The sequence below is a fragment of the Chenopodium album genome, chromosome 10, assembly GCF_948465745.1.
Source record: "Chenopodium album chromosome 10, dcCheAlbu1.1, whole genome shotgun sequence".
Taxonomy (NCBI): domain Eukaryota; kingdom Viridiplantae; phylum Streptophyta; class Magnoliopsida; order Caryophyllales; family Amaranthaceae; genus Chenopodium; species Chenopodium album.
In genome coordinates, this window is record NC_137843.1 from 1,520,173 (window position 1) to 1,781,150 (window position 260,978).

General features: G+C 34.6%; 24 protein-coding genes, 4 long non-coding RNA genes and 1 pseudogene across 36 annotated transcripts; 17 read left to right on the top strand and 12 right to left on the bottom strand.

Annotated features, from left to right (window-relative positions):
- The first annotated feature begins 1,489 nt into the window (after positions 1–1,489).
- LOC145561877 (LOB domain-containing protein 37-like) lies at positions 1,490–2,833 on the top strand. Its single transcript, XM_081622003.1, has 2 exons — positions 1,490–1,807; positions 1,907–2,833. Exons 1-2 carry the CDS (start codon positions 1,624–1,626, stop codon positions 2,446–2,448), a joined length of 726 nt encoding a protein of 241 aa, XP_081478129.1. The 5' UTR covers positions 1,490–1,623; the 3' UTR covers positions 2,449–2,833.
- A 12,307-nt stretch (positions 2,834–15,140) lies between these two features.
- LOC145562924 (uncharacterized) lies at positions 15,141–15,866 on the top strand. The gene has a single exon (XM_081623342.1). The coding sequence runs from the start codon at positions 15,141–15,143 to the stop codon at positions 15,864–15,866; it is 726 nt and encodes a 241-aa protein (XP_081479468.1).
- Positions 15,867–26,358: 10,492 nt separating this feature from the next.
- LOC145563051 (scarecrow-like protein 32 pseudogene) lies at positions 26,359–28,054 on the top strand (annotated as a pseudogene).
- Positions 28,055–31,334: 3,280 nt separating this feature from the next.
- Positions 31,335–33,415, top strand: LOC145563052 (uncharacterized). The gene is made up of 2 exons (XM_081623460.1): positions 31,335–31,465; positions 31,829–33,415. The coding sequence occupies exon 2, from the start codon at positions 31,973–31,975 to the stop codon at positions 33,089–33,091; it is 1,119 nt and encodes a 372-aa protein (XP_081479586.1). The 5' UTR covers positions 31,335–31,465; positions 31,829–31,972; the 3' UTR covers positions 33,092–33,415.
- Positions 33,416–35,809: 2,394 nt separating this feature from the next.
- On the bottom strand, positions 35,810–38,050 carry LOC145561878 (peroxidase 50-like). Its single transcript, XM_081622004.1, has 4 exons — positions 37,723–38,050; positions 37,430–37,630; positions 37,126–37,291; positions 35,810–36,417 (listed from the first exon to the last, which is right to left on the bottom strand). Exons 1-4 carry the CDS (start codon positions 37,939–37,941, stop codon positions 36,011–36,013), a joined length of 993 nt encoding a protein of 330 aa, XP_081478130.1. The 5' UTR covers positions 37,942–38,050; the 3' UTR covers positions 35,810–36,010.
- Positions 38,051–52,980: 14,930 nt separating this feature from the next.
- Positions 52,981–55,061, top strand: LOC145561879 (uncharacterized). Of its 2 annotated transcripts, none has more exons than XM_081622006.1 (3): positions 52,981–53,114; positions 53,882–54,042; positions 54,156–55,061. In XM_081622006.1, exons 2-3 carry the CDS (start codon positions 53,962–53,964, stop codon positions 54,834–54,836), a joined length of 762 nt encoding a protein of 253 aa, XP_081478132.1. In that variant the 5' UTR covers positions 52,981–53,114; positions 53,882–53,961; the 3' UTR covers positions 54,837–55,061. The 2 variants fall into 2 exon arrangements, with proteins under 2 accessions (XP_081478132.1, XP_081478131.1); XM_081622005.1 differs by lacking the exon at positions 52,981–53,114 and adding an exon at positions 53,474–53,714.
- A 3,236-nt stretch (positions 55,062–58,297) lies between these two features.
- Positions 58,298–62,297, bottom strand: LOC145561880 (BTB/POZ domain-containing protein SR1IP1-like). The gene is made up of 5 exons (XM_081622007.1): positions 61,762–62,297; positions 61,518–61,587; positions 60,741–61,358; positions 59,664–60,203; positions 58,298–59,090 (listed from the first exon to the last, which is right to left on the bottom strand). The coding sequence occupies exons 1-5, from the start codon at positions 61,860–61,862 to the stop codon at positions 58,530–58,532; spliced, it is 1,890 nt and encodes a 629-aa protein (XP_081478133.1). The 5' UTR covers positions 61,863–62,297; the 3' UTR covers positions 58,298–58,529.
- Positions 62,298–62,986: 689 nt separating this feature from the next.
- On the bottom strand, positions 62,987–69,006 carry LOC145561881 (uncharacterized). The gene is made up of 3 exons (XR_014094233.1): positions 68,847–69,006; positions 64,054–64,169; positions 62,987–63,350 (listed from the first exon to the last, which is right to left on the bottom strand). It is a non-coding gene; the product is annotated as an uncharacterized LOC145561881 (long non-coding RNA).
- Positions 69,007–70,549: 1,543 nt separating this feature from the next.
- On the top strand, positions 70,550–74,320 carry LOC145561882 (ribonuclease III domain-containing protein RNC1, chloroplastic-like). The gene is made up of 5 exons (XM_081622008.1): positions 70,550–71,526; positions 72,609–72,813; positions 73,131–73,331; positions 73,681–73,767; positions 73,867–74,320. The coding sequence occupies exons 1-5, from the start codon at positions 70,730–70,732 to the stop codon at positions 74,182–74,184; spliced, it is 1,608 nt and encodes a 535-aa protein (XP_081478134.1). The 5' UTR covers positions 70,550–70,729; the 3' UTR covers positions 74,185–74,320.
- Positions 74,321–75,505: 1,185 nt separating this feature from the next.
- LOC145561883 (casein kinase II subunit alpha-2-like) lies at positions 75,506–84,891 on the top strand. Its single transcript, XM_081622009.1, has 10 exons — positions 75,506–75,836; positions 78,249–78,378; positions 79,064–79,258; positions 79,625–79,782; positions 82,123–82,213; positions 82,300–82,365; positions 83,149–83,231; positions 83,414–83,477; positions 83,593–83,661; positions 84,609–84,891. Exons 1-10 carry the CDS (start codon positions 75,559–75,561, stop codon positions 84,666–84,668), a joined length of 1,194 nt encoding a protein of 397 aa, XP_081478135.1. The 5' UTR covers positions 75,506–75,558; the 3' UTR covers positions 84,669–84,891.
- A 749-nt stretch (positions 84,892–85,640) lies between these two features.
- On the bottom strand, positions 85,641–89,508 carry LOC145563053 (CDT1-like protein a, chloroplastic). The gene is made up of 7 exons (XM_081623461.1): positions 89,130–89,508; positions 88,873–88,992; positions 87,803–88,037; positions 86,680–87,312; positions 86,371–86,548; positions 86,208–86,298; positions 85,641–86,087 (listed from the first exon to the last, which is right to left on the bottom strand). Exons 1-7 carry the CDS (start codon positions 89,288–89,290, stop codon positions 86,030–86,032), a joined length of 1,476 nt encoding a protein of 491 aa, XP_081479587.1. The 5' UTR covers positions 89,291–89,508; the 3' UTR covers positions 85,641–86,029.
- Positions 89,509–90,929: 1,421 nt separating this feature from the next.
- Positions 90,930–95,649, bottom strand: LOC145561884 (APO protein 1, chloroplastic-like). Of its 2 annotated transcripts, XM_081622011.1 has the most exons (4): positions 95,407–95,649; positions 94,919–95,021; positions 92,294–92,703; positions 90,931–91,958 (listed from the first exon to the last, which is right to left on the bottom strand). In XM_081622011.1, exons 2-4 carry the CDS (start codon positions 95,012–95,014, stop codon positions 91,127–91,129), a joined length of 1,338 nt encoding a protein of 445 aa, XP_081478137.1. In that variant the 5' UTR covers positions 95,015–95,021; positions 95,407–95,649; the 3' UTR covers positions 90,931–91,126. The 2 variants fall into 2 exon arrangements, with proteins under 2 accessions (XP_081478136.1, XP_081478137.1); XM_081622010.1 differs by lacking the exon at positions 95,407–95,649 and having other exon boundaries at positions 90,930–91,958; positions 94,919–95,053.
- An 830-nt stretch (positions 95,650–96,479) lies between these two features.
- On the bottom strand, positions 96,480–98,744 carry LOC145561885 (uncharacterized protein At2g23090-like). Its single transcript, XM_081622012.1, has 3 exons — positions 98,550–98,744; positions 98,292–98,332; positions 96,480–96,828 (listed from the first exon to the last, which is right to left on the bottom strand). Exons 1-3 carry the CDS (start codon positions 98,620–98,622, stop codon positions 96,709–96,711), a joined length of 234 nt encoding a protein of 77 aa, XP_081478138.1. The 5' UTR covers positions 98,623–98,744; the 3' UTR covers positions 96,480–96,708.
- A 4,749-nt stretch (positions 98,745–103,493) lies between these two features.
- On the top strand, positions 103,494–109,643 carry LOC145561886 (uncharacterized). The gene is made up of 9 exons (XM_081622013.1): positions 103,494–103,892; positions 103,986–104,130; positions 104,689–104,857; positions 105,128–105,386; positions 106,488–106,576; positions 106,770–106,952; positions 107,059–107,144; positions 107,731–107,815; positions 108,929–109,643. The coding sequence occupies exons 1-9, from the start codon at positions 103,685–103,687 to the stop codon at positions 109,061–109,063; spliced, it is 1,359 nt and encodes a 452-aa protein (XP_081478139.1). The 5' UTR covers positions 103,494–103,684; the 3' UTR covers positions 109,064–109,643.
- On the bottom strand, positions 109,548–114,885 carry LOC145561887 (putative prolyl 4-hydroxylase 9). 2 transcript variants are annotated; one of them, XM_081622015.1, is made up of 8 exons: positions 114,496–114,885; positions 114,256–114,381; positions 112,486–112,643; positions 111,977–112,079; positions 111,088–111,153; positions 110,522–110,587; positions 110,322–110,438; positions 109,548–109,794 (listed from the first exon to the last, which is right to left on the bottom strand). In XM_081622015.1, exons 1-8 carry the CDS (start codon positions 114,613–114,615, stop codon positions 109,708–109,710), a joined length of 843 nt encoding a protein of 280 aa, XP_081478141.1. In that variant the 5' UTR covers positions 114,616–114,885; the 3' UTR covers positions 109,548–109,707. The 2 variants fall into 2 exon arrangements, with proteins under 2 accessions (XP_081478141.1, XP_081478140.1); XM_081622014.1 differs by lacking the exon at positions 111,088–111,153 and adding an exon at positions 110,947–111,042 and having other exon boundaries at positions 114,496–114,881.
- A 1,804-nt stretch (positions 114,886–116,689) lies between these two features.
- On the top strand, positions 116,690–123,511 carry LOC145562925 (protein DETOXIFICATION 18-like). The gene is made up of 8 exons (XM_081623343.1): positions 116,690–116,731; positions 120,677–120,892; positions 121,003–121,547; positions 122,114–122,200; positions 122,293–122,349; positions 122,441–122,679; positions 122,756–122,874; positions 122,977–123,511. The coding sequence occupies exons 1-8, from the start codon at positions 116,690–116,692 to the stop codon at positions 123,112–123,114; spliced, it is 1,443 nt and encodes a 480-aa protein (XP_081479469.1). The 3' UTR covers positions 123,115–123,511.
- Positions 123,512–123,652: 141 nt separating this feature from the next.
- On the top strand, positions 123,653–126,437 carry CGLD27 (DUF1230 family protein (DUF1230)). The gene is made up of 7 exons (XM_081622016.1): positions 123,653–124,041; positions 124,450–124,602; positions 125,061–125,138; positions 125,282–125,377; positions 125,472–125,507; positions 125,682–125,863; positions 125,962–126,437. The coding sequence occupies exons 1-7, from the start codon at positions 123,817–123,819 to the stop codon at positions 126,122–126,124; spliced, it is 933 nt and encodes a 310-aa protein (XP_081478142.1). The 5' UTR covers positions 123,653–123,816; the 3' UTR covers positions 126,125–126,437.
- A 294-nt stretch (positions 126,438–126,731) lies between these two features.
- LOC145562926 (uncharacterized) lies at positions 126,732–130,602 on the bottom strand. The gene is made up of 8 exons (XM_081623344.1): positions 130,337–130,602; positions 129,928–130,015; positions 128,849–129,825; positions 128,120–128,214; positions 127,440–127,539; positions 127,260–127,320; positions 126,921–127,107; positions 126,732–126,829 (listed from the first exon to the last, which is right to left on the bottom strand). The coding sequence occupies exons 1-8, from the start codon at positions 130,600–130,602 to the stop codon at positions 126,732–126,734; spliced, it is 1,872 nt and encodes a 623-aa protein (XP_081479470.1).
- Positions 126,927–135,897, bottom strand: LOC145563054 (uncharacterized). Of its 4 annotated transcripts, XM_081623464.1 has the most exons (8): positions 135,597–135,897; positions 134,146–135,054; positions 133,522–133,607; positions 132,633–132,773; positions 132,140–132,507; positions 127,440–127,578; positions 127,260–127,320; positions 126,927–127,061 (listed from the first exon to the last, which is right to left on the bottom strand). In XM_081623464.1, the coding sequence occupies exons 1-5, from the start codon at positions 135,894–135,896 to the stop codon at positions 132,363–132,365; spliced, it is 1,581 nt and encodes a 526-aa protein (XP_081479590.1). In that variant the 5' UTR covers position 135,897; the 3' UTR covers positions 126,927–127,061; positions 127,260–127,320; positions 127,440–127,578; positions 132,140–132,362. The 4 variants fall into 4 exon arrangements, with proteins under 4 accessions (XP_081479590.1, XP_081479588.1, XP_081479591.1 ...); XM_081623462.1 differs by having other exon boundaries at positions 126,927–127,320; XM_081623465.1 differs by lacking the exons at positions 126,927–127,061; positions 127,260–127,320; positions 127,440–127,578 and adding an exon at positions 128,075–128,374.
- Positions 135,898–148,810: 12,913 nt separating this feature from the next.
- LOC145561890 (subtilisin-like protease SBT1.7) lies at positions 148,811–153,482 on the top strand. Its single transcript, XM_081622017.1, has 3 exons — positions 148,811–149,833; positions 150,237–150,606; positions 151,874–153,482. The coding sequence occupies exons 1-3, from the start codon at positions 149,078–149,080 to the stop codon at positions 153,052–153,054; spliced, it is 2,307 nt and encodes a 768-aa protein (XP_081478143.1). The 5' UTR covers positions 148,811–149,077; the 3' UTR covers positions 153,055–153,482.
- Positions 153,483–158,025: 4,543 nt separating this feature from the next.
- LOC145563055 (uncharacterized) lies at positions 158,026–159,547 on the top strand. The gene has a single exon (XM_081623467.1). It carries the CDS (start codon positions 158,165–158,167, stop codon positions 159,368–159,370), a length of 1,206 nt encoding a protein of 401 aa, XP_081479593.1. The 5' UTR covers positions 158,026–158,164; the 3' UTR covers positions 159,371–159,547.
- Positions 159,548–171,089: 11,542 nt separating this feature from the next.
- LOC145561891 (karrikin insensitive 2 receptor CA) lies at positions 171,090–173,887 on the top strand. The gene is made up of 2 exons (XM_081622018.1): positions 171,090–171,645; positions 173,229–173,887. The coding sequence occupies exons 1-2, from the start codon at positions 171,278–171,280 to the stop codon at positions 173,671–173,673; spliced, it is 813 nt and encodes a 270-aa protein (XP_081478144.1). The 5' UTR covers positions 171,090–171,277; the 3' UTR covers positions 173,674–173,887.
- Positions 173,888–177,651: 3,764 nt separating this feature from the next.
- LOC145561893 (uncharacterized) lies at positions 177,652–183,141 on the top strand. Its single transcript, XR_014094234.1, has 3 exons — positions 177,652–177,804; positions 182,553–182,715; positions 182,842–183,141. It is a non-coding gene; the product is annotated as an uncharacterized LOC145561893 (long non-coding RNA).
- A 1,194-nt stretch (positions 183,142–184,335) lies between these two features.
- LOC145561892 (suppressor of RPS4-RLD 1-like) lies at positions 184,336–204,847 on the top strand. The gene is made up of 24 exons (XM_081622020.1): positions 184,336–184,693; positions 184,887–184,996; positions 188,938–189,539; positions 190,836–190,880; positions 190,996–191,097; positions 191,172–191,252; positions 192,805–192,871; positions 195,083–195,183; positions 195,287–195,394; positions 196,154–196,224; positions 196,365–196,421; positions 197,357–197,465; positions 197,558–197,638; positions 198,269–198,355; positions 199,292–199,498; positions 199,955–200,289; positions 201,633–201,719; positions 201,806–201,905; positions 202,311–202,402; positions 202,572–202,610; positions 202,731–202,821; positions 203,486–203,583; positions 203,897–204,206; positions 204,529–204,847. The coding sequence occupies exons 1-23, from the start codon at positions 184,572–184,574 to the stop codon at positions 204,183–204,185; spliced, it is 3,081 nt and encodes a 1,026-aa protein (XP_081478146.1). The 5' UTR covers positions 184,336–184,571; the 3' UTR covers positions 204,186–204,206; positions 204,529–204,847.
- A 4,212-nt stretch (positions 204,848–209,059) lies between these two features.
- Positions 209,060–211,838, top strand: LOC145563056 (uncharacterized). Its single transcript, XR_014094496.1, has 3 exons — positions 209,060–209,186; positions 209,332–209,461; positions 211,641–211,838. It is a non-coding gene; the product is annotated as an uncharacterized LOC145563056 (long non-coding RNA).
- Positions 211,839–215,973: 4,135 nt separating this feature from the next.
- On the bottom strand, positions 215,974–219,963 carry LOC145563057 (uncharacterized). 3 transcript variants are annotated; one of them, XR_014094498.1, is made up of 6 exons: positions 219,832–219,963; positions 219,620–219,664; positions 219,438–219,511; positions 217,767–218,640; positions 217,628–217,666; positions 215,974–216,400 (listed from the first exon to the last, which is right to left on the bottom strand). It is a non-coding gene; the product is annotated as an uncharacterized LOC145563057 (long non-coding RNA). The 3 variants fall into 3 exon arrangements; XR_014094499.1 differs by lacking the exon at positions 217,628–217,666 and having other exon boundaries at positions 218,479–218,640; XR_014094497.1 differs by having other exon boundaries at positions 215,974–218,640.
- A 9,179-nt stretch (positions 219,964–229,142) lies between these two features.
- On the bottom strand, positions 229,143–231,113 carry LOC145563058 (uncharacterized). Its single transcript, XM_081623468.1, has one exon. The coding sequence runs from the start codon at positions 231,096–231,098 to the stop codon at positions 229,371–229,373; it is 1,728 nt and encodes a 575-aa protein (XP_081479594.1). The 5' UTR covers positions 231,099–231,113; the 3' UTR covers positions 229,143–229,370.
- Positions 231,114–233,269: 2,156 nt separating this feature from the next.
- LOC145561894 (zinc finger CCCH domain-containing protein 44-like) lies at positions 233,270–235,887 on the bottom strand. The gene is made up of 2 exons (XM_081622021.1): positions 235,523–235,887; positions 233,270–233,697 (listed from the first exon to the last, which is right to left on the bottom strand). The coding sequence occupies exons 1-2, from the start codon at positions 235,823–235,825 to the stop codon at positions 233,581–233,583; spliced, it is 420 nt and encodes a 139-aa protein (XP_081478147.1). The 5' UTR covers positions 235,826–235,887; the 3' UTR covers positions 233,270–233,580.
- Positions 235,888–251,849: 15,962 nt separating this feature from the next.
- On the top strand, positions 251,850–254,086 carry LOC145561895 (uncharacterized). Its single transcript, XM_081622022.1, has 2 exons — positions 251,850–252,555; positions 253,801–254,086. Exons 1-2 carry the CDS (start codon positions 251,938–251,940, stop codon positions 253,876–253,878), a joined length of 696 nt encoding a protein of 231 aa, XP_081478148.1. The 5' UTR covers positions 251,850–251,937; the 3' UTR covers positions 253,879–254,086.
- The last annotated feature ends 6,892 nt before the right edge of the window (positions 254,087–260,978 follow it).

A 260,978-nucleotide genomic window follows, 5' to 3' on the forward strand; every position in this document is an offset into this window, starting at 1 on the left:
TATTTCTAAAAGAATAATTCGTGGGCCTTACCTCTTTTGCTGATTGAATAGCTCCATCAAGAATATCATTAATCAAACCAAATTGCATGTCTCACATCCAAAGAGATTGGATGATTTTTATTTTTTTTAATAAAACAGCATGGAATAACATAATTTGTTGATTTTGAAATGAGTATAATCTAGTATTTTTAGTGGTGGATTGCTCCCTTCCCCTCCTATTTTGTGCCTTTACTATTCCAAAACATTTGCTTACTTGATTTATTTTGTTATATGATCCATCCTACATATGTGAATTAATAATCACACGTACATTTATATTAAAGATAAGGAGGGCTTAAAGAATCCAGGGAATTTAAGATGATAAATTTTGTGATTTAGTCTCGTAAAAAAAAAAAAAAAATCGTAATATTATTGTGACATAAAAGAAACACTACTTTATATCGAGTATTAATAGCAATAAGCTAATATTACTATTGTGGAAATTAGAAAGTTCATATCTTTCATGATGTGTCATGCACATGAGAAAAATTGATCAATCGGTGTGATGTGGGCGTGTGGGGTTAACTACTTGTAATTATGTCCATAACAAGTTCAAGATACCAACAATAAAATGTAGACCTTAATATGTAAACTAAATTTCTATGATAACAAAGAGAATATATTTATTAAGCACAAATTATAATTATTCAAGGATCATGCTCAAAACCTCAAACTATAATTAATTGGGGGTATTATTTGAAACGTGATGTTGATGTAAACCTTAGTAACATCAACAAATATAGAGTATCTACATCATGCGAAAAATGTGATCATACAATGAAAATGTTAAAATGAAATTTTATATCAAAATTGTAATTTACTTGAATAGATTCCTTGATCCTAATAAAATTGTAAAGAAAGTACAAAGATTGGATAGTCAAATGTGAATAGTTGAACTCAAACACTGTTTTTGTTAAAAAGAATGGAAGATCTAGATAGATCATGAAAGTGGCATTTATTTAGGAATGTCAAAGTATAGGAAGACGTGAATAGTTAGCAATGAATAAAACCTTCCAACAAGAAATATATAAAATTTGAATATTTTAAATTTTTTTTTTTTTTTTTTTTAAAAAAAAGAAAGCAAGTTGATTGGGGTTCATTCTCCTTGGGTGGAGGAAGTGGGAAGGAATCCAACGGTGGACTCTCTTTCTCCATTTGCGGAGAAACGCGGCCGTTTGCCCTTCTCTCCCCCCAAGTCTTTTGGAATCTGACCCCTTTTCTTTTTTCTTTTATTTATGTATCCTTTTTTACTTATTAAATTAAATTAAATAAATAAAAAAAATAAAACACAAATTGCCCCCTTCTTTCTTGTTAAAAACTCACAAACCACATTACCACCCCACCACCAAACTAACTCAACCCTTGGGTTAACTTAACCTAACCCAAGTACCCAACCCATCTCTCAACTTTGTTTCTCTTCTCTTAAATCTATAAATCTCCCTTGTTCTGCTCCCTTCACACCCTATTATTCTCCCCTTTCTCTTTCTTTTTCTCCAAGTTTTTATAACAACCTTCTTTCTTCTTCTTTCTAGTTAATGCACCTAACTTGTTAATTTATTATTTTCCTAAGACAACCAAACAAAAATGAGTTGCAATGGTTGCCGAGTTCTTCGAAAAGGATGCAGCGAATCTTGCATCTTAAGACCTTGTCTTCAATGGATTGACACCCCTGAATCTCAAGGTCACGCCACTGTCTTCGTCGCTAAATTCTTTGGCCGTGCCGGTCTCATGTCCTTCATCTCCAACGTCCCTGACTCTCAACGCCCTGGTAAGGACTTGTTAATATAAGCATTAAATATATTTCCTAAAAATATTTCTCGACCAATGTTTATTAACTGTTTTTTTTTTAAAAAAAAATTAATTTCAGCTCTATTCCAGTCTCTGTTATACGAAGCATGCGGCCGAACCGTGAACCCCGTAAGTGGCGCCGTAGGATTACTATGGACAGGAAACTGGCACGTGTGTCAAGCCGCCGTTGAAACCGTCCTACGTGGCGGAACACTCCGACCAATCTCCGAATTCCTTGTCGGAGTTCCGCCATCTCCGGTCCCGACAATTGTTGACGCCGATGACAATTCCGAGGTTGTGTGTCCCTCCAATTCTAACACCAACACGTGGCGGAAGCAGATTGGTGGATTGAACATGATGCACCAAGATGTTAACAACATTAAGAAATCACGGTCATCTCCACCACCTCCTAGGTTCACCAACAGTAAAAGGCGTAAAGAAGAAGATGATTATCACGTGAAACATCTCGATCTAAGCCTTACACCGCCGACTTTTCTCCACGCGCCGCCGCAACAACGGCCGGGAACGCCGTCGTTGAACTCCGAAGAATCGGCTACTACTGTCAGCTTCGAGAGTGATAATTACTACCAACCTAAACTCTTGAACTTGTTCGTCGGTTAAATAAAACGACGCGTTCTGGAGTAAACTTATTAACTTAGATCTATTTACAATTTACCCTCTTTAATTTAGTGGTGACTGCTGAGGAAATTTTGTGTTTGATTAAAAACAATCAGTGGAGTGGGATAAGAAGGTTATTTTCGGAAATTAGATTTTTCCGGGAAGATTTTTGTAAATGACCGGCGGCAAAGATTTCTCACCCTAAAATGCGGGGAAAGGAAGATGAATGCTGGGCGGCGTCTATTTTCTTCCTCTTTTTTAATTATTATTTTTTTTTTTTTAATTTTTGGGGTGGTTTCTCATTGGCTCGTCACTTTTTTTGATCTGTGACTATGACTACGTGTAAGTTTACGTATGAATAAAAATAAGAATTGTATTTTTGACTCAATTATTTTATTAATTCTTGTTGGTGTAGTAATTTTTAATCTTTAATTAATTTTTCTAATTATGAAAGGTGAGGTTGGTTGTTAATTTGGTAGTCTATCACAAAATAGCTATGAGCCTAAAATATTGCTTCCTTTGAAATGTGATTTATTTTCAATTAGGAGAGGTTGGAACATTAACTTTATGAATTACTTGTATTTATCGAAGTTGTACCTACCACTTTTTCTTTCTTTCTTTTTTTTTTTTTTTTTTTAATATGATATATTCATAGATTTTTCATCTTCACTCTACTCTGTTACTAGTAAATCTTTTAATTTGTCCGTCAAAAATAATCCTTAAAAAGTTACAACATTACCCTCTTGTAATAATGGTTTATTAGTTAACCATGGCAAGATAATAAGAAACGTGAATACTCCTCTTTAGGTGACTTTGTTTTGAAATGAATGACCATTCAAGTACAAAAAATAGTGTAATTTTACTCCCCACACTTGATAAGACTTGTGCATATCAAAATTTCGCTTAATTGATAAGGAATATGGGTTTATAAAAATAATCTTTAGCAATAGTGAGTTTTGCTCTTTAGCTTCCAACCAATCCTTGATCTTTGATCTTGTTGATAAGTTCATTGCATTGACTTGCTCATCTCTAAAGTACGAAGGGTGCCATCCCTAGTTAGTGGGAAACATTTTACTAAACCTTTTTGGATTTCATTACATCAACAAATACTGTTATTTATTGAAATTTGAAAATATATACTCCAATAATGATAGATTTCACAAGCTCCTCAATTTAAGAATTTGACTAGAACATTAGTGAGTAGTGATAGAGTTACTCTCATGAGAAACGCATTAAGAAAATGTGATTTCATAGTGTTAGCGTCAAAATCAAATATTGGAACAAAAAAGTCAATTATCAAAAATATCATTCGTGTTAATGTTATTGGACCAAAAAGTTCCACGATGATTTTGTATGGTTCCTTAAGCTCCATTTACCTAGATACTCCTCACAAAATTATTATGGAGTACTCCGTACAATATTAATTTCATTCAAGTAATAAAACTGAAATTGCGATATATATATTCCGTACTACGTATTTTTATTAAAAAAACATGTACTATGTACATAATTGTATTCGAGTGTGTCCAAATCAACCGATTTATTATAATAAACAAATCGATATAACTCGTTTAATCTGATAGAGGTTAAATTCAAGTTTTGGACGGGTATGGGTACGGGTAGTACTACAAACTACAAAGCTAGGGAGAGAGCAAATTAAGAGCCAAGTAGTAGTACGAAGAAGAAAGCGCGTGGAAAGAAAAGAAAATCTTGGAAGATAAATATTCGAAGATCACATTCTCAGCGTTGCAGGATTGTTGCGTATCGATCCACTACCTTTTAATATTATCCAAAAGGACGACTATCCACAGATTATAGCTGCATTTAATACACCCATTTTAAGAAAAAGCCCTTTTTCTTTTTTATAAAAATTCTAAGCTCCAAACTATTGGCTTTACCTCACGTTCAATTATAAGCTTCTCGCCTTTCGGCGGACAGCCTAACTTGGGTGACCTAAGAGAGAGAAATTCGCAACTTGTTTTATTTTCTAGAGAGAGAGAGTTTGTATGTATCATAAGACGGCTTTTGAAGGGTTGAAAGAGTCGTATTAATGGGGAAGGGGTAATAGTGTAATTTTGGAGGTAAGGGACCTACCAATTCTTTACACTTTAAAGCATCAAAGTGTATTTGGTATGGTACAAGTCACTTAATGATCAACTCTTTATCCAACACTCCCACTTGCTTCCAATTGTACGGTCCATGTCAGCGTTGATTTTGGCTGTCTCCATGATAACCATATACTAACCCTTCCCTCAACTGCTTATTTTGTTATCATCTTTTTTACCCCACCCACAAATCTACAATTATACAAGTAGAGATTGGTCGAGGCCAGTTAGGTACGATATAAAAATAGTCTCATTTCGTACGAGCTTATTATAAGTTTGATATGGAACATCGGTAGGCTATGGTTTCTACATAAACCTATCATGAGCTCACGTATTGGCTTATTCTTAGTTTGCATAAGTCAAATACAACACACAGTTATTTCTTGAATCTCCAAGCACAGCCTACTTAAGCATAAAACATGTTGACATATCATGTGAGCCTACACAATTCAGTTTGTGCCCACCTTTAAGCCTTTAAAACTATGAGAGGTATAACATGCTTAGTATATCAGGTGTCGTTGCAATTGTAACCCAAAGACATCCATTGTTAGATGCGTTGTAATTTAATTGTAATATGCACAAGGTAAAACCGATTGCTATACCTTATAATTCATGATATGTATAAGCATGTACTCTGTAACTATTCTTCAGAGTCCAACAAAAAAAATTTACAGTCAAATTTAACTATTGAAAAACAGAAAAAGATAAATAAATAAATAATATGAAACTTAGGAGTGATGCTAAGAATTTATATGGGTTAGTTAGGTACTTAAAGCCATCTATATATTCAATTAAGAAAAAACACTTAAAAGGGCTAAAAAGTTATAATGGTACAAGTAGTCTACTTTGGGTTCCTTTCCTCCATTTTGGGGATTGGTGGGCCAGCATAACACGTCAGATCTATTTGTCAAATTGTTATTTAAGTGTCCAAATAGATATTATTAGTCCTTTAGAATAACAAATAAGTCCAACACCCATGCCTAATTAATATTTTTTTAAAAAAAAATAACACATAAATAAGTTATCTTTTGCGCTATTTTCCCCTGCGATAATGCAGCGTCTCGCCGCATTTGCAGTGGGCCCAAACCAGAATTTAATTTCGTCAGCGCATTATCTTCCACCTTCTTCTCCTTTTGCTGCCTTCTTTTTGCTGCATATATATCACCATATCTCTCCCTATTATACCTTTTTTATGCTTAAATAATTGTTTTAATATAAGTGCATCTACCAAATCATGAAGTCATGCAAAAATAAAATTAAATTATGTAAAAGTGGATTTTAAATCTAGGAGTTTTTTTTTAAAAAAAAAACAAAAGTAATCTAAAGCATGTACAAATTTTGTTATGATATATTCAATATGTATTTTTAAAATACAGTTTTGAGTCATTACATATTTATAAAGACTAATTAATTTAATTAGTCAAAAATTAGATTCATTGATGTTCAAATATGTGTATTAGAAGTTATAGAAATGCAAATAGAAAAAGGAATACCCTCCCGCCCTACGTATATTGTTAATAATGTATGTTTAGTGGTAGAAATTCTATAGGAGTCAAGGCCTTACAAGTTATAAGCTATACAAACATTGTATGGGTCTCGTCATTTATTATAAGATGATAACCACACATATGATATACGTAGTACTTCATAATGTTAGTATGTGTCATACACACAACTATATAAGAGGTTGTTCCTAGTTTTCTGTTGCCACGCCACCGGCCTACTAAATGCATGTGACTTGTGATCCAAAATTGTAGAAATTGTTTTCAGCTCTCCTGTTATGTTTATAAGACTATGATTCCTATGTCCCATGTAATCCTTGGGTAATAAATTAGGGACCATAAAAAACTTGTCATTTGGTGTAGCTTAGAGATATTCTTAGAGCTTACATCAATTTCAGTTAGATCTTTGTAATTTTGGACCACAAATTACAAGTTGCTTTTTAAAGCCAATTCCTTGCATTTGGGGGATGTTGTCTGTCACCATCTTTTGGCGGGGTACATTAATCTAGCCTGTTATTTTGATTTCTTTGTCTAATTTTACAATCAATATATTTATCAAAATAATGGTCCGAATTATTATTGAATATATATATGTAACTCCAAAGGACAAAGTAGCTGGAATAATGAACATCCATATAACTCTAACAGTGACAAATTGACAATACTACGTCGAACATATATACGCTCGGCCCTCAATTGTCCACTGATTGAGAAAACAAATATCATGCATTGAGCCCACTGCACTAGTGCCTTCTCTCTTCTACTTAAATTATATCGATTTCAATTTTCAACAAATCAACACCCTATGATACGTTTTATTCAACTTATTTTGAATGAAATGACATAAATACATGAAGTACGTACTTGTAAGTAATAAGACCCCTAGGATATGTTTTATTCAACTTATTTTGAATGAAATGACATGAATACATGAAGTACGTACTTGTAAGTAATAAGACCATAGATAAATTACAATTATTTAATAATCAATTTTATCGTACAAATATTGGTGAATTAAAGTTATGTTTAGTTCATCTTATTTCTACTCCTTTTTTTTTTTTAATATGAAAATAAGTTTCGATAAATATTAATATAATTCATAAATTCAAATAAGATAAGTTTTATAAAGGGACATCAAAAAGAGCTACCTAAAGATAAAAGAAAACTACATTTTGACCCAATAATCAACTCATAAATACATAGTATTTGACAAATGTCTCATGATTCAATTCATGATTATCACATGTATTTGTAATATTGGTACAGGATTCATAATAATCACAACCACCCAATGACCATTCAAGTTTATATCATTTAAACAATTATTTTTTTAACAAACTAACGAATCTGGTTTAGAAATTCATAATGGACGTCATTATTACATTTCATCGTAGTTTTTGCACTTGTTAAAAATATACTTGTACGTTCAATAAAAGAAACTATTTAAGTACGAAGTACGTACTTCGTACCAATTAATAGATTATTAATGTGTATTATTAAATCAATAATGAATGTAGTTTTGCACTGATTAATCAAATTAAATCAACTAATCAAGTGGCCGGTATGTTTAAACAACCAAATTAATTACGGATTACGTAATACTTGGTACTAATTAATATTATAAAATCAATGTCTGAATCCAGCCCCTTGTTCAATTATTCTTAACTTAAGATGAAGGAAACCAATGGGCTTAACTATTAAGGTTAAGGAGACAGGAGGCTTAGGTTAACTGGTTAAGGAGGCAGAAGGCTCAATGTTTAGTGCAAAGGTTGCCAAAAAAAACTTTATTATTAAAATAAAAGCCAATAATAATAAAATTAATAATAAAGATTAAAATTCATAAAGAAATTAAAAATAAGAATCTTCGAATTAGTGAGGGGACTATGAATGAGCCAATTGCATAAGAACAACAACTTATTTAATGAGGGGCCCAAAAGGATGACCAAGTTATATTCTTATTAACAAATCAACTTATATAAGTAGTACTAGTGGCTCTACTATATTTATTGGAGGTTACATGAGCAATGGCCCATTTTTTGCTTTCTTTTATTTTTTTTATTTTATCTTATATGATTAACAATTGTAGAAAATCAGAATTATATAATGAGAATGTGACGCGGATTTCACCACCGTTCTCTATCGTTGAATTTAGACACCTACGACAAAATTTCCCAACTCCTGGGCTCAGATCTTGTCCTTCCATTATCCCTTTTTTTTTTTTTTTTGCACCAAATAAAAATATGTTAAATAATGATAACCCTTCTTTCATGTCATTGCCAATTAAGAAATAGTAAAATACGGACTAAATTAGAACTATTATTTATAATTTTTTTTGTAACAACATACTTTGTTTTATATAATAATATGCATTGATGAATGATGAGGTCTTAATTTAACGGTTATAATTGAGAACCTGCATATAATATATCATGGGTTCAAATTCCTCTTGTTAAAATAAAGGTATCAACATATGAGTTATGAAGTAGTAGACTAGTAGAATTATAGAAAATAGGTAAGACCGTAAGATTGTGACAATATATATTAAAACTAGACAAAAGGTGTCCTAAGACACTAAATGAATGGAGGAGAAATGAATGTAAGTATGGTACAAACTAGTACTACCTATTAAACATTGTAGAGGTAAAGACTAATCAGAATTATTGTATGTATCGTATCTCTTTTTATTTTCTCCCTTTTCATGGAGTTTGCCCTATACTACAAAAAACATAAGAGAACCATAATATTCTCACATACATTATTTTAGTTCCATCAAGTTTTCTCGCTAACTTTATCCAATTAAAAATTACGTTTTTTTTATAAAGACAATTATAGTAAAACGAAAAACCTAAAAAGAATAGTACTCCGTAGTCCGTACTAGGGAGTTAGAGAGTGGTGGTAAATTGTAGTACCACGACCGAGTTTTTAGGAGTAAGTGAAGAAGTACTCCGTATAATGCAACTTGAAAAATGCCAATTAGAAATTGACACGCAAGCAGAAAGTTTTGATTAAGATTATGATTTTGGGATGAAGCAATAAATAAAAGACCTTTTGAAGAAAAGCAAAGGCAAAGGCAAAGAGAGGTTGTACTGTCAACTGTGGTGGTGGATGACGCAACTCAATGTTACTTCCCCCCACCGCCGGGCCCCACCATGTGCTTCTCTTTAGATTCCCTCCGATGTTCCTTCCTCTATTCTTTGTTTTGCTTTCTTGAACATTTATGATCATCAACTAAAATACTAATTAATCATGAGTAAACAAACTTATACTATTATGTAACATAAAAAATATACATCTATATCGACGTAGTAATGAATGAGAAAGCCAGAAAGGTAAATCGTAGGGTAATAATATATGTAGTGTTTAGGGTTATATATAAGCATTAAAAATATTAAATGAAATTAAGTTGGAAATTCATGATAAAATTACGTACAAATCAGTGTAATTAATGTTAATTTATTATTAATATTTCTCTTTTTAGCTTATTATACATAGCCCTAAGGATTACATATATCATTACCCTATATATATCATGATAAAATCACGCGCAAATTGGTGTAATGAATTTTTTTTAACGATATACTTGTACTAAAGAGTTATCCCCTTAAAGAAAATGTTCTTCACTAGAAAAACCTACCTTCATTTCAAATATTCCTATTTTATTTTTACAATAGAATTTTCCATTCATACACTTGATTGAAGTACTTCGTATTTATCATCTTATAACATGAAATTTAATGTTTTGAAAAATCAAACCAAACTTCTTGGATAGTTATATCTTTTTGTACACTATAAATAAAAAAACATGGCAAAATTTTCTTAGGTATGACCATACAATGAATAGATAATATAAAGATAAATCAACAAGAGAAGAAAGAAGATAATGACAAGCAAATTGATGGTTGTCCAAAGAAATTAAACACTAAGCTAAGCAATTACGGAGTACTACCAACAATTGTTCAAGGCTTTCAACTGATTAGTACAATAGTACGATATCCCTCATTGCTTTTTAGATAAGAAAAGTGGAGACTTATCCAAATTTAATTTGATCTCATATATTTTATAATCTTGTTAATCAAAGGATTGCTTACTTTTTCTTGTTGCTGAATGGGTATCCAGGACTATGTACTATACTATGACCTGGAATTTTTGGTGCCCTTTGACGTGTTTTAAAGCCCTATCATTCTTCCATTTGTTTAATATCATAATAACTAACACCTAAATGAGAAATTAATACTCCATACTTTCATTGCTAAATTACTTCCTTCATTTCTTTTATTCGTCTCATTTGTCTTTTTAGTTGGTTTTCAATACTTTTATTTGAAATTTTGAACACATACATGTCTGAATTGATGTGATTAGTATGTGAAAATGAACATTACATCAAAATTTTTTGTATACATCCGATATACATTAATATTACTGTACATCGGGATAACTTTTATTGAATTTAGGGTAATTTTTGCACTTTTTTGAGTAACTTTTATCAATAAAGCATAAATAACTTTTATTTATATCAGGGTAACTTATATATACTGGGTGACTTTCATTCATTAAAGGGTAATTTTTAATCATTTTAAGGTAATTTTATAGCGGATGTACAATATAATCCAATTTTTTTAAATGTTTGCAATGTTACATAGTACGAATCATAATATGACAATAATGATCATCTTATATATATATATATATATATATATATATATATATATATATAAGGATGTGGAGTTGACTTGATGGTAGCACTCCCATCTCGTAACCTTGAGGTTACGGGATCGATCCTTGCCCCAGCATATGCTGGAATTTCCCCCGCCCCCCGTTGTACCCGCCCTTGTGGCTCATATGAATCAAAAAAATATTGGAGGAAAATGATCATCTTATATATTCGTATGTAACATTAGTAATCTAAAATTAAAGTTTTCAAGGTGTGAAAATATGCCAAAACATATCTTACGTAAAATTGGGTCACTGATATGTTTGTCTACTTCAAGGTTCATCAATAATGTTTAACTATGAAAAAAACCTTACAAAAATGAATTGTATCTAGCCATTAGCAGTTAGCTATCGTAGCTTTTGTCGTCAAATTGGTTACTCAATTGCAGTATCAAATAAAACTTCAAGTACTCCTATTGTTTAGTGTAAAGCGGACAAAACTATGCGTGCCTAACTTGCTCGCCTACTGTTTTCCACGTCTGAAGGATTAATCAGGAATTTAGTCTTTTGACAAAATTTCCACTCAAATTTCACGTAATAGATATTATAAATTTTCAGCCATGAAATACAATTCATTTTTTTTTTGAATGAAATGAAATTTTTTGTAGTTAATAAATTGAACTATGTACTCAATGATACTCCGTATTCATCTAATGTAAGGAGTATGAAGTATTAATTTTTTCGAGCAAAAATTATAAAACACAAAGTCGTGAATGAAGACATTCAAAGCACGTATACGCTTTATGAAAAATTAAAAAAAAAAAAAAAATATCACTTCTTCCTTTAAGGTTTGGATACCTTAAATTTCAATTGAGACATCACTAAAAGAACAAATTTATTTAAAGTTGTTATTGAATTGGCAAATGCTGATCTGAACATGACGTACCTCAAATAATTGACTACGAGTAGACCAGTAACATACATACTATAAGTGGTTTGTATAGAGCTATATCAAATTATTTGTCCCCTTAATACGTGGATGACTAATGAAGGATTCAACGTTAATTACCAAAAGTTGTCGATTAGTCACCTCCGTAAAGTATCAAGTTTAATGGTTTTTAATTTGATGAGATGTGAGAGTGTGATTTAACGAGGGAAAAGAACGAACCATACATTAAAGCCTAGAATGATTATTAGTGAAAGTGAAAATGATTTTACTTTTTAATTTACCTGGCCACTTAACAAATAATAAGTTTTAAATTTTAATTCATACGGGTCTATAGAAAACATTATGTTGTAAAAGTTTCTTCAATGTTTTAACTAATAAATGCTTATATCCTTACTTCTATACACCGTATCACTGTTATTTATAGTGTTAGATACAAGTGTGAGTATGTTTGTTAATGCTAAAAGATAAAGTAAAGACCGTTTGATTATATACCAAATGAGCTACTTCTATTAAAAATTGATTTTAAGAAATTTGTCAGCGTGCCTTATCTCACCTCCATTCCTAACATATGTATAGGTCTTGCTCAAGATCGATGACTATATAGTACATACATTCAATAATATGTCCTCAACTCCTCATACTTGCATTGTAATAAAAAGGGAAAGGTTTATGGAGCATCAATTAATGTTTCAAATACTGAAGAAGTTGGATCGGCTAGATCTACAACAGGTGATCTTAAGGAAGAATGAATTCAACAACGAAATTTATCCCGTATTCATCCTACGATTCTCAGTCAACAATTGTGTCATATCACCTTGCCCCCTTGGCATGCATCTTAATAAATACTCGTATATTGTACATTGATGGTCACACAATTTAATTAAAAGAACCTCAACCGTAATATCCTTACTCTTCTTTCTTACCAATGATTTATTCATATTGTTATAAATTCTATTAATCCTTTAATTTCTTACCCTAAGTACATGCTAATGGGTCATGAGGCTAGCTAAAGCTTAACCCCTCATACGTGTAATCGAATTTTCAAATTGTCAACCAAAAAATAGTATTGTACCTTTAGCTAGACTTTTGAAAATGAAAATGGCTGACTCACAAGCAACAAACAAGTAACATAATGATCATTCTCAAATCAAGCAACACTAAGAATGAACGATATATAGAATAAGAACATACTAGACTAATTGGTCAAAATGAAGTGGAGTAAGAGATCAAATTTTAAATGTCATTTTCTAATTTAAATTTCCCAATTATAATTTCATGGTCACTGTCCAAAAGAATCAGTATCTTTGGATTAAGTTGCTACAATAAGACTATGTTAACTTTCACCACTTATACATACAAATAAATACCCTTTAGTATTTCTGGAGAAACATCTGACCTTTCATGCAATTTATGGTCGTTTATAACAACACTTCACAATTATATTTTGTCCCTCTTTTATTATTTATGATTTATTTGGGACACTTATTCATAAAATTTAGGGGTTAAAACACATACTAGAACCTTCCAAGATTCTTTGTTTTACCAATTTAATGCAGTAATGCTATAATAAGAAACCTAATATGCTTGCCTTTGCTTATGCAAATAAATTTTCTTTAATTAATGACTTTGTTTATTAGTAAGAGCATCAAGCTACAAGGAAAATAGAATTTACTTTTAAGTTCATTTATATTTTACAAAAGATAGATTAAGGTAAGAGATTAGATTCCTAGCTTAAGTATAGACTTTCTTAATTTGATGCTAAACGTGTGATCAACACTAGTTTTAATTTACTTATCTTGTTTTCCGTTTCTGAGATTTTAAGTGAGTTGTTATTTGACCTTTGAACATACTCTAAAACCAAACAATAAAAATAAATAATGGGTGTTGCGTAATGAGAGATGTAATGTAAGTCGTGTTAATTAATAAAGTAACAAGTTAATAGTAGCCCCAAACTAATGTACTTGTATTGAACTTAAACGAACCTATCAGTGAATCAAAGAGGTACAAAACAAGAAGAAGAATAAGATGCGTACTAGTTGAGCTCCTGAGACAGAGGAAAGAATGGCATAAAGCAAGGACACGTGATAGGAGGCTACTTTCACGTGTAACGCCGCAGGACAAGACCAACGTAACAAAGATAGGATTAAAACGTACTTGATAACTTGATAAGAGAATATGCTTTGATTTGTGCGATGTATAAACCCATAACCCATGCATTTTCATCATTGAAAACTATAAATATAATGAAGATAGACAATGCATAATTATTATTTCCTTAAAAAAAAAAAAAAAAAAAAATTATTATGCATATATCTAAATTAATGTACTTTGTAATTTATAACTACTTGCTTATGATTGCACCCATAAAATCTGCCCATACTCTTTGTAGTTTAATAAAGTAATACTCAAATTCAATTTGGCTTCTACATCCTCCCATAATAACAAATTAATTTCATTGTCAATACTACTCTATCTTTAATGATTATAGTATTATTATTACTAGTACAAACTAAGAAGTACGGAGTGTTACTTTAATGTTGGAGGATTATATGATAAATGGAGCACGGATATTAAAATGACGACAACTAAGATAAATAAGTTTAATAAGTGAAATAGAAACTACTGATATTTAGAAAGGGAGGAAATTTATATACTTCGTACATAGTATATAGAAAAAAAAAAAAAAAAGGAATTTTTACCAAGAGAAAGAAATTACTACCTCCGTTAACTTTTAATTGCAACTTTCCTATTTTATATCTCACAAATGATACCCCAAAGTTATAACTAAAAGTTAACGGAAGTAGGGCATGTTCTCTTCAACTTATTTTCAATTCAGTTCAGTTCCTAATTTTTTTCTCTCATAAAATATTCAGTTCAGTTCAGAAATCAGAATAGCCCCGTAGTACCAAATTTGTAAGGTGACTTACATCTCATTAAGATGAAAAAAAAAAATTTCATATAGGTCATCAAATTGCTTTAAGTTTTTTTTTTTTTAAAAAAAAAAAAAGTTTACTGTTGCAAATTTGGGCCAATAGACATCTAGTTAGAAATCCCTTGCAATGTGGGCTTATCAGTATAGTAACCGAACTGAATTGTACTGTCAAAATATTTTTTTTTACCAAAAAATAAAAATAAAAATTGGGCCTATCTATGTCATTGGTTTGTAAAATTAGCCCATAAGCCATGTCGGGTCTTAAATTCTGGACCATGTGATGTGGGCCTGTTAACTAAAAGAGGAAACATTTGGTGAATGATTTAATTGATTATGAGACCCGATTTCAAAGGGGGCAAAAAAAAAAAAAAAAAAAAAAAACAAATATACTTCGTATAATCAAAGACATATATGTGTAAAAAGTCCCTCGTTAGGGTGAGTAAGTCCCAACCTAGGGTTTGTGAGTGACAGTCGATTTTTCTTCCAGAATTCATCAATTTGTCTATTTTTTTCACCATTGTTAATCGAAAATTCGTATGAACGTTAATCTGGGAAGTATGGGGGATGAGTTAATGAAAGAGTGGGAGAAGCTTCGTTTAACAGAGGACGAAGAAGTGGTATTAGGGGGGGATTATGTTGAAATTGTTAGTGACGATACAAAAGCAAAATTGAATCTTACACTGGTGGGGAAATTATGGACTATCAAACCATATAACTTGGAGGCTATGAAACGAACCTTGGCGAATGTTTGGAGGCTTAAGGAAAAATTTGCAATTCGGACTGTGGAATCGAACTTATTCGTGTTTCAATTTTTTTGCGAAGAGGACAAAGAGCGTGTGCTAGAAGGGAGGCCATGGTTTTTTGATGAGAAACTCCTTCTGTTACAGGAGGTTCAAGGAGACGAACAACCATCCGATATACTCTTCAAATACACGCCTATTTGGGTTCGTCTTCTCGACGTGCCCTTGAATAAGCGATCGCTGGAGGTGATGTATGATGTAGGGGAGTTCCTTAGGGGATTCTTGGAGATGGATGAGTCAGATCCTCTGCTATGGAGTGAGCATATGCGAATAAAGATTCAGGTTGATATAAACAAACCTCTACGACGAGGTCTCTTCCTTGCAAGAGGAAAAAATCAATCTCAGTGGATTGATTTAAAATATGAGAGATTGGCTGATTTCTGTTTCTTCTGCGGAAGACTTGACCATACTGAGAAAGAGTGCCAGCACAAGGAGCAAGAAAGTGCTAATGACTCAAAGATGGTCTATCAATATGGACCATAGATGCGGGCATCTCCGAAGAAGAAAGTTAGGGTCGATCTTGTTGACAAAGAATACGAGAAAGCATGGATAGACCGATTGAGAAATTCTGGAAATAATAAGAAGATGACATCCTACAATGACCCAAATGCTGTAAAGTTGGGTCTGATTGGAGCTGCAAGAAAACTAATGTTTGCTTCTCTAAGAAAGCCTGCTATTGGGGAAGAAAATAAGTCTTTAAAAGACAGGGAAGCGATGCTAGTGGCTGTCCCTGATCAGAGTGGCTCGAATTTGGTCTTGAGAACTATTGGGAAGGAGATGAGTGAGGGAAAAAAATAAGAAAAAACAGATGAATGAAGAGGAGAGAATAAGGAAGTTGAGTGAGGATGAGAATAAGTGTAGCCAAGAGGAAGGGCAGGGGGGTGAAGGAAAAATAAGGGAAACACGGGGGGTAATGTTACCAGGAGCACAGGAGGGGAAGCTAGGTGAGACAAAAGGTGATATGAGGGAGGATGTATCCCCTGTTGAAAAAGGAAGAAAACTCAGAAAAGTGATGATTCTGAAGGGTGATAGAAAAGGAGTAGTGGAGAATTCTCTGGCAGGAAGTAAGAGGGGTATGAGGGAGGAGGAGATAGAGGAAGATGCTATGATGACAGATGACAATCTCACTGATGAGCGATATAAAAAGCGCAGGACTGATTCTTTCTCACAAGATGTGGCGGGCCCCACACCATGGGCTCCGGTGAACAATGAATTACGCACTATGCTGGAATGTGAGAGGTTTGGGGAACACCTCTGTTAATGCCTTAAAAAATGTAACATTTCTTGAAAAACCCCAGCTGTTGTTTATCTCAGAGACTAGACTGAAGGGCCACGAAATGGATAAAATAAAACTAAAGCTAAACTTTAGTAACTGTTTTGTTGTTGATTGTGCTGGTGAGGGAAGGAAGAGAAGTGGGGGCCTAGCATTGTTGTGGAAAGATAATTTGGATGTGGTCGTAAAATCTTACTCCTTGAACCATATAGATGCGTGGGTAAATGCGATGATAGATGGAGGGTGGAGGTTTACCGGCTTGTATGGCCATCTTGAGGACGATAAAAAGTATAAAACAGGGCTGCTCTTGGAGGCTCTACATAACTCAGATAAGGGGCCATGGTTATGTGGGGGAGATTTAAACTTGATGCTTATGTCAAGTGAGAAGAAAGGAGGGACCGAGTTTGATGTAGCAGAGGCTGAAATTTTGAGAAGAGCTATTGATGGATGTGAGCTGGAAGATTTAGGCTTTGTAGGGCATGATTTTACTTGGACAAATAATAGGGGAGGTGAACGTAATACCCAAGAACGTCTTGATCGTTTCTTGGCAAATAAAGAATGGAAAATGCGTTTTTCAGGTTCATTTGTGTCCCATCTGTCAAAACGCAAATCTGATCACCTACCTATTTTGTTGTGTATTGATGAAGGAGTTGGCAAGCAAAAAAAGAAAAAGAAAATCAGAAAATACAGGTTTGAGGAGATGTGGCTTAAAGATGATATGTGTGGGGATATTGTAGCAAATTCTTGGAATATAGGTGGTGATTTGTGCTAAAAAATTGCCCATACTTCTCTTAATCTGAGTGCTTGGAGCCGCAACAAATTCGGAGACTTCATAAAAGAAATGCAAGACTGTAGAAATCGGATGGAGTCGTTAATGAAGGAGGACCAAACTGATGAAATAATAGCACAAATGCGGGCATTTGATAGTAGGATGGATGAGTTGGAAAATAGGGAGGACTTATATTGGAGACAACGGAGTAGGCAGGACTGGCTTAGGAACGGAGACAAAAATACAAAATTTTTCCATCAAAAAGCTAGTCAAAGAAAGGAGAGGAATCATATCCGTCAAATAAAAGATGCTGCGAATAATGTCTACAAGGATGAAGAACAGATCTCGGAGGTGCTGGTGAAACACTTTGATGATTTGTTTGCGTCAGGGGGTCAAGGTGAGGCGGAATGTGTTATAGACAAGGTTGATACAAAAATTTCAGAGACTCAATTTTCTGATTTAGCAGCTCCTTTCACCGGTGAAGAAGTGCGTGAAGCTCTATTCCAAATGCATCTAACTAAAGCCCCCGGACCTGATGGTATGTCTGCAATATTTTTTCAAAAATTTTGGCATATTGTTGGTGATGATGTGATTAGAAATACCCTGAATATTTTAAATAATGTAGGTGATATAGGTTCTACTAATCAGACTCACATAGTTTTAATTCCGAAAAAAAGAGTGTGAGTCTCCTGTTGATTTTAGGCCTATACGTCTGTGTAATGTGTCGTATAAAATTGTATCAAAAGTGCTGGCAAACAGACTTAAAAAAGTACTACCTACTATTATTAGTGAGTCCCAGAGTGGTTTTGTCCCGGGTAGATTAATCACAGATAATATTCTGGTTGCATATGAATGCTTTCATTATTTGCGGAAGAAAACTTCTGGAAAAAAAGGTTTCTTGGGGCTAAAACTTGATATGAGCAAAGCATACGACAGAGTTGAATGGGGCTTTTTGGAGAAAATGATGAATAAATTTGGCTTACCGGAGGTTATTGTGAAAAACATTATGAATTGTGTGTCATCGACCTCTTTTGATGTCTTGGTGAATGGGCAACCCTCTAGGAAATTCAAGCCTAGTAGGGGCCTCCGGCAGGGTGATCCTCTTTCCCCCTTTCTTTTCATTATGTGTGCAGAGGGGTTATCTGCTTTTCTTTGGGATGCAGAAAAGAAAAAGCTCATTCATGGTGTTAAAATTGGAAGACATGTTGAACCAATTTCGCACCTATTTTTTGCGGATGATAGCCTCCTTTTTGTCCGGGCAAATGAAGAGGAAACTGATCAGGTTCTTGACATTCTTTCAACCTATGAGGTGGCGTCGGGTCAGAAACTGAATATGGAGAAATCGGAAGTGTCTTTTAGCCGAAACATTGATCTTGAAAGGAAGAATATGTTTCAGATGAAGTTATCTTTTAAGGCTGTCGAAGGACATGATAAATATTTAGGTCTCCCGACTTACATTGGGGGCTCTAAAAAAAATTGTATTTCAGAGTATTCAGGATTAGGTCTGGAAGAAGCTCAAGGGGTGGAAAGAAAATTTTTTATCACAAGCGGGCCGGGAAATCCTTATCAAGTCCGTGGCACAGGCTATCCCTACATATGCAATGCAATGTTTTACTATCCCGAGCAGCATCCTTAATGTGGTGGAAAGATTGTGCCGGAATTTTTTCTGGGGTCAAAAAGGGGAAGAAAGGAAGATTTATTGGGTAGCATGGAATAAAATGTGTCGGGCGAAAAACCAAGGTGGGTTGGGTTTCCGAAATATGCAACTTTTTAATAAGGCAATGCTAGCAAAACAAGCGTGGAGAATTGTGACAAATGAGCACTCGTTGATGTCACGAGTTTTGAAGGGTAAATATTTTCCCCACTCAAATTTTTTTGATGTTAAGCCATCGTCAAATATGAGTTTCACTTGGAGGTCGATTTTAAGTGTCCGGGGCGTGATTGAAAAAGGAGCTAGAAAGATGATTGGAAAAGGAAGCACTATCAATATATGGGATGATCCTTGGGTCCCAAATTTGCCTGATTTCCGCATTTTATCAAGCAAAGAGGATGGGGAACATTTGCCAAAGTTTGTCTGCGAGCTGTGGGAGGACAAAAGGTGGAACCTGAGTATGCTAAATGAGCATTTCACGCAGAGGGAAGTTAAAGAAATTTGCAGCATCCTGATTCCCATGTATGAAGAAGAGGATGGATGGACATGGCATCACTCGAAGAATGGTATGTATAATGTTCGCAGCACCTACAACCTGCTGGTAGAAGAAGAGCAAAGAGAGAAGGCGTCCTCGTCTGCAGAGGTCACTCCTTTTCAATGGAAGGCAGTATGGAAAGCTCGTGTCCCTCCCAAAGTGAAGATGTTTGCGTGGAAATGTGCTAAAAATGGGGTTCCAGTAAGAAGCAACTTGGTGGCCAGAGGCATGAGTGCTGATAGTATATGTCCTATGTGTGGAAATGGAGAGGAAACTCTAATGCATATGTTGCTCTTATGTCCAGATGTGGCGTCAATTTGGAGATATTCAGCTTTGCGTCTTGATACTCAGGTGGAAGGATGTGTTAATTTTCGTAGCTGGTGCTCAAGTATGGAAGGAAAAATTAAGGAGAGCATTTGGTGGGACATTTTTTGGAGCTTGGCGTGGGGGGTATGGTTAAGAAGAAATGGGTGGGTGTTTGAAAGGAAAATGAAACCTGCTACAGATATCATCCATAAGGCTATGAGCCTTGTTGGTGAGTACGAAAATGCACTTGAAAAGGGCACAATCAACCAGCCCCTGCAGGTACTTGGTTCGAGTTGGAAGGCTCCTGGAAATGGGCTGTATAAACTCAACTCGGATGTTGCAATTCTTGGGCAGCAACAATTTGGGTTTGGAGGGGTGCTGAGAGATGCAGCAGGTGATGTGTTGATGGCGTGCTGCTGTGTCTCAGTTGGGGAGGTGGAGGTTGATGTGGGTGAAGCAATGGCGATGCGACAGTGTGTCTTGTTCTCTAGGGAAGCAGGCTTCAATAAGCTCATTCTCGAGACTGATAATCTGAAGTTGCTCCACCACATGAAGAAAGGCGTCACTCTTCCGAATGCGTTTGGAAATATGGTGAAAGATATCCTTAAGCTTGTTTCCGATTGCCATTTTGTCTCCTTTTCTTTTGTTAAGAGATCCGGAAATAGTGTAGCGCATAGTTTGGCAAAACTAAGTAGTAAGTATGATGAATGTCGTATTTGGCTTGAAGAGTATCCTAGTGAGATACATGATGCTATATGTACTGATTGTGACTCTATGATGGAGTAATAAAATGCTTAGCTATTGCTGGTTGTCAAAAAAAAAAAAAAGACATATATGTAATATTATTACGGAGTACTCAATTTACTTGTCGTGTATTCCTCCAGAATTACTTAGCCAATTGCCTTAATAATAGACTAATATTTAAACAGACATTGGGAGTGATACGTGTCACATCCTGGTGCTGTTTTTTCCCTCTCAAAACTTCCCTTTCCTTTTTAATTTTTTTTGTTAATATTTGATTCTATAATAAAATCATTTCAAATCTTTTATATTATCTTTATGACAGATATATTCCTTTTTACTTGTTGTTCATAATTTTTCTATACACACTTACCTAAATAATTATTCCAATTTCTTTTTAATTATCTTTTAAATGGGGTGTTATTAGATTTGCCAAAAAAGTAATAATATTGATTCATATAATAGATCTAACATAAATTACTTTAACACATTACTTAAATTAATTGTTTTTCAAATACCTCTATCTAATATTTTATTTCAATTTCAATATAACTATATATTCAAATTAAATACAATTTTATTTCTGAAATTTTACTACTACGTATATATTATTACAAATTAAGGATTTATACAATATAGTATGACTATAAAATAAATGTTGTGTTTGACAATTATATCTATCATATGTCTAATTCTAGGAAAAGTTAAATTTTTTTTTTTTTTTTTGTTTGTGTAAATTACGTAATTTTATATGTAGAGCATCAATCCATATATAGAAAATCTAATAATATGGATTAGTGTTGCCCAATTATTGATTATTTTTTGCCTAAATGATCAAAGTGGTATTTATTTCCATATAAATGATTTTTTTAGGTATAAAAGGTGATATATTATTTGTAATTAATATATATGTGTGTGCGCGCGGACTTTTTGTGCACTTTTGCTAATAGTTTTAGTGCATATTTTTAGTCTGTTGTTTGATAAATTATGTTTTTAGATGCATTTATAAATAAGTATTTACTAATATGGCCACTAGACCTGATCAAACTAAGTGCCCCGCCTGGAAAAATTCTCAGGTTTGGGTACCCTAAAAAATCCATTTTGATTAATTTTTTGCTTTGCCTATTAATACAGATTATGACATTATAATTTCTATATATTTTATGTGCATGTTTTATCAAATTTTATTTGTTGGATATAATTAAATTTCTTATTAAAAAATTAGACTTACCGTGCATGGCACGGGTCTTGATATAGTAGGTTTCAATTTAAGAGACTAGGTGAAGAAAAGACATCCTAATGCAAGCTTCTCAATATCAAATTTAAAACAAGTATATAAATTGCTTATATAAAATTGCTATACGAAGCATATTAGAGCAACTCTAATGGTTGTAGTTAGGGACTTACTTGCAATATTAAATAATCCCTAGCTACTAGCTTAACCATTAGAAAATGCAATTAGTTTGGCTACAAGCAAATTAGCTTTGTCAAGCTAATTTGCTTGGAAAAAAAACTTGTTAAAATAAAACAAATTAGATAAATAAAATAAAATTTATTAACGTAAATTAAGGAGGTGTGGACCATTTAAATAGTAAGCTATTAGCTAGCCATTGGAGCTAAAATGACAATCAGCTTAAAAGCTTATGTGGCATGACAAGCTAATTTGACAATTAGCTTGCCATTAAAGTTGCTCTTATTATCTACATTTATATTTTTATCCACATCTCTTGTAATTAAAAATGAATTCAAATTAATTCAAAATATGAGTGTGTCGAAAGAATACTTGATCGTAATATTGTTGTTGACTTCTGTTTACTTGAACCTGCATCCGTCTTGGGATGGCAACAATAATTTGACCTCACTTTGTTGTCACAATTCATAAATGAAATTCCCTCGCTAATTATGATAGATGCTTTGCTCAAATTATTTTGAGAAATCAGATTTATAAGAAAATATAGTTAGGAATTAGGATTTCGGAGAATATTATATATTGACAAACTTTAGATAAGACGCGTGTACATTAAATGTTGTGCATTGGGTATAAAGTCATCATAAGATGGTCAGACTCATCACTCATATATGTACATAATTCACACTGTTTGTCTTCAATCTCTTCATGTAGATAACCTAGTTTAAGGCGTATTTAATTAGAGTAATTAATATGAGAAAAACACTCCAAATTTATATACCATGTGTGTGTAAGCCTTTTCTATCAATGACCAAAACTTTCATTATAACCCATTATGTGGTAATATAAATTTATAAAGACCACGTAATTTCAAAGGATTTGACGATTGCATTATCATAAACATTATCGCTGTAAAATTACATATAAATTCATTCTTATTAGCTTCACTTAGTTGAGTTGTACTCCATAATTAACTGCTCTACCAGTCAACCAACCAGGCTAGGCCTTACAAGTGTCATACAATAATTTTTTTTTAGTCAATTTTCATATATAGCTAGAGACTAGAGTTATTGAGTAAAGTAATAACACTACGTACTACTAGTAATTAATCCTAATTAATTGCTAAACAACCAATGGCAATGATTACTCTAGTCCTTTTGTAGTTGCCAAGTATAGCCAAGAGCCAAATATAACAACTAGCTTCGTCTAGAATTTGACGAAATAGGTAATCTTTTAGCTAGCACACCAAAGTTCTATGAAGTTCTTGTCTGTTTTCTTTTGTTTTCGATATGATATAAGTCGTTCAATGTTTAAATAAAATGTTGGTCCAGTGAATATATATGGTCGTCTCTTGTTAAGATGGGTATCTTGTGCACATGCTTGAATTCATAAATTCAAAGCATGCAAAAGATTAAATGAACTATTAGTTCTTTTACTGCAACAACGATTATTCCTGTAAAAGTTACAAAGTATGCACATAGTGTTTAGGTTTTACATAGTGTGTCTTTTAGTTCTTGTATGTCTAGGATTTGGAACCCTTTTCAATGATACTACTTTTTATAGATTTTTTGTGATTTTAACATTACTTGATTCTCATTATATGGATCAACATCAGATTCTGTTATTTCACTTAATCGTCAATCCGTAGTATGAAATTCATATACGGAATACAATTCTATACAAAGTATATATATGCTATATTTTATTTAAATTTTAGGTTTTATGTATTTTAAATAAATTTGTTTATGTGTCGGTATATAGCTAAATTTATTTTGTGATACTAATCAATACTTTTTGATTGACTTACTTGAAATTCTTTGTACTAACCAACCTAATTTATTTAAATGATTAAGCATTTAAGCATGTCAAGAGTGTCAAGATTTTGAAGTTTGAACCCTTATATCAACTTGCTTAATTTAAAGCAAGGTTTAATCAAAGAAAACTAATAACAATAAATAGATTATTTCTTATACTCAATCTGTTATTTAGCAATATTGTTAGATATTTGACAATTCAAGTATCTAATTTTGTACCTTTTTTTTTTGGGAAGGAAAACGAGGAAGGCTTTATTAATTCATAGGAGGAAAATCAGAGGAAATTACATCCAAGAGCCACACAGGTCATTAAGCCCGTTTCCAGAGTCGGTGAGCCACCTCATTACATATCATTCAATAAGAAGTTTGGTTAGTTAACCATATATATATATCTCATTATTCAGTGTCTTATATTAGAAAAAATAAGTTCATATCAAACATTATTGTTATATTTGTGATTTCATGCTTTAATTTTATAATAAAATACTTAGGAAAAATACATATGTAAAATATATAAATTAATACAAGTCTAGTATCTAAATTGTACCTTATAGATCAGCGTTCATATAAGGTTAAAGTTTAATCAAATCAGACAATTTGATCAGTTCGGTTATGATTAACAAAAAAGTAAGTTCAAACCTAATCATATGAGAAAAAATAAGATGAACTAAACATAACCAAATTTATTATGGAGTATCGATTTGGATTGTACTATCTATCTAGGATTCTAGGTCAACTATCTAGTGAATGTAAAATAAAATAAAAGGAGGTATTTCTTATACAGGACTGCTGGCTAAGGTGGGGTTAGTGGAGCTGTCTATTTAAGGTGGGGTTTGTAGGTTAGGGTACATAAGCAAGTCGGCAAGTTTGAGTTAGTTGGCCTAAGCAATTAAAAACAGATGTTATGATGTGAAATTGAGTATCACGTGTTGAGGATTTTAGTATAACATGCTTATGCTCCAGCTTATCTGATCATTTTATCTCCTATGATTTCATTTTGTTGTATTTGTTTATACAGACAAAAACATAAATCACACTGATTGGTGGATTTCTGTTTGATTTTTTTGTTTATAATCTCTTTTCAAACTTTTAAATTTTTGAAAAAAATAAGATAGGAAGTTATTGAAACATATTTGTAAAAGCATGCATTTTTTTTTTTTTTTTGGAGGAACTTTGTTTTCTTTTTCTAAATAAATTGTTTTTCATAATTGTGATACTAGAGATGGAAGGATATTGGCTGAAAAATAAATAATTGAATATCTTTTAGGAATTTTGCAAATAAATGTAGATCAAGATGTTGACAAGCCATAAGGTGACAACAAACCTAAATTCTTGTACTCAAATAAGCTTTGGGGAATATATATAAAAGAAAGGTAGTGGTTGAGTTAAATTTAATACAATATACTCCTTAGTTTGTTAGGATTTGCTTAATTTAATTTAGGCTATTTTCTCATCAGATTATTTTCAGTTCAGTCAGTTCAGCTCTAATAAGTTCAGTTCAGTTCACTTCACTTCACTTCAGCTCCTAACTTCCTTCTCTCATAAAATATTCATTTAAGTTCAGTTCAGCTCTAATAAGTTCAGTTCAGTTTAGCTCATTTCAGTAAATGAGAACATGCCCCTTATGCATGCATGAGAATTTGGTACGAATTTCATTATGTATGAATAAGACATCTAAATCATTAAATTGTTCTAAAATAAAGATATAATTTTAGTTTAGAGCTTATATTTATCAATGAACATATTATATCGTTTACTCACAAACTTAATCCATATTATTCAAATCGAATTGACTTTTACGTGATTTGAATGACTAACCATGATTGTGTTTATAAGTAGTCACATTAGCACAAGTACACCAATTTACACAAAATATAATAAATTTATAATCCAAGTCAATACCTTAAACTCACGAGCTTAATTATCTAATAATAACAATTAACATACTCTTTCTTATTATTGATTCATTTCTCTCTCCTAGATTCATCTTCCCTCTTATATAACAAGCATAATTGTACCCTTTGAAGAAGTCCCATAAGTTTCATCTTCTCCCATAATTATTCTAAAAGCAAAATAAACCAATAAATTTCTATTTCCATTTTGCTTGGTTAAAATGAGAAAGATCTACTTTACCTATTTTAGACCACAAAATTTCAAAATTCATTACAAAAACATCAGACAACCTTTTCTTTCCATTTATCATCAGTTTTCATAGATATATTACTTTCAATCACAGAACTTTTTTTTTTTTGTTCTCTCTCATTTTATTTTTGTCTTCAATTAAAAAAAATAAAAAAATAAAAAAGCTGAAGTGTCAATTTCTTCGATTCGTTTTGCCCCAAAAATATTTCTTTTGGATCGTCTCCCTATGTTTTGCTAAGCCACCCATTACTAGTTCTATCCTCCCTTTGTCTCGTCTCTTTCTTTCTCTGATCATTTTTCTCTCTCTCTCTTTTTTTGGTGTGAACTTATATTCAAAACCCAAAAAAATTCAATCTTACATCAATAATAATGATGCAATTTACTGAAATTTCAAATTTCCCAACACCAAATACAATTTCTCTCCATCAAACTACAACCATGATGAATAGAATTAGGCCTTGGCCTGGTTTTACGACTTCGAATCAAAACACTTCCTCTTCTTCTTCGTCATCTTTAAACAAAAATAATTATAATTTAGGTGATGCTAATTATATGGAACAACTTTTAGTACATTGTGCTCAAGCTATTGATAACAACGACGCTACTCCTGCTCAACAAATCCTTTGGGTTCTTAACAACATCGCCCCGCCTGATGGCGACTCTAATCAACGACTCACTTGCGCTTTCCTCCGCGCTCTCATCCTTCGCGCTGCTCGTACCCCCGCTTGTAAGTTCGTACTCAACTCCGCCACTAGCAACAACAACAACAACGTCGACGACGACAACAGTATTACTACTAGTAATAATAATACTAATAATAGTAATACTAGTAGTAGTATAGCTTGTGGTATGAACCTGAATATACACAAGTTCTCTCTTCTGGACTTGGCTAATTTTGTCCACTTAACACCGTGGCACCGCTTTGGGTTCACTGCGGCGAACTCAGTCATCCTAGAAGCCATTGAGGGTCGCACTGGGGTCCACATCGTGGACCTCAGTGTCACTCATTGCATGCAAATTCCTACTCTTATTGACTCCATTGCTACTCGTTACCAAGGTAGGCAACCCCCCACGGTTACACTAACCGTGGGGGCGTTTACCCAACAAGGTCCGCCTATGTTTGATTTTGTTTGTTATGATGATCTTGGTGTAAAGCTTATTAACTTTGCCCGCTCTAAGGGGGTGGTGCTCGAGTTTAAGGCCGTCCCCACCACCCCCTCGGATGGGTTTGCCTCCGTCCTAGACGAGGTCAGGACGAGGCAAGAACAAATGAGATTTCTCTATGGAAACCCTCATCATCACAATGAAGATTTAGAAGACGAAGCTTTGATCATAAATTGTCAAATGTCATTACATTACTTAAACCACACAGAGCCAGAAGAGGACCCTAGTGTGGTGATGTCAATGAGGTCGATGTTTTTTAAGGCATTACGGAGTTTGTCCCCGACAATGGTGGTGGTTGTAGAGGAAGACGTAGATTTTACGACTAGGAATCTTGTTGGAAGGCTAAGATCTGCGTTTAATTATTTTTGGATACCGTTCGATACGGTGGACACGTTCTTGCCGAGGGGGAGTAAGCAAAGAGAGTGGTACGAGGCCGATATTTGTTGGAAAATTGAGAATGTGATATCTCATGAAGGGGATCAGAGGGTGGAGAGGCAGGAGCCGAGGACACGGTGGTCACAACGGATGATGGAGGCGGAGTTTAGGGCGGTCGGGTTCATGGGAGAGGCGATGACGGAGGTGAAGGCAATGCTAGAGGAACATGCTACAGGGTGGGGGTCTAAGAAAGAAGAGGAGGATATTGTGCTCACTTGGAAAGGTCATAATGTTGTTTTTGCTACTGCTTTGGTACCTTCTTAAATTACTTCAGTACGTACTAATAATATATGAGTAGTCATTAACATTCTTAGTCAGTGTTTGATGTTGTGTTTGATTATTAGCTAGCTTCATCCTTATTCAGCCAAAATTGATAATTCAGTAAATTGACGCCTAACTATTCCCCGCGTCTTATTATTCTAAGCTGTTTCTATTTTTGAAACTTTGAAAGCATGATTTTTGTCATTTTTGTAAGTTCGTGTCAATTTCTTTTAACATTTTCTTTCTTTGCCAATTATTTTCAAACTAGCTTGCTCATTAATTAATTTAAACACGTATGTTTCTCGTCAATAAATAAAAAAAAAAAACACATATATGTTCAAGAAATATAGTATTGTTGTTCATCATATGGAAATATGTACTCCTTGTAAAATTAAATAATACTGACTGAATTGATACACTCCTATAAAATTAGATAATAGGACGCAAACAAACAAATAAAAAATAGGAGTAACATTTTAATTCCATTCGTTTAATTAGATATAGTATTTGGATCAAACAATTGAAATGTGTCAAAGTAGTGAAGGACCAGTATAAAAAAAGAAGCAAAGGTATTGGAATCTATCCAATGTGACAAGCAGAAATAGATAAAAATCATTAATTAGTACAGTTGTAAAATAGAGTAATACAGTGATGTGTTCAGTACCCAACTTACAAAGGTAGTTGGCATTCTTGGCAAGTCCCAAAAGAATTAACCAAGTCACTTGTTGCGAGTGTCGTAGATTGTGTCATATCAATCCGATTCTAGTCTAGGTTACATTTATTCAAACTAACACCTATATCCGCGGCAAAAAGTTTGTTTACTAAGTTACCAGATTCTTTCCCAGTTTGGCCTAGCTCTTTACGTCACAAACCAAAAATTTAGATACATTGATGAGAAAGTGGTCAAACTTTGAGAGCACTACCGTGTAAATGTGTAGTACTTGATATGGTTGTTGGTCGTGTGGGACTGTGTCTCTTATCGAGCATGTGTATGTTTGAATATGCTTGATTTAAGGCCAATCTTACTAGCTTTGTGTTGTTTAGGTTTATTTATTTATTTTTAAACAGTCTTATCATAGACTTTACAGTTCAAGCTCATGTGCCACATTATATTGTTTTACTAATTTTATCTTCCTTTGTCAGTTTATCTAGCCAACCTACAAGTCGGCAGAAAGTAAAGACATGCATGCAAATAATTTTGATGAAAAATACTAAGCTTAGTGGAACAAAAGATATTTAGATAACCAAAACAAATGATTAGTTATTAATTATTTTTCATCAAATAGGAGATATATAGTTCAATCATCAAGTATATACTTTCATTATTAGAGCAATTGGTAAAGGTAGAGAAATTGAAGTAAATAAGATAGAATTAAAGCTGGACCATTAATCAAGTTGCTGTCTTGCTGATAATAGTGGACAAGCGTTCAGCAACGGAATGTAGGCGCTAACGTAGCAAGGGACTAATATAAGTGGCTAGTATCCGCAAAATTTATTGACTTTGGATAACAAAGGATAAAAAAGAATGCAAATTGACAAATGAGTTCAAAAATGATATGCTATATCATATGCAAGTTCAATGTGATCACTTCTTCTAGTTACTTGCCTTCGTCACGCTGAATGTGAGAGTGACCATCTTAGGATAATGCTTAGGGTTTATTTTTTGGCTTTACGTATACAAGGATATGATGCTTTTTTCATTTGGATTTTAAAGATGTGGCTTATAATAATACAGGCCAATGACAAGTTAATTGAACTTTATCATTACAAATAAAAGTGGCAGTGAAAATGACTAGTACAACTCAAACCTCGTCAATAATCTTTACAACGACTGCTAAATCGTTCAAAATGTTTATAAATAACCTTGAAATTTCTTGCTTTCAATTTAGACGATGATAAGTAGTAATCAGAACTCCAAGACACAGTCAAACCAGAATGAGTTCAATTCACATGAAATGCACTTATTTGAGCTTTTCCAATCTTTATTTATTTATTTATTTATTTTTTTTTGAAAGAAATCTTTATTTATTTTAGTCATATATTGAGTTTGTGTATGCTGTTCTTCTAAATCTTGATTTATACATATATGTCTCCAAACTTTCTTATAACTACTCCCTCCGCCCTCTTTTATAGTGCTCATTTGGACTTTCATGTTTGCCAATGCAACACTTTGACCATAAATATCGTTAGTTGCTTATTAGTAAAAAATATAACAATTGAATATTAATAATCTATTCATCAAGATGAATCAAATAAGACGCAACATGACTATGTTATGTCTTATATATTAAGAGTAATTTAGAAGATTATCTCATATTATGAAAAGTATCAAGATTCCAAATGAGAGCTATAAAAAGGGGCGGAGGAAGTAGTACTTATTAACTTTTATATTAAAAAATAAATAATACTTGTATGTCGTAATACATTATACGCTTACATAAAAATATTATATCAAGCATTAATTTAGTATAGGAATTTTGCAATTCTTTTTGATGTTTTAATGAGATTAGATCGTTAACACTCTCACTCTCACTCACATCTGAATTTCCTTTTACGAGGATCAGATTATCACCACTATCCGATCTCAACAATTTAATTTGGACCCATAATTCACCACAATATTTGTACTCCCTCCGTCCCTAAAACTTCGATCTTTTTGGGTTGATTTCGCGGTTATTAAGAAACTTAAATAAAAAGAAAGAAAAACATATTGAAACGATAAATTTACATGCATGGGGTTTGTAAAAAAGTAGAGAGATAAAATATAAAAAATATATGAAAAAATAAAATTTTATATGGAAAAGCTAATTTTGCACAAATATTGTTGTAACTTGATGGGTATTTAATGCAAATAGATCAATTATTTTGGGACTAAAATTAGGCTAAAAGGGTCGAAGTTTTGAGGACGGAGAGAATACAAATAAAATGTGTTGTCAAAATGAAGCATTGCCCACAATTTCTAAAAATAAACTCAAATACTACCTCCGTTACTATTATTTGCAATGATAAGACATTTTTCCTCTCTACTTTATGTCAAATCGTTGCAAATAATATGTAACGGCGGTAGTAATACACTTATTCTATTAGTGACTCATGTGTAACTACTAGCATTAACTAATTAGCCACCAAAGAGGCAAAGACCATTATGTATTTTAAGTATTTATGTATGTGTGTGTGATTTTTCCTTTCTAGGAGTATTTAAAAAAAAAATAATAGTAAGAAAAAAACCTTGATTGAGTTTGACTTCCAAGTTCCAACATATCTGAGTTAACAAAGAATGACAACAAATGATTGGGTATTGTTCCAATCAAAGGTAACCAAAGACACAACATATCATCATATCATACACATTGACAATTCAACCCTTACCTTAAAAATAAACCCACGTGCGTTTTTAAACTTTGACTCCTTATGACTTTCAGAACCTTCTTAGAGTCTCTCTCTTTACAACCCGTAAAATTGCCCTAAAATTATTTTCCCTTTTTCTCTCTCTTTCCCCTATCGCGATAACTTTGATTAAGCAGCTCATCTAATTTTCTACTTTCAATTTCATCAATTTCTGCATTCTTCTTAACTTATTCAGGTTAGTCCGCTTTTAATTTCTCTTTTTTGTTTTGTTTATGAATTTGATTTTTTCGATCCCAATTTTGGTATTCTAGGGTTTTTGATTTTGATCTTTTTGATCGAACTTTGAATCTGCTTTATTGGGTGTTGGAATTTCGATTTGGTTCTTGAATTGCTTGGTTATTGATGATTTGTAGCTTAATTCTTGTGATTTATGTTGAATTTGAGATGAATTTCTAATTTTGCTGGCGAATTCTTTCGCTGCTTGAATATGAACACTAATTTGAGGGTTTTCATGTTGATACTTGGTTGTTTGATGAAAACATTGAAATTTGAGCTTAATTTTGATATGGGTTTTGTTTGTTTTTGTTTGTGGATTCAGTATTCTGGGTTTATTCGACAACACTGTTGTTCTTGCTCGATGGCTGATCTAATTAGAAGATTAGGGTTTGGAATTTTAATTATAGACGCTGTTTCTTTTTGAAGTGCGATTAATAATTTCTGTGGAATTAGGGTTTAAATTTTGATGGTTGTAAGAAATATGGAAATCAAAATGCCGGGTGATCGGCATTTTGATAGGATTGGCATATTAGAGATCAAAATTCAGATTAGTAGGAAAGTAGGAAGTCAGAGGGCTGAGAAGTACTTTGGTCTGTTGGACAGCTTTTTCGGCCTCAAAATCGGAAAGTCCGAGTTTGATAAAAGCTGCATTGCTGCAATTGGGCGGGAAAACATCAGCCTGCACAATCGCCTGATTAAATCCATTCTTAAGAATGCTTGTCAATCAAAGACACCTCCCTCGAAAAGAAGCAAATTGGAGAGTCCCGTTGTTGATAAAGTTGCTAATGGGTATCAAAGAAGTTGCCTTCAATCTCTCTGTAGGGATGTGTTGCCATTGTCTCCTCGCAAGGGAAGGACTCCTTGTTTCCGTGATCGTAAAAGCAAGGACCGTCCTAGCCCACTTGGCCCTCATGGGAAGCCCAATGCTGTTGAGGCGTGTAAGGATTTGGGCCATAAGATTCTAGAGCAGCAAAGTGCTACAGAGTTGCTGTCTTTAGGTAGCAGACCTATTGAGGTCAACTCTGTGGAAGATGGGGAAGAAGTTGATCAGGCAGCAATTAGCCCGGGAATTCACAGCAGGAGTCCTGTCACGCCACCTCTAGGAATTCCTTGGAATGGAAAAGGAAACCGGAAAGTTATCAGCAGTTTATCATCGTCTAGTTTATCATCTTCTAGAATTCCTGTTGAATCGTGTCATGGAGATGGCGAGCTACCCAACACAAGCTCTTTAAGGAAGCGATTGGAGCAGAAATTGGAAAAGGAAGGGTTGAGTATTTCACTGGATTGTGTGAATCTGTTGAACAATGGGTTGGATACTTACTTAAAGAGGTTGATAAAGCCCTCACTAGAATTGGCTAGTTCAAGGAATGGAAGCAAACCACAAAAAATGAGTGCTGAGGGTGTTTATGGCCTAAATGGACTTTGGCCTGTAAAATACTTACAAAGTCCATCCATATCTTCTTCTGTTTCTCTTTTGGACTTTCGAACTGCTATGGAGTTGAATCCACAAGTACTTGGAGAAGATTGGCCAACGCAGCTCGAGAAGGTCTGCCTTCGAGAGTTTGAAAGTGGGATTAGTGATTAGTTTGGAGAAGATATGTGGGGTAAAATATGTTTTTGATAGGAACGAGGTGCTGCTTTGTTGATAGAATAACCTCTAACATTGATTTAAACCTCAGTAGATTTATCAGCAGTGATCCAGTGTAAAATTGCCGGGAATTTTTGGATTAAGTCGATTCCATTGTATATACACCATCAAAATGGTATGTAGCAGGATTATTGTTGGGGAAATGGGGGTGACGAGATATAAATAGGAAACCATTGTAAGATTTTTGTTACTAATACTATTTGGGGCTCTCTGAATAATATAAGTGTCTGATTCTTCCCACGTTTGTTCAATGCTGGGTACTCTTCTTTTCCTTGTTGATTATTCCAAACGTTTTTTGTTCTAAGAAATCAAGTGCAGAAAAGTATATTCTGAGAACAAACACAATAATATAACTTCTGAGTTCAAACAGCTTGTCATCGTAAAGATTTTAATTGCAATACCAATCAAATGACGTTGCAATTGAACAGAAAACAAGAAAGGTATGGATTATATATTTCATTGATGCAAACGAGTTGATTTTTTTTTGTAAAGGAGACAAAATTTTGCTGCACTGCTTGTTTGCGTCAATGCATGCTTCTCAAATCTGTATATGGTCACAACTGTTGTGAAAGTCTTGCAGATCCTACAATTTGAGGCATTAACATTAGCCCAAGCAACAATGTCGTCCACACTGCTATGAACGAAGGAATTCTCCAGGTGCACATGAGTTTTTAATTTTTGGACCTCTAGATTCATATTATTAGTAGAATAAGTGTTATTCATATGAAATTTTGCGGGGACATGGTATGAAATATAAAGCCGGTTCAATTTTGACCGAGTACTTCATAATGAATCTGATGGTGGTGGCTACTGGTTTAAGACGTATAGGTCAAGTCAACAATCATTTACAAGTACTGTATTTAATTACTGTAATTTGCTGAGAATTTCTTCAGAAATCTGAATATCAGTGACATTAGTTGAGTACCTTTTGTACTCTGTAGCAGACTGTACCTTATGTTCAGTTACAAAACTTACAATTTAGTAATCTCACTTTATTTACACCCTGACTTATCATCAGAAAGGAATGTGTCAAGCATCGCGCACTTTATACTTAAGGTGTTAAGATGTTGGCTGTTGTCACATATAAATCTATTTTGTACATAGAGGTGTGTACTTATGAGATTCGGGATCTCCTCCTGGTGTAATAAATTGATTTAAGATAATATATCGGCTTTTAAGCTATCCAAACTCTCTCTTGCGTCGTTAGACTTGACTCGAACTAATGATGATTGTAGGGACAAAATATATTGCTCTAATTGAGCTAGAAATCTTTGGATTGTGGCAACTCAAACAATTACTTTTTTTTTTTAATTTTTAATTTTTTATTTTTTGAAACATACTCAAACAATTACTTAAAAGTATATACTCTGAGAACAAACGCCACAATTTACTCTCTCTCTCTCTCTCTTTTTTTTTTTTTTTGGGGTGAAAAAGAGGGGGAAGCCGTAAGAAACGGACTACAAAGCAAACACAAAACACACAGCACACAATGAAAAATAAGGCCACAATTTATTTACTTAATAAGTCAATACTTAACATTTGAGTTAAACTGCATGTCATTCTAAAGAATTCAATTGAGACACAAGTTATATTGTATTGAATAGAAAGAATGCAGTAATAGAGGAAACGAAGAAAACATATAAATTACATTACTGCACACAAATTGAGATAGATTCAGCTGAACTGCTTATTTGCTTCTTCAATGCATACTTTCTCAGATGTGCAAATGATCATGGAAAACCAGGGCCAACTCCAAAGTCTCCGGATCCAATAGAATTACAATTCTGCCCAAATGATTCATGCAGACAAAATCGTGAATTCATACAAGAGATAGTAAAAAATAAACAGACAAACATTAAGTTTAAGTCCTTTTTACTCAAACAGAATATATTGCAACCTTATGCTGCTACATAGAATGAATAGTGGAAAAGTTCTAAGAAGAATTAAATCATATTTGAACTTATGATTAGATCGATCAACATAAACATAGTTAGTGATTATCGATTCCCGGTGAAATGCAAACTAAGGGAATAGGGAGTATATCAAGAATTAAGGCAATGCAAAATAGTTACCGTGAAGTTGCAGTCTTTGAAAACTTGGTCTTGAAAATTAACTTGGGCTAATTCCCGGGGAATTCTTGTTGATGCTGAAATGTTAGGCATGATCATCAACATAAACACGAGTCCTAGCCATAGGGTAGTACACAATGCTACAATCAACCTAGGAAATCCAGAACACTTCAATAATTTCTGCATTTTTGTGTATAGATAGAAATAATAGGGAAATGTAATATAATTCAATCTGTCGGAAACAATTGTTTTTTTTTTTTTTTTTTTTTTTTGTTTTTCTTCTTCCTTTCATGATATTACCATCTTTTTGAAGGTTGAAATGGCAAAACTGGCCAGTTCTAATTACAGTATTAAAATTTAATTATTTGTTTATATTTTGGTACTCATGTATGATTGTAAAATCGATCGTGCTAAGCAGTATTCTTTATGTGAAGGATGTTTGGTTTGATTTTCTCTCAGTATGCTATTGGTTTATTGATAGTGACAAATAGGTACATCGAGTGTTCATATGAACATTGTTGAGAAATGAGACTTTTGTTAGGGGCTACTTCGTAACCTTTGTGATTAAATTTAAAAACAGAGGGAGTATTACTAATTATAGATCATGACTTAAAATCTTACAAATTCACAATTTTTAGAATTTACATACAAAAAAAGAAAAAGAAGTAATTCAATTTTTTCATTACTTCCTTTATTTCCAATAGAAAATATAACAAAAGAATACTTCTAGTAGTGTACACTTATACTAGTAGCTTGCTACCTAAAAGCGAATTCATCTACTAGAGTATTAGTTGAAGGCATCACATCGAACTCGAATATTACCATTCTTGGAATTCTTGACTCCGACCCGACCCAATTTGATCATGGACTGGGCAAAAGCCTGTTTAAAGCTTTGTGAATTTTGGGCCCAACTTGTAACAATGCCCCTAGTTCTTTTATCCGTATATAGGACTTGATCCGAAGTAAAAAGGCCCTTTCCATTTATCAAGTTTTTGTAGTAAGCGTTATCAAACACCCTAGGTGATTGTACATCCATGTTAACAGCAATTCTAGGATCCACATTTTTAGGGCACATACTTTGCAATTGGGCAGCAAATTGCGGGTTCAGGGTTGGGTCAATCGGGTTACTTGGTGTGAACCCGTATATCCGGTTAGAGAACTTGTTGCAGTGAGAAAATCCCACCGTATGTGCCCCTGTACATAATGAAAAGATTTAATAAAATGATAGAGAATTTGCGTACAATATTCAAATTGAAGTACTTTTCCAAGTAATAATTTTGTTGTATATGGGTGCAGCTAGTAACTCTTTGTGTCCAATAAAGCTAATTAACACAGAATCCATACAAAAGATCACGAGCAAAAGTTGAGTGTCGGTGTTTAATTTACTTTCGAAGGTCCAAATAATGTAGCTGACAAGAAAGGCTACATGCTATTGTGAAACCGTCCAAATTTTTGGGCCATCCAATTACGTAACGCATGTAATAATAATTTACCACTTTTTTCTAAAAGTAATAATCCGTATAAAGTTATCAAAAATTCAAAATACGAGTACTAGTACAATATGACCTATTAATCTATGAAAATATGAAATATACTTGTATTACGTAGCATTAATATGTTTTACTTGAATTTGAACTACTTATATTATACTCCGTAGAGAAAATTTTAAAATTGAGATTTGAATTATTTGTTTGTAGGACTAGCTAGTTGATGATGACATCTTATATCCAACTAATTATTATCTAGACTCGATCACGTGTTAGATTATGTATATGCATTACTTTTCAAAATTTCATATACTCTGTATAAGTCATCTATTAACGCAAACTAGTGGAAATACATTATACTTGGTATGTATTAATACTACTCCGTATCATATAAGAAAAAGAAGAGTAAGAGTACCTGAGAGAGCGACCATCTCAGGTTGGGAGAGGCCATTAGAAGCAAACAAAGAATTAAGGCTATTCAAATCATCTGAAGGTTGCGGTAATCTTCCATTTACACTTGTTGCTGTTGATACCAACCCGTCAAATCTTCCCAATTCTACTTGCCAAAACGGTCCACCAGACTACATTCATACACGACTGGGTTAATCATATAGATTAGTGATATACATACGTATTAATGTTTGATTTATCCTAGCCCAAATTAAAGTAGTAACTATGAACAATATTTACATTAATTTATTGAGAGTAGAGACACAAACCAGATTAACAACATCGCGAGTAGCAAGGGCAAGAATATCAGCACAAGAAACGTTATTAGTACATCCTGGAACAGCATCAACCGCGGCTTTTGCCTTAATCACGGTGTCAAAGCCATCTCCCGCTAGTGAAAGATTGTCGGGATGATCCTTTTCTGCCTTGTTGTTACTCGTCGATTGAATTATAACCGAAGCATCACATCCCTATTAGGAAAACAACAAGGCTTAAGGAATAAGGATAGGGAGGAAATAATTATTGAAGAAATCAAAGGTACGTACGATATAATAATACTTACATTCACAAAGCAATCATGGAAGAATAGGCGAAGAGTACCGGGGATAGTAACGAAGGTTTGCTGGATTTTCTTCTGCACGGCTTGCCTAACGATTTTTTCGACGTTAGGACATGTTTTTGCATAATAATTCGTACTAAGTGCAGTTGCTTTGTAAGGCGTAAATAAGCAGACTCCAATTAACAGGGCAGAAACTAAATTATAATGAAATCGATGACTCATTGTTTTGGTGTTTTTCACTATAAAGCTAGCTAATTTATTTCTAAGTTGTGTAGTGTGAAACGATATATATGTAGTTAAGTTTAATACAGTAGCTAATTATAGTGAGTGATATTAGTAAAATTATTATCATTAGGTGGGCATCACTTTGCCAGTTGGAGTAGAATCTTAGAGTAAACTTTACTGTCTGGCGGCATGTTCTAAGAATTATGACTGTTCTAAGAATTGTGACGATGAGAAGACGCCAACGTTGGATTTCTGATACGTCCATGCATGAATGATATATACAGACTAGATAAAGCTAACCTTACTAGAAGGACCCGATTTGAGACCCAATTTACACGAGAAAATGATATTCGAATGAATTGACTCGATCCAACCCCACCACCTCGAATAATGTAGTCTAAAAGTAGACAAATATGTAACATTAGAGGCATCATTGAGAATTTGAGACACATTAAACCACAAAAATAATGTACGGGTGCTGGCTTCTAAAAAGTGAAAACACACCCTAATATTAATTACGAGTAATCAAGTTACCCTATTATTAATTGAGAGTTATCAAGTTTATCATGGATAATATCAAAGAGAGGCTTGTGGGACAAATTATTAAGAATAGAGTTAAAGATTCGGCAAAGTACCCAAAAAGTGAGGGGAAGCGGCTAATTACTCCACTAAACTAGTACTAATTTCTGTGAAAAGTTGTCAGAATTGGGATACTAATCTATCATATGACAAAGATCCTTTACCTGCAAGATTGCTACCCCTGTCTTTTGAAAATTTTATTGGCCAATAAATCCGAAATTATTAGGAATGTCTATTTCATTATCTATGGCTAAGAACGTGGTCGACTTGGTCCACTTGGATATGTTTAATTTGTGAATCAGTCTATAATTCAAATTTCAACATCGACGTGCATCATACTTCATACTTCATACATATGGTTTTCGCATATTTTGCAATTATGTTCATACTTAAAGGAAATCCTTAGGCAACACTTTAATTTTACACTTGTTACAAAAAATACCAAGTTTACCGTGCTTATAGTTCAATTCTAGAAATGCAATACTTTTGAGTTCAATCCAACTTTGTACATTGAATGATTGCCATTGATCTTATATTATAAAGATGGAAAATAAAATGAGAATATTAAGTGAATCGTAAACACTTATGCCGACAAACAAACAAGTTTAATTATTCTCTACACTTGAAGTGTCTTCAGAATTCAAAACTGGGAGGAAATGAGGATTTAGGTTACATCTTACATGTATGAACTGGCATTTTGGAAGGAGCCTAATCTTAACTAACTCAAATTATTGTATGTCAATTATATGAGTATCTGCTGGTGAAGATAATTTAGTTTCCTATAAATTTATTATTTTTGCTGTTAGCTTAACTTGTTTCATAATATGCAATATCTTGTTGTTTAAAGAGTCAAATTAAAAGTTGAGTGTACAAAATACAGTACGCAAAAAAAATTGACAAGAATAGACCACGATAAACCACCTGGTTTAAATAAAATGTCTATTAAGAGATTAAAAATTCTAAAATCATGCAAATAAAGAAGATTACGAACTATCTTTATGAGTTGAGCTGGAAAGAAGATTGGATAATGAACATCCACATAAAGTGGTAGTCTTAATCATTAGGCAGAAGGAACGTTCCTCCCTGTGAGATCAATTCCCTGTTTTGACTTGTTATAGACTTTATAGTTATGTTTTTTGTAAAGTATCTTGTCCTATACCTTTTTAACATGTTAAATAAAACATGGAGTAGATGTTTCTTTTATCGAACCATATAAGATTTGTGATCAAGAGGTATTCATAGATAAATTAAAGATGTTTATTTTATATTTTCACATTTTATTAATGGTAGTAAATGACCATAAATGTATTTGATTATGTATTATTATTAAACACATGCATTTAAAGAGTTAAAACAGTAAAATCACATGGGTAATTAATTTTTACAAAGTTTAAATTTTAGAAGACCTCTCCATGTACTGTTTGTTTTTTCTTTTACATCGAGTACTCAAACTCAATGTTTTGACTCTTAGCTTAAATCAAGATGTTCCAGGCAAAAACGTCTTTTAAAAATTGAGGGAATATAATTACACCGTACTATTATTGGAAATATCAATTGGTTTATTGTGAAGTGTGGGTGTTTATCCACGATATCTTCACGAGTAAGATACACATAAAGGCTATTATCTTTACAGCAACATCTAATGTGCTTAATGTGTTGTATGGATTTTATTATGGGACAAAGCAGCTAGGCCAAAGTGTTTTGGCCATTAGCTAGGGTGTTGAAAGGGAACATAAAACTGGCATTCGATAAGACTTTTCTAGAGCCGTTGGAAGACGGGTTCAAATTACTTCCTTCTACAACATACTGTTGACATTTGACCAATAATTGGGAACCACAGGTTTTCAAATTGAACCCTCTAACATTTTAAGCTAATGCCACGTAAATGAAAGCAAAAAAAAAGGAAAAAAGATGACTAATGATTTGCAAGTGCCGTTTTAATTAGTGTTTTCTTGTTTATATATATATATATATATATATATATATATATATATATATATATATATATATATATATATATATACACACACACTTGTAAAAGAAAAGGTTTACTCTTAAAAAAAAACAATAATAAGATTATCCATAAACATGCATTCCACGAGAAATCTCATGGCATAACTTACATTACAAGATACGACCAAAGCTATACGGAACCAAAAGCGACCAAAATCCGATTAGGGCTCGGGGCTTCAGGCTTCCAAGGTTGTTCCAAAGAGTTAAAGGACGAAGTCGTTTTAGATCTTGTGAGTTGTGACTATACTCCTTGGGAACATTTTGATGGGCTGCAACCAAGAGACTATAAGTCAGAACATTTTATTGGGCTGCAACCTAGAGTAACTCTTTCTGGGCTTTGGTATCGTGAAACTGAAGTTTGGCCCATTTACACATGTGTAGATTATGCTTGGGCCAGGTCTCAAGCCACAGAAACAGGTAACTTTGGTCTTCCGTGACAGCATTTGTTAAAGGTTTCGGGCTGGTCCGTTTCTTCAAGTGGGCCGAGCCACGAGTGCTTTGTATTGATGATGCGTGATAAATCTCATACTAAAGCAAGTCTTTTTTTAACCCAAGTTGTTTGGTAATTACTTGTAACACTTTAATCGGACATGTATATGCATATCAACACATACAACAAACAACTTTGACTAGTAATACTCCGTACCGTATTTATGGATAATCTGAATTCATGTAACGCTACATATTAATGATATTACTGTCCTGTTGTCCATAAGACCATGAGTAATAAAATGAGAACAATTTTTTTAAAAAAAAAGAGACTAGGAAGCGCTTTTCACGAATGAAATTCTATTGAATAGAAAGATATACAAAGGAGTATATGTGTGGCTTAGAACTCATAGAAGAGTATATATGACACTTCTAATATCTCTCATTTTGTTTAATGAGTAAATAATTTTTTTTAAAAAATGTGACTAATAAAAGTGCTTCTAATGAAAAGGTCGTAATTTGATGAAGTGACAACCCTCAAAACGACAATACAAAGCAAAGAAGATAAATATTCTGTTATGGTTGGCTAGTGAGAGCTGATGCTGCCCCCCTCAAAAGCATAATCTTCTTCTTTCATTGATTAAATGATGCGATCCTCCAATTATTAGCCGTAAAATTACATTTGTTTAATTAATTATCTTTGTCATTATCACTAATCACTTGATTATTTTATTAACAAGGATTCGAAACTCGTCAGACTCGACTTGATAAGTTAGGCCAGTTTGGTAATAAAAAGGCATATTACAAGAAATCGTACGTATTTAGACGTTGAAAAATGTAAAGTACTATAAATTATTTCATGTTAATTTACTTTCTTGTGCTAATATTTTGCTTTCTAAAGTCGTTTTCCACTTCATATGATCAGTGACTATTGGATGATTATAATTGGAAGTTTGGCATGATTTGAAAAGTTAATTAATAAAGTTTCATACTACCTGTTTGATTTTACGTATTTTTACATTTAAAAAAAAAGTCCACCTCTTTAAGAACATGTACTTCTACTGAGTTATTAGTACTTACAATGGCTTGATCGTCAAATTTTTGACATTTTTTTTACTATGATAAGTGAAGTAGTAAAGGTTAACATATACTGCCTGTTTAACAATAGATTTAGGGTTACTGGGTAGTGGGCCCAGTAACATATTAATTGGACGGAAAATGTTAATGGGTAGTGCTATACAAATATTTCATAACTTGCGGGTAGTTCTAAACAAATAAAAAAACGGATAGTTGTTCACAAATAACCCTATTTTAAGGGTAGTTTTAGACAAAATTTTCTTTAATTTACGTATATGAAAATTAATTGTTCATATTTTAAATGTTATTAGATTAGTTTCAATAAATATTTTCAAAATATAATTTGAATTTTTTCAGTTAATTTATATCTATAAAATTTAATTAGTGTTGGTCGGTTGGAAAGTGGAATATTACTACTACTCACTCCGTTCAGAATAATTGACTCACTTTAACTTTTTTCACTATTTGTATATCAAGGTTGACTATAGTATATTTCATTAAATTATTAAATAATAATGATGATATTATGTAATTAAAATATTGTCAAATAGGTATTAATACAATATTTATAATCTCAACTTTTTTTTTTTAGTAACTTCTATTCATAATTGTTAGATATATAAGTTTATAGCTATATACTCCCTCCGTCCCTTTATTAGATGTCTTGCACTTATTACTCACAAAATAAAGAGCAGTATGCATCTAATTAAGGGACGGAGGGAGTAATACTTAAGATATTCACATTTACCGAATTGAGTTGAACTGAACTGAATAGAGCTGAAATGGATATTTTATGAGAGAAGGAAATTAGGAGCTGAATTGAAGTGAAGTGATTAGAGCTGAACTGAACTAAAATTAAGCTGAATTCAACAGGCTGTTAATGTATATACAAAATTGTTGACTTTTTTCTCATTTCCGTGCTAACTAAATGAACGACAAAAGGTGATTGATGATAGAGTGGTAGTGACTTTGGCAAAATCTTCTAGAGCTAAAGATACCAATTTTTTTTTTCAAAAATAAATAGACAAGTAGTGTAACAAAAGTAAAAAGATAGATATGTTCTAAATTTATCCCTAAAATTGGACCAATAATGGGGGTCCTAGGTGAGAGAATGAAGCAAACAAGCAATACTATCAAATATCAATCCATGCAAAAGACAAGCTATACAAGTCGTAATCTGCAACTACCTCAGCGTGCAATTGCAAATTAGAATTTCAATTGATTACGATAACACTATTGAAATCTAGACAAACCTCTTACCTAATTTAAATCAATATATTATATAGTATATGATCATCACTAAAATTTTATACTTTCCTAATATTAAGGAGACAAGAAATGACTAGTCAGCTACCTTAATATATGGATCCTCTTTCCAATTATTAAACTTTGTTATATTATTCTTAGTTCGAAGTTGAGCATATTGATTTGATTCTCATATATATTCTCCATTGCGTAGATAATAAGTGTAGGAGTTCATACTAGTTACTAGTCAAAGTTCATGTCATTTGTATAATTTTGTGGAGTGTTTTACACTATTTGAAAATTCTACACAATTTTTAAAATTAGGTCATACATAATTCGGAGAATATATATATATATATATATATATATATATATATATATATATATATATATATATATATATATATATATTATTGTTGATTTTGTCAAGGAATTTTGTGTGAGGATATGTTGAAACTGTACTCAAATACTTGCATATGTTAGATAAATGGTTGTATTGTAAAGATCGAAAGAGACTCAATTTGTTAACAATTGATTAAAACAAGATAATTAGTTTTGAAAGTCGTTATGGATGATTGCATGCTAGATTAATTGCCTATTAGCACGATAGCTGTTTCATTGGGGCTAAACTAGGGTGTATATCAGACATTATTATACTAAGATATACTTGTGTATATGTTCTGATAAAATAGTGAATAAGATAAGATTGTCTTAAAATTTAAAATGAAAACGTTCATCAAAGTATTAGCTCAGTACCTACCATAGACCTTATTATGCTTCAAACCAAACTAAGAAGTCGAATGGGTGTAACATAAAATTTGTGCGGGCATTGTTATACCCCCTTAACTCACTTAGATCAAACAAGCAAATTTCGAATTACATCTATCTTATCCTTGCTCTTCCAATTTCAAGCTATGTATACTTACATATTTCATACTTCGTGTGTGTATATATATATATATATATATATATATATATATATATATATATATATATTTCCATCTCTATTCTCTACGTACCCAAAACAATCAACGCATTATACAACTATTTACACGCAAGGATTGTGCTTCAGTAATAAGGCTCTCCCTCTAAATACAACATAATTCCAAAAAAAAAAAAAAAAATTGATTCTCTGGCCAATAACATCGTTATCCACCTAATGTAAACAAATAATTAGGGATTAAAATAATACGATAAAAGCGTTGTATAGATCAGAGATTCTTTGATCCTCCATGATTACTATAGTTAGGTATATATAATTACTCTAATTTAATCATAAAACCTTTAATCCCTTAACCGGCCAATATCGTAATGTGCCCGTGATCATGACAACAGAAATTAAAAGTAATCATATCCATTAATATAATTACTCTATTTTTGTATTTAATCAAGGTCTTAAGTACTCCTTGATCTTCTGCGAAGGTCAGAAAAAAGAATAATTATATGAGTTCCTAAGCACCCCACGCGTCAATTATAATAATCATATAATTAATTTTTATAATAAGGTGCTCTTAATTATATTCATCTCCTGATCCAATGAACCTGTTGAGGAATTGTTTTTAACATATGAAACAAATGAAGGTGCATTTTGAGCTGGCAAGTTAGCCCTTCAGGGAACATCCTAACCATAGTTCGTTTATTTTTATACTATATATGATCATATAATATAAAGTTTTATCTTTATTTTTTTTTTATATGAGATGATCATATAATAGGAGTATAAAGTATTTTTTGTTATGGCATGGAATTAAAACGGCCAATGGTTCATTATTTGTGGTTTAGATCTGAAGTTTATGTGATCAAGTATCTAACTTTTAGTTTATTGAAACTAAATCTTTTTAATTAAATGATAAGTTATTGGATTATTGCTAGAATTATGACACGAAATCAGCAAACTCAAGCGCCTAATAATATGATTAGGGAATATCTGATATAATTAATTAGCAAGAACATGATGAATCAGATTCATGAACATTTCAAGCAATGTGATTTGATAGAGAATATGCATATTGTGGTGTACTTAAAGTAACTAATGTCTAGTTGGATTGGATTCGCAATATAGTTTAAGGCATTAATATAAGATTTTAGATTAGCTTATCATTTCTTCTAAGTTTAGACATTTTGTTTTAGTTTAATGGATTATACTTAAAGGGATCGGAACCTTTTCACTTTGTTCTTAAATTTTGGGAGACTTTTTTCATGCAAATTTTTTTGATATTTTTTTTTAAAAAAAATTTTATTAAAGGTTTAAAATCAATCAGGTTCGTAAACTTTTTATAAGTACAATCTTTTTATCAATGTTGTCATGTCATTCTTTTAGTTTTAATTTCTAGTTGAGATTATGATGAGTTATTATATTGTAGAATATATTTTTAGTCAAAAGAAAGACTTTAATGTTATTTTTCAAGAAAGCTAATGATATTTTATGCGATGTGTATGGTGAAATTCCACTTAAATTTAACACTATATATTTGGTGACAAGTGAGAATACAATTTATGTGTTTAATAAATAAAAAAAAAAAGGACAAATTTTATCCAAATTCACTATTAAAAATATAATACATATTATAATTGAGATCGTATTAAATTGTATTAAATACATAAAACGTATTCCCTACCGATATGTCATGCAAAAGTCTTTATAGATTACCTCCCTTTGCCTAGATCTTGAAGACCACCATCACAACACCACATTACACACACGATAGAAGTCATAGATCACAATCACACAAGTTACACAAAACTACCACTAGAGCTCAAGTAGAAGTTGTAGAACACTTAAAAACCATTCACATACAATATATTAAAAAAGCGAAAGACAATTTTGTCCACTTTATATAGAAAAACAAATGATGAGTGGCTCTAGAAAAATAAATTAAGAAGAATATACATTCTCCGTACAAGACTAGAATAGTGGGGAAAAAAAAAAAACCCTTCTCGACATGATAATAAAAATAAAATTGTAAGTGCATGAAACGAACCAATGTGAGTGTTACACACATACACTTAAACTTTTAATTAAGGATAAAAAAGCAAGAGACAGGAAGGCGAAGATAGTCAAGGGAACACAAATTGCATGCGCCCAAAAACCTTAGCAGTGGCCTTAGATTCCCCCACGGCCACTAACCTTTTTCAAAAATTTCACCCTACCAAAGTTTTAAGCGTACCCTTGATCCAAACTCCAACCTCCCCTACTACCCCCCTATTCCTATCTCATCTATTTGACGTCTGTCTAGTGATATTATAATACCGAATTAATAGTTTTTGTTTCGGGAGTACTATATAAACTTTGAACCTGATTAATTTTGTAATTTATATGTTTTTCTCAAGATTCATAAAACTGTTGGATCTCCTTAGTGAACCATATTAAACATGTGTGTGTTCTTGTTTGTTAATTTCAGTTAAAAATTTAACAAAAGAATTATCTTATTCAAATAATTATTCATCGTGGACAAAACCCTAATAGGTATATTATGTCACATCCAGACATCTACTCACCCACGCTTTTGTGAGAAAATTTATTTCAAAATTGATTAAAATTCTTTTTTTTTTTTTTTTTTTTTTTTTTTTTTTTGGTTTCAAAACTCACACTATTTCTATGAATCACGTAAGCTCAGCTTGATCCCTGAACTCTCAGCAATTCTGTTCTAGGTATAAGTTTGTTGGACCACAACCAGTAGTAACCATTGGCAACCCTTTGACCTCAATCAATCACTCGATTATAAACTCCACTACATGCATCTCAAGCACTTGAGTCAAACTCCATGAATATTTGAGTCACGCAGACCTAAACTAAAGCACCAATATAATTGACTTTGTTATGTGTCACTAACAACTGATAACGAGCATCAATTCATACAATCTCAATACATGTACTCGATCAATTCAAATTATACTCGTACTACATATATAGACTTTCCTGCTAGCTTAGCAATATGTGTTCGATTACGATGATGATCTGATTCAATTAACTATACACACTTATGATGTATAACGAGCATCAATACATACAATCCCAATATGTGTACTCGATCAATTCAAATTATACTCGAACTATATATATGGGGGTGTTTGGTTTTCAGCGGATTGAGCCAAATTCAGCAGATAGGCCTCAAATTAGAGGGTTGACCAAGTCAATCAGCTAATGTGGGTGTTTGGTAACTGACGGATAGAAAAGGCTGATTGTATGAAATAAGCTAATTTTGAAAACGTTGGGTTTAGCAACGTTTTGGAAGAGCTGATTAAAATCTAGACCCAATTTTACAACATTGTCCATTTGATCAGAGATAAATAACCATCTAAATTCAATAGAAAAATTCCATTAATAAAGGAGAAAACACGTGAATGAAGTATGAATCTGATTTGCTTAAAAAAAATTTGAAACAAAAAAAAAAAAAAAAAAAAAAGCTAATGTCTACAGTAATAAAATTGGAATAAAAAGAAATTAAAAGAGAAAAGGGGGAATACTTGAAATTTTAAGAAGATCTATGAGGAAGATAAATAAGTATCAAATTACTCAGCACCATGATTTTGTTGCATTTTCATTTAATAAGAAATAAGAGAAAGGAGGAAGAAGAAGACTGAGGTGTGTGGTTTGAAGGGTTTTTTTTTTTACTTTTTATATTCCCTTGCTTTGTAAAATAAAATTCATCTAATGGGCTTTATTTATTGCTTCAAAAAAAAAGGGGGGGGGGGTTTATTTAGGGGGGTTAGGTTCAATGTTTTGTAGACTTGTATGGAATAGTTGGCACATGGCACTTGATTAATATTTACCATAATAATAATAATACTCCGTAATAAAATAAAATAAAATAACTATTATCGTAAATGTAGTAATAAATAATTTAGTCTTTGCAAAAACAAAAAGTTGTATATTTAAACATCTTAACTTCTTAAGAATGATTAATATTCAATACGAGTATTAGTAAAATCTCATTCCAAAAATTAACACATAAGAGTATGTTAATAATGTACAAGATTATACCCAAAAAAAAAAACATTAGTACATTTTAGTTTCATAACATTGTGATAAAAAAAAATATAGTTCCATAACATTAAACTATGCCTATGTCTATATCGGTAATTTTACATACCCAAAAAGCTATAAGCTAATAATTGTTTACCAAACACATTTATACAATTAGTTAATATAATCAGCTAGTCAAATCAGTTAATAAAATCAGCCAGTCAAATCAGCTAACATAATCAGTTTCATCTATAAGCTATCAGCTTTTCACCAAATAAGGCCATAGACTTTCTTGCTAGCAGCATATGTGATCGATTATGATGATGATTCAATTAACGATACACACTCACACAATAAATAATTCAAATTAAACTCCTACTACATATATAGGATTGCTAGCAATGTGTGATTATGATGATGATTTAGTAACTATACACACAATATAGCTAGATTCTCTCTAGCTCAAATTAAAGCAAGAAACAAAATAAAATAAAAAAATAAAAAAAAAATAGGAAATGCTTTAAAAATCAACCTCAACTTTTGAAATGGGGTCATCCTCATAACTCACAAGTGATAAATATGTCGTTTAATTTGGTTCCTCTAGGTCCCTATAATTCCTAATCACATAAAAACCTCTTTCATGGGAGTTGAAAAATAATAATGTTGGGACCAGAAAGCAAAGCAAAAACCTTTTAAAAAAAAGGGTTCACTTAATTGTTATGGCTGAGTCTCAGGCTTTTTCAGCACACTCGCAGTCCCACCCAAAGGACTACCCCGGCCCCACCCTGCGCCTCCGTCCACCGGCAACGCGTGCATGTCGACTATCTCGATAGCCGCTATATCTGCATTTGCTAAGCCCTACATGCATGTGAAATGTGAACATCCCTTTTGGTACTACTAGCTACTCTAGGATATTGATTTTTATTTTTTTTTTCGTTATTAATTTTGAAATACCTATCAATTTGTTTTAATGTACGAGATATATCATGTATCTATATAGAAAAATGAAGTTAAAAATTAAGCAAAATTATACTTCTGATATTTTTTTTTTCTTTTTCTCAGTAAATAAATAGTGCACACAAACTAAACACTAAGGATTTGAAGGTTTGTGGTTGAAAACTGGCTAAATTATATAGGTATATATTTGGTGAAAAGCTGAAATTGATTGTGTTAGCTAATTATTTTTAACTGATTTGATTAACTTATTTTATTAGTTGGTTGTATAAATTTTTTTAGTAAATAGAGATTTCTTAAAACTGATTGATTATGTGAAATGACCAATAAGCTAATTGTGGGATAGGTAGTTTATATAGGATTTTAAATTAAATGAGGGTATAAGTGTGATCATTTTAATTACCATAATAATTGAATAAGCTAATTGAAAAATGAGTTTTTTTTGAAAAATAGCTTATTTAGTTGAATAACCTCTTTTAATAAGCTTTTCACCAAACGCCTTATGTTAGCTTATTTAATAGTTAATAAGCTAATGTTGGTCAAATAAGCTATTTACCAATAACACAGCCGTATAAACGGTACATATAAGCGTATATTATTATTATTATTATTATTATTATTATTATTTTATTTTTATTTTTTTGTTTGGAGGGGGCCGGGTTTGAAAGTTCAACAACTTGGGCAGAAATTGTACGGTACTACAATAGTAGATACTAGGGTAGCTAGGTTGGAGGACCACTTGAAGATAACAAAAAACAAGTTGAAGTTGAAGTGAATCAAGTGATCGATGACTTCTAAGAATTCCCCAAATTGAAGTACTTTACATTTGATTTGTCTTCACTAGATTTAGTAATCTACAGTAATCTTTTTTTGATAAAACATCTTGGATAAGCTAAACTTAGCTTGTACGATATTTTTGTAAGGAAAATCTTGCATTAAAGTATAAAATTCGTCTTACTTAGCTTATTGATTATTGTGCATTATTTATTGTATTATTATGTGCAATTGTTTCATTTTGTAGGTTTATGTTTTCTACTTTAGTCTAATTCTTTTTATTGGTTGCGTTTTTGATATTTTCTTTATATGGACTTATGGAGTAGCATCATCAATTGACTGATGTTGTGTGAGGCATTTATATGGATTATATATTGAAATCATGTAATACTGAAGCTAACTATGAAGTAGGGTTAAAATGACCAGGGAGAAATAATTTAATGCACCATCGAAAATACTACTTCATAACAAAAAGAATAGATGATAGAAATTAGTGACAGCTATCTAATAATGAAGTTATTACTGATAACGTTGTACCATCAATTGAGTTTGCGATGCAACAAATGAAATTGTCAATTTTTTTTTTTCCTAGAAAAACAACATTAAGAGGATATAGCTAGCCTAAGCTAAAGGATTCCATTTGTAAATATATATTTGACCAAATTAATTGACATAATTATAGGTTTAGCTTTAGTATCCATGCATGATCAAAAAGGCAAAGAGGTCTTTTATTTGACACAAAGATTTCAAAGTTAGGCCTACCTTAAAAATAACCTTACTACACGCCCTAAATTATGCTTCGTCGTCCCACTTATGTTATTAGTACTAACCAAGGTAAATGGACTAACTTTTTCTTAATATTATTTATGGGGAAATTGAAGAGGGGAGAAGTTTCTTATAGACAATGTATAGTGATTTGCTTTTTCTTCTTTACTCTCTAACTAATATATAAATTGATAATTGACATGCATAATATAAAAACTAAGGTGTATTCATAATTAAGGTTTATATATGTAGTGATCATATGTCAACAAACTTAAATGCAATTACAGACTTATGTCCCCCTTTTTTGCATATACATGTAAAATCTAAGTGACATGAACATACATATTCCCTATGGAAGTTGAAAATCTGATAATATAAATACTAGAAACATAATTTTATATTACTTACATAATCTTAATAATATTAATGAATAGAATCATAATTAATATATAAGCTGTATGCCAGTTAGAAAGTACATGGAGATGTAATCTTAGATTGATTTTCTTAGTACTCTATCCACATGCTCCAATTAAACATCCACAATCATTGTGCTTGGATATATTTGATTAAAATCCAACCAATTAGACTCACCTATTTTAAAATTAATAATATTACATCATACAATATGATCATGCATATATATAACTCCTCCATTATTTAAGCACTAGCTAACCCCTCTTATTATTCCTAATAATCTGATCTCCCTTAAATGTTGCATCTTACAATAATTAACTTACAGCAATATAATTAATTAATTAATTAATCAACTAATTAAGTAATTAATAAAAAGAGGTATCAAAAAAATAAAGCAATTGGTAGATTAGTATTGAAGATCCTGCGGCTAGAGTTAGAACTTTTGGACTATTCCAAGAGGTACTCACAAAGATCGTACGGTGAGGATCATTGTGTCGGCGGGCCCGGTGGTTGATGCCACTAACTTGGTCTTGATTTAATTTGGATTATCATTAAAATTAATTTAATTTAATTTGTACTATTCATTTTAATTATTTAATTAAGTCATCAGCCAACTGTATCAGATTACATACATTACTTGGCTCCATGTGATTCTCCAATCGGCCGTCTTGTTAGCTAATTAAGCTGGAGCTCTCTATTATTCTTCCACTATTATTCCTTCTCTATTTACTTCTTTTCTTACATTTTTTTAAGTATCTTTTAATCTTTGTTATGTTGCGTGTATTTTTAACATGTATACGAGATTTGATCACAAGTACCATTTTTTAAGAATTTAACCAACCGAGTTAGCTAGCAGATGATCATCCACTTTGTGAAATACTTACTTTGTTCTTTGTTATTTTTTTTTTTAATAACACTACGTGTTTATGTTACTTATTAGAGATACTATTAAATTAGTAGTCTTGGTACGTTCTAAAACTTAAAAAACGTTACTCCATATGATTTACGTTCGGTGTTCCCCTCATCCATTAGTTATACGACTAAGACTAACAAGGATCATCATACATATCATTAATGCATGATAATAACTTAATAATGATTTATGTTCTAATATATATATACCCTTTAATTAGCTGGTGATATTCTCTTATAAGTTATAACACCGCCCTCCAAAGAAAAAGGAAAACTATATCATAAACATAATCAATCAATAAAAAAAAGGGGTAGATAATGTGATGATCCTAGTCCTATAATAAGTGTGTATATCTAGGAGAGCATGGTATTATTAAATAATTAATTAAAGTAATAATATAAAGGATCAGACTTAATAGAGGGGGTATAATAAGGCCTGCAGCAATTGCTGGGACTGTCAATAACATCTATCTCATCTATATTTCCATTTTCTCTCTCCTCCTAATCAAATTAGCTCCCACAAATCTAAAATCAGATTGGTTAAAGAGTTTTATTCTGGGATTTGTTTGGCATGCCAAAAGTTAGAACACCCAAAACCACCAAACTCCAACAACAATAACAATAATTCTCATAGGTTTCTGTGTTTGCTACTACTAGTTACATACCAAGCTTATTATATATAAACCATATACTATATCATCACTAGTATATCTGAAATTTATATATTCTTCCCTTTTTTATTTTGGTCCCTCTCTTTTTTATTTCCTCCTCTTACTATATATATATACTTGAAGATTTACTTCCAGATCAGGTGATCTAATCCCTTTCACTTTCAACAAAATCTAATATTCAGAGTTTGTAAAAAGGAAAATTATCATCATCTTCCTATCCTTTCTCTTTTTTTGTTGAGAGGACCGGAAATTATCGTCAGTGCATTAATCAAGGAACAAAGTGTCCATCAGTGCATACGGAGAGATCGTCATCAATTGATCTTCAAGTGAATCATTGTTGGTCTTCTTATCTAAATCCGAGATATTTACAGGTAATTGAGAATAATTTTTTTTTTATATATGTTCTAAATTTGAATTTAGAAAGTTTTATAAATTTCATGTATGTTTGAATTGTACTCCTGATGTGAAGGAAAGAATAATCAATAAGATCCACAATAAATAAAAACTTTAGAGAAGCATGCAAAGTCGCAGAATTTTGAAAGTGATAGAGAAAAAAAGGAGATGAGTATATGTGTGGTTAAAACTTGGTGAAAATGATTTGTCACTTAATAGAAATATCTAATTTAGCTAACTGGCTAGAAATCTACATATAACCTAAGGTTTGATTTCATTTGGATGTGTATTATATGGCCCCTACAATTTGATGTGTAAGAGATATTATTTGGAAACTTGCAGGGGCCATTAATATTCTTCTGGGTATATCCTATCACATTACGACACATAGTATAGAATTGCACACGCAGCTTATAAGGGAGTTATATGTTATTGCGTTAAGATTCAAACTTGACATGTTACATCACATCAGCATTTTAAATTGTTAAGAAATAGTCCATTGATAATTTAAGCAACAAATTATAGTGATGTACAAAAATATACAAGCTAATGTACACCAAATTACCTTTTCATAAGAGGTCCAAAATAATGCCCTACTATTCTACTATGTTTTTTTTTTTTTTTGGTATTTTGTCATATTGCTTGGTCTTAAACCAATCAAATAGGGAAATAGAAATTGTCATAAAATTTTAAGTGTCTTTCTTTCTATTAATTCCTTCCTAATTTTTCTTTCTCCATATTTCAGGAACAAGATCGGAAGAAGACTTGATTCTACAATCGTTTCCTTAAAAAAAACTATCGTTTTTTTTTCCCTTCTTTCAACAAATGGAGATTCAAAAGTCCAATAATGATAAAGAATTTATGCGAATGGCGATGCTAAAGCATGAAGAAACATTCAGAGAACAGGTAATAATAAATATTTACATACTTTGTATCTTTGAATTTTTGTATAAACTACTTATATATATATATATATATATTCCCTTGTAATTAACATTATTAAAATTATTGAATTTTAGGTGAGTGAACTTCATCGTTTATACCGAATTCAGAAGGTGCTAATGGAAAGTGTTGGAGTAAGCCAACAACAACAACAAAAGCCGCAAAAACTCGAGCGTTACCCTTTGGTTGAAAGCAGCCAAAAAGCCTTTACAATTGATCATTATCAACAACAACTAATTCTACAACAAGCACAAGCACAAAGAGATAATATTGCGAAAACGAAGATCAACCACAGCAATATTATGGTGGGATTAAATGTAATGCGACCTGATAATCAAGTATTATTAACAGGCAACGGCGGTCCAAGACCATCCGAAGCTTATGAATACATTGCAGAATCCAAGGGCAATAATAATAATAATAATAATAATAATAATAATACTAAAATGATGGTGTTAGATGAAGGTGATGAGATTGAGCTCACTCTAAGCTTAGGTCCAACTACATATAACCCGAGACGAAGAAAGAATGGCAAGTCGGAGTCAGGTCAAAGCATATCATCTTCTTCAACGGGGTCAAGCCAGACGAGAAAAACAAGTCCGAAAAATAATACTAGTACTACCACTAATAGAAGCTCAATGACGACGACATGGGCCGGTTTTCCTCAAGGTTCTGGAATCGAACCCGGGTTCTCGAATAGTCAACAAAATAATAATCCTCCATGGTTGTACCAAGCTTTGAGCTTGAAGCTGACTTAACCAACTGAGTTTATTAGGTTCAGTTATCTGTAGTTTTGTGTGGAGTTGTTCTTTTGTTTTTTTTAATTTTTTTTTTTTTTTTTTTTTTAATTTTCTCTTTTGCTGTTAGTTTTATTTGGAGACTAATGGAGAAGCTATTTGACAGATTGATCAGGCATTGGTAGAGCCCTTTTGTAAAAAGTTTAAAATTGTTATTGAAATGACAACCTTGTTAATCTTACGAAAGATTAGTCATTAGATTTGTTAAAACTTCCTATTTGTAGAGTACTTACGTACTTCATATAATGTTGATGTTCGGATTTAGTTATCACATTTCTCATTCAAAACATTAATTCTATTGGGTTGAAGATATAAAAAGTACTGTACATGTTTAGATTTAGATTTTTTTTTTTTTCAGTTTAAAATCTAATGTTGAATTAGTTATGCAGTTTGGAAAATGGATTTGGTAAAGATATTATATGGGACCTAGATTTTAACACAAAAAAATGGCAAAGATTCTACGGCTAGAAATGGTATCAGCAGAACTAGACAAATATTGTCAGTTGTTGTATCCTTGATTCTTGGCTATTTACAAGTTAAGTTGTATGATGAGACAGGTTCCAAGATCTTCATCAATTTCTACCCATTATGCCTAACCTGTAAATAACAGCTTGCTTGAATTCATTTCTTAAAGGATTGAATTTATAAAGTAGGAATTTCATTTTTACATCCTTGCTATTGTATAAGCATAGGGAAATTCCATGTTTCTCGTATTGAGAAACGAAATTTGTTTCTCATTAGAGCATTTTCGTGAATAAATCAACAACTTTTTCATTATTGCGGGCTCCACAATTGAATAAAGTTGAATAAAATTGTTGGTTTATTTACGAAAATGTCATGTGAGAAACAAATTTTGTTTCTCACTATGAGAAACTAGGGCATCCCCGCATGCATATTCGCGCTTCTAAATTTGCTATTCAAACTCACTGTGTGTGCACGTGATTAGAGGGAAGGATAAACAAAATCTACCCTAAAGAGCGCCTAGTGAAATTTGATCTCATAACTTATCATTGTGGCTAAGTCTTACTCCACTTTAAGATTGAATTTTTTTTTTTTTTTTTTTTTTTTTTTTTTTTAAAGATTGTTTCAAGAATTGGTCTATGATTGGTCTATGGTTTATGATTTCTTTTTTTAATATTTTATTGATCTAATATGATAATATCTCTCCATTAATTCTAATACTAATACATGCATATTTCATATTGTATACTGTAATTAAATTGACTTAGCTGAATATAAATCCAACAAAGAGATATGATACCTCAACATCTTCTAAGAAATAAATGAAAGCACATGACCAATTATTCCCGTCCCACGTTGTAGTTTCTTCATAAAAGACAGTAGCTAATTAATTTCGTTGTCTTAATTAGTTTAATTACGCTGCTCTAATTAATTAGTAGAATATCAAACTAACCACGCTATTCAAGATAATTAAACGGATAGAGTACAATTGCCGCCTTCTTATGTTACGGACTGTACTGGGCAAATATTTCATCTTTGAGCTTGAGGTAGATTGTCCATTTGATTGGTACATTATCTACTCCAAATTCTAAATATATGACAAAATCATATACTCTGTATATATCGATATGTGTTATTAGGGCTTAATAATTTTAATTTTAATCTTTCCTATTATTAGTAGAACTCGTAAATGATATAACATTAATTAAAACGCAATTACAAATTTACGAGTACATTTTCACGTCACTTTTTGACTCTTTATAGAGCAAAGTTCACTTTATTAAGAAGTGAGACCAAACTATGCACATAGGGTTGCAAATGCGGTTACGTTAATGAGAAGAGAGAGGACACAAAAAGACCAATTGAGCTCAAATTACAGATGAGAATTTTTACCTATTTAGATAATAAAGCGATTTTGAAAGAGCACCTCAAACAAAATTACAGAGTAAACAAAAAATGATGGAGAAAATAACGTATAATAATGTATACTGCCTCCGTTAAGTATTAGTGGCAACTTTGAAATATTTTATATTTTAAATCTCACAAATAATACCCCAAAGTTACAACTAATACTAAACGGAGGTAATACGTGTAATCCCCGAGGATGATAAGGTCTCTTAGTTTATTATCTGGACAACAAAGGGAGTATATAAGTTGTTGAAAGATAGCAGAATATACAGTAGTAGTCTTGTAAGAGTGTAGTTGGAACCTGCAAAAATAGTTGATTTTGAATTGTTTGTGTCTGCCACCAAATGGTAACAAGAGATTCCTTGTCTTGAATTAATTAAATTACAACAGCTACTACCATCAATGGTTTTGCCCTGTCCTCATAATTTATCTAATTAATGATTTCTGTTTAATTTTGGAAAAACATAATTTGGAAGTATCCTAATCTTCTTCCCCCAAAGATAGAACTTTCCTGTAAGCAACTGTGTAGTGTTACATTGTATGTATGACCCAGAATCATGCTTTGCTAGCCTGTCCTTTTTTTTATTTTACTCTATCTTTACTTTAAACTTCCTTTTTTGATTTCATATGTATAAAGAATACTTTCTAAGACCACCCCCACTACCAAATCATTAATTTCGAGCTTTTCTTGCTAATTAGGGGTATGTTCTATTCTCCTTATTTATGATAATTCGGTCGGAATTTGTATAAAATTTAGCTTGAATCTTAATGGTTTGGTTTAGTCACACCTGAATTTTTCTAGTGTGATTATAATAAAAAGGTCAAAAAACAATAGTATAAATAAATAAATAAATAATGCCCAAGTGTTGTTGTCTTTCACGATATTATGTTTCAAACTATTCTTACACATTCTTTGTTATGATATATGAGTAATTCTAATTGTTTTGACTTTTCAACATTTATTGATACTATATTTTTTTTGATGCAAATTTATTGATACTATATAATTGTACTCGAATACGAAGAATAGACTAATAGTTGTGTTGTCATTTTTCATCAATTATGTTGTTATTTTTAGTCATTTAAATTAGTTATCTAGACCGTGACATGTTACAAAATTCCATTATTTTTCCACTGATCTTGACCGAGTATAAATTTTTATTACTAATTAAAATCAATTTTACCTAGTAAAGATGATTTCTACAAATTAATAATTATCGGATCATTATACTGTTTTTGTTTAGTAAGTTACTGTTTTACACTTATTGGAGAACAGATTGTTATAAGATGGGCTTTTAAATGAGATGGCTCATTTTTTTAAGGCCCAAAAGAATGATAATTGCTTACAATTCTACCGTCCAGCCCAATTTCCCTTTGACCGGTAAATTAGGCTTGGAGTTAAAAAATCTCATTAAAGGATAAATTTAAGTGCTTCCTCTGGAATTCAGACAATTGAACTCCATCAAACCTCTGAAAATGGTGATCTAAGTATTATAGCAAACCATTAACAACACCATATAGCAATCCTAGGCTAAATCAAGTGTCGACGATGATTCATTAAAAGCAATACTGATAATATTGATTATATCATGTTTATGATATAAAATGAATTTTACAGATAATATACAAATACATATACTACACAACAATACATTTAGCAAACTGAAGTTGAAGAAAAGAAAGTGCAGTTTTTTTTTTCTCAATCCTCAAAATACTGACTGAATCATGAGCTCAAACTGTACATTACCAAAAAAGTCCTACAAGACAAACCATGTAAATCGAAATTTAAGAGATGGAATGGCGACGACCCTTACTAGCCTTAGCACGGCGAGGAGTTGAGAGTACTCCTCCATCAGCAGGAATAAGAAGCCTCCCTAATTTCTTCACAGAGGTCATAAAAGACTTCCTAGGCAAAGGCGGCTTTTGATCAGAAGCAGACGTAGTACTTTTTGCAGGACTGCTAGTAACAGATGTATTATTATCAATCATATTCTTAGGTTTCTCAACTTCCTTCAACTTCATTTTTAATTTAAGGAGCTCAATTTTCAGGTCCTCATTCTCCCGCTTAAGCTTTACAAGCTCATCTGCAGAGGGTGTAGTTGAGGAGTAAAGGTTCAGGGTTTTGCTAGGGATTATGGCTCCTGTAGAGGAGTTAAAATTGCCGTCATTATTTTCCTTCATGGACTCACGAAGGCGTTGCTGCTCGTAGTAGAGGACTTGAACAACCGTTTGGACAGGAAGACGGTCATTTTGAGCCGCATGAGCACATGCCTCCCGTGATAGCTTCTGGCAATCCATTAAGCTGCACACTTTCTTCCTTTCCAGGTCACTTAGTGTAGGATGAGCCTGCAAAGTTTTCTAACAAACTTACACAACAGAGTTTTTTCTCTAAACCTTATACATCAAATGCAATATGATATTTCATCTTATGGACGGCCATTCATTATTTTAGTGCAAATTTTGAGATAATCAAGGTATTTTTTCTCATTCAAATTTGCAAAATCTAGAACTATTTTAAGGTGATGAGTGTAAGATTTCTAAATCAACTGTTCAAGTAGACGAGAAGGAATAGAGGCTTGGAATACGTGGACTATATTTTAGGGAGGAGCACCTGATCTCAGGGATCTACAAAACAGGCCAATCTCTAAATGCGTCGATATGACAATACATAATGTGATAATGATATTAAAAATATTCAGTGTTTATATACTAGACCTTAAATTCAAACATGACATTGTATTAGTTCAGGATGAAAGAAATATGAAACAATAAGAAGTAAAAGCAACAATAGCTGCAGTAAGATAACACGAACTTTGCAGGTATTTTAATTCGAATTAGCAGCTCTTTGATCAGTGGAATTAAGAGCAATAAAGTTGATGATGTTATTATACTGAATTTGCAAAATGAAACAGAACATACCTTGAGGAAAATGTCTATAGCTCTATACATCCCATCCTCAGTGACTCGAGCTTGTTCAGGAATGATCTCAGCTAGACCAGTAAATTTGGAAACTGTCAAATTTCGATCAGAGGCAATCTCAGCCAAGTAACTTTCCATCAATCTCCCCACTCTTTCCAAGTCATTAGAAGGAGGAAATACATGTTCCTCCCCAGCACCATAACCCAGATGATTGCCCTCCACTTCGCTCTCAAGGAAGTTCATCATGATCCTCCTAACTGAATCCACATCAAACAAGGTGTCCCCAGTGAAACAATATGAAGGTATCAAAAGGTCATCTAAGGCTGCCTGACCAAGTTGTAAGGCCATCCTCTTTTCCAAATCAAGGCGGCAAGCAACTGTTGTCTCGAGCCATATTGAAGAACGAAGCAATGTGGCCAGGAAACTAACTGACAACACATTTTTTTCCCTGGGAAGCAGGCTTACTATAGTCTCTAAGACAACCCTCTTTTCGTGTTCTTGCTTGGGCTCCAATTTCTTCCTCCCCTTACCAATCACCTCCTGCTCCACAAGATTATAACCTTTTGGTGAATTTATGAAAGAGATAGGGAGAAGTTATCATATACAATGCCTAGAATAATACTCTTGTGTGGTTTTCTATAATGACTCAGTTGTGTCAAAAAAATTAGTATAGGAGTGGAAAATTGATTAGTTCCTTTGGTTGAGTGCAAGGTATCTCTCAAATACAAATTCCTAACATTAAAAGTTTTATAGGACAAGGCTATCATCTTTGTTTAAAAAAAATATACGGATTCAAGGGGGATATTTAAAAATACTTTAACTAAATGACTACACAAATCTGAATCAAGAAGAATGGGCATGATGTAAAGCGGAACCAGAAAGGCAGAAAGGAACATATTCTCTCCCGATATAAAATGTATCCCCCATTGACAGGAATTTGTAAATGTTTTTCCCCTAGTCTCTGATTTTATACCATCAAATAACAGAAGTGGAAACCGAAGATGCAAAAACATAGGTTAGGAATTTGAACAGCTAAATCAAACATGAACACAAAAGTAATTGAGGAGGGCATCTCACCAAACCTCTAAGAGACTTTTGAGCATAGAGCATGAGCAGTGGACCAAGAGCATATTGCTTAAATCCTCTAGCTGTCATTGCTATCAGAACCCTTTGAAACATATCAATTCTAAGAGTAGTTAAATCTTCTGCCCACCAAAACTCCACAATAGGTTTTTGCTGAGGAACTAATGAAGAATTGATTTCTTCAATGCCGCCTTCCATCCTGTTGGTCCCTGAGAATTGGCTATCCTTGCAGGCTAGAAAAGCTATAGCGTCAACACAACGACTCACCACCTTTACTTGCTCTGCCATAGGTAGCAGGCTTTCTGATGTAAGCAGAATCGAAACACAGGAAGAAAGGCTCTTTAATGCTACTTCATTCAAGTATGTCTCAGTCCTTCCAACAAGGTTCTCTACTGCAAAATCTTCTGTCATTTCAAGATACTCAGCCGCACATCGAAGCATGGCAATGTTTTCAGTGCTTATCTCAAAATTAATCCCGTAGCAGAACTTTGCTGCAAGCTCGAAAGCTTCTGCTCCTCCGGGAATGTCCCGAATTTCAACGTTGCAGATATCAGAATCATTAGATTCTGATACCAATTTCTTAAGGTATCCACATTTTGACAGGAGTGGGAACTGCACTTAACATAAAAAGTACAGTATATAAACCTTCAGCTAAGCTTATGTTAACTGCCATTTTTTTCACATCAAATAAAATAAATTTATAAAAAAAGGAAGATGGACGTTTTTGTTGTACAAGATTTTCCTTTTTTCAACTATAACAGTGAAAATTACCTTGTGCAAAGAAAAGGAATCATCACCAATACGAATGGTGACATCACTAGGAATTTCCTGAGAGATAATCCTGCAATTACAAAAGTTACATCAATAATCTCCTGTTTATTAATGATTATAATTTAATTTTTATGATAAACTTTCAAGATACATACATCTATCTTTAGGGGAAAAAGTCGGTGTATATATATTATAATAATTAAAGCATTAACATAAATATATAAATAGGAGATGAGAGGCAAACCATTCATTTGTTCTCTTCATAGCTGAAGACAGCAGCTCTTTCTTCTTAGAGGACATGTCACCAGTAGTAAGTGGAGCTTCTTCTTGATCAAGTCCCATCATGAAAAGGATCGGAAACCGAAACCAAAATCCTTTATTATCATAATCACATCAGAACAGTGCCATAATATAAGGCCATAAAAGCAGCAGTAAAGAAGACAAAGTAGATCCAACTTCACCCCAAGAAAAAAAAAAAAAGTTGTGGTGAAAAAAGTCACTCAATCAAACTGAAATGATATCCTTTTCTTTTCTGGGCACTACTATGTTTTCTACCCTGATCTTTTTTTCACAATGAAAATCCTGCACTGAATTTTGTTCAATGACAGTAGAAGCTCAATTTCCAATGAAGAATTATGTAAGAAATAATGTTGGTAATACACAATCATCCAACCTGTGAAATTACACAAATGGGTCTCGAGTATGAGGATGAAAGCCACCATAGAAAGTGTCACATCTTGGTAGGGATAAATGATAATGAAAAGGGACAGATATGTCAAATGAAGGATGTCCTCCAAAATCTCTCCATAAATGTGTGGTAGTAAGCTGAGGAAGATAACAAAATAGGATCAGATAGAGAGCTTTGCTAAATAGACCTTGTACTTCATATGTAATTATGTAAAACACTAGTTAAAGTCTCGCTGGATTTCCATGTGGGAAACATCTCAAATCCAACTATCCAAGAAGTACCCATGTTTACCTGTCCTAATCATCATCAATATTGAAGAAAATACGAACCATCACTTGTAGCTAGTTGTGATTAAAAGTTATCGTGGGAGGTGAATGTCAAGCAGCTTAGTTGGTAATGATGTTTAGGGGTACGTTTGCATGCCAAGAGTAGAAACTCGGTTTTATCTTACCATCATTAATAATCAGTCCAAAATGGGCATCACAATGGAGATTATTTCAATGTTTTAGTTGGTTTTAACATATATGAGAGAGGGGTTGAAAATGGGTCTCAATCAGCATTTATTTCTTCGCACCCATATAAAAAAAAAAAACGGTCACAACGGATTGGATTTTGCTTGTATGTCAAATTCAAATGTACACAACAACCAACAAACACTGGCCTTGTACTGATAGACTCCAGAAATGCACGTACTGTAAGCATAGAGGCAATCTTTAGTTCTAGTACAGAAATTATTGATTTGCGGCATTCAAAACACCAGTAATATAGTTCTTATAAGCAATTCTTATAATCAAACTACTGTAATTAACTTTGGACAATCTTGTCAGAATTCATGTATATTCTATATATTATCAGTTGGGCCTAATTAAATTAGCCGAAGCAGTGCTGCAAACAACCATCACGCTTTACCAACATATATGTATGGTGAAGCCTGGAGTACCCAGAATGTGGCTCTACTAAGTGACAAACACAAGCCTCTCCATGCGCGTGCCACGTGCGTGATGTGCACATTCCAAATCAGGAGCGCTATCTTGGGTACTCCCGGGTGCACGAAAAAATTGCCACATTCTTACAAGATTAATGATCCAGCTATCCACATGGATCCACCGATTGGCTTGTTTGATCTTAACCAGCCTTGAAAAGTCCTACCAAGCCAGAGGACAAGGAAAAAAGCATTATTCGATCAAATTTGTAACAGATAAGGTAACATAGAAATGTTTGCATACTCCAAAAGGCTCAGATCTGTCAAGATCAGAGTGCTTTATCTTTTCTAGAAGACTTCAACTAATAATTGATAGAATCATGCAAACTTTCCCCAGAAAAACTTATCTATGGCCTCTCTATTTTTTTTATTTTTGAGAAAAAAAAATACTTGTATAAAGACTTGAACCTAAGACTACGGCCCTCTCTTTTAGTTTTCTTTCATTTTCATATTTAGAAATCAAGGAGACACCAGTAGGTGACCCAATTCAAATAGTTTCCCCACAAGGAAAACCAGCACCAGAAGATGAGCTTTCTAGAATAAAATTAGAGTCCTTTTCTTTCATGACAAGAATCAACACAGCACATGTTATCAGCGGGATTTTCTGCATGAAATTGAGAAACTATTAACATATCATAATGCAGGGTCAGTACTTTGTTACAATCTGTATTGGAACACCCAAAGTCATCATTTTCAAGCCGAATGACACATAACAAGAAGACTTCTATCCTCTACCACACAAACACACACACACACACACACACACACACAAAAGAAGTATGTGAAGGCAAGTAACTAGCTGCGGTTTGGGGTTAAAAAAAAAAAAAAGCAAAATAGTCATGTCAGTAAATATGAAAACATCATACCATAGCCAACTCATGCCAATAGTTGAGGTTCACAATCTATTTTGCAGCCATCATTTTTTCTGGGTCGAGTGGTCAACCATTGATTGATTGAGTGGTCGACCATTAATCATTTGATCCTGTAAATCAGAAAAGTACCAACTACAGTTATAATCTTATAATAGCCATGGGAGGGAAAGCAATAGATGAAGGTTAACATATTGCTAAAAAAAATATTGAAGCTTTTGTTTAAGTCAAATCACATCAATATATCATGCAGATAAATGATAAATGGGTCCTTCAGGATACAATGCTGTTATTGCATTATACAGACACATATCTTTTGTTGAGCTGTAAGCTACCTACTCTATTTTTACACTAACATTTTGGATTCTTCACACCTAGAAAAGGATTGGTAATGATTCAGAAGGGAGAAAGAGAAAGCACGGTTCAAGTAGCTACCAGCTAGCTACAAGAGCAAGAGGCTGCTCTTTCTGAATTGAAATATCAATTTTTTATCCAACACCGTCAACAGCTCCAATCGAGCGATCGGCGCAGCTGAAAAATGTTACAGAAGTACCAGTTGAAGTTGGTTTTTTTTTTTTTTTTTTTTTTTTTTTTTTTTTTTTTTTTTTTTAAACAAAAACAAGGGCTAACAACTTTTTCTTACTTCCTACCAGCAAATTTCATAAATAAGCAGGCATTATATTACCCACAAAGAAAAACATAAAACCACTTAAAGACAACAATATGCAAACAATGCATCTGTAATTATTGAGACAAAGGCCACATGCATAAAGGTTTTAGTTTGTGTTATCTCATTTAATAAAAGTTATGAAATTGAACGCTCAACCACTGGGGCATAATTTCATATGTTCCCTCCCCTTCACAGACCCAATGTCATTTATCAACCAAGACGAAATGCATATATATACAGAATGTTGGAATAACAGCATGTTTAAGATGATTAAACACAAAAAACTAATACTCCGTAATAATTCAACATATAATCATATGCTAAACTGGCATTTCAATTGACATGAAGCACTTCATGTCGCAACTGACAGAAGCAAAGGGGTCATGACTGGAAGTAGCCTAAAGGCTTTAAAAAGTTCTGACATGATAATCATGCGCCTGCTCTTTCAGTCATGAAGCAGGAATTTGTAAGGCACATAAGACTTAAATTTCCACCTGCCATGAACATTGAGACATTCGGGATAAATCACTAGGTGCTACCTGTCCCATTTGAAATATAAAGGCCCCTAACTAGTGAAATAAACACAAAAGAAAGAAAGATAGAAAGAAAGAATTCAGAATAATCAGCCAGAAGCAGCCAATTCACATGCTTAGACAGGCATAAACCAGCATCACACATTGTTCTATGCACAATGAAGCTTCTGTGTGAGCTGTGAAGCTATAAATTTTACTCTGCCAAAGCCCTACTTTGGCAAGGCTTCACTATATTGTTGTTGTGGTGGTGGATAACATGTCTTACCTCTTACGTTTATAATACTAAATGAGAAAGGGTTTGGATCTTTGATACCCAGCTGCAGGAATTTTAAAATATAGTCAAAATTTAAAAGACCGTTGATCACAAGATTAACATACCCCAAACCCAATGCCTCTAAACTCTATAATTTTTTCGCCAGGATAAAGAAAGCGGATGGGTGACACATAAGATTTAGGATCTAGCCTATAAAACAGGAGTATAGATATGTTTGATACAACATTCCGCATCTATAATTATATCACCGTTCTGAATTCCTAAAAAAATTGGAATTGTGAAACCATGCCACCATTTTAAGATAAGTTGTATGAGTTAGAAAAGCTAGCAACTAAAGACAACACAGACAAACAGAATCAAGCCACCTTTAGTTAAAAAATGTACTACCTCTGTTTTTATTTACTTGCAACATACCACTTTGGCATGCACTTTAAGAACGATATTAAACTAGGTAAGTGAACAAATTAATAGAAATAACTTTACCGTCAATTAGAAGAAAGCGTTGAGTTGTTACAGATAAATGTTATAGCTTAATCCGTCCCTTTACCTTTTCTAATCACTTCCTCAATTAGCATGTCAAAAAAGTGTGTTGGAAGTTTTTAAAAAAAAAACAGAGAAAGTATATTTACCACGACCAGATCACTCTGACTGACAACTTTATTGTTGAGATTAATTGAGATCTTATGATGATAAATTGAGTAAATTCTATGTCAATCAATCAACTTGGAGTTTTTAATCCACCACATATAAAATAACATACAGCTCATTATTTGATATTTAAGGCCACTAGACATTGTGAAGATCTCATGTACTGCTAGCTTTTTAACACACATCAGACAAGACATAGCGCAAGAAAAGAAGAATCGAAATACTCATAAATGTAAAATCAACCCTTATGGCCAAGGAAAATATAGATTTAAGCTAGCAATTTGACTGATAAATACCACAAGAAAATAAAAATTTAAACCACATTACCTTTTCATATATACTATAAAGTTGAACAACAGGATTCATAATTACTCATATATTTTACAGTGGTATACTAATAACAGGAATGTCACTATGAGCTGGGCGAAATATGAAATGAATAATTCAAGCACATATCTGTTATGCATGCTAAACAACTTACAGACCAGCAGCAATCATTGCAGTTTTTCAGTATACATTGAGGCCCAGACCTACCTGGCCACCCTCATGTAGTCATATGTACAATTCCTAGTAACTGCCAATTAGTCAAATCACAGCCAAATTGCAAAAAACTGAGGTTAGCCCCACTTCTATTGGGATTTTAAAAAAAGTGGAGTTAATAAAAATGATCATTGCAATATATCTCTATCGTGGTTGCTAAATGAGTAGCACCTTTGGTGCTTCGACGTTTCAATCGGGCTAAACAAGGGTTCATTCTTGATTGTGGACACAAAGAATGAAGTCTTTAGCATGGACAGTAAGGACACAGACCAGTCTTGCAGTTTGACATAAGGCATGCACCTAGTTATGGCCGTCAAAGCTCACAGTCCACTCATGCAAGTAAACATATATGTACATGTTAGTTCACTGCTAAAGTTCATAAGCATCTTGCCTATGCAAGAAAACTTGCGGTTTTGCTGAGACATTAGCCCCCGATATTAAAATCCCTTGTCAACCATGTTAGTTCACCTATTTTCAATCTTTAATACTTATTTCATCTCAGATAACTAGATAGGTCAAAAAATCATATTATGTCAAGGAAACATTAAACAAAATCCCATAAGCTCTGTCTTCTGATCACTTTACAATGGAAATAACTTTAAAACCATTCAAGTTTCAGGGGAATAAAGGTCAGATTATTTTAAAAAAATCTTATCAGATTAAATCATACTCCGATAAGATAACATGAGATCATAACATGTTTGGTAAGAAAAATAAGGGAGAGAGAAAAAGATTAAATCACATAATCACAGACAAATTAAGCATGGCTTTACTTCAAGGGGTGTGAGGACATGAGGTTGGATTTCCATTTGATCCTTTGAAAGTGACATCGAGAGGATTAAAAGATTGCAATTTCCTCCTTATTGATTGATTACAGTGGATTTAATAATTTTTAGTGGGCGGGGTGTCTTATTGCCCTACAGATTCTTATATGTAACGATCAAATCACGTCATCACAATTTCACCCACCTTATAAACAATATCAATAAAACTCATCCTACTTTTCTTATTAGTCAAACAATTCTATTGTACACTTTTTTTTAATAGATTATTCACTCCTAATTTTCTTGTTGGAGAGATTTCTCACTTAAATACAGCATCTCCAACCTTCATAACCCAACTGTGATCTGCATTCTGCAATGAGTTCATATTCCCGTAATCTATCTATAACAAATTTATATACCGTATAGCTCCACAAAAGTTAAAGTTGCTTGAAAGGGGCTTTCTCCACTTTAGCCACCAAGAAAAAGTAAGAAAACCCTAGTGTGGCCTATTTGTCAAAAAAAAAAAAAAAATGCTAGAAAACTCACCAAGTATCCTCCCCCTCCCCAAGTGCCCCACAAGGCCATGACACACACACCTTTCTAATTTAACCAAGGGTCAACAAAACTTCTTTAGATCTGAAGTGTTGCATATAGTATAGTCTATACAAAATTCAAACCGACAACTGCCAAGGGCGTGATTATCATGAACACTACACTAGATCATCACTTAATTATTCAAAGAGAACTATTTCTGTAAGGCTTATTGTCAAAAAGTAAGAAAGCCCTAGTAAGAACCCCTTTCACACACACACAATGACACACCTTTCTAGTTTAGCCAGGGGTCTATACAAACTACTTCTTGATCAGAAGTGACGCACAATAGTAAATAGTCTACACAAAAATCAATCCCTCAGCCTCAAACGGCGATTTTCATAATCACTACACTAGACCCAATTACATATTTAGGGAAAACTATTATTATAATAATTGGAGGGTTGGAATAAAATTAAGACCTTGTCTTGTAATCGAAACATCAAGAAAGCAGTCACCCTACTTCAATTATATCATAACAAACTGAATTACTTTCCAAATGCAATTAGGTTTTCGCATCATAATTAATAGCTAAACTACACAATTGAAAGTACTACAATAAAGCTCTTCAATCTAACAGCGATAATGCAGATGAGAGAAAGAGTAATTACAGCTTTACATGTATAACACAACACAACATTATAATCTCATCTTTATCATACAAATATTAAACTAGATTAAAAATAGCAAATTACCCAATTAGATTAGCAAAAAATCTGATTGAATTCATAATAATAACAAAACAGGGAGAAAAGTAGCGCGGTTCATACCAAGAGTTCAACTGAGAAGCGCAAATTTATAGCGTATCTCCTGCGGATTGATAGCGCAAACGCAATCATTCGAAAACCACAAATCTCGTCTTACCAAACAGTGTTTAGTTTGATGTTTTTCCATTTGTGTTGAGTTATTGATTGCTCTTAAAAAAGTCATTTAAATTGAAGCAATGATGATTTAGTGGGATCATTAAATTGTTAGTTAGTTATAACTTTTAAAATGCTTGTTAATAACTTAATATACAATATTTATTTCAGTTCAGTAAAAAAATAAATAAATTTATTTATGCAAATATGAGGTGAAGTGAAGGAAGCCTGATGATATTTTCTAAACTAGGTTAATACTCATGTGATACGCAATTTAGATTTACAAAAATTACTTCTTTCAATAATCATAAACTAATTGATTTTGCAATAAATTGTACAACAAAGAAAAGTCATTAATACATTTTTGGCTCACTAACACTTAAAATTTTAAAAACTTATGTCATTAGCAATTTTGGCGAAAATTTTTTCTATGAGATAATGGCACATTGTATAAATAAATTAAAATGTACACTCCCTCCATTTCATAATAATCGAAATAATTTGACTAACACTCACGTTAATACTCAACTTTGACCTTTAATATTTGTAATTATATTATATTAAGACATATACGTATAAGAGGTTAATATAATGAAAGCATATTTAAATACTAATCCAAAAATGACCACGTGTGTGTGTGTGTGTATATATATATATATATATATATAGAGAGAGAGAGAGAGAGAGAGAGAGAGAGAGAGAGAGAGAAGAAGGGGGGCTCATTTAAGAGGAAGGATAAGGAAAACTCCTTAGACCTTAGCAATACGAGGTGAGAGCTATGCCACTACTCTAGTATTCCATCACCTCAACCTCACACGACCACTAGGGGTGCTTATCGAGCAAGTCGATCACGAGCTGAGGGGTGCGTGACTTAACTCGAAAACTTTTTACATGTGCTCAACTCGTGCTCGCTAAAGTTTCGAGCAAATAAAACCTGCTCGACTCGTGCTCGTTAAAGTTTCGAGTCGAGTTGAGCAGCTCACAATCTGCTCGTTAAAATTTTGGTCCTTCTATTATTATATGCCTTTATTTATTTTTTGTTCAATTTATATTGTTTTCCTTATTATATATAGATTTTATTAAAAATTTACTCTTTCTTTTTTTATGATATAAATTAAGGCTTAATAAGTGTCAAATTTGTTTAAAGATAGTAACTTTGTTTGCAAGTTCTATATTAATATTATATTATCGAGTTGCTCACGAGCTTATCGAGTTGAGTTAGAGCTTGCTCAACTCGTGCTCGTTAACATCTCGAGTCGAGTCGAATTCGGGTCGAGCTAACTCGAGTCGAGTTTTGGCTGAGCGTTGACCAAGTCGAGTCCGAATTGCTCGCGAGCTGCTCAACTCAAGTAGCACCCCTAGCGACCACACATGTATATATTTGTAAAGAATACTAAATCATCTTCAAGACCAAAAAAAAAAAAAAAAAAAAAAATAAAAAAAAAAAAAAAATCAAAGTTCTCTATGAATCTATTGGGCCTAATGCCATTTTTTTTTTTTGCTTTGTAAACAAAATTTTCAATTAGGCCCAAAAACACAATCTCCCTCTATCCTTCATACATCATACTTCTTCCATTTTTCTCAGAATCCTATTTTTGCCATTGCAGCGATTATTCTATCAATCAATCCACCTTATCCTCAACTTCCCAAATTTCACAGTTCATCCTAAAACCCTCTAAAAACCCTCAATTTACTCTCTCCTCACTCCAATGGCGTCAACTCAAATCCGCCATTAAATACCTCAAAACAATCACCATTATAGCAACGCACAATACTCTTTCCCAGTTCTACCAATGGACCTCTCATCCACCATTAAAACACCCCATTTCTCAAAATGCGGGGATCTTTCGTTCTCATCTTCTTTCCCATCTTTCTCTCTCCAAATCCCACTCAAAAAACCCCAACCCCTTTTCCGCCATCGCCGAATTCTCGCTGTTTCTGCCATGGATTCTCAAGAACTCCCTAAAACCAGCCCTCAAAGACTCCTGAAAGAGTTAGCTGAGCGTAAAAAAGTAATATCCCCAAAAAGAAAAGCACCCCCTAGAAAATACATCCTTAAACCTCCATTAGATGATGCTAAATTAGCTCAGAGATTCTTAGATAGCCCTCAAATGTCCCTTAAACAATTCCCTTTATTAAGCTCTTGTTTACCCTCTTCAAAGCTTAACAATGCCGATAAAACTTGGATTGATGAGTATTTACTTGAAGTTAAGCAAGCTTTAGGGTACCCTTTAGAACCTTCTGATAATTTAGGGGATGATAATCCTGCTAAACAATTTGATACTTTGTTGTATTTGGCATTTCAGCACCCTAATTATGTTTCTTGTCCTAGGGTGAATGCTAGACATGTGAAACATGGGCATGCTAGGTTGATGTTTTTAGGGCAATATGTGCTAGAATTGGCTTTGTGTGAGTTCTTCTTGCAGAGGTATCCCCGGGAGTCGCCGGGGCCGATGAGGGAGAGGGTGTTTGCTTTGATTGGGAAGAGGTACTTGCCTAAATGGATTAAGGCTGCTAGTTTGCATAATTTGGTCTTCCCATTTGATGATATTGATAAGTTGAGGCGCCATGAGAGAGAGCCGGCTTCGAAGTAAGTTCTGGTTTCTGTTTGTTTTTGTAGCTATTTTTGATTGATTTTTAGTTGTTTTGATTCATATTATTGTTGCTGGTTGTGTAAATGAAAGAAATGGGTTTTATGATTTGGCAACATTTGTTTAGCACATGAAGAATGCATTGATATTTGGTATGGTATGATATACTTGTATGAAGAACGATTAATTGTTATAGGGTTATTGGGGTTTTAGATATTGCTCTTGTTTCACTTATATAGAAGCATAATTTCATTTAGAGGAATCCTAATGAAAGAAATTATGGTTTACGAATGTGTTGTTTAGTTTCAAGGAAATCATTTTTGTTTGGGATAGGTGAATTTGAAGGTGAAAATAACTTTAGTAGTTAGTGGTTTAAGTGATACTTATGCTTCCTGTAGCTCTTTAATATCTCTAGATATTAAGAACTTTTCCTTCACTCTCCATCGATTCAGCCCCTTTTATAACCAAAAGACGGAAAGAAATATGTGAGGCAGTGTGGGTTTCTTCCCTTGCATCAGGGTTTTGTCCAAAAATATAACTTTTATCAGTTGTGTTTAAGGCCTTTAACTATGACTGTAGTTTACAATGATGTTCGAAGGACAGAATAATTCTCTGAAAAGGAGACTCTGATGGGTAGAAAATAGGAGCCTTTCTGTATGTGAGGTGTTTTTTTGTATGTCGCCTATCACCAACTTGTTTAAATCATCGTTAATGACTCCATGCCTTCATGGTGCACTTGATTTGATAGAGTCATAATAAGAACTAACATACTGGCCTGAGTTCATTTTAGCTCAATAAATGAATTCAGGAGCTTGTGACCTTATCGTTCATTTCGTTTCCCTCTGGAGTTGGCGTTTGGGATGTTGATCCATTTTGTTTGGAAAGGCGTAATTTCCTTTGAAGAATAACGTTTATTTTGCACAGTTTCAGTCTTTCAGAGGAAGTTGGAAAAGCACCTACACATTTATGGTCCTTGTATAAATCAGATTATAGTGCTCCTGTTTGTTATTATTTTGTATGTGAACTGTTGATCACTGGATGTTTCATTTAATTAAATATTAAACTCATGCTCTTTTTACAGGTCTGTGTTCTGGGCTCTTTTTGGAGCTATATACTTGTGTTATGGGATGCCAGAAGTTTATCGTGTACTTTTTGAAGTGTTTGGGATGGACCCGGAAGATGAGGATTGCCAGCCGAAGAAAAGAAGGCAGCTTGAGGATGTTGATTATGTTTCTGCAGAATTTGATGGCAGAAAACTCAGCTGGCAAGATGTTGCTACATATAGGGTAAGTCATTACTCTTTTGCTCCTGTGGAATCTTGACATACTTAACTAAGAAGTCACTTAAGTTACTTAGATTTAGCTATCAGGGTAAGAAATTTGGATGATTATCTGTTTGTTTGATGCTTGAATTCTTTTGTTATGGGATGTTGCACTCTGATGATTTCATTGTTTGATGCTTGATGATTTTATTGTTTGATGATTTTATTGTTTGATGCTTGAATTCTTTTGTTATGGGATGTTGCACTCTGATGATTTTATTTTGTAGGGAAATATTCACACACTTGCTGCTAATTCTTTTTTAAACTTCTTGCTGCTAACAGCCTCCAGAGGATGCTCTTTTTGCGCATCCAAGGGTTTTTAGAGCTTGTGTGCCCCCAGGCATGCATCGGTTCCGAGGAAACATATGGGATTTTGATAGCAGACCCCAAGTTATGAGAACACTAGGTTATCCTTTGCGGATGAATGATAGACTCCCAGAGATCACTGAAGCTAGGAATATTGAGCTTGGACTTGGGCTGCAGGTATATTGAGTGCCTTCTTCTTTTCAAGTGTTTGACATTAATTTTGAATATAAGTCCAGTATGCTGGCAAATGCCACAAATCCTTGTTTTTAGGATGAAATTTAATTTTATCATCAAGTTAAAAACAAAAATTGGATGACTTGAGCCCAACTGACTTGTAATGTTAGTCCTTCCTGTTATATCTTTTGCTACTGAGCTCAACTGATGCTCATTTAAAAAGTTCTATCTATTGATGTCAAATTGTCAAGTTATCTTCTCATCTTATGCTGTTATTCATTCTTATTTATGTGTGAATTGGCCAGTGGAACTTTTTTGATCTCTTCTTCTGAAATATTTAAAAATATTGCAGCTATGTTTCCTGCACCCATCAAAACACAAGTTTGAACATCCTAGGTTTTGTTTAGAGCGACTGGAGTATCTTGGCCAAAAGATCCAGGTTAGCGTTGTTGGATTCTGCTGTCTTTATATAAGATGCTAGTATATTGTGAATTGCAAGTGTGCTAAAGATAGATGAATCTTTTTGCTTATACTGCAGGATCTAGTGATGGCTGAAAGGCTCCTGATGAAACATTTGGATGCTCCTGGAAAGTGGCTAGAGGAGAAGCATCGCCGGGTCCTTATGAACAAGTTCTGTGGAAAGTACTTGCGAGAGAAGTTTCTTCATCGATTCATCATATACTCTGACCAGGTTCAAGATGCTTATGAGCACAATCGGAAACTGAGAAATCCTGCCACACAGTCTGTTTGTCAAGCCATTCATGGCCTCTCTTATGCAGTTTATGGGAAGCCAGACGTGAGACGCCTGATGTTCGAGGTCTTTGACTTTGAGCAAATACAACCAAAGCCTGTATAAATTTCACTTGTGTAGATTTAGGTAAAAGTAACATGTATCATTGTATCTTTACGTTTTTATAAAATCCATCAAGGGGGTTGTAAAGATATGCATTTCTCCCGCTTTATACTTTTGTTTTATTTTGTGTAAGGTTTTTTTTTTTTTTTTTTTTTTTTTTTTTTTTTTTTTTTATAATGATAGGATATAAATTATGCAGCCAGGAAACGGAAAAGAACATAGTACATGTTTAGCAAGAAGAATTCCTGTTGTGCCGTTTCCAGGTTACAAAAGAGAAATGATAAAGATGCAGAAAAGTTTAAGAACACGGATTTTTATTTTGTAAAACAAAAAATTAACCATTGTTTTACTTTTAGACGTTTTCAGAGACCAAATTTCAACTCTCATTGAAGTTATATTTAATATGGAGTATGTATTTATGTTTTGTGAAGTTGATGCCATGTTCTTTTTGTTCCTAAATGTCATGGCTTCCTGTACAATTTGTGAACCAGTACAACCAAGTCATGAAGTTTAGGCACAAAGAACATCAACGTTCCTGCCCCATCAATTAGGATGGGTGGAGATAAATCTCCAGTTCTCCACGTAATCCGCTCTATCAATAACATTGTGAGATAATACATAATACTCTGTATTTTTTTTGATAGGATCGATGCAACTAGATGCTTAACTTTGAAGTCAATGATTGTTATTGATCCAAATGTAATATTATTATCATAGCTCCTTAGTTAATCTATACGGTTTCTGAATGTTTAAATGCTCTATTATAAAATACGAGTATTTATCTCGTGAAAACTTACATGTTTTTTTTTCTTCACTGACATATTTAATCAAACTGGAGAGTGAGGGATAGCTCAAGTGGTTGGAGCTTCCATCCCGATTTCAGATAATATTGGGATAAATTTTCATCACCTGCCCTTTGTGGCTCTCTAAACACCCAAAAAAAAAAAAAAAAAAAAATTAACCAAGCTACTTTTTACTAGGTTATCCTTCAGGGACCCACTTTAAGGGCCCACCTTAACTATACAAATGGGAAAATACACACTGATCAACTGATTCACCAGCCAAAACAAGGAAGTGCTGAAGATTAAAAGTTTTTTTTTAATTTTTTAATTTTTATTGTTTTAATCTAGAAGGATACTTAAGTTGAAAGCAAGCACATTTGAAATAAAATGAAACTAATCTAATCTAATCACCATGAAATGAAAGTCACTGAAATTAATAAAACAGTAATTAAATATCAAAGTTAAAACAAAATATATATAAAAAAAAAAAAAAAGTCCCAAAAAATGAAATTAAAAAAAAAAAAAAAAAAAAAAAAAAAGTCGTGAATCTGGTAACTAAAAATCAGTCGATCGCAGAATCTTGTGCTTTATTCTGATGACATGGAAAAATGAAATTGTGAAGGTCAGTGAGTCTCACAGTTGTTGTAGGAGTACAAGTATTAACCCTTTAATCTCACTCCTGTTGTTCCGCCTCCCTTTACTCTGCGCCCTTCTCGCTCTCCGTGCGCCGGTGGCGCTTCCTCCTATCCTCTGCCCACCTCCAACCCTAATTTCCTCCGCCGTCGCGATGTCGAAAGCTCGTGTTTACACCGACGTTAATGTTGTCCGACCTCGCGAGTACTGGGATTACGAATCTCTTACCGTTCAATGGGGGTATCTACTTTTTTCTTCTTTTTTTTCCAATTTTAATTTCATTTTTTAATGTTGATTGATTTGCATGGTGATTTATGGATTTTATTGTTTGTTGTATTGTTGTATGATTTGATTTGTTAGATCTTTGAATTATGGATGCTTGAGAGTTTGGATGGTTGTATGTTGGAGTCAAATTATTTAGCTAGGGTTTTAAATTTTGATGGTTGAATTGGTATAGGGTTTGATTCGAAGCGTTATTTTGCTGCCGAGTTCGACAAGTATTACTTGAGCATTGAAGGCGATGCCTATCGTCTTCTCATGGTTAGGTGATATGATCAGTTTTTAGCTTGTGGCTTTAGTGTCCTGCTACTTTATTGTGCTATGTCTCGGGTTGAGGTTGGAGAGTGTCGCATCGTGTGTGGATAGATAACTCAAGGAAAATTAGTTTTGTTTTTGGTTGATATTTGCAGAATTTATTAGTGAGTATCTGTTGTGTGGTATTGTGTTGGAAGTACTTAATCTCGATTATTGAAGAAGATGTCCCTTAGATTAGGTATGGCCTTCATCCTCAGTCCGTTGGTTAGTTTTTCTTATTTTCCGTTTGGATTGTTACTTTTAAGGATGTATAGGACTGAGAAGATTGTGAAAGATTGGAGTGCTAAGTTGCTAACTGATTTGGTTAAGCTGTTAGGTAAATTTGTCTATCTCAAGAAGGAATTGGCATTTGGAAATACTAATCCATCACTACTCATCAGGAAAACAATAAATCTCTTTCTTTGAGGATGTCGTTTTGAAGAAAACTTCTGTTGGGTAGGTGGAAGTAAAATGTCGTTTTGATGGTGATGATAGTGATTTGATAACTTTTTCCTCTTTACTAATCTTTTGTAGGGCTTTAAGATTAATTTTTTCCCCACATATTTTTGTTTTAAAAGTAATAAAGCAAAATGGTAAGGACAATAGTATTAGAGAAAAATTAACTTGGTTCAGATATGAAGTGGCTGCTTTGCATTGTGTTATGATTGTGTCACTGAAATGGTGGAGAGATACTAGGTGTGAAAGAGCACCTTGCTTAAACTAAGACTGAATGGTAGAGAGATACTTAGTTTAATCAAGGTGTTCTTTCAGTCTTAGTTTAAAGTAGAAAAGTAGGGGAGCAAATGTATGAGAGTGTGAGTAAATCACCAGTTTTGTCCCAGAAGGAGGGAAATGCAGGTTTTTTGGATGTCTTTTCTTTCACATCCTTTCACTTATTTATACAGCTTCTTGCTTAATTCACCTTCTCACTTAATAATAGCTCTCCCTATGCACTAAATATCAGTCTCGCTGACTTACCGTTCAAGCCAAGCTATAAGACTCATAAATGACTGCAGACAACAGAAATTGCCTTCCCCATCATGCCTGTAGCATACACATCGTGCATAGGAGGCTTAGGGTAGTCAGATTGGCATTCTACAACAAATAAAAAGCATGTGACATGGCTGTTCCCTGTTTCTCTTTTTTCTTCTTAAGAGGTTGATTTTTGTTTGTTTGTTTGTATTTTCAATGCATTGCAGAGTTGATGAAAGGTAACTTGATATGTTTACTCACTCCCTCCGATCCTTTAAGTTCTTCCCATTCGCCTTTGACACGTTTGCCAATGCATGTTTTAAATCGTTAATATCCCCAATTGCATGTTAGTAAATATCATAAAATTTGATATTCTAAAAGTACTCATTTAGAAGATTGTCTTAGGATTGGACGGGGTATTTGCTTCCTTTTCTTGGCTCTTTTAGCATTGCTATGCACTAGATCTTAGGATGTGGTCTTCCAACCTTTAATGAGTTTTTCTTTGTAAATTTAAATCTATTATATCTCCTCATCCTACTAAGGCCAGAAGCTTAGCTAGCTTATTTTGTTTGGAAAGACAAGGTTCTGCTAAGTGGACGTCAAGTTCTTTACAGAAATTGATTGCAATATGCTGCCTATAAAGAGGGACTACTAGTGTCATATGATATATTTGGATGTTTTGTGCAGTGTGCCCAATTACAGTGAGGATAACTAATTGGTTGTTATCCTGTTAGTGTTGATTTTGGTAGTTTGGGTGCATTGTATCTCTATTTATGCAATTACACTTGGAAGGATCTGTGGAGACAGGAGTTTAGAGTTGTGGACAGTAGGGGAACTTTTTTAGCATTGGCTTTGCCTTTGTTTAGTGCTTTAGGTTTGGGGTTTGTGACATAATGCCTCTGTTATAACATTTTATTACCCTATTTCTGCTCTTTTGTGTGTGTGTGTGGGGGGGGGGGGGGGGGTGTTGTGGTGTTTGTGTGTGTGTGTGTGTGCGCACGTGCGCTGCATTTTCTATCCTTCTAAACATTTGCTCTGTTATAGCTTCTATTTTGGGATTAGTGATTTACATGTGTATTATCAATCTTTCCATGGTTATTGTTTTAGTGATCAAGATGATTATGAAGTTGTACGCAAGATTGGAAGGGGAAAGTACAGTGAAGTTTTTGAAGGAATAAATGTCAATAGTAATGAAAGATGTGTTATCAAGATCCTGAAACCTGTGAAGAAGAAAAAGGTGAGCTTTCTTTGATACCAGCACAAGGGTATGAAGCATTTGTGGAATGCATTTCTTGACAATAAGTTTTAGAAGAGTAATTTAGTTCCTTAGATTCATTATTGTGCTATTACCTATAATATGTTTCCAGCAATTAATGTCAGTGCATGTACAAGGGATAATATGGTTATTGATGCTTGTTTATCAGCTTTGATTGTTGGAAAGTGAGGATTTAGAATACTGTTGTTACAAGACGAGTATAAATTGATTTAATTACTTAAGTTTGCTTGCATAGATCTATTTTTCCCTTTATGTTCTTTTCTGTGTCAAATGAGATAAGGGTATCAACTAAGAGAGTAGAAGCTACAAATATATATTCCAGTTGGTACCTTCTCCCCATCTCTTAAGCCTCGTGAGATTTGGCTATATGAACTAGGTAATTTTGCTCTCTTAGTGAATGTGGGATGATGTATGATGGACCTGGAAATTCTAGAGGACATAGCCTTGTATGGAGTTTTAAGGTGGAAGGTGAAAATACACATATATGCTATGCTTTTCTCCTTTCTTTATATAGCTTATTTTCTGTACTGTTTGTGTGTGTTTTATTGCTGACATTATACCTGATAAATCTGGTCTCTCGCTGGGTTATTAGATGCAAGCCTTAATGATAAGCTCAGTCAGAGTGATTTCAATTTGATTTTGACAGATTAAAAGAGAAATAAAGATTCTTCAGAACCTGTGTGGGGGACCAAACGTTATTAAACTGCTTGATATTGTTAGAGATCAGCATTCCAAAACACCAAGCTTAGTTTTCGAGTATGTCAACAGTACAGATTTCAAAGTTTTATATCCAACGCTTTCTGATTATGACATACGTTATTACATCTACGAGCTTCTGAAGGTAATTTTTGATTTTTGTATGTTTTCCTCATGCATGATTCTTGTACTGGGCCAGATGCTTTGTAAATTTTCTTTGGTTGAAAACCATTGGCAGCCATATTTTAGTGCTAATAAAAGGGTTATGCATAAATCGGGTACTTCATGCTAGATGTTGTATTATGAGGTATCTGTAAACTCACTTCATTATCCATGTAATTAGGATTGTCATGTTGGTGGCTTGGTGCTGGCAAGGGGACAGGGGAATGAGGGAAGGCTAGTGAAATAATAAATATGGGTGTGGGAATGTTAGATGGAGGCTTAGGATTTTATAATTGTTTTTATAAACTCACTTACATGAGCTAACGCAGTTGGTACTCTAATTTGATAGGCCTTGGATTTCTCCCATTCGCAAGGAATTATGCACCGAGATGTCAAGCCTCACAATGTCATGATAGATCATGAATTGAGGAAACTCCGTTTAATAGATTGGGGTCTGGCCGAATTCTACCATCCTGGCAAGGAGTATAATGTTCGTGTGGCTTCAAGGTTAGTTCTTGGTTTTGAAGTGTAGTATTTGAACAGTATCTTCCCTTGATCTCCTTTGTTTCCTCAGGTCCTGGGATCGCGCTTATATAAGCTTTAACTGTACATAAATTGTTTTCATACATCCATTGGCCAAAATGGCCATTAATGCTTTCAGTTATTTGCCTGTGTAAGTATGTAATGGGACAGGATAAATGATTCTTGTGTGTATGTACCCTACAGGAATTTTGGCAAGCCCTATTGTTTTGGAATTTCTGAAAATCTTATACTCCCTCTGCTCTCGAAAGTTCGCTCACTCTTTGTTTTTTGGTGTTTCATAAAGTTTGACTCACTTTTTACTTTATTATGTTTTTGGCAAATCCCTTTTACTACCTTATCCCTCTTACAGTCTTACCCCACACTTTCTACTTGATCTCTAACTTCATCCACTTTTTACTTATGCCCACCCACTTTTTCCTTCCAATCTATTACTTTTTCTACATATTTCTTTCACTCGTCCACTTTTTTCGAACTTTCTTATCAACAAGTCTACAGTGAGTCAAACTTTTGGTAACGAAGGGTCGAAGGGTGAATTTATTTTTAATATTTACTAACTTAGCTCATTGCACTTATAACTTCTTGTGCCTTTCATTTAAGTTGCACCTTGATAAATGAGTATTAAGGTCCTGGCTGGTGTTCTTTTAATGTTAAAATCGTTTCAAAATAAAATTCAGAGACTTAAAGTGAGTGATACGAAGATCCATACCCTATAGAAGCTAATAAAATACTAACTGAAAGGCTTAAATTTCCATTGCAATTTTTAATTACTTTCTTTCTCAAATCCCTTTAATAATTTCACTTGGTGAAATGCCAACTGAAATTCTCAAACTTCCTTTTTAATTTTTAATTTTTAATTTTTTATTTACTTCTGCATGTCGAAATCTATCTTCATACATCCCTTTGCTCCTAAACCAGAATATTATCCGTCTCCATCCTTTTCATTGTCTTCCTCTTTGTTTCTTCTCCACCTTTTCTTTCTATGTTGACTCTTGTCACCCACTCTTTATAATATCTACAAAGATGATTAGCGAGGGCTTCCCAAGTTCTTGTTCTCTATCATAAAAATGCTCAGATCTACAGATGTGGTGCTTTAGTTTAGGAAGGTGGATATGCAGTGGCTCTTGTGGAAGGCTGGGGAGGGTTGTTGGTGCTTTGTTGAGGTACTAAATGGTGTGCCCGGTGATTGTGGAAATGGTCTGGCACTTAGAGTAGAGAGTTTGAGGGCTTCTTTGAAGATTTACTTTGAAAAGTTCCTGTCTTTTTTGGAGACTAATGAAAAATCTGTTAGCTAGCTTGCAAGTTGAAGAGATGAACACTTCTTAAAATTATATATTTTGGAATCAATCTTTAACTTGATGGGGCGGTGGAGTTGGTGAGATCCACTTGTTTAAGTTGGTTCTGTCATCAATTCTATACTTGCCATATTTCTTTAATAAAATAATAGTGAAGGCTGACAAAATAAGGGTGATTCTAATTCTAATCCGTTGGCACTCTAACTGAACACCTTATTAGAGAGTAAGTTACAAGGAATTTTAGGGGAGAGATATTTGGTAGTTTTAATGGGGTGTTTGGTTCAAGCTTTTATATTGAATGGATTGGCATGATACTATTAATTATGAAAGTTTTGTTTGGTTGAGCACAATTGGGTATGGAATGTCATACCCAAGGGTTTCTCATCCCTTTCTAAACCCCTTCAATCTCATACCCTCCAGACCACACCCCCCTAAAGGTTGAAAATCCATACCTCCCTCCAATTAATAGAATCTAGCTCCTTACTTTTGACTTTTGAGTGAATTAAACAACTTTTAAAAAATAATTTAATTTTCAATCTATACCCTTGGGATTCTTATTCTCGTATGGTCGTACCATTGTAACGCCCCTAAGTGTAACAAGTCATAAGTGGTAGGTTGTAAATTTTATAGTGATTAATTTTTTTTTATTTCTTTTCTTGGAGAAGAATTCTCTCTTCCTCCCTTTTGGATGATGTGGTCGGTTTTTTTCTTTTGTGCATTGTATTTTAAACAATTACTTTCCTTAAAAGGTGTCTGATTTTGAATTGTGAGATGCCTCCATGCTTGAGAATGTGTATTATTGCCTTAATCGGGCATATGAAAGCCCAAGTAGCAACTAGAACACAAAGTTCTGTTAAGACCACAATAGATGTTGCTATTAATATTTTACCTTTTAGGTATTATTTTAGATCAGTCAAGTTAAAGTAGTACTATACTATCTTTCAAAAAAAGTAGTGCTATACTATATTATGACACATTTCGGTTGTTTGAATGTCTTAAATCTTGTTTGCAGATACTTCAAGGGGCCAGAACTTCTTGTCGATTTACAAGACTATGACTATTCTTTGGACATGTGGAGCCTTGGTTGTATGTTTGCTGGGATGGTGAGCAGTTCTCATTTTTCCTTTCTAAAATATAAATTGTATCTTAAACATGAAATCACTCAGCACGCCTCTATTTTGTCTTTTAGATATTCCGGAAAGAGCCATTCTTTTATGGTCATGACAACCACGATCAGCTTGTAAAAATTGCAAAGGTATGCTTCTGATTCCATTCAATATTGCTTTTTTGGTTCATAACCTCTGATTTAATGAAAACTATATAGTTCCTTTTTACACCGAAAAATCTGCTTTTGGCATAAGATGCACTACCTGTGCCTATGACATTTCTAGCGGTTGTGATAATTGTGTAAAGTGGCAAGGAAACTGCATTGAAAATGGATAAGAGAGATATTATTCACTGGATAAAAAGCAGTAGTTGCTTTTCAGAAAATCTCTCATATTAGGAATCTTGTGCATTCTACAAATCAAAATTTGAAAATAGAGGGTCTATTTGAAGTTTAGTACACTCAACTGAATGTGTTGGCATGAGTAAAAATTTTAACAAATGATTATATTTAGGTTGAAGCTTTGGCTGAAGTAGGAGAACCTAGTGTCTGTACGTGCACTTGCAGATGTTTGTGTGCGTACACAATTGTGTGGTAGAAAACTTATCTGTGAATAACATCCAGCAGTTTCAATTCATCCTTTTTACATCAGTGCTTAGATCATTAGATGCTTCACATTTTGAGTCTCACTTAAAATCAAACTTTTGACTTAAAGGTAGCAAGATTGGCCGTGGCCCCATGGGTTAGAGGAACAATTAGATTTATTACTCTTTAATAAAAGCCAAGTTAAGTAGGTCCCAATGAAAGGGAGAAGAGGACAACCCTCTTACGGTGTATCATATTGGATGAGAATATTTTGGGAGTAGAAAGTTGGGCCAAACCGTTGTTCTCATCAAATCACTCATGATTTGGACTTTCTCTAATAATATGCAGGTACTTGGAACTGATGAATTGAATGCATATTTGAACAAATATAATCTGGAGCTTGATCCTCAACTTGATGCTCTTGTTGGGAGGTAAGCTTTAGAGTGTGACATTTTCTTTTTTTGCTTGCTAAAATTTTAGTAATTAGATTTTCCCTTTTTTTCTAGGAAATATCTGCAGTCACGCTGTATAGAATTTGATGAGTCATGTTATCTGAACATTGCTTGATTTCAGAAAATATCTTATTCATAAAAATTGATCTTTGTAACTGTAGGCACAGCAGGAAACCATGGTCAAGGTTTGTCAATCCAGATAATCAGCATTTGGTTTCCCCAGAGGTAATTCAAATAAAAAATTATTAATACTTATTAGCTCAAAATTATGAAATTTAACGTCTTTTAGTTGGTCTGATGTTTCCAATGAGTGACCTTCTAAGCTTGTATATTTTCACAGGCTATTGACTTTCTTGATAAGCTTCTTCGCTATGACCACCAAGATAGGCTAACTGCAAAAGAAGCAATGGTAATTCTCTATAATATCTGCTGTAAAACTCCTACTTATAAATGTCCATTTTTTGTGTTTTGTTAAACATAAAATGAAATGAGGAAAAGGTACTGTTGATTATTAATACATGTAGATTTTTTTATTTTCTAGTTATTTTATCACATGTTGCTCTGTGTTTTAATAATTCATATGTTGTTGCAATCTTCGTGTTAGAGAATCTTCCATTTTAGCTATCTAATTTACATTAAGTATTGGGAGAAGTTCAAGCATCTTCATATTATTTGACTTAATATTCTCCATTTATAGGACCAAGCCTAGCCCCTAGCCACCTAAAAAGTTATAAAATTAGCCATGCCTTTGTCTCATTTCATTTGCATTTACTCTTCTGCCACCCATTTTCGTTTCCCATTAGGCCATCATGTAGCTCCTTTTGGTTTCAACCCTAACTTTTAACCAGATTTCCTTATTTTGGTGCTCTAGTTTTTTGACTGACAAACATGATAAATCTAATGATTTTAATATGAGCTCAAGCAAGTTTCAGGTGAGAATGCTTGACCTTAAATAGTTTTAAGATGTTTATAATCACTATTAACTAAGGTAAGTAATCCCTAATATGGAATTAATCAGCTGTCTCTGTGTCACATCATAATATGTTCTCTTTTACTGTTTTGTCTCATACTTACTGGAAGTGAGTTCAATTGGACAATGTCAGCAAATCATACTGCATATTTAGGTTTGATTTAGCCAATGGAATAAATTGATTTAAGTGACATGAGTGTTCTGTAATTGCAACCTAACCTAGCTCCTGTTAAGATGGCATTAGTTATCTGCGAGTTTGACTTTCATTTGACATCTTAATTGTAGTAAGTCAAACATGATTCTTTTACTCTTTTGGGAACTTATACTTCTATGCTAACAACCATGCCTGATTAACATCTGTAACAATTTTTTGTTCTTTCTGGCAGGCACATCCATATTTCTCACAAGTCAGAGCTGCAGAAAGTAGCAGAATGCGGACACAATAGCTCATCACTCTTTTACATATACGAGGAGGATAATCTCCATCGTTAGTTATTGCATGTTGATTATGATCACATCAAAAACATTGCAACTACTTGCAGCGTTGGGTAGACAGCCGTGGTTGCACAGGGTGTATTTTATGTAAAACACATCATTACTCATCTTTATAAAACTGCAAATCTGTAATGCTGAAACTTACTGTGATTGTCAATTGATATTTCATTGTTGAAGCCCTTTGTGTATCTCTAGTACTTTGTGTATCTCTAGTACTAGTACTAGTTCATCATTGAAAATAGTTTTATAAGCCTTACTGCTTTGAGTGTTGAACCTGTTTTGAATTATATCTGTGTTTTAGCAATTAATTGTACCCAACTTTGAAGATATTTGTAAAATAAAAAAATAAAAAATAAAATAAAAAAACTTATTGTGAAGTTCCAACCTATCGATCCTACTTTTAAGTCTGTAGCTCAATCTGTAGGATGCGTTTGACCATACGCCTATATTTTAAAAGAGCCTCCTTAATGCCTCGCCTCAGATGGTGAACAGAAAAACTTTAAGAACGCAATTTATATTGTATTGCTTTTACTTTTGGCAGAATTAATGGCCAAAAACTCAACATTAGGGGTTATGACTTTAAAATCTTTACTCCGTTTGGTAAGCTGATTAGAATGAGTTATATAATAAAACAATTACTCATACAAGTAAATAATTTCTGCAATTACCTCCCTATATTAAGACGTTTCTCCTGCAACAACCTAGTCAAATAAACATTAGTCATTCAACCTTCCAAAGATGCCCACTAGCTTTCAACGACACTAATAATAGCCTTGGTTCTGCTCGGGTGTACCATCAAAAATTAAGATGTACGAAGTACTACATAAATAGGACAGTGATACATCCATATGGCTCCAATACCTAGACGACGGCCCATATAAGTACTGACCAAGCTAAACCACCGTAGATCATACAATTCAAGAGAGCAACATTATTTGGATGTCTGCTGAACTTATAACAAAGCAAATCGAAGCTAAGGCTGAACACATGATATTTCAAAGATATTAACTCGGAAGACAAGGGAATTATGCAAAAACTTAGATTGGTCTTGTCTTTTCAGCACGTCTTTGCCGTTGAACATGACAAAAGAGTGAAAAAAAGTGGTAAAGGGCTCTTCCCCTTGGATAATTTACAACCCTTGCAGAGACTTGAGGGAACCAAGTCTGTGATACTAAGATTTCCAAAACATCCCTCGTGTACAAATTTGCAAAGAGATAGATACATTCTAATGTTCAGCTACCTATAGTTCTGAAAAGGTGACATTAAAAACAATATTTACCATGGATTATGTTATAGGAGCACTCGTCAGTCATCACATAGCTTCATCAAGTGTCAGTCGTAACGAATTTGGGTCTAATGCCTTGTTGATTCTGCATAGTGCATGACAAATTGACAAGTTGATAACAATGTGCAAGGAAGTTAGGATGATAATAAGAACAGGAGACAAAAAAACTCGAGGAAAGTTCAAATAGGAATATATTATTTCTCACCTATAAAGTACATTTCCCGAAGGTGAAAACTTACAGACTATCCATTCAGGGATAAATTCTTGCAGTAGTTTTAGCTGTTCCTCGATTTCACCTGTAAATAAAGTTCTGAGTCAGTATATTTCCATTCAAGTGGAGTTTATGTGATTTAAAAGTCTGTACTCACTTTCATCAGTAATGTCCAAATGACACTCAGTCAGGTTGCGAATTAGTGCTTCTTTTTTTATAGCTGAAAACTTGGGATTCTGAAACAATATATAAATTCTGTCGAACAGCTTAGGAAGGCACTTAATCATCTGTTTCCTCTTTGCCAGCTCTATGCTTCTTTTCTCTTTCTCCTTTATCTGCATAAAGCAAAATCAGTAGGTCAAATGTAAGATCATGTAGTAGATTTGAGAATTTATAGGGCTGCAAAATATCACTAATATTATATTATATTGACATTATGAAGCAAAAAGAAAATACAAAGCAGTACCGATTGTAAAAGGTTCTCAGGAAGAATATCACTAATATTATTAGAGCATTCAACATCATCAACTTGAAGATCAATATTTACAGATCCCGAAGGGCCCTCGAATTTAAGTGACCTAGCGCAAGAAGGCAGATCAGATGCTTTATCTGCACTCAGCCTAAACCTCTTAGGTGTTTGCAAACTTGGTGTGGCTGGCTTGATCGGAGTATCAGCATGTTTCATAGGTGTTCCCTGCTTCATCTTAGCACTATGTGCAGAACAAATTTCACTGTCAACAAAAGGTTTCCGCTTGATACCAGCAGGTAGCCTACATGACACAGTCTCAGGTTGAAGAGGTACAGATTCCACTTCATCTCTGTCCAAAGATGGATTAGAACCATACATCGATTGTAATTGGTCTGAGGAATCTGATGGACTCTGGAGACTGTTCCTTGATTTACTGTACGAGCCTCCCATTGAAAAATGCTTCCTGAAAGATGGAGAAAAATGGGATGCTTGAGCTGCGTCTGACTCTGCTACACTAGCAAATTTCTGAATGCGAGAGCTTGCACTTGATTGTTCGAAGGAACGTAACAGCAGATCACACTTCTTCTGGTTAAATGGCTCAGGAAGACTCTCCTCAGGTATATCAGTATCCTACATTCATAAATCAGATATTATTATGACTATTCAAATCAGAATATCAGAATTTCATGTACATATTAAACATTATTCCACGTGCATATCAACCCAGGGAAGTTGTAACATCTTCCTTTCCACAGGAAATGAGAATGACAGATTGACAGGTATGTACAGAACCTGAACAATTCATTGAGTGAACTGGGCATTACCCTCTCCATTCAAAATGATGCATTTCAAAATGATGCATTTCAAATTCTACGATTTTACACGACTTGTTCAAAGAACTATACGGAATCATTATGCAGACTAATATACTCAAACACAGATGGCACAGATGGACGTAATGGAGGATTAAATACTTTGTGTGAATCATTACAAATTTTTGGATTTAATATTTGTTTATTTAGATTAAACCTATTGAAGTAGCTCTTTCTGATTAATAATTTGCTAGACATACTCCATCAGGAAGATATTAAAAAGTAAAACATAAGTATGCAGTGTTTACCTCAGGATGATTTCTTGCAAAATCCAAAAGCTTTGAAATGAAGAGATCCCTCAAACAGGGGTTCTTACTTCCTCGCTTCCTTTTGTCTTCACGGGTCATCCTATTGATAGTCAATGAGAGATGAAGATCATGTTCCATGCAGCGAGTCTCCTCGTCAGCCATCAAGACTTTTCTGATTCCAATCTCCTCTGGCAAAAGAAACTTCAATTGCGCCAAATGTTGATGAGTAAACCTCCTAAATATCATCCAAGTTATAAAATTACGACCACTCAAAATCAATCTGCTAGGTCTTGGGAAACAAACTTCCTGGAGGTTTTTACCAATAAGCATTAAGGCTGAACATCCATAAAGGGGTTCACTGTTGTTGTGATAAATTTGTATTGAGTTAACACAGAAATATCACATCTGATACCCAAGAGTTTGAGGATCTTTAACAATATTGGTATTCCCAAAATAGGGGAAATAGTTGACTAGAAGAAGTCGTGAGGTTAAAATTTCATAATGTAATATTGATTAATAAACAAATGGCACATTGTAAGAGTAAAACAGTATTAAGATCAAAAGCCTTTCTTTTGTAAGGATTCAGCTTTTAGTTAACATAATAAGCTTATGTACCCCATCCCTATACTCCCCCGAATCCCCCTAAACCTCACTCGATTATTTTGCTCATTTGTTCATTTAGCAATCCCCAAATGAATAACTAATTCCATGAGTCAAATGGACAAGAAGCTATGCCCAACATTGGCTCCCAAGTTGAGCACTCTTCGCAAGTCCAACGATTACAATTTACCAAACAACAATTCGGGTTATATTGATGTCAGTCCTTTCACAATTGTTAAGCTCAAGCTACTGCTAACTAGTTTAAGATTATAAAAACATATGCAGGGGGGTAAAATGGAGGTTTCAAAATACGAACAGAAGTATCAAACTACAAATAAGTCCAACAACAATGACAAAATCATCAAAACTTAGGCAGATTTAAACAAATTAGTTCAAAATTCCAAGAAACTAAGCTAAAATGTATGCAGTAAATTGAAAAAAAAATAAAAAACTAAAAATAGAAATTATACCTCTCAGACATATTTTCAATCATAGCCCTAATCTTCCCAAACAAAGGAATTGAATTCCGCAAGCGAAGCAATTTCAACGAAGCATCCAATGCATCGAAAAACTTCAATAACATCTCATACCTTGATTCCAAAAAAATCAAAAGAATTTACCAAAATAAAAAATCAAAACAAAATAATAAAAAATAATATTCAAAGAAAAATTATGCAATAAAATGAGAATATATTACAGAAATTGCAAAGTATAAAAAGGAGATTACTTTTCCGGCAATCGAACAGAACGGCGATGATGTTTGAATCTTTGAGGAGGATGTGGAAGCTTCGTCGGAGTTCTAGAGCTAATTTGATCGGACGGTTGAGGTTTCTTCGCCGGCGAAGTTTTTTCCGGCGTTTTGAGTGAATCCGACGGCTGTGATTCCATTTTCGATTAGGGTAAGTTTAGGTTTAATATGGTACTAAAAAACAGATCTGAATTTGTTTCGATGGATTGGATACAGAAAACTTAAATAGTGGTACTGTGAATATCTGATGTGGACAGTTATGGGCGCCAAATCTGATGTGGATTATGACGTGTCAGTGTGCCACGTACGATTGCCGCTAAAATACCAAGGACTTCTTAGCTCATGGACTCATGGTGGATTGGTGGTGAGTAATTAATTTTGGGAATTATACACACACAAATGAAGATGAAGAGCTACGTGCACCTTAACGAGACCATCAAGATGCCAAGTTGGTGATCGTTAGAAGTTTGGAACGATCTTTTGCAACTTTTCACTATCAGTACAATATAAATCTATAATAGCCATATACGTGAACCAAATTCATTATTTAGACTTTACAAGTCTATTAATAGAATGGTTATGGTTTCGAACCAACTTATATGACTCCCGGAGGAGAAATCACGCATTCACTTCAAATTTTTTTTTTTAAAAAAAAAACCCAAAATTGGCCAATTATGTAGATTATAGCCTGTTTCAAAAAAAAAAAAAAAAAAATTTATAGATTATAGCTTTTAGTTTTGAACAAAAATTGACTTTTTTGACCTAAAAAGGAAATAACTCTAGGTGCTTCCCATAGACCCAAAGGCACCCCGGGAGGTTAATTGGGTGGTTGGAACCGTCTACTTTGCCTTTAAATTGTAAATTTATACTTTTATAACTTGCCGTCTATTATTAAATCAAAGCTACCACGTGACTTTATATGACCGACTAGTGGTCATATATGGTTACAAACATAATTATATGACTTTGATATGTATTCCCTAAAATCCCAAGATTTTTCGACAACAGATCACAAAACCTCTAGATTGGTCCAAAAGCGTGAATTATTGCCTTAAATTTAATAGAATTTATGACTTTTTTGGACCCGTAAAGAAAAGTGGTCGTGGTTCTTCCATGGACCCCACAACACCTCGGGTGGCCATTTGGGTGGTCATAACCATCTATTTTGGCTTTAAATAGTCAAGTGTACTTGTTATAATCCACTATTTTAGGCCAATTTTGAAGATTTCGTGACCTGATGTTGATGAATCAAGTATTGGTGATTGGTGAGAGATGTACTCCATAGTCATAAAAGATTGTTTGGAATCATGTACGCCTATTGGTCGGTGACATAAATGTCTATGGTGACCTTGTGTCAACGGCACGGTGTATGTCCATAACCGGCTAAACTGATAATTAATAGTTAGAGTAAACAGTTAATACGAAGTATATATTGATATAGGCACCAATTGACCAATGTACACCAAGGATAGACTATAGAGCATATGGCCTGTGGGTATGCTCGTATGCATGCAGAAAGCTATAAAGGACACAATTTCAAAAAGGTCACACATTATTTGAAATTTAAAATCTAGTCAAGTAAACAATATCAATCTTTTCATGAGCAAATTTCAAACGAGTAAGCCTTTTTTTTTTCCCTATTTATTGTATTACAAATTTACAAGTTTACAATATCAATCTTTTCATGAGCAAATTTCAAACTAGTAAGCTTTTTTTTTTCCCTATATATATTACTACTGAATGAGTTCGTTCACTTTTTATTTGATTGGAAAAAAATACAATTACTTACTAGTGGAACAGTTCAACTGTAACAATTTACAATATTTAACATATATATATAATAAATTTAATTGTTTTAACATTGGATGAGTCCTAAATTTGATACACATATTTACAAATCCACCATACTATAACTGATAGTTTTACAAGCCCTCCTCTGCTACAGTGCCTACTTATACAAGACCTCCACTGTCATATCAGGCAACCAAGCGAGCTTCCTCACCGTCAGGAAGCACAATATCAAGCCTCATCATGGGTTCATACCTCTTAGGGACCACGGCACCAGCTTGCTGACACACTTCAACAACAGCAGGAGCCTTCCCATAAAATCGCTTGAGCTCAGTCCTCATTGGGGGTCCTCCAGGATCTCGAGCATGCCAGACATAATTTGGCGGGAATAATTCATCAACAGTTGCATCTTGCCAACCATGCTTCCCATCCCTCCATTGGTGCTTAAATTCCCCACAGAGCTTCGCATTATGACCCCATGGACCCACGTGAACTTCAGGGCAATATCCACATGCTTTGACAGAATACTTCGTCATCAACTTTCTCACACCCTTTGCAACAGTTTCATATGCATTCATTGTTTCTTGAGCAACCCTAGACAGATCTGAGGGTGGTGGAGGTGGAAACCTCAACAAAGCACCGTGTGTATCATAGCTTAGGAGTGCTGAGGAATCTCTAGGTTTAAGTGTAGGATCCTCAAGGTACCCACCTCGGTCAATTATTTTCTTCCCAATCATTCGAATAGGTTTGGTTCTCCGGCGTGATGGGTAGCCTGGTACATCAACACCAGCTTGAATACAGAGTTCAACAATGGCAGGGATCCGATCATAATCGAACCTGGTTTCATGCTTAATTCGTCGACCAAAAGGGTCATAGAGATGGTATGACTCGGTAGGAATAATCACATCATTGATTGATCCCTTGACCCATAAGTGAAGCCCTTGACGCTTATTGCTGCTTGAGCCCCGGCAGTTTCGTATTTGATGCCCAGTCTCAGCAACATGAACCTCGGAGCACTCACTGCAAAAGAATCATCTGATTCATGACTCGTGACACAAACCGTGTACAAACAAAAGAGTGATTTCTTCGGCTTCACTCTCAAGTCAAATTGTATGAGCTACTAGTTTTCAAGTGTTTGCATAGGAGTGTTCACATAGCTGACTTAAGAATTATTGATACATATAGTAGGCTAATCATAAATCTGAAAATCACAAACCAAAACTAAAACCTGAAGTATTTTGAGCCAAATATAATAATTTGAAGTGATTTTTAAACCAGATTTTATTTGCTAAAAGTTCATAATGATAACGAAACTAAAATAAACTACAGTAATAAGAAAACCAAATCAAACTTACCTACAAGCATAGACAGGAATTACATGCAAGAGTTGTGCAAGACCTCTAATCAGACCCTCCCATGCATTCAGAACTTCATGTGCAACAGGAATCAGTTCAGGGACTAGTATACCATTCTTAGGAGGTTCAAGTGCCTTTTCTATACCCATTTGAGCAAGTTTCTTGTCAGCCCGTGCCATCCGCTGGATTTCTGTTATTGGGATTGGATAGGGTTTTTTCTTTTTTTTGGGTAATACAGGTGGAAGATCCACATTCTGTGGAAGTACCTCCTTTTTCACTGATCGATAAGACTTTTTTGATGAAAATCTCTCCTCATTCACTGACCGATCACTTTTCTGCCTCTGCTTCCAACAGATGACGCTCAGAGATTGTATTGGTAACTTTTCTGTATGAGGCCTTTGATGTACACCCTATAGTCAAATGGAATCCCAAATGAGTCCTTAGAACAGGTATATATTCAGATAGTGGTATAGAAAATCCACTTCAATGTAGAAACTCTTGAGTATATATAAGGTGAGAGGTGAAAAAAAAAATATAGCCTTAACCAGTGCCATCAACAATACCACCTACTTGCTCCGAATATATTCTGACAAAGTAGAAGTTTAGAACAATGAAACCTGAGAAGGGTACTCCCTCCAGTAAAAAAGTGTTGCTTAAGGCAGGCTGCTAATTTCCAGTCACCCTCTCACTCACTCACTCACTCACTCACTCACACACACACACACACACACACACACACACACACACACACACACACACACACACACACACACACACACACACAAAATGCTTACTTATGAATGAAGGATGAAGAGAGTTAATCCTATCACTGAATTCCCTGTTCGAAACAAAGCATGTCATAAAATTGAAAAAACAAATATTGAACATCTGAACACCCCCCCACCCCACTAAAAAAAAAAAATATCTGAACACTGCAATAGTCTAAGATTTTCCTTGATTTCTTGGGTCTACTTTCAACATCATTGGAACTCTGAGCATTAGCAACTTTGGAAGCATGAATCATAACGAAGGACTAAATCAATCTCTACTTAATTGTTTGCAAAGCAAGTCTATGTTGGACATGTTATCATTCTTTGGATTGCAATGTACTAGATCAATATTATTAATTTATTATCAGCAAAATGTCATGCACATCTACTGCCATTAAGATCAAGGGTCTAGCATAACCACGTAGGTAATTTCTCAGCAATATTAGGGATAAGGCTATAAGAATTTCTTTATGATGTTAGAATGAAGACATACATAATACAAATAAATATGGCAGCGGTCTTTGTGATATTCTGAAGGTAAAAGATATAGTCTCATCAAGTTATCTTTCCCGTACATATAGCAGCATATAGAACTCCTGCTGTTTCAATTAAATCGGAGATGCCTTTTTTTTTTTTTTTTTTTTGGTTATAGAAATTTCCCATACTTGTTTAATTTTTATGCTAGAGAATCACAATTCACAAATAATTTCATACTCTCATATAAGGATACCTCCGTGTCTATTAAAGCATAACGACACCTAAATACCTCAAACTATATCAATCAATCAATCAATCAAAGCCTTAATCCCAAAAGTGGGGTCGGCTAACATGAACCAAATTTGATTATTCCGTGTAGTCATCAACGTAAATCTTTCTCCTCCATCCCTTACGATCCAAAACTTCATCCTCACGTAAATCCATGCACTTCATATCCTTCCTCACTCCTTCCAACCAAGTCATCTTTGGTCTCCCTCTTCCTCGTTTAATCCCTCCATGGTCCCACTCTTCCACTCTTCGCACCGGTGCACCCTCGGGTCTCCGTCTTACATGTCCAAACCAACGCAGACGATTTTCCCTTAATTTATCTACAATGCCCGCCACACCTACTTTCTTGCGAATAACCTCATTTCTGATTCTATCTCTTAAAGTGTTTCCACACATCCACCTTAACATGCGCATTTCCGTAACCTCCATCTTTTTAATATGCTCTTTCTTAGAAGCCCAACATTCTGTACCATAGAGCAACACTGGTCTTATGGCAGTCCTGTAGAATTTTCCCTTCAACTTTAAGGGAATGCTGCGGTCGCATAACACTCCCGTGGCCGCTCTCCATTTAAGCCACCCTGACTTAATCCTGTGGGTCACGTCTTGATCAATGTCACCATTCTTCTGGATGATCGACCCTAGGTACTTAAAACATTCACTCATGGTCAAATCTTTTCCATCCAAACTCACCACTTCATTGCTTGTCCCCCTCTGAGTGCCAAAACGACATACCAAATATTCAGTCTTACTCCGACTTAGCTTAAACCCTCTAGATTCCAACCTTTGCCTCCATTGCTCCAACTTGACATTAACCCCATCCTTAGTCTCATCCACCAAAACGATATCATCTGCGAACAGCATACACCATGGAACCTCATCTTGAATTGGTCTAGTTAATTCATCTAGAACCGTTGCAAAAAGAAAAGGGCTTAATGCAGACCCTTGATGCAATCCGATTGTAATAGGGAAATCTTTTGTCAACCCTCCGCATGTCCTCACATTTGTTGACACATCCCGATACTACTACTTCAATGAAATTTATTCTTTACCCCCAACATAATGCAAAACGAGAAAGACACAAGCGTCTTACCGGACACTGATAGACCATTAACAGTCTACTGGAAGAAGCCATAGCTCCAGTAGTAAGAGAAAGAGGGACCTTATAACATAAGGCAGCAACATTCATCACACTCCTGCATTCATAACCAAAACAGGCTAACTTCATCAACTTCCTAATTGGAGAAGAAATGTATATAATTATATCAAAACGGTACTACTGACACACATAAAAATCACTATTAAAAAAATTGTTCATAATACTGCTGAATCAAAACCTATATTGCCAGAAACAAATTCAAACAAACTATAGTATATTAACATTCCATTAATTCAAGAGTTTAGTATCAAATTATAATTTAATACAATATTTTTCTATTTTTCAATTAAGCAGTAGGAACGGAGAAATGCATAAAACTCCAGGGGTTTGAAAAGTTAGCTAATGAATGAAGAAATTCAATTATAAAACCGAACTTAAAGGAAAAAAATTAGACAAAAAGTAATTCATCAATAAAACCTAACCTTTCGAAGAAGGAGAGACGGTGGTACTGTCGTCTAAATGGCGGAGTGGCGAGGTGGTGAACTTTGGTGAAATGGTGTCGAAGCAGAGAGCGACGGCTTTACGTAAGCGGTGACTCTGACACTGAAGGTGGCTGATAGTGTCGCCGGAGAGATGAGCGGGTTAGAGAGGGAACAACAAGGGGGTGCGTCAGTGGTTTTAGCGATTGGGGTCAGAGGTCTTCAGACTCTTGACCACGGTTACAACAAAATATGGCCACAAAATTTTTAATTAACCAAATAACAATAGGTAGTAAGAGCCTAAGAACCTGTTTTATTTGGCTTAATTTCAGTTCAATTCAGCTTAGTAAATCAGAACGAGCCCTAAGAGTGGTTCAGTTAGCCAATTCAATTGTTGGGGGGGGCTTGGGAGACTTGGGACTTGAGAGTGTTTGATTTGAGGTAAAATGTTCTATTGAAAAATACTTTTTTTAGTATTTCAAGAATAATAGAAACTTTATCTGTCTCAAAATAAGTGACACAGTAAAATTTACCTATCTAATAACATATTTTTACTCTCTCTTTCATACCGAGTATACTTGTTATTTTCTCTTTGGATTTGTCATGCAATGTACCCCGTATATTCTCCAAAAATTGTTACTCCCTCCGTTTTTAAATACTTGCTCCACTTTCCTTTTACGGACGTTTTTAAATATTTGCTCTATTTCCTTAAATGAAAAGCTTTTATTATATTTAATTCATTTCTTTTTTATTACTTTTAGATTCTATGAAGAAATGGAACGAGTATTTAAAAACGGAGGGAGTATATTACTAGCTACAAGCATACTAGTGTTGATATAAGTATTGGCCTATTATTATTCAATACTTATTCTATACAAATACTCAAAACTGTTTGGTAATTGATACACAACTAGTTTTTTTACAAGATTTTTGGGGTTACAGTAGCGCAGCAAATAACATCTGAATAAACAACTGTGTAAGCGGTTAACCCAGCTTATTATAATTACCAGACAATAGGTTTAAAGTTTAATCAGTCGTCTTTGAAGAGGTGTTTTGGCAAATTAGGATAAAGCCTGTAACAAATTCAAGATATTTTATCACACAGCATCCAATTGCATTGTCATATTAAGTACAAAGGTTCACAATAAACAAACCCATCACTTGAAGACAAATGTACTTGGAAGAATTTCAAACGCTACAATTTGATTGATAAACATTACATGAATTTGGCATGACAAAGATCAACCACCGACTTAAATTATCGTACACATTACATAAACTTGGCATGATATAGAACAGCACAGGTCATTTCTTGAGGTGTGGGAAACAAGCATCAACGGCGTGCTTAGGATGCTTTGCTTCAGCATGCTCACGGCATTTTACCTCTGAAGTGGTGCATATGAATGTCTGCATACACACCTTGCACTGCATCCATCATTCAAAAGTTAAATTCCAGTACAAATAGTGGTAAAAGTATTTCAAAAGTTTAAAGAAGAATTTAGCACTAGACTCCTCCCAAGTTTGATGATGTAACGCAGACAATAATTTATATTACTATGTATTTTGTTATAGAGGTACAAAACTAAACAATCAAGAGTGTTTGAAAGGCCACATAAAGTTGCATTCTTTCAAGTGCCACAAGGCCCACAATAAACAAATCAGCATTAGCCACCTTCTAGCATCATCAATTACATCGATAAGATAAAGGTATGAGCTCAATAGTAGTTGGGAATGGAAATCCAACACAGATTACATTGACTTGAGATCATGAAACATCTTCATCACAAAGACTTTGGCACTGTGGTTTTGGGACAAAGAGCAGCATACAGAAAAGCCAAAGAAAGATGGATAGCTAATAGAGTTTTCAAATATAACTTCAAAAGCTAGATCAGTATTTATCAGTATCGTAAGATTTGTAACACTTCATAGAAAAATCACAATATGAAGAGCTGTAGGTAAGACAATAAATCAAATGAAGTAAAAAACACTCCAGCATATTTGTTTATAGCAAGCTAAACAAAATTAATATCACCCTTGAATATAGACTATAATGCAAACCAAATATGTCCGTTGAAACCAGGGATCACTAGCACTTAAGATCCCACTTTTTCAAATGTAAATTCAGAGTCAAGCTTGAATAGATTACGACAACTTACATCTAAGTGCAGATTATATAACAAGATCAGTAGGATCATTTCTTGCCTAGGAGGCTAGGACACCAGGAGCTCCTCTAACAATAGACAATATAACACTTTGCAATTCAAAAGGATAGGTCCATCAAAGGGATTAGATTACATATATAATTTTAATTAGTTAGTACATGTGATCATGTAAATTTTCACGGTCCGACAAGGTATAACCGTATAAGGCAATAGGCAGTACTCTTCACAGAAAAAATAACAAAAAGTAGTAGCTTCTAAGTCTTGAGTTATTGACTACTGAACCTATGTTGTGGGATCTCTTGACAAAAAGTATGATAGCAAGGGATTCTCAAGCACGCAATTAGGGGTCAAAGTACACCAGATCATATAGGAACTTCGGATAGCAAACACAAAGCAGCTTATTAATTTTGTTCAACATCGATATCCAAGCTATTGCAAGCAATATTAGTCCAATCACACAAAATTCGATATATATAAAACTATGATTCGACAAATTCAAATTTTAATAGCAATTAGTTCCACAGTTGCAGCATTTGCAGACGAATATAGTGTTCGAATCACAGAATTTCAGTATACATCCTAATTCATAATTGAACAGCTTGAAAACTAAGCAACATCTTTACCAGCTATCACTATATATCACAAAAATATAATCAAGCACAAAAGGCAGTCAAAAACACACAATTTCAAAAGAAAGAGATATTGATATGCAAAGAGCATAACTACCTGAATAGTCATGGCTTTTTTATTCGCATCCAATTGGCTTCCTGCACCAGATCAAACCAAACCAAACCAAAACATCAACAAAAGTTCCATGAAACCTCAGCTTGATTACACAATCACATGCAAAATTGAGTCAAAATTTTCGCCTAAAAAATTCAGAAAGAAGTAATTAGGTCGAATTTTTCATCAATTGTTCAAGAAGAATTTTGTCGATTTTCCGAGAAATTGACCCAAAAATACAGTAGAATAAGAAGAAAGGACCTTTGGCAGCTTTGTTCTTCTCCAAGTTTCTCTCGCGAGCAGTCTTGGATTTCTGGGCGTTGCCTCCTCCCATGATTTCGCAGTTCAAAGATGCAAACCCTAATTCGGGAGAATTTGGTACAATAAGAAAGGGGGTTGGGGGATCAGGAAATATAGAGAGGCTCACCGCAAAATCTAAATACAAAAGGAAGTGGGAGAAATAAGGTGGGCAAAAAAAGAGAATTTAGTGCAACCCTACCAAGTTGAATTTTACAATTGTATAATTATTCTTCTACGGAGTATATTAGATAGTAGATACGCGTCTTCCACTTGCCAACGGCCCACCGTCCTATCTAACAGGACTAACACCTACTAGTCTACTATCACACCACAACCTAATTAATTTTTTTTGGTATTTAGAGAGCCATAAAGAGCAGGGGGTGAGAATAGATCCTAAAACTCCTAAAATCGGAAGAGAAATTCTAACTAAACTTGAGTTATCTCTCCCTCTTACTCCGCAACTTAATTAATTAGACAAGCGATTAAATGATTAATCAAATTGGTATAAAACTTAGCATTACTTCCATTCTTTATGACAATTTGACAATGCTATGAAAGTTGTCAGTTGTGACAAATGTGTATAAAACTTGATTCACAAATAAATATAGTAGCTTGTTATATTTATTTGTAGGAGGGGGAGTGTAATGTGACGCGTTAATAGTTAGATAATAGAATTGGTTTTTATTAACTCTGTATTAGAAAATTGTAGTTACATTTTGTATTTCCTCTATTGTTATTTTTTTTAAAATATATCAGTTTGACAGATATATTTGTCAAGATATAACTTTGACTATTAATATCTTTAATTGTCATTAGTAAAAATTGTAACAAGATTATAGTATGAAAGTAGATATTATGACAAATCTAACAATATATTAAATAATAACATTTATTTAATTTATAATAGCAAAAAAAAATTAAGTAAAGCATGACATATGTGAAGAATGCAAAAATCAAATTGATGTATTTAAATAATAAAAAAAAAACGAAGAAAGTACATACTACCTCCATTAAATATTATGTGTAACTTTGGAGTATTTTATACCTCACAATTAATACCCCAAAGTTACACATAACAATTAACAGAGGTAGTAGATAACTAAGATAAGCAATACGTCGTTTTCATTTACTTGCCCATTGATTGTCATATACGCTTTTAACAATATTTTATACAAATGTGACCCAATACAATATATTATATATATATATATATATATATATATATATATATATATATATATATATATATATATATATGGAGTATAATGGATTAATGGTCACCGCAATTTCTAGAATGTATAATGGTGATCTAAATGGGCACTATCTGTTGTAGACTTGCAGTAGTTAGTTAACTCCACTTTGGGAAAGTCTCTCAGTCTTTTCCCAAGTCTATTTCACCTTTTGCCTCTACTTTTTTTTGTTTTTTTAAGGGTAATGATATACATAGTCCGTAGGCCTATAAATAAGCATTTAATATCTTTCTCTTTTTAACTTCTTATACAAAGCCTTTAGGGCTACATATAGCATTTTTCTTCTTTTAATTTTCCTTTTTTAAAAATAGAAAAAATAAATACTTAAGTGACAAATTGACAATTGACATGGCATCTAGCCGTCTAATTGAAGCCTCTTTTGGGGAGGAAAATGGACTAATTTCACTGACATCTTGCCTTTTAGAGTTTTGGGTCCTAACTCCTCAGCCCATGGAGAAGGTAGTGGCTACTGGGCTGTAGAGTGAAATTGGCTGAACTTAATTACGGTTTTGTGATCATCACAATTATGAACTTCCTTAATTACCGGCTGTTTAAGATTGAAATAATTCATGGATAATTTTAATGAGATTTTCTTGTTAAAAAAAAAAAAAAAGAGAGTTTAATGATACTCAATAAAGAGTTACTTAATTACGGAGTATTTTATTATTTTTTAATTGTTTTGGGATAAAGAATTTACACATCTATCTTGTCAAAAAAAAAAAAAAAAAAATTTACATTTCTATCTTCTAAATTAAAATTGTATTACCCAATTAAAATTAACGCATTTAAATAAGTTACATACATCAGTGTTTTCTCACCTATAAATGATAGATAGATAGATTTCGTACTAGTATTGTCAAACAAGATAAATATCGATCAATTTAAGTGTAATATGGAAAACAATGCTAGAAGGAAGAGTTCACATAAATTCAAGATCAAAGATTTAAAGAGTTGGGTCTAAATTGAGGGTTAAAAGGTCATATCGGATTTTTGAACATCGGTCATATCGGATTTTTGAACATCGGTCATATCGGATTTTTGAACATCCATATTCATACCTTACTAACTCATTCATATTTTTTAATAACTCGATCACGCATCTTTTAGTAAAATATAGCTGGATTCAACTTAAATTCAGCTCAATTTCAAGCCGATCAAACAATTAGACATGAAACTCCATTATTTAGCTACTAAATAATAGGCAAATAATGACACAGTCTCATAATATATTAATGTATTGATATATTATTGATCGTCTTAATAAAAAATGATGCAAATAATATTCGATTCCATATTCTTAAATATCATCATCTCAAGATTTTATCAACCACACTAATTGACAATTTGACATTGACGCTAGTTTTCCTTTTTCATTATGCTAAACAAAGAACATTAGTGACCCAATTAAGGAGGTTTACTCCACCAATGCCGTCAAGTAATGTTATTATCAAATGAAACATACTGACACCCGTCAGTTAGGTACCTGATGCCCGATACCTTAACTACTGCTTACTCTGCTGCATCCTTTTTATTATCAATCCTCTCGGCCAGCCTCTCTCTTTCATAAATCTCAACTTGTCCCTACAATTTCATCACCCACAATTTCTTTCTCAAAAATTAAATTAAATAAATCCATAATAAATTGCATCCGCCACAAATAAATAGTCACATATACTATTTTACGAGTACAATATTAATACAGACAATGGGATTACTTTTTCCTAAAAGTATAATTATTGTTGTAAACTAACAGTAATATAGTAATCCTTAATTATGTTTCTCCTCCATCACATCAAATTAAAGTAAGATTACAAGGAGATAAAGGTATATGCTCTTCTCTTCCCTGCCCTTTTTATCTTATTCCTCAATTTCAGAAAAATCTGCAGAAACTTTTGATTTAAACTCTCTTCTTAACTCCATTATATGATCAATGGAAATTTTTTCTGATCTAATTCTTACGATTTCTCTCTCTTTGATCTTCGCCTCTTTCTTCATCAAACTTGTATCAATGCAAACAAACAACACCAGCAACGACAACGATAACAATAACGATAAATTATCAGAGGAAGTACAATTGATCGACAAATTCCAATACACACCCTTCAAAGAAGAGGTGATTAAGTTTGAAGAATGCCCAAATGAAGGTAAATCTTCAGTAGAATTGTATAATGTAGTAGGGGTAAATAAGGAATATTGTGAATTTCAAGATGTTGAGGTTGTTGATAGTAATAAAGAGGGTAATGATGATGATAACGACAACGACGAAAACGTGAGATTTGGATCAGAAGAAGAAAATGTAGGAGAGAGAAAATTGTGTGAAATTGAGATTGAAAGTGAGGAAGAAGAAGGAGAGGAAAGAGAAATTGGGATAATGGATGATTGGGAAGAAATTGGAAGAATGGATTTTGAAGAGCTTCTTGGAAATAAAGCAGGGTTTTACAATGTTGAGGTTGGTTATGAAAAATGAGATCAAAATTTGAAATTAATTAATTGTAGAGAATGTTACAATATTGTGGGATTTGATTGAATTTGTATAAAATTTAATTGAATGAATAAATATTTAGATTTTAGGGATTGTCATTGATTGTACTCTTGATATGGAATAATAAAATTCTTTTGATTCAATTTGTTGCAGGCTTACTATTTTATGTTTGTACTTCTCATTAACGCGCAAGTATATCTCCTTATTCTTATTTCTTGTGTTGGGTGTGTAAATTTATTCTTTTGCTTTGAGTGGAGGACGACCAAATAAGTTGCATTTGCAAGTACTCCATAGAAGTACGAGTTATTGATGAAGCGATTTGAGTTCTATTGTGCATGCATGAAACGACACGATCAATCACTTAAAATGAGTCAGAAATTGCCACTAGCAGTTTTTGTTTTCTTATAAAGACTTACTAGAGGGAAATGATTTATAAGAAATTAATAAGCGTACAATTTAGGAGGCTAATAAACATCACAATACAATGATTAGGGTTAATTAAGTGTATTTAAATTTTTTGTTATCTTAGATGATCAGACTTGTTAGAAGTGAGGAGGAAATCTTCACTCTCAAAGAGTCACTAATGAAATTTAATCCCTTGATATTTTAAGTTAAGAACTCAAATCCTTAGAAATAGGTCAAATTTTGCTGGGATGGATTGGGGTATAATATAGTGTGTAGTCGTTCAGATGGATTGGTTTATTAAAAAACAATGTTATGATTTTGTTTTGTTTAAGTTCATTTTTGTAACACTACCTATCATGTATTATGTTGGAGAGCTTGTTATATACACTCGGGTGTACCATACACCATGAGTATATTGTTCTCATTTTGATGATTGTTTTTTATTTAATCATCAAATGAAGAGCAAATTAATAACCTTGGTTTACTTGGATGTACGGTACACTGGGATGTATACAACAAATTCTAATTATGTTGTAGTAATAAAAATAAAATATAAAAAAGTTTACATTTCATCTACTAAATCAGTTTTAAGTGTTTAAAGTCTTACATCCTTGATCCTTCCAATAGTACAACAAAATTTTAATCCAAGTATCGTTGAATCACTTATTCATTACGACTTTTATAACTTGTAAGGGTTCTTATGAATAGTATTCCGGAAGTTATAACACAACCCGTGTAATAATTAGAGTGGATCCGTTTGTCAAATAAAGCTTGATAAAACTTGCCTCTCATTTGTTTGATTTTCCAATTTCTACTCCAGATCTCATCTGAGAGAAACACGCCAAAATCACACTGTTTTTCTTATTCTTCTCCATTTCTCCACTTCAATGGCGGACGATTAAACTAAAACTCCTCACTCTTTCTCTTTCTCTCTCCTACTTTCTCAGAAACCGTCGAAAATGGGAGTAGAAATCGCAAGCGAAGTATGGGAGCTTAATTCGTCAATTTACTTATTCATTATCGTCGCTTCATTCCTATCAATTTTCATCCTACCTCACTTCTCCAATCGAACGACGTCGTCTTCTTCCGACACCAATGTCATTTCATCCTCTTTCTCATTCTTTAAATTCCAGCGGAAATTCCTCCTTCTCTACTCTCTCTCCTCAGGTATATTCCTTCATTTTAATGTTTGATTTCATCAATTAATTAGTCTCTAATCATAAATTTGATTGCTGAATTGTTGATAATTTGTGTGATCAGTGTTGAAAGGTTTATGGTTGGTGTACGGAGAGTATGAAATTGTAAATTATGGACTGAATAAACAGCAGATGATACTGTTGCTATCTTCTGGATGTTTAGCTTCGCTTGTTCTCGCCACTTTTTTAGGCATATTTTCTGATGCATTGTAAGTTTCTCAAACTCTTTTGTTTGTTTGTTTTGACGTTATTTCTATTATTTGCGGTTTGATTTTGTTTTGTTATCGAGAATTGTTTGTGTGATTGAGCTGGATTATGCGTTTGTTTTTAGTGATGTGAGGTTGAGTGTTTGGTGATCATGTATTAGGATTTGAAGCCATTTTTTCAAAGCTTTAGTCATTAATAGGAGCACTTATGCTATAAATTGCTTAGTTTGAAATTAGATTATGAAAAGAGAGTTGAGATAACGAGAAACATGATCATCAAATTCTAAAAGTGGAAGGTTAAGAAAAAATATATATAAAAAAAAAAAAAAAAACAGAAGAGAAGTGAGCTATTAGGCTCATTTGGAAGGTGTGTGAAGCTAATAACTATAGCTATTGTTTCCTAGCTGCCTTGTTTAAGAGAGTGCAGCGTGAATGTTAGTCTTTGTAGCCAAATGCACTATTAAAAAATGATATGCTATAAGAAAAATCTTGAAGATGGAGTTCTTGCTCTTCAATATCGATTTTGAGTACATTTTTTTGTAATGCTTGTATGAGTTGCAGAGGCCACAAGAAATTTTGTCTTCTATTTTCCATCCTACATTTGATCATGGCTGTGTGGAAAACACTTGCAGCTCATCCTGCTATTTGGGTAGCCAGCATCTGCTTGTCTCTCGCCAGTTCCATATTTTCGTTCAGTTTTGAAAGTTGGATGGTGGTTGAACATGATAAGGTGTGTGTTAGTTGTAATTCTTTAGTGTAATCATGGTTAAACGCTTGAATGTTCTTGTTTTTTCATGTTCATCATTGATTCATTTTCATATATTTCCAGTTTTAGAAAATTTAATAATCCTCTACTTCCCTGGATTCTTTATTAATTAATGGATTTCTTTTTTGTGAAGTAAAAATGTGCTCTTCATGTATAACTCATTTACTCTGTCTTTTTCTGCTATCTTTTCGATTTGGTTTATATTCTTACATTTCTCTTACATATTTGATGCAGCAAGGTTACAGGCAAGATGCATTGAATGATACTTTTTGGTTGATGAGTTTTTTTGAGTCAACATCTTTGATATTAAGCCAAGTTCTTGCAAACTGGGCTCTAGGCCATGGTTCTATGAAGGGTTTCATTTCTCCTTCAGTCATAACTATGCTCTTGGCATCTGTCAATCTTGCTTTCACCATCAGAGGATGGCCAGAATCATCAGCTCTGGGAAAGTTTAAGGAACATAGAGCAGCGTTTACTGTGTTTATTTTTGGAGGTAAGATTGATGTGATGTATTCTTATTGATTGTGCAGCCAAAACTGGCTACATTAAACTTCACTAAGCTTGCAAATTACTCTTTATCCAATGTAGAGATATTAAACAATGTAACATGCTTCCAATGTTATGATTAAAAAGAAAGTAATTGAGGAACTACTTATTGAATGATTCCATGTATGTTTTGCTTTGTACGGAACAGTTGGTAGAAGCCAAGATTGGCTTAAGCATTTGTTAATTTTGATGTTTTGGTGAAAAATGAGGAAATAAATTTTGATTGATTTTAGAGGCATCATGAGGAGGATAAATGAAAACAAGAACACTATAATTGAAGGAAAATTAATTCGATATCCCTATGGCATGTGTAGGTGACTAGGTGTGTAGCATTTAACCTATATAGAACAGCAGAAGTTCCAACTGATGACAATTACTTAGTTGAGAATGGAATATCAGAACGAGACAAGGTTGCAAGTAGTTCTCAACTTAAGAGATAAAATTACAATGAAATTTGAAGTCAGACAGCTCATTGAAATTAAAATCAGGAACGTTAGGTAATGGTTCCCTGTGTATCAGTTCTTACAATTGGAATAGGATACTATGGCATCATAACTATAGTTCAGCCATTCCCCTGTCACTGTGTCTGGATATAAGCAAGTCTAGCAGTTGTTGCCCGTGCTTTTGGGCCAGAAATGGTTTATTATTTTTTTAATTGGCACTGAGTCTTGTTTTAAATGTTCTATTTTTAACAATCATCAATTAGGTGAACAAATTGACCATGATTTTGTATAGTGTATATCACCATTTTTTGTCATACTGTCAACTATTGCACTGTAAGAGTGAATTGCATGTAATCATCTTTTGGCATTTTGAATAGACTTGGGCGTGATGTTCATCAGCTTTAAAGTAAAGTAAATTTGGCATATGAAACTTAATGAATTATTATTCTTTTCATTTTGGTTGGGACAATAGTGGTCAATAAAAAGTCATAATTGTATTCATTTTCTAGTGGATGGCTTTTCAGCTGTGGTTATTCTTCAAATTCATTTGTCGACATTTACCTTTGAGGAAATCCTCATTATTGATGGGCTATTATGATCCACAGACAAACAGGTATGGCTATTGGGATGTGCCCAAGCTTGCCTTCACTTCTCTGCTGCTGTATTCTGGATTTTATGGGCACCAACTATAGTGGTACGGATTTAATGACTCCTGTTACTCTATATATTATTAAAAAGAGATAAATGAAGTATGATACTCCTCTGCTGTTCTCTAAAGTTATACTCTGGATTCAGTTCCTCTTCTTCCCACCTCATTTTTCAAGTAGTTGACATTTGTTGATAATATTAATGTGGTGTATTAAGTCATAACCCCTTTTTTGATTTAGGCTGATGGGCGTGAAGTGCAATTAGGGTTTATTTATCCATGTTTTTTGGGTGCAAGGATGCTCGGAAGCACAACTTTTCCATGGACCCTGAGTGGATTGCTATCACTTCGTATTGAAGATTGCTTATTGTATGAATTCATCGCTGCTGGGGTTATCCTGTCGATTGTAGCATATGATTACCAGGTATAGGTTTATTTCTACTACATGAGGAATTACTATAAATCTAACCCGTGTTTTGTAATTCTAAGGATGCTACGATAACTAGCAACTCATTGGTTTCTTTTAACAGGAAATAGGTGTATTTGTTGCACTTTTCTGCTTATTCCAGGCTGTTGCTGGCCTTATATTGCCAACTCTTGCCCGGCTGAGGACCATGTACTCTCTCTTTCCCTCTATCTCTCTTTAAAACACTGTCATTCATTAGGCCAGTGTTTCAAATGACTTCTGTTTTTGAATTTCTCAAGGGAACACCTTTAGGTTTGGGAGATTTTGAAATTGATTTTTCTTGATTTTTTGGTTAACTATGCATGTACCCTTTGATTTATAGCAACGTAATGTACTATTCCTTTACTTTGAATCAAGTTTGAAGACAATTTTAGCATCATCTGTAATATGTTGTTTAATTCATTAAAAGCATCAGATGAATAGAAAGGAGAATTTATGCTTCTTAGTAAACACACAGCAAAAGCGTAACACCCACTCGGCTCTGTTCATTTACCAGTTTTTGCAGATTTATTATCATTGTATTGTTGCAAACAACTTCTTTGGAAAGTCATGACAGTCGGTACTGCTAGCTTTAGTTTTATTTACTGTACAACAATTTAGGGTAGCAGTCTGAAATGTCCTTTGAAATAATTGGTACTGTTTTTTTTGTACGTTTCCTCATTTTCCTCCCAGTAAATTATGTTGTTTGTCTATCCAAGATGAATTGATTTACTATTATTGTTTGTTATTGCCATAGGTATGTGCCAAATGAGTTCCGTGCAGGGATGATAAGTTTGTCTCTGGCTCCAGCAAATGCTGCTATCTTGTGTGTTCTAATCCAGGTAAGTGCCACATTCCAATCACACTCTTAAGGCAAATTAAATTTCTGTGGTGCTAATTGTGGTTTTTTGGTCTTTGAGGTAGTAAGTTGTGTAACGACCACAGTTAACAAATAAACACGCATTAGTTAGATGTTTACTTGATTTCTTTAAATCTTTTGATATCCCCCCCCCCCTTCTCCCCACACACCCACCCACACACACGACACTTGTGGTTGGATGGGCTTAGCACGGCTATTACTGCATAATTTGTTCTTTTATGTTGAACTTTTTTTTCTGATTGGAACCCATTTATATGGAACAATCTCGATTCATCTTATCGTTCCAAGAGTCGTATGAACATTAAGTCCTTTGTGGCAACCTTGTTTATCTCAAAATATTCAAGGTTTAGGGTCATTAAGTCCCTCGTGCCTTGACGCCCTAGGGTTTGGGTTTTATGTAGCTTAATCACCTTGATAATAACAGAGGAAAAATTCCTACCTTTATTTTTATACCTTTTCGTTTCTTCTTTGTTGACACACTTATTTAGGAAGTAAGAGTATAATTGAAAATGTAAATGGTAAAAATAAAATTCTCAATGAAAAAAACCTTCCCAAAAAGGAATACATTTCAGTATAATGAAACAGAGGACTGATGAAGTGATGTATAATAATGAGCTAGAAATTTGACATGGAGTCGCTATTCCCTTCAAGTATTTGATAATGCTCAATATGAACAAGTTTTATTAATTTATAGTAACATGTAATCAAATATGATAATGCTCAATATGAACATTAGAAACCAACAATCCATGCAGAAAAGTAAACAAGGCAAACAAAAGGGAACAAAAATTGTGAAAAATATGCGTACATTTCTTATGATATGTGAGGCCATAGCCTAAGAGTTAGGCTTGTATAAGCAAACCTGTGTCATTTTCCTTTACAGTCTGTTTGGAAAAGAAGGCCATAACTTCTAATCATTGAATTAGTAACTACTGATAGAAAAGGAGATTCTGTAATTTTCTTTGGGTAGCTAGTGGTTTCAAATCATGCATAGCTGATTAAGTCATTAAACTAATCCATTTTGACACAGTGTGCATGTCATGGTATATTGATTTAGGCTATGTTGATATTGCAGGGTGGCTATTACAGGAACATCAACAATTCCACTATAACTGCCTTTGCTGCCCTGGGCTTATTTTTGGCCGCAGGTTGCATGTACATGTTGAAGCATCTGGGCAAACAGCCTCACCAGAACTGGCACAAACAATGATCCTAGCATCGCCATTTTTTGAGGTTAATGCTGATGGAGACGAAATTGAAAGGGGTAGAGATGAATTGGTTTGTTGATACTTTGATGCTGATTTTAAGTGAAAAATCCGTGAAGTTATACTACTAATACTAGGTACAGAGTATTACTTTATGAAGTTCAGAAATCGAAATCTCACGGAATATGGAGACACTGGTTCAATTTTGCATCCTAGAACAGGCATTCTGCTTCTTCAGCCAAAGAATGTTACATCGAATGGGAAATATCAGCCAGTGAAGGCTCCAAACAGAGGGGGTGCTTGGGATAGACTAAGGACCTAAGAGCTAACTTCTCTCCCTCTCTTTTTTTTTTTTTTGTTTTTTGTTTTTTCATTTTTTTTGGCCGCAACTTCCGGCTTGTATTTTGGATCACAATCTTTTGAACTTCTGAGAATTTGTCAACCAGCTGCAGCTTTGACATTTTTTCGGATGGGCTATCATCAGAAAGATTGCAGATTACAGAAATTGATTTCATTCTTGTATAACTTAATTCAAGCATACACTTGAGAGTTTATAAATACACTTTTTCAAAATTGAGTATTGAATGATACCTGTATGGTAAAAAAAATTATCTACCTCCTAACTACTAATCTACAAATGTACTTCGTTTTATTCTTCTTGTTCTTGATCCCTGATCCACTTTGTCGCAACCCATTTTTCCCCTTTGACAACCGGGCAACTTCCATGTAATGAAGTCTGTAAACCAACAAAGATCATGTTAATGGCTGAAGCTGCAAGTTGCAACTCATGAACATAGAGAAGCACATATAAACCAATATGCAGAAAGCGAGGTTAAGGTAGCAATACAAGTACATGAGTAACGTGACACAAACTGGATTAAATCCCCTAATATATTCCAAAAATATTCCAAAAATGACTATCTTGAGAATAAATACTCATATGCAGTATGCCAGGTCAATGTACGATAGAGTACACGTCCATGAGGACCATGACAGTAACTGGATAACATTCCCTCTTTCCTTCCCTCACAATCACCTTTTCACAGTAACTACCAAATCCACAGGATAGAAAGGGAATAAATGGTACACCATAAAATAGCTGCACAATGAAGTTGATCGATGGCCGGTTCTAAGGTGTAAAAAAACAAGGACACAAGGTACATACAAGGAACCTAGATCTACTGAAATGGGAGTTAAACTTACACATGCTTGTCGCTATGTGGTCATTTTCTTCAATAACATTTATAATGTGAATAAACTTACAGGATCGATAGTTCCATTTATGAACAATGAGTAAAAAAGAATCCCATCTCCTCTGTGTGGCTTCACTTTCAAACCAATGCAATCTTTAAAATCATAATTGAAATCTAAGTTGTCATTCTGCATAAAATAAAAAGGTCAGCGACATCTAAAATCACTAGTCAAAAGCAAGAACAGAGTACTCCAGTAATTCCTTGTAATACCTCATAAGGAAACATGGTTTCTCCACCTTCTTCAACATCGGATAAATATAGCAAGAAAGAAGCAACCTGCAGCAAGGCTAAGTTATATACTTCACTCCCAAGAACCAACAAATAAACAATAGAAAAACATGATTACTAGGATGGCAGTTTGGAAACAAAAAGGAAAATCGATATGAAAAGCATGATCCCCTGCCAATTCATAAAATCTTTTCTTCTTGCTTTTAGTAACCTACAAATAGTTTGAATTTTCATCTTTCTTGTTGGGCAAAGGAAAAGTCATAGTTATAATCGTATATTATAAAGCACTAGTTATGCATGTCCTTACTAAAACATCTAGGCATGCTTGAGTTTATGTAAGACACAGTAGAAGAAATATTATTTAAGCTGTTTGCTTGAGATGATCTACTCAACTGCCTTCTCCATACCCTTTGACTTTTCTGCGGACCATATTCAGAAGGATTGAATGCATCGTAATGAGAATTATACTTTTGCCCGACCTCGTAGCGTAGGACATTGTATGCCTAAAACAAGGTGATATCTTTGAATTAGACAGTAATAGAGTTTACCTGAAATAGCAGATTATCTATCTTGATAAAACAGCATACACATGCACGCAAAAACATATGTAGAAGCTGAAGGAAGCAAACACAGAGGCAATGTCAACAGAATATCAAAGCAAAGAGGACACAGGCATGAAAAAGTACCACAAAGGCATTTATATAAAAAAAAAAAGTCCAACCCTTTTTCTATACCTTGCTATTATGGAGAAACTAATTTGTGTAATAGACCATCAATGTACAACAATTTACAATAGTCTCAAACTGAATTTCCTCAGCATACAACTATACAAAACAATCAATTCTTGAAGGTGAATATGACAGTAATGCCTTAATGGAACTCTGAAAAGAGTTATGATCCAGAGAGTATCACTTTAATAGCATTAAAACTATATGATGTGTATGATAGAGTTGAAATAATCAAACAAATTTGGAAAGCTAAAATTGACTCCCTAAGATAGCCATATAACTAATGTCATGCTATCACATCCACTTAAAATAATGTCATTGACAGAGGCACACAGCTTTCTCACATAGTAACATAGAAGGTGATGCAACCAAAAAAAAAACATCATCTAGTCTTTAATTTCAGGGTTAACTCCATTAGAATTCAGGCATTGGATTTTCCTTCCACTCAGTCGACAGCAGTTAGATATGACTCTCATTTACAAGTCACATACTCACATGTGTGAGCTCTCTATAGAAATTTTTTGAAAGTGGAAATTTCAAAGAACATCTCAAAAGACCCACATAAAAATTATAAAAAGCACATGCAAAGCTAGGAAAAATGATTTTGAAAAGCAATGATGGGTAAGTAAAACAGGTAACAACTCAATCAATAGATTAAAACATAATTATACTAGCCAGTAGAAACTGAAGGATTGAATGCAAGGTATACCTCCCCATTTGACCTGGGAATCATGGTGGCCCTTGCAATTTTCTCATCAATAAAATCCAAAATTCCAGTTTTGTCTTCATCCGCGCTAATAAACATACCAGAACTGGTGGAAAAACATTGTGCCGCACAAACTTCAGTATATATATAAAAAATTTAATTCAACATAAAAAATAAAAAATAAAAAATAAAAATAAAAAATAAAAATAAAAAAGTTAATATAACAAATACAAGTATAAAAATTACTCCCTCCGTCCCTTAACTACGTGCCTATTTCTCTTTATTATGTGAGTAATAAATGTTAGAAATAGGCACGTAGTTAAGGGACGGAGGGAGTATTAACAAGCACTGTAGTTAACATCATAGTATTTCTAAAAGGCATAGATGCATTTATGTAACCTCAACTCGAAATTGGATTTTTCTTTACCATATATTTTTTTAAAAAGTGAGAAAGATTACAACCACAGATTAAAATTCCAGGTCAATTATATGCAATTAACACTACTTCAAACCTTGTTCTAACACCCTCCGTACTCTCCATTGTCTCTCCTTTCCGTAAAGCTAACTTTGATGGCCGGAGTTGTGCCTTTGCCATACTGATGATACTTTCACATTGCTCTGCAGTAGCAAAGTTAGGAAAGTATAATGCACGTGGTCTCCAACTCAATACCTGTATAAGAAAGACAATTACAATAAGCTCACAATTACAGAATAAAGAAATCCCAATTTCTTTTCACCAAAATCAAATTTTAAGTTGTGCTTTCAGTCAGTAAAAGTCGTAAGAGATCTAACAGAGAGCACAGTAAGTCAAAACATTGATCACATTACACCAGAAAGTCGGAATACCAAGGACAGAGGAAAAATACATGTTAGGGAAGGGATAGACTTGATTCTTCAGTATATACACAAAAGATAAATTAAAGGCCATATCAATCAAAATATGTAATAGTAAGCCATGGGCTGTTTCTCAAAAATGTATACTCTCACTACCACATAAACATTATCTTTGTAAATTATCCAAGACCGGACTGTCACTTACCTCATATTAAAGAGTGTGTATTAACTTTCCTACATTCCCTTGAGTACCCTCCACAACAATTTTGTAATTTCTTTTAGGTAGAGGATATCTCTAATAAACATTACCAGCTAGAAGATTCAGGCATGTAACAACATGAAACTTTGACCTTTGTGTTTCTAATCATCGTTCCAATCTCTTACATCCTAGTCTCCTCATATCACCTACATAAGTTCCCACATTGTCAAAGATCCTTGGCATAACGGGCAGTTCAAACTTCAAACAACTAACTAACTAACAGATTTGATCTACAAGTTTTGACATCCAAGTCAATATATACTCTACAAGCACATCAAATTTCCAGTCATAAAATCCTTCAACATAAAATACACGCACTGCAAAACTCTCATGACATAAAAAGCCTTCGTGTAACGACAAAAAAGGTTTAACTTGATGTACAACAATTTTATGCAAATATGGATTATGGTGTGTAAGCAAGTAATATTGTTACTAATTACAGCACCCTATATAAACTCTTCAAATAGTCAACTAATTTGATCTCCCTCCTCCTCTATTTAAGTTGACTAATGACCATTGATAATTCATGATTGAATGGTGACTGATAACGTTATGTTATGTCAAATCTAACAGTATTTTACTGAAAAGGAAATTTCAACAACTTCGTAAGTTCGACAAGCTCAAAATCAACCTTTGGAGCCAATTGTGCAAACTTATAACCACACTTATGTCTCAAAGTATCCTCAACTAAGCATTAGTTAGTTGAATAGCGAAACAGAATTTTCAAAGAACTACTGTAGCGTTTAACAGCCAGGAAGCGGCGGCAGCAGCAACAGCAAATCTCATTATAAAGCTTAATCAATAATAATTCCTCAAATCAATTCCTCGATATTCAGACATCTTCAATCAAACTCTTTTACTTCCTACAAATTAAAACTGCTTGATGCTTCCACCCACACACATTTTATACATGAAGCACCGTATAAGACAAAAATAAGGTCGAAATGTTATTTAAGTAACATCGATTCACTTCAATGAAAACAATACGAATTCGGATTTATTCAATCAATCGTTATTTATTTATTAATTTTTCCTTTTGTGATCAATAAAAATAAAAATCAGAACAAAAAATTCCTCAAAAACATTATTTATCCCCTTCTAATTCAAAAAATGAAATCAGCCTCATCAATTTCCCGCTGTCGTCAAATTCAACTGAGAATAATGAAAAATTGATGATGAGAGAGAAAACCTGGAAAGGAATGGAAGTAATAGAATCATCGCCGGATTCTCCAGAAGGAACAAGATCAAGTGTTGTCGTATCTTCAACATCCGTCGATTCAAGCATTCTCTGTCTTAATCCAGCACTCGAAGAAATCTTCCGATCACAAAAAAAAAAAAAAAAAAAAACAAAAAAAAAACAAAAAAAAAAAATTACATCCAATTATTCAAACAAAACTGCAAAAACAACGAAGATCAAAGATAAAAATACCTGAAAAATGAGTGTACAAGAGAAAAATCCAACAATAAAGAAGAAGAAACAGAGGAAAAATACAGTCGGTAACCCTAAATTACGACCGGAGTTCCAATTTCCTCGTCCTTTCACTTTCATCTGATCAAATTGATCAACAAATCAACCCTAATTTTTTTCCAGAAACTTGAATTTTCTTTCCAATAATCGGAGTAACTAAGTGTGAAGAAATGAAATTTGATAGTTATTCAAAAATGGAAATATATAAGAAAGAGAGAGTGTTGGAAAATGGATTATAGAAGTATTATCAGAGGCAAAGAACGCGGCAACATCGGTTGAGAGTGGTGAGGTTTGAAAAGAGTTTGGTTAATTTTGGGAGAAATATGGAGTTTCATTTATTACAACTTACAAATGTCAGAAAAATAGCACGAGGAAAAGCCGGTGAGTCAATTACAAATCTATTATTTTTATCACAATTAGATTAGAATTTTCCGTACGACTTTTGTCTCTCTCTTTTCCACTATATATGCTCTTGCATTATTGCAAATCTTAATGGAATAACTGAATTAAGTATTTGCTTTATGTTCTTCTTTTGATAGTGTTAATTGGTCGTTTGTGAAACGTGGGGGAAATAGACTAGCACATGAATTGGCTCACTTTCAACCTTGGGAAGTTGGTCAAAGAGTGTGGAATAATGTAATCCCGCCTCGTTTTCTTGATGTAGCTTCGCTTGATTTATTAAGTTAAGCTCCCTTTTGAGGGTTTTTTCAAAAAAAAAAAAAAAGTATTTTATAGCTGCAAAATTAAATTATTTTATTTCCTTGTTTGTCTCTAGGGTCGTTCAACGGGTCAAACTGGGTTAAATTGAAACACTTTTAAAATCGGAAATTCGAAATTTAAATGAATTAAAATAGACTAATATTAGATATTTCGAACAAATGTTACAAGGTTTGTTAGACCATTTATAATGATGAGACTCAACTTTGATTATTGAAATACAAAATGAGTTGTTTTTTACCTCCAATGGTGATACCAACCCACTTCTCAATTTAGCAATTCATGTGAAGTCTAATTTTCCAATAGTGAGACTTTCTAAAGTATACCAATGTCACTTTCTATTTATGGCCCATCAAATCATATTATAAGTTTTTTTTTAGAAAAAAAAAATAAAATTAAAACTTAAATAAATTACAAAAAATATTATAATATTGATAAGGACCCACAATTTTTGTCAAATGAGACTCAAAGTTGAGTATCTAAACTTAGCAACTTTCTTTTGGAGTTGCTAAGTTTAAATACCAACTTATTGGTATCCTTTGCAAAAAATACTCTCTTTCTTCTAAAAAAAACTCACTCAAATCTTACCATTGGAAAGGGTCTTACATACACTTGCATGTTGAGCTCATCCTTTTGCATTTTGGCCCCAAAGCAATGCACTATTTCATGAGCAAATCAAGGATTTGAGGCGCTACCTAGTACTTGGTTTAGTGGTACGGATTATTGTCACCTCACAATCATGAAATTGTGAGATAAATCCCCACTAAAGCCAATTAAGGGGTGGAGATTCTCTTATCCTTAACTTCCAAGGAACCTTGCCTGCTAATTCGGGCTCATTTGACCCGTGACTTCTCTCTTTAAAATTATAAGTACATGTAACACGAGAGACAATTTTTTCAAGAATATTTAAAATAATCCGTCTAAGTTAAAGTTTATGAAGTATTTCGTATTATACTTCGTATATAAATATAGAAACACTCTGTATTATTTTTATTAGCGGAAGATATCAAGAATAAATTTTTTTTTGGCAATTTGAATATCAAGTGTAAAATATAAATTTACCAATATTTTTAATGATATTATCAAAGTATCACTTTAATCTAAAAAGTCTATAAGTTGTTTCAAAAAAAAAAAAAAAAAAAAAAAAGTCTATAAGTCCTAACTTGAGCAGCACCCTGAAAAAGCTAATCCAAAAAAGATTATTGTCATCTATATTAAAGCTGACTAGCTAGCTAAGTGCATAAAAAATGCCACATTACCACATTGGTATGATAATCAGGTAATGTGCGTGAATTGATGAAGACCATGTTTTTATAATAAAGCATACATGGTAAACAAATGATTTGAGTTTACTTTAATTAGCTTTTAATATGAGATAAGAAAGTTATTATTAACATCAAACTTTTAAATATTTTTCCACCTATTTTCTCTTATAGTAATGGGGTTAAAGCTAAGAGCTAGAGCAACGATCTATTCAGTGGTGGGCTCTGGGTAGTCCTTTTTCTCCTCTTCTTTTGACTTTTGAGTGTCTATAAACTATGCAGTTTCTGTATTAGAATAACTAGCTTTACAAATCATTAATTAATTGAATGATACTTTTAATTAGTGCTAGTGGTAGCTAGATGTGATACATACTTGTATTATTATCCAATTTCAAGTGTAACATCAAAAATAATACTTCCTCCGTTTTTTAATACTTGTAATACTTCCCTAAAATGGAGATGTCACAATACTTGCAACACACTATAAATGGAAAGTTATTTTAGGGAAAAGATGTATTATTTCCCTTATTTAAAGCACACGGCCCACTAAATTACACTCCTAACAACCACTCACCTCATTTTAAAGTGTATTATATCATGTGAACCCCACATTTCTTAAATACCGTGAAAAAGTATGTGTTGCAACTATTAAAAAACGGAGGAAGTATCTAATTAATGACAGTGTTTGCAGCCTACTCTTCATAAATTTAGCCTTAATTCAATATCAATCCATCATATTAGTCTCGTGACAAATAAGTCATATCAGGTTATCCACTTCAAAATGATAATTATACTGTAGGGTACTATAATACTATACTGTTGTATTACTTTTTAATAAACATATACACCATACTTGTATATAAAAGTTTCTACAAAGGCATAGTTCAGATAATGATTAAAAATTATATTTTGGACAAATGATAAAATTAAAAGTAAGGGTATGTTCTCTTCAGATTATTTTCAATTCAGTTCTTAATTTCCTTCTTTCATAAAATGTTCAGTTCAATTCAGCTCCAATCAGTTCAATTCAGTTCAGTCAATCAGAACAAATCCTAAGTGAAAACTAAAGGAGATTATAACTATGAAAATCTAGTACTCCACACTATCATTATCAACAAAAGCCTAACAGCTTTGCAGCTAACGTACTCCGTGTAATCGATGTGGCCTACTGGCCAGTGTGGCCACCCAGTGCAAAAGAATTGAGAAAAAAAATTAGTTCACCACTCAAAACTAATGTGATACTGGCTAATTTTTTAAATTTCACCACTCAAAAAAATTAGCAGTATACGGGATTTAATTAAGAAAGAGTGATCTATGACTTACATGATATATGTACGGAATATATTTTTTTTATATAGCCGACTTTCATGGATTTAATTTAATGGAAGTTAATTAAATTCTAATCTAGTTTAATTTGTTGTTAGTTAAGCTATGGCTAATAAAGGTAGTGGAGACAACTTCTGGTGGGAAAATAATTTGATTACTAGTAATAACAGAACCAAAAGAAGGTTTAGATTATATTTAATTGGTTATTGTAGATCTCGTAAACGTGAGGCTGATTCAGCTACCACATAACTAATTTAATCTATACGAGGTTAGTTGAACTTTAATTTGCAGACTTCTGCAAACTGAGTGCAAATCTAACATCAGCGATATCATAATAGATTAATAGCAGCATATATACAAAATTATTTAAGTCAGACGAAGACTACTTAAAACCTACCTATTTTAGTGGATGAAAATTGGTCTTTCTAGTTTCTTAATTCTAGTATACACTACACTTTGAGTTTTGTATTGATGACAAATTAATTTCCACGAATTTTTTTAGTAATATACTTCCTCCGTTTCTTTTTAATTTACACGTTTTTTTAATCACGTTTGTCAATGCACAAATTCAACCGTTAATATCTTTAATTATCGATTAACAAAAATTCAAAAAAGTTGATATATTTTGAAAATATTTACCGTGATGAATCTAACAAGACCCCACGTGACTATATTTTTCATTACGTATAAATCACAAAACACGGTCAAATGAAAGTGTGCGAATAGTGCTAAAGTCAAAACGTGTCAACTAATAAAAAACGGAGTTACGGAGGTAGTACTATGTATTATTGACAATGTTACGCTTACCAATTTAAGTTAAATTCAGTACTTTAATTTGTCACGGTATAAATTTGACTACTAATACCTGTAATTATAAAATTATAATAACTATGAAAAGTTGATACATATTGAAGGGTAAAAATTAAAAATAAATAAAAACAAAACCCAATAATATGGTGACACATAGACATAGTAGGCCCCACTAACGGATTTATGGATGGAATCCGTTAGTTGGCGGTGATTGGTGGTAAAAGCCAATTTTCATTTTTTTTATGTGGTGGTAAAATAAAACTTTTTTAATGGAGATGGTAAAAGCAAATAAGTGATTTTTTGAAGGTGGTAAAAATCAAAATTTCCAAATCTAAATATATATATTATAGGCAAAATTGACTAAAACAGCACAAACTTTTACTTGGGTGTGCTCAATAGCACGAACTTTAAGTGGATCATTAAATATCACAAACTTAAGGGGTTGGGTGCGGTAGTTTATGTCATTTACCGCACCAACTCCCAAAGTTGTTTGTGCTATTTATTGCTCCACGTAAAGTTTGTGCTATTGAGCGCACCCAAACAATAATGTGTGCTGTTTTAGCCAATTTTGTCTATATTATATATTGACACTTATTTTTATATGTTAGTAATTAAACATTTACGGTCAAAAGAAGACATGTGAATTGTAAAAGTCAACCTATTGCATCTAACTTGAAACAGAAGGAGTATTATGTAAAGGTTGTCGGATTAGTCTTAAAGTACATTGTTTTTTACTATTCAAAAAAAAAAAAAAGTACATTATTTTTAAAGTTTATATTAACAAAGTTCTATTAACTAAACTACAAAATAATCATAAATATATACTTGTATATTAATAGTCAATATTACATATTGGTAAATACTTGTATAAAAGTCAAGCTGTTACAAATATATTAAGGAATGAAGAATCATATATAAATATAGAACACGAGTTATTCATGTTTATATATATAGGCATGCTTGAATTTATTGAGTTCATGTATGAGGAGACACCACCGACATATATAGTTGCTGTTTGAGATGATCAGTAACCAACTTGATTGTCTTCTTATAAATGTTTACTTGAGTTCAGTTGATATTATTATTATTATTATTAAGTATTATTATGAACAAAACTGAATTGAAATTTAGAAAATAAGTTCAAAAGAACACGAAATTTCAAATATACAATTTACATGCAATTTGATAAACAAGTACTCCTATCAAGCATGCATGCAAACGCAGTAACATTAACTTGTCAGTGTATTCGTGTAGACGCATATATGAATCTATTTCCGATCAATTCTCTAATGTCTAGACTTCATTGCCCGATCATTGCCATAACCTTTTACTATTTCAGATTATATTGAATTTTTATTTATATTATACGAAGTACTTTGCAAATTTAATTTATTATTGTTTGTTAACTTTATTTTTTCCAAACCATATTGCAGTAGTAGTTAGGAATAAGTCCCCTCAAAAAAATGAATATTAGGAATAAGCTAACTTTAAGCAGTTAACATAGGAGTTTGGGGGAACAAGTGATCATCCACGCCTAAATATCCTTAGATGTAGCAACTAACCTAATTTATTTTTTGTGGCCTGAATAAAAGATTCATATTTGATTCTAAACCAAAAAAATTACATGGTGGAGTAACTAATTATCACAATTTATATAATTCTTTCAGTTTACTTCTATATTTGATTACACTATCAAAATTGATTAACTTTATTATTGATTTCAAAGAGGTAGAGGCAGTGTTTTAGAAGAAGTGTTAGAGAATAGTTGGTGATTTGGCTTCAAATTCTGTTGCAAGCTAAGGCTGTCACATTGTTTAAAAACTTACAAAGTGAATGTTTCAGATAATATTGTAACTGGACAATTCAATTTGTAAAGATCGTACGAAGTTTTTATTTGTTGTAATTGTTATAGTTTTTGTACCGTATTCCAAATCAAGTACCTAGGTAGTAATTTTGTAATCTTACACGGTTGTGATTGTAGTTGATTAGGCCCGGAAAACACCTAGCCTGTATAGGTAGCGTTGTAGGGAGAAAAGGAAAGGAGAAAAATGTTGAACAAAGTGATAGATGTAAAGGAAGCCAAGGCGCAAATATTATTTTCGTTCCCTATGATACTCACCAATGTGTTCTACAATCTAATCCCAATGATTTCAGTCATGTTCGCTGGTCATTTCGGTGAGCTACCATTGGCTGGCTCTACTCTTGCCAATTCTTGGGCTACTGTCACTGGTTATGCATTCATGGTCAGATTTCTATCTTTAAATCGTCAAACTTTCTTCATTTTTCATTTTCTTATATAATAGAGATATTTTTTTTGTTACCTTGATAATTTGTCAAATTTTTGTGATTATAGCTTGGATTAAGTGGTGCGCTCGAGACATTATGCGGACAAGGCTTTGGTTCAAATATGTACAATATGTTAGGGATCTATCTGCAAGCATCATGTATGATCTCGCTCATGTTCTCTATGATGATATCAGTAATATGGTGGTTCACTGCACCCATATTGGAAATACTCCATCAAAGCCCTATTATTGCAAAAGAAACAGCCATCTATATAAGATTTTTAATACCGGGAATATTTGCTTTTGGCATTCTACAAAACATTATAAGATTCCTACAAGCACAATGTGTGGTTTATCCCTTGGTAATTTTGTCACTTGTTCCATTGCTCTTGCATTGTGGCCTTAACTATTTGTTGGTTCATTACACAACCCTTGGTTTTAAGGGAACAGCAGTGGCTACCTCCGCTACGTTTTGGCTAGCGGTTATAATTCTTATTGTATACGTGAGTTTCGCTAATAAAGTTGAGAATACATGGAACGGGCTATCCAAAGAATCATTTCTTCATGTTTTTTCTAACTTGAAATTAGCATTACCTTCTGCTGCTATGGTTTGGTAGGTACACTTTTTTAATTTACGTTTAGGCTTCGTTTGTTTTGGTGGAAAATATTTTTATTAAAGTTGATTTTCTATTATATGTTTGTTTTGGTGAGAAGGTGAAAATCAATTTCCTTTTGTAAAGAAGATATGCCACCTTGTCCTTGTACTCATCCACTTCTCTACTTGCTCTCCTTCTCTAATTTTTCTCCCTTCTACTAATAATCCGATCTTTGGGCCGGAGGAAAATACACATCAAAATTCGTACGGCTATAAAATAAACGATAGTTAGATTATTCAAAGTAAATCGTCCAAGTTCAGATTATTAAAATGAATTTTTCTACGTATTTTTTTTTCATATGTAAGCTTTCTTGTAATCAAACAAATAAAGAAAACCCCTTTCAAGATCATATATTCCATTGAAAATTGTTTTTTTTTTTTTTAAAAAAAAAAAAAAAAAAAAAAAATTGATTTTCCAAGAAATATGTTTTTCTCCAAAACAAACAGAGCTTTACACCACATTGTGAATTACATGTAGAAATCTTAAATTCTTAATGTTGGATTTTGGACTTCATGCTTTACAGTTTTGAGTATTGGGCATTTGAAATCTTGGTGTTGTTGGCTGGCCTCATGCCAGATTCTGAAGCAACTACTTCTCTCATGGCAATCTGGTAAGATTAACAATTTCCTATTTTTTTGTTCTTTTAATTGTACTTAATATTAGTTGCTTTACTAAATCAATCTTACATTTTACTCTTAAAAGTGTCATTACAGAAACAATAATTTATATGGGTGCTTATGGGTTGAGCGCGGCAGCAAGGTATCAATGTGACATGAGAATTCCTTTGTTTTGTGAGTGCAAATTCTACTTGATAACAGTCCTTAAAGTTAAACCTTTTTTTATGAGACAGCACAAGAGTTTCAAATTTGCTTGGAGCTGGGAAACCGAGCCAAGCGAAGAGTGCAATGGTCGTTACAATAAAGTTGTCGATTCTCTTATCAATTCTTATCGCTATAGCTCTAGGCTTTGGTCGTTACATTTGGGCAAGCTTCTTCAGTGAAAATACCGATATAATCAAAGGGTTTGCTTCCATGACTCCTTTGATATGCACTTCCATATTCTTGGATGCAGTCCAAGGCGTACTATCAGGTGCTAGATTTACCACATTGTAGTTTGATTGCTCGCTTGTAGTTTCCTTCGCTAATCATATTGTTACATAAAACAGGGGTATGCAGGGGATGTGGTTGGCAGCACTTGGCCGTGTTCATAAATTTAGGAGGATTCTATATCGTTGGTATGCCCATTGCATATTTGACTGCCTTTAAGTTTGATTTGCACGTCAAGGTAATTGTTGCGCAACTAAGCAACTTTACATGTCTCATTCATAGGATAGATTTCATATTAATGCTTCCAGCCTCGTTTTTTTGTCGCAAATCTGTGGTGCAGGGTCTTTGGATTGGCTTAATCTGCGGCCTCACTGTTCAATCTGCTTCGCTTTTTCTGATTACTCAACTTCAGAAATGGACAGCAATTGAGATCTCTTCTAGACGCAATGAAGATCGAGTTACAGCTGAATCAGTGTAGCTAGGATAGATCTTGATTAGTTGATAGCACTTCATTCCTTGTGTATTTTTTTTTTCTCCTTTTCCAAATGAGAATTGAAATTTCAAAGACAAAATTACTACTAGTATTAACAACCATGGCCTTTAGCCATCATGTACAGAGTTTCCGATAACGATTGACTCAAGCTTGAACGTGGAAGAAATAAGAAAGACGCGAAAAGAAGCGTGTAAGCAAGCGATTGCCATGCTGCACACTTACTTTCATTTTCAAATTTTCTCCCTTCTAATAACATATACTAGAATTCTACACAGCAGGAAAACTAATATAAACCACAAACGTCCCAAAAGAATTAGGATAATTCACCTTCAATCGTGGGACAGCAGAGTATATACTTCCAATTTATAAGGACCACTTCAATGAAATGGCAAGCATTTATTGGCTGCTCTGCTTTAAAGACCAGGCAAATTTGTGGGTCCATGCTCTTACAAAAATCTCGATCTTTTCCCCATTATATTGCACTGCACAATTGTTCTCCTCCACGTAAATAATTCACGGTGTTCAGTATATAGCAGCAGCCACATCTAATCTTAACAAGTAACTTATCAAAAGGTTCTTTCTCATCTATCCAAGTTTATACCAAAAGTCGGTAAATTCTTAACAGAGAATTGCATGACGCAAAACCGGCTTTTGTGAAGCAGTTGACGTAGCACCTTCTTAAATCAAATGCTGAGGCTCCATGTATATTGTACTCCAATTGCTGGATGCAGACAGATCAAATTGGGTATTAAACATAGGTCATGTCTGATTCAGAATCATAAGGAGTGGAAAATCTTGCGCACTGTTTCAGTCAAAGCTCTAAGAGATGAACCAAATGAAGGTACGAGAGGGTTGCCAAGTCAGAGCTGGGACCCAGGCTTGGAGATCGAGGTTCCATTTGAGCAGCGACCGGTATGTATGCCCTCATAAGCTAAACACTTGCATATTAGTTTAAAGTGTGTTTTTAGTCTGCTTAATACCTGAAATGCTAAAACCCATGGAATCTTGATTGGCTTTTGCATCATTTGCCATCAAAATTAGTAGTTCACTTTAATCGAATCCCAGATATTGCATTAATGAGATATGTAACCCAACAAAAAAACAAAAGGTTCAAAGTTTACCTCATTATTTTCCATATGTGTAAAAGCATGATTTGAATTCTGCCCCTCTGGTATATGCCGCTGAAGTCAGAAATTATGTTTAAACAATTAAATTAAACTAATTGAGTATGCATAAGAGAAAATAGCTCAATCAATCCCACCATAGTTATTATAGGGATGTTGTACTATGCTCTCATGTACACTTACATATGTCATACAGGTCAATGAGTACTCATCTTTGAAGGAAGCAAGCCTGTACTCCTGGGCTGAGTTGAGTCCACCTTCCTTTTTCCAACGGCTTGGAGGTCTATGGTTAGCGACTTATACAATACTTGGGATGCCAGTTGCAGCTGCTAGCTTCAATCCTTCCAAGGTATGTTCTAGCTCAATCCTAAGGGTAACCAAAAAAAATGAATAGAGAAAATTGAATAGCTCATGATCAATGCTTACAAGCAGCAACCAAAAGATGCCACTTGATTTTAATTAAATTTTCTGCCAATATGAACAAGTCTCTTGGTTTCTGTTGTTCTAAAAAAACCATAGAACAATAGCCGGGAGTGATGTTATAATCTTTTAATTGATTATGCAATCGACTTTGTGTGCCAAACACCTAAACCTGATCTCACAAAAGGAGTGTAAAAATCAATTTCGGAGTGGGGAAATTCAAATTTTCAGCAACAGCATGTGAGCACTGAGTAGCAACATTCAAATTCATATTTAAGAAACTACAGGAGCATATTAAAATTCAAAATCCTAAGTCTGCACAATGGTTAATTTGAATTCCTAATTTGCTAGTACAATATTGCTCATTTGCTCTTCACCCTCATGCAGGAACCTCTAAGATTTTTATTAGCTTCGGGAACAGGAACCCTATTTCTGGTGTCGCTGATTGTCCTGAGAATCTATCTGGTATTTCTTCATAACATGTCAGGGCTGATTAGAGTCTATAACTATATTTTGAACAACTAAGTATGCATTAGTGCAGTGCATTTCAATGTGCTGTGCACATCAAATCCCATATTTTCAAGTGATACTGGCTTGGCACATTGTAGGGATGGAGCTATGTAGGCGATAGGCTTTTATCAGCAGTAGTACCCTATGAAGAGAGTGGATGGTATGATGGACAAATGTGGGTGAAGCCACCAGAGGTCAGAATTAATACTCTTCTGCAACAGGGCTTTAAAAGCCAAGAGCTGTCTTTTGTTGTAAGTCATTCTTGTGACAAAATTTTGGTCCTTTCAGGTACTAGCTCGTGATAGGCTGCTGGGATCCTATAAGGTAAGAAATGTGTTCCAATCTTAATTTTCATTCTTTACCAGGGAGATCAGCACTAAATAAGAAACCAGCTAGGAGATCTACAAAGACATATTGCCAAATGCATATATATACACACAAGATTTAGCTCTTTAGCATTTAACTTGTCCATAAACTAATAATTTGTGATACCTTTAGGTGAAACCAGTAATCAAAATGTTGAAGCAAACACTGGTAGGAACAGGGGCACTGCTTGTATCTGGAGTCTTGTTATTCATCTTTGCCACACCAGTACAGAATTATTTCCAAACCATTTTCACCACAAAAGACATTTCTCAGGAAATTTCAACCACAAATGTCGACACAAAGTTTAATATAAGGTATGCAAAGATACTTAAGTTCTACAATTATAGTACTTTGTAATATAAGCATCTTCTCAGTCTAAATACTTTTTACTTTCAATTCGTTTCCCCCAAAGAAAGGAGGAATTGTTGAGGTTGCCAGTGGAGGTTAAGCAAGATGATGACCTAGCAGCAGCAGCCGCAGAGGCAGCAGATGGGAGGCCAGTTTACTGCAGAGATAGGTATTACAGAGCATTAGCAGGTGGGCAATATTGCAAATGGGACGATCTACTAAGATAGATTGCAGGATAACACTGTCTTTGTTATTTTAGATTATAATGATCATATCTTTATGGGACTGGAATCAAGAGTTTGTTTCAGTATCTACAATAGAATATAAGGGTGTGTGAAATGAAGTATCTGTATGAAACAGCACCTCTCTGAGCAGAACTTTACGTATCTACAATACACAGAAGAACAGAAAAAATGTCTCTGAGCATTATTGCAGTTTTAGAGAAATTACATGTAATTAAAGTTTCCAATTATTGATGTATATGTGATCTGACTAAAAGTAATGAAAATAGGACCAACTCAAGAATAGGATTAATCAACATTCTGGAAAATCACTAATGACTATTTGGTTCCTATGGTGCAATTTCCCACGACCACACAATGGGACCATGTGCTTTAAAGATCATTCTGAGAAATATGGAAAGGTAAAAAACAAACCTAGTAGATTGAGCCTAGTCAGGGGAATTGTACTGTTGACCTCGATACTGTGAGTAGTCTGAGTACTAAAGGTCATTTGGTCAATTGTTCTACTAAGTGAGACAGAAAATCAAACCAAACCAATAGCTGATCCTATGCACCCATAATATTTGCTTAAAATTATGTACCATAGCCAAATCTAACCATCTGTCACTATGAGTTCACTATAAGCATGAACCTTGACCAAGATGGAAGATACCAACCTAACACTCAACATTTTACCAATCAGTTTCTCATCTAAAGCAGAATTATTAAGTCCAGCATTACCTCTAACTTATTTTTTTTTCATGATAGACAAAATATAATAACTAACAAAGTAAATGCTTACCTCCCAAGGAGAAATCACTTAGCAGAGAAGCTGAAGGGCTAAATTGAACACAAGCATCTGGAACATCAATTTTAAGAACGCTGGAGCAGTTATTTGGAATGTTGATCTTCAAATAGGATACTAGATCCACAAACAGAACAGCTACCAAAAACATAATAGGAGTAAGCTCTTCAAGAACCACATAACACTGCAAAGATGGATTTGATAGAAGACTAAAACCAAGTAGCTTAGTTAAAGCTTGTTGTCACTACACAACTACACAAGTTTTTTGCACCAATGCAACATTTTGGATAGATATCCTTGAGCAATATCCCACAAAGTTTGCTTTGTACGCCTTACATTTTCTATATCGAGCGTCCTATATGGTAGAGCAAGCAAATAAACTGCAGGGTGGAGTCTCCTGCAGGAAACAAATGAACGGTAAGGTAAAATCAAATATTAAACATGGAGCTAAACAAAGCCGGCACTTTGGATCCTGACAGCACAAAAAGTTGTAAGACAATCACAAAGTTAACTTACTCTTCACATTCTTGATGAGCGTTAAAGCCATCCCAATACCTTTGGGATGGAACAGTTTTCCTTTTCCTATCCCGTCCATAAGTTTCTACATACCAACCACCTATATCATGTGTGCTACAGCATGGCTCAAACTAAAAACCTGCAAGGAAGAGATATGTTGGATTCCCCTGACTATATGATGTTAAAAGTAAACAGGGACTCACTACACATACACATTGTCAAGAAGGCAAAACCTTTTGGAAAGCTTATCAAAAATATTATTCTCAGCATGAGATTCAACAATAGAACCAAATAATTAGAGCCAAATGGGACTGCTCCAGGAATTTCAGCAATAGTATTGTGCTAATACAATATACAAGCAAGCTACTCCCAAAAGATTTATTACAGGAAAAAATTACAATAAATATAGATGTATAATCGACATTCTTACTGTAGCTTCCATCAACAAAAATGGTTCTGAAACTAACATTACTTGCTTTTGTTTCTGGAGGAAGGGTATTAAAGAACAAATTAGTCTTTTAGTTCCTCGAAAACAAGTTTACTCAGAATGTTTAAGTCCCTTGGAAGTAACTTAATATTTGGTTGGCAAATTAAGTTGTTATGCACTCACAAAATAACCACTTAAGTATATGTAAAAGTGACTTTATGTATAGGTGACTTGAGGAAGCCTACTTTTATACCTGGAAGTAGAGGAACAATGCACCAGTCATTAATTAAAGGAAGAGATACTGTAACTCTAAATTCATTGCCACCTCCATTAAAAGAGAAAAGAGTACTACAGAAAGTAAAGCCAATCGTAAAATTCTAAATCTTCTGCATCCATGAATTCCTATTAGAGGACGAGACTTAATTGTTTGATGGCAACCGAGCCCTGGTGCATCTACACTCACAAACAGACACTTCATCCCCCAACTGAAACAGTGCATGTGTTTCACCTAAAACAGATTCCTTAAGTTGTTAAACTTCACTCTTTGCTTCGATAATGGTAATAATCAGGTAAACACAAGACAGCAAGAGCAGACAAACTTGCAAGACAGTAGAACAAGAAAGTCAAGAATACATTTTAGGGTCCAAATTCATAATCAGAACCTAAGGATCAACCAGGGAGCAAGCTCCAAAAAATTCAGCAGCCAACATAGGCTCAAAAACACTGTATACTCAGTAAATTAAGATTAGAAATTATTAAGTATGACATTTAAAATAATCTTCTTCTAGAACACAGAAGTGTATAGCTAGCTTGTCAGCTTCGACAGATATAAGTACAATCATACATGCATATGAGTGAATTGATTGGCGTTTAAAATAGATGCATGTTGTGAGGCTCTAAATTTGAGATTACACAATGCAGGGCCGCAGGGGTGAAGTGATACTCATTACTACAGTATTTACAAACAACACATAAGTCATACACAAAGATACAAACAGAAGTAAATATGGAGCCCATATCAAGATAGAGCAAAGTGTAGATAGGCAGACAAACCAGTGGTGTCCTATGCTTGAGAATCACATGACTCTTCAAGCCATTACTGTTGTATACATAATAGGAGCTCTCATCAGGATTAGTTCCAAGGCCAGCTATTGTGCCCAAGACAACCTTTGAAACTGAACCGTGCAAGGTTCTTTTATTCAACTGACAACAGTTGACATGCACTGGTTCCTCATACGAATTAAGAAAAATATGTATCATGTCTTGTGAACTTTCCTCATCACCCTCACCAGGAATTTTACTTGCAACAGAGGAGTCTTTTGGAGGGACTCTAGTTGCCATAGCAACTAACCTCCGACACACATGCAACTCCAAGTCTTTGTATGCATCTAAAGCTTGATTTTGGATATCGTTCATATTGTTTTGAGGCAATTCAGCAGATGCTTTATTGTTGGCAAAATCTGTTTGACAGCCGACATTGTCCACAGGCTGACACAATTCTAAATCCTCAAGTGCAGTAGTCTTTTTATAAAAAACATAAGACAATTCAGGAACATTATCAACAATGCGGACAATTCCAAAGAGATCACGCCCTGAAACCAACTGTAACACCTCAGGTGTTTCATACACAGACCTCTCCTCGGCTTCAAATCGATCAGGAAGAAGGTCCAGAGATAGGATTTCAGGACCAAAATACGCTGAATGCATAGCTGAATAAAATTCTCTTTGAAGCACATCAAAATAACCTGAACCAGCCGACAAACTCCTCTCTGATAATATATCTTTCACAGCATGTCTACACCACTTCAACCACTCGACAACCTCCATTTGCTTGGTTGTTTTCACAAACAAGTCGTACAGTTGATAATTAGAAGCTTCTCTTGAATGTTTTTGTTCAATGTGTCTTGCGGTTTGCAAATACTGATCATAAAGGGCTCTTTTAGTGGGCTCCGACAGAATCTGCAACCAGATTCAATTACTAGTCACATATCCCGGATTTGAATGATGGCAGAACCTGGCGTGTATTAAGATCACACTAGCCTACGTGCACCCTATAACTACCGGTGCCAACAGACTGACTCGAGAGCTCACACAAAAAATGCCAAATACGATGAGATTCCAATGCGCAAACCTAGACTTGTAAGAGCAACTGTGTAACAATTTCATGACATTGCAAAACCTAGACTAGTAACCTCAATATGTTTGATCTTTATCTTTATACCATATACTAAGCAATACAAAGTTACAAACTAATGCAAATAATTCAAACATTAATACAAATGTCAATAACAACGGATGATTGATTAATTGAACATAATTCACAAGAAGTACAATTATTGAACAATATATAACACAAAACTTAGAATAAACTTAGCAGAATTAGAAATTGTAAAATCTTCAAACCATCAAACTTAACACTAATTTACATAATATTACAGCAAGAAATCAATAATGATTGACAAAATAGTACTCCACCTCATAAGCAGCGAGAATTTGGATGAAACGTTTCGAATCAGCAGTATCACTCTCCGTGAGGTCAGGGTGCGTTTCTTTAGCAAGCTTTCTAAAAGATGCCTTAATATCCTCAAACGAGCTATTCTCCGGAACTCCATGAACTTCGTATCCGTTGTCAGCGCCGGAGAACTCAGCGTTGGTACCAAACCAGCGATTCGGGTAAGTGAATTGCAGAACATATCTAGCCTTCTCAAAATAAGATCGGTGGAATTGCGCGGCCATTTCAGAAACGACTGTGCTGGACATCTCTCTGTACAGTCCGTAGTATGTAAAGGTCATAAAATAGTGGGCCGGGCTGGGCTAAGTCGGAATAATCAACCCACTTGGTTGGGTCGGGCCAACCTTTTGGGTGGAACCAAGCCCGTAAAAAAACCCAATTAGTCTACTATGCACTTACAGAGTATAATAAATAAAATCAACATTTAATAAACAAAATACAAACAAGGTAAAAAATACAAAATATAGGGCATTTACATTAATTTTTTTACGAATTCCGAGCTTATTTTGAGCCCATAAAGGACCCAAATGACCGCCAAAACCTTACCATTTTAACCCCAATTATCCCTTAATAACCTCTACTATCGAACCAATATTATACTAACCCCTACTATATGAACCCCTATTATCCTATATTAACCCCTACTATCCCTACCTCCCCCTACTATTCAAACTCCTACAACCTAACCCTTACTATCTAACCACTACTATCCCTACTTCAACCCGTACTATCCCTACTTCAACCCCTACTACCCTAACCCCTACTATCCCTTACTAATCCTTACTGTCGTAGCCTATTGTATATGAACCCCTACTATTCCTTAATAATCCCTACTATCCTAAGATTCTTAACTAACCCCTTCTATATCTATATGAACTCCTACTATCCTAACCCCATACTACCCTAACCCCTACTATTCCTACTTCAACCCCTATTATCCCTACTATCATAACCCCTACTACCCTAACCCATTATATATGAACCCCTATTATCCTAATCCATACTATCCTAACCCCTATTATCCTAACGCATACTATCTAAACACTAATATGGGTAGAGATAGTAGGGGTAGAGACCATACGTCCATACTACACTAATTCTATTATCCCTTAATAACCCCTACTACATGAACCATAGTAGGGGTTAGAATAGATAAAGTAGGGTTAGGATAACAGGGGTTAGGGTAGTCGGGTTTAGGATAGTAGGGGTTCATATAGATATAGTAGGGGTTAGGATAGTAGGGGTTACTATTCTAACCCCTATTATACCTTAATAACCCCTACTATCCTATACTAACCCCTACTATTCTAACCTCTACTATCCTAACCCATACTATCTAACCCCTATCATATCTATATGAACCCTTACTATCCTAACCCCTACTATCTTAACCCATATTATCCTAACTCCTACTATGCCTCACAAACACAACCTCTACCATTCTAACCCCTATTATCCCTTAATAACCCCTACTACCGAAGCCATATTATACTAACCCCTATTATCCCTTACACACCTCACAAATCCTTACCATATGAGCCCCTACTATCCTAACTATTAGGGGTAGCAGGGGTTGAAGTAGGGATAGTAGGGATTATTAAAGGATAATAAGAAAGAAAATAGGACCAAATCAAAGAAAAGGATTAATAAATTAATGCTGGAAAATCACTAATGAACTTTTAGTTTATTGGCATATGGTGCAATTTGCCATGGGCACATAGTGAGACAGAAAATATAATAACTAACAAAGCGAATGCTAACCTCCCAAGGAGCAAGTAAATTGAACACAAGCATCTGGAACTTCAATTTTAGGAGCACAGGAGCAGTCATTCGGATTGTTGACCTTCAAATAGGATCTTAGAGCCATGAACTTCCAAAAACATAATAGGAGTAAGCTCCTCAATAACCACCAAACACTGCAAGGATAAATTTGATGTAGAGGAAAAAAGACTGCAACCAAGTACAACAAAGGAGCTTATTGTCATTAAACAAGCTTCTTGCACCAATTAAACATTTTGAATAATCTTCCTTGAGCAATATCCCAGAAAGTCCGCTTAGTTCGCCTTGCATTTTCTATATCAAGAGTCCTATATGCTAGACCAAGCAAATATACTGCAGGGTGGAGTCTCCTACAGGAAATGTATGGATGATAAGGTAAAATCAAATATCAAACATGGATCTAAAGCTAAACAAAAACTGAGCTTTTGATCTTGAAAGCACAAAGGGTTGTAAGACAATTACAAAGTTCACTTACTCTTCACATTCTTGATGAGATTTAAAGCCATCCCAATATCTTTGTGATGGAACAGTTTTCCTTTTCCTATCCCGCCCATAAGTTTCCACATACCATCCACCAATATCATGCATGCTACAGCGTGGCTCAAACAACCAAAACCTACAAGGAAAGAGAGATGTTGGAATCCAACGGCTATATGATGTTGAAAGTAAGCAAGGACTCACAACACACATTGTCTAAAAGCTATACTCTTTGGAAAACTTACCATGAAAATCATTCTCAGAATGAGATTCAATAATAGAACCACATATTGAAAGAGTAAAATGGGACTGTTCCAGAAACTTCATCATGAATGCTATGCTAGAAAATATACAAGCATGCTAATCCCAAAATATGATTACAGAAATACAATACATATAGATTATATATCTACATTTCTTGGATTCTTAAGTACTGTAGATTCCATCTACAAAAAATGATTCTGAAACTAACATTACTTGCTTTTGTGTCTGGAAGAAGGGGATTAAAGAACAAATTAGTGTCCTAGTTCCTTAAAAACAAGTTTACCCAGGATGTTTATATTCCTAGGAAGTAACTACATATTTCATTGGCAAATTAAGTTGGATGCACTCACAAAAGAACCAGTTTAGTACATGTAAACATCCGACATTCTGACCCCATACCACTATGTTCAAATGTTCATACTCTTAAGTGACCTGAGGAAGTCTACTTTTACACCTGTAAGGGATGAATAGTGCAACAGTCATTGGTTAAAGGAAGCATTTCTGTAACTCCAAATTCACTGCCATCCCCATTAATAGAGAGAAAAATACTTCAGGAAGTAAAGCCAATCATGAAACTCAAAATCTTCCGCATCCATTAATTATCTGTAGCGGAAGAGACTTACTTGCTTGATGGCAATCGAGCCCTGGTGCATCTACATTCACAAATAGAAACTTCATCTCCCAGCTGAAACCAGTGCATGTGTTTCACCTAAACAGATACTTTGAGTTGTCAAATTTCTACTCTTTGCTTCAACAATGGCAATGATCAGGTTAAGACAAGATAGCAAAAGCAGACAAACTTGTAAAACAGTAGAGCAAGAATACATTTTATGGGTCTAAATTCAATTTTATTTTTTCTTCCTTGGGGGGGGGGGGGGGGGGGGGGGGGGGGGGGTGGGGGGCATAATTACTGTATACTCCGTTATAAGTTTGGAAATTAAAATATTCTGCTAGAAAATTTTAAGCATACGATCTTTTTTATAATTTGGAAAACATGAGTGCATAACTAACTTAACAGCTTTAACAAACATAAGTCAAATCATAAATGTATAGGACTGAATGGGTGATTGCTGTTTAAAATAGACACATGTGAGGCTCTAAATTTGAGAGTACACAATACAGGGGTTAAGTGATCTTAATTACTACATTACTCAAAATAAACATTTAACTCATACGCAAAGATACATACAGAAAGTAAAAATGGAGACCGTGGTAAGATAGAGCAAAGGGTAGATAGTCAGACAAACCAGTGGTGTTCTATGCTTGAGAATCACATGACTCTTTGAACCATTACTATTGTATACATAGCAGGAGCTCTCATCAGGATTAGTTCCAAGCCCAACTATTGTGCCCAAGACGACTTTTGAAACCGAACCATGCAAGGTTCTTTTATTCAAATTACAACGGTTGAAATGCACTGGCTCCTCGTGCGAGTTAAGGAAAATATGTATCATATCTTGTGAACTTTCCTCATCGGCCTTGTCAGGAAAATCGCTTGTACCAGAAGATTCTTTTGGAGGGACTCTAGTTGCCATAGCAACTAACCTCCCGCACACATGCAACTCCAAGTCTTTGTATGCATCTAGAGCTTGATTTTTTATATCATTCATATGGTTTTGATACAATTCCGCAGATGCTTTATTGTTGGCAAAATCTGTTTGACAGCCCACATTGTCCATGGATTGACACAATTCTAAATCCTTAAGTGCAGTAGTCAGTTTTTTATAAGAAACATCAGACAATTCAGGAACATCATCAACAATACGGACAATTCCAAAGAGATCACGCCCTGACACCAAGTGTAGCACCTCAGGTGTTTCAAATACAGACCTCTCTTCAGCTTCAAAACGATCAGGAAGAAGGTCCAGAGATAGGATTTCAGGACCAAAATACGCTGAATGTATGGCTGAATAAAATTCTCTTTGAAGCACATCAAAATAACCTGAACCAGACGGCAAACTTCTCTCCGATAATATATCCTTCACAGCATGTCTATACCACTTCAACCACTCAACAACCTCCATTTGCTTTTTTGTGTTCACATATGAACCATACATGTGATAACTCGAACCTTCTCTTGAATGCTTCTGTTCAATGTGTCTTCCAGTTTGCAAATACTGATCATACAGAGCTCTTTTAGTAGGCTCTGAAAGAATCTGCAACCAGATTCATATACTGGTCACATAAACCAAATTTGAATGATGGCAAAACCTGCCATACATTAACCATTGAACCTAATAGGTTCGATCACATTAGCCTACGCACACCTTATAATTACCAATGTCAATACTCAACAGACAAGCAGCGAGCTCGAGCGTTTCTTAAAGCAAATGCCAATTAAATATGATGAAAATCATAAACCTAGACTTGTAAGAGCAAACATATAAAAATGTCATGACAAAGCACAACCCTAGACTATGTAACCTGTTTTTTTTTTTTTTTTTTTTTTTTTTTTTTTTTTTTTTTTGCCATATCTCTAACTCTAAGCCATACAAATTAATGCAAATAAATCAACCATAAACAAATTGCCAAAACAACTGACAATTGATCGATTGAACATAATTCGTATAGTTTTTGAACAACATGATCACCAACAGAATTAGAAATTGTAGAATCTTCAGAGTTGAGACCACTAATTTCAACACTTATCCAATGTAATTCACATTAATTTACAGAAGAAATCAAAAGAGTAGTGTACCTCATAAGCAGCGAGAATTTGGACGAAACGTTTGGAATCGACAGTATCAGCGGAAGAAACGAGGTCAGGGTGCGTTTCTTTAGCTAGCTTCCGAAAAGACGCCTTAATGTCCTCAAACGAGCAGTTCTCCGGAACACCAAGAACTTCGTATGCGTTGTCAGCGCCGGAGAACTCCGACTCAGCGTTGGTAGCAAACCAGCGATTCGGGTAAATGAAATGCAGAACATATCTAGCCTTCTTTCTGGGACTCAATTCCAGTGGAGGAGAGAGAAAATAAGATCGCTGGAATTGCGCGGCCATTTCAGAACGACTGTGCTGGACATCTCTCTGTACACTCCGTAGTATGTAAAGGTCATAAAACAGTGTCGGAATAATCAACCCACTTCGTCGGGTCGGGCCAGCCTTTTGGGTGGAACCAAGCCCGTCAAAAAACCCAATTAGTCTACTATGCACTTATAATAAAATCAACAGTCTATAATAACTAACACTAAAATAGCAACCCGCTGACATCATTGTATCCTAAAAATAGACACATGTCATGCCGCTATTAAAATTTTCCCTCCAAAACCTATAAATGATGTCATCATTTTATGATTTTTATTTTTTTTATTAAAATACTGATCAGCTAGATTATTATTAGTATCGATTTTCGAAAAACAATCTATTTTCTCTAACAATAATATATTAAAATTTTCTTCCACGGGGACCTCGGGTACCCTTTTAGGCTTTCATTATTCAATTTTTCTATGAGCTTTAAATTTTATTTTATTTTTTTTAATATTTGATGTATTATTTGTTTTTGGATTTTTTTTTTTTTGTTTTGAATTTTGGTATGAAAAAATAAACAAATTTAGAAAATTTTATATGTTCAAATCGTGCATCACACGAGACTAATCTAGTTTAATAAACAAAATACAAGCAAGTTAAAAAATACGGAGTACAAAATATAGGAATTACCACTATCAATACATCACTTTTTAGGAATTACTATCTCAAATGATTTTTTTTAACAAAAATTTACCACCTACAAATCTTCAAAATATCAATTGTTACCACCATCACGTAATGTGGGACCCATCAATGCATTTCTGTTCTATTTCCCTCTCGATTTACACTCTCTGTTCATCACTCTTCCTAAGATTCTCTATGAATTTGTGCGAAAAATCCAATTAATGCATTCAAGTATGTATAATTAGGATTTTAAAATCCCCAAATTGATTGCAAAAACCCTAATTACACATTAATTGGAAGTTTTACCTGAATAAAGAGAGAATTTTATGAAGAATGACGAACAAAGAGGGAGAATCGAGGAAAGGGGAGGAAAAAAAGGGAAATAGAACAGAAAAATTCGTTGGTGGGCCCCACATTACGTTGTCCATGAAGGTTTGGGCAAAGTAGTGGCGGTAACATTTGATGTTTTAAGGTTTTGTAGGTGATAAATTCTTTAAAAAATAAATCATTCAAGGTGGTAATTCTAAAAAGTGCTGTGTTGAAGGTGGCATTTTTCAAGTTTTCCTTTAGTATTAAAATATATTTGTATATGTTTATTTATTCCTTCGTTTCGATTTAATTGCAACATTAGAGTGTTCACAAAATTTTAAAAAATTTATAGAGTGGGGCCCAAAAGAGGATTTTTATAAAATAAGTATGTCTTTTCACAGTAGTTTAATTTGTTGCATATTCCATAAAAGTACGCTTAATCCAAAAGTTCAGTTACCCATCATCACCAATAAACCAAAGAAATAATGCCAAATTACGCACTTCTAGTCCACTACAACTCATGTAACAAGGAGAGTATCAAAAATTCCAAACATACAAATTAACTCTAAATGACATGCTTAATACCCAATATCAATACACACTTAACACCCATCACCCTCACAATACCACTCAACACCCATCACATACACAATACACTCAACAACCATCACCTGTGCAAACACCCATCACATACTCACATCGTCAAGATACACAAGCAACAATACGACACCTTTGTAACACCCTAGAAATCCCTTTCCTTTAAAATACCTGTTTTGCTCTTTTAAAACACAAAAAGGAAAATCGAAGACATTACCGCCGCCGTGAAAACGGCTAAGGCAATTATCAAAGACACACAATGGAAGACTATCTTTAAAACCATTCAAAACAATTCAACTTAAAAGTCAACCAAACGAAAGTAAAGTCAAACGAAAACAACCTACAATTTGGAACCATTGTAGATTTGTAGGCCCTTATTAAAACCAAATAAGACTTAAAAAACCTTTGTGTTAGTGTAGGGAATATTTCAAGCATCCCACACTTGAGCCCCACTGTGATCATACACTTAAGTATGGTGGCGTCTAAAGGGAAGGAAACTAGAGTAAAAGAGTCGCCAATAAGTTTTAGGAACTTGTAAACCGTTCACAGGGTGAAGGTTACACCCCTTAACGATCCAGGAGATCGTTAACTCCAATAGGTCTGGTACCATGACTGGAAGTTCGGGGATGAAGGTACAAATCCAACCTAAAAGAGATTGAACCTGCCCTAAAAATAGGCCTCTACTTTATTCTTCTTGTATTCATGTGCGCTTTTTGACTAACATACAATCATTAGGTTAACCCTAAACCTGTTTATCTATGTTGGTTGAATATTAATGCACAAACAAAACTATTATTGGCGATCACTTGAATTATAATCATATTAGCCTAAACAGGATTATTAATTATCTTATTAAGCGTGATTACAAGTACAAATTCTCTTTAAACATGTATAAAAGGCGTGATCAAGCAATAACAATAATAATATATCAAGCAACATGATAATAAATCATCATCATCAAAATAATAATCTCAATCTCAATAAAGCATAATAATATTAGCAAGATCCTAGGCATGATACTAACAAGATATAAGGAAAGAAATAGGAAGCATCATAAACATACATGATATTAGAAATTTTAGTTATTACCCTAAATATGATAGTAGGTTTCATAAAGACATCCTAACATGATACTAGAAATTAAAACAGTTAAAGCATGATTTCTATATCAAAATAATAATAAAAGCAATTACTTACTTGTATGCCTCGTATCTCTTTCTAATAACAAAATACACGCGTTAGTAACTTCAAGGAAAATATTAAATCAAACAATTAAATCAAATAATTGAAATAGAGAATTGAGACCAAACCCTCAGAAATTATAAACCTTTCACGTCTAGGGCGAAGGCAACTTCGAACTTGGCTAGGTGTGTCTAGAACTTGTGTATGCGGAATTTTGTAAGAGGAAATGTTTAGAAAAAGAATAGAGGGAGAAGAAGCTTCTAGCTTTAGAGAGAGAATAGAGAGAGATAATGATTGGTGAATTGTTGATGATTGTCAACGGGGAGATACGACCCCTATTTATAGAAAAATCTTCCGGAAACAAATCAAGTCCTATTCTGAATAAAACCGGCATCTGTCGCCGGGCGATAGACATCAACGCCAGGCGACAGGATTAGCGCCAGGCGACAGACGTTAGCGCCAGGCGACAAACTCTGTCGTTTGGCGCTAATTAAAAGATAAAACGCGCTCTGTACGCGGAATCCTCTTCTTAATATGATTAAGCAGCAAATTCCGTGTTTATCAAATTAAAATCAGGTTTATCATAAAAATACTTATTTTATTCCAAAAAAACTCTTTAAAAATATAATTATCAATCCTAATACTATTAGAATTTAAAAGAACCTTCTAGATATTCTAGAAGATTAAAATCAATCCTAATAACTTTAAAAATAATAATTAATAGGCCCTCCTCTAGATCATTGGGCCGCATATAAAATTCATTTCAGGCCAAATCTAATTTAATCCATAACTTCCTCATTAATCATCGGAATTGGGCTTGTAATGTATCGTTGAAAAGCTCTTTTCGAGCCCAATCCAACTACACTATTATCGGACCTTATTATGGACCGAACTAAATTGGACTGACTACTTTCATAAATAGAGTGTAAGAAGAAATATTTTCAAAACAGAAAGAGCGATATTTTAATAAAAACATCCACATCACTAGACTTTCCACACTTTCACTTTGTTCGATAATCAAATGACGTGAAAGGTATTCATCACTGGGTTTGGTTTTGGGGAGACACATTTGGATGTCCACAGTTAGTCTCACAAGCATATTAATAATATAATCAATAAAAAAATAAATCACATCATAGTCTTATGGAAACTAAGCATGATTCGCTCTTCATTCACGCCCATCATGAATATTCTTCATCACCTAAAAAATCTCCTCTCTACTTGTCCCCACTACTCGCCATTAGAAATGGGTCGTTGTAAGGCCAAAGTAAAGACAAGGCCAAACAAATATACAAACACACAATCAGCAATGCTGAGTACATAAGCGTAAATAAAACAGACTAACATGCTTTCACCCTATCATCACACAACTTACCTCGTTGTACCTGCTTACAAGCATACAACATACTCAATGACCAACTAATACATAACTAATTTATTTATTTAGCTTGATTACGCATCGAACGGGTTTCCCCTAACCTGCCCCAATAAAGGGGTACTAACACGGGAGCTAACCGTGCCAGTATAAAAGAACCACTCGTAAGTGGCGGAATTCCTGTGCATAATAAAAATGGAAAGGACAGCGTCCCGTACCCCCAGTAGAAGTTATGGTCAAATATAAAGTCGCGTAACTCCCCCATATGCTCATACTCGAGGTGTATACGTTCCAAGAGTTTTGGTGCGTAATCTCTTTCACTTTACGTTGTTTACATATTATTAGACTTGGTGATAACTCTCAAACCATAACACAATTCAATCATTATAATTATTCAAACAACTCAATATACCAATTTAATTCTTGAATAATTAGTGACTACATAATATTTAATGTTGAACCTTTTTTTTAATGTACCTCGGTGTCAAAGACATCTTAAACGCATAATGCGCCACAATTCCTATCTCTCGGTGTTAGAAACACCTTAAGTACACTAAGGCACCAAAATATGATTTAATCCTCGTGTACAAAGACACTTAAATAGCTCATTCCTCATGCTTATAGCATCAATAAAAATTATATGAACCATAATGAAATTCCTTTTCAATATTTCAAACCAAATTAAACATTTAGTTTAATTAAATAAACCTTCAAACGTGCCAATAATAATATATATATATATATATATATATATATATATATATATATATATATATATATATATGGTTCAATGACAATATTCCAATATCACCAATTCCAATAATTAATTTATTTCGACCAATCATGCTTCACAAATAAATCAATTCAATCAATTCCGATTCAAATCACCAATTTCATTTTAATTCAACCATTCCAATCAATTCCTTGCATGACACTAACTTGGAATCACTCAAATAAATCTTAGCATGTTTCTACACGCTTAATAAATTTCCTAGTACATTACAACAATTCCCGAACAAAGTCTCCTACATAAAGGGACAATAATACTATATTAATTACCCTTGTATACACAATTTTCAGCAACTTAAACTTACTTTAAACAACTTATAACAATCTGAAAATTATTTAAAAACCCCTAAATAATCCCCTTTTTAATGGGTAATTTAACCCTTTTAATAAAACCATCAAAACTAGTACTTTAAATCAATTTTCAGCACTTTTAGAATAATCAAAACCCATCAAAACATCATCAAGAATACATCTTTATACTTAAATTATCCATAGAATCATTGGGTATATACAAGCCCCAAATTAATTTGTATAAGAACCCTAAAAATCTCATCTTTCATAAATTAAAACCCTAGGTTTATACATTACAAAATCTAAAAATTTAAAACACAATTGTAATCTGAAATTATAAGTTTAAACCATTAAAATCATGAATTTGATACTAAAAATATAATATTCATACTATAAAATCAAAACCCAAAACTAATATATTTATAATTAAACAAGTAGTAAAAACAAAGGAGGAAGAAGAGAATAAGGAGGGCCAGCCATGGCGGCGGCCGGGCTGGTGGTCGGCGTCGGTTTTCGGCGGGCAAGGGCGGCGGATTGAGCAGCGGCAACAGCTCACGTATGGAGGAAAAGGGAAAGAAAGAAAAAGAAAAGGAAAAGGAAAATAAAAAGAATAAAATAAAGGAGAAAGAAAATAAGACTAACCTTTTGTGTGGAAAAATTTTGGAGATTGAATGAGTATTTATAGTGTAGGGTTGTTTAGGGTAGGTTTGGGCTTTATAAAAATTGTGGACTTCAATAATAGAATAGGTAGCCCAAATGTAAAAATAGAATTATTGAGTTTATTATTAAGATGGACTATATTCGGATTGAATACTTATTTACCCAAAAATTAAACCTTGTATTATTTAAATCTCATAATAAAAATAATTTGACCCAAAATTATTTTTTACAAATAAATAAATAATTTATAAAATACATTAAAAATACGGGGTATTACAACCTTTGCCCACACACCTCAAACACTATTCACACACAATGTAACCTAAAACAACCACTAACTAGCCCCTATGGCAATCACAAAATTGTCTAAAAAAACCTGAAAACACCACACCAAATAGCCCCCAAATCGTTATCAAATGCTTACCAGGAACAGGAAATCAATATTGAGATCCACAACTTGAAAGTCTTATAAGAGCATCTGAAAATGACTTCGTATATCCCCTGTTAATAAAAAAGTAAAACAAAAATTTTAAACAACATAAAAGATGTAGATTAGAAATAACAAAATATTAAATTCTTACCTTATAGAATTTTTTACATAATCGCACACGGTATCATAAAGTGTTGTATATATTGAAGTTAATACTTTCATAATTAGACTTTCTCTTTCCTCAAGAGTCAAATCACCCTATAAAAAAAATTAGCAGCATGCAATAATTAATTAATATTTTCGTAAATAAAATAGAAAGAAAGTCATTACATTTTTCCCGCGTACAGTATCATATTCATAGTCATTAGCATGAGAAAACATTGCAAGAATAAAATTAATGACACGAGATGTTCCAACATAAAAGCCAGGTCCTTTGTAGTTGTAGATTATTGTCAATAACATGTCATCTGAGACTTCAATCCTCCAATTTGCAGCCTCTAAATTCGAATACAATTCCTCACTGAAATCGTTCTCATCTATTAACCTTTCTTTAATAGTGTCTTCAAGACACTGGATGAAAGAAACCCGATGATTTATCGACGTCTGTTAAAAATAAAACATAACATTTTTAATCATACAAGTATACCTATTTATTATAAAAAAAAAAAAAACTTTTATTAGTAATGTACAGTTGCAGATAACATGCTTTTTAATAGTTAAATAAACAAAATATACAAAGTATAGTATTAGCATAAACTGAACTTATAATAAATAAAAAGAATATGAAATGAATAAATAGAATATGAAAACAAATTTAAGGGAAATTTACTTACATTTTCCTTATTTTTATGTTGTTTAAAAAATGACGCAATTCAAAAGGCAGGTTATAAGATAGATCAAATTCTTTACGCCAAGTTTCCAAATCTGATCTTGATCTTGGTCTTATCAAAGTAATGACTCCTTCAATAATGGATAACAAATCATACACTTATTTTTGCGCTTGACTGAATGTAAATTTTTCTTGAGAAATATGAAATATTTTGGCTTCTCCCTCCTTAGTGACATAAAGTAATTTTTCCAAATCACTACAAACTTTTTGATCTGAATATATGGCAAGCATGCCACATATTACGCCTCTACAATACAATAATATATTATTAAATTTCATTTATAAAATAAAAATATAATAAATTAACAAATTAAATTTTTTTACCGAAATATTGATATACTCCTACTAATTGGTTTGACCTTTGAAGGTAAGTTGTCATTCTCAGAAAAGTGCAGTTAAATCCGTACTATCCTTGTTCAGTATGAACTATTGTGAGGATAATATTTCGTCAATCAAGTTATTCCTTTCCTGATTTACCTTGTTTTGATTGATTATATAGTCTTGATTATCTTCCTAAGATCTTTATTTGATTGTTGACTTTTTGATTGGACAAATCTATTTGATTCTAGCATTTTTTATAATTGAGTTCAAATAATATAAACAAATTATATAGAAATTATTCATAAATTAACAAATTACATGAATAAATAAGTGTATATGCATTGATACATATATATAAATACGACTATTTCACCAAATACCACTGAACACTTTAATAATTCACCAAATGCCATCAAAGTTTTCAAATTTCACTAAATGCCACCGAATTTTAAAAAAAATCACCGAGTACCATTAATGACTAACGACCGTTAATTCTGTTAGTCATTAGGATTTAACTTTTACTACCTCGAAAAAATGACTTATTAGCTTTTACTACCGACATAAATTTAAAATTTTATTTTACCATCTCATAAAAAAAAAATTAAAGTTGGTTTTTCCAACCAAAACTCAACTCCGGTGACGGAAAACTGATGTGGGTGACAGGATAAAGTCGTATCACCTAATCAAAAGTAATTCCTAAAATACTAACTAATAATAGATAGGGAAGTAAGGTCGAATCCACAGGGAAACGAGTCTTTCCATTCCTTATTAAATAATATATTCTAGATTATCAAGTAACCAAATTTGTTGTTGTAAAAGAAATTAAACTAAGGAGAATAAAAGTAGGGAAGAATAAAAGTAAGGAGAAATCAATTAATAAAAGCCTAGGGCATATGTTCACCAATAAATAATATTCCAGGGTAAAACACAATGATCAATCATCAATGCATCAATTAATCAGATCGTAAAAGGCTTCGCTACGTATTACAATTGCAGAGTTAATTTACCGGTATTAAATCTCGTCTCTCGAATCTCGACTTAACCATTTATAAATTAGTCTGCCTATTGAAACTAAGCCTAAACATTAATTCTCATCTCTCGAATTTCGAATCAATATTGCATAATTCATACAATTAAACCAGGCCTAATCTAATTGCATAGTATTAAATCAATCAATAGGAAATTTATCTAGCATTGACAATCAACAATAATAAATTACCCCTTCATATTATTTATGGATCTCCACAAACCCTAGAAAGAAAACTACTCACACATAATTAAATCTAAACTAATCAAAGCAAATAAACAAGACATGATGAATTAAAGAAATTAAATTACTGAAATTAATAGAGAAGATTTCGTTACCAAAGTTAACGAAAATAAATGATTGAATTAAACCAAGAGTTGTAGAGAGAGAAAACAAGAGAGAAAATAATATTAAGAGTTTCATTAAGGGGAGAGAGAAAAGGAGTAAGAAGAAGTGCTAAACTCGCTTAACAAAAGCGTACTTATACTAAGCTAGAAAATCCTAAGTTAAAACAAAATAAAACGACGCCTAATCTCCTTCCAGAAACACGCGTCCAGTCGGGAGCCAACTCGCTCGGCCGGGCCCTCCTTTTTCATCAAGTGTGCATCTCTTGCGCCCGGTCGGGCGCGAGACAGGGCGAAACATGCCCTTCTTCCTCTTCCGCCCCGCCCGGTCGGGCGCGCCTTCGGGCGAGGCCCTATCCGGACCCGCGAATGCCTTGGGCTCCAAATGGACTAATGATTGGGCCGTGATACTTAGCCCAATCCAAATTTCCTCCAAGGGGCTTGAATACTTGGTCCATAGCCTCGGCTTCTTCAAAGTCGAGCCCTTAATCACCGGTTTGATGACTCTAACCGGCCTTGAGCTACGAAAGATGGTCGTGCTCTTTTAATGCTCATAGTTGCTCCAAATAATCTCGGGAAAATGCTCCAAGTGTGCAATTTGCTACAAAACTCAACCAAAACTACGAAAACACAAATTAGTAATAAAAGTGGCTCTAAAGAGCCAAAAGCATTACTAATTATGACCAAGGGATGGGGGTAAATCATTATACAAAATAGACATATCAGTGGGACCCACTTTTTTCTATTTCACTCCAAATTAAATGCTCTAAACACGATTTTCCTCTCTCTTCATTACCCTCACCTTCCCTATTCAATTCATTCACTAAACTTATGTGCGAGTTGCAGGGGAAGAAAATCGAGCAAGGGTGTGTGGGTGGAAGGATGAAGCAGCGCTGGTGTCCTCTGAGGCAGAGGTTGGTTAAGCTAAACGTTGATGGGGGATAGTGGTTGGTTTAGGGTCGAGTGCAGTAGTAGTGGTGCGGGATGAAGCAGACATGCGGTTGTTAGCAACTTCTTGGATGGTTGAGGACCGGTGGTTGAGAGTGATTGAATGATTGCCTTGGGTTAATTAACACTATTAAGTCACACAAAGAGGGGAGTTGTACTTTACAACTTATTTAGATGATATTTATCATGTTAGTAGTTTTCTTAATTGTGTTTCTTGAAATTTTGTTCCTAGGGAGGGGAATAAAGTGGCTCATGAGCTTGCTCATTGCTTGCCATGGAAAGTCGGTTGTCAAGTTTGGGTGTCGGATTTTCCGAACAATATTGTATCTTTGGTGAACAATGATTTTCCTATGAATGAAAATTAGTTGCTCTTTGAGAGCTTTCTTTACAAAAATAAAAGGGTTTTTCTAAGCTATGCCCCCCAAGTACTTTGGTTTCTAAGCTGTACCCATACTTTTTCAAAGTTATAAGTTGTGCCCTCCATCTCACACTATTTTATCAACAATACCCTTTGACAACCATATCCGTTAACGAAAGTTAAGTTACTTTATCAACAATGGTGTCGTGGCGTTATTAATTTGACACGTGTCCCGTTCTAATTGGGTTAATACTTTAAAAAAAATTAAAAAATCAAAAAATAAAATAAAATAAAAAAGGTTATTGTTAACATCAAAGGTTATTGTTAATAAAAATTAGTGAGGTTGAGGGCACACCTTAAACGTTTGAAAAAGCATAAACACAACTTAAAAACCGAAAAAGTTTGAGGACATAACTTAGAAAAAAAAAAAAAAAAAAAAAAAACTTGTACGGAGTACTTACATATGGGTTATTAATTAATTATCTTACTCCTTCTGAAAAAAAAAAAAATAATAATAATAATTATCTTTTTTTTTTTTTTTTACAAGAATAATAATAATTGTCTTACTTGTACGAGTAGTATAGAGTAAATTGAAATCGACCGTTAACATGTAGAACCAACACAAAAGTAACACAATCCAACTCATTTCCAGGTGAAGATACTACGAGTACATATTGTGAGGGGATTATGCCGTGTAGGTCATAGGAATACTACTAGTACTATAGTAATGTAGTACTCTGCAGTTCTGTGAATCTGTGATGTAGGTCCTACACTTCTACTTGTTGCTCTACAGCCTCTACTGCTACTATGCAATACGGAGTAGTCCGCACTAATTAAAATAAGTTAGGAGTTAGTCTTGAAAGAAGTCTTTTTTAATTTTTATGTACCTTTTCTTTTTAAAAAAAAAGGGAAAACAAGCATGGAATGGTACCGCCTTGGTTAGTGGTTATTACTCGTATAAAAATTTGGAGCCTGTTCTGATTTGCTGAACTGAATTATTTATGAGAAAACGAAATTAGGAATTAAACTGAACTAAAATTAAGCTGAAGAAAATAGATCCTTGGACTTTTTGTTATTTTTATACTCCCAACTGTTTTTGTGTTAATTATCTGAATATTTGTTAGGATCATCTTAAAGCATAGTTTTTATATATAAACATTTATAATTTATGGATTACTTAATTAATAATAAATAATTAATAAGGATAATATTAGTTAAAGTTTTGTATTAGCAAATATACGTACAATGTTAGTCAAAGATACTACACCATTTTGTATTAAAAGGTGTATTCTATATACTCACTAACATGTTTAGTCATTCTAAATTTTAATTTGATGATTAAATATATTGTATACAATAACAATACTCCAAGGTGTACAACTACTTCCTTTCATCTTACAAGTTTTCAATTCCGATGTAACTCGATCTATTGTTGTTATTTGTTAACATTGAAGATTCTTCTATTTAATCTTGCAAGTCCATTAGGGGTTGTATTTATTGTTGTATGACAATGTGTAGGTAGATCCATATACATTAAATTTACCTCTAACTAAACTTGCTGAATGAAAAGCAAATACCATGAATACCCTCAATCAACGTACCAAATTAAGGATGTATTTATAATGGGGGCAGATTTCATTATCTTAATTCCTTTTCCCCATTATGATTCTTTTGGCAAATGAGACAACAAAGATTAAGGTATATTAGTATTTAGAATAATGCAAGTTAACCCGTGAACTTGAACTCGAAGACAGAGAAATTTCACCTGTTTTACATAATTGCGTTCAACATCACCCACAATAAAAGTGTAGGAATAGTGAGTTTTAGTGACCACCGAAAGCTTTGCATCATGGATATTGTTTCATTCATTGTGGAATGTGGACCTCATTGTTGTTATGCTTATGCAAATATGCAGGCAAAAAAATCAATGATGAATCTATGCCTTTTAAATACCTATAACCAAACTACTGTTATTTTACAATGATATGATGTCATTGAGGGATTCTAGATTATTGATTACTTTATATTAGAGTTATAGTTATAATCCAGAACGATGAAAAATAAATTGACGATTTCCTTCATTATTTCCTAATCTATTGACGAAATACTTTATATATGTTCTGGCCTAATTAGTGTTTTTTGTATAGCCTATGCTATAATTTGTGACGATGTAGCCCTTAATGGCGTTAAGACATAAGTATTTTAAATAAAATATTAAAAGGGTATAAATTGAAATTTTTTATGACAAAATCATGTATCAATCCACAGTATGATTTAGTTATTGTAAATTTTTTCCCTTGTAAGCCTCTTACGTGTAGCCATAAAAACTACATTTATCATTTTCCTACTAAAATTGACGAAATGAAACTTTACAGTATCTTTTGTAAGTAATTGTTTGAAAAGAGGATAACAATCGTCATTCTTTTTTAATTTTTTTCTAACAAACATATATATATCCGTCTTAAAAGTTTCTAAAAAAAGGCTCACTTAAAAAAAAAACTAATAAAATGTGACAAGCAACACAATGGAAGGAAGTAGTAAATTACGTGAAATGAAAGACTTGCCAACACCATTTTAGGCAATTCCTTCTTTAGATGGGTAACCTTCCACAATCTGGCCTTCTCACAATCTTATCATTTGGTTATAAAACAGTTCCTAATTATACCATCCACCGAAACATTTTACTCTACAAATTACTTACTTGTAAAACTTAAAAAACAGAATCTCGATAAATAGAAATTCTTGAGAATTTTCAAAAAAAATTAAAAACTACGTATCAAAAAAACAAAAAACAGAAAAAAGGATCACACGTGACGAAAGTTGATCCTAGCTAATGCTCTCTGCTCCACACTCACTTCCCTTGTCTCTCCCTTTGTCTTTTTCATCCCATCATAAATTCATAATCTTACTTCTCTCAATATTTATACCCCCTCACTTCCATTCTAAACTTCAGATTTTTATTTTTGTAACCTAAAAATTACAAAATTAAAAAAAAAAAAAAAAAATAAAAATGGGGTTGCTAAATACTTATCCAATTATGGCGATAATCATGTTGTTGTTAATGGGCATCTGCCACGTGTCCTCATCGGTGTCGCCGGAGAAGAAGACATTCATTGTCCACGTGGAGAAGTCAAGAATGCCGGCAACCTTTGACCAGCATTTAGAGCGGTTTCAGTCATCTCTCCGACAGGTTTCCGACACGGCGGAGATGATGTACACGTACACAAACGCTGCTCACGGATACGCGACAAGGCTGACCGAGGCGGAAGCAGAGTCACTCTCTTCTCTGCCCGGAGTTCTGTCGGTGCTGCCCGAGACACGGTACGAGTTACACACGACTCGAACACCGTCATTCCTCGGCCTCGACAGAACTCCGGACGCTGTTCTTGATTCGGAGACAGCAAGTGACGTCATTGTCGGGGTGTTAGACACGGGAGTATGGCCGGAGAGTAAGAGCTTCGACGATAAAGGAATGGGTCCCGTACCGAGCACGTGGCGTGGCGCGTGTATGACAGGGATGAATTTCAGCGCGTCTAGTTGTAACCGGAAGCTTATCGGCGCACAGTACTTTTCTCAAGGGTATGAGGCTGTTGTGGGGTCGTTTGATGGGTCACGTGAGTCGAAGTCCCCACGTGACGATGATGGTCATGGGACCCACACGGCGAGTACTGCAGCTGGATCCCCTGTGGAAGGAGCTAGCCTCTTTGGGTACGCTCCTGGCACGGCTAGAGGTATGGCCCCTAGAGCCAGAGTAGCGGTCTACAAGGTGAGTTATTACTTCCTCCGTTTGTTTATACTTATATTATATCTCAACCGTAATATTAACTAATTCTCATCTACTTCATATTAATTGTCGTTTTAAGATTGGAATATAATATTGTATCTACTTGGTATTAATAGTTACGTGTACTATTTTAGTTGTCTTAAAATGTGGTGTAAAGATATGATATGGGGTCGAATTTCTTAATTTGGATTGATAGGGATGTGAGAAAAATATAATTTGTTTCATTGAAATTGATAGTTTTTGTAAGATTGTGAAGTTAGGGACAATGTGAAAACTAATTTTGAAAAGAGGAAATATCGGTTATTGAATAAATTTGTTGTCAATACAGGAGAGATTTTGTGAGGGAGTATTGAATTTGTTACTGATGTAGGAGATGTTATTGTAGGTGTGCTGGAAAGGAGGATGTTTCAGTTCAGATATTTTAAAGGCAATTGATAAGGCGATTGAGGATAATGTCAATGTGCTATCCCTTTCATTGGGCGGGGGTATGTCGGATTACTATAAAGATAGTGTGGCCATTGGTGCGTTTGCAGCGATGCAACGGGGGATTTTGGTGTCGTGCTCGGCAGGGAATGCAGGGCCTACTGCCTTTAGCTTGTCGAATGTAGCACCGTGGATTACTACCGTGGGGGCTGGTACATTGGATAGGGACTTCCCGGCTGTTGCTAGCCTTAGTAATGGGAAGAAATACTTTGGAGTTTCGCTCTTCCGTGGTGCATCCTTGCCTAAAAGCATGGTTCCAATTGTCTATGCAGGTACATTATTTTGCTAACCATCATTATTTATTAAGTACTTGGTACTTATCTTCAAAATGTAGCTTACTCCATACATTTATCTTGAGGATAGATTTTGGTTAATGATTGCACATGTCTTAGCTAGGTTACATGAGAACTAATTTGGAGTAAACAAGAGTTGTATGATGTGGATTTGGCTGGTGTTTTGAAAAATACAGTTCAAGTAAGAATATTTGAATACATGATTTTGATTCGGCAAGATATGAACACGGAACTTAATTCTAAGACTAATAGATAAAATTATACTGTCCATGACACAGGTTTTCACTAAATGACATGATGACCATTTAAGCAGTGATGCTAAAGATTATTATTTTGGTTTTCCCCAAATTGCTCAACCTCTCCTTATTCATAGAGCTGATTACTTTTGGGCTACTACTTAAGACAATTGTTCTCAACTAACTTGAATTTGATTGATTTATTATACATATTCCATGATTGTGGCAATATAGACCAGAAATTTAAGTGATATGCAATCTATCATTAGTTTTGACTTTTGAGGGTAAATGTCAAGTATTTGACCTGACAAGAAAATTTATTTTCAAGCCTTTGTTTCCACACACTAGTGAATTGAATACATTTTAGTTTTGAGCAATACCAAAAATTTACTATGGAGTACAAGTAGTACAATATTGGTTAGAAGTTGCAACTAAATTCAAAGAAAAGTAGGTAAACTGTATTCATTTTATTTTATATGCTCCACAAACGGATTACCCCTAAATCATTTTGGGACTAAGTCTTTGTTGTTGCTGATTACGGGGTGTAATGTGCTACACAAAATTATGGAGTAGGACAATTTTGGGCGCATCTAGGGCTCTGGAAGGTAGGTTTAGCTACCAAATAGTTCTCTCCATGATTTTCGTCTTCCTATAGCATACTGCCTTTCTCGGGATTCCGTTATCACATTATTGGTTCATATTTAGACAAAGTAACTAATTTATCAGACCCCACAAGGACCACAGCACAAGTATATTGAATATGATTTCTGCTTTCAAATTTACTCGGTTAATCCTGTCAGTATAGTCAACAAATGTATGCTAACAAGAACAATGTGATACTCTGGATGCTCATTGCACACATTAATAATACAGTACAAAGAATGACAGGCCAACAATTTGCGGCTAATAAGATTTTTATGCGAATTCATATTGTTATTCATGACGTTGCAATTATAATTACAAAATTGTAACTGATGATGGGCGCAATGTGAACTCTGATACTATTGCAGGAAATGCGAGCAAAAGCGGCAGTTTATGTATGACTGGATCATTAATTCCGGAGAAGGTGAAAGATAAGATTGTCTTGTGTGATCGTGGGGTGAATGCGAGGGTACAGAAGGGTGCGGTGGTCAAAGCTGCCGGTGGTATTGGTATGATTTTAGCGAATACCGAGGCAAATGGGGAGGAGTTAGTTGCTGATGCACATTTATTGCCAGCCACAACGGTGGGCCAGAAGAATGGAGATGCAATAAGGGACTATGTGATCTCAGACTTGAATGCGACTGCCACCATCCTTTTCGAGGGAACGAAAGTTGGGGTGCAACCGTCCCCTGTGGTGGCGGCCTTTAGTTCCCGTGGTCCTAATGGGATCACCCCTGAAATTTTGAAGCCTGATATGATCGCACCAGGTGTCAATATCTTAGCCGGGTGGACAGGGGCTGTGGGGCCCACCGGAGAGGCTTCTGACTCAAGGCGAGTTGAGTTTAACATAATCTCAGGGACATCGATGTCTTGCCCTCATGTAAGTGGCCTTGCAGGGTTTTTGAAGGGAGTGCACCCTGATTGGAGCCCTGCAGCCATTAAATCTGCTTTGATGACTACAGCTTATGTTACCTACAAAAATGGGCAGATACTGCAGGATGTTGCTACTGGGAAGCCGTCCACACCACTGGATCATGGGGCTGGACACGTCGATCCTGTATCTGCCCTGAATCCTGGTCTCGTGTATGATCTCACAGTCGACGATTACTTGGGTTTTCTTTGTGCACTGAAGTACACCCCATCACAAATAAACTTAGTTGCTAGGAGAAGTTTCACCTGTGACAGTGCTAAGACTTACAGCATATCAGATTTCAATTACCCTTCATTTGCAGTCTCCTTTAAAACAGGCCCAACAACTGACGCAGCCGGAAGTCCAAGCAGTGGACCCACCGTGGTGAAGCACACACGAACCTTGACCAATGTTGGCCCTCCCGGCTCATATCAGGTTACCGTTACTTCACAGGCACCAGAGGTTAAGATATCAGTGGAGCCAGAAATTCTGAGCTTCAGTAAGATGAATGATAAAAAATCATATACTGTCACTTTTTCTGCCGGACAAATGCCTTCAGATACAATGAGATTTGCTAAGATTGATTGGGCGGATGGTAAGCATGTAGTTGCTAGTCCGATTGCATTTAGCTGGTCGTGATAAAGCTTCTAACGACAAAGGAAAATGCAGTTGGCCTTGGTGATTTCAGGTTAAGTCAATGCTCATTATGTTCGAGTATAGTACGTAGAGATTTATAATGTTTGGTTCTCAGGAATATGTGCAACAAGTAGCATCGCATTACCATGGAATTGAACATTCAGGTGGTGCTGCCTCCGAAATTCGGGTATGAGGCCAGGATTAGAGACCAACCAAAGCCCTGAGATAAGGCTCCCCCATTAGTCTATTACTCTATTATTTTACTTTGAAAAAAAAGACATTTGAATTGTTGTGCCACTGAAGAGTGAAAAAAAAAATGTACTGTTCTTCAAGATAAGAACAGAACAAAATAATCATGTACTTGAATCCAATGTTCTATTGTTCAATGATTTTTATCCAAAGAGAAATTATTAATCAAGAGTTCATATTTACAGGGTGGCAACTTTGGCTTTTTTATGATAATGCATTTGTGTACTTTGGGTTATGCAGTGGTAGTTGAATCCTGCATCCCACACTATCCTTATCGATCAATTATTATAATCCTACCAAGTATAATTGACAATCTCCAATATTTTTGTGTCTTCACACTGCACCAGTTTGGCGTATTCATTTAAATTCTCTCTTTGCACTTTGTTTGTTTGTTTTTTTATTTTTTATTTTCGTTTTTTTTTTTTTTAACTTTTAAATAATAAGTACTTTAAATGTTAATTAGTACTTCGTCCTTGATAGTTGAGAGGGAGGTAAAGGAATTCTTATGCTCCCAAGCAAATGTAGTTGTTAGAGCTCGAACTTGTTTACTTGGTATCATAATCACCGATATTAAAGCTATTGTTTGTAATACTTGAATTGTATACGAAATAGAGGTAATACTCCGTAGTGATTATACATAATGTACTCGCTCTGTTTTCTTTTATTTGCATCAGTTTGACCGGCACATTTGTCGAGATGCAACTTTGATTATTAATATCTTTAATTGTTAATTAGTAAAAATTATAACAAAGTTATATTATAAAACTAGACATTATGACGAATCTAATGATATATTATATAATAACATTTATTTATTTTATAGAGGTGGAAAAATCAAATCAACCATGATATGTAAATAGTGCAAAAATCAAAGTGATACATTTTAAAAAAAAACGGAGGAATTATTGTTTTCCAGCTCAAAAAGAGGAAAAAAAAAAGTACTATATCAGACGAATTAGGCAATCAATTCTATTAAGACTTCAGGGCCGCACATTTTGAGCTTTAGTGAAGGCCCAAAAAGCCTTATGTCAACTGACCAGCCCTTTCATCTATCATTGTCATCTTTCTTCAGTCCCATGATGGATCGATGGTGAGAGACTGAAAGTGAAGGATTGATTAGAATTTTTCTCTCGATTTTACGCGGTTATCACTTTAAATTTACAATCGGAGCTATTATTACTGTAACTCTGTAAGGACTATGAGAATACTTGAATTATGTCCATAGTATATATCCGTGTAGTTTTTTTATTTTTTATTTTTTATTTATTTATTTATTTATTTTTTAAATATAATCCAACATTTTAAATGATTCAAAATTTTAAAATAAACCTTTATAACTAAGATAAGTTAGCTCATTCTACTCTCTTAATTCCTAAGTACTCCATACTAAGTTGAATTTAGACTTTGTATTTGATTTAGGCCATTTAGCCCATCCTAAAACAATGTGGAATATGTATGTCGAATTGTAGATCATTTAAATATTCGGACAAATCACCAGATTATTCAGTATACGTTGAAGAAATTACTGAATCAATACTCATAAAATTCCTTATCTATACGTGTCCAGAGGAGCCGAGCCATGGTCTTGAAACACGGGAAATAGAGATATAGTTCTGAAAATCGAAACAATTGCTGGAAGCACCAGATGAAAACCATGCAAAATGCACTGATACCTTTATGTAAAAACTTGACACGTATTTATATAACATAAAGGTGGTGGCAGTACTAGGCAGTACTACATAAATTGAAGTATGTCAAGAAAACTATAAAATCTGATCCTCTAATTAGAAATTACAATACAAAAACTAAAGAACCTACGTACACCAAAGAAGTAATTAAGTGTCAAAAAGTTTAGAGATGGAGAAAGACAGCAGCACCCCAAAAACTGAAGACAAGAAACAATCAGAGGAAGCAAACAAGTTAGAGGGTTTGCCAACTGAGACTAGTCCTTATGTGCAATACACAGACTTGGAAGACTACAAGCTACAAGGCTATGGTACCGAGGGCCACAAGGATGTAACGCCCGGCCGTGGCGCTGGAGGGACCGATGCACCCACCCCTTCGGGTGGTGCACCTGCTGGCTCAGCCACGGATGTTATTAACCAACAAGGTGTTCCATGAATAATGCCAAATTGGTTTTGGCTTTATTTTAATTTGTGTCCTAATTAAAAAAAAAATACGCTTTGCTGTTCTATAGTGTTGCGCTTCTCGTATTTTCTAATGAAATATTTATTGAGTTTTATATAAACGTGCTTTTAATTAGGTGTTTGTCGCAAATACATTTATCTACTTATCTGTGTTATGCGATCATTTGAGGACTTGAACCCCTCCTCCCCCCCAACCCAAAAAAAAAAAAAAAAAGAACACTTGAAGTGTATTTTAGTGTATGTCCCATTTGATGGCCCAAGCAATACAATTTATATTTACGGGCCGAGAAATCTAGCCTTGTATTTAGGCCTGATCCAACATTTGATATACGTTATTCTTCCATAAACTTGCCTCTTGCACATTGAAAATTCGCATTCTAGTCTCACTGTCTAGACTCAATTTCAAGCTAAACTTGGTGAATAAACTCTAAACATAGATGATTTGTGATACATAGCCCCAATTTAGTACTGAAGCATAGATGATTTGTGATATATAATAGACTTTCTAATCTTACAATGAAAGTAAAACTTTATCATCTTTTATTCAAAAAGAAAAAATTTGAGCAATGATTAATATATTGTAATACAATGATAGTGTTATCTCTATCTTAATTTCAAATGTACATATTCAATACTCAAGAGACTTGCCATATCGCCCATATGCCCACTTTCCTTAATGACCACCTTGAGAAAAGGAACACTTATGTTTCAACAAAATTGAAATTTAATAGTATAAAAATATGGGTAATGATATATGTAGTTTTTAGGGCTATATATAAGCATTTAATATACTTTTGAAAATGGAATTAAGTTGAAAATTCATGACAAAATCACGCACAGATCGGTATAATTAATGTTATTTTATCCTCAATATTTTCTTTTTTAGCTCCTTATTCATAGATAATTCATTTTGTTTATTTTTTAAAATCCATAATAGTATGTCTAAATAATTTAACAACTATACATGGTACATTAGTATATGTAATCTTAGCTTATAACATCAAATACAAGTTATACAACCTTTTGTGATAAATCCCCAAGATGAATACAAGTATAAGTACTCCGTAAATTTTATTTCCCTAAGATCGAATAAAGATAGGAAAGAAAAAGGTTGATGAAGAAAGGACATAAGAACAGTAGTACATTCCTTTCCCTATCCGTGGGGCAAAGGCGTGCAGCAAGGAAAGAAAAAGGCGAAGCGAACCCCATGCCATTACTCACAAGCCGTCCATGAAAGCTTAGCTTGTGCCTTACTGCCTTATTAGCTTGTATCATAATATCAACCAATAACCACAATTTTAAAACAAAATATCACACATATACAGCTTAGTAAATTACTAGTAGTTGCATGCACTGGACCATCCCTCTCATGTCACGTTTTTATTTTTCTTTTTTTATTTCTTTTTTTATTTATTTTGTGCAATCGCATCACGTCTTTTATTGGTCACCCTAATTAATAATTTAGGTTCAATTTGGTCCTCTTATATCTGCCTTTTTATATTATTGAGGCATTATATTAATTAGTTAGCTTCTACATTATTCTCTTAGATTCTGATAGCTATATGTAACGATTATGAATTGATGTCATCTTTTTTTTATTGGGTGTTAGGGTATTTTTATTGTCTAACATAGAAATATTCTAACTACCATTAATAGTATGATCTTTTAATCTATGCAAGCTAAGGGTGTAATTTTGTGGAGATGTTCATAATTACAAAGTCTAAATCTAATAAGGCAAAGATGAAGGGCTTGTATACAAGAAAAGTTACAAATTTAAATACCTCATCTACTAATTTGTAATGACCTTGTGACTCATTCGAAAAACAAACGTACGATAGAATGCAATTAATCAGATTGACGGTGTTACTTTTTTTTTTTTTTCGAGATCATCGATAAGTTAATGACCGATCTTTTATATTGGCATGCAATTGCAGAATACTCTCAAAATGTCCCCATGTGGTTGACTGGTTGAACCACAATAATTCACATATATGTATATTTTACGATATACCTAGAGTACATTTTTTTTTATAACACGAAGTATGATATATTAGGTATACACATTTTAAACCATTATTAAAAATTACTCGTATAATTTTAAAAAGAAGACGACATCTGTAAAACACAATATAAAGATATTAATGAATGCTACATAGTACAATCTAAACTATATGCAGTTGCATAATCAAGTTGTTTAGTTGCGTGGCAAGGCCCTTAAACAGTCTAATCAATACTCTAATAATAGTTATTCGAGTTTGCTAGATGATTTAGAGTTTATGCATGGGATTCGGTTTGACTTTAGAGCGTAATCTATGCAATACAACTAGTAAGCAAAATTACGACACTAAAGTCATCTTTTTTTCTCCCTTAAAAATATCATTCCTGTGAAAGAGATATACTTGATCCGTTACTAACAAAAAAATATTGTCTTTACTTGGTAAACCACAATCACTAAAATTGTCCCCCATACCTTTTATACACGTGTCCAACTTTATTTTCTTTCAAATAATTTCAAATCAAATCTGTTATACCAATATATATACGCATTCAAATTCCTGGCTCTATTAGTGGCCGGCACATTTGCCTCTGATTATTTTCGTCATTCTTCTACAAAAAGAATGTTACACTGAAATTTTCTTCCAATATTCTATCACCCCTATAAAAGCTTCTTCTATCCTCCCTATAAACTTTCCTTTCTTTTTATAGAAATTGAAAACATGTCATCAAACCAAAGTTTGGAAAATCGGAATTGCGAAGATCATGATTGTAATGAAGAGGAAAGAGAATTGGAAGAGGCGTTATCGCTGTCTGATCTTCCAATCTGTAGTAGTACTGGGAATCAAGATGATGGTGGTGGAGTAAAAGATGAAGAGAACAAGAATGAAGAGGATGATTTGGAATTCGATTTCGATTTCAGTTCCGGTTCTCTAGTCGGGTCAAGTACAGCACCAGAAGGCGAAATGTGTGCAGCTGATGAGGTGTTCTCAGGTGGCCTGATGCTGCCTTACCGCAACTCGGTCAGTTCGATGTCCGGATTGCGGAGTGTGTCGAGGTCCGAGTCTATGGACCGTAGAACGTTTGGGTCTAGGTGCAGTAGTAGTAGAAGTAGTAGTATTAGAAGTCATTACTCTGCTACTAGTAGTAGTGGTAGTAGTTGTTCTAACAATACGGCAATCAGTGCCAAAACTGTTCCTTTGGTATCCAAGTCATCTAATAAGGTTGTTCAAAATCAATTCCACTCATACCCGAGCCCAAAACCTCAAATTTTGGGCACGGGTCCGCGTTTTTCAGCCTACACGGCCTCACCCATAGGAAAAAAATCTAAAATGTGGGACGTCTTAAAGCTAGGACTAGTACGTACCCCGGAGATTGAGCTACAAGATCTCAAGCTACGTCACCACCGTACAAACAATTTTGGTAAGACATTCACAATTCCTCGTAATAACAGTACGGGTAGCAGTAGTAGTAGCAGTAGCAATAGAACCAGCAACAATAACAACGACCGTCCTCGAAAGTCCTGCGAATTCGTGTCGGAGATGCAGAGGAGGAAGAATCAGTTACATGAAATCAATAACGGTGGATTTTTTAAGAGCTGCAAATGCACAATTGGGGTAATAGAACCAATTCCCACCACACCAAAGTATAATACCGTTGTTAAGAGTGGTTATTTTGGCAGTAACAAGTTTGGAAAAGGCCAAGTTTTAAATGAAGACAAGAATTCAGAACAAAAGAAACATCATCTGCTACAACAACAGCAACAACAACAGCAGCAGCAACAACAACAGCAGCAGCAACAGAGAAGAAACAACCAAATCCGACAAGAAAAGAAAGTCGTGTCACATCATCATCATCATGAACATCGTACATTTGAATGGCTAAAGAATCTTTCCCATGCAAGCATCCTTAATACGAGTAATTCTTAAGTTTTAGGAAAACTCTAATTCAAGAAATTTAGATTCTTCCACGAGGTTTATTGACGCATGCCATTTTTTTTTAATTTAATTCTTTTACCATGTTTTTATATTTTATTTTGTAATCAGGAGATCGATGTACAATGGAGTTAACTTTTTTATTAACAGTAATTTCTTTTGGTTGTATAATTTTGTCTTTAATTTGAAATGTGTGATTAGTAATCATATCAGGAGCTCATGTTAAGGTAGGAATGATGACGTCTATATAAAACGACTAGGTATATTTGCAAATCTTAGTTGCGATTTGGAAAAGGTGTTTGTAAATTCACGAAAGTTAACTTTCTTTGGCAATATTGGCATACCACATACATTCTTCTAAACTAGGCGCCTAGGCATGTCCATACGCACTACAATTAAGTCTACATTTTTGTCAATTTTGTACCTAACTAAAGAGGCAGTTTCTCACAATGTAAAACGCTATTTTAGAATAGTCGTTGACTTATTGAACACAATTGTGTTCTACTTCATAATAAAATTGATTTTCATGAACCAAAATGATGAATTACTTTATAATTAAAGTCCTTATTATTCTAATAATAGATTAGTTGATAACTCGTATTGATTATTACGATATTCAATATTTATTTCAATAAGTCTTTACATTGATTTAAAATTCACCAATTATTAAAACTAACTTAACCCATCAAATTTATTTGACTTGTAAAAAAAAAAATACTCGTCAAATTTGACTCTTGTAACTTGATGCGAACAATTAATTAACTGCTTTTGTTGTACAATTAGTTTAAATGATTACAAGCATTGTCTAAAACTATCTATCTCTTTATCATGCTAACATTATTAGCAAATAATACTAAGGGTCTGTTCTCATTGACTGAAGTGAATTGAAATGAATATTTTATAAGAGAAGGAAATTAGAAGCTGAATTGAACTGAACTGAACTTATTAGAGCTGAACTGAAAATAATCGTATGAGAACAGGCCCTAAGTGTATAGTACAATATAATTCCCTCAATTTATCATCAAATTTAAAATTTTTGAGCAGAAATTATATAATATATAATTATATATATGTACATCAATGGGTGACATGCTTAAAAAAAAAAAAAAAAAAAGAAAGTAGAAGGCGTGCTAGTGGGAGGGATAATTTGAAACAGTGGCCTTAGAGAGGTGGTGGTGGTGGTATCATGATTAAAGTGTGAAAAGAGTTAAAAATATTTATGGATGATGCTTACTTTTCTATGGTCTACGAATAGAAAATGGTCTCTCGTGACATAGGACAGTGGTGCAAATGCTGTATAAAAAGCTAAATAGTCACATTATTATAAAATGTTGCAACGGCGTGGTTTACAAAAGCTAAAAAATCTATCAGAAACAATTATGTTTCTTTTTTTTTGTAGTATTACTTATCATGTAGTTGTGAGAATTAATACCATAGAATGAAGTAGAATGAAGTTGACTTTATAAAAAATTACTAATGAGGTCGGATTCAATCATTAAAATGGTACCTTAAATGTTTATAAAAGGTGTTTGTAGAATCATCATAATTCATAACTGGTTGTCCATAGTACCCACATAAAATCTTCATAGGATGCCTTGCTTACTGCTAGCAGTTGCAAAAAGTACTTGTACTGATGTTAGCTTCTTTGGATGCTTCTTTGGATCTTATTATCTTTATAAGTTAAGTATAAAATTTGATTTATGGATCTTATAAGGGTTCCTTCTTTACTTTACACCTAAAATTTCTTTGGATAGAAACCCTAAAAGTTTAGGATGTAGGAACTTAAAGGATACTTCTCATTTTAATATTGATGTCATTTTTAAAGTTTCGTAATGCTTGCTTGACTATAAATTGATGATAATGGTAATAAAAGTATGTTATTTTTTTTAGAACCTACATAATGATAAGGCTATGAGAGTCATTGATAAAATAATACAAGTAGATACTATGTAACAAGATACTAAACTTAGCTATTTTGTAGGTTTTCTATTGAATTGTCGATAAAAAATTAACAATAGAAACACTGTCACCATTCGAAAACTTTTGCTCCACTTTTATCATTTAATATTACCTATAATATTAAGTTTAGACATACACAGTTTTACACCTTGACAAACTCATGCTCTCCAACAAATAATAATTCGTATTTAGATATCAGTGGGATTTGGGTAAAGCTAAAGCTGGTAATAACTTATAAGGTTGAATGAAATTTCTTACATCTATCCAGGTGTATATTGTATATTGATTCTAGAGTTACATGCACCATTTTTTTCCCCCTAATTTAATTATACTTTACCTTTTTTTTTTTTTTTTTTTTGAAGGAATATTTTACTCACTTTTAAATCCCTATACATGCGCAAAAGATCAACAAATGAACAAAACTTACCCTTAGAATCAGATGTTGCATAGTAGAGGTTCTCAAGATTGGACCGAGTTTGAGTCAAATTTTCAAGCCATATAGGGTCCAACATAAGAATAGGCCCAATCCATACATTTGAATAAAATGGGCTTAAAGCCCTGAAATTAATTGGGCCTTTATCCATTCTAGAGTCCGGCCTTATAAAATTAAGCTTCAATCCCTTGAAATAGCAAAACTGGTATGCGAGAGGGAGAGAAAAAAAAAAAATGTACGTTCCCAGTTCTGCAGAAGGAGGGATTCAGGTAATTAATGAGTTGATTTCTCCTATAAAATAATTTACATTTGAATGTCTTATAAATATTTGTTTGATTTCTGGTTGTCAAGATAATCACAAAGTGTTGCCTCCTTCATTCATCATCAGTAAAATATTTATACACATATCTTAGAAACCTAATCAACGTAGGAATCTAAATAATCTACCTTAGGAAATAATTAGGAAATCTTATCCTACCTAAAGATAACAAAATATAATCACAAATATATTCCCTAAGATATACTATCTTATCTTAACATCCCCCCTCAAGTTGGAGCATGAAGGTCTCGAATGCCCAACTTGGAAAGTAGTGTCTCGAACTGAGCCTTCCCCAAGGCTTTGGTAAAAATGTCTGCAAGCTGCTCCTTCGTAGGAACATACGAAGGTGAAATTAGGCCTTCCTGAACCGCATCTCTTACAAAATGCAAATCAATTTCAATATGTTTCGTCCTTTCATGAAATACCGGATTTTTAGCAATGTACAAGGCTGACTGGCTATCACAAAATAATTTCATACCCTGCGGGTGTTGTACACCCAAAGCTCTAAGTAGTTGTTTCAACCACTTTAATTCACATGTTGCAGCCGCCATTGACCTGTATTCCGCATCTGCAGATGATGTAGCAACTGTGGGTTGTTTCTTGGTTCTCCAAGATATTGGGGAAAAACCAAGCAACACAAACCAACCTGTCAAAGACCTCCTAGACAAAGGGCAACTAGCCCAATCAGAGTCACACCAACCCTCAAGTTGCAATTCACTATCCGAGCGAAGAAGTATTCCTTGCCCTGGACGTTTCTTCAAATAACGCACCACTCTAAGTGCGGCCTCCCAATGTGCTTCCTTTGGGTTCTGCATAAACTGAGATAAGATATGAACAGAATATGCTATATCCGGCCTAGTCACACATAAATAAATTAGACGGCCAACAAGTCGTCTATATTTCTCCACATCCTCTAATACTTTGCCTTCCGCAAGAGCTAGTTTGTGATTTTGTTCCATCGGGAAATCTGCAGGCTTAGCTCCCAACAAACCAGTTTCAGAAATAATATCTAATGAATATTTTCGTTGACAAATATAAATTCCCTGTTTACTTCTCGCAACCTCAAGTCCTAAGAAGTATTTCAATGCTCCCAAGTCCTTCATCTTAAAACAATCTCCTAAGTATGCCTTAAATTTTGATAAGGCTTCTTTATTGTTCCCTGCAACAATCAAGTCATCAACATATATCAACACATTCAACTGCAATTTTTCTTTGGTGAATGTGAACAAAGAATAATCTGAGTAGGATTGCTTAAATCCATATTTCTTCAATGCTGCAGTTAATTTTGCAAACCAACATCTGGGAGCCTGTTTCAGACCATACAATGATTTTTTCACCCTGCACACATAATCAGAATTATTTTTATTGAAACCTGGAGGAATTTTCATGTAAATTTCCTCCTCCAAGTCTCCATGTAAAAAGGCATTGTGTACATCCATCTGATGTACTTCCCAATTTTTCACTGCTGCTACTGCTAGAAAAGTTCTTACAGTAGTCATCTTTGCAACTGGTGCAAAAGTCTCATTGTAATCAAGCCCTTCAACTTCTTGATTTCCCAATATCACTAGCCGTGCTTTCAATCTCAACAAGTTCCCGTGCTCATCACGTTTCTCCGTATACACCCACTTACTTCCCAAGGCTTTCTTCCCTGGTGGAAGTTTCTGAAGAACCCAAGTCCCTTGCTCTTCTAGAGCTCTAATCTCTGCAGCCATTGCATCTCGCCAACCTGCATGTTTCATTGCCTCTTTGAAAGATCTAGGCTCATTCCCTGCTGTTATAGCTGCAATATACTTTTTATGTTTCTCAGAAAAACGTGAGCAATCAACAAAATGTGTGAGAGGAAAAGGAGTACCTGAGGAAGATGATATAGGTGTCGGTGTACTTGATGATGGATTGTATTTTCGTATTGTGTGAGTAACAAAATCTCGATATTTGCTGTTTGAAAACTTCGTCCGATGACCTTTCCCCAAGACCTCGACATTCCCCTCTTCCTCTCGCTGCTCTTCATGCACACGAGCAACACCATGCTGCTGCTCTTCACGTACACTGCAGCCAGCATCGTGCTGCTGCTCGTCTCCCCCACTGCTCCCCCCAGCGGCCGCTGGTAAACCCTCTGGCTGGGCAGAAGGTTGCTGGGGGTTTGTGGCGTCACCTGCACCCACTGGCTGGGCTGTGGGTGGCTGTTGTTCCTGCATTTGTGGCTCGGCACATGCTGCTAGCCACTCATCATCATCACCATAACACACACTGCCACCTGATCGCTCTTGCTTCTTCATATTTTCCCTCACTAAATCCTCATTAAATGGAAAAATATTCTCAAAGAAACGCACATCACGTGACACAATTATTTCTTCGGTTTCTAAATCAAAGACTCTCCAACCCTTTTTCCCAAAGGGATATCCCAAAAAGACACACCTTCTACTACGACTCGCAAATTTATCCCCCTTACTTCTTTGATTGTGAGCATAACACAGGCAACCAAACACCTTAATATATTCATATGATGGAGGTTTATTAAATAATATGTCGAAAGGTGTTTTGTTTTCAAGTAACGGAGTTGGAGTTCTATTTATTAAATGACATGCCGCTAAAACACACTCTCCCCAAAATTTTAACGGCAAATTCCCTTGAAACCTCAAAGCCCGTGCAACATTTAAAATATGTTGATGTTTTCTTTCTACCCTTCCATTTTGTTGAGGTGTTTCCACACACGATGTTTCAAAAATTATGCCATTAGTATTAAAATAATCTTTCAAGGAATTAAATTCCGTACCATTATCACTTCTAACAATTTTAATATCATGATTAAATTGTCGTTTCACCATAGCCACAAAATTTAAAAACATCAATTCAACATCGGTTTTATTTTGCAATAAATAAACCCAAACACCTCTAGAAAAATCATCAACTATTGTTAAAAAATAACGAGCACCACATGAAGAAGGTATTCGATATGGACCCCACAAATCTATATGCACAAGTTCAAATATACGACTTGCTTTATTCTCACTAATAGGAAAACTAGACCTAGATTGTTTTGCACGAGGACAAACATCACAAACTTTAATATTTCTTCTAGAATTACTACTCACAACTGGAATTAATCTCAAAACTGAGTCTGAGGGATGCCCCAACCGTTGATGCCACAAGTTGAACGAATCACCATCTACTGCTAGAATCTTCACTTGAGGGACTCCTCGGAAAAAATACAATCCATCCTCGCGTTCACCCACACCAATCACCTTCCTCGTCTGCGGATCCTGTATAACACATATTTTGTTAGTAAATTGCAAAATACAATTAGATTCATCACTTAACTGAGTGACAGAAATCAAATTGCAAGTCAACTGAGGTACATAAAGCACATTATCAAGTTGTAACCCTCCTGGCAATATCACTGTGCCTAATTGATCCGCATTAGCCGACTTTCCGTCTGGCAAACCTACGGGACAATTTTGTATTCTCTTCACATGTTTGAGCAATTTAAATTCACATGTAACATGGTTTGACGCTCCTGTATCTACAATCCAAGGAATTGTATTTGTCTTACCATGCAACTGTCTATTTTTGGGATTCAAAATCTCCAAAATCTGTTGAACTTGAGAAGCACTCACGCCTGCTAAGCTTGCTGCCGCATCTTCATTGGAAGTGGTGGCCTTTGATTGTGACTGTGCTGCACTAGCTACCTTATTAGCTCTCACAGCTTGTTGTTGAGATGAGGAGCTTGCCGAGGTACTGCCAGAATTACGAGCTCCTCCACGGCCAGCTCCACGTCCTCCTCCGCGACCTCGTCCTCGTCCACCACGACCACGTTCCCCCCACCACTCGGGGTAACCAATGATCTGAAAACACCCACTTTCGTCATGCCCCACTCGATTACAATGATTGCAAAACTTGTCACTATTGTCTTCATATTTCTGTTTTGCCCGTGAATCCACCTTAAAAGCCACCGCATTCTCCACCTTCATACCACCTTCACGCAAACTTTCTGCCATGACTATATTTTGGTAAGCAACCTCCACACTAGGCAGAGGAATTTGAGCAAGTAATTGAGTCCTTATTGCAGCATAGTGAGCATCTAAGCCAATTAAAAAATAGTGTAAGTAGTCTTCTTCCCTAATGTGCTCCACCTGTGTAACGATGTTGCATTCACACTTCCCACACTTACACTTAGGAACTCTCGTATAATTGAGAAGTTCCTTCCAAATCTTCGATAGCCGACCAAAGTAATCAGCTATGGACTCCGTAGACACTTGATGACACGCACCCAACGCCGTCTTTAATTGGCACACACGCGTACCACTCACAACACAAAACCGATTCTTGAGATTTGTCCACAAAATACTCGCATCATCATAATCTCCAATCGTCGATCGTAATTTCTGATCAAGTGTATTAGATATCCACGAGACCAACATGGATTGGACAGCAATCCAATCTTCTAACTTCTTTTCATCCGTCGGCATCTTAATCGATCCATCTACGAAGCCAAATTTTCGTTTGGCCATTAATGAGCGTCGAATAGCTTGAGCCCATTCATCATAATTCTCACCACGTAATTGTATAGGCGTGATTATGTTTCCTGGAGCATCACTGGAACCGAGATAATACGTCAAGTCTACAGGTGTTTTGTCACCCATCTCCAACCAATTTATGATCTTCGTGTTTCTTGATTTGTGCTTGTTATGTTTATAGCAGGTTAATTTTCATGGCAAAGAAAAATTTGATTCCTGGCTCATGATACCATGTCAAGATAATCACAAAGTGTTGCCTCCTTCATTCATCATCAGTAAAATATTTATACACATATCTTAGAAACCTAATCAACGTAGGAATCTAAATAATCTACCTTAGGAAATAATTAGGAAATCTTATCCTACCTAAAGATAACAAAATATAATCACAAATATATTCCCTAAGATATACTATCTTATCTTAACACTGGTATATACGAGAACTGTGAATCAATTGTTCAAATTCCATTTGATATGTTAATATGATATTTGTTTCAAATTGAAGAATTTCTTGAACAATTGATGTATTTTGATATAATGCAATTTAGTTCCTCGCTAATTGTTTGTGGCTGCGTGTATCTTTTCACAAAATATACGTGAATTATGGAGAGGAAATTGCTGGACATGATCATCCTCGTGTTCATGTTGTTTTTCGAATCTTTTTGTGAGGCAACTTTGGTTAAATTAGGAAGATCAATATGAAATGAAGGGAATATTTTGTGTATGTTATGAAATCTAAGAGGGGATGAATAAGTTGTTTAGGGAGGTACAGTATTTAATAGCAACCAAACTACCTGTTCAGGTGAACAGAACATAGCCTTAGGAGTTTTTTCTTATCGAAACATACTAAAGGAACTTGTCCTTACACCTTGGAGGCTTCCAATTTAAGGGATGTCGCATTGTCACCTCCTCCATAACACCATAACTCTTTACAATATTAAACCAAGTGAAATTAAGTGACTGGCAATGGATTTCGAGTTTTTGAGATTGTTCGGTGATAAATTTTCTAAACCACCTAGGTTTCCTTCTTTTATAGTTCTGAAATGAACTTAAAAGCCTTTATACAAAAGGTGATGGGAAATTCTTACATTCTGAAATTCTGTTGAATGGGATGATTATAATCCTTGCAAAACTTGCACCTTCTTTTTCGAGAGAAAATGTTTGTATCAACTCCTAACACTTTAATATCAAATTTAGGCCTTGGATATTAAATGGTTTATCAAGGATATCTTGTTGAAATTTCACCCAAATTTGTTCATTAGGAACAGAGAAGATGGAGGAGATGAGAGGATTATGGGAATTATTTGGCTTTGAAATGAGATGGAATGGAATCCCCAAGTTTGCATCAGGATTTTATTTCCAAAGTAACAAGAATCACCTCAGTCTAGAGTGATAGACCAACTCTCCTATCTAAATGACCTGTCTTCCTTCTTGTCCAAGACAATGTGAAAGGCTCAAAAAATAAAGTTGGAAAAATCAAGTCTTCTTGTGTTGGGCTAGCTGATCAGTAGTGGTGGTGTTTGGATTGGGATCGGTTAAAGCTTCTGCCACTCGTTTCCTTTTGTCATGCTCTTATTTGTATCTGCTTGTCTGTGTTAGTTCTTTTTGCTGTTCCAGGAGACGAGCTCTTTTAGTTTGCTTCAACAACTGAGACAGTGAGACTCTAAGAGTTCCATGACCGTGTACTGGTGATGGCATTAATTGGAGTTTTTACCTGTGCTATTGCATCGTAGTTCCCTTGTTGAGTGTCTTACATGCTATGTACCCTGGATAAATTAATTATGCACATATATATTTGCCTGTATTGTGTGACAAATTTTTTCTTGCCACACTGCTCTTCTGTTTGATCTTCGAACTTCTTAACTGCTGCTTTGACATACCATCACCAAATCTAAATCCTGCTTCTGCTTTTAGTATCCTTAATTCGTTTCACAACCCAATGTACTATAACTCTTTAAGAGTTACTTTATCCAACATTAGGAGTACAGCTTGTACTCAGATATCTCCCTTCTTCAACCATATAACTTCAGATATTATCATATAACCTCCTGGAGGTTGCTGAAGACTGGTTAGCCATTCGTCTTGTAGTGAATCTATCTTGCCTTTTCATATTGCTGGTTATCATTATTCTGCCAAAAGGTCTCTCTCACTTTTGGAATAATTATTGTTATTACTCTTCTAGCTTTCATGTTGCATCTTTGAAAAAAAAAAATTATCCTGTATTTCTGTGTATTCTGTAGTTCCTTTGCATAGACATGGACAATAGAAAAATATTATGAACCAAAGACTAAGCACAATGTTATGGTATACTTTCGATGCTTTAATCTTTAATTCTTGCAGTCTTCAGTCTAATTTAAGCTTCAATACTATGACCAGCCTTCAGACTTTTTCTGTAAATATTTTATAATGCCGCTGCCACAAACTAGTTTAATTTGGTCATTATTTGTGGTGCATAGGTGGATTTTTGATGCAATTATTGCATACTTTTCTAAATCATTTAGCTTGGTGTCAAGAGCGCTAAAGATGTTTAACTGGAGAGCTTTTCCCTGAATCTAAAACTGTTTAGGGGGTGTTTGGTATAAATTTTGTAAATGAAACGGAAAGGATTCAAATAAGTAGGAGAAAAGGTAATGATAAACGTTACCTTTACTACATGTTCGGTATCCTAGTGGAATTGAAACAATTTAAGTAGAAACATATTTTGTTTCCACTAGTTTATCAAGGTAATATATTGGGGGATTTTGTTAGCCTTAGGAAACGATATTTGTTACTTTTAACTCATAACAAACAACTAGAAATGAAAACACTTAATTGAATCCGTTTCCTACATCTAAAATTACTATACCAAACGCCCCTTAGTCTTTACCAAAAGTATGGAGCATCAATTCCTCTAAAAGAACTAGGATCAAAGCAGGGCCCTTGTTGGCTTTTTGAAGCACTTAAATGGTGAAGTGGCCTTTGAGATATTTTAAAATACAAACAAACACAAGAGAGAATATGTAAGTTCTTAGCTTTTTCCACTGCAGGAATTTGTCACTCCTAGTTTCTGCCTATGGTGCCCCTTGTCCTTGATGCAAAAAACTACTCCATATGTGAATTTCTGACTGCATAATATACCAAATGCAAATGTTTCCTTAGGCCCTTGAATCAACTAAGTCCCATTTTCAAACTTACTAGCAACTAGCCAAGGGTAACTTACACATAGTACGGAGTTACACATTTACTTCATACTCCGTATTATTTTCAAGCTCCAAATAGAATATTGGAACATGGTGTATATCATAACAAGGTACCCCTTGTAACAAATTACTCCGAAAGTCCAAACTAAAGAAAGCGTCTTAACTTATCTTAACTTATTGCAGTATAACATTATAACGGTATAATCTACTAGTCCAAACTTTTTTCTTTTTTTTTTTTCTTTTAAAAATATACAGTACTATATGATTATGACATACGCTAAAATGAAATACAAGTATGCCAGATTATGAAATACAGTGGAATGAATGCATCATTTAACAATACAGCTAATTTTTGATGATTTAATCCCAATCAATTTGACGAATTGGTGATTTTGTCATCGTATATAATTCCAGAAATTATATCACTATCATAATTCCACCTATTACCCCTTTATTTAATTCATATTACATCAACTCCTCTTAGTCACTCCTCAAAATAAACAGTCACACTCACTCTCATATCTTTCTATCCAAAAATCAGAACCTTGATCCTAATCACATGCACTTGGCCACTTACACACCGTTTTCTGTGTCCAAACCAAGTTTTTTGTACTCCATACCAATATATCCTTAAGTTTTGACTCACTTTGATAAGGCTTTTAACTCAGATCCCTTATGTGTGGAATACAAAACTTATTAAGTGAGGGTGCATGAGGGCGGCATAGATCTCTTTTCTATTCTCCCATACACCTAAGGTATGTTAATCGAATACGGCTAAAATCGCGAAGTGTCAATGTCCGTGTTGACATGACACGTACACAGGACACGTGTCCGACCCTTCATTGTGAATTCGGACACTTTTATTATGAGTGAAGAGGAAAAAAGAAGAGAAACATGAAAGAAAACACATCTTGTTCGAAGATCACCATAGATATAGATAAGATAGAGAGAAAAAGATTGTCATTTATTAGGAGAATTTACCGAATAAAGAATTAAAATAAAAAAAATAAGGGTGAATGTAATGAAAAAATTAAAGCTTTTATAATACATTACTTATATAAATTTAAGTAACATATTGACGTGTTCCCGTATTTGTGTCTAAATATTGAACAGAGTTCCCATATCCTAAAATTTTGGGACTTTTCGGCTCGAACACTTGGACACATGTCCAGTTCACCACCCGTTCCCAAGTTCACAAAACATGGTTTGTTCGTAATAGTGGACCCAAAACAATAACACGAGGTTTAAGGTCTGGTTAGGATACTTATCCTTACCATAAGTACATGGAGTATAAAAAAGGAAATCTCCTTTAAATCTATCAACAAAACAAAGAAAAAAAAAATCATCCTTGTCTCCTGTGGCTATAAATTCTACTCGTCACCTACTTTCTAAACGCTTCCTTTTTCTATTCAGATTGAAGCACACAATCCTCTTTCACACCACTAGCCCAACATAAACGTATTACTTTGAAAAATAATCCCCCAAAAAAAAAAAAAAATGGGAATAGTAGAAGAAGCTCATAATGTAAAAGTCGTAGGTTCTGGTGCAAACGTAATAGTATTAGGACATGGGTTTGGAACAGACCAATCAGTTTGGAAACATTTGGTACCTCATTTAGTTGATGATTATAAGGTTGTTTTGTATGATAATATGGGAGCTGGAACTACTAACCCTGATTACTTTGATTTTGAGAGGTACTCGACTTTGGAAGGTTATGCCTATGATTTGTTGGCTATTTTGGAGGATTTCAAGTTATCTTCTTGTATTTTTGTTGGTCATTCCGTTTCTGCTATCGTTGGTGCCATTGCTTCCATTATGCGCCCCGATCTTTTCTCTAAGCTCCTTTTAATCTCCGCTTCTCCGAGGTACGACATTTTATTACCCCCTTCGGTTTTTTTAGTAACATAAATAATACTTCGTATTTCATACTTGGTATTAGTATAGTCGTACTATATATTAATCCGGCCTACGGATTGGATTAATTCTAAATTGAAATTTTAATAAGACTACGGCTTTTGAAATTGAAATTGAGAATGTTATGTGTTACGTACTTGTAATGTTGGATTAATCGGAAAAAATTGTCAACATTTAGATTGCCCATGTTATTAAATTAGACTAGTATCTGTCTGTGTCGAAAACGTTCTATGAAATTGTCCTTCATATAAGAGTGTGCTATTTTGATTTTGCTTCTTTAATGGTGAATAATTGCTGGAGTTTTTGTTTCTGTGTGGTTGAAAGAAAATTAGTTTTCCCATTTTGTTTGTCGTTTCTAAAGGGCTAAAATAATTTCTTAAATTTCAAGAATTACGGGTGGAAAATATGTTCTTTATCTTAGGCTAATTACCACATTTTTCCTTCCTTTTTGTTTCTTCTCCTTTCCTCTCCTTCATTACAAAAACTTCATTTTATTTTCTAGCTTAATACATCCGGTAATTGATGTACATGCATTGACAAATATAGTCTAAAATTCTGCCAAAATTTGAAATAAAAAAAAATTTATTAGTTCAATACAAGTATAATTTATTAGTAAATGCATGAAGTTGCCAAGCCGAACTTATACTACAATATTAGTTTTATGTAATTTTTAAAAAATTGCGAAAAGCAAGAAACAAAAAACGAAATATTCCACTTAGACCATTTGCAATTTTGCGGCTATAAAGAGTTACGGAGTAATTCACTTTGCATATGGTTGGTTTGTTGAAAATTGATATGTTTTTTTTTTTTTTTGGAAAAAAAACTGTGGCTTTTGGCCTATTTGCTTGCTACATGTACTAACAAAACCAAAGAACAAAATGGTATCGATAAAGTCTCATTTGGAGTACTCTACCGTAGAATTTCAAGTGATTATTTGGTTAGTGATGCATGAAAAATATATGTCCGAATTTCGTTCTTGCTTGTTACGTCAATAATTTCTGATCCAGCTAATTTTAGTTCATGCTAATGTTGATCTAACCTCACCTTGTGTACTGTCTCAACCTATGGTTTTTCCTCATCCAATATTGTGCAGAGTAGAGGAATCAATTTCCATTTTTTTTGACTTGTTTGATGGTGGTAAGAGGGAAAACGGGATTAGAATTTTTTTTGCTCAGAATATGTTTTCCAACCAATGATACATTACACAGCCTTATCTAAGAATCTAAGATAAGGCTGTGTAATGTATCATGAGTTATCTAGAACATATTTTTATTATGTCTATGGTCTTGGTCTCTTGGATATCCTGTAATCTGTTCACAGATGATTAGAATGTATTTCTATTATCTGCTGCTCTGATATGATATGTCCTGATTTTTGAGCCTTTGACTTGTAGAAATTCATGTTCATACCAGTTCCTCCTAGCAAGTGGGATGAAGTGATACAACTGGGGTCTGTAATGCTAGTGACATACCATAAACTCATCACATGGGTTGTTTAAATTTTGGGTCTTTATGTATCCCCAATTATTTTCCAGGTACTTGAACGATGTTGACTACTATGGAGGGTTCGAGCAAGAAGATCTAGACCAACTATTTGAGGCAATGCAGTCCAACTACAAGGCTTGGTGCTCGGGTTTTGCCCCATTAGCAGTGGGTGGGGATATGGATTCAGTAGCTGTCCAAGAGTTCAGCAGGACCTTATTCAACATGAGGCCTGATATCGCCCTTAGCGTGGCTCAAACCATTTTTCAAAGCGACTTTAGGCAATTGCTCTGTCATGTGACCATTCCTTGCCACATTATTCAGAGTGTCAAGGACTTGGCTGTTCCAGTGGTTGTGTCTGAGTATCTCCATCAGAACCTTGGTGGAGATTCTATCGTCGAGGTCATGTCATCAGAAGGCCATCTTCCTCAGTTGAGCTCCCCTGACAGTGTGATACCAGTGCTCTTACGACACATTCGCCATGACATAGTTGTCTAGTCTTAAAAAAAGGTGGTATTGAGCTTTGTTTAGTTCCTGTTCTTCTGTGTTTAACATGATTAGGCAAAAATAACTAATAGTAGCATGTTTGATTTTCATGCAAGTGTATCATATAACAGTGCCATTTCTATTATGAGAGGCATACATATTGTGCATAAGATTGTAGCCGTACTTGTTTCAATGATTTTAAATTAAAATAGGTACTGTCGTATTATGTTTTGATGCCTTTTTTTTTCCTTTTTTTTTTCAGTAAGTCCTTCATAAATAAAGGGCAAATTACAACCTAAGATATCTAAAACAAGAAACTAAAAACAACAGAACCCACTTAGCTAAACCAGTAGAGGGAAAACGAAGTGAAAGATTACATCCTCGTGCATCATACCAAATATCTTGGAACCCAGATAACCAAAAGACTCTTATCAAAGCCTTTTCTTGGACCAAAAGTTGCCAAACGAACCAAAACCTTGGAGAAGGACAGATAATGCAATCGAACACTAAAGAAGGGAACCGAAACTTCCCATAATACCTATGCAAAATCCCAGTGGAAGAAGTGTAGTGACAATACACCCGAAAGTCGAAAGCACCTTGTTGCAAAAAAAAAAAAAAAAAAAAACCATCGCACGACTCCACTCCTAGGATTGAAAGGCATAGCCACCTCCTAAGAGTCCGGGAGCCAAACCACGAGAGTCGGATTTTTCCACGACTCTGCCAAGAGAAACCATACACCAAAATGCAGGTTTCTAATTTCCTGTAATTCTACCTATATAAAATGCAAGAAAATGAAGAATTTTGCTTACCCCAAATATTAAAAGATGAGGAGTCTCCTTCAAGATTGAAATTTTTAATGATGACTGTCTTTGTCATCATCAACACCGACACTGGGATGATAGTCGGTGCATGAAGACCCAAATCATCCTGCAACCAAGAAGCAACCTTTCCCCTCACACTTAGCTTCTCCCTGCAAACTCCAAATGCAAGGAATACTTTCTGCTTGCATAAATACCGCTAAACACAAAGGACATAGCCCAAACTATCAAAGAGGGAAGCCACCCATGCAACATGACAACCCCCCATAACACAGTCTCACCCCGAACAAGCAACTAAAAGGGCCACCAACCAAACTAGCAAGGGATTGCTTAACTTTACAACCCTAAAACCAACCAACAAGGCGCCGAGAACAACGACCACCAAAGAGAGGGGGTGGGTTTTTAGGGGTTAGGGTTTTGTTTGAGTGGGTGGCACGACGGGTAAAGGGAGGTCGGGGTAACATGGCGCGCAATGGGTCAACTGACGATGGGTAAGCTTGATGCCTACTAGTCGGTTTCTAGGGTGGGGAAGGGGGAGAAGGAGTGGTGACAGGATGGTGGGGAAGGTGGTGGTAGGGTTTTTATTTTTATTTTTATAATAATAATAATAATAATTAAAGTAATTTTTATTATTTTATATCTTTTAGAAATTAAAATCATTAAATAAATTTTAAAAAATCATAGTAAATTGACAAAACCAATAGAACGATGACATGTGTCACGGTAACCTATAAAAACAGGTTACCAACCAATTTTGCCTCTTTAAAATGAACACTCCCAAAGGTTGTTATGTTAATGTATAATCCAAATACTGTATTATTTAAAAAGAATGGGCAAAAGGTTGTACACTCTCCGTGTTTAAATAAATGAAACGTTTTCCTTTTGCTATCGTGTTTAAATGAATGAAACATTTTTTTTTTTAGTAATTTCTCTCTATTTTTTTTTTAATATTATTCTACTACCTAATGGTTCTCACAAAACCATTTACTTTGGTCTCTCAGCTCAAACTTCTACCCATTGTTTAGTATTTTAATAAATTCGACTAACCTTCCTAAAACTCTTCGAATGTCAAAACGTTTCATTTTTTGGTGTTTACAGAACCACAAGGGCGGGGGCGAAAATTGATCCCAAAATCTCCTGAAATCAGGATAGAAGCTCTAACAACTTGAGATTAGAGATGACAATGAATCGGATTCAGATCGGGTGGAGCTTCACCCGTATCCATCCATCATTCCAATCCCATCATCCACATCCATCCATCGCTTGCTTCACCCATCATCTGTATTCGTCCATCCATCGTCCGCGGATGAAACGGGGTGGATTGGGTGGTCAATGGATGAACATTTTATGAAAAAAAATTCGCATAAAATTTAATTTATGGTCTTTTCTACCGTAAGTTATTATCATTTTTTAAATAAAAAGGAATTACTAACTACATATTCTTTGAAAAAATTAATTTGCAACAAATAAAGTATTTTTATTGTATATTTTTTTATATACTACGTATATTAAATGGGTGGTGGATGGCTAGTGGGTGAAAAAATCATCCACATCCGATCCGATCCATCATCCATTTCATCCGTCACCTACTTTTCATCCATTTATTTCGGGTTTTCGTCCATTTATTTAAGCGGGTGGATCAGTTAGTGAATACCCATCTAATATTGCCATCCCTACTTGAGATATTCCTTTATTTAAACATGGAGGGAATTTCATTTTTTGCAATTTTTTTACTTTTAAAATACTATGTTATCCCTGTCCGATGCACGGTTAGTATTAATCTTTCTTGTAATTTATGTTATGTTGCATTACATTGTGTATAAAGATTAGAATTAGATATAAAAATAATTTACATTTAAGGATATATATGAACCACATTATGTACAATTAATAATTGAAATAGTTGAAAGAAAATTATTTAAGGATGCATATTAACGAAATTTGAAGAAAAAAATACACAGTATACAATTAACACAAAATGTCATCAAAATTATTATTTTAGCTTCCAACAATTAATCGTTTGTATAGTAGTCTATAGAAGCATCCATTTGTTTTTTTAGTCAAAACTAATATAACAATTTTCAAATCAATGAAAATAGAGTAGTTAGTTCGGCTTTTAAAAAAAAAATAATAAAGATGATGCCATTAAAGCATTTAGGTATGATTTTTTTTTTTTTTATAAGAAAATAGAGGTCATCAATGGTCGGGCCGAGAGCAAAAAATTAAGTCAATTCCTCGAGCCGGAATATATGTACCCAAACTATCCGGGCCATGCGGGCTTTTCGGGCCGGGCAAAAAAAAAAACTAAAAATGCATAAAATTGATTTCCCAAGCTCGCCCAAATTTTTTAATTTTTCGGGCTGTGCTGGAAAACTGTCCAAAACCCGCCCAAAATCGAGCCGGGTCGGGCCGGGCTTGACTTGATCAGTTCTATGAGAAAGCGACATGTGTATAATTTTTGAAAAAGATGATGTGATTGATGTCAACATATTTTGTTTTAGTATTACTTCCTCCGTTTTTAAATAGTTGCTCTACTTTTCTTTTTCGGCTGTTTTTAAATACTTGCTCCATTTCCTTATTTGGAAAACTTTTACAATTTTTAATTTATTTCTATCACCTAATGGACCAAACATAAATCATATTTTATATTCTTTTTCCTCTAATTCTCTCAACTACTTTTGCTTTTTACAATTTTTTTTATTCTTTCACTTACCCCACTACCTCCGTATTTTATTACTTTTTCCAATTTTTCTAAAACTTTGCGCATGGAGAATTAGAGCAAGTATTTAAAAATGGAGAGAGTAGTTAATAGATGTTACTTAAAACCCTTATAAGATCCGCCATGCCCCATAATTAGACGATTTTATAAAGACCCATCCTATTTACTTCCTCCAATTTTTTTTTAGTTTACACCGTTTGACTTTTACACTATTTACAAATTACACTTTGACTCGCTTTTTGTGATTTATACATACAATAAAATATAATCATGTGGGATCTTGTTTGAATCGTTTATATGTATATTTTATTAATATCTACTTTTATAATTTTACAATGTTGATGATTGAAGTTTTTAAGCGTTAAAAACATGCGTTGGCAAGCGTGATAATAAAAAGGTGTCAACTAAAAAAATAGAGGAAATATTTATTAGACGGATTTAACCCATTTATAATCGGGGCGGGTCACGGCTTTTAATAGGATCCAAGGCCTCCAATCCTACCTCTCTCTCAATTATTCATTGAAGCGCACTCAACGTTCTCCATTGAAGCGCAGTCCACGTTCTCCGTTGAATCTAATTCTCGTATTCCTCATTGAAGCAGCTGAGGTAAGTTGTTTGTTTTTGTTATCATATCAATTTCACAATCTAGAGTTTACATGTGATCTAACCTAATTTAATTATCAGTGCATTAAGTTTAGGGTTCGAAAATGTAAACTATTGGTTCTAAATTATAAGATTATGAAACATCATAACCAAAAGAAAAGAAAATTATGAGCATAATTTGATAATTGAATCAAATATCTCTAAAATTATGTATTTTTTGAACTAATTGAATATGAAATTTGATCTTTTCCCTTAAATTATCCAACAATCTCAAGTAAATGTTTCGATTTAAAACTTTATTTCGATTATTATTATTATTATTATTATTATTATTATTATTTTTTTTTTTTTTATAAATTTTATTTTCTTGCAAATATTATTGTGTAATTTGTCAACGTATTCAAGATCTATCTCTTGTCGTTGTATTCATTAACTTATCTGATCTGATCATAAAAAAGTTTAATTTGCGTGAATATTGCGATTTTGAAATTGACTTTTTGTTGTTGTAATTTGCGTGAGCTTAGTTTCCTTGCAGCCATGAAATGTGTTTTCTTACTTTGGTGTTATTGAAATCTATGGTTCTTAATGGAATGTTTAACCTAAAAGTAATGGTTTTACATGTGTAGTTGTTTATTCATGATTAATGTTAGTTTGAGAACCATTATTGATATTAGTGTGAGAATCATGATTAATGTTAGCTTGAGAACGATGATTGATGTTAGTGTTTATGCATAGGTATGAGATGCCTCAAGTTAAGGCATTCAACCATTCCTCTAGTATTCCTTTACTTTCACATCATGGTTCTATCTATGGTGCTGGTGCTTTCTTGCTCGCCTGTACCACAATGTTTGGCCTGTCAATTGCTTGATTGTCCCTAAATATGACAAGGAGCTATGTTCTCAATTTAACTTTCCCTTTTGGGTCCATTACCTTGCTCACTTATTAGTGTTGATGCTATGAATTAATTGTTGATTAATAGTTGTCATTATCCCGTGTTCCTGGATTGTTTGTTGCCAAGTATATCTTCAACTTCAGTGTTTATCTCGGTTAGTGTATGGGATGGTATGATTGTTCATGGTGTAGAGGAAAATAGTAATTGTCCTGATTGCCAATTGGCAATTTTTTGTTATCCATATCTTATTACTTGTTGCTACTTGAGAAAGAATAAGATTTTGAAGTTGGATGTTTAGTTTATTCTTTGGTATTGATGTATAGTGATGTATTGGAGGGGGCAGATTCTGCTTTCATGAATTGGTTTTCTTTCTCTTGTTAGCTTGAAAAATCAAGGGTATAGAGGGCTTGTTAAATTGTTGTGATTATTTACAAGTTTCTGGATACTGTTTCCTTCTCTTTTTATTTGAAAAATTAACGGTCTAGAGCTTGCTAAGTAATTGTGATTATTTACAAGTTTCCATTTTTCTGTTGAATGTAGACCACTAATATTTTCTTGTTTGAAAACTGGAAATTGTACCAATAACTTTCACAAGAGTGAAGGGGATGGCTGTTGTCTGTGGTTGGCTGGTCTTGATTTTTTGTTCTCCTATCTTTCTTTTTTTTAAGGCCTCTGGATCTGATTTGGTCCTTTTATGTTATGCACCAGTCATTGGCTAATTGCCTTGCGCTTAGGTCATTAGCATAGTGGTTACTTGACGATATTATATGAGGTGGGACTAGCAATATTGTTGTGAATTGGTTATTGACTTCAAAATTTGATTGGATTGAACATACTACTATGTTTTAGGTCTAGCCTTTCTTGTGATAGGGCATGTATATGCTGAACTGCCGAAGTAGTGAAATCATATTCTGGAGGACTGGCAAGATTTTTTTGCTTTAGCATGTGTTTAACTCTATATTTTGCTCTAAAAGCTACTTAGCATTGTTTTTTTTACTTGTAGGCATATTTAGTATCGTTTAAATTTCAGAAATAAGTATTTTTCTTTCTTGATATTAAATTTTTTTAATAGGAAAAAGAAACTTGTGGAATGATTAGTGATACCTTCTTTTGCACATGTTGCTCAAATTAGAATTCAAAATGCTGGTTCTTAAACATAATCTCATACGAGTATTATGTGGATGTCAGTGAGGCAGGATCTTTTGTTCTTTTTGGCATTGGGGACAGTAGATGTTCAGTTACTAATTGAGATTTCTTCATTGCATATGGGCCTAAGAGATAATTTTGATTGATTGTGGTCAAGAATTTAGTCATCAACAGAGTTTGCATATTCAGGATATAAGGGTATCCATTGTTTATCATATCTATATAACTGATTTGATGAGTCATCTGCTCCCATCTCCTCCTATCTAACCTGCAAGCTTGATAGTATAAACTAGCAGTTTGCCTGTAGTTTGTCCTTTTGTGCTTCTTTTCTTTGTAAGTTATAGCCTATAGTCCATTCGCGGAGAAGCTATGGTCCTGCTATGGTATCCTTATTGTCTGACTAAGAGGAGAAAATCCTGATACTGAAAAATAGCTCATGGAGTGTTTGAGGCCCTTTATGCTGGCATGTTTACAACATCTACTTTAAGCACTTTATGCTATGGAATTTACGTCATTTTTTTTTTTCATGGATGAAGTTCTTTTCACTCTGGTTGACTGTAAACCCCATAGTTTAACAATCAATGGTTTATTGCACAATTTATTCTTCTGTCCTCATCTACCCCTATCAAATATGTGTGCTACCCTAGTTCTGGCTACTATTGTCCTTTAACAAATAGAAAGTGCTTTGCAAATTGACTTTCAAATTGACTACTATTGTCCTTTAACAATATGTATCCCACCCTAGTTTAGCAATGCAGCATGACTTTCTAATTGTAATTACTTGTCAGACTTACTGGAGCAATGCAGCACGACTTTCTATGCGGAATTCTATCCTGTTGTTTGAGCCGCTTTCGCATGGGTGGCTAGGCTGCTAGCTTGCTTGATCACATATGCTGTCATTTACTTATGCATTGAGGACTCTGACCTCATCTTCATTTAAATCTACCAAGAAACTACTTGTTGTTAGACCTGGTGCTAACTTTATGTGACTATTAAGTTGATTCTCTGCAAGCTCTTGTTAGGTAGAATATGAGGGTGGATAAAAATTAGGAGGTCTGAAAGCTGTTTCAATAGTGATTTGAAGGTTTTTGCAGCTTGCTAACTTTGAAAATTTGAAGCATAGAAATGCAAGGTAGATTTGAGAAGAATGACTTGTGCAAGAGATTATTTAGAATGACTTTGGATATCACAGACTATTATTAGGCCATGCAGTATTTGGAGGGAAAAGAGGACATTACGATCAATTTATATTAGCTATGTTATGTTTAAATGGTGAGGTTATGAGTGATCTAGACATATGTGTGCACTTCAATTATTCTGTCCTTTGGACTTTGAACCAATGGTATACCCTTTTTACTACCACTTGCACAAATATATGGTGAGCCTAATAACAGAATGCGCTCTTTGTGGTTTGGATAAAGTAGGAAACGTTGCCTTATAATTGATTTCTGGTTGCTTCATTTCCTTCTTTATGTAGTTTCATGACCTTTCATCTATAACTGTTTTCATATTTACATCACTTAGATTTAGGTGATTTGAACTTATTTAAGTTAAGGTCAAGTTAGGACTGGTCTGAAACTTTTTGGTGTGGTCTGTCTCGAATCTCTCGATAAGTCGATTTGACCAAAGTTAAACTGTATTCTGATGTCAATTTGAAACTTCAAAAAATTATCATGTTGTGTCATCTTCATAAATTATATTTGACCAGTTTAGGGTTGTGTTTACTTAACCTGAAAGGATGTAATGAAGTGATATGATGTGAAACTATTAAGGTAGGTTGGTCTATAGTTTGGTTTGATCAAATATTTAATAAAGAATATTTACAAGTGGGATCTTATTAATCTCTTGATGTATTTTTTTAAATATCAATGTACCACAATGTTTGGCCCGTCACTTGCCTTGATTGTCCCTCAATATGAGAAGGAGCTATGTTCTCCATTTAACTTTCCCTTTTGGGTCCATCTTCTTGCTCACTTATTAGTGTTGATGCTGTAAATTAATTGTTGATTAATAGTTGTCATTATCCTATGTTCTTGGATTGTTTGTGGCCAAGTATATCTTCAACTTCAGTGTTTGTCACCGTTAGGGTATGGGATGATACTGATTGTTCATGTTGCAGAGGAAAATAGTAATTGTCCATTTGTCCTGATTGCCAATTGGCATTTTTTTGTTATCCATATTTTATTACTTGTTGCTACTTGAGAAAGAATAAGAACTTGAAGTTGGATGTTGAGTTTATTCTTTAGTATTGATGTATTGGAGGGGGCAGATTCTGCTTACATGAATTGGTTTTCTTTCTCTTGTTATATTGAAAAATCAAGGGTATAGAGGGCTTGCTAAATTGTTTTGATTATTTACAAGTTTCTGGATACTGTTTCTTTCCCTTTTTATTTGAAAAATTAACGGTCTAGAGCTTGCTAAGTAATTGTGATTATTTACAAGTTTCTGTTATTCTGTTGAATGTAGACTGCTAATATTTTCTTGTTTGAAAACTGGAAATTGTACCAATAACTTTCACAAAAGTGAAGGGGATGGCTGCTGTCTGTGGCTGGCCGGTCTTGATTTTTTGTTCTCCTATCTTTCTTTTTTTTAAGGCCTCTGGATCTGGTTTGGTCCTTTTATGTTATGCACCAATCATTGGATAAATTGCCTTGCACTTGGTTGACTTCTATGAGGCTCTTGCTAAATTTTATTACCTCTTATTGACAAGCAGGATGGCAGAGCAAGAGGCTCCATTTTTCCCAAGGGAGAAGATTCTCGAGAGGCAAAAGTATTTCCAAAGCATCCAGAAGCATACATATCTAAAAGGACCCCTCGACAAGGTCACCTCTGTTGCCATTCCTATTGCTCTTGCAGCTACATCATTATTCCTGATTGTAAGTCGGTTTTTTTATTTTTTAAATTCTTATTTATTTTCATTTTTATTCTGAGAGAACTTCTTTGCTTCATGTCCTCAATTCTCACTTTTGGTTCTGTGTCACTTTTCACTTTTTTCCTTTCAGGGTAAAGGGATCTATAACATGTCTCATGGAATTGGGAAGAAAGAATGATGAGGCAATAGCTTATTGGCAGCTAATAGGATTGGCTATGACTTGATAATTATGTTGAAATATGCTTTCAAATTTTAGTTTTGTTTTCATTTTAAAGTTCCATAGGCTGCCTTTTTGACAATAATACATTAATTCATAATAATTGTATCATTACTGTTGGATGCTGGGTTTTTCTTTAACTTGTGTATCCGTCAGGCCTTTTGACAGAGTGCTGCATTTTGCTTGGTATTGAAAAGCAATGCTTTTGTGCTATTTGTACATTTGTTTCTGATTATGCCGATTTTTTTTTTTATTTTTTTGTGAATCAATTGGTCTGAGTCGTTTGTAATTTGCTCTAGTTTTGGAATAGTCTGCATATACAGTATCATGTATAATTGTATGAGTAGGTTTTTTACTGGCAGATTATGCAGAGACGCTTCATTGCCATTTTATCATGATCTGTAGGATTGTCGGGGTAATATGTGAGAATTTTGGTGAGCATTGGCATTGTGAAGTTTTCACTTGGAATAAAAGGTGAATAATGTATTGAAGAAACAGGGTACTGATACCTTTCTCCGCAGTTCATCTATATGAAAGATGAAGTTCTCACAGTGCAATTGACTATACAGCTATACTATAATGCTGTTAAGGGCATAAGGGGAGGCTACTCCAATATGTGAATAGCAGGGGATTAAAAAAAAAAAAAAAATAGTATTCATAATTTGCTAGATTAGTACTCCGTATTTATGATTTGCTAAATTGTGGTATTGTTTGGTTGACGAAATTTTGAAAATATTAGTCTTAAAAATACCTTTGCTCACGGAGAAGGCCTCTCTTCCAGTGAAAAGGAGGAAATAAAGATTGTGTATATCATTTTCATGTGAAGAAATTACTCAATAATACTCTTATCCCTTTTTTTTTTGTTTTTTTTTTTTTGTTTTTTGTTTTTGTTTTTTGAGGGTGTCTGAGATATATAAGAACAACATATTGAGGAGGTGGCCAAAAAAATAACACCAACTCTAAACCATATTTTTGTTTCTTTTTTTTTCGAAAATGTAAGAAAAAAGGAAATAATTAGGACCCCTCCCTAAGAAAGGGCGACAACTTCAAACAATTTTTTTTTTATAATGTTTAGAGAGCTGCAAGGGTGGGGTGAGACTCGAACAAACTCCTAGAATTGGGAGGAAAGCTCTAACCACTTGAAGTATAATTGTATAAGATACAAGTGTACAACTACAGAACTACTAAAATCTCAAACGAAATTCTGTACTCTTGATTTCATCAAATTCGTCTATCTTACTACGGGCCCACCTTAAACGCGTTAAAAAACGCTGATGTGATGGGCCTATTACTTAGATTCAGTCCATCAGGCCCACTCAAAAAATAGGAAAGTAAAAATGGATAATAAAATTAGAAAAATAAAAAATAAAAAACCTAAAAATTGACGCAACGCCTCACAGAGACAAAGACTCAAACCATTCTCATTTCCCACAAACTCACTCGATCCCTTCCTTACCCACTGCAACTCACTTTATTTTTTATTTTTCCGGCTTTATTATTCATTTATTCATTTTTTTTTTTTTTTGCACTCGGCTAATTTTCTGTCCAATTATTTTTCCTTCCATTTTTGTAAATTGATTTATTTATATGCTGCTATGAAGTGAGAGAAAGTTATCAGTTTCTCTCTCATCAAGCAATCGTCAATGGCGTCGGGAAACTCCGAGAGAGTGGAGCTTGCGAAGCTCTGTAGCTCTCGGAACTGGTCTAAGGCTATTCGCATTCTTGATTCTCTCCTTGCTCGTTCTTCCACCATTCAAGACCTCTGGTATTTTTTATCTTCTTCATTTTTGTTTTCTTTTCCTCGATTTTTCAATTTTTTTTCGTGTTCTTCATTTTAATTTTTACTTTCGATTTTCAATTCTTTTGTCATGAATTTTGTTTAACTGATTAATTTTGTTTGATTGATTTCTAACGAATTGAATTTTTTCCGATTTTTTTCTGGTGTTGATCGAAACCAGCAATCGAGCGTTTTGTTACAGTCAATTGGAGCTCCATAAGCATGTGATTAAGGATTGCGATCGTGCGCTTGAGCTTGATCCTTGTCTTCTTCAAGCTTACATTCTTAAAGGTCAGCTTATAAATTCATTTATACCGTTACTCGATTTTTTTTTTAATTTTTTTTGTTTTTGGAGTTGTTAGGAATTTTGAAATGAATTCATCGCTGAGTTTTGTAAATTATGTGGATTTTTTTAATTAAATTTATTGATGTGTAATACTGTTCAGAGAATGAATAATCATGTAATAATTTGGTGCTGTTTAAATTTTTGTTATTAAATTAATTGGAGTAGATTATGATCAATTAAAGCGTAATTAGGGAGGCTAGTGACTAGTCACTTAACATAAGCTAATATACTAATCAATTGTGGTTTCAAAAAAATAAATAAAAACATACTAATCTATTGTACGAAGAGCTTAATGGAGACTTTATTTCTCTAGGTTTGGCCATTTTGCTGTGATCATAAGTTCACAAACCGCAGAATTGCTGAATTGGCATACAATTCAAACAACTTAAAGAGCCTGAGGCACAGGGAAGGTTGTTTGTTGTTACTGTGCATTATGTAATTAGGAGAATATGGATTTGATTTTTTTTCCAAATGAAGTCTTTTAAACCTTTAGTCCGAATTGTTTGAAATTGAGAGTGGATAAAATTAGGATTATGAAATTGATATATATTTTATAGAGTAAAGGATTATGAATTGATATATAAAATGCTAGCCTTCTTAAGAGATTAGCTCAAAAATGCAATTGAGTGTAAGGACATTAACAAACAATGTTCCTATGAGTTTGGAGTAGGGGTGGTTATTGGGCGGGTCGGTGCGGGTCATTAGTGGGGCGGGTCGTTTGCGGGTCATGATGAATATTTAGCGGGTCAGGGTCGGGTCAGGGCCAATGCGGTCAGGGTCGGGTCAGGGTCAGGGTAAAAATGAAACGGGCCATTAACGGGCCTGTACCCACATACTTCTATTTCACTACTCATGTAAACTGGAAACAAAAATACTCCTTGAAACTAATACATTTAAGTGGAAAACATAATACTCAGTATCAAAATTGGAAAAATTTTGAAATCCACAAAGTTCATATTACATCAGGCTAATACTCCTTGAATACTAATACAATGTAAGGTATTCGTGCTGCCACCAGCCCGCCACAAGTCCACAACCATAGCCTTTCATGCGTTAACAGTCTGTCAAAACACCTGCTGTATACTACTGATTTGGTTCTTTACGACAGTCAGTTCTGTGAAAAAGAAGCTAAAACAATTCGATTTGTGAAAGTCATTATACTTTGCATGAATTACATTGCTCTGTTCCTTTGAAATCCTAGCCACAATATCATTTTACATTGTTCCACGCCACACATTGAAGCTTAAACAACTCTTCAATAAGCTCTCTCCAAACTTTAGACCTCTTCTTTCTCTTTCGTTGCGGAGTGATGTATTCATTATATCCATCATCATGTGCCGTAGAAGTAGTAGTAGTATCATCGTCCATATTAAGGAACACACTGCACAATTAATGGGATTTAATTAACAATTGCCATGAACTTCTCATATAGTAGTAGTAGTAGTAGTATTAATGGGATTTAATTAACAGTAGTAGTAGTATTAATTACCATGAACTTCTCATATAGTATAAAACATCAATTCGACATTCAGATGTGCTTTGAGTATTTCAATGAAAAAGATCATAGCACAAAATATCCTTAAATTACGAAAATTAAGAACCATATACAACACAGACAACCAATGCAATGCAGATCACAATTTCCATGAAAACAAAAAATTAACATAAATTCCCACATTCTGATCAAATGGGCAGAACCAAATCATATCATGAAACCAAACAAACTTAACTAAAAAACCACAAATTCAACCAAAGTTGCAAATAATTCACAAATCTAACACAAACCCAATTCACAAACAATACCAATCACCTCAATAATCACAAACAAATAAATAAAAAAATGAATAAACCTTCCAGCAAAACTAAATTAAATTCCAGCAATCCCTATTTATATCCATAAAAATTAAATTTGCATGTAATCAAGCACATATAAAGCTAATTCCAGCAAAACTCCATTAAATTCACACCATACTACTACAACATTACTGAAATTTACCAAAATTTCAACCAAACAAAAGAAGAGGAGAGAGAAAATATACCAAACAAATTATGCTCGTCGAATTTCAATTAACTAACCTCAGTATTATCTTGAAATTGAAGGCTCGAAATTGCAATTATGAAGGTCGAAATCGCAAAGTACACATGTAGCAATTCTCTCACCTATTCGAAATCGCAATAATTTTGTAAATCAATTGAAGAACTTAGGGTTTATGGAGGTTGAAGCTCAGAAGATCGAAAAGAGGGGAGAGAATGAAATTGGAGGTTCTGGGTTTTTTTTTGACCCTTTAATTTTTCTTTGATATTAGTGGGCTGTCAATAAAAACCCATTATTGACCCTATATCTTAAAGCCCTTTAGTGACCCTGTCCACTAAAATATTAAAGGGTCAAGACCCTTTTAATTTTGGCCCGACCCTATTATCAATGGGCAGCCCTACCCATTAACCACCCCTAGTTTGGAGTAATGCGAGAGAAAGGAAGTGAAATGGAACTTCAGTGATGTTGCACCAGAGAAGTAGATCAATGGCTGGGAATGCTGCTGATACTTGCCAATTTATGCCCTTGTTCTGATTGGAAAATTTATTGTTATTAATTTGAAATACGTGCTATCTTTCATTGGAGGTATTAACTGTGTCTACAGAGATAAGATGATGGTCTCTGTTACACTTAACCTGTTATGAGAAAGATCATATTAGATGACTACATATTGCTATAGGGTATTAGTTCCCTATTTATGAGACACCTGGTTCTACAAGAACACACAAGCAACACTGATGTGATGGCCAACGATTCAAATTTTATACATGCAAAGAAACGCATGGGCTTAATCTTATGCAGTTGTTTTGCAAGTCAATACATATAAATTTATAATCTCTATGTTTGACACTTGGGAGAGATGAGCATTTGAGGGAGGACTGGAAGAGAGAAATGAATTGGTGATGAATGGATATAGGGAGATCGCTGGAGAAACTTTATTAGATATAAGCCATTTCCATTTATATTTATCAAATACTTAAATTATGTATTTAGTTTGGAGTAGGTCTGATGCTACTGCAGAAGATGCTTATACATTTTACACAATAAAATTTTCTTTTTTTTTTTTTTTTTTGGCAAATGGAACAACTCACCTCAGTCAGGGTGATTCTCAGTAAGCCGACTAAGGATAGTTGCTTTACAGTCACTCTTTTTCTTCCATTGCAATGCTTGAGGGGGTTAGTTACCCATGTAATCTGCACTCATCTGCTGTAGATTTGTTTTTGATGGAGTTTATGTGGCCCTGTGGGCGTACTCATTCCTCCCTACTCAGCACAAGGTATTTTTTTTGTTGATTGAGTTTATGTGGCCTGTGGGCATGCTCATTCCTCCCTACAGTACATGAAAAAATTGTGTACCCCTTTTGACTCAAGTCCTCAAGTGTGCATTGAACACAATTTATGGAAGCAGTATCATTTAAGTGTAATAAGGTATAACATTTTAATGCCTTCTTAGAAATCACGTGCTAGTTAATTTAGCTGCTATGTAGAATATGAAAATGAAAGGAATTTTGTCCTTTTATTGTATTTTCTGCGTGGATAATCCCAAACTATGTTTCAAAGACCTTTTTTTGAGAGGCTATCACAAAAATGTAAAACCCTCTTGTCAATTTACGTGTTCATTTGCATGGATTCTTCACCCCAAACTATGTATCAAAGGCTTAATTTCTCCAAAAGTTTCCAATGAGCAGGATCTTGGTGAGCCTAATAGCTGATCTCTAACCTGTTTATACTCTTACAGCCTTAATTCTTCACTGATGCACTCATTGTTGTATATGGTATCTCTGATGGTTTGAATTGAATATGTAAACATTATAAAATAGAAATTTGATGAGTTGTTTACCTTAAATTGTAGGTCATGCTTGTTCTGCCTTGGGAAGGAAAGATAATGCTGTGTTAGTCTGGAAGCAAGGCTATGACGTTGCTCTTAATCAGTCAGCAGATTTGAAACAATTACTAGAATTAGAAGAACTTCTTGAGAAGGAAAATGCAAATAAAAATAATCAAGAAGAGCATAGTAATGGGTCATCTGCACTACTGACAGTGTCAGAAGAAAATAGTATATGTGAACCTGCAAAGGATCCTAATAAGTTGATAGATGACACTGAAAAGAGCAGTGAATCTGACCATATGTCTGAGGTCCAAAGCAAATTGGTTCCCGAGTCTCATGGGCAAAATGGGTCAGTGGAGAAAATGAAGGAAGCGAAGAAATTTGAAAGCAAACCGAACGGTACTTACAAAAAATTGAGTAGTGAGTTGGAATCCCTCAACAAACCTAGTGAGGAACCACGCAATAAAAGTAATACTTCTAAGGTTTCAATTAAGTTGAATGGTAAGAATCTTGAAGAATTTGAGCGTAGTGACATTGTCAAGAAGAACCAGAAAGTTTGCGTTGCTCGAATTTCAAAAACAAAATCTATAAGCCTAGATTTTCGGCTATCAAGAGGGATAGCAGAGGTATGTTTTTTATCCCTCCATTTGTTTGTAGTTATCATAGGACCATGCCCTGAACTGATGATTTGCTGCTTAATGATTTTGATGTGAGCCGTAGTAGGATCATTGAGTTCTATCTCTAGTATATTCTCACTCTCTCTTTTTCCAATGTAATTGTCATTGTTTCTGCGCTGTTTGTCTCAAAAAAGTTATATCTTTTTAAATGCGGTCAGTTCATGCTTGATTTCCATACCTTACTTACGGGCATATCTGTACTTATTAATAATTGCCACAAGTGAGCTAGTTACTCATTATGATAAGGGTGGTTTGGTGATAATTTTTGAGTTGGATATGTGATAGATGTGTATGTAAGATTTTCAACAATGAGTCTATGACAATCACATTGCATTTAATTGAAAGTAGTACAATAAAAAACTTTAGCTGAACTTGATGTCCAACTTATGGCTTAGCTTAAGAGTGATCGTTGATTCGTTGTTCCCTATTACTCTCCCTTGTCCTTTTGCCCTTTTTAGAGTATTTTGTATGCGTGTGTGTACCTATTATTTGTAACTCATTAGTGGTTACACACATGAAACTTACAGTATTAGATCCTACCAAGCTCTCCTTTGTCTTTCTAGACTTCAGAGTAGTTTGTATGTGTGTGTATAACTCTAATATGTAACTCATTAGTGGTTACACACACATCAAATTTATTGGATTAGGTCCGAGCAAGGTATGGAGGAATTTATAGGATGAGATGACAATATTGACTTCTATCCATCAAATCTCTAATGACCTGAAAAGCAAGGTATCAGTGATTAGAGTAGTTCTATTGGTCACACACACACACCAAATCTGTAGGATTAGATCGCAATATGACTAAGAAAACTATCGAATTTCTACCTAACTCTCACTCAGTCATATTGTGGTCTAATCCTATGTGATAGTTTTGTTTCTAATCCTCAATATGTAAGGAGGAAGCTACAGCCTTTGACATATTCTAGTGGTAACAACATGCCATGATGTTATTTGTAATCGATGAGGTGATTTCTCTATGTGAATTTTCACAGCAAGGATAACAGAAATATATTTTCTTCGTTTCTTAATACATGCAATAAGTTGACTTTATTATACATTAAATGTCACTTTGTTGCATGTATTGAGGAATGGAGGAAGTATTACTTTTCTGAGCACATTGCATTGGGAAAAATTTAATTTATGAATATTTTCCAAATTTATCTATTATATACTTACTTCTAATCATGCTTTCATCAATTAATTTGGACTTCACTCATCAGCTTTTAATCAATATTCGTGCAGGTTAATGAGGGAAGATACACATATGCTATATCAATTTTTGACCAGGTAAGACATTATCTCTTTTGCCTTTACCACTTCTGTAATATACCTCAGAAAGGGGTTATACCTGTTGTAGTTTTGTCCAAATCTTCTCAATATTTGACTTTTGCCCCTTCTGCAGATACTGAAAGAGGATCCAAACTACCCTGAGGCATTGATAGGAAGAGGGACAGCATATGCTTTCCAACGAGAACTTGATGCAGCAATTGCGGATTTTACTAAGGTATAAAATAGATTACGGTCCTCTGTGAATCTATAATGTCTTTCTGACATGAGCTATAATAAACTTCTGTTTAGGCTATAGAAACGAACCCATCTGCTGGCGAGGCATGGAAACGTAGAGGACAAGCTCGAGCTGCTTTAGGAGACTCTGCTGGGGTAAGATTGCACTGATCTGGTGTATGATTCTTTTTGTATTTTATACCCTGATATGGCTCCAATTTATTTCTTCCTCTTACCACATCTCCCCCATCCACCCCAGAAAAAGGGAAGTTCAGGACATCAGTTTCCATTTAATTGTGATTAGATACACATTAATGTGATACAAAGGATTAGGAATTGTTGTGATGATTTTTATAACACTTTTTTTTGGAGTTGAATGATTGGATTTTTTTCAAAAAATCTTTAGATGATCAAAATTGCTTACCTTATGATATGAAGGATTGAAATTTCCTTGCATGGATTCAAGAATTTTTTATGATCAAGTTCCAAAAATTGATCCTGTTCTAGTTGCTTCACATTCTTGGCAATTTTGGTGAAAATACTTGCATGCACCTGGGTAAACCTAGTATAAGGTGCACCCAAGGGTATTAATTGCTCATACAATAAATTTCAAACACTTCAAATGAGCAATAATCTTCAAACTGTATATATTCGTAGTGAATGACTGGATATCGGATGATCTAGTAATTGGTACAAGACTTAAGATCTACTATGAAGAAAATTTAGTAACACTAAAAATGTCATGACTTGCACAAGTGAAAACTGTAGGAGTGGAAAAAATGGGCTTATTATGAATTTTGTACTATTGCTTTAGTATAAATAGCTGAATAAAGAGTAGTAGCATATGCAAACAAGTCAGTAGTTCACTTTGTGATTCATGTTCATTCCCTGGAAATTAAAATTTCTAGTTTCTTTCAAAGCTTGTTAAAGTCCTTAGATGCTACATAGGTGTACCATCTTTATTGTTAATGTCATAGTTAATAGGCTTTCATTTATCAGTTCTTTCCTCCTAGCTTTACGCACTTGTCAATGAGATTCATTGGACATTTTGTTCTCTTTTGAAGATCATAATATTTGTCCGTACTATGTTGGTATATTTTAGGTTATGCTCTAGGATTTTGTGTTATGGGTGCACTAAAGAACAAAAAGTCTACTTGCATATGTGCTTTCCAGCTGTCTGTGATTGGAAAATCTTTCCTTCAGAAAATAATTGTTTTTCCGTAATCTTGGAGAGAATGCTGTATACTTTTCTTTTTATCGGATTTTTGGTCACTAAGTCTTTCTTGGTATGCCCTTGACCAATACAGCAATGGATTGAGAGGCTCTTTTCTGTTGAGTTTTTCATTAAATTGCTGATGCTTGGCATGCCATGCAATTCACTGAAGGTTGCATTTTTTTTTTAATTTTTTTTATCTTGATTGCTAAAGCTTCATTTTCCCTTTTTTTTTTTTTTTTTTTTTTAAATAGTACTTTTGCTAGGTAGTAGACTTATGAGATTTAGATAAAATCGATATGACTTCCAGAGAGTCAACTGTTGTTAAGACTTTTACGAGCGCTTCCTTGCAATTGATTCCAAGTGTCCTCTGTCTGAGTGAATTACCTGCAGGCTAAATATACAAACTGTTTAAAGCTAGATTGCTATTTATTCAAACAAAAAAAAAAAGCTAGATTGCTATTATAAATCTTACTCACCAAATATGTAATCCAGGCTATTGATGACTTGTCCAAGGCATTGGAGTTTGAGCCCAATTCTGCTGACATACTGCATGAGAGGGGTAAGTTAAGATTTTTTTTTCAATGCATTTAGATTGTCTCTTTATCTTTTCATATCTTTCCCATAACTACAATCCCTTCATTTTTTTTTTTCCATTACCTACCTTTCTTAGTTTTCAATCTTTTCATAATGGATATTCTATTGCCTGTCATATTGGGTTTCAATTTATCATTCTGTTGTCATGTTATCTAAGCCTCTAAGGGTATAGCTTGTTGTAAAATGTGATAATAACACCCTTTGATTTAACTGTCAGAAAAATTTATATTTTGCAGGAATCCAAGATATGAATAGTAAGGTTGATTTTGACTTTTTTTGGCATTGTTTTAGTTAAAATGAAAAATAGGGCAAAAAAGGGGAATTATATTGGGATGGTACATGACACTTTGGGAGTTCTTTGGGGTTATATGGTTCGGTTCAGGGCTTGTTATGTGTCGATAATGTGATTCAAGGAAGGCAATGTTATTGGTGATGAGGAGCATTGTTTACATGCTTGTTTTTATGAATTTTATTTTACGTATTTTATCTGATAAAATAGGGATTGGCAATAACTAAGGGTAGATGGAAAATGTTGAAGAAAAATAAGTGATGATTTTTAATCAATAATGATTATTCTAGTCAACCATGAGATGAGCTTCCATTCATGGATACTTTAACAAACAAAGGCTTCACTATGAAATTATAATTGTAAACTACCAAAACCAATAATGGTAACGGCTTGTGTAACCCCAATATAAACAACTCATGCATGCATTAACAAAAGTAATGTGTGGGCTTGGGCTTGGTAACCCAATGGGTTTCTAAACAGTTTGATAGAACCTTAGGATGCCAAGTTGGAATTGTCTCTTGCAATTCTTGAATACCCTTATAATAAAATTTTAAAGTAGCCATATAATTAAACCAACCTCATTATTGGAATTTTATTGACCTGCTCATAGACTTTGTTATGATTCCAAACTAACTTTTATGACCCCAAGGGGCACCTCCTACATATACTTAAATTTTTTTAAAAAAATATCCCGAAATCGGTCCGAAAGCGTGGATTATAGGCTTATAGCCTTCAATTTTGGATAATTTTTTTACTTTTCCAATCCAGAAAAGAAAGAGGATGAGGTGCTTTCCATGGACCTCATGGGTTGTTGGAATCATCTACTTTGTCTGTATCCTATCAATTTAGGCGGTTACATACATACCTCCCTTCATCGATTCAAGGCTACAACAGGATGTTATGTGACATTTTGTGACTGACTAGTGGTCTTATATTGTTCCAAACAACATTATATGACCATGTGATGCATCCCTATTACTGGACCTTTTGATGTCGGGTACTTAAATATCTGAAAATGGCCTATTTTGTGTATTCAAGCCTTCAAATTTTGCCTATATACAACATTTTTGGACTCGGCAAGGTTTAGCATCAAGGAAGGTGGTTCTTGGGGTTCCCAAAAGGCTTGGAAAAGGCCTTGGAAGGTTTACTTGGTGTCTAAAGCCATCTCATACATGTTGGCCCATCAATCGTTATCATTTCTTAGGATGCCTTGCCTTGCCTAGCCTTGGCATTGTGTTGCATTGCTTAATGCTTAGGCTTGGCCTTGTGTTGCATTGCTTTGGCTTGGCCTTGTGTTGCTTTGCCTAGAAACAATGGTTATTATGGAAGATGATGTTTTAAAGACTACTTCGTATGGGTTTTTAATTTTTCAACTTGGCTGTTGCTTTAACCCTTTTTCCAAGCAATTGAATTCTGATGAAGTGTCACAGTTTACCAATCATTATGTGAAATAATGCTGAGATAATCTCCTACTATGAAAATCACAATAGGTAGAGTGAGTACAATCTGGCTATGAGGTTAGGAGTTCAAACCTTGACCTTCTTAATTTTCTATTTGGCTTTTCCATCAAGATCCATCATGGCTACCAGCCTTTACTAGATGCTAAACTGCCAGTTCCTAGGTTCTGGCTGAGTCTTTCAAAATATTTTTTGGGAAGACTTTTCTCTTGATGGTTCTTTTTGGTTGGAGGTTTAGTCCTTGAAGAACTAGAAATTACTGATAATTTATTTTACTGCAATGCACTTATCATGATTCTGATTTTGGATTAAGTACATGGATGATTTTTTGACTGGTGTGGCAATCAACAATGCTTAAGAGTAAAAACCCAGCACTGTTTATGGTAGGCAGAATCTGATATATATTTATGACTTTATGTTTGCTGTTCAGGTATTGTTAATTTCAAGTTTAAGGATTTTGGTTCAGCTGTGAAAGACCTTTCTACATGTGTCAAGCTTGATAAGGGCAATAAATCTGCATACACTTATTTGGTGAGTTTCTCATTTTATAATGTGGATATTGGATCACAAGAAATTGTATGCATGTCTGTCTTCCTCCTCCTCTTGGTGACTGGCTTAAGTATCATATCATTAGGGTCTGTCCTTATCATCAATTGGTGAGTACAAGAGAGCAGAGGAGTCGCATATGAAAGCACTCGAATTTGACCGTGATTTTCTTGAGGCTTGGACTCATCTAACACAGGTACTGTGTATCAACTTCCCTCTTCATTCTCACATTCTTCTATCATGAATTTGTTCCTCAAGCTGAGTTCCGTTGTCTGTAATTTGGGATATCATCATAACTGATTAGTTCCCATCTTGAATGTTCAACATTTTAGAATTGACTTTGAAAGAGAAACCTATTACTATCATTTTGTTTCTCAGTATATCAGAATAGTCTTTGCACTTATCATAAAGCATAATTTTAGGTGATAAATTGTTTGGTTATCTATTGTTATCTTATTGAAAAGGTAGATGTGACGGGAGATATGGGGATGTGCTTTTTATTCTAACAGAGAGAGTACGGAGTTCTTTTGTTTAGTAGTGGCGAAAGAAAGATGAAGAGAGAAAACAATTTTGGGTAAAGGGAGTATCTATACATATATGTTTTTAATTTCGTGTTTGCAGTACGAGTGCAAAACATACTTGACTAGATTGGTGATTTCAGCTTTCACTTTTCAAGAAGCTCAAATTAATTTTAGTATTAATTGATACTGCAAGTGCAATTCCTCATATCTTTTGTTTGGTTTTACAGTACAATTTCTATTGCCTATTAGTTCATAGCTACTTATTTAGTTTTTAATCAATAAGTTTTGATGTTACTTGCTTTGATTGTGCTGTAATCCTGTAAGACTTATTCAACTAGATTTTTGTTATGTCTTCATAGAGTAATCAAATTTACTGGAGTATCAACAAATTTGTCAATACCAGCTTAATGATCTGTAATTTTTCGTGGGTGCAGCTCTATCAAGATTTGGCAAATACAGCTAAGGCTTTTGAATGCCTTACACGAGCTCTAGAGATTGACGGGGGGTAATGTTGTGAATATTTCTCTATTCATGGCTTGATGTGGTTAATGATGTGGATTGTGTACTAGTCCCATCTCAATTGAATATGCATTCCTCTTTGTTGAGCTCTTACTTAAAGTTTCCGTGTATTATGGTCTAAATTAGGTATGCAAAAGCATATTACTTGCGTGGATTGCTTCATCATGGAATGGGAGATCACAGGTATGGCCATATTGCCAATTAAATTAATTTTAGGCTTTAGGGTGTTAAAGGGAAAAATATGTAGGATGAAAGCTGATTCCACACCACATGCAATGGGCATGTGTAATCTATGGTCAAATGAATAAATATAGTAAAACACGACTAATATTTGTACATGAAACTCCTTAGCTAGTGAAATTGTTTTGTATAGCAAACTAGTTGAAATTATACTATTTTAACAAAAAAAAGAAGGAAATTTGCCTAATACAACTAGCAAAAGTACCCATTTTGCGGAGTACAACCTCTTAAGTCTATTTTTATAAATTACAATTTAAAAACACACCCAACCTATAAAACTACAACCAAGAATTGGATTCCGACCATTTTAACCTTGGTTTTAAAAAGCGCGCCTCGAGCGCGCCTTGCTCCCAGGTTCTGGGAAATGGGCTTAAACTAGGCGAGGCTCAGCCACCTACGGAAGGCGCGCGCCTCGTGCGCCTCAAAGCGCCTTTGGTAAGACGCGCCTTTGCGCCTCAAGAAAAATAACTAAGATTTAAGTTATAAATTGAAGAATGATGGACATTTTTTCAAATTCAAACTACCTTAGCTTTATATATATCATTCTTTAATGTATTATGAATCTTTTTAATTGGTATTAAGTACAATCAAAGTAAAAAATAATTTGAAATAAATATATAAATACATGCGCCTTGCAAACAAAAGGCGCGCGCCTTCGCCTCGCGCCTAGGCTGCAAGGACCATTTGCGCCTTGGTGCGCCTTGCGCCTTTTAAAACTAGGATTTTAACGGGAATGTAACATCTTTTTCCATCATCTGTGCAATACACCTGCTTCTGCTTGTTTATTGCTAGCTGCCATGGGTAATTCTCTAATGTGTTCTTCTTTGCTAATTGCCATTTCCACTTATTGACATATGGATGGAGTTCCTTAACAACAGGAATGCCATAAAGGATATATCTATGGCGCTTAATATCGAGACCTCAAACGTAGAGTGTCTGTATTTAAGAGCATCCTGTCACCATGCCCTAGGACAATTCAAAGAAGCGGTATAAAGATTCAGCTTCAACTTATTACCTACCATTTATGTTATTTCTAAGAGTAGTATTCATATTGTTTAGTATTCATCTTATGAAACCAGGTCAAAGACTATGATGCTGCTTTAGATTTGGAATTAGACTCTATGGAAAAATTTGTGCTTCAGTGCCTTGCATTTTACCAGGTGATATTTTTATAACAGTTTTTTATACACTATTGCTTAATCTCACTAATTTGCATTCCATCTGTACCATTGTGATTGTCATAGTTAAAAAACTTGGATGTTGCCAACTTACGTTTTTCCTATGCTAGTATTTATACTACTTCGGATGTAATATCCTCAATGGCTGTAAATCTATTTTACTCACTAGTTTGTGTGAAGACTATGAACTGCATTTTATTGACTTAGTCAGATAATTTTTTGGTACATAAACTAGTGGAAAAAATGGATGGAGTATCAAGAAAAATGGACTGGCATATATCTTGCAGGCCGTAATTATTGCCATACTGGTTTCCCTGGTATCCGGAATCAAATGTTTTGAGCACAACAATATCTTCCATCTGCCACATATTGGTGTTCAAATTAGTTTAATTATGGAAGTTTTAATTTCTTTTGTGTTTCACTGCTTCTCACAAGAACTTCCTGTAGGAGAATTGAGTTACATGTTATTTTATGATAATGTGCCTTCATAACTAGATAAAGTAGTCAGGAATTGTTTCAGTATATTTTAAATGCCTAATGTACTTCATTGCTTCCTTAAATTTGATTATGTGTTATGCTGAAAATTGAACGTTCTCTGTTTTGTCTAAGCAGAAGGAACTGGCTCTTTATACAGCTTCAAAACTAAACAGTGAGTTTTGCTCGTTTGACATTGATGGTGACATCGATCCCCTCTTTAAGGTGATATTACTGTTATACTTTGTATCTTTGTTAAATTTTAGAATTTTTGTATTAAAAAGATATTTCTAACCAGTAGCTACTAGCCTACTACCTTCTTTCTAAGGTTTTTAAAGTCTGAACTCTATTTATGCTTTTTTAAATTCAAATGTGTAACCTGTGCATAGTCATCTACACTTATAAGGCTAAAAATTTATAAGCATTCTTTATTTCATTGTCTAGATGATATCCAATTATGTGCATATATATAGCATTCTTCCTTGCGGCTGAAATGCTTCTATGTGGTTAGACTGTTTACACAAATTTTAAGATGTATTTAGAACAATTTTACTATGAAATATAGAAACTACCTAACTCTAAGGCGCTTCCTATCCTAATGGGGTCTAACTATCTTATCATGGTATGCAATGAGCCATTGCTGTAAACCTTGGTTGTTGCGATTTTAGTCAAAAAAATATATAAAAAAACAAAAAATTATGGAGGAAGTGGTAGTAGTATAAAGTGATAATTTGCAGAAGATTGTAAGGGTTGAGTTGTCTTTTGTTATCTAAAACAGTAAGGCTTAGATTACCATTGATTGTCCTGGTGGCCACTTACCCTTCATGTCTGTTTGCAACTCTGATATCGTAATTGTAACTGCATTGTTCTTGTGTATAGCTGAGGTGTTGGTCTAGGGTGAGTTATGATGTCTTTATGCATTGTTGATGTCCTATCACATGAAACTGGTGACATAACAACATTGTTCCACCATTTAAAGTCAGGACATTATTATATTACGTTGTTCTAATGTGCAATGTATGCTCTGCTAGTTTCCCCCACAAGAATTTATAGGGCTCGTACAAGAATTAATAATGACGTGAAAGCCTGAAAGTTGCCACATTCACTTATAGCAATATATGGTACTAATCAAGTGATCATATCCTTTGTTGCCAATCTCAGGAATACTGGTGCAAAAGATTGCACCCCAAGGATGTATGTGAAAAGGTCTATAGGCAACCTACATTGCGGGACTCCCTGAAAAAAGGTAAACTCAGGAAGCAAGATTTGGCTATGACAAAGCAGAAGACTGCTCTTATTCATGCTGCAGATTTCATTGGACAGAAGATTCAATACAATGCTACAGGCTTCTTGCCCAATAGGCGCCAGGTGAATCTTCTATTGTAATTCTGTTGTTTTATAAAATTATAAGAGATTATTGGACCTTTTGTTCTCGCTATGGAGTTTTATACCTAATTTATTGTGTGCTAATTCCAACCTTCCAATCACATTTTGTTTTGATTGATAAGTATTTATCTGATTTGAAAGGTACCACTGCTGTTGCCCTCTCATTATCTCTATTCTCTACCCCCTTATCTCATTCCAAAAATAAAGGCTTGATGACCCAATGAGTTGCCATTCCTGCATTTTCTTGTGGTGTACTCAATTGGCATGTAGCAGAGATGCAGAACCTTTTAGTTGTAGAATAACAGACATCGGCCTCCTAATGCATGAGGAATTATTGATCTTTGTGTTGAACTTGGTTGTTCTATTTTATTATCATGTACTATCTTAATCCTCTTTGCTCTTACTAGTAAAGTATTGACAAGTATTGATCATCCTTAGCATCGTATGGCGGGATTGGCTGCTATTGAAATAGCCCAAAAAGTTTCAAGGGCCTGGCGAGCTTTGCAGGCAGAATTGAAGAATACTGGTAAAAATACTGGTAAACATGGCAGGAGAGCTCGGAAAAGGGAAACTGTAAATATGCCAAGTCAGAACAGAGGTGGTCCTTGTTGCAGTACTAGTAGTTCATCAGACACTTCAACTTCGCATGGCATTTTAGAAGACAGGCCATCTTCACGAATGATGATGTCATGGCAAGATGTGTATTCCTTGGCTGTAAAGTGGAGACAAATCTCAGAACCTTGTGATCCTGTTGTGTGGATCAACAAGTTGAGGTAATACACATTAACTTGTTTTTGCAGCCATAAATAGAGTGTACCTTGCACTTCAACTCAGTGCTTATATTTGTGCTGTTAACAATACCCATGAGTCAGTAGTAAGATCTTTGATGGGAGAGGGAGGAATTTAAATTTTTTTTTTTTCCAAGATAAGTTAACAACCTAATATCTAAAATTCTAAATGCATCAGATACTAAAGGTTAATACTCTTGTAGAACAATCATAAAAAGTCTAATTGATCATAACAAAAACCTAAAATATACAAAGTATTGATAACAATGTCATATCTCAAATCCAATATAACTAGCCTATTTTACTAGAACCAAGACAATCACTACACTCTTTGGTGTCGTCTCCTCAAATTTGCAACTTGTCCTTGATAAGCAGCCCATGCATTGCCTTTCTCCTTCTCATCCAGCCCATTTGTCATCCTTTTCTTCTCTGCATAGATTGTGGCCTGTAAGCCTGTTGCTTCCCCCCTCATCATCATCAGCATAATCATTGCTTTTCCTTTTGATCATGGGTTATGTATCCTTCACTGGTTGGTGCTTGATTTGGACATGTCTGAGCATCTGATTTTCTCCCGTTCCAACTACAGGGTATGATAGAAAACATATGCAGAATATTCTCTAACTACGTCTAGAATGTATGTGTAAAATAATATTTTTGCATATCTTAGATTATTTTTACATATATTGTTAGTAACCTAATATAATCTATCTATACTTATATATTAAAAAGCGTTCCTAAAAATGTCAATGTGCCACGTGTATTCCATTCTTGCACCAACATAATACCACATCATCATTCAATATGCCACTTGTATCTCTAGCATATTTTTGTTTCATGTCATGATTAACCAAAAATACATACAATAAGGTTTGAACACAAGACCTCTTTGAATGAAGACCAACTTATTATCATCTAAGCTAGAAACTAATCATGTTCAATCTACGCACATAAATATAAAAATACATATTAGAAATAAAAGCAAAAATTATTCAAAACTATTTATTATTGTCATTGTATTATTATAATTTACTGACAGTAAAAAAATTCTTTCAAGCTCTTTAATAATATTAATAAAATACTCAAAGTAACATCCGGAGCAACGCCCGGGCCGAACACTAGTTAGATATCTAATTACAACTCTATAAATATTGATCAATGGAAATCACTCTAAGGAGTTTTATGTTATCTTACAATAACCTGAAATACTTAAGTTTAGACTTAAGCTCTTCTTTTCATTCATAATTTGAAAATTTTGATTGTCAATTTCCCATTTTAGAATGCAGCTCATGCCTTCAGGATATAGAACTAATAATTTTTTTGCCTTTCAGTGAAGAGTTTAATGCTGGTTTTGGGTCTCGTACTCCAATCATTCTAGGACAAGCAAGAGTTGTCCGCTATTTCCCTAACTTTCACAGGTAATGAGGTCCTTTCGCCTCTCCCTTTAATATAGATTGAAGCTTTCAATGATCCCTGTTTGAAATTCTGTATGACTGTACCTCAGAACAATAAATGCTGCCAAGGCTGCAATAAAGGAAAAGAAGCATGCGTGCAGTAAGGCTGATGCTGTTATCAACTTATCTGATGACAGCAAGTTGCAAAATGTAAGTGAAACTTCTTCTATCTGAGTATGTCTCTTTCTGCATTGGTAACTGGTAAGTCATGATAGTTCTACTAACTTTATTACATGACTACCCACTTTCCATTTCAACCCGTTTCATGACATTCTACCCACCTTTATTGGTAAACTTTACTTCCTCTTCTCCTAATATTGCAACAATTACTATTTTAGGAAGTTTTACAAATACTGCAATATTTCCTTATTTGCTCATTGTTTCTCTCTATATCTCCCCTTATGGGTCTATATCTGTATGCTTCACATCATTTTACTCAGATTATAAGCTATCTGAGTAAGGCTTATTTAAGTTATTCGCATCATTTTCTGTATGCTTATAAGTTTTGTCCTCTAGTAGTGCCTTTTGAATCTAGTCTTTATCAACTATATGCAGATTATGCTAGCTGATTCCTGCTCTGATCTACACAAAGCTGTTGGTGAGGACTTCTGGGTGTCTACTTGGTGCAACAGTATGGCATTTGAGGGGTAAGTATATGCTTGTGATTATAAATATATATTTATATGGCTTTAACACAATTTTACATGTAATGAACTCCGACTTCATTACCTTTCTCATTATCATCATCAGTACTGTAAGGATTACTATAGTAGTTGAAATTTATGGTGAAATTAACTTCTTGTTTGACTCTCTCAGAAAGCAGTTGGAGGGGACAAGAATCACCCTTTTGAAATCGTATGATCTTAATTCTTTGATTTGCATGATTAGTCTGGTATATTTGTCTCAGCACATTTTCTCTAAGCAATAAGTTGCTGCAACACTAATTGTGCCTACCTTTATGTGATGTCTTTTTAGGGGAGAACGTGGATATGATTTTGCAATAAGAACACCCTGTACACCTTCTAGATGGAATGAGTTTGATACTGAAATGGCAATGGCATGGGAGGTTTGTGTATAAATTGCTATGTGCTGCTGTCATCTGTTCTTTTTCCCTCTCCCTAGTTCAATTCTGTCTTTGAGTTTGTCCATGTATCTTCTAAAGCTGTTATTTATCAGTAGTTCTGAAACACAATTTTCACTGCATCTTATTTACGAAATTCATTGTAAAGTAAATAATTGATTTACTTACCCTGCTATTACTGTTACCTCGGTGCAATCTTGAGAACTTGAGCCTCTTCACTGAGGTCTTTTTTCATGAAATAGAGGGTATATTTTCGAGATTTTTTTTCCTCGTTATTCTCGTTAAGTTATCTGGCCTTCTGGTGAAACATAATGTGCGGGCTAGAATATGGAAACGAAGTTCATAGTCTCTGCTTGTATGACATTATTTGGCATACATATTAAATCTCAATGTATGATCCTGTAACATATTGTGCTTCATTTAGAAACATAAGATCCAACCTGGTCAATATTTTGTTGGCAAAAAATACGGAGTTTGTGGGCTTGTGGCTTGTTGGTACTATTGTATTAAATCAATCTTTTTGGCCTACGATTTAGATCATAACTATGTTCTTTTTTTTTCACCTTTTTCAAGAATTTATTAGAAACAGCTATTGTATGTTTTGCTTCTATTTTCCTGATGTAAAAACTCTTAAATATTGTGCTTGTAGGCTTTGTGCAATGCGTATTGTGGCGAGGCTTATGGGTCTACTGATTTCAATGCCCTTGAAAATGTCAGAGATGCAATTTTGAGGATGACATACTACTGGTATGACAACTTTTATTGCTTGCTTATTGGTGTTACATTTTGCGTGTTCGAATTGTTGCAGTGGCTATGATATCCTCTTTTCTGCTGCCCGTTTTAATTCATCTTATTTTTTTGAAAAGGTCTTTGATTAGTTTGTTTACTGTCTGTTTTGTTTGGATGGGAGAACTTCCGTGTTTTGCTTCTTTTCTTTTCGTTTGTTTTTCATTTAATTTTAACATGGTGTGCTTTTGGATGTCCTATTATTTTAATTGTAGATTATGATATTGATATAGAGAATTAACTAAAATTCACTGAATTTGATATTCCAATGCAGGTATAATTTCATGCCACTGTCCAGAGGTTCTGCTGTGGTTGGATTTGTAGTTTTGCTGGGATTGTGTCTTGCAGCAAATATGGAGTTCTCTGGAAGTATTCCAGAAGGAATGCAAATTGACTGGGAAGCTATTCTTACTTTCGATCCTGACTCCTTTGTGGAATCTGTGAAAAAATGGCTGTATCCCAATCTTAAGGCGACGACATCTTGGAAAGAATACCCAGATGTTGCATCAACCCTTTCAACTACTGGGTCCGTCATTGCTGCTCTCAGCACTTACAATAACTGATATCTTCAAATTTGTGAAGAGGTAATTGAAACGGTGCAGAGACCCCTCCCTCCCTTCATTGTTTGATTTCTGAGAGGACCTTGAAATGAGGCTGGCAAGTTATATATAACTTGCTCCCTCGCTCATAGTCATACTTTATTCTGCTACTAATTTAGAAAGACCACAGTTTCATCATGCTATACTACAGAATACTTTGGATTCTTTCTTCCTTTTGAGATTATTACTTGGAAGTTTTTCTTTAAATATATATTTTAATGAGGATCCTCTCGATGTCGAAAATTCAAATTATACCCATCATCTAGTGGCTTGAAGATGTTATTCACAGTTACCTGTTTATATGCAGTGAAAATGCTGCTGTAGCATGGATCCTTATGACGGCAAAAGGAGCCGTGGTTGAGAACTTGAGATCGATGTAAAATAGACCACAGTTGTCATCTTATTTATTTAAACTGTTATATGTTGTACATTAGTTATTTCTTTTTTTCTATATTTGATATATTCTTTTCTCAGTTGCACCATTTTCCCAATAAATTTCGTATTTTTTCTGTAGGGATAGTGATAGTTTGTTCCTGTGTGGGATGTTCAATTCCTCCTACTCTCTAAACCCTTGTATCTTTTAGCTGATTGCATATATGCTTTGTATAGAAAATTAAGTTTCCTTTGTTTTTAAATAAACTTGCATTGCAAACAATACTTATAATCTCCCCAATAACAACACCAATCAGAAGTTGATAAACACAACAATTTGAATATTGAGAAAAGCTGTCAGCTTCGGAACTCTGAAGGTCATATGTTCACAGTTTATTTACCAGGTCAGAGTCCAAAGTCCCAGGGGAACACTGAACACCGGAACAGGGTCATGATGATGATCTAGAGTACAAAGGGATCGATGTAGAGTCTAAAATGGAGCCTATTCAACTTTCCGGTGAGTTTTACATTAACCAAGCAAAACATGAGCTATAGTTGGCTAGAAGCTCGGAAATTGCATAATACAACCTTAAAAGTTAAAACTACTCTTCAAAAACAATTACAATTAAATTCTTTTTAAATCCTTATAATTACAATTACAATTACAATTGAACTTTGGATTAGTTCAATAACTTATGGCTAAAGACATGACACCATAAAAATAGCACGAAATCTAGTTCAATCATTTAAATCCTTATATATATTGGTCGCACTTTTGACTTTCAACAGGAATGTTTAATAATTAGTCCTGGCAAATGGGTTGTTCGGGTCAGGTACGGGTCAATTAACATTCGGGTTGGGTATGGGTCGGATCATTTTGGGTTTCGGGTATGATTCGGGTCAAGTATTGGGTCGAGTTCTGGTCGGGTCAATTTCGGGTTGGCTCATTTCGGGTCGGGTCAATTTCAAGTCAAGTATGTTTGGATCAGGTTAAAATCAGGTCAGGTCATGTTCAGGTTGTTCCATATATGGATCAAGCTCAAATCAATAATTTTAATTCAGTTTATCAGCTTGGCTACAGTTGAAAATGAACAATTTGAGTTATTTTTGGCATTAGACAATTTTAGTTTAATTATAAAGTAATTTTAGTTCAGGACATTTCGGATATCGAGTTTGTTCGGGTCAACCACTTCGGATCAGTTTCGGATCGGTTACGGAATTATAAATGAATGAGTTGTATTTTGAAACTTTAATAATTATTACTGTAGCTACATGTTCAAGTAATATTTATTTTTATAATTTAAATATGTTACGGATAAAATAACATCGAAAAAAAAAGAAAATAAAAAAGGCCTAAAAAATCAATATGACAAACGTCGTAATAAAACGTCTAATAGATACAATTGTATTCTAGGATTTTTCCTGGTATTTTAAAAGTCTAAACCAATCTACACAATATGTATTTCGTTCATATATTGGCGCAAAATTAATACCCTTCCTACGCTACTAATTTAATTAAACAAATTATTAATTTAATACCAAATGCTTATTGTTTAAAGGAATGTTTAAATTATGAGCAACTATTACATTTACCAAACAAATCACAACAACAAATACATATGACCCAAAAGATTATTTATCATAAGATAATCTAACTTAAATATCATTATAATAAAGAGTAACACAGTTAAACCCAAAAGAACAAAAAAAAAAAAAAACATGTAGGAATATCTAATTCTTTTACTCAATGTAGTAATTCGATCACAAGCTAAGCAGTCCAATAAAGATTTGGCTACCTTATTTCATGGAAAACAAGACATATTTCCTCCAAAATAAACTTACTTTAATTTGCATGCATTTCTTTTCTTTTCTTTTCTTAAATTTAAACCTTTACTATAAAAACGTTAATAAGATGAAATTTCATTGTTTATAGTCGTAAATGGTTTTTCACTATTTTTTTTTTTATTTTTTTTTTTACGGGTTGACAGAGAATAGTTATGAAGGGGGTATTTCAGTATTTGTGTCCTTTTTTTGTGTTGCAGAAATTCCAACAAATGAGAGTAAAGAAAAATAGTGAGATGTGTTTTTTTTAAAAAAAAAAAATAGTGAGATGTTTCAAAAGAAAATAAAATTTAAAAAGGGAAGGATATGAAGGGAAGTTGCATGTGTGGGACATGGAGTATAAAAAGGTGATGTCAGGTTCAAGAAGGAGTTGTGTTACTTGTGTAGTGGTAATGCAACACTAATCCCTTGCCTCGCACTATTTTTATCTTTTTTTTTTTTAAGTTATTTTAATTCTCTCTCCAAAAGAACATGTTGAATATAGTAGAGACAAGAATAGTAGTACGGATTAGTTATTAACCGATCAAAGTGAAAATAAGCTTATACAAATATTATATTGATAACGTTGTTGTACATTTACCAAGCTAAACTTGGTCTAGTGATAAAATTGTCATCTCACTTTTAAAGTGTCTGATCCGTAAATACCGGATTAAAAAAATCGTAAGGGTTGAAGTACGGTCAGGGTCTTTCTCCTTACCTTAAAAATAAAAATAAATAAATAAATAAATAAATAAAACAAATGTTATTGTACATTTGTACCCGTCAAAAACATTTAGAAGCTAAGCATTTTTCTTCTAATTCAATCCCGTTAAGTTTGATCCAAACCTTTAAAAAATTGTGATAGAGAAACAATTATATGTGAAACGTCTTTATCTAAACTATTTCCGGACCTATCTAGCCTTGAAGATAAATAGATGCATCACTATTATGTACGGTACGCATACAATTTGGTTTAATTAATTAACGTTTGAGAAAAAAAATTATTTGCATTCATAGTTTCTAGGGCCATGTTTAATCCACCTTATTTTAAGAGCTTTACACTTATATCGTTTACATAAGTTTTTTATCACTACACTAGTGTGTAGCCCGGGCGTTGTACCGGGTTGCTACTTTAATTAGATCTTGTGATTATCAATTATATATATTTATTTTCATGTTTAAATTATAAAAATTACACACTTAAAAAGTATACTTAAATACAAATCTAATAAGATCTCATTTGATTTATTTTTTAAGATTAATGTATATACAAGGTCAAAATTTAGTCAAATCATATGATTAGATTAAATAAGAAATACTCCATAGCTATTAAACTAAACACGTCTCAACATCTAAAATTCTACTCCCTCTGTTTTAAAATACTTGCTCCACTTTCCTTTTACGGCCGTTTTTAAATACCTGTTCCATTTTCTTATTTGGAAAAATTTTAATTTATTTTTCTCAACTAGTGGACCCAATTTTATTACTTTTTAGATTCTCTCTCCTCTAATTTACCTTCCACCAACCCCACTATCTCCATATTTTAATACTTTCTCCAATTTCTCCTAAAACTCCGCACATGGAGAAATGGAACAAGTATTTAAAAACATATGGAGTATATAATAAGATCTCCCTCTCTTTCTCTTTCTCTCCCTCTCTCTTCATCCGTGGTTCTTTAAAATATTGCAAATGCATAATACGTGTATCATCCAATATAGCAATTTAATATCTACACCGTAATTCATACTAATTAACCAACAAAAATATGCAACTTACCCATTTGAGGTGCCATTAATAAGATGGTGTACTAACTATTGTTGTTTAATATAACAAGAAATCAGCTTCAGAAATTGATCAAACAATATGAAGAGTATAAAATTCAATATAAACTATTTTATACACCGTATTAAAAACCAACCTTCAAAATCTGAACCCTCTAAACAGGTTATGCAAAAGATCGTACGGTATGAATTTTGATTGCCAAAATCTAAATTATAGTCCTAAAATAAATAATTACACATCAAACAAATTCATCCATTTCAAATCTTGTCTTTACAACATAACTTAATAGAGGCAATGTATACAAGTCCAAACAAATTATAATACTATTAGCAGTTTAGCACCATAATAGGTTACTCAATATGAACAACTTTTTATTTTTTTTACACATAATAGACGATTATATTAATTAATTAGAGTTTTACATAGAACAAAGCCAACCTCATTCCGCAAAACAAAATGAGAGGTTGGTAAATAGCTAAAATCATAAGACCATATCCTAAGCTGAAAATTAATGATCTTAAGCCTAAAATTACACACTGTGCCCCATCGAAAAGCAATTAACCCAGGATTTATGACAGCAACTATACTAGTAGTTAGATATATGTAGGGGTGAGCAAAAATTCAGGGTACCCTGAACCGGATCCGGAACCTGTTCGGAACCGCAGGTTCCGGAACCGGAACCTGTAGAGCAGGTTCCGGTTCCGGGTAATAAAACTAGGAACCTGTTGCAACAGGTTCCGGTTCCGGGTAATAAAATTTTGTACCCGGAACCTGTAGGGTACCCTGTTAGAACAGGTTCCGGTTCCGGGTACCCTGTTACCCTATAGGGTACCCGGAACCGGAACCGGAACCTGTAATTGAAGCCCAAATATGCAAGCCCAATATCAAAATTACAAATATAAGTAAGCCTAAAAGTAAACAAAAACCCTAAGCATATTCTCATTTCTCATTTTCATCAGCCGTCATCTACTACAAAACCCTCCTATATTGGTATGTAATCTATGATTTATGTATGATCTCCTTCCCTTAAATTAATTCTTCTTCTTATTTAAACTTTTAATTCTTACTTAATCCTTATTGCTGCGTTTTTTCTTCTATTTTCTGATTTTCTGATTTTTTTTTTTTTTTTTGATAGGCATTATAAATGGATAGTGAAAGCAAAGAAGATGGAGCTTCAAGCAAGAGAACAACAAGCAAAAAGGCTGGTGATAAGCGAAAGTCAGAGGTTTGGCACCATTATTGGGATGTAAGAGATCTAGAAACGGGTAAAGTTGTTCAAGTTAAATGCAAGTATTGTGATGGAATATTGGCTTATAGTGTGAGTAATGGCACTTCATCAATGAAGAAACATTTGAATACATGTCCAAAACATCCTAAAAATGTTGATAAAAAACAGAAACTTATCTCTGTTTTTAGGAGTGCTCAGAGTGAAACAACAACCATTTCTAATTGGGAATTTGATCAAAATGCCTCTAGACTTGCTCTTGCTAAAATGATAATAGTTGATGAACAACCATTTTCTTTTGTTGAGCATGAAGGGTTTAAGTACTTTTGTAGTGTTACTTGTCCACAATTTGTTGTTCCTTCACGTTTTACAATTGCTAGAGACTGTAAGAAGTTGTATATATGTGAGAGAGAACAATTAAAGAATACTTTAAAAGGCTTAAAATCAAGAGTTGCTCTCACAACTGACTGTTGGACTTCAATTCAGAATTTTAATTACTTGTGTTTGACGGCACATTTTATTGATGATTTCTGGAAATTACACAAGAGAATTTTAAATTTTCAATTGATGGATGGTCATAAAGGCAAAGAAATTGGAAAGGTTGTAGAGACTTGTATACTTGAATGGGGCATTGAGGAAAAGATATCATGTGTCACAGTTGATAATGCTAGCTCGAACGATGTGGCTATTAGTCATTTAAGGAAAAATTTGTCTGATAAACTTGTCCTTGGAGGTGAATTTTTTCACATGAGATGTGCTGCACATGTCCTTAATTTGATTGTGCGTGATGGTTTGTCAAAAGTAAAAAATTCAATTAGTAGTATTCGTGGTGCTGTAAGATATGTTAGGAGCTCTCCCGCTAGGGCTAAATTATTTAATGAATGTGCTAAACGTGTCAAAGTTCTCCACAAAGGTTCAGTTTGTCTTGATGTGTCCACTCGATGGAATTCTACTTATCTAATGTTGGAAAGTGCATTGAAATATGAAAAAGTCTTTGATCGATATAATGAGGATGATGTTGATTTTGCAAAAGAGCTTAAAGATGGTGTTCCTAGTTTAGATGATTGGGCGAAAGCCAAAGGTTTATCAATTTGTCTTAAGAGGTTTTATGAAGCTACTAAAAGAATGTCTGGTAGTTTATATGTGACTTCCAATATGCATTTTCATGAAGTGTTGGCCATACTTACTTCTTTGTTAGAGTGGGAAAGTAGTGATGATCTTGAGTTATGTTTGATGAGTAGTCAAATGAGAGAGAAATTTGAGAAGTATTATGGAGATTTGGGGAAAACAAATGTCATGGTGTTAATTGCGGTTATTCTTGATCCACGTTATAAATTGAAGTTTGTCAAGTTCTCTCTAAAGAAACTTTATCCTCATGACTCTAGAAAGGTGGATGATACATATAATCATATACATGATGTGTTAAATCGTTTATTTGCCAATTATGTTGTGTCTTCTACTTCACAAAATGTTGCTCATTGTTCCACTTCCTTCACCATGGATGCTGATGGTAATGATCAAATGGGAGCGGTGAATAATGTAAACATGAAAAAGTTGTATGATGAGTTTGATGAAGAAGATGTTGATGAAGTTGGTGGAAAATCTGAGTTAGACTTGTATCTTGAAGCACCACTTGAAAAAAGAGATGATGAATCTTTTGATATTTTAAAATGGTGGAGTCTCAAAAGTGATACATACAAGGTTTTGGGCATGATGGCGAAGGATATTCTTGCTATTCCAGTTTCGACGGTTTCAAGTGAGTCGGCTTTTAGTACGCGGGTCGGGTCCTTGATCAGTTTCGAAGTAGTTTAGGTCCAAAAACTGTTGAAGTTCTAATTTGTGCTCAAGATTGGTTGAGAGCTTCTGACATAAGTGTGGACATTGAGCAATTGTTAGAAGATGTTGAGAAATATGAAGAAGGTAGTACTTTAATTATAATGCATATCTTTTATCAGTTCATATGATGAGTAATTGAGTATATATAAGTTAATGAATTCATGCTTTTTTTTATTTTTTTTATTTTTAGATTTAAGTGATAGTTGTATTACACAACTAAATGAAGATGTTGGCAAAAATTATTAAGGTTGCTCCTGTACAAGCATTAAGGTAATCTAACTTGTAATTTTACTTTGTTATTTTCTTTATATTACTCTACTTTTATTTTACTGCCAAAATTATTAATTGTAATAATATACTTAATTTGTTCTTATGCTATGTAGGTATCAAAAGTCTTACTTCATGGGCTATCAAGATTCAAGATGCGAATATGAGATTGTGTAATAAAATTTGTATTTTTATCATATAAGTTAAGTATTTGTATTAAATATACTAGACAGTAAACAATTAGTGTTGGATTGTTATTTGTAAGCTTTTAATTTATGGTAAACATCCTTTTTTTTTATAACTTTGGAACAATTTAGTAATTTTGGAACAATTAAGCTTACTTGAGACAGGGTACCCGGTTCCGGAACCGGAACCTGTAGGTTCCGGTTCCGGGTAATAAAATTAGGAACCTGTTGCAACAGGTTCCGGTTCCGGGTAATAAAATTAGGAACCTGTTGCAACAGGTTCCGGTTCCGGTTCCAAGGATTTGTACAGGGTACCCTGCTACGCTCACCCCTAGATATATGTGTAGCAGATTACTCCTCGTTAGAGTCTTCATCAACATTCAGAGCAGCTATAGCAGCTAGCTCCGCATTGTAAATAGGCAAGATAGCATCAGGGCAGGAGAGATACAAACGATGACCAATACTCATAATCATTCCTATCTGAGCTAGCTAATGAGCAACATCATTGTTGTTTCTTTTCACATGAAGGATTTCAAAGGTATCAAAGTACTTGATATCCTCCTCGATATCCTTCACCACAGCAGCCAATTCATGGTGGAGATTGTTACCAGCTGAGTTGAGCATGACTCTGAGAGACAAAGCATCCACCTCCAACTCCACATCCTTGATTTCGAGCCTTTTGACCATAGCAATACCCTCCCTAACAGCTAGGAGTTCAGTTGCAAAAGCTGTAATTGCATTATACTTGCTCGAAAAACCCATGATCCAAGTTCCATCATCCCTTCTCACAACACCCCTCCAGCAGCCACATTGATGGCAGTCCAAGCTCCATCAGTATTGAGTTTGGCCCAACCCTTTGGAGGTGGGCTCCAAGATTTCAAAGTGTTTGAGCTGCTCGGTTTATCAGTGACCTCTGTTTTCCCTTGCATTATATGATTAGTACACTGATAATCTATAATGAATCTACTAAAAACAATTCGAGAGTTAAACATCTGAAGATCAAAAACAGCTATGTTTCTTTGCTTCCATATATGCCAAATAGTTGTGGTAAAAGTCATTTTTCAGTGGCTATCAAAAGCTAGGTTAAAGTTAATCCATTCATTCCATTCCAAAGAAAAGAAACTATGAAAGCTAAAATTAGATGGAAGATGAATTTTTGCGAAGATATCCTTCCATAATATAGAAGATGAAAAACAGTCTCTAAAAAGATGGAGATGAGATTCATTATATAGATTACACCTAGCACAAATAGGGGAGATGAAAGGCATGAAAATTGCTAATTTTTCAGCTACTGGGAGGATGCTATGAACTATATTCCAAAGGAGCATTTTGTACTTTGAAGGTACAGTCACTTTCCAGAGAAATTTCCAGGTTGAAAAATAAGGGAAGGGAAGATAGGAAGATGATATAAGAGATTGATAAGCAGACTTGATAGTAAACACACCTGATTTGGACAAAGGCCAATGAATGAAGTCATCAAAGTTGGAAACTTTAGAGATAGGAGTTGCTAAAATTTCAAAAATTAAGGAAGCAGTTAAAAGGTGCTTTATTTCATCTAAATTCCAAACTCCATCCCTTATAATATTACTAACAAACCCATGAGCCTTAGAGGGGGGAATGTCACAAGGTATGAGAAGATAAATAGGAGCTTTCCCTACCCAATGGTGATACCAAAGAGATGTGGTTGCACCATTACCTATTCCAATTTTCAAACCCGAGGCAAGAAGGTGCCTACCCTTAAGTATGTCCCTCCATATTGGCGATTGAGAAGGCTTTGGAATACAATAAAAAAGGGATGAATTCTTAAGATATTTTTCATTGAAAATCCTCACCCATAATTTCGATGGATTATTCAAAAGAGTCCATCCTAGCTTAGCCATAAAGCATACATTCCACTCTCTAAGTCTCCTAATGCCCAAACCTCCAGCAGCTAAAGGCATAGTGACATATTTCCAAGCAAGCCTAGGACTATAGTGAATATTATCCACTTTGTTCCATAAAAATTTTCGACACCTTTGCTCTAGTTTTTCTAACACATTGACACGGATGAGATTAGTTTGCATGTGATAGACAGGATAAGAATTTAAAACTGACTTGATTAAAGTACATCTTCCAGCAAGATTCAGAAGCTTTGCTTGCCATCCCCTAATTCTATCCATTGTTTTGTCAAGAAGACCAAAGTAGTGAGAAGGTTTGAGCCTATTTGGACTAATCTCAATGCCCAAGTATTTACCAAAAGAAATAGCACACTTGAACCCAAAAAAATGAGCAGTATTAGATCTAACCAAATGATTCATTTTTGGGGGAAAAATCATGGAAGATTTGGCTTGATTTAACCTTAAACCTGACATATCACCAAACAAATTCAAAACCCTCAACATCTCACTGATATTCTCACTAGAAGATTTCCCAAAAAGGAAGACATCATTCGCATAAAATATGTGTGACATGTGAATGGAAGGAGTGAGTTTAATAGGTTTCCACAACCCTCTACTAACATGATGCTCAATCATAATGGATAACCTCTCTAAGCAAAGCACAAAAATATAAGAGGATAAGGGATTCCCTTGTCTTATACCACGAGAAGGAGTAAAGGAATCACATATTTCACCATTCCACAAAACTGAGATGCTAGGAGAACATATACAATTTAGGATCAATTTGCTTAAATTAACAGGAAAACCAAAAAAATTCAGAGTATTTTCAATGAAAGACCACTCTAAACTATCATATGCTTTTGTAAGATCAAGCTTTAGAGCACAAATATTTTTTCCTTTCTTGGCTTTCTTAAAAACATGAGCGATTTCCTTAACCACTATAATATTATCCTCAATGCCTCGACCAGGGATGAAGCTTGATTGTAGAGGATTAATGATTTTAGTGAGAAAAGGTTTTATCCTATCATAAATCAACTTGGTGATCAATTTATAACTAGTGTTACATAACCCTATTGGTCTAAACTCCGATATTTTGGAAGGATTTTCAATCTTTGGAAAAAGGGCTATGTAAGATTTATTAACACTAGCTGGAACCTCACAAGATTGGAAGCAATTAAGCACAAAATTAAAAATAGAGGAACCTAGATTAGACCAAAAATGCTGTATAAAACGAGGCTGCACTCCATCAGGGCCTGGACACTTCATTGGATTCATTCTAAATAAATATTCCTTGACTTCATCTATAGATGGAATTTGAGACATAGCACTACGGTTTAGGTCTGTTAAGATAAAATTTGGCACATAATTATCCTGAGAAGAATTAGATTGCAACTTCGATTTAAAGATATTCATGAAATAATCAGTAGCCAAAATTTATAACTTATCACAATCCTTTACCCAAAGATCATCATTATCTTTCAATGCTAAAATCTTTCCTTGACTTTTTTTAACCTTAGCCAAAATATGGAAGTATTTTGTGTTATGATCAGCATATTTTTGCCAGTTAATTCCAGCCTTTTGCGCCCAAATCATCCTTTCCTTTTTGTGAATATCCTCTAGATCCCTTAACAAATTCTGTGTAAATATGCTTACCCCTAAAAATATTACCCTCAATATGAAAAACTAAACTATAGAAATAATACCTTACTATAATTTATGTGTAAATATGCTTACCCCTAAAAATATTACCCGTGCAATGCAATAAAAACTAAATTGTTCATCTTTAAATGATTTGCTCATTCCTAAATAGTTTACTCAATAGTCACCCCTAAATATGATGTGTAATATAAATAGCTTACCCCTAAAGATGCGTGCGTTCCTTTTAATGTAAGTGTGATCCTTGTAAACTGGCTTTGCTGATGTTGTTGTAAATTTTTTTTTTTTTTACTATTAATAAATTTTTTTTACTATCAAAGCCAAAGGCGCACTTTTGCTGTAAGGGTTTTTATTTATCCAAACTACATATAAATATCAATCAGGTCATGCTCCTTTTTGTACTATTGCTATGATTTGAAATTATTAATTATTTTATTATAATTGGCAATTAATTGGCAAAGTGGCAAACTAACTAATAATCAAACAGTTATTTTATTGATTGGCAAACTCCCATAACAATAATAATAGTACTCCGTAACAATTAGCTCAAACTTTCTCATAATAAATTGCCTTACTTTGATCATTCTTCATATATTTATTTATTTATGTGGATCTGAAGTTGCTGCATTAGTAGACATGTATGTTGAATGCTGATTATCCAAAAAGACAAGGTGAGATAAAAAGTTGGAGCAACATAGATCGTGTAACGGCCAATGCTAAATTTACATCATACAATGAGACTATGAGAGATACTGCCACAATTTATTTATTTATTTATTTTTATTTTTTTAGGAAGCCACTATATTATTATCACAATGGAAATATCAATTACAGGTCTAATTTGACTCATTTGATTCAAGAAAAACTACTCTTTAATTAGTTTAATCTTCCTAAGAATTTCTAACAGCTATATGTCACTACAGAACTTCGCAGTGTCCAAAAAATGCTCAACAGAGCCACGTTGGGCTCATGTTGTTATGTCTAAGTCAGTGGAGCTGCTGCAGCTCATTAACCTTGTTTCCAACTCCTTAGATATTTCCACCTCAGAGGCTCAGATGTAAAAAATTCAATGCCTTCTTGTGATAAAGCTGCATTGTCTATCCTAAAAAATAGTACTGAGCATTGAGCAAGAATTACAATAACAAATTTTCAGCAAACCTGAAAAAAGAAAAATATAAGAATACTTGGTATTACAACATCAAATTATAAGAGAAAGACCCGCAACAACTAATCACAACTATGCCAGATAAATAACAATTTTCAGAAATTAAAAAGGAACACTTAAAAATTACAGGTTAACAAGTTACTGATCTCTTATCTTGTTCATTGTAAACTTTAGCTCAGCATGGATACAAAAATTAACTACATTTTCACCAATTCCTATCTATCGCCAAACAATTCATCGCATAAGTTGCTGTCAATAAAGTCTCTATTGGTCCAAATACAAAACATACTGCACCCAATATCCCTCAATCTCAAAAAGGATTAATATCCACATTGTAAATAAGCATCATATCCCACAAAAATCCCCAACTCCAACTATGCAAACTGGTTTTCTAATTTCGCACACAAAAATCCTCCAAATGGCGATTATAGATTATGTTTATTGTGATAGATGTGTGTTACCTTGGTAGTGTAATAAGCATCATTTCCTTACTCTTTAACTCTTATAATAGAGTTGTAGTAGTAGTAGGGACTTGGGTGGAGGTTAGCATCAACTTTGTAGTCCGTAGATTTCTATTTAACCTAACATAGCAAGATCTTTCTATTTTATGGGTACATAACAGTATCTTTACCTTTCACAATTAACAATTATCAACTTACAACAAAAATATAGTACAACGCATCAGAATGAAGCAATTGATTGGTGGTAAATGCGTACACGAAACAACTTATTCAGTGAAATACTAAAATTCCTTAACCCCCTTCAATCAATCAAAGCCTTAATCCAATAAACTTAACCCCCTTCAATAAAGAGAAGATCAAAGAATTCCTAGAACCCAAAAAAAACTGAAAGCTATGTTTCAATTTTTACTTCCCTAAGTAAACCCCAATGAGAGTTCTGAGACAAAATCAAATTCATGATTTTGCTTTGCATACTTAAAAAATGGAATTCTGATATAAATATAAACAACCTAGACAAAATACAAAATCATTGACATTTTCAAAGATTTAATCAAATCAACTATCGACAAAATCCCAAAAATGTGCCAAAAAAATAAAACCCTATCTTAAGAAGAAACTTCACTAATTATGACTATTAGAAAAACCCTAAGTTAGCTAAATAGAAAAGCAAATTTACGATGAACCCAAGATTGTGAAATTGATATTTGATATTGATGAAAAAAAAAAAATTAAATAAAATTAATTAAAATAAAATCTTACCACATAAGCCACTTCAATGAAGGAGACCCAAATCGTCATCTATTTATTCAAGGGTTCCAAGAATGATGAGATGAGTGACACTCTAACCTTAATACAAGGAATGCAAGAAAACTCTAAGATTTATTATTGAAACTCTAACCTTTAATTTGCCCCATATCTTATTTAATAAGTTCATCACAACTGAAACCCTTGATATTGATATTGAGATTGATCAAACCACGAGCTGCCTTGATCTTCCTATCTCCTCGTCTTCTTGCAGCAAACCGACAACTAACAAAACATATTATAATCCTCTTTATCCTAAAACCCCTAAAATCAAACACAATTGAAAATGAAATCGTGGTGGTAAATACCTGCCACAATGAATCACCACCATAAAATGAGATCATAAACTTTGAAAAAGAACAATGAATACCCCCACCCCCCCTACCTCTCAAAATACCTGGATATAACTTTATATGACATAAATTTGAGTAACACATGCAAAATCAACAAAAACTACCCCTAAGCAGAGTATTGTTCATCCAGCTATCATGACAGAAAAGTTTTGTAGTTATATTGGCCCCTTCATCCTGATCAGTAACTAAATTATCACCTTAGATAACTTCATATGAAAGTTACAACAAAATAATAACAAATCCATTTAACTTATAACTGGCACATCTCTAAGGCACCAAAACTGAGAAGTTCTAACTTGAAATAGTCTGACAAGATCAATTCATCAAACCTTTTAACGTTTGGTAAGCTCATTAGCATGCACAATGTTAAGTTGAACGTTTGTCGTCACATAAGGGACTCAACAAAAGCAAATTTGATAGTTGACAAACCACAGTCAGGAATTAACATATTACCCTGATGAATCATTAAGTTTGTCAAGGCTAATTCCTTCAGAATATGCAAAACGGCGAGCCTCTGATGAGACATTAACCATCCTTTCCTCCTTACCACTATCCTGAGCAACTGAGCTGCATTCTTCATGGTGTCCAACAGAAGATGTGTCAGAAGAAAATGACCTGCAAAAAGGCATAAATGTTTGGTGGATGTTTTTTAATGTATGCAAAATGACTCCTAAAATTCATGCTATTATATTAACTTAATCAGGATACTATGTCATTATGATCTAGGTTAATATAAACAAAAATCACATTTCTAGCGCTTGCAAGTTGTAATCAAAGTGCGGCTGCATTAAATTGACTTAGCACGACTTCATGTCAAGAAGAATGTAGCAGAAATCAGCCAAGAGAACCAAAATGCCAAACAAAGAAGAATAGCATACTTTTGTGTATGCATAGACTCCTGCCTCAGTGGGTCCTACAGGGCTTCTTTTTTTCATAAACTTTCCTTCTTTGAAAATGTAAAGCAGGGGAATTCCAGAAGAATATAAAAATACAATTCCAAATCAAGAAATAACAAAGTGAAAGAAACAAAACCCAGAACTATACAAATATAAAAATAGAAAAATTTATAAATGAGTGAATTTAGAAAAATAGAGTAGACTTTCATCAAATTTTCATAAACCCATGACTATATCCAAGACACTATTAATCAAGCTATAAAAAATCCTATCAAAGAATGTAGCAGGAAGAGAAACAATTGTCAATCCCAATTCAGGATGCAAAAATAAAACAAGCTTCAACCAAAAACAAAATTGAGTTAAGCCCCACCAAATTAATAATGGATTGTTAACCTTCATAATTTGATAATTATAGTTAATATTACAAAAATTTCAAGTTTAAAATTGACATGCATGAACCCATGGCTATAACCTGTACATCATCAATTGAAAAGCTAAAGAAATTTGATTACATACCTAAAATAAAAATGCTCAATAATGCCCAACCTAGCTTCCACTAGCTTCTCAAGCCCAATTATGCATTCATCAACCTGAATTTATTCACCCAATTATACGAATTACAAAATGATTTTGAAATTGAAAAAAAAAAAAAAAAAAAAAAAAAAGGAAAACCTAGAAATTATCTTTGCTCAACATACCCATAAAATATAACTTTGAACGGAGATTATAAGTGGCGGAAAAGGCTGAAATTTCGCGGCAAAGACGAGGAGGTAAGTATCAAACGAAGTAATTATAAAGAAGTGATGGGTTTTTGCTTAAGCCGATTACGAAGTGAAGGAATTACGAATGGATCATGGTAATTAAGCTGATTTGTAGACTTAAATCAACAACAAAAAATCGAAAAACTTACTTCTGATACGCCGGAAAACCGTAAAAGCTGGTTGAAATTCTAAGAGATGCAATGGCGGGTTCAAAGGAGGTCACTATTTGCAGAGAGGTTTGAGTTGAGAAGTGAAGAGTGAGAAATAAAACAAACCCTGTGAAAAAGAATTTGTTTAATTTGATTTTTTTACTATAATAAAATTTGTTTAGGCAATGAGATGTGTTGTAGCTAAAATATTTTTTTTTAACATGGCAAAAATGTTTTCGTAGCTATAAAAAATTTATTTACCACAACAAGTTATTTTTGTAGCTGTAAATTAAACGATTATCCGCAACAAAAATTTTTGTAGCCAAAAACAAAAGTTTTATTTCCCAGATCCCGCTCAATGAAAAGTGGGACGGGAAAGTGAAATCCAACTTTTAGCTATAAAAATGTTTCGTTATGACTCAAGTCTGTTGTTACTAGATATTTTTTAGCAACAAATATATTTTTTTTAGCCAAAAATCAAATTTCTTGTAGTGTACATTGTATATGTTATCTAACATAATTTCTAGTCATCAAACAAATTACTTTGAAATGAAAGAGGGAATAAATAAAGCTTTTACACTATTTTCAACCTTTCAAAAATGAGAGTTTATTGTGCTTATAATCATAGATTTTTTTGCTTTCCAACTTGATTAATTGGTGATATACTTTGTAAGTGTAAATTGAAAAAATGATGTAATATTCACATTCATACAAAAGAAGTATATCAAGTACATATATATTGCGAATACAAATTAGTTTTAAACTTATCTAAGTATAATCAAGATACTTAATTAAATCAACTTTATCATTTTTTTGATGTAACTTTACCATTCATTGAAATACAAAAATTACGATAACTTGAAGTAACGCGCACAACGCGTGTGATACCACAACTAGTTGAAGAGAAAAGTTGTGACGGAGAGAGAGAAAATAATGGCACAACAATGTAATTTCATACCAAGGACAAAGATGGATGGAACTTCACACTCCAAGGGCATTATCGTCAGCACACTGCTGATAAGATACAGTAAGGTTCTGTTCTCTCTTCAACTTATTTTCACTTCAGTTTCTAATTTCTTTTTCTCATAAAATATTCACTTCAGTAATCGGAACAGACCCTAAACGATATTAAGGGTCTTAGATATGCTTAACTATCAATCAATTACCCTATACTAAAAGCAAACCTAAAATGACATTTGTCATTATCTAGTGAAAAATTTTCCCGCCTTTTTCGATTTTTTTTAAATTAAATTTATTGCAGCAAAATCTTTAAATAAACTATTTATATCTTATGTATTTTCTTTCCGATTTAATCATTTTCCATATATACCCAAAAGAAATATTTCTAAATATCTTTTATATACTTTATATTTTATAACATTATTGTCAAAAATATTTAACAACCGTGCATTGCACGGGATTTTAACCTAGTAATACAATAAGAAACTAAATTCATGTATATTGGAAAATAAGAGAACTTTGGCTTGCTTTCATTAATCTCAAGAACAGAATATTTATAATCAGAGGTTTTTCAGTGCGGCAGGGGTTACTTGTAGGGGTTACTTGTATTCTGGGGTTACTTGTATGGGTTACTTGTATTCTGGGGTTACTTGTATTATGGGGTTACTTGTATGAGTTACTTGTAGGTGTTACTTGTATTATGGGGTTACTTGTATGAGTTACTTGTAGGTGTTACTTGTATTATGGGGTTACTTGTAGGTGTTACTTGTAGGGTGTTACTTGTATTCTGGGGTTACTTGTATTATGGGGTTATTTGTATGGGTTACTGTAGGTGTTACTTATATTCTGGGGTTACTTGTATTTTGGATTTACTTGTAGGTATTACTTGTATTCTGAGTAACCCCTACAAGTAACCTCAGACTAAAACCCCATACCAAACCAGTAACACCCTACAAGTAATTCCTAACCAAAACCAATAACACCCTGACCGAATTAGTAACCCTTGACCGACCTAGTAACCCCTAACCGACCTAGTAAACTAGAAAGAATATGTGATTTGCGATATGTATGATCACCAAATTACGCCATAAAATAACCAACAACAATTTTTTCCAAGGATCTATCCAGTTGATAATAGAATATGCTATGTTTCATCACATTCATTCAATTTCCAATTTATGACTATAGATCCACAAGACAATGCAGGACCTGCCAATTGGTACTCAACTGGAGAGAGTCAAAAATTTGGTGATGAGGAGCACCTAACTACATTGCACAATACAGACTTTTTTTGAATGACAAGGAGCGCCTAATTAGGATTTATTTGACGACATTTCTGAGTATATTTTTTTTCCTGCAGATTAACGTTTTCCTTTGCTCATCACACAAATAGATCTTAAACATCGGCCTTTATTTTCCGATAATTTCTTTTTCTCTCTCCTAAAATTCTTAATTTTCGAGCCCTAGAAAAAAGCTTCAATTTATGAGAAAATAGCGACGACTGAGAATCCAATTATTGCAAGTGGAGAGCAAGAGATTGAAGAAGATGGAACCTAAGAATGAGAAAATCTGAAAATTGGGGATTAATTGAAGAAGATGAATTGAAGAACAGAAGAAAATAGGAGAGAGAAAGAAAAGAGAGCGAATGTGATGTTGAATTAAAAAAAATAGTGGTTGGCCACACCGTGTGGCCAGCCACATATAAAAATTTGTCATTTATAATACAATCTTCCTTAGTTTCCTAAGCCTACATAAACACGTATGGCTAGCTAAGGAAAAATAGATAAGTCATAGAAATAATATCCTAGGAAATCTAGATATTCACCAAATCAAATAATATTTCCTAAATATATCTCAATAATATCTTAACAATAAACGTTTTTTTTTTTTTTTCTTTTTTGAAACAACCATAAACGTTTTTATAGTTTGCCCAAATTAAAGTGAATGATTAATTTTAGGAAGGTGATAAACTTAATAGATTTTATTTATTATTATATTTTAAATTAAATGCCAAAGAATACGATTCACACAATAAATGCTTGACTTTAAGAAAGTGAAGAATCCGAATAATTTATTTTTTCCTTTTTTATAAAAAGTTCCAAGAATAATTACATTGGATTATCACACAATCAAATCTATAAATACTCAATATTTATTTTAGGAAGGCAATCGAAGTATGTGTCCAAAGTTGTTTCCTAATTTTTGCTTACAAATTTATAATTAGTTGGTCCAAATATGCATGCTAGACTATTATATTAGACGGTTTCTAGGTAGCTAGCTAGGCATACAACGTACAAAAAGTGCTCGAATGCCAATTAAGGAGAGAAGCAAACAAATTAAACAAGGGGAACCTAACATAACATCAGATGGGGAAGAGGCCGCCATCAATAATGTTATTGTGTGAAGATATGATGCTAGAAATCCTGAATAAACTCCCCCGTAAAACCCTAATAAGGTTGTGCACTGTCTCTAGACCGTGGTTTGATATGATCTCAAACCCTCGACGTCCCAATAGTTGCTACACTTTAAGGCTTAAGTCTTCCGCAACCTTAACCTTTCTTGGCTTCTTCTACAACAACTATAGTATTATTATGCATGGGGGTCAAAGGTATGGCCTTACTTGCAATTGGCTACCCTTAATTAATAATCCTAGTAGACGTCCATACTTTAATAATCGACGCCTCGTCCAACGGCTATCTCTTAGGCCACCATAAACCTTACTGTTACTTGGTAACAAACCCTATCACTCAACAAACACTCCACTTGCCCGTGTTAATATCACCACAACCAGGTCTTTTTACGAACTCGTATTTTGGTTGGCTTTTGCTGCCCGGTAGTCGTCGAACCATTAGCTTGTGCTCACTTGACTGTTGTACTCGGCCTTATAATTTCTATATCTACAATGGAGGTTCGAATTCTCTCTTCCAATCAATCACCTATGTTTCAATGGAGACGTCTCAGGCTTGAAGTTATAAATCGGCCCAACCCTACAATAATCAACGTTAAAATGCCAATTGATATGAGAGGAGAGAAAAACAGTTAGACAGAGAGAGAAATTAGAGTGAAATAAGGAGGGAAAAGGGAGGATTAGTGGTTTAAGGGGGACAAGTGATGGGCACGTGGTCGGGTCAACCCCTGAAAACAAGGTCAAAGGGAATTTTCCGGGACAAGGTGTTGGCTTGCAAAAAATTTTAGGATTAAGGTGTGTTTTTGCGAAAAAAAAGGTTATAAAAGGTGGTTTAATGTAAAATTTCCTATTTGAAATTATAGCAACTTGTGTTTCTTTAAATTCTGTTAGTTGGTCACATGTAAAAAGGGGTGGCAATTTCGTTGCTCATCATTTAGATAGGTTCATTTCGTTTGGAGTTGAACAAGTGTGGGAGAATTGTTGCCCCTCGTAAATTTCCCCGTATGTATTGCTTGACAATTTATTTGTCTTAATGCTATTTCTAGTTCGTCTTTCACAAAAAAAAAAAAAAAAAAAAAAAAAAAAAAAAAACACATTGCCGCATTGCCAATTTGCCATTGCTTCCCCAACATCCATCTCAGCAGCCCCTCTCGTAGCAAAGCAGTAGGCCATCAGCACATCACAACTGCATCCCTTAGAATCCCACCAAAACCAGCCTGTTGCTGCCCAAAATACGCGACATCTGAATTTATCTTGTACGTTCTATCTGCAGGGGCCTTACACCGTACCAAACTATGGGATAGGCTTACTAACAGCAGCCAATTCCATGGCAAAAACATATTCTCCAGCCAAGCTTGTAGCCTTGTGAATGACTACATCATCTGGCATTCGTTTCTTATCAAAGACCCACCTATTACGCCTAGCCTGTGAGCCATACACCCCACACAACTACGCAAGGCACCAGAACGCATCCCACCATTCAGCCTCTTTAGTTATTTCTTTCATTGCAGTGCACCAAGTTCTGAAGTCACTTATCTCCACCATCTTTAGATCACGTATGCACAGAAAACCTCCAAATCGTGCTCACAGACGCACATTCAAGCAACATGTGAAACATGGTTTCCTCCCCTACGCCACACATAGGACAACATTTATCAATACTCATGTAATACCCCGTATTTATTTTTAGGAAAATGTTATACATAGCCCTTAGGGCTACATATAATTTAGTGTCAAAAGAGGCTACATATAATTTAAGCATTAAATATGCACTAGAAAATTGTGTAAAGTTAGGAAATCATGAAAATATAAACACTAATTACACTAATTACGCGTGTTTTTGTCATGAATTCCTAATTTTATACCATTTTCAAGAATGTATTAAATGCTTATATATAGCCCTTAAGGCTACATATAATATTACCCTTATTTTTATACATATTTTATTTTAAAAACATGATTTTGTGAAGTACTTAAATAACACTAAGTTTCATATATGGCTGGCCGCACCGTACGGCCAACAAGATTTTTTATTTTTTTAAAAAAAATTCTTCTTCTCTCTCTTCTTTCCCCTCTTTTCTTCTTCCATCACCATTTTCTACAGCAATACCTTGCCGTCGTTCATACTTTCCGACGACTCTTCAACCTCTTCGTCGCAACTCTCCGGTAGCAGTATCTAGATCTACTCAAACCTTCGTCTTCGTACACGAACTTTCCCCGCCGTCTTCGTACACCAACTTCCGTCGTCGTCTTCGTACACCAATTTTCAGATCTGGTTGCTGTTGAGTTGTAAATGTATCCTAAACCAAAGCAATTCTTGGACCAAAGTAATTTTTATAAAAGAGATTTGAATCTGAAGCAAATTCAAATTAGAAGGTATATGTAATTTCCAGATCTGGTTTCGTGGTGGTTTCGTGGATGGGTAGTGATGGTTCTTTCGTTGGTGGCTGGTGGTGTGGTGTTTGGTGGCTACTTTAGCGGTGGAATTGGTGGTTAGGTCAGGGGTTACTAGGTTTAGGTTGGTAGTGGTTCGTTGGTGGTGGTTCTGGGTGGGTGGTAGTTTTCCGTTGGTGGTGGGTCAGGGTTTACTAGATTCGATCAAGGGTTATTAGGTCAGGGGTTACTTAAGAGATTACTAGATGAGTTACTTGAGGGGTTACTTGGGGGGTTACTTAAGTGGGGTTACTTGAGGGGTTACTAGATGGGTTACTTGAACAGTTACTGGAGGGGTTACTTAAGTGGGGTTACTAAAAGGGCTACTAGAGGGGTTACTGATGCGGCACCCTGTCGCACCGTGCAGCTGGCCGCACTAGAAACGCGTTGATTAAATAATTTGAAATGAATTATTTATGGTATTTTAATAAATTAAAAAAGTTTATTTTAATTAAAAGTCAATTTGTATTTATTTAATTATTTTGAAAATACTTTATCTTATTATTTAGAAACTTTGGGGCATAATTATTTTATAAAAGAAATTTTAAGGTCAATGGAATTTTAAAGAAAAACAATGACTATTTTGAATAGGAGTAGGAATTATTAAGGGTAGAAAAGGAATTTAAGTTAAAAGGGTTTTAAGAGAAGGTATAATTACCTATTATATGAGCAAATTAAACTTTGCCTAAGGTGGAGAATACCCAAAGGTAAAATCTCTTTCTCTCTTCTCTTATTTTTCTTTCTCCTTAATTTTCCCCCCTCCCCTTTTATTTTTCTCACCTCCACACCACACACCTCCACGCCACGCACACGTGACCGACCACCACCACAGCCACCCACCCACCGGCCACCCACAGCCACCAGCGAGCGCCGACACCAGCAGCACCGGCGAGCAGCGTGGCAGCAACCCCGTCGTGGTGTATGCATGCGTAACCCAAAAAAAAAACTCTCTCCCTCTTTGATTTTAATTTAATCCAACCTTGATTAATTATTGTTTTTGGGTTTGTGTGATGATTTTTTGATGTTTTAATTATGATTAACATGTATATAATTTTCAGATTTAGTTTTTGAATTATAAAGTCCCAAATTGAAAACCCTAGGTTTCTAAATTAATGTTTATTGATGGAATTTGGTTGTAGTTAATTAATAATATTGAAATTAATGTTTTTAAACTAAATTACAACAAGTTTAAGAGTTTTTATAAAGCTAGAACTTTATGTAGACGTTAGAATAACTATGTTTCTTGAAAGGATTTTTAATTACTCATTAATTGGAAATAAAAGTAGGTGGTTTAAATTAATTTTCAGCATGTTTTAGAAGGTTTAAAAGTGATTTAAAGAGTGTAAATATTACTGAAAATTTATTATGAGCAGGTATTAATGTCTCTTTGTAATTTTGGGTTGTAGGAGACTTTCGAGTGATTTTGTGTATCGTGACAATTTTGAGATCATATTCGCGGTACGTTCGCGTACTCGGTAATTATTGAAGTGTGTAGAAGCATGCTAGACTTTGTTTAATTAATTCCAAGGTATCATGATAGGTATTGGTTGGAATTGTTGATTGGATTTATGTTGGTGATTGATTTGTGAAGTATGGATTATTTGAGGTGAATTGATGATTGGAATTAATTATGTTGGCATGTTGATTATAAACCACACTTTTATTATTGGTATGATTGAGAGTATTTATGTTTAATTAAACTAATTGTTTAATTCCATAATTTTTATGGATGCTTTTAAGCATGGAAATTGAGGTATTAAGTGTCTTAGGGCTTGTAAGTTTCACATTATTTTTGCTTATCTGAACTTATTTGATATGATATGATCTTATCTGGTCTGATCTGATCTGATCTGATTTGACCAAACTTTAACCTTAAGTGTACGATAATGTATAAGGAAAAAAATATATCAAGTGGGGTCTTGTTAGATTCGTAATAATGTGTATTTTATTAATATGTAATTTTCATAATTTTTTTCATTATGAAATTAAAGATATTTAGCGATAAAAAACTGCACATAAAACGATGATGTGATCTGATCTGAACTTATTTTTTCTGATCTAATCTGGTCTGAACTTTTTTTTTTTTTATCTAATTTAAACTTATTATTTTTTTATCTGATCTGAACATATTTTTTCTGAAATAAGTAAAAATAAGGTGAACTTACAAGGCCTTAGGGCCTGTTCACATTTACTTATTTTCAGTTCAGTTCAGTTCAGCTCCAATCAGTTCAGTTTAGTTCAACTCCTAATTTCCCTCTCTTATAAAATATTCATTTCAGCTCAGTTCAGTTCAGTTCAATTCAGCTCCAATCAGTTCAGTTCAGTTCAATAAATGTGAACAGGCCCTTAGTACACAAAAATAAAGTATATTGCGGTGCCTAAGTGCACTTAAGGTGTTCTAAACACCGAGGGATAGGATCTGCGGTGCTTTATGCGCTTAAGGTGTTATTTAACGCTGAGGTAGTTTAAAAAGGGTTCAACATTAAATTTATGTGGTCACTAAATATTCAAAAATTGAATTGGAATGTTTGATTACTTGAATGATATATGTTGATTGATTGTGTTGTGGATTGAGAGTCATCATGTAACACCCCCAAATCTCCCTTTACGTAAATACTATAAAACGTATACAAATACCGTGGAGATAGATTTGGGCGTATTACTGCCACGTGAAAACGTAAGGCTTATTTAATACTCAAAAATAGCAGCGGAAAATAATCGACTTTTAATATTTACAGATTTGAATTATCAAAAGTTTTTAAAACCCAACGGATTGATTTAATATTTATCCGATATTTATTAATGCAAAAAATTATTCTTATAGTCAAACCAGCTCATACAAACAACAAGCTAGTTAAGCTATCATCTTTAATTAAAAAAAAAAAATAAACAAAAACACTTAAGCTCTCAGTGTGACAAACAAGCCAAAATATATGTAGTGCAATTAAAAGTAATAAATCTATAATGACCCGGGGCATCGTCCGGGTCAATAACTAGTTAATATTATAAAAGTCCAATTATTGAACCCATTACACCTAATAAATCAAATGCACCATATTTATTACCAAAATCAACAAAATTCCATAAACATAAGGCTATTATTAACTTGCTCTTAGCTAACCTGTCCCCAAAACAAAACAAAATAGTATATCTTAGCTACCTACCATCATCTGATTCTTGAATTATTTCTTCAAGATGATCACACTGAGAAGTAGAATCAAGACCAGTGAAGAGCCAAGTAGCGCCAGAAGCTCGGAAATTGCATACTACTACCTTAAAACTACTCTTCAAAAACAATTACAATAAAATTCTTTTTAGCTTAACTTTGGATTAGTTCAATAATAACAAGACACCATAAAAAATAGCACGAAATCTATTTCAATAATTTATTTCCTTATTTATATTGGTCGCACTTTTGACTTTCAACAGGAATGTCTAATCTACAACACTAGAAATCTCACAAAACTATTACAGTAGAATACTACCAATAAAAAAAACAACAAAAAAGGGCTAGAAAAGCAGGGATAATTTGGAATTACATAGATTAGGAACAAAAAAATTCCACTTTGCTAAATTGATATTATAAAGTCCAATTATTGAACCCATTATACCTAATGAATCAAATGCACCATATTTCCTACCAAAATCAACAAAATTCCATAAACATATGGCTATTATTAACTTGCTCTTAGCTAACCTGTCCCCAAAACAAAACAAAACAAAACAAAATATATCTTAGCTACTTACCATCATCTGATTCTTGAATTATTTCTTCAAGATGATCACACTGAGAAGTATAATCAAGACCGGTGAAGAGCCAAGTAGCGCGAGTCTGTTTACTTATCAAACGAGCTGCATAATATGGGACATTGTAACGCTTCCTTCCATTGGACTTAGAATTCTTAGTGCAATGAATGAACAATAAACAATCCATCAAGCTTTCCTTAGCGAATCCTAACATATCATAAGCTTGTGATCTCCTCCAAAGGCTTTTGCTATGTGGATTGTTGTTGTTGTTACCTCTACTCGACAAGCATATCGCCTTTGTTGTATCACTAATTACATTTTCTGGCTTTTTAAGGAGCAAATAACATTGAGCTCGATTACTAAACAAAACAATCCTCTCTTTTCTATACTTTAAAGGGCACAAATCCAAGGCTTTTGTGTACTTACACAAACCTCCTTCAATATCCCCTTCCCAAAATAACTTATTCCCTTCTTTCTTCATTTGGGTTGCCAAAGATTTCCTCTCTTTAATCTCATCATCACCTAACAATTTCTCTCTTTTCCTCTTGTCTACTTTAACATCCCATATTTCTTCCAATGCCTTTTCAGCTTCTTCACTTAATCTCAACTGACCATACTTAATCTTCCCATAATCTTGCAACAAAATCTGTGTAATCATCTCCCCAACCTCTTTTCTCCCCTTAACACTCCTAATTTCTACCAAATCCTTAAGATAAAGAGCTGCATGATCTATTACTTTGTATCGTGTATCCGAGTCCTTGAGCATTAGCAACAGGGATTCAATAGCCATGTACTGCCAATTATCTGAGGATCGGCTTGTATTGCAAAGGCTTAAAATGACTTCTTTTGAACTTGCAACACTAAGTCTTCCAGTTATTGAATGACACAAACTTCTTATAAGACCAATACCTGCAGGAGATTTCTTGTTAGCTAAACCACCCCACATCACACTTAAATCTTTCAGAAAACTTTGATTGCAGCATATCAGATTTATGCCTCTTTCTCTCTTCACAAAACAGTCTAACAGAGAAAGACACCAACACTGCAGCTGACTAGCCCACTCTTCCGCCTTTCCATTTTCAAACTTGAACCCTCCAACTCCTCTTGTCAGCAAATCACACTGATACTTCAATCTTTCGGATTCTGCTTTTCTGACAAAACTGTCATATACAACTTTTAAGCAACTAGAAGCCATCTTCATGCACAATTTAACTATCTCTCCTTCATAATCTTTAAGCTTCTTCAAGGACTTATCATGGCTTGCAAGATGCCCAAGTGCACGAACCGCGACACGTTGCTCCACCCAACTGATTTTACCTCTTAGCAACTCCAACAGTGGAGGAATTACACCAGAATTTGCTGCTTTTTCTGAAAATTTAGGCTGGTTCATGGTGTATGACCCTATTATATGAGCTGCATAATAGGGTATATAGATGTTTTGATCTTTAAGAAGCCAATCTTTATGATGAAGACCTTTAAGAATAAAGTTGGACATGCATTGGAAAATCCCAAGGGAAGGAAATTCTGGATCATTTGGTTGGTTCATGGCTAAGTTCCAAAGACTGCTTAACACCAAAACGTGTTCTTGGTCATCTATAAATGGCATTTCTTTGAAACATTTGGCTATTTTTTTTCTCCTACAAAGTGGGTTTGTTTCATTCATTGCACAGAAAAAACAATAGGAATTTTTGCATGATTTTTCAGGTGGGATGATTTTCATACCTTATTATTGTATGTTTTTTGGTTTATATTTGAAGGGTGGAAAATATGAAAGAGGTATGATTAGTTGGAGTGATTGAACTAAGGGGAGTAGCTAGATGTATTAGTATTAGTATATAAGGCAATGTTTTAACTTTAATGTATTTGATTAGTTAATCACTTAATCTAATAGAACAAGAAAGGTATATGATTAATTAATTAATTATAAGCTGTATGAAATGATATTGCTTATGCAATAGGACTTATAAATTTTTTTTTTATTTTTTTATTTTTATAAAAAAAGGGAAAGTGATGTCTGCGTCACCCTAAAGGGTTATAGCTTGAGAATTTTGGACAAAGTTTAATCATGTATACAAACGGTTGACTCAAACATGACCTAGCTAGCCATAACTTTTTTGAAAAAAAATTATTGTTTGGTATTGCTTGCACTAATGTCTTCCATTAAGGTATGAAATTACACCTACACATAGAGGGTAGAAAATAATAAGGGCCATTAGTTTTTGCTAGTTCTTTATACGGAGTACACTCCTATTAATCCTATATGGCTATGATCAACGTCTTTTCCACATTCTCCTCACCATCTAGGGTAAACCGGAGGATAATTTGCCTAAAGTATACTCAAGTGTAAAATGAAAATTACATTTTTTGAACTCTTCACTTATATGTCGCATAAAATATGGGATTTATTAATGAGTATACATGTTGAGGTTTGAAGTGATTAAACTAAGGTGCTTTTTGTGTATTAATAAATTCTTGGTTTACTTAAAAGTACATGTTGAGCTTTATAATGCGTTCAACAATGTACGGCAAATTAAACCTCTAAAATATCAAGCTCACCTCGCTTTATAAGATGCAGTGCTCTATAAAGGCTTCGTGGTTTACCAAAGAAATCTGAGAAAATTTCTGAGAGAGGTGGCGGGAGGGACCATAAATAAGGAATGTAGTTATAGTTTTGCTCATGAGCAATTATAGCATTACTTATGTTAATTCTTGGAGAGCTATAAATTTACTTATTTTGCCTACTAGAATATAGGAGTAACCTGTAATGACCTGAACTAAACCGACAAGAGTCTAAAAAGAATTCATATTGATTCACAAAATTCAAATCATCATATTAAAAAATCAAATTAACCAATCAACAAAGAGATTAACTCCATATATCATGAGTGTTATGATGACTCCCATATGCAAAGACGCAAAGTGACAACTGACAAGAGAAGAGCAGCTTCATTTCCACCTTTAATTTTCTTCCAATCACTAATCACAGGTCACTAATATGACAAAACCATATTTAATAAGAAATTTCCCAAAAGTTACCAAAATATAAGGTTCCAAGTACAACTGGGATTGTCTCGAGAAAATACGGCTGCCTGCGATACACAATTAGTAAAGGAGTTAAAGTCTAAGTAATTAAGAGAAAGGAGCTAAATGTGTGTGGTTTACTTTATGTTAATTTACTTTTGTATGTAATCAAAGCCAAAGTATACTTTTCAGCTTCTTTAGGCTATATCTAGCGATCTTAGATCTAAGTTAATCAGTTCTAATCATGCCATCTGTCTAAACAACGTGCAATTGGTTCACATCGTGGGGGTAGTCTTTGAGATTAGGAATAAAAAGCATGATTAAGGGAGAATGTTTCTCACTAATCAAATATAAGCCTGAGTTAGACTAATGACAAAACTTAAGCTGACAGCCATAACAATATAATGTTACCAAAAGTTTTCTGCGACTAGAATTAGAGCTCTATTGATATACTACTATACTAGTAGTCTGACTTGATACTTCTACAAAGGAAAAATGTTTGCTTAGCCCGGGGCAGCTGAGCCTGACTAAGCCTACTAATCACGCAAAAAAAGGTTGCTAACCCTCGGTGTAAACGAATCAGTCCTCTGCGGAGACATTGAGAAGATATCAGCTGTAAATTTCTGAGTTTACCTCGTCTTTTTTCCTTTGCTGTGCTGTAAACTAACCTTCAGTTTAAACTAATTCTAGATCACAGCCGCTTGCAGTGTTAAAACTAATACGTGAAAGAAAGAATGCACCTTGAGTCCCTAACCAAGACTTAAACCTTTAGCAGAAGTAGCACTTGGTCAAGATTTGGGACTAAAGTCACAAAAGAATAAGAAATTAAGAATGAAAATGATCTGCAAAGAACTTCAGAGAATACTGTACTAGACTAAAAATCTTGATCATTTCATAATAATATGATGTCCCAGGATTTGAACAGAAAAGGCTTGAACACCTAATTATCTTCCGAATACCTAAATCCCTTGATCGTAGTCTGAAAAAGAAATAAACACCTGGAGTAGCAAATACAGAGTTGCAAGTCAAAACTTAGCAAAAAACGCTAAAAACCCAAAAGCAGCAAAAAGGGCACATCTAATGCAAAGCTCTGCAGCTCAACTTTCTACTAAATACTAAAAACTAAATACTAAGTACACAGCTGCCTCAGTGACGATCCCTTGCTGACTAGAATTAATCAGCTACAGCAAATGTGGAGTGATCAATCCTGAGATCTCGAGGAATCCCACACGTTCCTTTCCAGCAAATATTTTCTTCAGCTTCTCATCACATATGATGACTTTCTTGTCATTGGGATCCTAAACACGACACAAAACTTCATATTATTGAATATGCATACATCAGGAAACACTATTACTGCTACTTGGAGATTCAATACATAAGTCAACCACTACGTTTTTAGCTGCATAAGCAAGCATCTTAGCAGTTTGGACCGGCACAGATCACAAGCAGCCAAATACTTAAATGTTTGCTAATCCTACCTAAATGACTAGGCATATCGCGTGTCCTTTAATTTACTCTTGTTGCAAGAATATACTTCGTATAGCATGTTCAATAATAATCGCAAAAGATCGGATGCAACTGCCATACAAGCACCCCTTGTTAGTTCTTCCATCTACAGTGTTTGTTAGTTCTGTATGTAAAGTTTTTAAATTTAATGTTTTCATTTATTATATTTAGCATGAAATAAAATAATGCATGAAAGGGAAGGAGTTTCTTGCTAATTCTGGATTGCACAACTCAGGTGCTCCTCATTATTACTTTGAAAAAGCAAAAAACCAGGCTGAGAAGAGAACAATGTACTTGTTTTTTTTTTATTAAGAAAAAAAAGGCAGGCCAACTATACGCAATATCCAATTTCTAATTGAATTTCCAAGCTTCACAAGTTGATCAGAGATAAGCATTAGTTCCGAAGAATCAACGGGACCAAATATGAATGAAATGGGGGCCTAACACTAAAGCACCATCCATCAATGACAACACTATCCTACACTTGGAGGAAAGCAGTAAGCTAGTGCTACTACTGCTTTACTTCATACTAATCTAGTAATTCGTTTCAATAAGCATATCGAGTTAATGAAACTGTTGATGTTACTCCTTGATAGAATTGACCCTGTCAAATTGTACCAACTTTAACAACCTCCAATAAGTAGAGATATGATCCAAAGCATAGATTTACCAAAAGAACCTTTATTATAGTTGAACCAGTCCCACACTCACCTCTTTCTCATCACTCTATAATTCCAAACTATAGTTATTTCAAGATGGGTGACAATAATTTTTCAAGATAATACATGTGATTACTACATCTGAATAAATGCAGGGAGTATATATAAACGGAAGCCTCCCTTGTTGAGCCCGAGACAAACATCTCCACTCATATAATGTACAGACTACGAAGTATGACTTTATAATCAACATTTAGATTCATTGTTTTATGCTGATAAGATTTTCAACCACACCTAACATATCAACATCTAAACCCCCTTATCGAATTGCAACTCTTTCTCTTCAAACCAAACATACTCTCCTATAAGAAATTCCATATCAAGTAATTCGACATTACAAATCCCAACAATCTATAATCCATACTAATAAAATGACTCAAATAGATAAGATTAAATGAGGCTATTGTTTGTAGCCTTGTCTTATCATATATTAGTCGAATTTGATAGCATCAAAATACAAACATATACTTAGTACATAACAACAAAATTCACCATCCAAACATGTAAACACGGGAAATTTAAAATATACATAACATTTTAACCTTGATTCTGATTACATCCTTGGTAAGGGTATTAAGCTATACCTCTAAAATCTTAATCCCAAACATATTATAAGTAGTTTGCATTTAGCATGTGATAAAACAAAAACATAACTCAGCCGTGTTTTGTTCACCTGACTTCCAATTAAGTTCAGATAAGTTAAGATAAGGGTTAAGTAGGCTACCAAGTGTAATTTACAACTAAAATAAGTTCAGTTCAGTTCAAGTTAGTTCGGGTAGTTCAGTTAATTACAAATAAGGGTATTAACCAGCACCACAATTACTAAAATTGCGCAAAAAATTAGACAGAAAAATTGATTAATTAAAAAAATAATAATCTGAGAGAAAGAGATGACCTGAAGATTATTGGCTTTGATGTGTGCCCAGATAACCTTAAGAGCTTGAGTTCTAGAAATTTCCGGAGCACCCACAAATTCTTGAAGAGCAGGAGTAATTGGTCTTGGCTTCATTATTCCTCTCGGCTTCCTTGTTGTTGACGGAGTCGTAGCACACGCCGAAATTCCTCCAAACTTCCGGCCAATTCCCACCGGAAAACACACCGCCGTTGACGGAGTATTCACCGGAAAACTACCAAAAAACGACGATTTCTTCCCCTCTAAAACCACCGCCCTCATTCCACACCCAATTGTTCCTGCCATTTTTGCTATTTTCTCTCTCTTCTTTGCTGTGTGTTTCCTAGAGTGCGCTCGTTTGCTTCGATTCCTTGGATAACGTTTTTTATTTTTATTTTTCCAAAACGAATTTTAGGGGTGTCTTTGTCTCTTGATTTTCTGTCCGTTGATTTTTCTGCATTAAATCCTGACCCTTGGTATGATTCATTGGATTTTATTTTAAATGGGCTTTTTGAATGGGTAGTTCAGATTTGGGCATTGGGCCAACCTTTTTTTTATCTGGACTTATGAGTTTATCAACTTGATGTGCATAGTTTGGGATGGGACAAAAGGCCTAATTGTCCAGTGGAGAAATATACTTCCTTTTAAAATCTGTGCTTTTTAGTTTTTACTACAACGTAGTTTAGAAAAATGTATTCCTTTCAAAATGATGCTAAAGTATTAAAGCGTTCTAAAAAATACATGATTTGAAATGATGCTTAATAATTAGATTATTAGATCATGTACTCGAGAACACGATTTCTAGAGGTAAAGAGTAGTACTATGTAATGATTCTAGTGGGTCTTTCGACAAATGTATGGAAGAATATAGAAGATCCAAATGTAGATTTAATTGAATATCAAATATCAAACAATTGGTTCAACAATGCAACATAAATCGTGTCATGGAATATGGATGTATACATAGTGTATTGAAGATAAATTATAAAGCAAATGTACTTGACTTAGATAAATCAAGAGAAAATAAGTTAAAAATTAATAGCTTTTTGGGACATATAGACATTAGTAAGCCAAGTTTAGCACAAAGAAGACATGCTTTTAAGTTAAGATCCATGGTATAGTAATATTATGTTTGTGCATGGTACTTTATATTCCATCCAATAGCTTTATTTTCTTCATTCCAAAGTTCTCTTCAGCCTACAAGCCTCTCTTACTTCACCCTGAAGTCTAAAGATTAATGAGTTCGTTAATGATAGGCTAACACCTCATCAACCTTTTTATATAAAGTAAGCTATTGAAGCATGATTGTATAAATATTTTCGCATGCACTAAAGTTTATGCATACATTTTTTATGTGTTCATTTAGCAAAGATTGGGTTCTAATTTTCATCTTATCCAATCATGTTATTACAGGTTTTCAGCATACATCATTATCATGGTTACTTAATTACACTGTTTTTCTTCTCATTCAACGAATGATTTATACTCTTTTACTTTCTTCGTATGTTTGACGCAAGGGTTAGTCTACAATAATATATTTCTTAACAATAAAGCATATTGACTATCTTCACTTGATTAGCATACAATAAAATAAATTTTAAATTTTTAACTATGGGCATGTTCACTTTAACTTAATTTCAATTCAATTCAATTCATTTCAGCTCCAATCAGTTCAGTTCAGCTCTTAATTTCCTTCTCTTATAAAATGTTCATTTCAGCTCTATTCAGTTTAATTTAGTTCAGTTCTGTTTGGGTCCAATTTAGTCCAATTGGGCCAAGTCATTAAATGATCCAATTAAAAGCCCAAGGTCAAGGTTCAACTCTCCAAATAATGCTAAAGTCAAGATCAGTCCACAAGGCAAGTCAATTGGGCCCAAGCCCATTTCTCCCATATATGCCAAGGTATAAAAGCCATCAATATTACATTTGTACATACACACATAAAGCCTCAAGCAATTAATTCTCTTGCATAGCTTTCTCTCTCTACACATTGTACTAACTTTAGCATCGGAGGGGCCTTCCTCGGCAACACCCCCGGGGCTAGTTTACGTGTGTTTGCTGTGCAGGAAACCCTCGGTCCATCATCACTTGGATCGAGCCCAGTCTTCACCACCTCATTGGACCTTCGGCAAGGTCCCATTGTTTTTACCCGAAACAATTTGGCGCCGTCTGTGGGGAAGACTTTCAAAAAATCTTTAAGCCAATTTCAATCGTTCTACCTCAATCTTAGTTCCAATGGCTAAGAATCGCAAGAACAAAAACGACGGGGCTTCTCCTCTGAGAAAGCGCCGAAAGTCACTAGGAGGGGGTCCCTCGGAACTCCCCACTTCTAGCCTATCTCCTCCTCGGGATAGGAGCCCCTCCGCGGGACCCGACTCTCGGGAGGAGCCTAGGGAGAGATCCGAATCTCCTATCATCCAGTCCAATCATCCGCCGAGCCCACCTCGGTCAAATGAGGACGACTGGTCCAGTCAAAGGACTCAATCTCATGCCCGGAGCCAATCTCGGAGCATTCGCACCAACTCTCGCTCTCAGCCGAGGACACCCTTGACGGGACCCAACTCGGAGGAGGTAGTGAGAGCCCTAGCGGTCCTCATGGAAGCCATGAAGGCCCAAAACATGCCACCTCCACGCGACCGAACACCTCCGCAAACCAGAAACCAGCGGAGGTGCCTCGGCCAGGAGGGGGGGAAACTCTCCTCTTTTAAGGAGCTTGGCGAATGGGAGGAGGATACTTGGAGAACCGAGAGGGAGAAAAACAGGAACTCTCACTTCTTCAGGGATTCCTCCATTCAGCTCGCCACGAGCCGAACCCATAAAAGCAGCAGTTCTGCCTCTCGGCCAGAAACTGCTCGCCGAAGCGTTCACGACCGGCTTGGCGATAGGGAACGGAGTGTGCACAGTCGCCTCTCCTACCCCGCAGCCGAGGCCCAGACCTCCCAGCCCGGGACGAAAACCACTTCTACCTCTCTGAGAGGGCGGAGCGCGGTCCCTTCGGCTGGGAATAAGGGCAAAGCCGTGATGCTGCCCTCCAGTTCTCCATTCGAGCAATGGATATTGGAGTCCCATGTGCCGACGGTCAAAATCCCGTCGCACATTACTTATGATGGAACTTCGGATCCGAAGGATCATATTGCCTCGTACGAAGCTCATATGCATCTTTGCCCCAGGTCCGAAGCAACTTGGTGCAAATATTTTCCAACCACTCTCAAGGGGGTCGCGCAAGCGTGGATCTCCAAGGGAGTTAAAGAGGGCTCAATTACTGGGTGGGACGATCTGTCCTCCAAGTTCAAGAGCAAGATTTCCACGGCAAATCGCCGAGAAAAGACTACCGCAGAGCTCATGGGCCTGCAGCAAGGTGAGGCCGAGAGCCTCCGAGACTATCTGACTCGCTTCAGCAACGAGTCATCCAGCATTTCTCAGCTGGACCAAGGGCTGGCAGTCTTCGCCCTTCAGCACGGTCTCAGAACTGGGCCGTTCTCCGACTTCATGGTCATGAATTCACCTCAGACCTTGGAGGAGGCATTGAATGCCTCGGATAAGTTCATCCGAGCTGAGGAGTGGAACAAAGCAAAAACCCAACCCCAATCTGGGGGAGGGAAACAAAAACAAGCACCCTCGTCTGAAGGCCAAGGCCAGAAGGCAAAGGGAAAGGCGAAAGCCTCGGAACAATCTTCGGCCAACGAGTCGAAGAAGGAAAAATCTGCTCCTTTCGCGGGCAAGTACGAATCTTACACTCCGCTCTCCCTTCCGCGCGCTAAGATCTACAGTGTGACGAAGGAGGAGCAGAGTTACAGAAAGCCGAGACCGCTCCCAGAGTGGTATCAGCGCAAGAATAAAAATCAGTGGTGTGAGTTCCATGAATCACCGGGACACAACACTGAAGAATGTATCCAGCTGAAGGACCAAATCGAGGATATGGTCCGGAAAGGGTACTTGAAAAAATATATCGCGGATCACCGCGAGAAAAAAGAGGCCGAGAAGCTTGAGAAAGACTCTCGGCAAGAAATTGACTTCCCCCGAAAGAACAGCAAAACTGCGGAAGGAAAATTCCCTCCAATCCATGTTATCTCGGGAGGAGCATGCTCTCGGAGGGAGCACAAACGTCACCTCAGGGCTCTGACCCATCAGGTGAATCATGCTGATATACAGCCACCCCAGTCACCGGTGCCGAACATGACGTTCACAGCCGCTGACTGTCGAGGGGTGACGTACCCTCACGAGGACCCGTTGGTGATAATCGCCACGGTGGCCAACCACGACGTCAGCAAAGTCTTAATTGACGGTGGTAGCGGGGCAAATATTTTGTTTCGGAAGGCCTACAATCAAATCAAGCTGAAGCCCAAGCACCTCACGCCGGTGTCCTACCCAGTATCCGGATTCAATGGGGCTTCAACTTATCCTGATGGGAAGGTCCTACTTCCTGTCACCATCGGCTGCGACGAAGCAGCTAGGAATGTCATGACCGAATTTTTGGTCATTGATGCTCCTTCAGTGTACAACGTGATTTTGGGGAGACCCATAATTCACGAGATCCAAGGGGTTGTCTCAACTTATCATCAGCTGATGATATACGTTTCAGACGCCGGCTTCCCCGAAAGGATCCAGGGCAGCCAAAAGGAAGCCCGAAGATGCAACTACCTCAAGCCATCCACTAGTCGCCCAGAGGACGATGATGAGGATGAGGAGGAGAAAGAAAAAGAAAAAGAGCCGAACACGAAGAAGCCGAAAGGCCTAAGTGCTTCAGCGCAAGGTTCTGTACCCAAAGAAAAAGGGTCAAAAAAAGAGAAGGCAAGCTCTTCATCTGAGCCGAAAGACTCAGGGAGCCAGCCGAAGAAAAAGAAGTCTGGGATGCCTGCTGATATAGACAGCAGGCCGGATTGTGAAGAATCCAGTCCATCAGCAATGGACACGGATCATCAGACTGAAACGGTCGAATTGACCGAAGGAGATGCTGAGAAATGTGTAACAATCGGGATGGACCTTGATCCGAACACCCGTTGTGAACTTATTCAACTCCTTCGGGACAACAGAGATGTGTTTGCTTTCTCGGCAGCCGATATGCCTGGGATAAGTCCAGACCTCATCCCCATAGGCTTAACGTCGACCCAACGTGTCGGCCAGTTAAGCAAAAGAAGCGGAATTACTCCGCAAATAAGAACCGAGACATCGCAGCCGAGGTCAAAAAATTGCTGGACGCAGGTTTCATCGAGCCTTGTCAGTATCCAGAATGGCTGGCCAATGTGGTGATGGTTCAGAAGTCCAATGGTACCTGGAGAATGTGCGTTGACTTCACGGACCTAAATAAGGCTTGTCCGAAGGATTTCTATCCCTTGTCGAGAATCGATCAGCTAGTCGACTCGACGAGCGGTCACGCCTTGCTTAGTTTCATGGACGCATTCTCGGGGTATCATCAGATCTTCATGCACCCCGACGACCGAGCAAAGACGGCATTCGTCACGAACGCCGGGGTGTACAATTACAAAATGATACCCTTCGGATTGAAAAATGCGGGGGCAACATATCAAAGGCTGGTGGATCAGGTTTTTGCCGATCAAAAAGGCCGAAACATGGAAGTCTATGTTGACGATTCAATCGTCAAAAGCAAGAAATCTGAAGACCATGTTAAGGACCTGGCTGAAACCTTCGCCACCTTAAGAAAACATCAAATGAAGCTGAATCCGAAGAAGTGTGTCTTCGGGGTGAAGTCAGGGAAATTCCTTGGATTCATGGTCAGCAAGAGGGGGATTGATGCCAATCCCTCCAAAGTCAAAGCAGCTCTAGATCTTCCTGAGCCGAAAACAAAAAGGGACGTTCAGCGGCTCACCGGAAGAATGGCAGCCCTCTCGAGGTTCATTTCAAGAGCTTCGGACAAGGGGTTACCCTTCTTCAAAGCCCTGAAACTTCCAAAAACAAAGGAGCTCATTTGGGAAGAAGAGCAAAAAGAGGCCTTCAAGCAGCTTCGGGAGCATCTGGCTCAGCTCCCAACTCTGGCTAGTCCAGTGGAGGGAGAAACTTTATATCTGTACGTGGCTGTTAGCCCGGCCACCATCAGTGCAGTGCTGTTGAGGGAAGAAAATAAAATTCAGCAACCGATCTATTTCGTCAGTCACACTCTGACAGATGCCGAGACTCGTTACCCTCTACTCGAAAAAATTGCCTTTGCAGTAGTGGTAGCCGCTCGGAAGTTGAGGCCCTATTTTGATTGCCATCAGATAGTGGTTTTCACTGATCAGCCGCTGGAAAAAGTTCTCGGCAAAGTGGAAAAATCAGGTAGGCTGGCCAAGTGGGCCTTTGAGCTCACTGAATTCAGCATCAGCTACCAGCCGAGAGCAGCCATCAAGGCTCAAGCTCTAGCGGACTTCCTGGCCGAATGCTCGTACCAGGAGACGTTAGACGATGAAAAGAAAGTCTGGACCGTGTTTACGGATGGATCCTCCACCGTAAATGGTTCGGGGGCAGGGGTAGTGATAACCTCTCCCGAAGGCAAATCCTTTGAGTATGCACTAAAATTTTCTTTCAAGGCTTCGAACAACGAGGCTGAGTACGAGGCAGCAATTGCAGGCCTAGAATTGTGCATCTCTCTGGAAGCCGAGCATGTTTGTCTGAAAACAGACTCTCAGCTAGTTGCATATCAGATTGGTGGCAGTTACGAGGCCAAAGAGCCCTCCATGGTAAATTATCTTGCCAAGATCAAATCAGTTATTGCAAAGCTGAGAACCTTTGAAGTGCAGCTGATCCCAAGGGGTCAGAATGCTCAAGCCGATGCACTCTCCAAACTTGCCAGTTCAACTCTCACCGAGCTGAACAGGTCTGTATATGTGGAGGTGCGCCGAGAAAGAAGTGTCGACGAAGCACCCGAAGTGTGCTGCGCTGACCCAGAGCCCAGCTGGATGGACCCCATCCTAGCTTTCAAGCTTCGGGGAGAAGTTCCCGAAGACAAAATTCTGGCTTCCAAGCTGAAGAGAACTAGCTCAAGGTTCATCGTATTCAGAGGAGAGCTTCTGAAAAAGTCCTTCTCAGCCCCATTGCTGAAATGCGTGGGACCAATAGATGCAGATTATATCCTTCGGGAAATTCACCTCGGCATCTGTGGAAACCACATTGGGGGAAGGACCCTAGCCCATAAGGCATTGAGGGCCGGATATTACTGGCCCACCATGGTCTCTGACGCCAAGGAGCTGGTCAGGAAGTGCGAGAAATGTCAAAAATTCGCACCAGTCATCCATCAGCCAGCTAGAAACCTTCAGCCGATCCTATATCCGCTTCCATTTGCCCAATGGGGGCTGGATATTCTGGGGCCATTTCCAGATGCACCCTACCAAAAAAGATGGTTAATAGTCGGCATCGACTATTTCAGCAAATGGATTGAGGCTGAAGCAGCCTCGAATATCACAGAGCAAACTGTCAGGAAATTTATCTGGCAGAATATTATTACTCGCTTTGGTATTCCGAGGGTTTTTGTCTTTGATCATGGAAGGCAATTTGATAATCTACCGCTGAGGCGGTACACAGATCAGTTCGGCATCAAACTGGCATACTCAGCAGTGTGTCATCCACAAAGTAATGGCCAAGCCGAAGCTGCAAATAAACAAATCCTCAACGCCTTGAAGAAAAGGGTTGAAGATCAAAAGTCCAAGTGGATAGAGGAGCTTCCAGGAACCCTCTGGTCACTTCGGACAACTGAAAAAGAGGCAACGGGCTATTCACCTTTTGAGTTGGTGTATGGAGCCGAAGCCGTTCTTCCGGTGGAAATCGGTTCTGAAAGTTTAAGAGTGCACCACTTCTCGGCTGAGAACGAGCAACTTATGAAGGAATCCCTTGATTTCCTTGACGAAGTGAGAGACTCAGCCCGAGACAGAATGGCTGCTTACAAGCAGAGAATCAGCAAATTTTACAACCGAAGGGTCCATGCAAGGCCTCTCAAAATTGGAGATCTTGTCCTTCGGAATGCTGCTACAGTTCAGAAAGGCCGAATCCATGGGAAACTCTCAGCTGCATGGGAGGGACCTTATGAAATTTATGATGAGCTTCAGCCAGGGACATACAGACTCCGCCAGTTAGATGGAACTGAGCTGAAAAATCACTGGAACGCTGATGTACTTAAGAAATACCATGTGTAAACCCTTCGGGGCAGAACAATCTTTGTAAGTACATTTTGAATTATTAATGAAAGGCCTCAGAGCCACCATTTTTATAAAATTTTGCAACTTTTTATTCTTTTAAGTTTTCTTCATTCTATCTACTCTTTAAGGGTTTTCATCCAGCCTCGTTTGAAACCTTCGCCTTCGGGTAGCTGGGTTTCAGATTGCTGACAAACCCGTCTTTTCAAAGAACTCTGGTCTTTCAGCTGAAGCTAAAACTTCAGCAAGACTTGTTCTCCAAAGACATGAGTCCATGGACAAGTCTGGGATATTGCCTTAGCTGAGCCTCGTATCCCAGAGAGCCATTATTTGAAACATTGCCTTCAGTTGGCCCTGTGTTTCAGATATCCATTTTTAAAGATAGAGAGAAAACCAAGGATAACGGCAACTATTATAAAATTTTTATTCAGCCTCGTCTGAAACCTTCGCCTTCGGGTAACTGGGTTTCAGATTGCTGACAAACTCGCCTTTTAAAGAACTCTGGTCTTTCAGCTGAGGTTAAAATTCAGCAAGACTTGTTCTCCAAAGGCATGAATCTGTGGACAAGTCTGGGATATTGCCTTAGCTGAGCCTTGTATCCCAGAAAGCCATGATCCGAAACATTGCCTTCAGTTGGCCTTGTGTTTCAGATACCCGTTTTTAAAGTTAGACAGAAATCCAATTCAGTAATCCAAAGACCTGAGTCTTCAGATTACTGAGGGAGGCAGGAAGCACTGTCAGCGCAAGTTTATCTTCAGCAGAATTCTTCAAGCTGAAAGCTTTGTACTTAGCAAGTTTTTGAGAAAAAAGCAAAGCATTCAAAATAAGGCAAAGTAGTTGAAGAGAAATGCATCAGATAAAACTCAAAGGCTCAGAAAATGAGCTACAAAATTCAGAATTGTCTAGGACATAATGAAATATCGGTAGCCGCCCACAAGCGGAAAAATACAGCTGCCGAAGTACAATACAAAAACAAATAAAGCAGTTTGTACATCAAGGCAAGCTGAAGCAAAAAACAAGGCAAAATAATTTTTTCAGAAGCGGCAAGTCTAAAGTTGAGCGCATGATGAACCGCAAGATTCTGAAGACGACTGCCCGAGTTCCTATGCTTCAGCCCGAGGATCAGACTGATCGGCAATGCTGGCTTCAGCTCCAGCGGCAGATGAAGCAGGCCGTGCACCCTGCTGAGCTTCCCTCCTCTCTTCCTCTTCCTCAGCTTCCTCAGCTGCAAGAATCTCAGCTTCGGCTTGAGTAGGGAACTTCATATGGGGATCTTCTGGATCCTGGCCCCACTCAGCACACTTGGACCAGTCCAGATTCGGCTCAGCATGGAGACAAAGTCTTCGGCATACTCTGAACCCGTTCTTAAATCCCATCTCGTACTCTTCTTGAGTATAAATGCGGGTCTTGAGCAGGGCTTCAGCATCTGCTAGCTTCTTCTGTACCTCCTCCAAGTTTTTCTTGGATTGATTTAGCTCTTCAGCGAGCTCGGAAGAGGCACCCTTCTGCTTGTTCAGCTCTTGCTGAACCTCTGAAGCTTCAGCCTTCAGTTGAGTCAGCTCGTCATTTTTGACCCTTAGCTGATCCTCAGCCTCTCTCAGCTTCGCTCTCTCAGCTTCGGCAGCAGCAACAGCCTCTGAGAGTTGGACGTTTTGGGTTTGGAGCTGTTCTTCAGCAGCCATCCTACTGACTTCTGAAGCTTCCAATTTCTGCTGCACCTCAGCCTATGCAGTAGCTCCATCCTTGATTCGGCTTTCAATGGCAGCCTTGAATTTGGTAACGTCCACTCCCATGTGATCTCGGAGAAAGTTCTCCCCTTCTATTAGCGGGGGGAAAACCTCCCTCTCCATAGCAGTGCAAAAGGTCTGGAGGGCTTCGGCAGCCTTATTTTCGTATTCCTCCCCTTCTTTCTGCTTTTCTTCAGCTGCTGCCTGCTTCATCTGAGCAAGCTTCAGCTCCTCAACAGCCACCTTCTTGGCATGCTCAGCATCGTCCACCCTATCTTGTAGGGTGTCTATCAGCTCTACAGTGAGAGTCTGATTGTGCACAAACTGAAAGCAGAGGCACAACTCAGTAAAAAAAAAAAAAAAACAACGAACATAATAACTTGGAGCTGAAGAGCTGAACAGAAAAATAGAAACAAAAGTAAGGATTTACCTGCATCATCAGCAGTTGATTCGTCCTTACAGGGTCTGGGACAGATCTGCTGGATTCACCCATCCCAGCAGTGGCCTTCAACGACCAGGCCCTTGCCCTGTCTACTTCGGACATTCCAGCAAAATTGCCGAAGTAGGCTTCTGCACCTTCTCGGTTCTGGCCCCATATGACGTCCCAGATATGATCTGGAATTGGAATTCGGGAGGCCGAGAACCCCATCTCTCCAGAGTGCAGCGTCTGGAAGGAGGGGAAGGAAGACTCAGGAGCTTCATGAACCCTTTGAGGTTCAACTTCTTCTTCTTCAGCAGTCTTCTCTTCCTTCTCAGCAGAGTCGATGACGATGACCTCTGCTTCCTCTTCGGGGTTGAGGACGAAAGCCTCAACCTCTCTAGCAATATCAGCTGAGAAACCCTCAGCAGCGGGCTTCTCAGCGCTTTCAGCATCGTGCCCTTCGGCACTATCTACAATTCCCTCGGCTGGGACCCCTCCCTTGGGATCGGGAGTCTTTTGGTCCACCTCCATCTCAGGAGGTGGGGAAGGGGTCTTCGGTGGAGATTGTGGTGGTGGTGGGGGAACCCTCGGCAATTCCCCGGGCTCTCTGATGCTGATGCCGGCCGGCCTCGGCCCCGTTTGGAAGTCATGAGGGCCGATGATGGCCATCCGTCTCCTCCTTTTCTGAAGGGGCTGTTCATCCATATCCGATTCTTCGGAGTCTTCCCGGATTTGATCTTCGGGACGAACAGGAGCTTTTCCTTCTCTCTGCTTTTTGCTCCCTTCAGACTGCAAAAAACCGGGGGGGCAAGAAGAGTGTGAGTAAAAAAAAAAAAAAAAAAAAAGAAGAAAAGAAATTTCAAAGCTAAAAAGTTAAGTGTAACTCACCGAGGTCTCCAGCAAAGCCTCGTCTTCTTCTTCAGCCGCCCTCGCTGCTGCTTTTTCTTCAGCAGCCCTGGAGGACCCTTCTCCTCCTTCACAAGCTTCAATAGCCCGTGCAACCTCCTCGGCTGTACGGGCGGCTTCAAGCTCCTCAGCTAGCAGTTGAAGCCAAGGATCTCTCTTCTTCCACCAAGGCTTCTGCCTCTGATACAGGGCAACAGCCTCGATTTGGAGATGAGAGTGATCTAGATGGACCTCCCTGTGCTTTGAATCGGTGATAGCGGGGGCCCGATCGATAATAACTCTCTCTTGGTTGACGCCGAGACGATTGTAGTCGATGCCAACGTTTGTCTCGTTCCGCTCTGAGTATAAGAAAAGAGCAAAGGTCAGTTCAGCAAAATAAAAATGCTGGATCGGCTCAGCAGGAAAGTGCAAAACAAAATTCTTGCTAAGAATAAATAATAAAGGCCTCGGCCCCAGCCGAAGAAACTTACCATCCCTGAACTTTCGGCTGAGGCCGACAGCTGCTAGCATGTGCTCTTGGAAAATATAGTGGTTATCCGGGAGCCAAGTCTCCGGGATATACTTCATTCGGCCTCCAGCGCCCCAGGGTTCAACATTCGGCCGAAAATATTTTGCTGATTAAGGTGCGGATCCGGGCCTCTATCTTCGGGAGGGCCCAGACTTCCCATTTCAGGGTCAAGCTCAGATAGATACCGGGGAGAGCTGAAGACGTAATGGTGGTCAGGATCTGTGGGCGCCCTAACCCAGATCCATTGACCCCTCCATTCCTTGTCTGAGGAGTCATTCGGCCACATGGTTAAATACTGGGGCCGAGACTCAATTCGGTACCACCCAGGACCATGATCACCGTGCCCGCTTTGAGTGTTTGGCACTAGCCGATGAAGCTTTTTGAAGCAGTGGAGGTTCGGCACATATCTGAAAAACTTGCAGACCCACAAATACGTCATCACCCTTCGGATGCTGACAGGAGTTAGCTGGCACAGGGAGACCCTGTAGTGGATCAACAAGTCTCGGACAAATGTGTCCAGAGGAAACCTCAGCCCATACTGAAGCTGTCTTGTGTACACCCCCACGTACCCCGGGGGTGGACGATGGATTCTATCAGATGCAACGGGCATTCGGCACCAATATCCATCGGCTTCCATTATGCCGTAGTGCAGCTCTATTTGTTCAGCAAACCAATACACCTCGGCGTGCTGTACCCACCAATGGTAGGGGCAGTTCTTTATCATGGCTGAGGCTACTTCAGCGTCCTGCCACTCCTGAAATCCAGGAAGGACATCCCAAAGTTGAGCGGGAACTTCTTCGTCCCGCCCAGAGACGCTCGGCCCCTCCGTTCCTTCAGGAGGCGCCGATGAAATTGGGGTCGCCCTAATCCCTTCAGCAGGGTCGGACCCCACTCCTTGTCCATTCCAGGTCCCAGTCCTGTTCCTGGGATCGGGGAATTGCCTTGCTCTTCTTGGAGCACGGGCTCTACCTCTAACTCCTCTCACCATTGTCGGTTTTTGAAGAAAAAGTCGAAAGAAAGGGGGGAAGGAGTTCAAATTCGAAAAAAATCAAACAAAAATCAGAGGAAATTACCTTTATCTGAAGCGGAATTCGCCGATCTACAAGGTCGGAATGACGAATTTCGGTTTCTAAGCTTATTTCTCGGGGATTCAGCGAAGTTTTGATGCGGATTCAGGGATTCTTTTGCGGGGTTCAATCTCGTGTTGGTGAAGAAATGAGGAAAGAGTGCGTCCCTTTTGGTTTTATTTCCAGAAATGGGAATTTTAGGGGTTCACGCTTAAATTTGCTCTTAAATTCCTCATTAAGTAACCGTTAAACACGTTTACCCTTAATTAATGATTAACTACCCATTATCCGTCCAACTTCCACAAATTATCCATCCATCAGTCGTTATCTCGTTAATGGCGGTTTAAATTTAAATCTTTTTGGATTAATTAAATCATTTACTTCCCTCCTTTTTCTGGTTAATCAAAACCCGACCCGTCATTCTTCCAAATCGGGTCTGGGGGGCAAGTTGTTTGGGTCCAATTTAGTCCAATTGGGCCAAGTCATTAAATGATCCAATTAAAAGCCCAAGGTCAAGGTTCAACTCTCCAAATAATGCTAAAGTCAAGATCAGTCCACAAGGCAAGTCAATTGAGCCCAAGCCCATTTCTCCCATATATGCCAAGGTATAAAAGCCATCAATATTACATTTGTACATACACACATAAAGCCTCAAGCAATTAATTCTCTTGCATAGCTTTCTCTCTCTACACATTGTACTAACTTTAGCATCGGAGGGGCCTTCCTCGGCAACACCCCCGGGGCTAGTTTACGTGTGTTTGCTGTGCAGGAAACCCTCGGTCCATCATCACTTGGATCGAGCCCAGTCTTCACCACCTTATTGGACCTTCGGCAAGGTCCCATTGTTTTTACCCGAAACAAGTTCGATTCAGCTCCAATCAGTTCAGTTCAATTCGGTAAATTCAAATTTAGCCGCAGTTGTTTATAATTTTTTAAAAATATGAGCAAAATTCAATGTTATTACACTAGTTTTAAAATTCCTTAGACATGACTTGAGTAGATAAGGACAATGTGTATTCTCTTCATTAAATTTTTTTTTTTTTACCTTTCCATTCCATAATAGTCATCTTAAGTCTTAACTAATCTAAACTTATTATAGTGTAATTATAAATTTAATTTTGTTTAAAGTTATTTGTTATATATTCTCCATCAATACTTACATCATTTCAAGGCACTAAAATAATAATATTAAAAGAAAAATCATTTATGTTTATGTAAGAAAATGTAATATAAATGAATTTGGTCATTATTCCAATTAAACTAACGCACATAACATGTGATGATGGTACAGGAGCCTAATATAATTTCTAAAACGTTAGGCAACGGTTATATAAATACTTTATTATATACTCCGTATATAGGCAGCCCAACACAATAAGGTTGAAAGAGATTGAGCAACTACAAGACAATGCCCCCACAAAAGGCTCACCTTAGCTTTAAGGTCAGTACATTGCTAGCTACTCGTAATTTACTACTGCTTCTGCCTTTAAGTGCTTCAACTCAAACAATGTAAATCCAAATAAGCTACTCCGTAATAGCTAACAGCTCAATTGCCAGCCGTTAACTAAATACAAAAGGTTATTACGTATGCAATTTGATTTGACGTTTAAACAGCTGTCCCCTCTTATTAATCACCAGCTTGGCTCCAGCTTTGCTTACCTTGACCCACTCTAATAATAATCAATTAAATCATCACTAATTCTACAAATTAGCCAATTATGATCCTAGCTTCCTGATTAATTCATCATACTACATATTTTTATTTTATTCTAATCTTTTTACTACTTTGTATATATAACTATGTTTTTTTGTTCTTTACTGATAAGCGAGACTCTGATTATACCTTAACTCTCAGGATTTTTTTGATTCAATATTTATAGATCAGGTATTTGGGAGTAGAGGGGAGGATAAGGAATCCCTACCTCCAAATACTCTTACTTGATAGGATTCGAAGCTCAAACCTCCAGTAAAAATTTTACCAAGTGAGTCCACACTTTATTGGTATTATATATTATTATGTTATTTGCTTCATTTTTTAACAGTAGTTGACTTTAATTTCTGATACTATTTTTTAATTTCCTTCTAATAGCAGTTCATGCATAAAGAATTATATTCATAATATTTTATTAAAAGATCTGGTGATGTTAATTGATAAATTTTTATAGTAAAACAAAAAATAAAGTAGTATGTGTAACAGATTTCCAAAAACAAGAGTATAATTTGATGAATCACGTATGTCTAGTGATCCAAAAAATCTGTTTGAAGTATGAACCTTAGGAGTCGTTTGATTGGATCATTTGAAATAGGCTAATATGAAGTTAGAATCCATTTCATTTATTTTTTTTGTTTGGTTGAGTTTTTTAATAATGGAATTTTATATTCAATTGGTTCTAACTCTACCCTCTACGCCCGAAATCTCATACTCACCTTTTCTCCTTAAAATTCACAATTCATTCTATTAATGAAGCGTGAAATCCATTCCAACAATAATAAAATAAAAAACGAGAGAAATTACGGAGTAGAACGTAATCACTCCGTGATTTACTACGTCATTTTACATTATGAGAAATTCATTTTAAGAACATTGACAACCGTTGGATTAGGAAGATTCTACTCTTTGAGATTAATCATTCCTCGTATATTACTACTCCGGAAAACTCCATCATAGTGTCTTACAGTATTATTAATGTACTTTGTCATCAAATACATTCATAGTACTAGTACAAAATAGGAATAATAATGAAGAAGCTTCGATTACAATAAAATAATTTGATAATCCAAACTCAAAGATCTCACCACCAACTCTTGATACTTTGACCTGGAAAAGAAGCAAGTCCGCCGAATTCCAGGCAAATAATAGACGCGGCGACGTCCATTTCAGTCTTCCCCCCTCCGCCACACAACAAATATTGTACAATAAAGACCTCACTATCCTTATTCGAGTATTATCTGTTTATCACATGCATCTCAACCACATTTAACTAGCCTATGATTCATTATGTCATATGGATGAGTGAAAAAAAAAAAAAAAGAAAAAAAAAATGTATTTGGAATTGTAATTAGAGTTCTAGTTCCGAATTATTGTATTGAATTGGGAACTTGTTATAACTATTTTGATTTCGGTTCTCATTTGTTTGAAATTGGACCGGTTGAAACTAGAAACCGTTTTGATCAAGCACATTAAGTTCCAATTCCAATTGCTCTATTTGTCTCTTAATGTCACTTTACTTTTTAGATTGTTTCTTTTAAATTTACTCTATATTATAGACTGCAAAGGATTGTAATCTGGAGATACCGAGATAGCAATACTTCTCTCATAAATTAACTCTCTTCAATCAAAAATCAAAAACCAACATCACCTCAATGGGATGATATAAAAAAAAAAAAGAGGAAGTATATCCGTTTTATTAGCTCTAATAATAAAATTAAAGCCCTAATCACACACTCCGACCACTTTGGTAACCGACACTATCACAGCCTATATTCTCTTGTTTCTTTCTTTCTCACGCGTGGGCCCTCATTCCTTCCATCTCTACTTTCCTCATTTTTAATTTAGTTTAAAAAATCATACTCCTCTTTACTTCCCAAAGCAAACGGCTATTTATTCTCTCTTCTCCTTCCACCTTTTTCACCACTCTCTCTCCTCTCTCTTTCAAAACAATCAACAATGGCTCTCATTAAAAACATCTCCTCCCTCGCATTACTATTATTGATTGTATCTCACGCCACCGCCCAATCTCCCGCCTCTTCCCCCACTAAATCCCCGGCTCCAGCCGCCGATGCCCCCACCAAAGCCGCCGATTCACCTACACTGGCTGCTCCAGCTCCTTCCAAGCCTAAATCACCGGCTCCGGAAAAAGCTCCAGCTGCAGCTCCCGTAATCTCGGAAACTCCAGCCGAAGCTCCATCTCCAGCCGCTAAAACCCCAGTAAAAGCCCCGGCTAAAGCGCCAGCCAAAGCACCGGCTAAAGCGCCAGCCAAGGCACCGGCTAAAGCTCCTGAGAGTTCGCCGCCAGCTCCACCACCAGAGGCTCCGGCGCCGGTTCCAGAGGCGGCTCCACCATCTACTGTGGAAGCTCCGGCTCCGGCACCCGAGAAGCATCACGCTCCACCTCCGTACCACTGTAAATTCAAGAACAAGAAGCATTGTAAGAAGCATCACGCCGCAACACCGGCTCCGGCTCCAGCTGAGCTTCTAAGCCCACCTGCGCCGCCAACTGAGGCTCCTGGACCTAACGGTGGCTTTGATGATTACGGTCCTGCTCCTTCCGAGGATGATACTTCGGTAAGCACACTACTCCACTACTACTTACTCACCATTGACTTTTCTTTTGTTTTTAGTTGTGGTTTTTATTAACTTCGTATTTATTTATCATTGAGTATGAATTAATCACTTATATGAAAACTAATTAAATTGGAAAATTTATTATGAACTTGCTAATGATCACAATTTCAATGAATTAAATGTACCATAATTTTAAACAACTTTTTCCGTACTTTCTAAAACTAATGTCAATTATAGGTGGTTGCGTGACTATCGAATAGATAGGAATCATTAGTGTACCCGAGACCATTCATGCAATGCCACAATGGGAATAATGGTGGAGAAAGCTGGTGTCCAATTTATGGGAAAAAGCTTATAAAGCTAATTTTCACCACTCACTTATTCAATAAAAGAGAAAAATAAATAAGTTGTTAAAATTATCTTCAAACTTTCATATCCTTACATGTGTAAAGAAAGATGCCCCAATATAAAATGTCCATTATATAAAATGTTATTCACACATTCACAATTGTGCGCCACAAAAATTAACTGGATAAATAGGTAATAATCATTTTATACATGTGAAATTATTTTTATTTTTATTAAATGATGGTTAAAAAAATGAATAATAAAATTATGCAACCATTTTAATAAAAATGTCAATTTGACCTTGCTTCACTGTTGAATTATAAAGTTGTCTATGTGAGTAATAGTCAGTAGACTATTAGCATGTCAAGTATATAGCCGTTAGAACTGAACCACTACATACATTCAATACTTCAATTCATACTTCTGTTTGTGGTCTGAAAAATCGTGTAATTATCACATCAAATCATTCATTAACGAGCTTGAATGATTTGTAGCTGAAAATTTTATTAGAGTATCAAGTATGTTTAGGGTTTTGAGTTTTCCTATTAGATCAATTTTGATAGTTAGGTTCAATAACGAATATTGAGTTGAGCTCAACTTGGACAATGTACTAATTATAAAAGAACATTGATTGTGTGGAGTATCCGTGTGTTGTGTGCTGTTGTACACTCACAATATGACAATAGCAAATTGATGATTTCCAAACCTAATAATTCAATGTGAAATCTGAAATGCTAGAGTACAAGTTAAACTTATGTACAAATCCCTAAAATGTTGTGTTGGAATGAAAAAAAGTCAATGAATACACCAAATTAATTACTGATTTTGTCAAACAAGTGGTTAATTCTTTAATTTATTAATTAGTTACTAATGTTGTTTTAAATCCAAAATTGGCAGAGTGGAGAGAAGATCACATGGGCAACTAAATTGGTGGTCAGCTTAGCATTCGGATGCGCTGCTGTGCTTCTTTTTTAAAGTTTCTAAATATAGATTAGTTTCTTCTTTCTCTCACTCCATCTCTTCTTTATTTTTTGGTGTTGATGAATTTTTTATTCATTTACTAGCTCATGTCCAACTAATATCACGGGATCATAATTAGACAAATTGAGCTATATACATTGATTGTACTATTATTTTATTTATTATTGAGCTTATATTATACAATTCCATTCTATTCTATTTATTCAGATCTACCTAATCCCCATGTTGTCAATTTTGTTCATTTCTCAAAGGATGGTTCTGGAATTCAATTGTCTGCTTTTTTTTTTTTTTTTTTTTTTTTTTTCAGATGTCGTAAATTTTTCCAAAGTTGTTTCACGGATTATTTAAATATAGCCCGATCCAAAGTTAACTATCACATTTTGATACTGCGATTTATGACCTATCTATTAACTCTTAAACAAAAATTGGCAGTAATTAAGTATATCATTAAGCTAAGGACATCAACTACGTAACATTTTGTTTGAATAGAAAGAAATAGAAGGAAAAGAAGAGAAGAGAAAGGGAGGGGGACAAGTTCTCTTTAAGGATTGGGGGAAGGAAGGGAAAGGAGAGAGAGGAATCCATTTTCCCTCTCTCTTTAATAAGCATAATCCTTTCAAAATTGTAGAGATTTGAAGGGAAATTGAAGCTCACTTCCCCCTCCCTTTCTTTCCCCTTCCCTTCCTCGGCTCCTTTTCCCCTCCTCTTTCTTTCCTTCATTTTTTGCTATCCAAACAAAGCGTCAGTACAACTGTAACTAGAAAAATCTAATGAACGCATGTGCCGCTTCATTAGACTCCATAAACATGTGACAAAAGAAAACAATATCAAAGCAATTAAACAAAGTTAGAACATCTTTGATGGTGATATTTAAAATTTTTTGTCATTTTACTTTAGTCTTGTTCACAACTTCCATGCAACAACTAAAGATACCATGTCGAATTGGGTTCTCACGTTAAGCCCATTATCGATAACCTTAGCTCCAGCCACACACTCACATTTTAGCAGTAGTTAATGGCTGAGGTCGACCTCAGCCAACACTAGGCACTAGCTGAGGTCACTGTTAAAATTGAACATTTACTGTAATTAAAATGAACATTTTCTAACTGAATCTATTTTACAATAATTTTGTATTTTTCAATAATTAAATGTTCATTTTCATGCAACATAATGTTCATTCTTATAAATAAAATAAATGTTCATTTTCATGCCGTATGATGTTTATTCTTATAAAAATAAATGTTCATTTTATTTTTTAATTAATACGAAATACAAAGTTTTGTATTTGTTCAGTTGTATAAAATATTCGTTTTTATAATAAAGGATGTTCAACGAACATTTGCATTAATAATGTTAGACATTAGCATTTTGTTCATTATTAAAAAAAACATATTGTTGATTTATTTAATTGGTATTAAATTATATAGCTCAATTGTATGATATCCATTCAAGAGAATTGAACAAATCAAAGTATTTAACTTGAAACTTTAAAAAATATTGATGAATAAACAATAACATCACAAGATTCACAGGTCAATTTATTTTTATTTACAATTGAAACATTCAGTTATATAATATTAAATGTACATTTTTTTTTCAGTTTCATAGTCTCTTTATTTTACTTTTATATTATAAATGTTCATTTTTATATAATGCAATGTTCAGAAATAAATGTTCATTTTTTTTTCTAGTAAATGTTCATTTTTTTTCTAGTAGATGTTTATTTTATTATTATGTTTTGCAAAATGCACATTTAGTAGATACTATCCAAACTGTCATATTAACCTTTGTTAGTTAAAATGTTGGGTGGTGATACACAATATTTGTAAAGGTTGTTATATACAACCAGACACAATATATATATATATATATATATATATATATATATATATATATATATATATATATATATATATATATATGCTTATTTTGATGATTAAAGGATGATTATTGCTTATTTAATCATCAAATGAGCAAAAATTAACCCTGAATGCATCTTATTTACATAGAATTTTCATCTTGCAAAAATTAATCATGTTATGGGTATACATGAATTTTCACAATTTTTTTCAATTATACGTCTTTCTATTCAGTGGCTCTTTATGAAAAAAAAAAATCTCTTTCAAATTATGCTCCTTTTCATCATTTTGTATAGATTAACACTTCTTTCGTTCATTTGTTGTTGCAACATTTTGATCTTAAGCTTGCTAACACATAATTTATGCATTGAGAGATTTGAGGCTAATCCAACAAATTACATAACAGGGTTTTTTTTTTTGCTTTTTTTTTTTCAAATATCTAATTTGTATAAATGAAAGATCAAAATTGGCTGAATTTTACATTACAGAATATAGTGCTTCAAAGCCTTCAATAATAATGAATGTAGGAAGTGCTGCGTATGTATATGGATCACTTGAAAATTCAGCCCAGATTACTATGCAAGTTATATGGGCCTATCTGCACTAAATTTCTAGCAAAGCCCTGGGCCGAATGGAAAAAAAAAGAAAAGAAAATCCTAGCCCATAAAATGAACGAAAGTGACCTGAATTGTAAAGGTAAGAATGTTTAGATTACACTATCACGGAGAAAACTTTATTCGAATATCCTAGGTCCGTGATAAATGATTATATTCATGATTTGGAATTAGACAATGACGTCTTAACGTGTAAATGTATGCAATCCGTGAGTCCGTGATCAAATATTGCGGAGTACCTCTTATTACATCTACGGAGTGTTAGATTTCGGGAAAACTTCTCAACCTATAGTATATAGTCATGTACTCCATTGATCAATATATATTGCGTTTATAAGACTAGTTTTAATCAAAAAACTTAGGGCATGTTCTCTTTAAATTAATTTCAGTTCAATTTAGCTCCAATAAGTTCAGTTCAGTTTAGTCAATCAGAACAGACCCTAAAGATACAAAATATATTCAAAATCTACGACAAATATTATCTTAATACTTCGTATAATATCTATCACGCCCCTACACTTTTTTTTTATTTATTGTTTAATAAAACACCCCCGCATCTATAACGCGAGGAGTTCTTATACTAAGACTAGATCTGTAATCCAAAAATAAGTCTTATGAAAGATCTTTTGTGAAAATGTCTGTAAATTGATATATAGTGGGAACATATTGCATGTAAAACCCAAACATGACCCAAATCAACTGTTTCTAAATATTCGATTGTTTCTATCTATAAAATATTTATAACCCAATCAATTTGTCTTTTATTAACTCCACTCAATCTAAAATTAACAAAGTAAAAACTATGTAAGGGACAAACTTTAGAGACCAAGAAAGTAACAAGAACGAAGTATTATAAAGCGTAATCTACTGCTCTGTATCTTGCTGACTTGTTTATCTACAAGAATAATAAAGTGATACTCCAATGTACAATCTTCAACTAAAGACAAGATCCATCTCAAAACTACATCAACAACTACATCTTTGCAGATGATGTTAACAATCGAATAAAGTTTCTCAACCACATCGATTCTATCCATTTTGCTCGAAATTGATGATTCAACAAATATCTTCCTAGCTATGATACTTTATCAACAAGTTTCAAAATATCTAACTATACTATATATCTACGTCAACATTCCTGTGGGCTGTGGTTTGTACATTATTCCATGATTAGGAAAAGGACATTCCTTAACATATTTGAGCAACTTGTTGCACCAAGTAAATTCACTATAATTAAGAAACCATTACAGATTAGAATAGAGTTGTCAATTCAGGTAAATGGGTCGGGTTTGTGTGGGTCGGGTCATCTCGGGTCGGGTCAATATGGGTTAATGTCAAGACCTATGTGGGTCGGGTTTGGGTTGGGTCATGCTTGAGTCGGGTCACGTCGGGTCATACATCTTTTCGGGTTCGGGTCGGGTTTAGGTCGGGTCAATAAAAGGTCGGGTTACATTCGGGTCGGGTGAAAAACAAGTCGGGTTAAATTCGGGTTTTTACGGGTTTAAATGAGTTAGGGTCATGTTCGGGTTCGAGTCGGGTTCGGTTCAAGTAAATTATTTTCGGGTTATAATCAGGTCGGGTCATTATCGGGTTTGAGTCGGGGTCGGTTCAAGTCAATAATTTGCGGGTCATAATCAAGTCGGGTCATTCTCGGGTTCGGGTCGGGTTCGGTTCAAGTCAAAAACTTGCGGGTTATAATCGAGTCATTTCCAAGTCGGGTCATTCTTGGGTTCAAGTCGGGTTTAGTTAATAATTTGCGGGTTACAATCAAGTTGGGTCATTTAAACTTATCTGGTCATTCTCGAGTTCAAATTGGCAAGTCAATAATTTGCAGGTTATAATCACGTCGGGTCTTCCAAGTCGGTCTCGGGTGTGGTTCAAGTCAAAAATTTGAATTCCCTTAAAAAAAATAATAATAAAAAAAAAAGATAAGTCAAGTAAGATGAGAAAGACTTGCTATTGTCTGGGTCCCGTGTATTTTTTTATTTTTTTGTTTAATTTTTTTTTTTTTTTTTTTTTTTTTTGCTGCTATCCAGTTCAGTTTTTCTTTGACGAGGATTATGTAAGAGATAAGTCAAGTAAGATGAGAAAGGCCACTTTTGTTTTATAATTGGAATCCATGTTAATAAATTGAAAAAAAGCCTGAAACTCAATAGTCAATACGGAGTACTCTTTTTATCCTAAAAATTCCTAAATCCTAAAATTCGGGTTAGTAATAGGTCGAGTTTAAATTCGGGTCGGGTCAATAACAAGTCGGGTTGAATTTGGGTCGGGTCAATAACAAGTCGGGTTTATTTCGGGTCGGGTTTAAAATCGAGTCGGGTTAGGAACGGGTCGGGTTGAACTCGGGTCGGGTTAGTAACAGGTCGGGTTGAATTCGGGTTTTGACGGGTTAAATCGGGTTTGGGTCATTCTCGGGTTCGAGTCGGGTTCGGTTCAGGTCAATAATTTACGGGTCACATTCGGGTCGGGTCCTCTCTAGGTCGGTTCATGGTCGGGTTCGGGTCTCAAATACTCGGGTCAACTCGGGTCTAGGGTTGGTTTCAGGTCGGGTTAGGTCGGGTTTGGGTCACCATTTTTTTCGGGTTCAGACGGGTTAGGGTTAGGGTCGGGTTAGGGTCGGTATTTCGGGTCGGGTCAGCTTTTGACAGCTCTAGATTAGATTACATAATTTTAAGTAGATGGTAAAACAATGACAACCTTTTTAAAATATAAATTTGCATATTGTAAGTATTTCAGAATTATATTAAAAAATTTAGATTATAATTAAACTCTTACTAAGGCCTCATTCTCTTCACCTTATTTTTGCTGAACTGAAATTATTTTTACTGAAATAAAATTATATTTGCTGAACTTAAATTATTTTTACTGAACTTAAATTAATTTTACTGAAATGAAATTATTTTTGCCGAGCTGAAATTATTTTTACTGATTTTCTGTTATAATTCTTCTTTAAGAAAACTAAATTTCACCGAACTGAACTTATTTTTACTGAACTGAAATTATTTTTACTGAACAGAAATTATTTTTACTTGATATTTTTTTTTAAGGTGAAGAGAGCAGGGCCTAAGTACCATTAATTTATTTTTTTCTCATTATATTGCATCTAATGATGAAGTAAAGAACTTATGTGCATCAGTGCATGCACATGGAAGGAAAATGTGCATCCTTACCGATCAATTAAACACGAGCTTACTTTAATTAGTAAAAAAATATAAAAAGTACTCTGTATTAGGGCAAGCTAGCCCCTATTCAACTTCGTAAAAATTGGCCTGTATTTATTGGATTATTTACACATATCAAGTCTTTTGATATCAATATTATTATCAAATCTTTTTAGATATTTTTATATATGTTATGTAAATACTTTTGATATATATTTTGTAATCGCTTGTTATATTTTTTGATTTTTGTGAATGATAGAGATTGTATTTGGATTATTCTTTGATAACACTACAAATATATAGTTGGATTTCTTCATCGATATAATTATGCTTTATCTATTTTCTCTAACCTTTCCAACATTTTCTTTCTTAAAACTTTATCATATACACAAGTATGACTAAATTATTTTTTTCCCTAGATGCCTCAAATATTAAAACAATCCGACGTTTTTCTTTAACTAACAATTACGTACTCAAATTAAAGAGGTAGATTTCGAATACTCACATTTGCTTTGTTACAAACTTATAATTAAACAAGTAAGTGCATGCTTATCGTATTTGTCATATTGAATTGGTTCTTTGGTTGTCATTTGTCAATAATTCAATATAATAGCAAGGCAAGTCAAAAACGGAGTACTACTTATAAATAATTAAAATAAATAAAGGTCTTATGATCTTATCAACAATCCAACACAAAAAGCACAATCATATTTTGATAATAACAATTATTATTTTTGTTCTGTTAGATAGTAACACAATTTTATTTTATTTTTTTTTTTTTTTTTTTTGTGTGTTGTGATGTTTGTCCACTTTTAGGTTTGATTACAAGTTTAGATTATAATATAGGATTGAGGTAGATTATAATATAGGATTGAGGATAAATGGCAAATGATTAGTCACCTATACTAGAAGTTAAAATAATTTTGAGCTAGTCTTTTAGCAATATGTATAATAACAACTTAAAAAGTAAGATCATTAATGTAGATAAAATTGTACCTTGTAATTATGCCAACATTTTCAACTTCCACATAAGTACACTTTAATTGACCCAAAATATATCATAACTATCTCTCTTAAAACTTACATAAGAAAAATAAAATTTTAATTGAGAAAGAAGAAAATAAACTCAGCCTCTCAATCTATCAATATGTTTAATAGTACACTAAGAATTCCGCATAAGGAGTATATATATATAAAAAAAAATGCATATATATGATAATATGGTCACATTAAGATCAAAAGATGCCCTTTGGGGTTGAATAGGTTTGGATTAATCATTGTTCAAATGAGGTTGCTCCTTAAGTATTCTTAGACACTTTGTCCCTTGATTAATAATTTTGGTCCATGCATTTCCCTCAAAAAAAAAAAAAAAAAAAAAATCGAAATTACTTATTTCAGCTGTACAATTGAATACATACATATTGCGTAAATTTGTAACCAATTTTGGGGAAAGCAAA

What these genes read in the sequence shown, in the direction of transcription:
- LOC145561877 (XM_081622003.1), top strand. Translation starts at nt 1,624, where the DNA reads ATGAGTTGCAATGGTTGCCGAGTTCTTCGAAAAGGATGCAGCGAATCT. An exon ending in CCCTGACTCTCAACGCCCTG is followed by an intron (nt 1,808 to 1,906) that starts GTAAGGACTTGT and finishes AATTAATTTCAG; the next exon opens with CTCTATTCCAGTCTCTGTTA.
- LOC145562924 (XM_081623342.1), top strand. Translation starts at nt 15,141, where the DNA reads ATGGGGGATGAGTTAATGAAAGAGTGGGAGAAGCTTCGTTTAACAGAG.
- LOC145563052 (XM_081623460.1), top strand. Translation starts at nt 31,973, where the DNA reads ATGGTTGTAAGAAATATGGAAATCAAAATGCCGGGTGATCGGCATTTT.
- LOC145561878 (XM_081622004.1), bottom strand. Translation starts at nt 37,941, where the DNA reads ATGAGTCATCGATTTCATTATAATTTAGTTTCTGCCCTGTTAATTGGA. An exon ending in CTCGCGATGTTGTTAATCTG is followed by an intron (nt 37,292 to 37,429) that starts GTTTGTGTCTCT and finishes GTATGAATGTAG; the next exon opens with TCTGGTGGACCGTTTTGGCA. An exon ending in TGAGATGGTCGCTCTCTCAG is followed by an intron (nt 36,418 to 37,125) that starts GTACTCTTACTC and finishes CATTATGTACAG; the next exon opens with GGGCACATACGGTGGGATTT.
- LOC145561879 (XM_081622006.1), top strand. Translation starts at nt 53,962, where the DNA reads ATGGAGATTCAAAAGTCCAATAATGATAAAGAATTTATGCGAATGGCG. An exon ending in AAGAAACATTCAGAGAACAG is followed by an intron (nt 54,043 to 54,155) that starts GTAATAATAAAT and finishes ATTGAATTTTAG; the next exon opens with GTGAGTGAACTTCATCGTTT.
- LOC145561880 (XM_081622007.1), bottom strand. Translation starts at nt 61,862, where the DNA reads ATGATGGGACTTGATCAAGAAGAAGCTCCACTTACTACTGGTGACATG. An exon ending in ATGAAGAGAACAAATGAATG is followed by an intron (nt 61,588 to 61,761) that starts GTTTGCCTCTCA and finishes TTGTAATTGCAG; the next exon opens with GATTATCTCTCAGGAAATTC. An exon ending in AAAAGTCTCTTAGAGGTTTG is followed by an intron (nt 60,204 to 60,740) that starts GTGAGATGCCCT and finishes CTTGTGGAGCAG; the next exon opens with GAGGTGATTGGTAAGGGGAG.
- LOC145561882 (XM_081622008.1), top strand. Translation starts at nt 70,730, where the DNA reads ATGGACCTCTCATCCACCATTAAAACACCCCATTTCTCAAAATGCGGG. An exon ending in GAGAGAGAGCCGGCTTCGAA is followed by an intron (nt 71,527 to 72,608) that starts GTAAGTTCTGGT and finishes CTCTTTTTACAG; the next exon opens with GTCTGTGTTCTGGGCTCTTT. An exon ending in ATCTTGGCCAAAAGATCCAG is followed by an intron (nt 73,768 to 73,866) that starts GTTAGCGTTGTT and finishes CTTATACTGCAG; the next exon opens with GATCTAGTGATGGCTGAAAG.
- LOC145561883 (XM_081622009.1), top strand. Translation starts at nt 75,559, where the DNA reads ATGACATGGAAAAATGAAATTGTGAAGGTCAGTGAGTCTCACAGTTGT. An exon ending in ACATCTACGAGCTTCTGAAG is followed by an intron (nt 79,259 to 79,624) that starts GTAATTTTTGAT and finishes CTAATTTGATAG; the next exon opens with GCCTTGGATTTCTCCCATTC. An exon ending in TAACTGCAAAAGAAGCAATG is followed by an intron (nt 83,662 to 84,608) that starts GTAATTCTCTAT and finishes TCTTTCTGGCAG; the next exon opens with GCACATCCATATTTCTCACA.
- LOC145563053 (XM_081623461.1), bottom strand. Translation starts at nt 89,290, where the DNA reads ATGGAATCACAGCCGTCGGATTCACTCAAAACGCCGGAAAAAACTTCG. An exon ending in TTGCAAGAAATCATCCTGAG is followed by an intron (nt 87,313 to 87,802) that starts GTAAACACTGCA and finishes TTATGAATGTAG; the next exon opens with GATACTGATATACCTGAGGA. An exon ending in TCGGGAAATGTACTTTATAG is followed by an intron (nt 86,088 to 86,207) that starts GTGAGAAATAAT and finishes TGCACTATGCAG; the next exon opens with AATCAACAAGGCATTAGACC.
- LOC145561884 (XM_081622010.1), bottom strand. Translation starts at nt 95,053, where the DNA reads ATGAAGTTAGCCTGTTTTGGTTATGAATGCAGGAGTGTGATGAATGTT. An exon ending in TAATGGTCTATCAGTGTCCG is followed by an intron (nt 92,704 to 94,918) that starts GTAAGACGCTTG and finishes ATTTGACTATAG; the next exon opens with GGTGTACATCAAAGGCCTCA. An exon ending in ATTCCTGTCTATGCTTGTAG is followed by an intron (nt 91,959 to 92,293) that starts GTAAGTTTGATT and finishes ATTCTTTTGCAG; the next exon opens with TGAGTGCTCCGAGGTTCATG.
- LOC145561885 (XM_081622012.1), bottom strand. Translation starts at nt 98,622, where the DNA reads ATGGGAGGAGGCAACGCCCAGAAATCCAAGACTGCTCGCGAGAGAAAC. An exon ending in GAAGAACAAAGCTGCCAAAG is followed by an intron (nt 98,333 to 98,549) that starts GTCCTTTCTTCT and finishes GATCTGGTGCAG; the next exon opens with GAAGCCAATTGGATGCGAAT. An exon ending in AAAAAGCCATGACTATTCAG is followed by an intron (nt 96,829 to 98,291) that starts GTAGTTATGCTC and finishes TGATGGATGCAG; the next exon opens with TGCAAGGTGTGTATGCAGAC.
- LOC145561886 (XM_081622013.1), top strand. Translation starts at nt 103,685, where the DNA reads ATGGGAGTAGAAATCGCAAGCGAAGTATGGGAGCTTAATTCGTCAATT. An exon ending in GGCATATTTTCTGATGCATT is followed by an intron (nt 104,131 to 104,688) that starts GTAAGTTTCTCA and finishes TATGAGTTGCAG; the next exon opens with AGGCCACAAGAAATTTTGTC. An exon ending in TGGTGGTTGAACATGATAAG is followed by an intron (nt 104,858 to 105,127) that starts GTGTGTGTTAGT and finishes TATTTGATGCAG; the next exon opens with CAAGGTTACAGGCAAGATGC.
- LOC145561887 (XM_081622014.1), bottom strand. Translation starts at nt 114,615, where the DNA reads ATGAAAGTGAAAGGACGAGGAAATTGGAACTCCGGTCGTAATTTAGGG. An exon ending in ACGGAGGGTGTTAGAACAAG is followed by an intron (nt 112,080 to 112,485) that starts GTTTGAAGTAGT and finishes TTTTTCCACCAG; the next exon opens with TTCTGGTATGTTTATTAGCG. An exon ending in GTCCGCAGAAAAGTCAAAGG is followed by an intron (nt 110,588 to 110,946) that starts GTATGGAGAAGG and finishes GCCTTGCTGCAG; the next exon opens with GTTGCTTCTTTCTTGCTATA.
- LOC145562925 (XM_081623343.1), top strand. Translation starts at nt 116,690, where the DNA reads ATGGGGTTAAAGCTAAGAGCTAGAGCAACGATCTATTCAGTG. An exon ending in GAGCAACGATCTATTCAGTG is followed by an intron (nt 116,732 to 120,676) that starts GTGGGCTCTGGG and finishes GTAGCGTTGTAG; the next exon opens with GGAGAAAAGGAAAGGAGAAA. An exon ending in TCACTGGTTATGCATTCATG is followed by an intron (nt 120,893 to 121,002) that starts GTCAGATTTCTA and finishes TTGTGATTATAG; the next exon opens with CTTGGATTAAGTGGTGCGCT.
- CGLD27 (XM_081622016.1), top strand. Translation starts at nt 123,817, where the DNA reads ATGCTGAGGCTCCATGTATATTGTACTCCAATTGCTGGATGCAGACAG. An exon ending in CTAGCTTCAATCCTTCCAAG is followed by an intron (nt 124,603 to 125,060) that starts GTATGTTCTAGC and finishes ACCCTCATGCAG; the next exon opens with GAACCTCTAAGATTTTTATT. An exon ending in TTGTCCTGAGAATCTATCTG is followed by an intron (nt 125,139 to 125,281) that starts GTATTTCTTCAT and finishes GGCACATTGTAG; the next exon opens with GGATGGAGCTATGTAGGCGA.
- LOC145562926 (XM_081623344.1), bottom strand. Translation starts at nt 130,602, where the DNA reads ATGGCCGCGCAATTCCACCGATCTTATTTTGAGAAGGCTAGATATGTT. An exon ending in ACTTCTGTTTGTATCTTTGT is followed by an intron (nt 128,215 to 128,848) that starts GTATGACTTATG and finishes TACTTTCTGTAG; the next exon opens with TACTCTTTTCTCTTTTAATG. An exon ending in AAGTGATTTCTCCTTGGGAG is followed by an intron (nt 126,830 to 126,920) that starts GTAAGCATTTAC and finishes ATTCTGCTTTAG; the next exon opens with ATGAGAAACTGATTGGTAAA.
- LOC145563054 (XM_081623464.1), bottom strand. Translation starts at nt 135,896, where the DNA reads ATGGCCGCGCAATTCCAGCGATCTTATTTTCTCTCTCCTCCACTGGAA. An exon ending in TCAAGCATAGAACACCACTG is followed by an intron (nt 133,608 to 134,145) that starts GTTTGTCTGACT and finishes GTATCTGTTTAG; the next exon opens with GTGAAACACATGCACTGGTT. An exon ending in TCTCATCAAGAATGTGAAGA is followed by an intron (nt 132,508 to 132,632) that starts GTAAGTGAACTT and finishes CATTTCCTGTAG; the next exon opens with GAGACTCCACCCTGCAGTAT.
- LOC145561890 (XM_081622017.1), top strand. Translation starts at nt 149,078, where the DNA reads ATGGGGTTGCTAAATACTTATCCAATTATGGCGATAATCATGTTGTTG. An exon ending in CCAGAGTAGCGGTCTACAAG is followed by an intron (nt 149,834 to 150,236) that starts GTGAGTTATTAC and finishes ATGTTATTGTAG; the next exon opens with GTGTGCTGGAAAGGAGGATG. An exon ending in GGTTCCAATTGTCTATGCAG is followed by an intron (nt 150,607 to 151,873) that starts GTACATTATTTT and finishes ATACTATTGCAG; the next exon opens with GAAATGCGAGCAAAAGCGGC.
- LOC145563055 (XM_081623467.1), top strand. Translation starts at nt 158,165, where the DNA reads ATGTCATCAAACCAAAGTTTGGAAAATCGGAATTGCGAAGATCATGAT.
- LOC145561891 (XM_081622018.1), top strand. Translation starts at nt 171,278, where the DNA reads ATGGGAATAGTAGAAGAAGCTCATAATGTAAAAGTCGTAGGTTCTGGT. An exon ending in TTAATCTCCGCTTCTCCGAG is followed by an intron (nt 171,646 to 173,228) that starts GTACGACATTTT and finishes ATTATTTTCCAG; the next exon opens with GTACTTGAACGATGTTGACT.
- LOC145561892 (XM_081622020.1), top strand. Translation starts at nt 184,572, where the DNA reads ATGGCGTCGGGAAACTCCGAGAGAGTGGAGCTTGCGAAGCTCTGTAGC. An exon ending in ATGACAGCAAGTTGCAAAAT is followed by an intron (nt 201,906 to 202,310) that starts GTAAGTGAAACT and finishes AACTATATGCAG; the next exon opens with ATTATGCTAGCTGATTCCTG. An exon ending in AACAGTATGGCATTTGAGGG is followed by an intron (nt 202,403 to 202,571) that starts GTAAGTATATGC and finishes TGACTCTCTCAG; the next exon opens with AAAGCAGTTGGAGGGGACAA.
- LOC145563058 (XM_081623468.1), bottom strand. Translation starts at nt 231,098, where the DNA reads ATGAAAATCATCCCACCTGAAAAATCATGCAAAAATTCCTATTGTTTT.
- LOC145561894 (XM_081622021.1), bottom strand. Translation starts at nt 235,825, where the DNA reads ATGGCAGGAACAATTGGGTGTGGAATGAGGGCGGTGGTTTTAGAGGGG. An exon ending in TCAAAGCCAATAATCTTCAG is followed by an intron (nt 233,698 to 235,522) that starts GTCATCTCTTTC and finishes TGTCGTGTTTAG; the next exon opens with GATCCCAATGACAAGAAAGT.
- LOC145561895 (XM_081622022.1), top strand. Translation starts at nt 251,938, where the DNA reads ATGGCTCTCATTAAAAACATCTCCTCCCTCGCATTACTATTATTGATT. An exon ending in CTTCCGAGGATGATACTTCG is followed by an intron (nt 252,556 to 253,800) that starts GTAAGCACACTA and finishes CAAAATTGGCAG; the next exon opens with AGTGGAGAGAAGATCACATG.